Source organism: Canis lupus, chromosome 33 (assembly GCF_011100685.1).
Source record: "Canis lupus familiaris isolate Mischka breed German Shepherd chromosome 33, alternate assembly UU_Cfam_GSD_1.0, whole genome shotgun sequence".
Taxonomy (NCBI): domain Eukaryota; kingdom Metazoa; phylum Chordata; class Mammalia; order Carnivora; family Canidae; genus Canis; species Canis lupus.
This window is the reverse complement of record NC_049254.1, coordinates 26,371,376-26,602,873: the sequence shown is the minus strand read 5'-3', so window position 1 is coordinate 26,602,873 and position 231,498 is coordinate 26,371,376. Positions and strand designations below refer to the sequence as shown.

The window sequence follows — 231,498 nt, the reverse complement described above, 5'->3', positions numbered from 1 at the left end:
GGGGCAAAGGAAGGGTCTTCAGGCCAGGGTGGAGCCCAATCGGAGAGAGCTCAGGGATCATATAAGCACTTCCTGCTTTGGGATTTCTTGCTGGGTTCCTCTTAACATAATGGAGTCCAGAGCATGTGGGAGCCTGTGGAGTATTAGATCTGGGGGTCTCTGATTCTCTTGGACCTGGTTAGGGAAGTGAAGTTCAAGAGTGTTCAAGGGCCCAGGATGTCTACTTCATGAGGGTCACTCTTCTCTCCAAGTGAGGGACTGGACAGGTCTGTAGGAAGAAGTCATGGAGAATACCTAGCTAATGTTCACCCCGTATAGACTGGAATGGCATCAGTGGGGATGAAAATTTGTGGGTGCTGTGGCAAAACACTACACACACACACACAAACACACACACACAATGAATTTTCTTTTTATAAAAAAACTGTTGTGGCTTTGGATGCATGACCATCAGAATGTATTAAGGGATCCACGCTGCATGCAAATTAGCTTGCATGGTTGACAAAGGCTGTAGCCAGCCCTAGCCCACAGATGAGGAAGCCAAGAATGTCCTCCCCGGTGGTTGTGTTCTCTCTGGCAGCTGCTTTGAGGCTGCATGGATAGCTCCATGGTGTCAGGAAACCGAGGTATAAAAAACAAGGGGGCTTCTTAGACCCAGCTGGCTCGGCAAAAGAGAAAGGGAATGCCGGATTGGATGCTCTAGGCCTTCTTGGGCCTTCTTGTCTTTGGATAACTGCTTTTTATGATCCAAGTAGCACTTTTATTGTAGAAAATTTAGAGGATATAGAAAACCAAAAATATAATCACAGTTACAGTAAAAACCAAGGCAGGGACTTAGGGATTTTAAATGATGGTGTGAAGACAATTCTTTCAACATCACTCCAAAAGCAAAGAGGACAAAAAACAAAAGCTATCACTATTTTCAATATCTATAATCCGAAATCATGATACAAGAATATAGAAAGCAGATAGAGGAACAGGTTGCTTGGTGTAAACTTCAGCTAGACCTTCAAGATACCTTCACTCTCTTGTCTCATAGCTAGGTCACCACTCCTTTGTCACCCCACAGGGCAATAAGCATGTTCCCTTGAGACACTGAACCAGACTGGATGTGGAAATACCAGACGTGAAGTGAGTGTGTGGTAAGGGTCTCTTTGGACCACTAGAGGTTTAAGAAACAGGCCATGATTATCAGTGGGACTCAGCAGTTGCCTTATTCAGCTAACTCCAAGACTCTGGCGGCCAAGTTTCTTCCCCCAGCCCTCCTCCAGGCAGGAGATTATTAGATGATTCTTTGAAGAAACAAACTAAGTCTGCAGATTCTGAAAAAAATAAGCCAGTGCAACAGTCCTACAGTGAAGTACACTCATTAACAAACATGTCCAAGTACACAGAACCTGCTGTCACTTTTCAGCACGTCATAAATAGGAATGTGCAGATAAGAGTCACAGACATCAGAGAAAAAAAAAAGCACTAACATGAAAGAAAGAGGAACTCAATGAAGAGAGATTATATATACATAGAGAACATTTCAAAGACCCCATGATTCTTCAGAATAAGTAAAGATATTGCATTCATGAAATAACAAGATAAAATAAAATGGACAGAGTAAAGCTCTTAGAAGTTAAAAAAAAATATGAGAGAAAAATATGTTTAACGATAAAGGGAGTTTCCCAAAAAGTTGAATGAAAAGACCAAGAAATGGAAAATAGGAGAAAAAGAGATAAGAAAATTAAAGGATCTGGGTGTCTGGCTGGCTCAGTTGGTGGAGCATGGGACTCTTGATCAAGGGGTTGTAAGTTTGAACCCCATGTTGGGTGTAAAGATTACTTAAAAAATAAAATCTTTAAAAGAAAATTAGAGGATCAATCCAGGAGGTCTAACAGCCCATTGAAAAACTCATAAGAGGAAATTATCAAAGAAAGACTCTGGGAAAATTTGCCAGAACCAAAAGACAAGGTCTTCAGATCAGTACCTAGCAGCAAGAGGCACATAAACATGACATTTCAAAACAACAGCCTTGAAGAGAAGATTCCAACAGACAAAAAAAGATTAGGAATATGAATGGCATAAACCTCTTACTAACAAAATTTAAAGTTAGAATACAGTAGAAATTATCCTCAAGATTCTGAAGTAAAAATAATATTTGGTTGTGAATTTTATACCCAGCCAACCTATGAGTCATAGGAGAGTAGATTAAAGACCTTTTCAGATATGCAGAATCTCAAAAAAATATATCTCACATGTGTTCTCATTTCAGTAAAACAAGAGTAAACAAAATGTAGATCCAAGGGAAAGGGGATCTAACACAGGAAAGGGGTGAGAACAGATACCAGGCTGGCAGTCATGCAACAGGCTGAGAGAGCAACAATCCAGGTTAGAGTAGGAGGAGAGCCTGCACATGGAGAGAGCCAGGAAAAATGAACAGGCACATTATCTGGCAGGTTTGTATGGAGAATTATATGAAGATTTATTTTATAAAACTTACTTTAGGGGTGCCCGGTGTCTCAGTCCATTAAGCATCCAACTCTTTCTTGATTTTAGCTCAGGGTTGTAGGATTGAGCCCCCTGTTGGGTTCCGAGCTCAGTGGAGTCTGCTTGGGATTCTCTCTTTCCCTCTCCCTCTGCCCCTCACCTCTCCCCACTCTAAAAATAAATAAATATTTTTAAATCTTATTTTATAAAACTGTATGGAAAGACTTAAGTTTGGGTTCAAAGAAAACTAAGAAAACATGGTATTTTTTATTTGATTTATTTAAAAAGTATTTTTTATGAAAATAAAACAGAGGCACAGAAAAAAAACACAGAACAAAGGTATGGCTTAGTGCACATAGGGATAAAAGCTTTATAATGACCATCCAGGTCAAGAGAGGGCTAGAACTTTCACAAACACTCCAGATTCCCTTTCTTCTGTCCCATCTTTGTCACAGAAGATGCCCCTTTCCAAGAAGATGCCTTCTTCTTTGCCCTCCCTCCAAATATCAGATAATTGTTAACACCAGGAATAAAAAAGAGCATACAGAAAAGGAAATGTAATCATTATCACTTGGTACAACCATGATATTTAGATAATCATAATAATTAAAGCATTGCATATGTACTTAAGCATAACTTGTAATACAGATATATTACACTTTTTTTCTTATCATGGGGTGACCACCGAAGGAACAAGCCTTAACTTTTGTTGCCAACTGAATGTTGGGTAAATATTGAGATAGAAAGGAATAAATAAATAAATAAATAAAATAAATAAAAAAAAGAAAGGAATAAAACATTTAAAAAAATTTTCCAGATTATAATTATGGTACACGTTCGTTTAAGAAATTTGGGGAGGGGTGCCTGGGTGGCTCAGTCAATTGAGTGTCAGACTCTTGATTTTGGCTCAGGTCATGATCTCAGGGACAAGAGATGGAGCCCCAAGTCCAGGCTCCAAGCTCAGCAGTGAGTCTGCTTGATATTCTCTCCATTTTCCTCTATGCCTCCTCAACTTTTTTTTTTTTAAAAGAAAGAAATTTGGGGAAAAAACTTATAAAAAGAAAATACAAATGCCCCAAAGTCCAGCCAAGAAATAACCATCATTCTTTTATGTTCTTTTCCAAGCATTTTTTTATAGATGTGAGTTTCAGAGTGCTTTATAAAATTAAGACATACTACATACACAGTTTTTATTCTGATTTTGACTTGTAGCATTATATCACTATTTCCCCATATTGTTAAAAATTCTGTAAGCCTCAAGACCCCTTTCAGTGGCTGCCCTAGGAATGGGTCAGAGAGTGGGAGAGAGGGCCTTGTTTCCAGAGCTCCACAGGTAGCAATGTATCTGCACCCTTACGCCTTAAAAGAGAAAGTTCATTTTTATAGATTTTGTTTACACACTGAGGAAGGTTTACTTTCAAAAGTTTGCATAATATTTGAAAAAATACTGGCCTAAAAAATTCTATTATATAAATTTTATTTCTGTTACCTAGATGTATCCATTCTATTACATACATTCATTCTACTCTATTATATAAGGGTATCACTCTATTGCATACATTTATCACAACTTATTGAAACCACTCATTTGTTTCAAAATTTTCTTTAGCCAAAAATACTTTTATGGAACTTCTTTTTTTAATTAATTAATTCCTTATTTATTTATTAAGATTTTATTTATTCATGAGAGACATAGAGGGAGAGACAGAGGCAGAGACACAGGCAGAGGGAGAAGCAGGCTCCATGCAGGCTCCATGCAGGGAGCCCGATGTGGGACTCGATCCCGGGGCTCCAGGATCACGCCCTGGGCTGAAGGGAGGCGCTCAACCACTGAGCCACCTAGGCATCCCTTTTATTTTATTTTTTAATGGAACTTCTTATCCATATTTATGACTATATATCCTTAGGATAAATTCCCAAGAGAGAAGGCTCTTAACTTCTCTGGCCAGGATTCTTGCCGATGAGAATGCGCTCTCAGCAGCAGTGTATTCTCATTTTCTTATTACTAACCCTAAGAGCCAACAGTGGTAAGTGCTATCCCCTCCAAACACGAGACCAGAAGCTGTGCACCAATACCTTCTTCGGTTCTCACAGCAATCCTCAAAGAGACTATTAACAGGCCAACTTTCAGATGAGGAAACAAATTTAATAAGTTTAAGTAACTTGCTCAAAATCATATTGCTAGTCATCAACACACCCAGAATTTCAACCCAGAGATTCCATGTGCTTGTTATCAATTTTTTTTTAAAAATGCAATTGTTTAAATGTTCATTTAAACATATTTAGTGAGTGACCATTTCCCCCATACACATACTGGTCATTTGCATTTCTACTTTTTTTAAGGGAGGTGTCCTGTGCTTTTTCTCTTAGGTGGTGATCTTTTCCTTACTGCTTTGTGTATAAAAGATACAAAGGAGTTATTGTGTATATAAATATATTAATCCTTGGTCAAAGAGATTGAAATATTTCTCTAATTGATCATATGCCTGCTTTGACACACAGATGTTTGGAGTTTTTTTTACATAGAACCATTAAAAATGAAAATTGTCCTGATTTCACATGAATGACCCTGAAGTAATGAGTCTTCTCACTGTCACGACCGTGAATCTCAAGGATGTAGAGTTCGGGGACACATTTCTCTCTGCACACCTTGCATGCTGGTAGTGACCCTAAACAAATAAAGACCCTAAAAAGTTGTTACCCTAAAAAAGTAAAGATAGTTCCAGGCTGGGGAACTATCTCTTTGGGATTTGACTTAGGGGAGCTCACATCCTACCCTCCGCAGAGGAAGAGGAATGCCTAAGAGTAAGAAAAACAACAGAGTATGAGGTGAGAGGTTCATTTCTCAGGGAGAAGGAAACACAGCCAGGCCCCTTCTACTTGTCAGGGCAAGTGAGGTTTTGATGAAAAACAAAACCTAGGGTTCCTCTCTTGGGCAGCAGAGATGGACCACAGAGCGGGATGGTTATGCCCAGAGTGTAGGGCCCCCTCCACCATAGCTGTGTCTCTGAGCAGGTCAGTCATAACCCTCAAGCATCCAAGGCAAGGAGCGCATTGCTGATGCAAGGGGACGATCTCCCCAAGTGGTCAGGGAGGTGCTGTTGACAAGAGGCAGTTCACCTGGCCAACAGTCAGGTCTTCTCTGACCAGGTGAGAGTTTCCAATCCTGATTCCAAAGTCACATTGCACAATTCAAGCCTCTGTATTTAAAATGAAAATTTAGTCTTACTTGGTACGTTTCATCTGGGGACAGGATATTGACCCAAACTCGTTCAGGCAGCTGGCAACGGACAGGCCCCTGTTCTCATGGCACCCATTCTGAGTCTTGGTCATGTGGGAGAACCATGTTTGGCAGACAGTTAAGAGCTCAGGGTCTCTAGCTTTATCACTCACCAGCTGTGTGACCTCGGCAAATCTCTTCCTCATTTTGGGCTACGGTTTCCTGGCTTATGAAATGGCAGGGGTTGGGCCCAGAATTCCTGTTAAATTCTAGGATTCCCAGAGCTTTTGAAAAAATCTTATACATGGTATTTTTTTCATCTTTTCTTTTCTAGCCAAGTGCTCTGGGGTTCCCTATGCTGGGCCTCTTTCTGCCCCCTATACCTTGTCTCAGAGTCTCCGGTGCTACTCAGGGCTGGGTCTGCTGCTGGAGAAACAGACTCCCTGAACTCACTGTCCTCACACAGGAACCAGGGAAAATGCCTTTCTTGGAGAACGAACTAGATGAATGTTGTTTCTGGATTGGCAACATTCTAAATATTAATTAATTAATTAATTAATTTATTTATTTATATCGTGCATGCACATAGCAGGAGGGGCAAAGGGGGAGGGAGAGGGAGAAAATCTCAAGCCGACTCAGAGGCCCGCCGCAGAGCTCAGTCTCATGACCCCAAGATGATGACCTGAGCCAAAACCAGGAGTCAGACCCTTGGCCGACTGAGCCGCCCAGGCCCCCGGAATGGCAACATTCTAAAAGGGGAGCTTCTGTTAGATAAGAGACACTCAGCTCTTAATACCAAGTGATGGATGCTTGTCTTGGTCTGGAGCCCAGGCGTTCCTAAGGCTTGATTCCGTTCCAGAAGACAGTCTTCCACATGGAGGCCCAGCTGCTTCACTCCCAGCCCAGCTCTCTGCTCAGGTCATTCTGTGCCTCCAGCTACTAGGTCACCCCAGATGACTTACTGGAGAACCCTTGCAGGCCAGTCGGACACGAACTCAGGCAAAGCTCCTCTCCTCATCCGAGCTGCCAACAGGGGATTGGTGCTCACGGAGTTGGGCTCTAATTCCGTGGCTGTGTTGCCCATGTTGGTGACTGCAGGAGTAGTTCAGGCCTCAGGGTCTGGAATCCTCTCTCTAAAGTTATTGCAAAATTCATCCCTACTCACAAGGTCCTTCCAAACACTCTAAAAGAGACAGTTTAGGGTGTCTGGGTGGCTCATTGGTTAAGCATCTGCCTTCTGCTCAGGTCCTGATCCCAGGGTGCTGGGATTGAGCCCCACATCGGGCTTTCTGCTCAGCAGCAAGTCTGCTATTCCGTCTCCCTCTCCCCCTACTCATGTTTGCTCACTCTCTTTCTAAAATAAGTAAGTAAAATCTTTTTAAAAATTAATAAAAGAAACAGTTTTCCTGAGGACTATGCCCAGTGTCCGGGGGCTGATGGGACATAGCACCCACACACACATTTGGGACACTGAGCACTCACAAACACAAGGCTCTGCTTCTCACCCCCCACCCCCAGTAAATCCCTGATTGCCCAGCAGAGTGGGTCCCAAATAGCTGGTATCACAAAGCTCTTTCAGATGTAACCAGAGATAACCAAGATAGCACCAAATTCCTGCCTGACCATCTATAGCCTTGGCCCACAACGTTTCTTTGCTTGAAGATAAGCTTACAATTTCCCTTCAAAATATATTTTTAATTAATTCCTTCAAGGTGTTTAGCAGGTATTTAAAAGGAATACATGCATGGGGAAGAAAAAAAGAAAACAAAAAACACAAGGGATACTTGGGTGGCTCAGCAGTTGAGCGTCTGTCTGCCTTTGGCTCAGGTCATGATCCTGGGGTCCTGGGATCAAGTCCTGCGGGGAGCCTGCTTCTCCCTCTGCCTATGTCTGCCTCTCTCTGTGTGTCTCTCATGAATAAATAAATAAAATCTTTAAAAACAAAATGAAACAACAACAAAAAAAACAGTACAAAAAGATATTCAGGGAAAAGTGGCCCCCCCATTCTTGATTCCTGGGCCCCAAGTTCCGCTTCCTGAGGTGGATAGAGGCAACAAAACACAGGCAAATACGTACAGTTATGTGTCTACACATAAAATGTACCGAAGTCTGGCTTTAATCTTGATATTCAGCCAAAAATTGGCCTTCAGGCGCCGCTTTTGGAAGTCTAACCAGCTGCACGTGTCCTTAGCCATCATTTATGGTTCCCCTGAGTCTGTCGTGGTCTACAGTCAGGGTTGCACAGGTTACCACTGGCTCAAATCAGCACGTCGACTCCCATGGTGGACACATGGCATGCCTCTGAGATTTACTGTGCAGACGTGATACTCACTATAAATGTCCAGGTAAATCTTGAAGTGAAAATCGATGCTCCATATGTTCAAATTCCATCAGTGGGACTACATGCGTATGTGTAGTATTGTAAAAGTAAAATGCCACAATGATTAATGATTGTGAAAGTCACTAATTTTATGTTCAAACACACTTAAGCACCTCAAAATAGCAAAGAAAAAGGAAAAAGACTGAGAGTTAAAAAGAACACTGTAGGGGGGGCGCCTGGGTGGCTCAGTTGGTTAAGCATCTTGCCTTCAGCTCACATCATGATCTCAGGGTCCTGGGTTCAAGGCTCTCTGCTCAGTGGGAAGCCTGCTTCTCCCCCTTCCTCTGTCCCTCTCCCTGCTTGTGTGCTCTCTCTCTCTCTTAAATAAATAAAATCTTTTTTAGAAAAAGAACACCGTAAGAGAATGTGAGTGAGAGAACTTTAGGAAGAATTTTATGAGTTTTGTGAGCCAACAGATGTGAAGCAATTTAAAATATCACAGGGAAGAATAATAGAGATTTGATTAAATAATAGTTCTAATATTTGTCAACCGGGTTGGCATCTCTCTTTAGCATTCATTATGTTAAACAAAATAACCTTGAAGCAGTATGTTTAATTTGGGGTATTTAATTCCATTTAGGTTATGAGTCTTTCAAGAATAAATTCTGTTTGAGAGTTTACATCTTAAGAAAATGGATTAAAAAAAAAAAGAACGTCAGCTTTTCTACTTCAACATCCCATAACCAGAAAAAATTACCAAATCCTGTACAATATCTATGATGAATCACGTTTAATCTAGACAGAAAAAAAAGAACATAAAGAGAATAGAGAAGAGAAAAAAAATCCAGGAAAATGTAATAACCAAAATAATATCTGGCTTGTCTACTGTTCTCCTGTGATGTGAGCATCTACTTTGTATCACAAAACAGCAGCTGACCATGCTGAGCAACCAGTGCTCCTGCATGTTAACAGCACGCTTAAAATGGGACCATTCCAATTTTAATAGCAAAATCATAAGAATCGTTTCATTCTTGGAGATGGAATTTCAGATTAATTCTTGTATCCCCAAAGTTTTCTTCTGAGATGTTCATAACTGGCTTTGGCCTCAACTTGAACCCCACGTTGACCATGGCGTTTGCTCCAATCTACATTGCAGGCAACATGCAAGCCTGCTCAGCATCAGCATCGGCTTCAGCTTCTCCATCTACCACTCTCCCTGCAGAGTGCTCCAGGGCTACCTTGTTTCCCAACAATTGCACCCCATTTATTTAACCAAACCTCAATGATGGACTTTGAGGATGTGTTTCAGTCTTTTGTTATAAACAGTGCGGCAAAGACAACCCTTGGGTACGGCCATAAAGGCAGAGTGAATTCCCAAAAACTCAAAGAATACCCACATTTGATACAGTGTCTAACTTACTGTAACACTGCACCACACCTTCTAGTTTAATCTCTCTGTTGGAGGTAATTCTCCAGTTTTAATGGTAGGGCTCATGCTGGGGGAAAGACAGTCAGTCTGGGTGATTTCAGTGGCCTTCATCTCTGAGGAGCTCCCTGCTTGCCCACATGGTCCTGGTTCCCCAGGGCACCTGGTCAAATCTCCCTCGACGGCTCCATCACACCTGTTTTCCTTGAGCCATCAAAGCTTGTCTGCCAGATGTTCTAGGTTTCCTGTTCTCTAAAACTGGATAAGCCCTCTACATCAAAGCTCCCTGGGATACTGTTACCTCCCCTTCTTTCCCCCCTTTTTCTTATTTCAGGGGTTGGGAAAAGGCCTGAGGTTTCTGGAATTCCTCCATGGTTCCTTCTTGACCCTCTACTTCTAGTACTTTGATCTGAGCAAGAAGCAGTTTCCCTTCTGCTTAGGGCATCTTTGTGGACTTAAAGTTCTTGTGTTTTCTTGATCTACATTTTAATATCTACACAGGACCATGTTCCCTGAATAGTGATATGAAGGCCATGACTTCAACTTAATCTGTGGGAAGGGCTTGGGACGAGCAATCATGGGCCTGAGAAGACTAGACTTCCATCTCAACCCCAGAGAATGACATTTAAATGGATGCACAGTCATGGGACTGTCGAGTCTATTCTTCCCAAATCTCTGAAACAACCCCCACTCCAGTCTTCTTCCCATTAGGCAAACAACATTAGACTGGTCTTTGCCTAAGGATGACCAGTGATTGGCTCTATCTGCCACAGGGTGGCCTGGCATGAAGGCCTCTGCCCAAAAGCCCAGAGGGAAATCACCCAAGCCAATCAAAAGATTGGCTCCGTGTGGGATTTGGGCTGAAGAATGAAGATTAGGTTGACCAGTAGCAATACAAGAATGGTGTAGACACACAGGGATGAGAGAGTCTCCCATGGAGAGATGGGGCTGGCTGGGGAATCGGGGTTGGCTGCCCCCTGCCTAGGCTTCAGCCCACATATCCAGTCGGACCATCTTGCTAAGATGCCTGAAGTAACTGATGCTTGTGGCCACAGGAGCACACAGCTCATGGACATCCACGGCTCAGAACTCACTCTCCTGGCCCCTCTCCTCCCTCCTCCCAAATCCCCACCAAGGAGATTCTCCATCCACAGGGTGTAAGATTGGCTTGGCTTCTGATTTTTACCTTTATTTGTTTTTTTAAGATTTTATTTATTTATTTGAAAAGAGAGAGAGCACAAGCAGGGGGAGAGGGGAAAGGAGCAGCAGACTCCCTGCTGAGCAGAGAGCCCAACAAAGGGCTCAATCCCAGGACCCTGGGACCCTGAGCCAAGCTGAAGGTGGAGGTTTAACTGACTGAGCCACCCAGGCGCCCCTGATCTTTACCTTTAATTTCCCTTTCAGAGAAAAGAGGAATTTAACACATTCACAGTTACCTGCCTGGTCATATGTTGAGGTAAATCCCTGAGCATCTTATCTCCCTCCTCTGAGGAGCGTGCCCAGCAGTCAGCCAGCACCAGGCATATACCTGCCGGTTCTTTTATGTGAGGTGCTGTGAGGCAGAGCAATGGCTAATAATTATTATTATTTTTTTTAACCACATAATTTCTGAAAGAATTTTGAAGAGTTTAGTTACACACTCACATTTTTTACGTTGACATCTAGAACTTTTCCTCCAAGTTTAAAGATCTACAGAGCATGTAATTGCCAGCATATTGTAAATACTGACATTTAAAAATAAAACTGTTCTTTTAAATGTAACTAATAGAACCTAAAAGGCACGGCATTTTTAAAAATACAGGAAAGGTTCTACTTGAACAATTGGAAAATCTACATTGTTCTTTTTACCCTTTAAAGGTGTATATCATTCCACTTCCCCCTTAGAATGGTGTCCTAATGTAATGTATTTTTAAGCTCAAAAGTCTTTTATTGTTCACACTATCCTACTTTCTGCAACTAAAATATATATGTGAATTATAATATTAATTTTTAAAATTTCCTATGAGGATGAGATCTAAGTTAAACATGATTTGGGATTGAGATACTATGATTATTACTAACATCAAACAGTATAGAGTTCCTTGAATTTTGACAGTTATTAAATGTCAAGTAAAATTTTAGAGAGCAGTGCTGTCGAATAGATGTTACTTATCACTAGAATGAGAAAGATTAACAGCAGAGAGAGAGACGAATGAGAGTCTTAGGACTTGCAAAACATGTTTTTATGCTCGTTGCCAAGTGCCTTATTTCCAGAAGAATCCACAAAGCACTCCCACCGGAGTGGGCACACTGAAATCTACAGTAGGAATTAAAAATGATAGAGAGGGATCCCTGGGTGGCGCAGCGGTTTGGCGCCTGCCTTTGGCTCAGGGCGCGATCCTGGAGACCCGGGATCGAATCCCACGTCGGGCTCCCGGTGCATGGAGCCTGCTTCTCCCTCTGCCTGTGTCTCTGCCTCTCTCTCTCTCTGTGACTATCATAAATAAATAAAAATTAAAAAAAAATGATAGAGAGTTGGCAATGAAGAAAAGGAGACTTGTATCCAAGTAAAAGATGAATATTGACTTATCATATTTGGGAATCTTTGGATGAAATTTAATAAAAATGATAAAACTTTTAGAAGAAAAATTAGGAGAAAATCTTTATGAGCTAGGGGTAGGTAGGGATCTGATAGGACATCCAAACCACAATCTATAGAAGAAAATATTAATAAATTGGACTTCTTCAGATTAAGAATTTTGTTAAAACAATTAAAAGATAAACCACAGGTTAGGAGAAACTACTGACAAATCTAGGATATATAAAGAACTGGAGACACCTGGGTGGCTCAGTTGGCTAAGTGTCTGCCTTCTGCACAGGTCTTGATCTCAGGCTCCTGAGATGGAGGCCTACATTGGCTCCCTGCTCAGTGGGGAGTCTGCGTCTGCTCCTCCCCTGCTCATGCTCTCTCTCTCAAATAAATAAATAAAATCTTAAAAAACAACAATAATAACAAACTGAAGTTCAGGAACAAGAAAACAACCCAATAACAAATGGGTAAAAAGTTTGAAGAGACCCTTCACCAGAGATTTATGGATTTAGTTGATCATCATTAGTCATTAGGAAAATGCAAAAAAAAAAAAAAAAGCCATGATAAGATACGACAGCACAGGGGTGCCTGGGTTGGCTCAGTGGTTGAGTGTCTGCCGTTGGCTCAGGTCATGATCCCCGGGTCCCGGGATGGAGTCTCCCTCTGCCTATGTCTCTGCCTCTCTCTGTCTTTGTGTCTCATGAACAAGTAAATAAAACTAAAAAAAAAAAAAAAAAGATCCCACAGCACATGATTGAAATGACTAAAACTAAACAGGCTGATCACAGCAAGTGTAGTGGAACATCTAAAACTGTCCTACAGGGATCCCTGGGTGGCGCAGCGGCTTAGCACCTGCCTTTGGCCCAGGGCGTGATCCTGGAGACCCGGGATTGAATCCCACGTTGGGCTCCCTGTGAGCATGGAGCCTGCTTCTCCCTCTGCCTATGTCTCTGCCTCTCTCTCTCTTTCTCTCTGTGTGACTATCATAAATAAATAAAAATTAAAAAAAATAGAACTGTCCTACACTGCGAGTGAGAATGTAAAATAGAACAACCGCTTTGGAAAACAGTTTGGCAGCTTCTTAGATAGTTAAGCATGCATTTACTATACGACCTGGTCATTCCATGCCTAGCTATTGACCCAAGGCAAAGGAATGTATGTGTCCACACAAAGACTCATACACAAATGTTCATAGCAGTTTTATTTGTAAGGACACAACCCAATTATCCATCATCAGGCACATGGCTAAACACATTGTGGTATATCCATACAATGGATGTAAACAGCAATAAAAAGGCATGAGGGACACCTGGGTGGCTCAGCTGTTGAGCATCTGCCTTTGGCCCAGGGCATGATACCTGGGTCGTGGGATCGAGTCCCGCATCGGGCTCCCCACATGGAGCCTGCTCCTCCCTCTGCCTGTGTCTCTGCCTCTCTCTTGTCTCTCATGAATAAATAAAATCTAAAAAAAAAAAAAAAAAGAATGAACTAATATTTGCAGCAGCATCAAGGAACATCAAAATAATTACCCTGAGTAAAAGAAGCCAGGCAAAAAAAAAAAAAAAAAAAGAGTGCATACTACATTGCTCTAGAAAATAGTTCTAGAATATAGAAACTATAATAGCCGAAGGCAGAACAATGGCTGCCTAGGGACAGAGTATGTCAACAGTTGGGGTGGAGGGAGGGATACTAAAGAGGGTGGGAGATATGTCTTGACGGTGGTGATGGTGTCATGGGCATGTACACGTATCAAAACTTACAGTGTACACTCAAATATGTGAGGCTAACTGCATGGCAATGAGATCTTGATAAAGCCATTTAAAAGTATGAATGAATGTTCGAGAAAATATAAAATACTAACTGGCTCTTACCATGTGTCTCTTGCTTGAAGGTATAGTATTCACCTGTCTTAAGTGCACAAGGAACTTCCTCAGTCCTCTTCCCCTCTTCCTATGTCCCGGGGTGGGGAGGGGGAGGTGAGGCCCAGCGGAAGGAGAGCCCTCTCAGAGCTGTTCCTCCAGACCGAGGATGGGAAACGGGCAGAGAGGCTGGGCTTCAGGAGCAGCAGGCTTTATTCCGATCTTGGGTAGTCTTGTTCATTTAAAGATTTATTTATTTGAGAGAGAGAGAAAGAGAGAGAGAGAGAGAGAGGGAGCTTGCACAAGCAGAGGAGGAAGGAGAGAACCACAAGCAGACTCAGCACTGAGTGTGGAGCCCGACAGCAGGGGGCTGGATCTCACCACCCAGAGATCATGACCTGGGCTACAACCAACTGAGCCCCCCAGGTGCCCCGTGACCAAGGTTATAACAATTGTCATCCTTCCTGCTCCCCCACTCTATACGACGTCCACATTCTGAGCATCTCAACATGAGTCAAGGCTCCTCACTTGTGAAGCCCCAATGTCTGTGACGGAACTATGTGTAAGACAGGGACAGATGGGAAGCCCCACCCTGGGGTCCCGGGGTCCTGACAGCTGGTTAGGAGCGGTATTGTGGCCCCGGGTATTTTTCACTGTTCTCCTGCTCCCCTCCCACTTCTCTGGGTGTGGGGGGGGCAGTGAGAGGTTTTCCACCCAGGACCTCCACGGTAACGGTGCGAGTGTGAGGGACCTGCCTTTCGTTTGGAAAGTGAGAGCAGCACCAGGCCTGACCTCAAGTCAGCGGGAGGGTCTCAGATCTCAGGCGGTGTTAGGAAAGGCCGTATATTCGGTTCTCCTGACATCCATCCTGCTGGGAACCTCTTGCACTCGTGGGCCCTGATCTGAAGGCCCCTGAGACGGAGGGATGACCCTAGGCTTTTGAATTCTAGACCCGCCACCACTGCCCAGCTGTGTGCCGTGTCAGGTGGGAGTAGTGACATCTGCCTTACGGGACTTTGTGAAGAGTGAATTGGTGTAGAACAGGGCCTTGAACAAAGTCTGGCGATACAAAGACACTGCTCTTGAAAAACCCCCTTCGTGGTGTGTGTGTGTGTGTGTGTGTGTGTGTGTGTGTGTGAGGGGCGGGGGATGGGGGGTGTCTGCCCGGACCCGCTTCCTCTGCAGCCACGCAGCCGAGCTCAAACCCACCCCACTGCTCACCAGCTATCTGACCTTGGGCAATTTGTTCTTCTAAAGCAAAATGGAGCTAATAATAGAACCTCCTGGCCGGGGAGGGGGGGGGGGGCTGTTGCTGTTTTAAGGCTGGAGCAGGGAAAGTGCTTAGAACAGTACTAGGCTCCTAGCAGGCGCCCCGAATTATTACCACTGTTACTGAGCGGAGCCTGGGAGGGTGAAGGGTCCTTTCCGCAATCCGCGTCACTGGCATGTCAGGGTAAATATGGAAAATGGGGTCTTGAGTTTTACAAAAATTGCTTCATTGACAGAATTCCAAAATATGTCCTAGCTTTCTTTGGGGGCACTAATGACACTGGCCCAGGACACTGTGCACGAAACAGCGCTTGCAAGACGGGGCTAGTGACAGCCTCGCCTCCCACGGAGGGCCTGCCCCTCCTCGTTTATCTGCTTGGCAATTCTCCCTCCTTCTCTCCATCCCTTCCTGCATGGCCTCTTTTTGGCCTCTTACTTGCTGGAATCCAGAAGGGAACAGAATTTTAAAGATCATCAGGTTCAATATTTTAATATCTTACAGAAGGACTAAAGGACTGACTCAGGGCCCCTTCGTGCCAGGGCATGTGCTTTCTAAGTGAAGACAACATCAGGGAGAGGAAGGAGAGGCCCGTGTGGCTTGTCCTCCTGTCACCCCTCCTTGTCACCATTCCCAGCTGACGAGAACCCCTGAAACTCATTTGCTGGTGGACCCTGATAGGGATTGTGGCACAATAAGGACCGAATCTTTGGTCTCTGCCCCCCACTTCCAGGCACACAGCTCCTCAAGCCCTTCGGGTCTCCGAAGCAATGTGTCTTTGGGCTGCCCGGGATCTCCTCTAGATGGGGGATGGTTACCAGGGGAACCAACCACGTGACTTGAGGGTTGGTACTCTGGCCTTCCCCCAACCTCCTGGGAGGGCAGAGGGACTGGAGTTTGAGTTCATCCCTAATGGCTAATGATTTAATCAATCGTGCCTATTCTCGAAGCCTCCATTAAAAACCCTACTTTGCAGGGCATCTGGACCTGAGCTCCCCGGTTGATGACCACGAGGTGGTGCTGGGAGGTGGTGCCATGACTGGAGAGTGCCTGCAAGCTCCCTGCCCCCTGCCCCACACCCTGTCTGTGCATCTCTGGCATCTGGCTGTTCCTGAGTTCCATCCTGTTGTAATCAATCGGTAATCTAACACCTAAACTGTTGTCCTGAGTTTTGTGAGACCTTCTAGCAAATGATCAAACCTAAGGATGGGGTCGTGGGAACCCCTGATTTATAGCTTTTTATTGGTCAGAAGCACAGGTGACACTGTGGACTTGCAACTGGGGTCTGAAGTGGGGGGTAGAAGAGCAGTCCCCTGAGGCTGAGCCTTTAACCTGTTGGGTCTACCTTAACTCCAGGCAGCTAGTATCACAATTGAGTCAAACTGTTAGTGTCTGGGGGCACCAGCCAGTGTCTTGATCTCAGGGTTCTGGGTTCGAGCTCCCTGTTGAGGGTAGGATTTACTTAAAAAGATAAAAAAAAATTTAAAAAAACCTGTTGGTATCTGATGAGAACTTGTGTGAAAAAACATACATATTTGGTGTCAGAAGGGAGTGTAGACAAATAACACTTCTTTCCCCATTAAGCTGGATAAATAATTAATATGGGGATACTTGTCAGAAGCTAAAAGTCTTCATACCTAAACCAAATAATTCTCCTTCTAGGTATCTTTTCTAAGAAAAGAATCAGAAACTAGGTCGAGGATAAATATACAACATGTATTCCCCAGAATAAATCTCCCCAGAAACAGTCTTAATGTCCAATAATAAAATTAGATACTTTAAATTATAAAATTTTCCATGGGCATGGGAAAATGTTCATGATATAATGTTAAGGATAGAACATAAAAATATAGCTATGATCTGTTCTATATTAAAATCATTTATAGTCAGAAGTAAAGAAAGCATTATGCTTTTCTGTATTTTTAAAAATGAAGACTTTGGAACCTTCGAGAGGAGAACAGGACTGTTTGGAAACTAATCCAGAAAATTTTGAGAAAAATCTCCTTCCAAAAGGTTAAAGGACATTCATGATTCTGAGTTTTTTCAAGCCCGGGCTCCCCATCACTCACCCATGGGTGTGCTTGCTTTGGGACTAAAAAGGGAGCTTCCTCCATGTTTTCGTGATGGATCTGGACCTACCTCAATAGGTTTTGCCCCTTGTTCTTCTGTCTCAGATTCCATAAAGGCAAATCCTTTTGGATCTCTAGTAGGCTGTAATCGTTTGGGGTACGTATATAAACAACACTGGCACATTTCCCAAATGCTCTTTCAACCCAGCTGTGGTCAGCCTTTTTGGGGATTCACATCTATGATAAATGAGAGGGAGTATTAACTATGTAAGGACTTAATAACTATCACCTTGCTCAGGGAGTCAACAAATTTTAACTCGAATATCTTTTTTTTTTTAATATTTTATTTATTTATTCTTGAGAGACAGAGAGACAGAGAGAGGCAGAGACACAGGCAGAGGAGAAGCAGGCTCCATGCAGGGAGCCTGACGTGGGACTTGATCCCGGGATTCCAGGATCATGCCCTGGGCCAAAGGCAGGCGCTAAACCACTGAGCCACCCAGGTGCCCCTTAACTCGAATATCTTAAAAAAATTGAATGAAAATTAAAACGACGGCTTTGGGAGGGATACAAAGAGGGAAGCAAAGGAAGAAGGCAAATAACATCAGGCGACCGAGATGTGCCAGGTGCTTTATGTTCACCGCTCTCTCCCATCATCACAAAATCCATATGAGGTAGGTGTAATTAGCCCACTCCTTCATCTTAATTATACTTTTTTTAATGGGTGAGAGAACAGGATCACCAAAAACAGATGAAAGCATTCCCAAGTCTCGGGGCTTGCTGGTGGAGGAGCAGGACAGGCTCCCAAGCTCGTGTTTCTCCAGCATATCTCGCTGCCCAAATGCGCAGGGAGTTTTGGCTCCGCTTCTCCTGCCATTTGGAGTTTGATTAAAAACAAAATGCAGACCACTTTATCACAAGTGCTTTCAATACACATTTATTGCAAAACCACAGCACAGTAACTATAAAGTCAACATAACCATATTTCCTAACTGAACAGGAGATCGCCGTCCTCATGTGCCTTCTCCCAAGAAACGGAGGCTTATTACATGGAAGCTCCCGCGCTGTGAGTAATGACTAGAACCCCCGTTCTGAACTAGGAGTTCTAAACCATTAAACATTTAATTACCACTTTGGCAAAGCAACACACATTACCATTTCCACAATGTAACAGCACAGAGGTTTTTAATGCATCTTTATTTTTCAGAATCTTCAGTATTCACAACGTGTAAAATGAAGCAGAGTTTTAAATCAAATGCTTCACCAAAACATAGTTTCTTAAAAAGACCCGATGAAAAGGAGGGAAAATTGCATATGAATGCTATTTATCAGTGCTTACAGTTGACATGAACTATAGTTTTAAAATAAAAATACTCAAGACTTCAACATTTCCTTACAAAAGTATAACTTGGCCATAAAATAAAAGTCTATAAAATCCCAAATATTAAAAAAGTAAAATGCAAAAAAATTTCTTTTATTAAAATGTAATACAATCTTTACATGGTAAGAATTGTTTAAAAATGCACAGAACGCTTCCTAAATCGTGACGAGTGTCAGAGGGGCATTTATCACACGCACTCATGCTTTGACAGTCGCATAGACCCACCGGGTCACGGAGCCAGGCCAGTGGATATGCACACCACACCCCCAGCACTAAGTCTCAGGGTGGGCAGATTTTAAGCTACTCCCCCACCCCCACCCTGCACCTGTTCATATTTATGCCATGTCTTGTGCTGGGAAGAGGAAGTTTGCCCAGGCCCAGGGGGTGTCCTAGGAGGCGGGGCACCTGCTGTCAAGGAGACTGCACCTTTGTGTTCCCTAGATCTTGGTGTTGCCATTTAAAAAAATCAGGTTCTGGAGCTGGGAGGAATCTCAAGGGATCACCAGGTCTCTCCTCGGTCCTCCTCTGACCCATTCTCCTCCTTAGAGCCCCAGAAGCGGGGAGTGGGCTGCATCCTGCTGGAACACTATTTCGCTCTGGCAACCAGAACTTCTTGTGTTTAACTGTGGCAGTTTCAGCCAAAAACTATTCCCAGGGTGGACCTGGATCCTGGCAGGAAAGGACTTTGTTTTCCCATAGACTGAAAGGAAGCAGGGGCTTCACTGCAGCCTGGGACGAACAGGAGGGAATTGGAGGGCACGAACAGGAATGAGACTCAAGCCCAGAGGAGGCTCAAGGCCCAAGGCAGGGTGACCTAAGGAAACCCGAGGAATGGGAGTGGAGGGGCCTGTTTGGCACACTAGGTCCTCCGGTTTGGACGGTGGTGGCCACGGACCATTGCAGGCTCCTGCTCCGGGGGGCCGAGGGGGCTGCCTTGGTTCTGTTTCTGCAGCCATCAGACCCACCACCCTGCCCGGCCTCTGCTTGCCTTCCTCCTCTGTCAGGTACAGCACAGCCATGTAGGCCGGACAACTACGCACAGTATAAAATTAGACCAAATCATGGTGGCTTAGGAACAGTAGAACAAAGAGCTTGGGCTTTGGGAGAGTGATTTCTGTAGGACAGGCTTTCTGGCTGGCTTCTAGGAGTGTGACTGAGAGGGTGGAGGTGGCCGGAGAAGTCTGAATGGAGCAAGAGATGGGAACTTTACTTGGATCTAAGTCTACTTGGACTACTTAGGATCTCTTTGCATCCCAAAATTGGCATGAGAAGTAACTATTCTGGTAGAGCGAAGGAAACACAACAGGTATTGAAGGCATTGCCTTCACTTGCAGCACATTCCTTGGGGGATGGAAGGGAGGGGGGACTGACTGTTAAAGTTACAGCCTTTTGAATAAAACAGGGTTCCTCTTGGGAGGCTGTGGATGTCTACGTGCCCACTGCTTTCTCAGAGCTGAACGGGATACCCCGCTGTGCCAGACAGGGCATCTGTGAGGGTGGGGGTCCCAGGTGGCTGGCCCGCCTTCTAGGGCTCCCGTGGGCTTGTGAGCGCCAAGGGGAAATGTGGGGGCTCTCTCCTTACCACCACAATTCCTCTTCACTTGATGTGTTCTGCTGCCTCCCTCTACCACCCTATTTCTTGAGCACCCCCCTCTGGCCTCCATTCTTTGAAAACAAGAACTTATCAGTGCAAATGGGGAATGGCCCTGGAACAGAAGATGAGCAGGTTGTAGAGTCTCCATCCCTCTCGAGCTGAGAAAGCAGTGGGCCAGACATGCTACAGGCAGGATGTACTTGGAGGCAGGAGGCTGGCCCAGATGACTCAGTGAGACTAAGCCAGTTTCAGGGCTGTTTTCCAGAATCTGCTTCAACTACAGCTCTGCCTCCAAACCTCCTCCTCCACTTTTGCTCAGCAGAGACATTAACAAATGCCCAGAGGCCTGGCTTACGTCTCACCAACTCTTCCACGGTGCTCTCCTGGGCCTCCTTACGTGGCCTTGTCTCCTCCTTGCTAGAAGGCTCTCCCCCCTGCCTAATCCCATGTCTGAATGAGCACTAACAGATCGGAAATCTTTGGAAGCTTGCAAGCTTTCCCTAAAACCTTTCCCCCTCTTCTCAAGTCGTCAAAACAGCTTTCTCTGCCTTTCCCTTCCAAGCTGGCCAGGAGTATTTTATACTGTGTGGAGCTTACATATATCCATTCATTGATGAGGGGCATGCATGGATTTGTAATGGCCCAAGAAGACAGGATTTAGAACATATTCTTCCAAACGGGGTAAGGTACCATGGACAGTTGTAGAAATAAGCTACAAAACTTCTAGCAGCATTGGAGTGGGGGGAGGGTGTGTTCCTAGCTTTGAATTACAGTTTTTGTGAATGGACTCATCAGAAAATGAATGTGAGGGCCAGGACACTATCACATTTGTTTTTGCATCCTCAGTAGGTAGCACGGTGCTCAGCATACAGCAGGGGCCCCAAATGTACCAGCTGAATTACAAGATCCAGCCTCCTTCACCCAGCCTCCTAGATTGTTTCTTTTTTTAATATGATCTACCCCTCGGCATTTAATATGGGCTATGATGAAGTCCCTGCCTGACTTTATTTTAGAATGTTCCATTATGTTCAAATTGTATTATTAAGTACGCATAAGGAAAAAGATCATAGTCTGCTCTAAGATAAAAGAAGCAATTCCGTAAGGAAAAAAATCAAAGTTAAAAAAATATGACATAAGTTTCAGGACCTAGCTAACAAAGAATTTACTGGTAGAGCAATATTGAAAAAAAAGACTGGATGGAGCTGGTTCATCAGAATAAGCTTTCCCTCAGATAGGTGGAAGGACAATTACAGGCGACAGAAGGTAGCATGCAGTTGTCCCGCCTGGGGGTCTACACTGAGCCTGAGTGGAAAAGACAACAAATATGGAAGGGCTTCTCTGGGATAAAAGAGGGTGAGGTGTCAGGGGTAAGATATCAGTTGATGTTTTTTTTTTCCCCTGCAAAGAGCAAGGGTAACCACTTTCCTGGGGGCATGGAGCAAGGATTCTAGGGCATAGGCTGAAAGGACAGTGGGATTATAGAGGAGAGGGATGGCTCCGTGGGAGACATCTACATAGCTCACGAAAACACTTCCTAGGCCATAACTTACGGATCGGAAGAGCAATACAATGCGAATTAGTGAGCGGAGGAAAGAAATAAGAAGAAAGAGACCACCCTACACACCTCAAGCTTAGCTAAATTCCCGGGCAAGCCCTGTCCACCTGCTATGACAGGTGAGGGGGGAGCAATCACTTCTCATGACTTCTGCTGGCCCCTTTGAGTCACAGACCCAAGGGGGAATAGCACGGTATGTGTGCAGGTCAAGGAAGCGATTTTGTTTGGGACTTGTAGATGCAACTTAGGAAGAGGGAGGCAGAATTTTCCTAGGACTTAATTTTCATAAGCCTCCAAAATGATAACGTTTCTGGTGGAGATAGAGACAAATTTGAAGTTGGGGACATTTGCAGTAAATAAAACCATCTTGCGGAAATAAAACCTGCCCTTTTTGAGCATTCTTTGGGTTTCTGCCAAGTCTTCAGAGGCCAGGACTTGACTAGCGATGCATCAAGTGTGCTGACGTTCCTTCCCTCACAGGAGAGAGCTGGAGGGCTCCCACAGTCTCCAGTCCCCAGACTAGACCTTCTCTACCTAGCTCAAGTCCCAAGTTCTCGCATTAGAAACCCTCCCTTTTGGTGGTTAGTCTTTGTTCTGTGTTAACATTCAAATTCCCCTCAGAAAGGAGACTAACAAGGCCTTACGAATACGTGTGTCCTAGTGTGCGTGCAATTGTTAAATCTGTCTTTAGAGGAAGATGGAGGTGCCAACAGTCTTCCCGACTTCCTGAAGGACTAGTAACCCAGCCACGGTGGTGAGGTTTGGGATTCCTACTGCCAACGTTGATTCTCTGCTCTCAGATTGATACAGGTTCTATGATAAAAATTTCAATGGGGCAAAGTACCCTTTCCTTGACATCAGTCATGGTTAATGGTGGTATGAGAAAGAGATTTGGGTTCCCGCTGTGCATAATTAAGGATGTGGGAAACTGTCATTATTTCTTTTATTTTTTTTTTATTTTTTTTTTTTTCATTATTTCTTTTAATTGTTAGTTTGGGAGAATATTTTTGGTTTTCTCAAATTTGTCCGAAAGGTCCCGGAGGAAAGAAACATCTTGTTTTTCTGATTCTCGTTCACAGGCACACACTGCACACCTATCATGACTCCGCATACAGAAAGAGCAGAAGGATGAGTGAAGGAACAAAGGCCATGTTGACGGCCTGAGAGTTCCTCTCACTGCCCGACACCTGTAACACATCTCTAACAGGGCCTTGCAGAAGTCCCTCATTATCTGAAATGATAACGTAGAACTGGAAGTACTGGCGGATAGGTCTTGCACTCTATTATTGTTTTCTACTTTCTGTGATGTGTGACCAGTAGGCGTAGAAAACTCTTCAGCCAAACGAAACACCTACTCTCACCCTAATTTAGAAGTGTGGAAGTCGAAGTCCGAGAGGAAGAGTGATTTGCCAAAGGCCCCAAGGGTGCTCGGCCACTGCCGTGGGGACAGAGATGGAGGGAGACCCAGGCCTCCTGACTCCCAGCCTGGTCACTTCTTTTGCTTCGTTTCTCTGCTAGTGGCTGTGCTCACATCGGAGCTTCAGTGAAGCCTTGTTCACTAACACCTGCGAACAGATCAGGCCTTGACATGCTGAGCCTCTGCTCTCACTCTGCAAGAGATGTGCACAGCTCTGCTGACAGGATGTGGCCCAGCAGAGGATGACACAGTTGCAAAGCAACTTACAATTCTTTGGTGCCATGGACTCTAGAAATACACGTTTGGGGATGGGGTTTACCATCTGATCTGACAGTTTGATTTCGACAGGTGCTAACCTGTCACTGACTCACAATGAATCAAACCAAGACAAAGGATGGCTTCCTGGTTGGGCCTGACTCCAGCGAGCAAATGCAGGGCTCTGACCTGGCCCCGAGAACGCCATCTCAACATCAGATGGCAGGTCTTTCTCTTACTGTGTTTGATACATTTAATAAACCCTGCATTTCACATACCAAGTCCTTTGGGGGAAATAAACAGCACCTGTAGCTTATCTCCTAGCACAGACAATGAAAAAGCCAATTATTCTTGTCAAATGGGTGTGCAGTGGAACAGTCCATGTGTTCACAGGAGGAGGCCCACTGCAAAATGGAAACATGGAGCCACCGGGAAGCTTGGCAATTTTAGAGACCGCTTCCGTTCTTTTTTCCTACTGAAATAAGAACGCACCTGAGTTTTTGAACTGGAAGAGACCTGAGGGAATATCTTTGTTTGCTTCCTTATTTCAGAGATATGATAAACAGGAAATGAGATGACTTGCTCAAGGTCAAACAGCTGAAGACACTAGGCCTGAGACATGTGCCAGGCCCGGAGGCTCCTGGGTCTCTCTAGCCTAGTTCATGAAGAAACTGGCCAGCTTCCTCTCTAATGTGGTAACTCAGAAAATCTGGGTTTCACGCAGCTTGCTTTCAAGCATTGTCAGGAATAAGTCAGAAGATGTAACCCGAAAGGGGAAAGCTGGATGGGAAGGAGGGCAGTGAAGGAAGAGGTGACCAAACCAAGCTACGCTCTTGTCCTACTACAATTCATCAGTTTTATGGATAGCGTGAGAGTTAGTATAGCTAAGGAAGGTGACCAGGAAAATAGGAAGGATCACCGGAATCTTCATTAGCTATTGTTTAAAAAAATGGATTTACACAGTTTATTCTCTTGACTCTGCTTTCCACACTGTTGCATGTCTCTGCTGAGACGAAGAGCCAGGGAAGCGCTGTCAAGAAAATAGATTTGGACTTCGGGTGTGGGTCATTCACTTTCTTCTCTTGCAGTGCATGGGCCCTAGTTGATAACATAAAAACAGAAACTCTATTTGTAATAAGAAAAACAGAATATTGCATATTGGAATTCAGTTTTAAACTTTAGGATGTGATAGAGTTTGATGGTACGTACACAACCAGGTCTGTGAAATGTCTCTGTTAACCACTCATTTGATATAGACTCATCTGGGAGAGAAATAAGGATCTCAGAAGCTCCTCCTTCGGTCCAAAAAAGCTAATGCCACCATGGTCTAAGAAATAGTTCCCTAGATGACTTAATTTTTAATCCCTTCTAAGTTTCTCTATATGTATGCAAATTCATAGAAAAATTTCTGAAAGGATTAATAAAAAATACTTTGGAAAAGGGGAATGGATAGTCAGCACATGTTTGTATGGAGGTAGACTTCACTCTATTTCTGTACTGGGTATTTCATAATGGATATACCTTCATGCATTTAATTTTCAAAAGTTTAAAAGAAATGAAAAAATTACTTAAAAGTTTATTTCTGGTTACATTGATCACTTATGGAAAGAATGCTGATCTAGGACTGACATTACCTGCTAAAACTTGGCTGTGGCATTGAACCTAAAAGGTTCTCTGTTAATTTGTAAAATGAGGTAGTTGGATTAGATCATTCCTTTGATTCCATGATCTGTCTGGGAAGAAAATCAATCTGAATTAGAAAAAGCCTAAATTAGGTTGTATTAAGTAGAAGTATCACTTTTTAACATTTAGGTAAATTTAAAGTGTCTCCAAGTCATTCTTGCCATTCTGGTCAAGACTGTAGAAGCCTCCCCTGCAGACCGGAAGAGCCAAGAACCCTGAGAGCACTGTGATGTGCAGTTAGAGCTAAAGTGGTTTGATGTGTTTCTATCATTTTTTTAAGTTGCTGAAATGAATTCCATGCTTTCACTTTTTAGTTGTTTAAAAAAAGAACACCAAACTGTAATTCTCCCTTGGTGAATGAACAGAACCGCTAGGGTGGAGTAACCTTTGCTCTCACTTTTTGAGTGTGGGTTGAGATGGAAAAGCTATTATTTGAGGCCTTCTAGATTATAAGGCACAACAGAAAGACTACAGAAAGCAATCTGATCAGTCCATATTCTAAAATGCAACAAGCACTAACTAGAGGAGCTCGTTAGAGACCTTTGTCATTACCATTTCAGGGAACAGTCTAACAGGCTGGCTGTGGGAAGAACTGTTAAATCTCTCTGGACTTACTTGCTCAGGAGAGGGAAGCCCAGGCATATGGCCTTAGTAGTAGTCAAGAATGAGACTGGGTTTTCGTCTTTGAGCTCAGGGAGGGGTTCAGGGTGAAGCCTGTGCCAGAAGTCAGTTCAAGGAAGCAGAGACCTAGGAGAGTCTAAGACACCTGAAAGGACATGCATGCTCGGGGTAGCCTAGGTGTCTGCTTACTGAGCACACAACTACCTCCATTGAGTACAAAGTACCCAGTGGATGCTGTTAAGAGGGCACCCCAAAAATCTCCCTGTCAACTTTTGTTCTTCTAGGATGGTCCAACACTACATGCCCTCAGAATATTGCTTATATATTTCTAACAGACTGGCGAACTGTTTGATAATATGGAAATAAGCTTTAATTTGGCCCTTTCTGTTAATTCCAAATTAAAGGGGAAGTCTATTTTTCCTATATCCACAAAATAGGTGTCATCAAATTTCCTTGTGGTTTTCTATATGTTTCTTTTTTTTAATATGGCACTTTCTTCATATCACAGCTTTGCACTTGCTATATAAGATGGCATAATCACAGTAACTCCCGTACTTACTATTTTAGGCAGCAGTGTGGAATTAATATGATTTTTAACGTTAATTTAAAGCAAATTTACTGTGCATTTGTATTTGATCTTGAGTTTAAAATGCAGCTTCTACTTATGCAAACAGCAAGATGAATGCCTAGATTTTAGTAAAAATAATAGTAAAAAAAACCTAATTTAAAGTAGATGGGAATTTAATCTCTTCAATTTAAAATCTCTTAGCTTGAATCCCTCATTAGAAGGGCTTCATAAAAACAAGCTGTAAACATTCTCAATAATTAAGCATAAATATATGATCTATGATAAAGCTTGGCTCTTAAGCCCTATATGCTTAAATATACAAAATCCTACTTGTACTTGATTCCCTCTTGTTATTTTATTAGCTCCATCCTCCAGTGAAGTGCATTTGTGCATGTAATTATCTTGTTCCTGTATCTTGACCATGGACCATATTAAAAAATGTTTCTTCCCATAAACTGTGAAGTATTCATTGATAAGCCACAGGGAACTTACACTATAACATGTCCTTACCAATTAATGCTGTTGATTTGGTTTATGAGGGTTGAATTATTCATCAGAATCTTTTTATACCATGTCCCTGCAAGCTAAGACTTAGGGATGTTAGAGCACCAACAGGATGAAGAAAACGGAATGATCCTACTTAAAAACCCGTCACCTCAACTGGATCCCTGTACTTCCCATACTCAAATAATGTGACTTGCTCTTAAGCCCCGTATGTATGAACACGGAGGAGTGCTCACGGACACCCCCAAAATGTCGAAATTAAGCTGCAGATTTGTGAGGTGGGGAAGGACCCTGCTTTGGGAGTCAGAAAGTGTGGATTTCAGTTGGTTCTAACTAGGATTGCGACCTTCATTGAGCAAGACCCTTAACCTCTGTGGGATTGTTTCTATGAATCCTAAAATGAGGGGCTTGGCTTAATGGAGGGCTCAGACTTCTTTCATTATAGAATTTCATTAAGACTCTGTAGTGTTTGTTTAGAAAGTTCAAAGACAACAGCTGGTCTATTCTGATGCATGCTAGAAATAACAACAAAAAGTAAAAAATGTGTATGACTTGAAACATTCAGGTAAATGAATAACATGTAATCCTCTCCCCACCTCCGAAGCCCCTTTGGTTCTATCAGGATTGATACAGGAAACTGTGATAGCTTAAAACAGTTGTAGTTTGTGATTAGAACAAGTGTCTGCCAGAGGGGAAAGCAGATAGAACAGATGAGATGCAAGGACTCATTTCATGTGTCTAAAAACAACGGTTGGTGTCTGGGACAACGCAGGAATTTTTAATCACTACCCACTTGGGATGTCACGGAACTAGTCATTCAGGTAATATTTTTTAAAGTGTTTTTCTTTGCTTCGTTTTAAAAGGAGAATAACTATAATTAAAATGTTCTATATCACATCTTATTATATGGTAAGATTTCATATAGAGTGTCCACAACCAACAGTTCTGACTAAAACCAAATACTTCAGAATTCTTCTCTGTCTGTCTTTTATCCAAACAGGAAGGGGTGGTGGTTATTTTAGCACTGGGTCGTGGACTGCTCCTATCTCTAGTGGCTGGTTTTCAATCATCTTCAAGAATTCTGGTTTCCTTTCATTTAAGAATGAGAGAGTGAACTTGGAACTAAGCCTCCCCTTCAGGGTCTTTTGCTTCTCTTTAGCAAGTTCCTTAGTTCCTTCGGTTCTTGATGCTAAGATAGTAGGATGGTTATAAAGGGACTGATTTAAAGGTGACAGAAGACATGCTGAATGTGAGGGTTTTCTGACTTTCCAAGGAGCACAATTTAGGATCTTAGAAGGCGGCTTAGATCCTCCTCCAAGACCGAGGTGAATTGACACACAGCCTTGGACTTGTGAAGGAGGGCGGGGGCGTTTGGGACTGCATGTGATGGTGTGTGCACGTGCGCAGACATGAGCAGAGCTGAGTGCTAACTAGATCTAACCACATTTTACCACCATGGCTAAGGGAAGGAGCTGGCCTGCACTCTGTCCAGAGAAAGACAAATGAAATATATATTTACCTGACAATGAAGATGTAATTTCAAGTGAGGGGGGGAAAAAAGGCGGGGGTGGGGGTTGAAGGAAGCTGAGCATAATGAAGGTGAAGAAAAGTACTGTTCTTGTCTTTCTGGAAAAAATTTGGTTTTCCTGGGCAAGGGGAATTATGTAAATGTGAACAGTGTAAGCAATATCATAATCCCACCAGAGCATATTTTATGTCACAGTGAAATACATGTCTGAGAGCTGTCCAATGAGTAACTGTCATTTTTAAAAAAGCTATCATCCATACAAAGAAAACAGGTACTGGGCAAAATATCACCTTCTCAAATGTATGGACTCCAGACAGAATCGAATATTTTACAACCTGAATTGAAATGCAAGAATGTAATTCAGAAATCACTCAACAGATTTGGAAGTTTCAAGGTTATAAATTGTTATTTTCAAACAAGGGTCATTTAATAAAATGCAACCCTAGTAAATAACAGCTGGTGCTGGACTTTACATCCCATGCCACTATATATATATATATATCCTATATATATATAGGCTGAAGACACAGAATGTTCTATGTGATTTGTCATTTCACTTTTAACAAAGTGCTAAATCAGAACGTAGTTACATTTTTCATACAACATTTAATGCAACTATACTGAACATTTAGTCACCTTTAATATAATTATTTAAGAGCCTAGTAGATGAAATTGTATTTCACAGAAACAAGGATAAGTTGAGATCGAGACACAAAGTGCTCTGAAGTCACTGGGAAGCACTTGCTCACCATAGTAAAGATGGCCAAAGGTTTCCAACCTAATTAAAAATAAGGAGTCATATAAGAAATGGCTTTATTAGAAAAAACGTAGTGTACATGTGGCTAATTTTTATCATCGATATACCTCTTGGCTACTTTATAATTAAAATCTGATATAGGGTTTGAACTTCTTTAGAAGTTAGTGGCATTTCTTCCTATTCTGATATGTGACTTAGGTAAGGTGTTTGACAGATACCCTTTATTTCTTTCCATAATTACAATGAGTCAATCAGTAGTTTAGCACTGGCACAAAACAGAGAGGGCATTATTTCTTAGTGCTTTATGTGTAAGATATCCACACTTCCAACCCCAGAGCTAGGCACGGGTGTGCCATTTATAGTCTTTCAATTCCCTATTATCACTCCAGTCCCACATTATTATTACCTAGTAGTCATGAAATGCATGTGATCATCTGTAACCTAATAGAACCTCTGAATGAAGTTTCTCTCTTCTCCTTTTTTTTCCCGTTAGAGGTGTGCAACTCCAAGCAAATGTGCAGTATGCAGTATGATTTCCAGTCCCTTTTTAAACTCCTGCACGTCTGTGCTATTACACTGAGACAACCACATCAAGATAGAGTCTGTCATACGATTCCCTGAAGCACAGAATGAGGAGGAGACTGAGCAAACACGACCCGGGAAGGCACCAGTTGAACCAAGACAACTCTGTAAGACAAAAACATGTGGTTGTAAGCATTCCTAGGTCACCAGCAGAACACCGCCTGTGAGCCGGGAGCAACGTGCTCCACAGCCAAAGGCGCTTATAATAGATGCATCGTGGGAGGCCCCCAAACCGGTTTTCAAGGAACAGGGGCAATCTGGAGTCTGGGTGATATTAATCTTGCAATGTATTATACCGCTTTCATGTGCAATATTTTTAATCAATACTATTAATAACTTTTCATCAATTTAACCACTTTGATTTGGTGGCAAAACCAAAATCTATTCCTCCAAAGGAAAAAAAAATCAATCACCTTTAAATGTCTGTTCATTATCCTTTTTTTAAAGATCTTATTTATTTATTCATGACAGACAGAGAGAGAGAGAGGCAGAGACATAGGCAGAGGGAGAATTAGGCTCCCTGTGCAGACGCCTGATGAGGCACTCAACCCCAGGACCCCGGGGCCACAACCTGAGCCAAAGGCAGATACTCAACCACTGAGCCACTCAGGTGTCTCATTGTTTGTTATTTTTAAATACCCTCCATCACTATCATTCTTGTCTCTGTTTAGAAATATCTGACAGGTTAGAAAGACGAGTAAAAAAATCATCTGAATTTGGAGATAACACGTTTAGATTTTCTTGGATAGAAATATCAAGTTCTCAGTAAGTAGTAATCATTGTAAAACAGGTTAGAAAATACATTAAAAGAATAAAGTGAAATATAACAAATTAATCCTAATTCTACCCTCAGAGAAACTACTGTGAATATTTCGGTTTATTTCTTTCTCGTTTTTTCCCCCACTAGCATACACGGTATGTATGATGCCAATAATCTGAAAACCGATAGGAATCATCTAAGCAGGCAATTCTGTTGTTACTTGGTTTAATGGTATCAAGAACACTCTTATTCAAAAATGCTCGCTCATGAACTCAGGCTTTGCCCACCGGCCAATCCCAGCCTCGTGCTACCGAGACACACCAGCTCACGGTGGCTGCCTGCCGTTGCCCCCTCCAGCTCCAGTGGCCCTTAAGCTGTGCATCTGTTCCGCCTCCTTCTACCAGGCCCTCCTTGCCAGAAAATCCTGAGGCTTTGGTGCACAAGTGAGCAGCTTCTTGGCATGAAGAGGTTGTGTTGGTGGTAGTGGGATATCTTCCCTAGTTTAATATCCATTTAGCAATTTAAATTAAAAAATAACAACAACAACAACAACAACAACAACAGGGGTACTGGGTGGATCAGGGTGTTAAGCATCTGTCTTTGGCTCAGGTCATGATTTCAGGGTCCTGGGATCCAGCCCCGTTGTGCTGAGGCTCCCTGCTCAGTAGGGAGTCGGCTTCTCCCCCTCCCCACAGCTCATGCGCGCTCTCTCTCAAATGAACAAATAAAATCTTAAAACAAAAACAAAGGAGGGGGAAAAGTTCCCTGGTACATTTTCTTTCCTTTGGGTACTGCTATAAGTTTATATTTTCCTTTTGTACTTCTCTAGAATACTAATACTACCCTAATCTTCAAAAATCATCCTGAAGATTTCTACACTGCTGCTTTAGTTCAATCCATAATTCATATGGCTAAAAGAGCAATTTATGCTCAGGAATGGAAATCAGAAAACCGAGTGGTGAGAAAAGGTGCTGAAATACCTTTTTTCTGTAATATGCTTACAAAAGCAGCCTCCCCACATTTCAATTTTTACATTTTAAAAGTCAGACATGCTATTCTATAGCATATAACAAAGACATGTATTTCAGTGGTATTTCTATGCAAAGTTGTTTTCTGTGCTCTACTTGGATTGACTATAATCTAAACACCCAGGAAGGCTGTGACCCATGGAATTTTGTCTTCATTCTGATATTCCCTGAAATGACACACCGACATTTTCAGCTTTTATTTTGGCCATACAGCTTCTGGATTTCTGATGATAACTTTAACGGGCAAAAAGAAGTAAAAAACAAACAAACAAACAAAAACCAAGGAGAGAAAAAGCAGCAAAATAGAACAGCATATTGTTTATATTAAAAGTGCGCATTTTGACTTTAAGGTCCAATTTTAAGCAATAGCTAAGAAAAACTATGGTTTGACAAAGTGGTCTACAACAATGACATTTTCTAAACCTTAAGAGATTGTATTTCGTGGGGAGCTAGAGTAACACCCCCGTAGCAACAACCAACTTGTCCTTGCTCTCCTTAAACCTAGAAATGTATCAAATATTGCCAAAGCAGATCTTTTTTATTTCATCACAGTTGTGCAATTATTCCTTCTCCCTGGGTTTGGATGAAATCTATAAAAATGCCTCATAATTGCTCCTTAGTGAAGTTATGGCTTACAGGTGAGTTGTTACTGTGCCTCCTGTGAAAAGTCAGATTCATCTTTCAGCTGAGTTCACTAAGCTCAGCCAACTACCAGTGTTCTTTGAAATTACTGGCCTTTTCAGAAGGCAAAAAGATACGCATCTCTACCTTTTCCCACTGCAAACCATTCACATAATCCACAGCTTTCCTGCTCCAATAAGCAGGAAATGGCTTGCTTAAATGTTTAATATGACTTTGCAGCTGCAAAGTCCTTTCTGAGCCTGGTGTCATAGGACATAATTGAACCAAGAGAGTCCTGATTCACTGAAACTTTCTTATTCTTTTAACCTTTATACCTTTTAAAAGGGAGCACAGTTTTCTAATATTTTCTAATGTACCCTTTTTTTTTGACTTTCAATAGAGAAAATACAAATCCATACTTTAAGGTTCCACAATTTGCCTCTGTCTATATTTCTGCTGGTTGTCATTTATTATATATACTACATCTTGAGTACTCTGCTCATTTTGCAGTTTGGACAGGTACTATATTTTATTTGAAGTGGACTTTGCACCAAATAGTGATGCTCTGTTGGAACTGAACTAATTAGGATTTTGCTCATCCTCATACCTTTTTCTTCCAGAAGCACTATTACACATTTTTACCTCATCTTTCCCTTTAATGATGCCTTGCTTTCAGTTTCTACCACCTTCGAATACTTGTCTGGTCCCAGATAACACCCTCCAGAACCAACCTTCTACTTTCTTTGGGGATTTATTTATTTATTTATTTTTTTCTTTGGGGATTTAACCAGAATTATGATGATTTAATAAAACTGTCTCCATATTCACTCAAGAGGAGCCAGGTGACATCATGATTTCATGGTATAATTCCCCCTCTCCCTTCACTACATATTCACTACCCAACAGATCTGATAATGTCGTGTAATTACTCCCTACATATAAAATTGCTCCTCACTAGTCCACATCTGGTGAACCTGTCAATACCTCACCCTTCAGCAGGCCTCTGAATCTTTTGAGCCACAATGCAGCCTCAGATTCATGGTAGGCTACTTCAAAATGAAAGGCTTGTGGTAAAAACCTTTAGTGCATTTAGCCAAACCTGCGGCAAAGCTTCTAGAACAACAAAAAAATAGCAAACAATACAAACTTCAGAACAAGTTACAAACAAAAAACAGAAAAACATTAGAATATATTTCAGAGCTTATAAAGAATGTAACAGCATCCACAGAGTGATTTTGTATGTGAGGTTATTAGAATAAAGCATCACTGTACTGTCTGAAATAACTCATTGAGATTCTCAAAGCAAACATTATTGGAAGCAACTCAGTTTTACAAATATGCTTATATGAGGGAACAAGTTAACAGTTTTTGGTTTTTGCTTTATTGTTCTGAAACTGACCTTGAAAAACTCAAGACAGAAAAACTCTTAAGAAACTTCTGACATGGGGATCCCTGGGGTGGCTCAGTGGTTTAGCATTGCCTTCAGCCCAGGGCGTGATCCTGGAGACCCAGGATCGAGTCCTACATCGGGCTCCCTGCATGGAGCCTGCTTCTCCCTCTGCCTGTCTCTCTCTCTCTCTCTCTCTCTCTGTGTGTCTCTTATGAATAAATAAATGAAATATTAAAAAAAGAAAGAAAGAAAGAAAGAAAGAAAGAAAGAAAGAAAGAAAGAAAAGAAAAGAAAAGAAAGAAAAAAGAAAAGAAAAGAAAAGAAAAACTACTGACACTGTTCCAAGTACCCCAAACACAGTGAGAACAGGACACGGAAGACCCTGTGACCCAGGGCTCCAAAGAAGCAGTGGCAATGGCAGAGAAGCTGGTATGATGTTCACCATCAATGATGGCAATGGCCATAATCTACAAGGAAATCACCAGTGGAGGCTTGGTTGCTAGGCAAGCCATTGTAATGTGGTCATTTTGGGGTTAGTCTGTACGGCCCTGAAAAATTATCTCTGACACGGTCACCCACGAAGTAGCACATTGTGGGGAAATAAACTCTATTCAGGAAGTTGAGTACTTCTTCGAGGCGTGATCTACAGAACCACAGATCTTCATGATGATTAAAAGCCAGGCCTTCCAATCATGTAATTGACAGAGCTGAATCCTGACATATAACTAACTTCTGGGTGAGTTTTTCAAGTTTTAACATGTCTGAATTATGGCATTCGAAAGCTGGCTGTAAACAAAGAGAACTCCACTTATCCCAAGACATGTTTAGGGTCCTAGGCTGTCGAACAGAATTTTTAGACTTGTAGCATATGTATCCTCAGGCCTCAGTTAAAAGGCGTGTAGGCTTCTGTTGTAGAACTTGTGGGGCAGGACCAGCTAATCGTACGTGAGAAAGCCACAAGTCAGTCATGGTTCTAGTTACCTTAGCCTTAGAGAGGTGTGGGCATATTTGTGTGCATTTATCACACACACAAACACGTAAGAGCATTCTTTAAAATAGAAGCCTAGATATTTAAATTCCTATTAGCAAGGAATTTGCTCTTTACACATACCTTTTCTCAGTAACTCTCTAAAACGTCAAAATATACTGAGATTTTTTTCCCCCTGAAAATCACCTTGCTGGATTAAAATTAATTATTAAAGTTTCATTTTCTACAATAATTGTGGAGATTAGACATAAACCTTTACCATCGACACAGATACATATACAAACACGTGATCAGACACCAACCAAAAAGAGGGAAGTTTTTTTTTGTCCCCCAGCTAGAGAGATCCTTGATTTTGTCAGTGAGATAGGAATTAGCAGAAATATTGCTAAGTGTTTCTTCTGTTACCTATGTCAAAGAAACAAAAATACCTGCTGGTGTCTGGTTACTAGGAACCCGCAAAATGGGGGTGAGTACCAACTGACGTTAGTTCTAGTTCACCTGAGCTAGACTCGTCCCAAAATAGTCAGGGGTACACTGGGCTTTTCCATACTCAGACCACTGTGTAGGGATATTCTCTGCCTTAAACTGGTTAATCAGTATATGTTATATTTTAGAGACCACATGCAAGAGGTTTTTTGGGGGAGAATAGCATTATTTCCATCTACTCTTGTTTTTATATACTGGGAGGAGGAAACTCTATTTCCAGCAGACAGAAAAAAACCCCTACACTCTCCCGAGCTGCAGGGACCACTTAGCAAGGCTGTGCCCATGAGCTGGAAAATTGTTTCTATCACCTGAGGGGGCAACACAGCCATCCCTCATACTTGACCATGCAAAAGAGAGGTACTGAGCCTCTTAGTTTCTACCGTGGCATACTGAAATGGGCTGAAGCTGATGTGCGGTAATTGTTTATTCTCTTTAGAATTGTTTGTACTGTTTTAGAAAACACACCGGAGCAAAGATCTAATTCCAGTGCTTCTTGATGGCATTTTTCCTGATGGAAACAAATGTTTCCAGGAGGACTGTAAACAGGGAGCTGACCTCATTAATCTCTCTCTCCTTCATATGAGAAAAGTTTACGTAAGTTAAAACCTACTCTACCTGCATTACTGATTGATGGAAATACTCTAGTTTGTTGTTAGTTATATATATTAAGAAGTTAATATATCATTTGGGTGCTTTTCACTGTTAGGTGAAAATGCTATGCAAACAGTTGTCCAAAACCCAGGGCAGATTATTTCATCAGCTTTAAAACTTTCAAAAATTTATTTCCCAGTCACGGTGGTTATCATGGCTATTATTTAAATTATAAGCCCTATGAGCAGTTTTAAGTTTCCTATGAACACTTAGGCCTCTTGGACTGTCACATTTTAAAGCAATTCTTACATTTGAATCCTACAAATAAGATACTTCCATATATAAATTATACAAATTTACTGGTATTTGATGAGCTAAGAGAACAGCAATGAGAAAAAAAGGTAGTAATAATAGATTAAGATGAGGAAATAAAATAGGATCTAAGCCTAGTAGAAATTAATAATCACAAGCATAAATCCTTAACATGCAAAAAAGAATACTAGAGAATTATGCTCAAATTTTCTGAAACCGTGAGATACATTTTGGACAGAAGAAAGAATATCAGAGAAAACCAAACAACTATGCAAAACAGAGTCACTGCAAACCCACAGACCCCAACATCATGCAAGGCTGCCTTCAACGTGCGCAGCAACCTTTCCAGGTGTCCCCGCAGTGTCTCCTCCCACCCCTCAAAAAGATTATTTTAACATTTCATTCTCTCCATAAGCCCTTGCTCCGCTATCTTCCCGCCAGCTCTTAACAGACTGGCTTCTAAGTGGAAGTTGGTGCCATCAAGAAGGAGCTCCTTCGACAATCTTCTTGGGGAAATGTGTCTGTGTCTGTGCCCATGCACGCTGTCTCCTCTCCTAACTCCTTCAATCCAAGGCTAACACCTCCAACTGAGTTCAGGACCCCATCTCTTCCTCTCTTGAAGGGTCTCCCTTTTCTTCAAAGGTGTACTCCTAGGTTCTCATTTCAACCTTCTTTTCACTCTATACTTGTGCTAACCAATTCACTAGCCACATGTAGCTATTTAAACTTAAATGAATTAAAATGAAATTAAAAAAAAAAAATTCCTTAACTTGCACTAGTTTCATGTGGCTCGTGGAACTGTACTAGGACAGTCCAGATAAAGAGCTCTGTCATCATCATAAAAAGTTCCATTCCATAGTGCTGTTCTATACATTTTACACACTCTTGGGCGACTTCATTCATCTCTAAGGCTTTACACTACAAATATACCCCTGATATTAATTTATATCTTAAGACAGCAAATTTGAAGTACCTTTTAAAAAGTAATTTACCAGTGGTTCTCAACAAGAACCTGCATATTAGAATTACCTGGGGGCTTTAAAAAATACAAATGCAGGGCCCTAGTCCAGGTTAATTAAACCAGAAACTCTAGGGAGTAAGGGTGCATTAGATCAGGCAAAGATGCATTTCAAGAAAAACAACCGAGGATCTTCTTTTTGTTTTTGTTTTTAACTAGCACGTTAAAGTTCAAATAAACTAATTTGCCTTAGCGAGAATTCTCCATATAAATTCCCTATATATCAGTGCCACAAACCTCTCTCGTAACACATTTAGATAGGAAATAGAAAGTCAAATTTCTTACCTGTGTGATAAAATGTGAGAAAAAATAAAAGTACTCCCATGAACATGTTACTTAAAAAAGTGACAACTCCGCAAGTAATTCCTTCTGGAACTGGGTAGACAGTTTCCACAAAAAGCTCAAAAAATATAGGTATACTGCTATTCAAGAACACTCCCAGGAGAATGCAGGAGGCATACAATGTCACTAAAATAAAAACACAAACATTTTAGTTTCATGGTAGCAGCAGTAAGTCATATAAGATAGATCTTCTGGGTATTCTCTTTCATAAGTATCAACTCTGGAATTTCATATGTTTTCAATGGTAGTTGATAAAGTTTGACAAAGTATCACTATCTGTCAACTCTTTGCTCAGGTTTTGTGGATAGGGAGAAGGTTTTGTTGTAGGATGATTACCAATTTACTTGCTTTGTCTTTTTGGTTTGGATTATTCCAAAGCACAGAAACAATTTTACCACCAATTCTAATTAAAAGGATTCTTCTTTAGTCTCCTGTCTGACAGATGTTTAGATAAAATATAGCAACTTAATTTGAAATCTAAACTCATTCAATAGTTTTAAAGAGAAGTTAAAATCTAAGAATAAATGTAAGAAACGTTGTTCCTGAAAATTAGATATTTAAAGGCACTGGCTAGTAATTATCCTCAAGTACAACATAAAAATATCCAGTACATAATACCTGAAGAAACACTTAAAATGAATTAGCCTTCAATATTGGAATGAGTTTTATGTCAACTGTTTTTTTTTAATTACATAGCTTTTTTGGAACACAAAAAAATTTCACCCAGGGATGTATAATAAATGTTAGGGTCCCAGGTTAGCAATAAAAAGCCCATTAACCCTATTCCATAGTGAAATCTTTGTGTTTTTTAAAATATTTTATTTACTCATGAGAGACACACACAGAGAGAGAGAGAGAGAGAGAGGCAGAGTCACAAGCAGAGGGAAAAGCAGGCTCCATGCAGGGAGCCTGACGTGGGACTTGATCCCAGGTCTCCAGGATCACGTGCCCTGGGCTGAAGGCGGCGCTAAACCACTGGGCTACCCAGGCTGCCCAATAGTGAAATCTTTGAATAAGGACATTATTCTCATTCTTAGAAGAATGTCTAGGGAAATGTACCCCACTCCCAATAGCTATTTCACAGCTACTGTCTGCATACAAACCTTCATTACTTTTTTTTTTTTTTTAAGATTTTATTTATCTATTCACAAGAGACAGAGAGAGAGAGGCAGAGACACAGGCAGAGGGAGAAGCAGGCTCCCAGCAAGCAGCCTGATGCAGGACTCGATCCCGGGACTTCAGGATCACGCCCTGGGCTGAATGAAGCCAGACACCCAGCCACTGCGCCACCCAAGCGTTCTAAACCTTCATTACTTTAAATATGAAGGTGAAAAAAGAACCAATGAGGCAAAAAAAAAAAAAAAAAAAAAAATGATATCCTACAGAAACTTAAAACATATCCCTTATAGACTAATGAGTTTATCATACTCACAGATATAGGAGTAGAATTTATTCTAAGCCTAAGGTTATTAGGAAAATATTTATTTATTTGTTTGTTTGTTTATTTATTTATTTATTTAAATTCTAAAGCTCTAATTGGCTTATTAAATGATTCATGAACTGGGCAGCATGTAGCCAGTAGAGGGGAACTCCCAGAAAAATATTTTATGTATTTATTTTTTTTTCAGGAAAATATTTTAAAGTATTTGTTAAGGAAAAAAATTTCTGTACAGTACCCTCAACTTCTGTTTCCTCCTCCAATTACACTAGCCTTTCCGGATTATAAAATATTTAGTGATTCTTTAACACAAATACTGGTGAGTATATTGACTTTTTTGACTAAAAGATACACATGAAGAGAGAGAACAAAAGGATGACAGTGATTAAAGAACACACTGCTGGCTGGAGCAGTGACTGAACTACTCACAGAATTAAATGGGAAACATCTGATAGTTAAAATAAATACCACTTAAAATATGAAGGAATTTTCAAGATTCTTAAAGCCAAAACCCCTCATGCTCACTAGGTATTTGCCAGACACAGATCACATAAATCAATCAACACATTCCCCTCTACACGTGACTCATTAGTGGTGCACTAGGAGATGTAGGGAGATGAACTGTCACTGTATTGTTTATTATTCTTCCTACAAAACACTTTATAATCATTTGTTGGTCAGTCAGTGATCAGAGCAGAGATGGCTATTGACCCAAACACGGATGAATCTAGGAGTTTAAAGTAAGAAAATATTGAAATAAATGACAGGAAAAAAAATCAGACTTTTAGGAACCAGGAAATGCTACTTCTAAGGATTCACAAACCACTAACAGAATGAGTTATTTTTAGAAAACACGTTTGGAAATAATCCTTTTGGCATTTTTATTATTTATTTATTTATCAAGATTTTATTTATTTATTCATGGAAGATACACAAAGAGAGAGGGAGGGACACAGGCAGAGGGAGAAGCAGGCTCCATGCAGGAGCCCGATGTGGGACTCAATCTCAGGACTCCAGGATCACAACCTGGGCCGAAGGCAGACACTCAACCGCTGAGCCACCCAGGCATCCCTGGCATTTTCATTTTTGAAAGAAATAAACTCTCACGTGTAATTTGTAATTAGGCAACTTAACATAACTGAAAAATTACCAATAATCTGTATATATTAGAATAACTGCACGTTGTAAAAACAAGAATGATAAGGTAATGATGAGGTCACACAGAAAGGGGACTATTGGTATGAAGACCTGAAAAGAGAGCTTTGGTTTTATTGATTTTTATCAAACACGGTGCTGAGAGAAACAGACAGAAAGACACACAGACACACAGGCACACACACATAGGATTTCTCAGAAAAGTAGAGCCTGGTGAAGCAGGTGGCCCTGTCTGAAAACTCCTTAAGACCATCCCACTCCCTTGGTTTCATTTCCTGCTCATTAAAAATCTGATTTTGGTTTCCTAAGTATCTGAATTCTGGGAAGGGAAGAGGAAATGTTTATTACTGGAAAGATAAAATTTCTGTTGTAATTAAACATTGTTGATGGAACTGTAAATAGTTTATCTTCTGATAGGTAATTTGAAAATGCCCATCAAATTAAATTACGCGGTTACTCTTTGACCCAGCAATTCTACTTCTAGGTATTTATCCTATAGCTATTAAGGTACAAGAACATAGGGAACATTCACTGCAATATTGTTTGTAATATTAAAAGATTAAAGGCAAGCTAAATGTCCACCAATAGGGAGGTTGGTTGGTTAAAAATTTATCAAACATCCAAAGGTGTATTATGCAACCATTAAAAGTGGAAGTAAGTCTGTATATACTGATATTAATGACATCTAAGGTATGTAAATGAAAAAGGTGTAAAAAAGTGTGTTACCTTTTTAAAAAGGACGGATACACATACACCCATTTGTAAATTTACAGAATTCTATGAGAAAATACCCAAGAAACTGATATTCAGGATTGCCTCTATAGAGAAAAACTGGAAGCCACAGGAGGGTAGATATTTTTCCTCTTATACCTTTTTTACAACTATTTGAATTTGAATTATTTGCTTTGTTCATATCTTAACTATTTAACCACAAAGAGAATTTTATTGTAAACTCATGAAATAGCAGCTGATCCAACTCCCCCTCATCCAAGTTTCTTAGCTCACTGATTCAGAACTGGTTATCACTGGGTGGCCTGACTCAGAGACCTGATGTCTACATCTGGGAGCCATGTAACCCAGCCCTTGTGCAGGATCCTTGACACAAATATTCCCACATCATTTTTTTTTTAAAGATTTTATTCATTTGAGAGAGAGAGAGAGAGAGAGAACATGTGCACAAGAAGGGGGGCAGCAGGCAGAGGGAGAGGGAGAAGCAGGCTCCCGGCAGAGCAGGGAGCCCAATGCAGATCTTGATCCCAGGACCCTGGGACCATGACCCAAGCTGAAGGCAGACGCCCAACAGACTGAGCCACCCAGGAGCCCCCCACTTCAGTTTATAAGAATTCCTATTACGCAAGCATAGGATAAGAGGTCTGAAAAGGATATAACTTGAGAGGCTAGTAATTGAAAAGCAAGTATTTTCCGTTGGTTCTCTCACTCTCGGGGTCTGCTTCTTGTATTTTATAAAAATGATGACCAAGAGGTTGTTTTACACTTGTTATTGCATAAAGAATCAAAATAGTTTAGGCAGGAAAGGGTTAAACTAAGATCATCATAATCAGCTGGGGAAAAGTAGCTGTGTCAGGACCGATTTCATATACTCCCCAGTGCTCTGGGACATGCATAAAGTAGAAGCCAATTTGAATTTGACTTCCATTTGAGTTTTCAGTTTGGAGGCTGATATAGTATCTTTATACACTGGTTTGGCAGATCCAGTGGGTGAATGTCATCTATTAAAAGTCAGGCAGACAAGATAATTTCCTGCTCGTCAGAGAGGGTTCAACCTACATGATTGTTAAATATTTCTATGACTTTCTATAGTGCTGATACTAAAATTATAATAAACCGCCTTTCAATTAAGAAGTCAAGGTAATTTAGCAGAACAAACACAATGCTGATGTAGAGTCTTTTTCAAAGAAGTTAATAAAATTTCATGGGCCCACGATTCAAATTGCAAAAAAACAAAGTCCTATGTCGCACAAAATATAGTTACAACGAATGTATTTCAAGAACGTGAATTGGATCATAACCCTGAAAGTACTACTTCCCCTGTCCTCCTAATGACAAACCAAATTAGTAAACTTTAGGGAAATAAAACTGTATAAAATACATTTTTACTAATCCAAACACTCAGACCTCAGGTGATTAGTGTTGTAAAAGCAATGGCAAAATTCCAGATAAGTACTACTTCATTCAAGGGCGCCTGGAGGGCTCAGTCAGTTAAGAATCTGCCTTCAGCTCAGGTCATGATCCCAGGGTCCTGGGATCGAGCCCCATGTCAGCCTCCTGCTCAGTGGGGAGTCTGCTTCTCCTTCTGTCCCTCCCCTTGCTCGTGCTCTCTCTCTCTCCCTCTCAAATAAATAAATAAATAGGATCTTAAAAAAAAAGAACTTTCATTTAACATTTAATAAGATTCTCAAGATACCATTAATAACAAAAATAACTTCATATCTTGGATTCATATAATTTTTAGAGCATTTTGAAAACTGCTTTCAGGGCAGCCCAGGTGGCTCAGTGGTTTAGCGCTGCCTTCAGCCCAGGGCCTGATCCTGGGGACCCGGGATTGAGTCCCGTTTTGGGCTCCCTACATGAAGCCTGCTTCTCCCTCTGCTTGTGTCTCTGCCCCTCTCTCTCTGTGTGTGTCTCATGAATGAATAAATGAAATCTTTTAAAAGTAAAAATAAAAACTGCTTTCAAATATATTATCATATTTGATTATCTTATCGACTCTTTGAAGCAGGTAAAGGATTTTTGCAGATCAAGTGACCAAAGTTCTGAAAGTCGAAATGACTTAATTAGAACAACATAAATTAGCTTTGCTAAAAATAATATAATTAAGGCCTACAGAATGTAGCATGTTTTCTACCAAGCCACTGTGTCACACTGAAAAAACAAAAGACAAACAGAAAACACAAGACTTGGTATTTATTTAATGGTATTAACACAAAAGGCATGCTTCCCAAATCTGTGATCAGTACAAAAGCTGGAAGTCATCGCACATAAGACAGACGACAAAAAACCGAACACCAAAAGGTTACAGATAAGTAACTTTAATCTTTACATCTACTACATCTTTAATCTTAAATTAAAGATGAAAAAATTAATTAATTTTTAATAAAATTAATTAAAATTGAACTTTAATCTACTACATCTACAGATAAGTAGATGAACTTTAATCATGATAAATGTAAAATGGGTTCAAAAATTAGTGTTTAAGTATATAATAGGGAAAAAATAAGCCTTTCTTCAAAACCATTTATTAGGCACCTATGATATGTAAGTGGCTCTGTTGGAAACGTGAACAGGACACATCACTCCTCATCTAAAGGAACACAACCCACACCTATGGCTTAATAGCTAGCAGCCATTTATACGCACAGTGCTAAGAAGATAACTGTACTTCATTCTTTAAAACAAAACAAAAAAAGCTATGTCTAATCACGAGCTGCAACACTCCCCAGTGTGAGGTGCTGAGTACAGCAGGAAAAGTGAGCTAAATTCTACTGGCAACTGGTGTTCATGAAAATCCTGACAAGTTATAGTAGGTTTAGAAGAGGCTGACTACACTGTTCAGGGCTGGGAATCCACGTCTGATGAGGACAGCTTGTGATTGCTGAGGGCTGCTTAGGTTAAGGCAAAGGCCAGACAGGACAGGTATAATGTTTTCAGGGTGTCAGTAGAAGGGGGAGGGGGCTGAATTGCCCTGTGTGCTGTGTTGCTCCCAATCAGTTATCTCAATAAGAGGAAGAATTTCCCATGACCCAGGGCGGACAAACAATGGGACAGGGAATGGCTTCCTCCTTCAGGTGGTATTCCATTTGCAGTTAGATGGACATATATCTGGATTGTAATGGAAGAGAGTCACTTATTGGAATAATATGTTATATCAGATAATAACTAAGGTTCATTCAGGTAGATCAATAACAAACTTCAATACATTTAGGTAGAGTACTTAACTAGAATACTGAAAACAAAAATTTTATGGGTGCCTCTAGGTAGATAAGAATAATAAAGAATTTATTTACAGTTTTATTAAAAATTATTATAAATAAGAAATAAGGGTTAAAAATAGCACAATAAATTTTTATCATGAAAAGTTTTAAGGTTTAGAATCAAGAAATTTCCCTAAAGAGTCAGTTTATAACGTTAATACTACTTTATTGGGTAAATTTTATTATTACGCATGCTGATGGAATTTTATTTTATGATAAAGGACCTTCATTGAAAATATCTCTCTACAATCTAAATTAAACTTGATATTGCAAATGAAAATACTCCTTCAGGAAATAATGACACACGTATAAAGAGAAATGGTAAAGATTCACATCGTTTGTTAATGGCACAGCTTTTTTCATAGGTTTTGGATGTGTTCAAAATGTGGGATACATACATATGTATGTACACACAACTGATAGAAAATTTCTATATTGTTGGGATGCCTGCAGGGCTCAGTGGTTGAGTGTCTGCCTTTGGCTCAGAATGTGATCCTGGAGTACGGGGATTGAGTCCCGCATTGGGCTTCCTGCATGGAGCCTGCCCCTCCCTCTATGTCTTTCATGAGTGAATAAATACAACCTTTAAAAAAAAAAAAAAAAAGAAAATTTCTATATTGTTGAGCTGGGCGTTTCCTCTTGGCCTCACGTTTGCTTCTTAAAAATGACTGCTGTGGCCTTCATGATCTGCCACTGATGAAAATATGCTACTGCATATTTCATGTACTCATGAAACTGTGGCGCCAAAAGAGGATAGGGTATATTTTGCTCCAATATTCATTAATGTCGATGATTTTCTTTCTGTATGGTGTTATTTTGTGGGTGTCCCTTGTCTAGCCTCTTTGTTGGCTCATGTAGTCCTAGAAAGGCTGACAATTAGAGTCTCTTATGGCTGGAAGGCAAAGTGGGCTCCAGAAATGAAGCACAACTAATAATCCTTTGAAATAGTGGGCCCAGAGTAGAGATTGATTATGCTATCAGATATCATAGGTATAGGTTAATCAGTAACTTTTAAGTTCCCAAAGAATGATTTATGGTTCTGCAGAATGTGGTGCGTTGTTACACCATGGAACACTGACTGATCACCTGGTCAAGCCCTCTACCTTCCAGAAACAGAATCTGCTTAGAGACTCGTTTCTCTTCTTGAAAATCTCTACTGATAAACATTATATGCTCTTGCTCAGTAGGCCCTATCAGCATTTCAAGATTCTTACATTTACGATTTTTCACAAATCCATTCTCTTTTAATTCATATTCTATTTTTCCCTTCTTGATCAATCATGAATATGAGTAACAGTCACTTCTAGTTCATAAAGTTGGAAAGAATAATTAAATCACTTAGCTTTCTTTCCTTAAAATCCCTAATTTCCTTAAAATTAAAACCAGGGGTGCCTGGGTGGCTCAGTCAGTTAAGCATCTGATCTTAGCTCAGGTCTTGATCTCAGGGTTGTGAGTTCAAGCCCGTGTTGGGCTCCATGTTGGGAATGGAGCCTACTTGAAGAAAAAAAAATGTGTCCATATCTTTAATCATGCTCATCATCCCTTTCTGAATTTTCTCATTTCTATTAAGAGGATCACTCTCTAGCCCATACATGTCACGTGTCTTTCAATACAACTGAATACGTTTTCTTTCTTCAAATAACTCTTGAAGTCAGCTTGTAGTCCCCTATTAACTCTCATGGGGTGGGCGTCTAGCTTATCTTCCCCTTTACTTCCCACTCACCACTACCTATTTCTGACCTCGCCACTGTGGTCTTTAAGTAACTTGAATTAGATGAAGAACCTCCTGAGGCAACTTCTACTAAAACTCAAATTATATTGTTTCAGCAAACTCAACACCAAAGTGCCAACATTTTTCAAAATGCCATTTTCAAAGCATTTATCTGTTCAGTGAAAAATGACTATGTGAGTTGTGGCTAACAGGGCCTACTTTTCAGATAAGGTGAAAAATGTCTTTTTATAATTTTGTATATAGAATAAGCTTCAAGATTTTGAAACTAACATTATCTAGTCATGAGTTTATTTGTTCTACTGAAGATACTTCAATTAATAAAGATATAATACAGTTTTAAGTACTCAGTTTCCTTAAGGAAATAAAAGCATACTGCTGATAGCCTCCAAGGGGATGTACATAAGCAAGTACATGTATTAAAACAGTGCACCTCTAGGTAGAATGGAATGATCCAGTTTTTCTTCTATAGAGATGGGAATGATAATACCCAGATCAGTGGACCACAAAAATATTGCAACAGGTTTTAGCAGTAGCAGCAGTTTTAACCCACAGGTTGAACACCTTCTGATTATGTCAATAATTAACACATATATTTTCACACTTTTCATGTAGATTCTTCTGATATTTAAAAGTAACAACAGGAGGGGCACCTGGGTGTCTCAGTCATTAAGTGTCTGCCTTTGGTCATGACCCCAGGGTCCTGGGATTGAGTCCCATGTCAGGCTCCTTGTTCAGCAGTGAGTCTGTTTCTCCTTCTTCCTCTGCCATTCCCCCTGCTTGTTCTCTCTCTCTCTCAAATAAATAAAATCTTAAAAAACTAAAGTGACAACAGGAATACTAAATTTACTAGAAACGGGAAAAAGATTGGATACTCTTTCATAAAAAAAAAAGACTGGTAAAAAAGAAATATGAATTTGCCATTTCTTGCTTTAAATATCAGTCTAAAGGTCTAGATTTGTCTATAATTAGATTTTGTAGTAAGTTCTTGTTCATGAAACCTCTTTTACTTAAAAGGAATTAGGTCAGATTTTTACAAAGGCAGTAAGAGTATCTGTGACAGATTTATTCAAATTCTCCATTGTTCCATTAAAATGTGCCCTTTTGCCTGCATACAGCTAATGCTAAATAACAGAGTGGCCACGGTTGCTATTACCGGCAATAAGTCATACCTACGGAGATGCAAAATAGAGATAATATACACTTCATTCATTCACTCATTCATTCATTACTCAGGACTTGTGCTAGGTAGTGGAGTGGGAGTTGGGGTCAGAACTGATAAGGCACAGTCCATGCTCCAGATTTTCAGATTGGAAGGGGAGATAAGACACACACTCAAGTAACTATTAAGAGGTATCAGGGAAGAGAGAAAAATACCACTACGATCATTCAGAGAAGGAATGTGAAAATCTAGTTTTTAATGCAGTATATTTCTAAGTTACCAATGTTTATCTATCAGGAGTTTCTTTCCCCCCCTTCTTTCGGGAGTTTCTAAGTGACATTCAAAAATGACTTGCAGGGATGCCTGGGTGGCTCAGCAGCTGAGCTTCTTTCTGCCTTCGGCTCAGGGCATGATCCTAGAGTTCTGGCTCAGGGCATGATCCTAGAGTTCCGGGATTGGGTCCCACATCGGGCTCCCTGCAGGGAGTCTGCTTCTCCCTCTGCCTGTGTCTCTGCCTCTCTCTCTCTCTGTCTCTCATGAATAAATAAATAAAATCTTTTTTTAAAAATGACTTGCAATTGGAAACAACAGTAGAATTTATGAATTCAGTGGTTGTGAAGATGGCCATGTCAAGTTCAATCTTTTGATTCTGGCCTTGACTTAATTTAGAATTCTGCTTTCCTTTCTGTCCAACGTGATTATTTTCAAGGACAGACTGGAAAAACACAGTCCTGACCAGGGTCAATTATATCAATTTCCCTTTAAGATTTAAAAAGATGTACAGTTTTCAATACATCCTTTTTTCATGATTATAAAGTAAAACATAAAAAAAATCAATAAAAGTAAAACATGCTCATTACTACAGATCTAGACAGAAAGGGAGGTAAAAAAAAAATGAATTTTCTTGATGCTTCCACCCAGAGATAAAACCATTAATTTTATCATATCAAATAGAAAACACATAAAATTTAATGAATATCATATCTTATAATGAATATGCTACACTTAAATCAAGGGCAAAAAGTTTGTTCATTATGTACTCATAGCCTTGTTCTTATAAAATCTAACAGACACATACCTGACATACAGTACCACATACACAAAAGTATCTGAGCATAATGCCATGAATAAGAAGAGTTATAAACTAAAACTATTCTACCAGAATGTTGCGCAACTGCTAAATTATGAAATTATACCCTAATAAAATAAAACAAAAAATTCTGGCCCCAAATACTTGCCAAAACTGCTCAAAACCCTAATATAAAAATGTTAGTATATAAAAAGTGCACAGTATCCAAAAACTATTACTCTGGACAAATGGGCTTTATAGGCAAAGCAATACAAATTAAAAGAGGGATTCCTGGTAGGATGGTACAGGGCAGAAATTTCCAAACTTTCTTCCACAGCACCCTTAGTGCCCCAGTAATTTTTTCGTGGTGCCCAAGGCCAAAAGAAATAACTGATGATTCTGTTAATTACATAGTTGGGGCCAAATCATTTAATAAATATATATATGTCCTAACAAGTCAGTGGCCATTTAAAAAACTATATACCCATATACTGGAGGAAATATATTTTTATTTCATTCTCAACCCCAGTTGCTTACTAATGAGACACATACATGTGATGGGCACTGCATGACTTCTCAAATCTTGGAATCAAAATCTTAGAATCAGAAGACAACCACCCTCATCCTGTTCCTGATTTTTGTGCAGTATTTAGTTTTTATCATAGCAATTGCAGGAAACCAAACTTTGCAAAGATATGATATTATCAAAAAGAATGCAGCAGGGATCTAATGATGAAACTGGGAACTCTCTTGAACTAGAGGGTCACAAAGTGTCTGACAAATGTGGAATATCCCTGTATTTCCTTCAGAAAATAACCCATGTTGTCCTTGTGAGTTTGCTGTGGCACTCCAGGGAAGTTGGCTTGGTGTAGTTTGGTAATTATGGATATAGGGTAACCCATAAAAATGTCACTGTAAATGTGGTAGGAACTCTAAAATAAAGGCTGTCTTTGAAAAATTTGATGGCTCTGATAGATATATTGCTGGTCCTTTTATTACAGAGCACATACATGTAAATTGGGATACTATGATAGACCCAGAGGGCTCTGTTACAGCTTCTTCCTTTCCTTTAACAAAAGACTATTTAAGATGTAGATTTTTTAGTCCATTTGCAAGTCATAGCCACCTACTGGATTATGCATTCAATTATGGGATTGTTATAAAGGCAGATTATACTTTTTTTCCATATGTAAAATACGAATGAAAATATTTTAAATTGTTCCTTGAACTCTTTTTTAGGTGGGAAGATAGTTTGATGCTTGGACAAGGGGGACATTTTTGTACATTTGTCAGTTTTATAACAATAATTATTCTATTTCCATTAATTATGGAAAAGAAGAAAAACTCTTACTTTTCAGTTTACATATTTTTGTGAACTGAAAATACCTATTCAATATAAGTTCAAAATAGTCTGTGTTCACCTGTGGTTAAAGGCAGGTGTGTGATGCTGTTCAAACAGGTCAGGGTGAACCACGTGGATGATAGCGTAGCCCCAGAAAACAGGAGGAGAAGAATTAATTTCAGCATACCCCTGATAAAATCTGCGAACCTGAAAAGAAACAATGTTCTATTATAATTCTAACTGGATTTTTAAAATTCTATTTAAATTAATGACACACTTTCATTAAACAATAATTTCTTGAAGAAATTTCAATGAGTTCTTTTTTCAGTATGCAACAAAAATTTTTTTAACTGGTACATTTTGTATGATGTGATAAAAGGTTACTTTGTGCCAAATATTTTTTCTGTTTTATAACACACAAAATGTGATGTCTGTTTCAGATCTATAATTTATAGGATGGGTTCTGTGTTTTTAAATGCTACTTTCACTTTTTAAAAATATTTTTGTATACTTTCCAAACATTCTATAATGAGCACATATTATCCTAGTTTTAGAAAACAGGCTAACTTGTTGACATAAACTGGCAAAGATGACTCTCCAAAATTCAAACTCAAAGAATACAAAAAACCCCCAGAGCCCCTAGGTTCTGATAGGATCTGGTCTCTGGCTCCACTCTCCCTCTACCTTACTATTTTCTCCAGGTGGTTAAGCTTCTGTTTCTCATACAAGCTAGGGTTGTTTCCCAAAGCAATTATGTAGCTTTTGCATTTGTTCTGTTTGTCTGGAATGCTGGTTACTCTCATTTCTCCCCTGACTTACTCCTGTTTACTCCACAGAGGTCATTCAGGTCTCAGTTCACTAAGACCCTCCTTGCTCATGAAAGAAGTCCTCACCATCTCATCTCCATACTCTATTTCTTCATAGCATTTATTTCTATTGGTATTTCTCTTGTTTTTGCATTTATTTTTTGTCTTCCCTTTTAGAAAGTGCTGTGACAGCAAGAATGTAGCTCTGGAATAACGAATACTATCCTACAAACGTTGGGACTTAGGTTTCATAGCATTCTAAGTTTTCAAACTTCTGCTTTATTCTGAATTAACATGAAATTAAAAGGCAAATGGTAGAGACGCTTACTGTTTAGTTATGAGCCACAACTCTATTTGCCAACCACTTTCCCTCATCTCCTAACTGTTGGTTATACAGGCACAATTCTCTGGCTGTGCCTACTGTGCCTACATACAACTTACTCTGTCCTTCAGAATTGTTCCTACTATAGAAAAACGGATCTCATCCCAAATAACATTCACCATGTTTTTTTCTACTTTAAGGTTTTTAAAACTGATTTTAATTTCTATTGTAATTCCATTACTGTCCCTCTTAATATTTTCAATACTACCTTTTGTGCTTATTTGACGTGATAAGGTTAATCATGTTTGTAAGTGTTATGTAGACTAAAATAGCTTCCTATGACAGCTGATGCCATCTTTTGGTGGAAAAAATGGATGCATCTTTGCCCAGTGACTTAGGTTTGTTCTCAACCATGAAAGCTTACTAGCAGAAAATTCTTATGTGCTCTGATAAATAAATGTACCACAGCTTGATAGAAATCTCCCTCAAGAAAATACAAAAACTGTTATAATTTCACACCCACCAAACACTTTGATTTATGTTTTGGTATGCTGCAAGAATGTACTTGTCTGACAGGCAGATGGTGAAGTATGAGGGAATAAAATAGTTTTCTGGTACAATCAGAACTGAAAAAAGTTGAACAGTGAGAATGTTGCCAGGGCCAGATCACAGAAGAATAAGTGAAACACTGTGATCTGCTATTTTTGTAGACCTAGTACTTTCAAATGGGGTAATATCATCAAAGTGTACTGTTAGAACATTTGGTAGTTGCCTTTAGTAACATAATCACACACACACACAAAAATCACCCAAGTGCTAATGTCTATGAGGATATTCTGTTCTAGGGATTCATAATCCAAAATGGTGTTATGAACATAACTTTAAAATTGATTCTAGGCCTAGGAGATAGCCACAATTGATTTCAGATCCCAAAGTAAGGGAAGTGTTTTTAGAATTTCCACTTCAACAAATTAAAAACAGAAAAGTCCTCACTTTCGTTTTTCCTTCTAGCTCCGTGTCTATAGAGATAAAATTAAGGGTTTACATATAGAAAAAGAAAGCAAAAGGTATACGTGAGATGTCATTTCTGATATGTAACAGTTCCCTCTTTGACCTATTTGGTGCTCAGAATAGGATTTGGTTAATGATGACTCACTATAATTGGCCTGGAGATTTAATTAGAAAAATTAGATAAAGTTCTGTCAAATGTGACAGGTCAATGTATTTCAGTATCTGTCTAGTGATTTTCTACAAATGCTCTCTTCTTATTCCTCTTCTTTAGCTTTTAGATCTTAGTCTTGTATTTCTCCAACTTGTAAAAACCCCAGAGTGATTTAGAAATTAGAGTGTCAATTTATTCTTTCATTATCCCAGAAACACTATGCAAACTGTAAGGTCTAGATATATTATCCTGTGTCAATTATGTTTAAGTATTTAGAAATTGAGGTGATTTACATATCTTATCTGATCTCCCCAAATATGTAATTAGATTCTTCTCTTTCTGGTAAAGTTGATTGCCTAATTCTGTTTTTGATGAAATGGGGTAAATGATTTGTGAAGTGAATGAGTACTATCTCTTTGGAAATATCAAGAATGGTTTTACAGGCAGTCACCTGTATAAGTGATATTTCCATTTTTTTCTTTTTTTTGAAAAATGACTTTTTCCTTCTTCTGACTCATTCTAAAAAATGTGTTCTTGTAATGAGTTAAGATCAAAGGGAGTTTGGTGAAACTGGAAGTCTTTATGGTCATTTTTCATCAAAATGGGATAAACACAGGGAAGTACCTGCCAAAAAAGACCAAAAATAAATTACTAATCAGATACTCCCTTTTCGTGGAATGTTCTAGAGATGCTCTTATAAAAAAATCTTTTCTATTCTTGATAAGTAATCAATCTGCCTTTATTATTGTATTGCCTTTCTCTGGGTTCCATTTGTAGATGCTGTTCTCCAATAATATGGAGAGAGGCAGTTTAATTACACTGGAAATACATCTTCATTCTCCAAAAGCATTTTAGGACAGACTGCTCCTGAGAAAGGTTCCTTGTAGCAGCAAATTCTTACTGCATGTAAATTTTCTTGTAGTCTGAACAAGTGCCCTTCTCTGACCTTTACATTTTTATTTTCCCCTGAATTTTAATATTTATCAAAAGCAGCCTTTTTTGTTTTTGCTTTTGGTTCGGTCCACTCACATGTTTAACATAAAATATCCTCACCTTGCCATACCTATTCCAACAACACAGCCTCCAACTATGGACCAAAATCCAATCCAGCCAGCATCTACCTGTGGAGAAAGTGGAAGACACATTTAATATAAGACTATCAGGCTGCAATGAAGAAGGCATGAAAAAAAGATCCCCTCTAATCAATACATATTTCAATACATATGTATGAATTTCTACTATGTCCATGTATAACTCAATATATAATCAATAGCTAAGTGGCAACAAATCTAGGAAATATTATTTAAGAAAAGGGATAAAATGAAAGGATTCATGTGTGTCTAATATAATTTATCTCAGTAATAAATCCTTGATTAACTTTTTATGGAATATTTAAATCAACAAAATAATCAGTGTCACAAACCAATGTTTTCAAATCTGTGCTACATTGCACTAGAATTCTCAAGAAAATAGGAAAAAGACAGAAGATGGGCACTGACTTCAAGAAGTTTAAATATAAAACCAACATACAGGAAACTACTAGGAAATAATTAGGTGCTCAAACATCTGGCAACAATTAAAGATGTATCAAGAGGTCAGAGAAGAGAGAGCAAGCAAGAAAAATGTGGGGCTGAGTACCTAGAGAGACGGGTTTGAGCTGGGTTTCAGATAAATTTTTTTTTCTTTAAAGATTTTATTTATTTGAGAGAGCAAGTGAGACACAGCATAAGTGGGGGGTGGAGAGGGAGAAGCAGACTCTCTGCTGAGCAGGGATTCTCAAACTGGGGCTCAGTCCCAGGACACCCGTGACCTGAGCTGAAGGCACAAGCTTAACCAACTGAGCCACCTAGGAGCTTCCTGGGTTTCAAACATATAGCTCACTTCACTCAGAAGACATTGCCAACCCTGCCATTTACCAGCTTTGTGACCCTGGACAAATTATGTCTTCTTACCCCTAAAATGGACTAAAATGAGATAATGTGTGTACAGGACCTCAGCTCAGCAGTCAGCATACAGGAAATGCTCTATAAAGGCTGTTATTACACGTGATGATGCTTCCCCATCTACCTCATGTCTTATATCTTTCCTCTCCTCGTGGCCAAACTTTCTCAGCACAATCTACAAATGCTGCCTAGATTTACCCATCACTCATGTATCTTTAACTCCTACTATGACTTGACTTCTGTCCCAATTCATAATCTCAAGTCCTGGCTTCTTCATTTTTACAATGAGGATAACAAAGGGGTTTTTTGTTTGTTTGGTTTGGTTTTTTTTGAGACTTAAATAAGCTAATATATATAAAATGTTCAAAACACGTTAGTGGTTGCCAGTGGAATCCTATGTGTCACTAACAGTATCTGTCTCCTCTTTTCCTCCCCATGGCCACCACAGTTGCTTATTACCTTATTTCTTACATCTAGATTCCTGTAATAGTTTCTTAAATGGTCTCCACAATCTATTCTTCCCACTATTGCTAGGATAATTATCCCAATCATTCCACTTTCCTGTTCAGAAACAGTTACTGGCTTTCACTGTGGTTATATAAGGGCCACGTCCAAACTTGACCTGGCACTTGAGAGCTGCCCACACTAACTCTACTGTTTATTGTTTTCCTAGTGATATTTTTCATTATGCTTACTCTCCAAAATACATTATCTTCTATCCGGGCACTTAGCTGGATTATATGTTTCAGCTGCCATTCAAATACATGGGACTATGTTCCTAAATTCTCCATGGAGGGAGGCAAAATTAAGGCGTGTCACCTCTAGGCTAGGACCTGGAACACAGCTGTTTGCCTCCTCCGTGCTTCCTTTCCCTTTTTGACCACTGGAATCTGAATGTGGTCACCAGCCTAACCGGTGCCTGTAACGACAAGGTCCTTAGAGGACAGGATTGTTGCAAAGTGGAAGCAGCCTAGGTCTCTAAATCAGTGGAGGAAAAGAGCTTTCCAAACTGTGGACAAATGTCCTAGATTATTATGCAAACTGTCCTAGATTGCTATGTAAATGAGAAATAAATTCCTTAAGCCTCAGAATTTTGGGATTCTGCTTCTCATAGCAGCTTAGCCTACTCTGAGTAATACAATTACTTAACAGTGTCTGGTGCCAGAACAAAGATAAGTACCCTCTGGAGAAAGAGAACAGCCTGAAGCTTAATTTATCTCTACATTTTTGTTTCATATCATTGGCATTTGGGGCCAGAGAATTCTCTGTTCTGTTAAACTGCCCCTCTCATTGCAGAGCATTTAGCATCCATTGTCTAAGGTCCATTTAATGCTATTAGGCCCTCTCTAACATTTCCATCTATCCTCTGGGTGAGTGGGGCCCAGTGTTAGGCTAAGAACCACTGTACATCTTGACTGTACTGACCCTGATCCTTTCAGGCCATTTGTGCTTCCCTGCTTCCTTTGTTCATGTCATTTGCTTTAGGTAATAATATCCTACCCACTAATTAATTAGAAATTTTAATTTTTTTTTGCTTTTATTTTTAAAAAAGATTATTTACGTAGGTATGTATGTATATATGTATGTATTTATTTGAGAGAGAGAGAGCACACACGTATGAGTGCAGGGGAGTAGGGCAGAGGGAAATGAGAGAATCTTAAGCAGACTTCCCCCTGAGCGCAGAGCCCGACTCAGGGCTTGATCCCACAACCCCAAGAACATGACCTCAGCTGAAACTGAGAGTTGGACACTTAACCAACTGACCCATCTAGGTGCCCCCCTTTTGCCCATTTAATTTTAAATTTCACTTTATTTAATACTTATTGTGATTCCTGGTCTATCAGAGTTTATATAGAGAGATACTCGAAAGGGCATCTTAGGATTTATAATGTGAAGCATAAGATATGCAAAATCAGAATCATTTAAATGGGTGCTACATTTTTCTTTCCTGGAATGGAGCATGCTAGGAATACTTGCCATCTAGAAAAATCAGTTAGAAAACTAAAGGAATGGGCACCTGGGTGGCTCAGTGGCTGAGTGTCTGCCTCTGGCTCAGGTCGTGATCCTGGGGTCCTGGGATCGACTCCCGCATGGGGCTCCCCTTGAGGAGCCTGCTTCTCCCTCTGCCTGTGTCTCTGCCTCTCTGTGTCTCTCATGAATAAATAAATAAATCTTCTAAAAAGAAAACTAAAGGAAGGTTTTCTTCTCATGGTGAATGTACACTAGGGTCATTTGGATTGATATTCTGGTTCAGAACTAGAAAATCTAGGGGGAAATCTATCTGTTGGCATCAGAGGGCCAAGAAGTTAAATCCAGAACTATGGAACCATAATGTAAAATGGGAAGGAAATCTGGAAAAGATAAGCCTAGTATTGGGGAATACTTTTCCCTTTGGGGTGTCTGCTGATTTCAAAAAAGGGAGCTAAGGGCCTGAGGGCTATCAATGGCCTTGCTGACCTAGGAAAGAAAAAAATATGAGTTCAGGGCCTGTTGTGAGGTGGGTGGCCTTTTGAAAAAAACAAAAACCCAACCTTCAGATGGTGACTCGAAGGGCTATCCCTGAGTACTGTGCACTGGAAATAGAATAGTATTCTGTGGGACTGACGCCCAGTTTTAAGTATTCTCAATTACTGAAACTGGATTAAATGATTCCTAGACTCCTGCAAGAAAAAAAAAAAAGTAAGTTCTTTCTGGGGTTAAATAACATCATCCTCAAGCTTACATGATTTCTACAACTTTTCATATATTATGTCTGGCACTCAGTCAAAAATAAAGGAACACATAAGGAGGTAAGAAAACATAAACGAATACCCTAAATATAAATAGACCCACAGGGGATCCAGATCAAGGAATTATGAGACTCTAAGCAACTAGTTTTAATAATTCAAAAAAGTAGAAGATCAAGCACTTTTACAGAAATTTGGAAACTATTAAAAGAATCAAATAAAAATTTTATGACTTAAGGGGCGCCTGAGTGGCTCAGTCAGTTAAGCATCTGCTTGTGGCTCAGGTCATGATCCCAGAGTTCTGGGATGGAGCCCTGCATCAGGCTCTCTGTCCAGCAGGGAGCCTGCTTCTTTCTCTCCCTCTGTCTGCCACTCTGCCTATTTGTGCTCTCTCTCTGACAAATAAGTAAAAATTTTTTTTAAAGATTTATTTATTTATTCATGAGAGACAGAGAGAGAGAGGCAGAGACACAGGCAGAGGGAGAAGCAGGCTCCTCTCAGGGAGCCCGATGTGGGACTCAATCCTGGATCCTGGGATCATGCCCTAAGCCGAAGGCAGACGCTCAACCACTGAGCCACACAGGCAGGTGTCCCAATAAGTAAAATCTTTAAAAAAAATTTTTTATAACTTAAAAATATAACTGAAATTAACAGGGAATGAATCTAACAAACATATAGAAGACTCCTTTGCAGAAAATTATAAAGCATCATTCAGATACATTAGCACTTCAATAAATGAACAGAAGTGCAATGATCATGGTTTACAAAGAAGTAATGACAAAGAATTTTCTTTTAGAGAAATAAGCTGCCAAATATTGCTTTATTGTCTATTTATTTACTTACTTAAAGATTGTATTGATTTATCTGAAAGAGAGAAAGTGAGTGAGAGTGTGAGCAGGAGGAGGGGTGGAGGGAGAGATGGGGCTCTGACCCCAGGACCCTGGGATCATGACCTGGGCTGAAGGCAGCCGCTTAACTGAGCCACCCAGGCACAGTAAATTAATTTTTTTTAAAAAATATTTTATTTATTTATTCATAAGAGACACAGAGAGAGGCAGAGACATAGGCAGAGGTGGAAGCAGGTTCCATGCAGGAAGCCTGATGGGGGACTCGATCCCGGGACTCTGGGATCATGCCCTGAGCCAAAGGCAGCTCAACCGCTGAGCCACCAGGGCGTCCCAAAGAAGTTAATTCTTAAACTGATCTTTTAGATTCAAAATATTCCGGTCAGAATCCCAATAAAGGTATATTTATTCTACAAATATCAAAATTTATTATACCACCAAAAAACTCGAGACACTAGGCACAAAGTTAGGCAAAATAGACTATTATCTATTTTTTTTATTGGCAAAGTTTTTCAGAAAACTTTTAAAATCTAATTAAACCACCCGAATCTGTCACTCTAGTCCTGTAAATTCTAATCGAGGTATCCTGATGGTTATATGTGCTATTGTTTACACTGTTAAGATCCACATGTAAAGCCATTACACAAATAAATAATCAATGTCAAAATTCAAATGGTTTATCGTGTTTTACCATAGGAGTAAAGGTCACAAAAATTGGGAAGTCTACATTTCAATCCACATTAGATTTTAACAGTATCCAAAATTTCACATAGGAGAATGGTTTATTATAAAAGACTGTAGATAAAATTCAGATAACAGGTTATATACAAAATTAAGAGAAGATTCCACTTGAAAAAATGAAAAAGGCAGCTTAGAAACACATCTGTGTACATAAAGGCACTTCATTATGACAAAGATGAAACTAGAGAGCAATGAGAGAAGTGTGATCTTTTCAAAAATTGATACCAGGTTAATGGATACCTATATGGGAAAAAAAAGAAACTTAACTCCTACCTTATGACAAGCACAAAATTCAATTCCAGGTTTAAATGTGATAGGAATAATGATAAAGCTTCTGGAATAGCACTGTCCAACAGTGCTTTCTATGTTGACAGAAATGTTCTGTATGTGTACTGTCCAATATGGTAGCCACAAATCATAAGTGGTTATTGAGCACTTGAAAGGGGGTCAGTATGTGTCCAGTGGGTGGCCACTGAGGAAAATAATTTTTATTTTATTTCATTTCAACTAATCTAAATTTCAAATTAAATAGCCACGAGTGGCTGGTAACTACTGAACCAGACAATGTAGTTCTATAGTATAAGGGAATATAAAAATAAACTTGGAGCAAGCAAAGATTTCTCTCTCTCTCTCTCTTTTGCATTATGGTCTTTGCTACATCCAAGATGTAGACTCTCTCTGAACTGGTTTCTATTCAGTTCTTCCTTTTTGTAAATACAGGTCACATCTTCCTGTTTGTCTAATTTTTTTTAACAGTACAGTACATGCTGTGGGTGACACAATATAAAGATTCTGGATCCTTTTATCCTTCTCTAAAATGGTTGATTTTTGTGTTAGTAGGCAGTTCAGATAATAACTGATCACCCTGAACTTGCATAGGCTTAATTTTGTGTGTTTTTTTTTTTTAAAGATTTATTTATTTATTCATTCAGAGAGAGCGAGAGAGAGGCAGAGACACAGGTAGAGGGAGAAGCAGGCTCCATGCAGGGAGCCCGATGTGGGACTCGATCCCACATCTCCAGGATCACACCCGGGGCTGCAGGCGGCGCTAAACCGCTGCGCCACCAGTGCTGCCCAATTTTGTGTTTTATTAAGGTAGATAAGTAGAAATCAAAGTGTTTCCCAAGCCCTCCCTCACTTGGTAGGACTCAATCTCCAAATTGTCTCCTCTGCAGATTTTTGTCAGGGCTTGTGTATGGTAGGTCTAAGTAGAACAGGTCTTATTTTACCAAGAGCATAGTCCCTGATATTAAATTCTGGGCTAGATTCTTGTGTCTCAGCAGAAGCCCAAGGTATTAACAAAGTGTTAATGAGGTCTTACCATTCTGGCTGAGCCAGAAATTCTGAGTCCAGCTCTGCTTGCCCTCTACTGTATTCGTTCTGCTTTCAACCTCCTAGCAGTCTTTCTGTTAAGCCTCTGGTGGCTTTGCCCTTTACATGTGCAGTCCATTTCCCAGCCAAGGCTTGCTGAGGACCCCACACAGTCTTCTGCGGAGTCCCCTTCTGCACACTCTCTTCTTTACAATCAGTAAGAAAAAGGCATCCCAACAGTGGGCAAGAGGCTTGAACAGGTGTGTCACAAAAAAAGGATACTTTTTTGTTCAACAAAACACTTAAAAAGATATCACTATAATGACATTTAACATGTTAAATGCATGCACAGTTAGTAGCATTTCCAACTTCAAAAAGACTAACATTGCCAAGTATTAGTAAAGATGTGGAACAATGAGAAATTTCATGTCCTGCTGGTAGGACGATAAACCGATACAACTGCTTTGGGAAAGTCTGGCATCATCTATCAGACTAGGCCTATACTATAACCAGTACTTCTATTCCTAGCTATGTATCCAACAGAAATGTGTATAGAGGTGCAGGAAGAATGTAGGAGAACATTCCTACAGTATTGTTTGTGACCGTCAAACACCGGAAACAATCCAAATGTTCATCAAAAGTATAATGGGCAAATTGTTGCTCATTCATACAACGGACCGTCATACCAATGTGCTGAACTTCTTCCATTTGTCCCTCCAAATTCCTGTACTTCATCTTATCACGCTATCTGAAGTGAGGAGAAGGAATACATGGCCTGAAGCATATAGGTGAAATGGTCATTTTTAAAGAAATGAGATACCCTTAGTCTGAGCCTAGAGGGAAAGTGAGAGATGAGCTATCAAAATAGCCATAATTTGGATGATGGGATCTTAATCTTCTTTAAGAAGTATGAAGCAAGATTAGGATGGAGTCAACAAAATGAAGATTTTTCTGTTTACTAGAATCATTAATAGAAGCCAAATAAATGTAAAATCATGGCTGTAACAAAATCTAGGAAGAAAATCAACATTATTTTTAACTACTTCATGAGACTCTTGCTTTTGCAGTAATGGAATTGGATAATGTTTAATGTTTTACCCAGGTCTCGAAGTTTAAACCAAGAACATACAGACAGTATTTATTATTGAAATGAACTAAAAATACCTACAACATATAAAGAAATAAAATGCTTACTTGGCTGACGTGCACTGGTGTTAAAATTAAGTCCAGAACTCCAGACCAGCCAGCAAATACACCAAGTGGTATGGCATATGCTAAAGCAATCATCAAAAATCTCATGTTGCTGTAAAAGAGAAAATATTATTACAGATTCAAAATCTTGAATTTAAATTCTTACTCATGAAAAATGTAAATCATTTGGAAATCAGAAGAGCAGAATCAGAAAAAGAAAATACTTGTCTGTTAAAAATTCAAAGTTCTTTAAATTTTTTGTTTTTATAAAATCTTTTTTGTTCACATTGCTTAAAATTGTCAATGTTTATTATATAGATGAATTACCAACATTATTTCACAGAATGAATAGGTAGGTTCAGTTGAAAAAAAGCTCTTATTTGAAAGGATAAATTACTATTTCTCCTTATGAATGAGGCAGAAGAAAAAATCAAAGAATACAAAGAAATACAAAATTTGCTAATTTTATTATTTTCAGAGGGCAGTTTTAACTATTGTTTTATTGCTATTAAAGTTTGTATCAGGGCAGCCCACATGGCTCTGCCTTCAGCCCAGGGTGTGATCCTGGAGACCTGGGATCGAGTCCATCAGGCTCCCTGCATGGAGTCTGCTTCTCCCTCTGCCTGCATCTCTGCCTCTCTCTCTGTCTCTCATAAATAAATAAAATATTTAAAAAATATGTTAAAGTTTGTATTAGTCAAAGACTTGAAAAGGCAATACAATGGAAATGGCTCAAAACCAAAAAGTATAAAAATATGGGGAAAACATGTCTCTCTTATCTCATTCCCCTCTTCCCACAATTACCAGTATTACTACTTTCTTGGGCAACTTCCCAGAAACATTGCAAAATATGCAAGCCTATGTATATATACAAGCGTGTGTGTACACACACACATACATATTATTACATATTATTCCGTTAATTTATATATATTCTTATTACATATACTATGTTGTTATATATACGTGTGTATCAATACATATGTTCTCAACTCTGTGTGTGTCTATATATATATTCTTCTCCCAATCTTTTTATATAAGTGGTAGCATATTACAACCACTGGCTGAATTTTAGTTTTTTAACTTAGTCTTAGAACTCTTCCGTAGTCAATAAGGAGTTTCCTCATTCTTTCTTAGAGCTGCATAGAACTCCATTATGTTGCTATATCATAATTTATTTAACCAGTCCTCACTGAGAAATATGTATTTTTATTATATATAATAAAGGTATTATAAAATTATATATATGTGTGTGTATATGAATATAACACCTTTGCTTTTACAGTCATATCACATGTGGACTAGTACATTTGGAGAATTGAATTCTAAAAGTGCAACTGCCATGTCAAAAGAGTATGTGTATTTGTAATTTCAATAGATAATGCCAATTGCCCTCTACAGAGATTGTACTTCTACATACCTATCAAAATAGCTAAAACAAAAACATAGTGATAACACCAAAGTCTGGTTTAGATGCATAGAAACTAGATGATTCATATATTGCTTGTGGTAATGAAAAATGGTACAGCCACTCTGGAAAACAGCCTGGCAGTTTTTTTTTTTTTTAAACTAAATATGCAACAACCATATAATCCAGCAATTGCACTCCTGGGCATTTATCCCAGAGAAATGAAAATTTATGTTCCCACAAAAACCTGCATACGAATGTTATTTGTAATAGCCAACCCCCACCCTAGAATCAACACAGATGTCCCTTAGCAGGTGAATAGTTAAACAAACTGTACATCCACACCATGTAATACTTTTCAGCAGTAGAAAGGAGTAACTACAGATACACAAAACAACCTGGTTGACTCTTCAGAGAATTATTTTTTTCAAATTTTAATTTAAATTCTGGTTAGTTAACATAAATCATAATATTGTGTTCAGGTGTAGAATTTAGTGATTCATTACTTACACACGACACCCAGTGTTCATCGCTAAAGTGCCCTCCTTAAAACCCACCACCCATTTAACCCATCCCCTGCCTACCTCCTCTCCAGCAAGCCTGTTTGTTCTCTATAGCTTAAAGTCTGTTTTCTGGTTTGCCTCTCTCTCTTTCAAAGTCAATCCCCAAATTTATATACTATATGATTTCATTTATATAACATTCTTGAAGTGACATTATAGTAATGGAGAACAGATCAGTTTTTGCCAGGGGTTAATGAACTGGGGCAGGGGAGATGTGGCTACAAAAGGACAAAAAAAGGGACCCCTGAGATGATGGAAATATTTTGCATATTGACTATCAATGTTAATTTTCTGGTTGTGGTATTATACAACAGTTTTGTAAGATGTTATCACTGGAGGAAACTGGTTACGGAGCCCTCTGTATTATTTCCTACAACCGCATTTTTATTGATTCATGTGAATCTAAATTATCTCACAAGTAAGTTTAATTTAAAAAATGTAATAGAAATTACATACCATTAACAATAGCTAGGAAAGCCCAAGATCTCTAGGGGTGGAAAGAAAAAATAACCTTTAATCTAATTAAGGGCACAGAATATTATCTAAATAGATGGAGAAAAAGTCTGTATTGTCAATTCACCCCAAATTAATCTATAAATTCAATATAACCGGGATCCCTGGGTGGCGCAGCGGTTTAGCGCCTGCCTTTGGCCCAGGGCGCGATCCTGGAGACCCAGGATCGAATCCCACATCAGGCTCCCGGTGCATGGAGCCTGCTTCTCCCTCTGCCTGTGTCTCTGCCTCTCTCTCTCTCTCTGTGACTATCATAAATAAATGAAAAAAAAAATGTTTGAAAAAAAAAAAATAAATAAATTCAATATAACCATTAATGTCCCAGTTAAATTTTTAAGAAACTTAAGAAATATGATGTAAAGTTTATTTGGAAGAATAAAAGGGCTTCGAAAGCTTTGAAACTTATCTTTAAAAAATATGAAAAAGGAGGACCTTATGCTATCACATATCAAGACAAACTTCATGGCTGTAATAAAAAATTATATGTGAATGGCTCAAGAATAAAGCACAATGGAGGAGAATATAGAGGGCTAGCAAACTGCTAATAATTGTTCAGTAAACAGTGCTAGTTTTTTTATGGGGAAAAACCCACAAAACTCCTGCATCACTAGTTAACATCACATACTATGGTAGATTGTAGGTGGGTTGAATTCCTAAATATAAAAGATAAAGCCAGAAATTTAATAATCAAAGAATCCATGGACAAAATGGATGACATTTATTATTATTATTTTTAAAGATTTACTTATTTATTTTATAGAGATAAATGATGGTGGTGAAAACACTGGAGCATAATCAATGATTTTTTTTTTTCCCCAGACAATGGAATTAGAATCTAGAGAAGCAGTTACTCTGATAATCCACAAAGTAATGACTTCGGATGTCCTTTAAAAGGCCAGAGAAAATTACATTGATAGGCTAGGGGACTGGACCATGGCAGGTCCAAAGAACTTGCCCTAGAGAGTCCTCTCCTAGAGGTAATGCTGCAGACTTAGCAAATAATGGAAGAAATGAAGAAATGTCAGGCATCAATGAAAAAGGTTTTTTACAGAGAGGAAAGATCTTACACTTTATGGTTTTAACAGAGAATAAAGATCTTGACTGTAGGGTAATTAGAAGAAAACACAGGGTATCTATCGTAGTCAGAATGATAATTTTAGGTTGTTTTTCCTTGTCAGAACAATTGTTTATACAACTCCTTAGCTTAAAATCCTTCAGTGATCCCTCATTTTCTAGACTAGTCCAAATTATTAGCCTGGCATAATAGGACCTAACCTAACACTCTCCTGCTTTCTTGATTGCTCTCTAAACTGGCACTGCGCAAAGAAAAACTTAAATAGCATTAAAAAAACAAAACAAAACTATCATTTTAAACCGTCATCTTACACATACGCACCACTGGTCACCATCCGATTTAACTAATATTTTTATTTGCCTATTATGTGGAAGACAATATTCTACATGCTGCAGAGATGTGATTTTTTTTTTTTTTAGAGATGTGATTTTTAAACTTTTTGCTATACTCCAAAAGTAGGAAGTATATTTTTACTTTGTGATCTACCCACATATACATCCGTATATTCTGAAGGAAAAGTCTCACAAAAAAATATGTATCCTTACTACATGATACAATAATATTTCCGTTCTAGCTTATTTCATTCTATTTTTTTTCCAAGGTGCTCTACCTACTAAATTAGTTGGTTGAACCAAAGTTTGAAAAACAGTGTTTATATAGCTATGCTAAGTTGGTAGCCGCCAGCAAGACAAAGCTCTGAACATTTGAAATGTGGTTAATGCAACTGAAGAACTGAGTTTTTCATTTCATTTCATTGTAATTGAACCAAATTTAACAACAGAAACAATGAAAAAGTGCTTTCCCATTAACTACAAATAACTTTTTTGGTAGGACCACATTTCACTTTAACTGCTGCGTTGGGTAAGATACTATACAGCATGCTGGGTGTAGCATGTGTTGTTTCTAGTATTATAAATCTGTCACTGATCTTGGTGTCAATGAACTGACTCAGTTCTCATTTTTTTTCCACACAGATAACTCTGTAATTTGCTTATTTGAATATTTTATGAAGAAAGAGTAAGAGAGAAGAAAATATGTTGCAAATTTCACGATGAATGGCAACTGTGATTTGTTGCAGCACAGCAAAATGAATGCTGTGTAAAAAAAAATTTTAAGACAATTAAGTGGATAATATTAAGGGACATATTCAACAAACAGTAAATTTTATAGGAAGTTTCTTCTCATCAGTCAAAAAGGAATTAAAAAAAATTAGTTGCCCAAAATCAGAATTAAATGTCCAATGAACATTAAAAAAATTTTTTTTCACAGATATGAGTTACCACTTTGGCCAGCCATAAAATGGCTGGGATTCCCATACAAAAAGAAAACCATTTTTATTTTTAAAAAATTGTTTTTTAAAGATTTTATTTATTTGAGAGTGAGCAAGCATGAGCGAGGGCAAGGGTAGGGGCAGGGAAGAAGGACAGACTCCCCACTGAGCAGGGAGCCCAACACAAAGTAGGGTTCATTCCCAGGACCCTGAGATTATGACCTTAGCCAAAGGCATATGCTTAACTAAATGAGCCACCCAAGCGCCCCAAGGAAACCACTTTCAGATGAAGAGATGATAAAAGAAATTGTTATTTCAGCTATGGGAATTTTGTTAAAAATGATGAAAAAAAATTAAAAATCTATTCTATAGAAGTGAAAGATCTTCCATTAAGGCCCAGATAATTGCCTGAAGAATATGATTTTTCAAATAATATCAAAGATGTATTGATCCAAAATTTGAAATACTGCTAGTTTTTTTTTTTTGTTTTGTTTTTAACATAGGCTCCACACCCAGCATGGAGCCCAATGTGGGGCTTGAACTTATAATCCTGAGGTTAAGACCTGAGCTGAGATCAAGAGTTGGATGCTTAACCAACTGAGCCACTCAGTGCCCCACAAGTAGTCATTTTGAACCTTAGATAGTATAATGAGGGAGATTGCTCAATTAAAACTTTTTCAATTGTAAATTTAATATTTATTTATTTTTAAAAATATTTTATTTATTTATTCATGAGACACACACACAGAGAGAGAGAGAGAGAGAGAGAGAGGCAGAGACACAGGCACAGGGAGAAGTAGGCTCTATGCAGGGAGCACGACATGGGACTTGATCCCGGGTCTCCAGGATCAGGCCCTGGGCCAAAGGCGGCGCTCAACTGCTGAGCCACCTGGGCTGCCCCAATTGTAAATTTAATATTTAAATGCAGACTAAGGGATGTCTGAGTGGCTCAGTGGTTGAGCATCTGCCTTCGGCTCAGGGCATGATCCTGGGGTCCAGATCCAGTCTCACATCGGGCTCCCTGTCGGGAGCCTCCTTCTCCCTCTATCTATGTCTCTGCCTCTCTCCCTCTCTCCCTCTCATGAATAAATAAATAAATAAATCTTAAAAAAAACCAAATAGGGATCCCTGGGTGGCGCAGCGGTTTGGCGCCTGCCTTTGGCCCAGGGCGCGATCCTGGAGACCCGGGATCGAATCCCACGTCGGGCTCCCGGTGCATGGAGCCTGCTTCTCCCTCTGCCTGTGTCTCTGCCTCATTCTCTCTCTCTCTCTGTGACTATCACAAATAAATAAAAATTAAAAACAACAACAACAACAACAAAAAAAAAACACAAATAAATGCAGACTAAGTATTTCTAATGAAAATTTAGCATCTGAATTAAGATGTGCTTTAAGTGTAAAGTACACAACTGGATTTCAAAAATTTGATATGAATAAAATAAAATATCTCAATAATTTTGAATATTTATTACATACTAAAATAATACTTCAATATATTGGGTTAAATAAAATATATTATTAATATTAGTTTTAGGGGCACCTTGGTGGCTCAATGGTTGTGTCTGCCTTTGGCTCAGGTCATGATCTCCAGGTCCTGGGACTGACCCCCATGTTAGGCCTCTGGCTCAGCAGGGAGCCTGCCTCTCCCTCTCCCTCTGCCTCTCCCCCTGCTCATGCTCTTTCCCTCTCTCTCTCTGCATCTCGCTGTCTCAAATGAATAAATAAAGCCCTTAAAAAGGTGAAATAAAATAAAATAAATTTTACCTGTTTCTTTTACTTTTTTTAATGAGGCTACTAGAAAAATTTAAATTACATATGTGGTTCATATTATATTGCTATTGGACAATATTACTAAGGAGGCTATAAAGACATAGTTCTTGGCCACATGGAACTTACCATTGGTAGGAAGGGAAAAAAAAAGAAGAGAAAGAACCAATTACACAGTTGCTGATGAATCAATAAAAACTTATCACAACAAACTGAGAAAAAAATTCAAAAGATAAGTTCCAGTGGCCCAACTGCAAATCATAATCATCTGTGACAGTCTATATATTCAAAGAGTCAAATTTAATGCTGAGCATTTGAACCTTCAAGGGTAGAGTTTAATTTTAGTTAAGTTGTATCAATAAAACAAAATATTAAGTTTTTCAAAGTATGATGCCACTAGAGGTATAGAAGACTGATTTTAGGTGGTATGTAAATAAACCTCATATATTTTATTCACTCTATATTGACTAGTACTTGTTTATTTTAATGCAAATTAAGAAATGCATAATGAATAAAAAATTTAAATATTTGGAAAATATAATAAACACATAAAACCCATGATTCCACAGGTACTGTTATGTGATGTTTCCTTATAAAATTATTCAAATACAAGTTTTGTTTTTAAAATGTTAAGTAATAACAGCATTGGTGGTATGCAGAAAAAAAAATAAAAATTATAGAGGTTTTTTGTTTTGGAGATTTTTAAAATAAGATTTTTTTTTTTTTTTTAAATTTGAGAGAAGAGAGAGAGAGAGAATAAGAGAGGCAGAGGAAGAGGGAGAGGCTGGATTTTAAAACTCTGGGATCATGACCTGAGCTAAAAGCAGACCTTTAACTGACTAGCCACTCAGGTGCCGCAGTAGATTTGATAGGGGTACCTCAGTGGCACAGTCAGTTAAGCATTTGACTCTTGGTTTTGGCTCAGGTCATGATCTCATGGGTCTTGAGATTTAGCCCCGCAATGGGCTCTGCACTCTGTGAGGAGTCTCCTTGAGCTTCTCCCTCTCCCTCCACTCCTCTCCACTGTGTACACATGCTCTCTTTCTTTCTCTCTCTCAAATAAATAAATAAATCTTAAAAATAGATTTCTGATAGGAAACTCTTCTAAACTATTTAATCATACTTTATCAATTATTTGCAACCTAATTAATGGGTTGCTGAAAAATTACTATCCTAAATTACCTTTAAATAAATGTGAAATTATTGCAAGGTGCTAGTCAAAAAAACCTTTCACTGTTCAAAGGAAGACTGAATGTTACAGAGATTCCTTGTGCAAAAGAGGAGGAAGAAATTTAGAAACGAATCAACATTTCTGCTTACTGTATTTCTTCTAAGTCATACTGTTTCTAATTTTGGCATGCATCTGTTCCTTCTTTTTGTTTCATGTTACTTCTTAGTTTGTCATAGTAATATGTTCCCATTATCAGGATAGCAGCAGAATTGAGTACCTCACTTTGTTATCTGAGAATGATATTCTACCTTATATCTTGTAATTTGGATAAGAATTAAATTTTAACATTTTGAAATTAAGAAATTAAGAAAACCCAAACCACTCAGTGATTCAAAGTATATTTACCTTAATAACCTACAAAAGCTCCGCCGATAACTCAATCGCTGGCTAGCTGCAGCAACACTGGGAGGGAGTGGAGGCCGGGGTGGGAAATAAGCTAGTGTTGCAGAAAATAGTAAGCAGACAACTCCAAATTCTGCGGGCAGGAGAGGAAAAAAAAAATGTTAACCAGACAACATAGAAAGTTCGGTGTTTCAAGTATTTATCAAACAAATCGTTAATTAACTAAGCTCTATGCATAAAAAGATCAGCAAAATATAGTACCTTGCAAAATTAGTTCAGTCTTGTGAAAAAGGAAAGATATGTAAAGATAAATTTCAGCAGGTCATAGGTAGGAAGTCATATTATGATACACTATATAGATGAAAAAATTGAGGCAATAAACAAATGCTAGTCTATGGAGAAAACACTGAAAACCAACAACAGTGTACTCTAAGATTTTGAACCAGAAATAAGGTGACTAATAGGTATGGTACTCAGAAAAAAAGGATATAGTACAGAAACTGTAGGAACAGGATAGGAAAAGTCTTATTTGATCAAAGATTGGATATGCCAAGTACAGTGTAGGACACACTCAATTTATAGGCTGTATGGGGAATTTGAACAAAACAGGAAAGCATCCAAAAATAAGAAACCAAGAAACAGAAAGCAAAATTGAATGAATAGAAAGACTAGCTAATGTAGAATATTATTACTTGAAGTAAAATGAACATCCAAACAATCTTAATTGGTACCATTAATAAGAAAAAGATCCTAGGAGTCCTGATCATTCCCTCCAGAGTTCTGGCACTTGTAAGTTCCAACTTCTGTTGTGTCCAATTTAGTAGAAAAGCATGACTCCCAACAGGAAAGTTAGGAAACTTGGAGTAGAGACCTGCCTATGCCACTAATTAACTTGTAATTTGAATGAATCCTTTATTCTTTGTGGTCAATAAAGGGACTGGACTAAGTGATTCCCAGAGTCCATTCAATTGGATAATTTTAGTTATAATTCTAGGGCCATATTCTTAGCAAAAGGTACAATTTTCATATAAGACATTTAAATATAGATAATGTCTTTGTTCTTTGTCAGTCTGAGGAGCAATAAAAAGTTAATGAACTGTTTTAATTTACATATCATCTAATTAAAAACTAGGAATGAGTATCTACCATATACTTATTGGCTATTTGTATTTCTTCTTCTGGGATTGCCTTGTTCATATTCGCTCTATTGGCATTTTTGTAAATAGCTTCAGAGATATAATTTGCACAATATACAATTCACACATTTAGAATGCACAATGATTTTAGTGGATGAATTAATGAATCGCAGAATGATTTCTTATTCACAGAATTGTGCAACCATTACCACAATCAATATTAGGACTTTTTCATCATCCCCCAAAAAAACTCTGTACCCATTACCCATTTCCCACCCCCAAATCTCCCAGCCTCAGGCAACCACTCCCTAATCTTCATTCTTTGGATTTGAGTATAATGGACATCTCATATAAATGGAATCATATGTAGTCTTTGTGACCTGCATCTGTCATTTAGCATAAGGTTTTCAAGGTTCAACTATGTTGGAGCATGCATCAGTACTTTTGTTCTTTTATACTGCCAAATGATAGTCCACTGAATGGATAAAGCACATTTTTTTATCCACTTAGTTGATAGATATTTGGACTGCTTCCACTTTTTGGCTTTTATGGAGGACGCTACTACGGATATGTGCATACATTTTTGTATGAATGTTATTTTCACTTCACTTGGGCATATACTCAGTAATGCAATTGCTGGGTCATACAATAATAATATGTTTAACGCTTTGATATATGTGCTGTTGAAGTGAGCACTACATTTAATACTTTGAAGAACCATAGTGGTTGTGCCATTTTATTTTCCTACTAGCAATATGAGGATTCCAAATCCTCCACTTGTTCACCAACATTTATTTCCCATTTTTAAAAAATATTTTTATTTTTTAAAGATCTGAGAGAGAGGGAGAGAGAGGGAGAGAGAGTACATGAGTGTGAGTGGGGGGAGGGGAAGAGGTAGACAAAAAGGGAGAATCTCCAGTAGACTGCTCTGGGCACAGAGTCCAATGTGGGGCTCAATCTCACAATCCTGGGATCATGGTCTGAGCTGAAACCAAGACTCAGACACATAATGAACTGAGCTACCCAGATGCTCCATGAAAGATTTTATCTTCTTTAGTCATCTCTATACCCAGCGTGGGGCTTGAAAACAAAACTCTTGAGTTCAAGAATCACATGCTCAACCAACTGAACCAGCCAGAACTCCTTCTCATTTTACTGATTATAGCCATCCTACTGGATATAAAGTAGATCTCATTATGGTTTTGATTTGTATTTCCCTAATGACTAATCATGACAAGCATCTTTCATGGGCTTGTTGGTCATATGTATATCTTCTATGGAGAAATTTGAGTCCTTTGTCCATTTTTTAATTCAGTTGTCTTTCTGTTGTTGAATTGTAAGAGTTCTTTACATATTCTGGATAGAAGTCCTTTATCAGATATATGATTTGCAACTTTTTTCTCCCTTTCCCAAACGGAGTTGTCTTTTCACTTTGTTGATGGGTATCCTTTGAAACATAAAAGTTTTTAATTTTGATAAAATTCAATATATCTATTTTTTCTTTTGTCACTTGTGCTTTTAAGATTTCACACCTAACCTTAGCAAGGTCACAAAGAGTTACTCCTAGGTTTTCTTCTAAGAGTTTTTAGTTTCACCTCTTACATTAGGTATATAATCCATTTTGAGTTAATTTTTATGTATGATGTAAGGAAGGGGTTCAAATGGATTCTTTTGCATGTGGACATCTAGTTATTTTAGCAACATTTACTGAAAATACTATTCTTTCCCTATTGAGTTGTCAAGTTTTATTTAAGTCATCTCCCCATATCCCTATTGGGGCTTGAACTCATAACCCTGAGATCAAGAGTTGCATGCTCTTCTGATGAGCCAGCCAGGTGCCTCGAATTGTCTTGGTACTCTTATGAAAAGTCAATTGGCTCTAAATGTAATGGTTCCTTTTTTTTAGAATCTCACTTCTGTTCCATTGATTTATGTCTATTCTATCCTTATGGCAATACCCTACTGCCTTAATTAATGAAGCCGAGTTTGTAGTAGGTTTTGAAATTAGGAAGTGTGAGTTCTCCAGCTTTGCTCTTTTTCAAGACTGTTTTGGCTATTTTGAGTCCCTTGCATTTCCATATAAATTTTGGGATCAGCTTGTCAATTTCTTTTCATTCACTGATTTAATTTGGGGGGGATCTGCTTGCCAATTTCTGCAACAAAAGTAGCTGAATTGTACCGAATGTGTAGATCAATTTGGGGAATATTACCATATTCACAATATTAAACTTTCCAATCCATCAATATGGGAAGTCTCTCCATTTCTTTAGGTCTTCTTTAATTTCTTTCAACAGTGTTTTATAGTCTTCAGAATGCAAGTTTTATATTTATTTTGTTAAATTTATTCATAAATATTTTATTCTTTTTGAGGCTATTGTAAATTGAATTGTCTTCCTAATTTCATGTTTGCATTGTTCATTGTAAATGTACAGAAATACAATAGATTTTCTTGCAGCCTAAAACCTGTTTTAGGATGAACTTATTCATTTCTTTTTTTAAAAGATTTTATTTATTTGACAGAGAGAGAGAGCCAAGCAGGGGGAGCAACAGGTAGAGGGAGAGGGAGTAGCAGGCTGCCCCCTGAGCAGGGAGCCCGATCTGGTGCTCAGTCCCAGGACCCTGGGATCATGACCTGAGCCATAGGCAGAGATCAACTGACTGAGTCACCCAGGCACACCAAACTTGCCCATTCTTGCTGAACTTGTTAGCTCTTGTAATTTGTAGTGGATTTCTAACACGATCAAGGTGTTTTCAACAGAAATAATTTTACTTTTTCTCTTGCAATCTAGATGCCTTTTCTTTCTTTTTCTTACTCAGTGATCCTGATTAGAACCTCCAGCACAATGTTAAATAGGGCAAGAGTAGACATCCTTATCTTATTCCTGATCTTAGGGGAGAATGCCTTTAGTCTTTGATGATTAAATATGAAATGAATCTCATTTGGTCACAGTATATAATCCTTTTTTGTATGTTGTTAGAATTGGTTTGCTAGTATTTTACTCAGGATTTGTGAGTCTATATTCATGAGATGTTGGCTTATGTTTTTTTTTTTTTTTTTTTTTATGATGTCTTTTAAATAATTTAGTTTAGGGGCACCTGGGTGGCTCAGTTGGTTAAGTGTCTGCCATCAGCTTGGGTCATAATCCCAGTGTTCTGGGACCCAGCCCTGCATAGGGCTCCCTGCAGAGCTTCTCCTTCTCCCTTTGCCTGCCACTCCTTCTGCTTTTGCTCTGTCACGTGAATTAAAAAATTTTTTTAAATGAACAAAAAATAATTTAGTTTAAGAGTCATTAATTTTTAATGTGGCAATTCTAGCAAAATATTTTTTAATGGAATAAAAGGTCATGGAACAATATTTCAGGAAAGCAGACTGGCAAAAATAAAAGCACTGAAGCAATATCTGGGAAGCTCTGAGTAGAGGCTTCGGCTTCATTGCATAGGAACCATGAACCAGAAGGATGTAGAGCATTAATACATGCCCAATAGTGCCTAAAATCCAGTCACTTAAAAGACACAATCAGTGGGTAAGTTTTCAATTAAAAAAAAAATGATATGACCAAAATAAAGTTTAAAATTGACATGGCACCGCTTTCAGTTTTCCTTACTTTTAAATTTCACTTTTTCTTTATTTTTTAAACAATGAAAAACTAATTTTTTAGAGATTTTATTTTTAAGTAATCTACACCCAATATGGAGCTTCAGCTCACAACAGTGAGATCAAGAATTGCACACTCCATCAACTGAGCCAACCAGGCGTTGGTCAATTTTTTTCTTTAAAAGGAGTTGTCTAAGGGGCAGTTAAATGCTTTATATACACCACAGCCTCTGCTTTTGCTTTATTCCCTCTAAAACATATTCTGAAATGTAAATCTCATTGTATAATTCTCTAGCATAAATTCTTCAGAGTATGGCCTTTGCCTACAATATAGTGAATTTCAAACCTATTAGCCTTGCTCAGAAGGCTTATATGGCCTAACTTACCACTAAATTTATCTGTCACTACTCCCACCAAGTTTAAGTCACTCTGGGCTTTGAGTTGCTTGACTATACCAGGCTATCATCTCTTACAAGGCTTATCCTCCATGGCTCCCTCTCTTTCTAGCATGTTCTTCCTCTTGCCCACTGTATTTGGCCAACTTTCTCTCATTCCCTAAGCTCCACCTTAGATGCTGCATCTCTAAGAAGTTCTATTTCATCTCCAAAATAGGGGGTTAGATGCCCCTCCTCCGAGGTCTCAGAGCAACTGTCAACCTTCGGTTATAGCACTTACCACCTTGTTTCACAACTGTTTATCTGTCTGTTCCTCTGGGACACTGTAAGTTCTATGAAAGCAGGAATCATGTCTATCTCAGTGCTTAGCATAGGCACAGTCACATAGGAGGTCAAAATGTATTTGTTCAATTAATAAATTAATACAAAGTTCATCCTAATATGGTCCCATATCTCTCTAGTCTCATTTCCTGCCACTTGTTACTACCTATGCCCAAACACACAAATTTATACCACTTCAGCCATATGAAATTATGTGCAGTTTTTTGGACACACTGAGCTCTCTCATACCATATCTGGCCTTGTAGCTGCTATTTCTTCTATACAGAATAGAAGTGAGCCCTAACTCACTTGAACACTTAGTGAACTCCTATGAAATTCTTAACTTGAATTATCACATTATTGGTGAAGCCTTCCTCAACTTCTCAACTCCTCCCCAAACTCAGGCAAGCACTGTATACCTATTTGTAGTGCAATGGTCTTCTCAGTGATCTCACCAATTCCCAGTGCTTAGCACAGTGCATAGTATATAATAAAACTTATAAAGTGTTTTCTGAATGCAGAAGAAAATAACAAATAGGGGTGGATGTGTTTAAGGAGATCTGTAGGAGACTGTTATGTTATATAAGGGTGGAGTAGGGAGGGACTCAACCCTAGAAATAAACAGAAAGGACCAAGAAAATGTTTTGGAAAGGTCAAAATCCCTTATTAATAGACTAAACATACAGAGGATATGAAATGAAGAGAAGAATAAACTGTCGGTGACCTGGGTTTACCAGGTCAGAGAAGAATAGGGAAACTGCAAGGGAGAAAGTGGGCTTCACAGCAACCAATAGATGGTTAACAAATATTTATCGTGGATCATGATGCTTAGTTTTATGTTCTGATAAGATACCTAGAAAAGACATTAGACAATGTGTCCTACAGTGCTTAGTTGTAAATGGATGGGAAGAGTAAAATTAAGAAATAAACTTCCATGAAGCAATAATACATTTCAAACTTAACTTCCTAGAAAAGATAAGTTTTAAATAGGCATCTCCATATTCTATAACAAGAAAAGCACACATGTGTATTTTAGTCCTTTTAAAAAAGTATTTCATAGGAAGTGATCTGTTGTACAGCGTGGAGGGAAGGTGACTGGGAATAAAAGACAAAATAGATAAGCTCCAAAATACCTGCATACAATACAGTTTCTATGAGATCTTTAATGTGGGTCCTGCTCGTCTCTGAAGCAAGAAGAGGTGATGTCCCATTGGGGGCTGGAACAACAAGTGGCCCAACTAAAAATGCACATGCTCCACCGAGATAACTAAGCATTGATGCAATAGCTGTGGCAGTGGCCCGTTCATCGGCAGAAAACCACGTCGTAGAGAGGAATGGAGCTGCATTCATTACTGTTGGGCCTGCCAATCCATTTAACAACTGTCCTCCATGGATTAGTCTGGAATTAAAAAAATTAGAAGGCTGTAAGGCAGTTGAAGCAGACATTTCTATACAAGAAGTCAGCCAAACTACAGTTTAACTGGCAATAAGGATGCAGGTCTGTAAAAAACAGGACACATCTGTAAGGTAAAGTATGTCAAGTCCTCCTGAAGGAGATCAAATACAGTAATATTTGCCTCTTATTCATTTCACAAATATTTACTGAAGCCTCTGATTTATGCCACATACCAAACTAAATACTCCAAAAACCTTGTTTCATTCGTTACAACAACCCTCTGTAGTACCTATTATTATCTTTATTTGTTGAGATGTTAAAGCCTCTGTTTAGAAAGATTAAGATATTTACCCAAGTGCTAATGGGCAAAGCAGAGATTTGGACCCAGGTTGACTTCAAAATCCATATATCGTCTACTAGATTGCCACTTATAAACAGACCTAGTAAGTGCCACCAGCTATTCAAACAAATAATATGGTTGAGCTCAACATATCTTAAAATAAAATGGTATTGGGGCACCTGGGTGGCTCGGTGGGTTAAGTGTCTGCCTTCAGCTCAGGTCACGGGATTCTGGGATCGAGCCCTGCATCAGGCTCCCTGCTCAGCAAGGAGTCTGCTTTCTGCCCTCGCCCCCTGTCTGGGCTCCCCCTGCTTGTGCTCTCTCTGTCAAATAAATAAAGATCTTTTTTAAAAAAGATAAAAATGAAATAGGCATTAAAAGAATGAAATCTTGCCATCTGCAATGACATGGATAGAGTTAGAATATATTATGCTAAGTGAAATAAGCTAGTCAGAGAAAGACAAATACCATATGATTTCACTTATATGTGGAGTTTAAGAAACAAAATAAACAAGCAAAGGAAAAAGAGACAAACTAAGAAACAAACGCTTAACTATAGAGAACAAACTAATGGTTACCAGACGGAAGCCAGGTGGGGGAAAGAGGAAATACGTGATGGGGATTAAGGAGTGCACTTGTCATGATGAAAAAAAAATGATATAAAACATTTCACGCCTACTCTGTGCCAGGTGACAGGAGTTAAAAAAAAAGAAAACCATCATTACAGTATCTTCTAATAGAAACGGTACTGATTGAGGATTTGGAGGACATGGGTTCTGGCCCAGCTCTGCAACTAACTAGTTGAATGGCTCTGGGCAATATATCTTTGTGGGATTCCATTTCTTCTCCCATAAAATGGGATTAGTCTAAATTCAATATCCACTTATTGAGTATCTGTTAGGTCACACTACTGTAATCACAGGAGCACTACATCCCTTCTAGCTCTAATACTCTGTGGCTTTAATTGCAAGGGTTAGTGAAGAGTAGTTTCTTGCTTCTATTCCATTTGCTCTCTTGCTCATCTTTTCTCAGTATTCTATTTAGTGCTCTATCCTGTTCCTTGCCAACCAAAGCCTCCTCTTCCATTGCTCCCTCCACCCCCAACATACACATTCTCATTCAAGAGTGGCCGTGGAGGAGAAGAGAAGCCAGAAGTCCAAAAAACATACACAGGAATGGGAGGCAACTCAATCTCTTCTGTCTTGGAGGTAGAGGAAAGGGAAGGAACAGTCTATGTGACATATAGGTGATACTTTACCTTTTTTTTTTTTTTTTTGCTTTTTTTGCTATTCAATTACTGTATGAGATCCAATCCTTTTATTTTATTTTTTTAAATAATTGCTACCTTAAGAGGCTTAGAAAAAGTTTTTAAACAGGCATATGAGAGAGAGGCAGGGCCCTAACATAGAGGCGTAAGTGAGTGGGAAGTGAAATATGTGAATTAGGTCTGCTCAAATCTTTGTAAATGTTGGAAAAATTACTGTCGAAGGCAAAAATAACTCCAAGAATCATTACTACTACTAAATTAAGACTGAAGACATTTTAAAAATCTTCTTGTGAAAGGGGAACTATTTTTTAGATGACAAAAACAATTTAAACTGTTTATGAAACCAAATACCTACTCCAAATACCAGTGGATCCCAAGCTGTAACAGAGCAATTTCATCACAGAAATACTCTTGATACAATTATCACTGAGTAAGGTTTTATTCATGATTCATGATGGCCCAACAGATAATGCACGGTGGCTCATAAAGTAGCTGTATGATAGTTAATATCTTTAATGAGATGTTCCTAAAAGATTCATCTCATGTAGGAGGAAAGGGCTGGAATGAGCAAATTTTATTATGCCTAAAAATGTTAAGAGTAGAAAGCGAACACAGAAGAAACAGTCTATCCACAAAACAAAACAAACAAACAAAAAAAACCACGATAAAACATTATGAATCCTGAGGGGATTAAGGCACAAAACTCAAATTATTGCCGAGGCTAACTATATGTTACCGCTCAGTGGAATCGTGAATGGAATATTTTTTAAGCAGCAAATGTTAAGTCATAGAATATGTGAGTTTGTGATAAAAACACTATGCAAGGCAGGTATGTCAGCACTAAGGACATTTCTAAGGCTGTCAGCCCACAAAGTCATTGCACTTGCGGCGGGGGGGGGGGGGGGGGGGAACCTAAAACATGAATTACTGTAGTGAAAAATCAGCTTGGGAAATAAAACATGCTGACTTGATGCTTAAAAACTATTGTAATAATTATGGGCATTTTGCATTAAAAGTCATCATGCACAAACACACTCCTTATAAATGAACTCAGGAGGAGAACTGGACCCTAAGATCTTAGGGTTACCCCCTGAATTCATGGGACACCTGCCAGGGAAATCCAGGCTCTGTTCTTTACGTTTTCCAAAACACGGTCTTGCTCTTTCTCATATTCTAGAATTCCTTAGGGTGTGGCAGTTACTAATATAACTAGTTTTAGGAACTGTTGTCCCACAATATCAGGATTTTCATATTGCCTGTTTTCTGTTACCTATCATTAACTTACCCTATTTTATGAAATTAGTTTGTAAAAATATATTTTAAAATAAAATTCAGTTTTAGATCTAAAACCTAGTTTTCCCATTTAATGGCAATGCAAAATTAGAGGTATCTTTTTTCTGAGAAAAAAGGCAGCCAGAAAACTAAAATCATGCAAGTATTAGAATAAACTCTATAATGAAATAAAGATGAAATAATTATAAGTTGTTCAATAAAAGCCATGATATTTAACTTACTTGACAAACATGTACTAATAAGTATGTGTATTGGGTAGGCACTGTGATAGGCCTAAGTATATGGGAATATAAAATTAAAAAGCTAAAGCCCTTGTCCTTACAATCCTTAGGAGTAGTTGAAGCATTCACCTATCAGCATGTACCAGGAATTTTTGAAAAAGGCAATAATAATCAGTCCTGCCCTTAATGCCTGGGGGGCCAGTGATAAGAGTACTAAAGGAGGTCCTTGCATATCCTCCTTCACTTCTGACCTCTGGCTCTGGTCTACAACATTGCACGAATGCACAGGGACCTGAAGGTCTGACTCCAAGCTCTAGTGCCTTCTAAACAGCACCCCCTGCCCCCCGCCCCGTGGCTCAGCGGTTTAGCGCCGCCTGCAGCCCAGGGTGTGATCCTGGAGACCCGGGATCAAGTCCCACATCAGGCTCCCTGCATGGAGCCTGCTTCTCCCTCTGCCTGTGTCTCTGCCTCTCTCTCTCTCTCTCTGTGTCTCTCATGAATAAATAAAATCTTTAAAAGAAAAAAAATAAACAGCTGCCCCTTGGTAACCCCTTGAGCCTGGTGAGTACATAGCAGGGATGTGGTCCACTTTTAGAAGAACAGACCTGAAAAAAAGGCCTGTTGCAGGGATATCTGGGGTCCTGTGTAACTAGAACGTGAGGAGCAGAGTGGCCACAGCTCCTTGGCCCTCTACAGTCTTCAACACGTAGGAAGTAGTAAAGCTGAGGAAAAGCCAGAATGGGATACTGTCAGGCATGGAATCCAGGACAAGGACCCTTTGGCAGTATTGGCAACAGCAATAGTGGGAATACAGAACAGGGGATGGTTTGCAGGACTGTTCTTAGCCATACAACAGATGTGGCTAGGTGAATGACTGACTGCATATTGGGAGGGCGTCTGAAACTCTGTAAAAATGTACGATTAAGTGGTTGAATATAGGTCAGAAGGTAAACAAAGAGGTCTGAGCTAAGAGATATATGTCGGGGTTAGGGGGAAAAACATCGGAAATAACCAATATTTTTTAAATAGAAGAAGAGAAGCCTAGAAAGACAATTGAAAAAGAGTAATTACAGAGGCAATGAATAAATAAAGGCTAGTACCATAGCAACTAAGGAGAGAAGGGTTTTGAGAAGACAAGAGTGTGGTTGATAATATCAAGCCAAACAGAAAGATGATTTTGTAACTAAAATGTGACCACTGGGGACACCTGGGTGGCTCAGCGGTTGAGCACTTGCCTTCGACCCAGGGTGTGATCCTGGAGACCCGGGATCGAGTCCCACGTCGGGCTCCCTGCATGGAGCCTGCTTCTCCCTCTGCCTGTGTCTCTGCCTCTCTCTCTCTCTCTCTCTCTGCATGTCTCTCATGAATAAATAAACAAAATCTTTAAAATAAATAAATAAGTAAATAAATAAATACATAAATAAATGTGACCACTGGATTTGGCAACAAGGACATCATTCATGATCTGAACATAAGCAGTTTTGGTAGAATGTTGAAGATGAAGTTAAGACTTATGAGGAAAAGGAAACTTGGACTAGACTATTCTAGTAGTTGGAAACAGATGCCAGAACAAAAATTAGGTATATAAGCTTGGCAACAGGACAAGAAAAAACACCCAGCTGAAACAAATCGTCTGGACAGAAAAGTCTGTTGCCTTCACATCCTGAAAAGTAAATGCCACTCACTGTGATTGTCCTAATGCTTTCTTACCACTGAAAAGAAGCTGGTTTTCAGAAATTAACACCTATCGATCTGGGCTGGCTGTCAAGAACAGTGATTCACAATCCCCACTGAAGGGAAGTAGATCCCATAATTTAATGTCAATTTTTCTGTGTCATCATATATGCTTCAGTTTTGTTTTGCAAGTAAAAGTTCACTGCAGATAAGGAGCGTGGCTTCTAAATTCACCAGTGGCTCACGAGGCGTGGATGTTCTCTAGTAGAACACAGACTGAGTCAAGCACGGAGGAATGGCGTTGCCGAAATACACGACTTGTGCCAAAACCTCTCAGTTACCAAAAAAAACCAAAACAACTCTCAGTTACTTAAACACATTTATCCGTTCCATTTATAAATTTTTAAAAAGTCTAAATTCAGTGATACAAAAACTGAAGTGAGTAAAATAAGGCTTAAAAACAAAACAAAACAAAAAAAACAAGCAAGCAATTGAGGATGGTAAAAGCATGGCCAGTGCTTTAGTACTGCCTCGAGCGTGGTGGACAGGGGGAAGGGTGGGCAGCAGTCAGGAGTGGAGGCAGCTCCTGGGCAATAAGCCCTGCAACAGAAAGGGAGCTCTCCGGAAAGCTGACTCACTCATTCAAGAGCTCTCACTTCTGCTTCCTGACCTGAAACTTCACACCTGTAAACATTCTGTTAGGGGACCGCAAATCTCGAACTTTGCAGGACAAGCTGGGACAGATCCGCCAGGGGTGAGTATGTTGCCCTTTCTTCATCCCAGTCTGCTCTCACTGAGTCCTGGATTTACTCCCTCTCCCTTCTCCCTCGGGTCTTTTTCTCTTTTCCTACCTAGCTTCTGCCTACTTCTAGGTCTGTCCCATCCCCACAAGCTAGGTGGGGAAATGGGTTTGAGGCTACTTTCCCTAGCAGGCTGAGAGGATACTTAAAGACCTGGAGTTTCTGGGGCGGTGACTGCAGCAGCACAATTAGATGGCAGGGAGCAGCAAGACCAGGTGCTGCCCACGAGTGTGTCAGTACTGCTGAGGGCGGCTGGCCTCCTCGGGTAGGCCTGGCAGGAGGAGGGGGAGGGGAAGTGGGAGGGGCACTTAGTCCAAGTGGATGAGACTGGACATGATGGACCTACGGAAGCCTCCCAACTCTTGCCCTTGCCCTGTGCCCCTTCACCCTCAGCCTTCAGTTTGTAGCATCCCCTCTGTCTCCCCACTCCTGGCTGAAGCCTCAGTGGCACGTGGTATGGTATTTGGGCACAGCTGCATTCCATTTCACATCATTCAATACGCTACAGCTTTTCAAACAAATGGCAATAGCTAAAGTTCAAACTAGAGATCTACAATTCATGGTTTTCTAATGTACTTGACATTTTAGTTTGTATTTAATGATATTCTGGTATCCTAACCTTTTGCTTTCTGACATCCTGGAACAAATACGTATGATTCCTCAACTATTTTCTACTTAGAATAGGTTTTAGATTTGGAATTTTTATAGCTGGAAGAGACTTCAAACCTCACCTAGATAACCCACCTCTGCATTTGACAGATATAAAAACTGAGTTCCAGAGAGGCTAACACTACATTTAAAATCACACTTATAATTTTATGACTTTCTTTTCTCCAAAAAGTATTGGGGGGAGCTCCAAAGTCATATAACTAGCTAATGGCTAAGCCAGGACTAGAAATCAAAATCAGAGCTGATTTAACTAGTCTATAAATCTGTCTACTCTTCCAACATGGGCTTATTCTGAAGGTTCTCTGTTAATAATAGTATAAGTAGAAATCACAACTGTTAAGATAACTCAAGGCTTAAAAAAAAAAAAAAAGATAACTCAAGGCTGGGGATCCCTGGGTGGCTCAGCAGTTTGGCACCTGCCTTTGGCCCAGGGTGCGATCCTGGGGTCCCGGGATCGAGTCCTGCATCAGGCTCCCAGCATGGAGCCTGCTTCTCCCTCTGCCTGTGTCTCTGCCTCTCTATGTGTATCATGAATAAATAAATAAATAAATCTTAAAAAAAAAAAAAAAGTTAACTCAAGACTCTCAGATTCAAAGGTATGCAAGTAGTTGACATATTTTAATTCTGTACACAGACTTACTTTAGAAACCTTTAGTTTATTATGACTAGCACTGGTGATAACATTAGAAAACTGACATTTAGAAGCTTAGCAGATACTTCCTCAGTGTAAGTCTAGCATTCTTTTTTTTTTTTTTAAGATTTTATTTATTTATTCATGAGAAACACAAAGCGAGAGGCAGAGAGAGAGGCAGAGGGAGAAGCAGGCTCCCTGCATGTAGCCCAACCTGAGACTCGATCCCAGGATCCTGGGATCATGCTCTGAGCCAAAGACGGATGCCCAAATGACTGAGCCACCCAGGTCCCCCAAGTCCATCATTCTTCATTTACATTCTACATATTTTTTTTATTTTTATTTTATTTATTTATTTTTTAAAGATTTTATTTATTTATTCATGAGAGACACATGGGGGGGGGAGAGAGAGAGAAAGAGAGAGAGAGAGGCAGAGGCACAGGCAGAGGGAGAAGCAAGCTCCATGGAGGGAGCCCGAGGTGGGACTTGATCCTGGGTCTCCAGGATCAGGCCCTGGGCTAAAGGCGGCGCTAAACCGCTGGGCCACCTGGGCTGTCCTTATTTTTTATTTTTTTATTGGAGTTCAATTTGCCAACAACATTCTACATATTTTTAATATGAAGTAATTTAGAATCCACAAAAATACTTACCTCTAAGATTCAATATGCCAATGGCTCACAAACTTTCTCCCAATTCCTAATTATCCTGCATCAGAATAAACTGGTTGTTACAGGATTTCCTGGATATTGAAAATGGCAATATGCTAGAAATAGATTTCCTTTACTTAGTCCAAGAAAATATAGGGCAAAAGGGTCAGAAATATTATGAATTAATTATAGGAAAAAGGAAGCTAGGAAGGAAGAAATAGAGTTGATGGTAGAAAGGAAGAAGCCTTCTAGGGACTGTTGCTGTAGTCTGTTTTAAGAAACTTGATTTCACTTTTGTATCCTTTAATAATTTGGACTAATTATGATTTGACTAGAGATATCTATTATGGCTAAGGCATCTATAACTAGACACTAAAGGGAATATAAAGATGAATATTATAGTTTTGGCCTTAAATAAACTTAAAATAACTTATCAAGTACCAGTGACAGAGAGCACATAAAAAAAAAAAAAAAAACCCAAAGAGTATTATATTAGTTATCAGAAAACTCAGTTTCTAGTCTTAGTTAACTTTATTAACTATATCATCTTTGGTGAATCACTTATTCTCTTGCTACTTCAATTTTTCCAAAGGTACTTTATCACAGAGAGTTTTTATTAAGGCCGAATTCAATTATCTCTTGGCAAGGAAGACAGGAAAAATAGATGTCTACTTCCTTCCCATTTTGTCCCATAACTTTTTTGTCTCGTAACTTTTGTTTTATCCTCGTTTTATTTATTTTTTTAAAGACTTTATTTACTTATCTGACAGAGACAGCACAAGCAGGGGGAATGGCAGGCAGAGGGAGAGGGAATGGCGCTGAGCAAGGAGCCTGATGTGGGGCTCCATTCCAGGACCCTGGGATCATGACTGGAGCCGAAGGCAGATGCTTAACAACTGAGCCACCTAGGCGCCCCGTGAATATAGTTTTATCCACTAAATTATTTTAACTTTATAGCCTATCATAAGCATTCTTAAAGATTCTTTATAATTGTAATTGTTATGACTCCAAGATAGTCTATTATACAGAGCACAAAAACTCTATTTTCCTAATGTTTGCTACTTAGTTGCCAATATTAATAATGCTGTCATGATAATCTTTGTATGTAAATAGTTGCTACTTTCCAAATTACTTCTTTTTTTAAAGATTTTATTTACTTATTTGAGGGCGAGCAGAGTGAGAATGCAGCACATGAATGAGGTGGAGGAGAGAAGGAGAGGGAGAAGCAGACTCCCCACTGAGCAAGAGCAAGGAGGCTGATTCAAGACTCCATCCCAGGAACCTAGGATCATGACTTGAGCTGGAGGCAGCTGCTTAACAGACTGAGCCACTCAGGCACCCTCCAAATTACTGTTTTAGGGTCAAAGGATATGAACATTTTAGGCTTATGAAACCTACTCCCAAATTGTTTGCAGTAGGATTTGTAGTAAATTTATATTCCCATCAGTAGTGACTAATGGTGCCTATCTCACCAGCACTGTCACTATTTTAAAAATATACACACACGTGCACTCAAATAACGGGTGTTTCCTATTGCTCTTATGATTTTATTTATTTATTCATGAGAGACACAGAGAGAGAGGCAGAGACATAGGCAGAGGGAGAAGCAGGCTCCATGCAGGGAGCCTAACGTGGGACTTGATCCCAGGTCTCCAGGATCACGCCCTGGGCTGAAGGCGGCGTTAAACCACTGAGCCACTGGGGCTGCCCCATTTTTTTTTTCTTTTTAAAGATTTTATTTATTTATTCATGAGAGACACAGAGAGAGAGGCGGAGACATAGGCAGAGAGAGAAGCAGGCTCCCTGTGGGGAGCCCAATGCAGGGCTCAATCCCAGGACCCTGGGATCACGACCTAAGCCAAAGGCAGACGATCAACCACTTGAGCCACCCAGGAGTCCCTGGTTCCCAGATTTCATCTTTTAAAATAATAATTCAACAGTCACCATTTATTGCAGCTTATGTATTAGTAAGGCATAGGCCAAACTATATAATAAAGATACCAAAAGTACACAGAGTCAATGAGATAGAAACTTATTTTTCTCTGAAAAAAGTCTAGAAGATAGTGGGTTATATTGAGTATAATCATACTCTCATTCTAGCCTTCAGGAAGGGGAAGTAGAACATCCAGGGCAATGACTACATGATTAGGTGATGACCAACAGGTTGTGTCTGTCATTTGTACTCACATCCAATTGTACAGACTTAGTCACGTGGCCACACTGTCTGTAAGAGAGGCTGGAAATGTAGCTCAGCAGCCATGTACCCAATCAAAACTCAGGTAAATAACATAGATAAATTATATATAAAGCATTCATTCAAAATGAGAAAAATTACAGTATACCAATAGGAAAAATACCCCAGTAATCAAAAAAGGAAATGCAAATCAAAACAAGGAGATGCCTTTGGGCCTTATCAAGTGTGGTAGACAGAATAATGCTCCCATCCCCAAAAGGTATCTGTGTTCATTTTTTTCTTTTTTCTTTTTATTTATTTATTCATGAGAGCCACAGAGAGAGAGAGAGAGAGAGACAGACAGACAGACAGACACAGGTAGAGGGAGAAGCAGGCTCCAATGCAGGGAGCCCGACGTGGGACTAGATCCTGGGTCTTCAGGATCTGGCCCTGGGCTAAAGGCAGCATTAAACTGCTGAGCCACCCCGGCGGCCCCGGTATCTGTGTTCTAATCTCTGGAACCTGTGAATACGTTACATCATGAGGGACATAACATTTGTTATTTATGTCTACTATATCCGTTTTTCCACTTTCCTAAATTGCTTATATATTTTTATATTATTTTATCCATTATCTATCATACTTGCAACACATATTTTTCCCAGTCTGCGTTTTAACTCTGATTTGTTTTGAAGCATAAAGGTTCAAATGTTTATGTAGTCAAATAGTCAAACCTATAAACCTTTCTCTTTGTGATGTCTTTCGTTGTTTTTATGCTGGGAGAAAAGCAATCTCTCTAGGGATAGGAATAATTTTCTCTTATATGGTCTCATTTTTAAATACATAGCTCATCACTGTATCTGGAATATATTTTGATGTATGTAAGGTAACCAAATAGGTAACTGATTTTCCCAAACACATATTTGATAAACCTATTTAATAAGATATCATTTAACAATCCTAATAATTTATATGTTTTTAATTACATAAAATATTATCAATGTCTACTTCTGGCCTCTTTTGTTCCTATAATGAATCTGTTGCAATAAAATAATGTCTTAATTGTTTGCTCCTTTTGGTATTAAGAGAAAAAAAAGTCTAAAGCAAATCTTTCTTCAGAAGAAAAAATGAGAGATTTGCAATAGACTTTGAACATAGTCTTCATAACTTTCAACTCAGCCTACTCTGAAAAGCCTACTGACATGTGTGATTGTGATTATCTATAGTAGGGAAGGAGTGAGGTAGGGCCCCGGGGGGGAGTTCTAGAATTCTAACTTGGGTAATGAGTCTATGGCTGCCTGTTTTACGATTACTTCCCTAAAGTGTACATAAATGTTAATGTGCTTTTCTAAGTGTATATTTAATCTAAACAAAGTAATATATAAATGACTAACAGAGTAAATATAAGTGACTATGTGGGCCCCTGGAAGAAATATCTATAATCAGAAAGAACTATATCCTAAAGACAAGCAAAAGGGGAAAAAAGTATTTTCTACACTTTTCTACTCCCTTTTTCCCACCCTGTTAAATACTAATCAAGATGAGTTATTTTCCCCTACTAATCCTTCTCATCTGAATCCCAGATTACCACCATGCAGAAACAGTTGTGAAACTTGACCCCTGGACATTTAAGAGTCAAATTGGGGCAAATAAAATTATTGACTAGAGGCTAAATCTTAAACTGCTTTAAGACATTAAATATATTATGTGATTATACTGTAGGCAAGCACAATGCAATTCGCTTGATCAGTTACCATTTAAAGTGAGGATGCTAGTACTTAGGGCAGTAGTTATCACACTTAAACGATCATAAAATTAACTAAAGGAGTTCGTTAAAATTGCCAGTTCTGGGGCTTCGTTCCAGACACTATATGAATCGGACGGCAGTGGGCCCCAGATCTGTATTTTCAAGAAGTAGGTGGTGTGCAGAGCATACTTTTAAAAAACACTCATCTAGGAAAATCTAAATCTTAATGTATTTTACAAAGAAGAGCCTTAGTTTTGAAATCTCCTAACTGTTCACTTTCACATCAAAAGGTTTATTTTTCCAAAATGGGGAAATCTTCATATCACCCTTCCTTGTCTTTCTTTCTCTTATTCTCATGACTGGAAATTTTCATGTGATCGTTTTAGTTTCACTTACTGTTTTCAGTCAAAAAGGTCATTTATGCACATGATAAAAATATTTCTAAGAGTAGAAAACAGTACAAAATAAAAAGTTAATCTCCTTTGCACCCCAGACTTCTGGTTTCCCAGATCTCCTCTTCAGGAACAACTAATGGTAACAGTTTCTTTCAGAAACAGTCCTTGCCATATATTGGCACTTACATACATACATACATACATACATCCTCCTACTTTTTTTCTAAATAGAAACATTTTAAATATAATATGTTACATAATATGTAAACTGCCTTTTTATAAAACTGGACAATATATCTTGGAGTTATTTCAATTCAGCACTTATAGACCTTTTACTTCCTTTTCACAGCTGCATACTCTTCCATCACAGACATCACCATAACCAGTCCCCTATTGAAGACACTTGCCTTCTTCTTTTTTTCTTAGAGAGAGTGAGTGAGTGAGTGAGTGAGTGAGTGATTGATTTGGGGCCGGGGGAAGAACACGTGAGCAGGGAGAGGGGCAAAGGGAGAGAGAATCCTCAAACAGACTCCCCATTAAGCGCTGACGCTGCCATGGAGCTCCCTCCATCTTATGACCCATGAGATCAGGACCTGAGCCTAAATTGAGAGTTGGATACTTAACCAACTGAGCCACCCAGGTGCCCCGAAGACATTGGCCTTCTGACAATAGCCTTCTACTATTACAAGCAACACTGCACAAACATGGTTATACTTGCAAACTGGTAGGACTTCATGTGTGGGCTAATTTTCTAGAAGTACAAATACTGGGTTAAAGGACATTGCATTTTGAATCTAATAAAAAACACCCTGCAAATAGGAATGCCTCAAACTACTTGCATATCAGCAGTGCCTGTTTTTCCTACCTCAAGCGATCTATCATGTTATCACACTTTTTCATCTTTGCCAATAAAAAGACATCTACATGCTGTTTTAATTTTCATTTCTTTAATTATGACAGAGTTGAGCATCTTTCCCTAAGTTTAAGTCATATGTATTTTAATTTCTGTAGTTATTTGCTCGTATCTGTCACTCATTTTCCTACCGAATTGCTATTTTTTCATTGAAGAAATTCTTTTCAACTAAAGGAAATTACCTACGTGTTTTATTGTTGCAAATATTTCCCTACTTTAAACTTGACTTTTGACTTTGTATATTTAATCATGCAGATATTCCAAATGCTTATGCAGTCAAATGTGTCAAGCCTTTTCTTTCTTTTTTTTTTTTAAAGATTTAATTTATTTATTCATGACAGACACAGGAAGAGAGAGACAGGCAGAAACACAGGCAGAGGGAGCCTGACATGGGACTCGATCCCCAGTCTCCAGGATCACACCCCGGGCTGAAGGCGGCACTAAACCACTGGGCCACCAGGGCTGCCCCTGAAGCCTTTCTTTAATGGCTTCTGGGACTTGTGTTTTAGTAGGAAGGTTTTCCTTGTTTTAAGATTATTGAAAAATAACTTCATTACCTAACACTGTTAATGGTTCACTTTTCACATTTAAATTTTTGATCCAACTGGAATTTACTTAAGTGGTAAGACAGAGGTTTAAGGTTTTTCGCTTTTTTTTTTTTTTTTTGGTCCCCAGATAGCTAAGCAATTTCATAAAACTACTTATTAAACAATCTTTTCTGGTATGGTCATTTTATTTTTTTATTAATTAACTATTTAAAAATATTTTATTTTAGTAATCTCTATACCCAATGTGGGGCTCGAACCCACAACCATGAGATCAAGAGTTGCATGCTCCACTGACTGAGCCAGTCGGGCGCTTCTGGTATGGTCATTTTAGATGTAATTTTGCCACTCCAGGCATTTCACAATGGAATATATTTCTTAAAAAAAAAAAGATCTATATTTACTAGAACCATCCTATTTGGCTATTAACACATTAGTAAATGTTATCTATTATTTATGTTAATGGAAATTACAGTTATACCTTTTAATTGTAGGTGTATCCAGTGATTCCTGTAACACATGCCACGTTATCTTCTAATCTGGTTTAAGTTCACCTTCTAGAAGTCTTTAAATTGTTTACTAGGCATGCAATATCATAGCTCATGCTACAGAGTAAGGTCATCCAATGCTATACAGCACCAGCTATAATTTTTTTTTGTATGATTTGCTTCCCAAACACAGAAGAAATGTTTTTCTTCAAAAATAATTTTGAAGAAAATTTTCACAAAATAATTTTCCTGATTATAGATAAAAGAAATACTAATACCATGCAGAGCTAGCTAGAACACCATTAGGAAGATGGTGAGGATAGTCTTGACTGAGGAAAAGAGCTTGTCAGAAGCTGCTATTCTCATGTCTGGACATTTACTGAAGCTATGATTTAGGAAGCCAAGGGTGCAGGGACACTATTCCAGAAGGCTGGGGCTGAAGCTCAAAAAGCTCCAAGTAAAATAGGGGCACAAAAACACAGATTGACAAATACTTGTTTCAATGCTGGTCAAATGCACATTCAAGGTCTCTACTCCTTCCCACTGAGTATCAGAGACTGAAGTTTTTTTTTTTTTTTTTTAAAGATTTTATTTATTTATTCATGAGAGACACAGAGAGAGAGAGAGAGAGGCAGAGACACAGGCAGAGGGGGAAGCAGGCCCCATGCAGGGAACCCGATGTGGGACTGGATCCCAGGTCTCCAGAATCACGCCCGGGGCTAAAGGTGGTGTTAAACCACTGAGCCACCTGGGCTGCCCGAGACTGAAGTTTAAAAGTGGTGATTTATTGAATCTACTAGTCAGAAAAACATATTCTAATTGTAGCATTTTCATTTTAACAGCCGCATATGCATTGTTAATACTACTCCTTTAAAGAAATTCTGTATGGACATAAAACGAAGTCTCATTTTAAGGGGATAATATTCCTACATTCTCTACAGATGAATGTGCGAGGACTGAAAATTGAATTTATACCCTCTTTTTATCAAAGATTCAATCTCTCTGAACTCTTTATTTTAGTAATTCTCTTTCATCTCCTCCTACCTTTGTTTACATTTCTTTACAAGCTCTATTTCTTTTCCATATCACCTTCTTCACCAAGATGGAGAGTCAACTCTTTATTACCCCTAGAGTTTTATCTCTGGAGAGGATATAAAGGGAAATAAGACTAGAGAGAATAGTATGGATGGCTCAAAACAGAAGAAAAGCTAATAAAAATATTATGGGGCTTTTGAAAAGAATGAATTATCAAAGTTAAGCTTACTGAAATTTGTATTTAAAAAACTGTGGCTGCCTAAAAAAAAACTGTATGTTTGAAAAATTAATGTTTCTGGGGATGCCTGAGTGGCTCAGTGGAGATGGGATACCCGGATGGCTCAGTGGTTGAGCGTCTGCCTTCAGCTCAGGTCATGATCCCGGGGACCTGGGATCAAGTCCTGCATTAGGCTTCCCGCAGGGAGCCTGCTTCTCCCTCTGCCTATGTCTCTGCCCGTATCTTTCATGAATAAATAAAATCTTTAAAAAAAAAGAATCTAAAAAATGAATCTAAGTGGCTCACGACTACCCAGTGAGGAAAACATAATTCTATAGGGTGGCATCAAGATCCCTCATAATCTGGATAACTTTTTCTAAACTCATCTACTTATATCCCATTTTGAGACCTTATCGTGTAGGCAAGTGTCTCCCAAACATGAGTAATTTATGGGTCCTTTCTAAAGGGGAAAAATTTCTCAATGACCTTCAAGATCACTTCTAAGGACCACAGTATGAGAAATGCTAATTAAGGAAAATAATGTTCTGGTCAATAAAAATGTCCTTTAATTAAAGATTATTACTGGTAAAATAATTTTTAATATTCTAATCAATAGGAAAGCAAAATTTTAAAATCCTCATGTACCTTGTACCCTCTAAGAATAAATCCATGGACCCAGGTAGAGAAATGCTGCTGTATACAAACGAAACTACCTAATCATCCCAGAAGAGGCCGTATGCTTACCTGCCTCTATGCCTTTGTTCCTGTTATTCTTCTATTCTGGAATATTCTTTCCCTAACTATAGTTATCAAATCCTAGTTCTACTCATCCTTCAGTGCTTAGTTTAATTATCATCTCCTTCATGAATTCTTTTTGATACCCTTAGCCAAAAATTCTCTCAGCCTCTCAGGACCATTTTATACCTCTTCTGTTGCATTAGCTACATTATTCTTCCTTACATCATACTATTATTTTCCCGTGGCTATTATAGCTCCTGGATAACATGTAGATTAACTTATTATTTTTTTATTTACACAAAAACTAGTTTAGTCATCTTCCATATGACACCTGATAAATGTCCACTGACCATCATGTAGGGGAAAAAATAAATGCTAATATAACTATGAGTCTCTATTGATCCTATTAAAAATGGAACTGTTTACTAAAAGCTTATAACTAAACATATATAATATATTCATAACAAAAGAAGAAAAATATGAGGAAAAAATTGCAAGTTATTTATAGGATTTACCTTCTTTTAAGCATTAAGTCTGATATAGGTATGCATCTTAGACCAGTTCCCAAAACCATAAGGAAGGATGTCAGAAGCACAGTTATCCGAAGACCTAAGATGAAATGAAAAAAAAAATCTGGGTTATTTTTTATAGTCTTTTCACTTAAGTTCAGTGTTAAGAGTAAAGATTTCTTTTATTCTATCACAGTGATATTATATTCTATAATTTTAGCTTTTTTTTTTTTTTAAAGAGTTTGTTTATTTGAGAAAGAGAGTGAAAGAGAGTACGAGTTGGGGGGGAGAAAGAGGGAGATATAGGCTCCCCACTGAGCAAGGAGCCTGACACAGGGCTCAACCCCCCAGGACCCTGAGATTATGACCCAAGCCAAAGGCAGGTGCTCCTCTAATATTTTAGCTTTTTTTTTGTTTTAAAGATTTTATTTATTCATGAGAGACACAGAGAGACAGGCAGAGGGAGAAGCCGGTGCCCTGCAGGAAGCCTGATGCAGGCCTTGATCCCAGGACTCCGGGATCATGCCCTGAGCTACCAGGCATTCCTAATATTTTAGCTTTTTGCTAAAACTCCACACATGGGGGAAAAACTCTCTACGCTGAAAATGAAATGATTCTAACTTTAATAGCAAACTTAAACGATCACATTAAGGAAGAAGTTCCATTAGCTCCAGTTTTTCAAAATAAATGTCTACAATGTTTTGTTCACATATAACATTAAGAAATATAGAAAATAATTTTAAAGGACTAAGTATTTTAGTTTTATACTTCCAATAAAAAATTCCAGTTTTCAAACGCAAGCTGCAAAAACCCTAAACTTCCCCTAAAAAGGTTTTTTTGTTTTTTTGTTTTTTAAGATTTTATTATTCATGAGAGACACAGGCAGAGGGAGAAGCAGGCTCCTGGCAGGGAACCTGATACGGGGCTTGATCCCATGACCCCAGGATCACAACTTGAGCCAAAGGCAGGCACTCAACCACTGAGCTACCCAGGTGCCCCCCCTCCAAAAAAAAAGGATTTTAAGGAAGATAGATCATTGCTTTAAATTTTCTGAAAAATGACAAATGGCCAATTATGTAATTTATCTAACAATCAGGACAAGCTACTGTTCGTTGTATGAGGTGGTCCTTTAGAACTCTTTGATTATGAATACAACAATGATCTTATCTTTCTTGACTTAACAGATGGTTTTCAATTTATAGAATGATACAGTTTTTAAAAAAGGTATGGCTTAGGACTTTATAATATGGATCAAATAGCTTTTCCCTTTCTATCCCAAATATAATCAATTATTTTAAAAACGTGTGCCAATGGTCGGTCATATGGATAACAAGGTAAAAGAATATAAAAAATATTAAAAGTAATCAAAAATAGGCACAATATTCTGGCTGTGGCAGAGTAATATAATGGAATTATAAATTCCTATGGTTGGAATGCTGCACTTTGGGGATCCTTGGGTGGCTCAGCGGTTTAGCGCCACCTTCAGCCCAGGGCCTGATCCTAGAGATCCAGGATCGAGTCCCGCATTGGGCTCCCTGCATGGAGCCTGCTTCTGCCTCTGCCTATGTCTCTACCCCCATCTCTCTCTCTGTGTCTCTCATGAATAAATGAATAAAATCTTAAAAAAAAAAAAAAAAAAGGAAATGGTGCACTTCTGTTACTAAACTAACGCCACCTGTTTGTAGCAGCCACATCACACAGGTGGCTCAAACTGAGCATGTGGGGAAAAGTGGCAACATTTCTTCCAATCTCTCCCAAATTCAACACCTCCTTGAAACCATTTCATAGTGAATAGACTTAATGCAAATTTTCTAATGCAAAATCTTCTTTTTCCCCAGGGCTTGCTTTTTTTTTTTTTTTTTTTTTTTTTGACAGAAGGGAGATAGTTAAGTATTTTGGTTTTCAGAAGGCTTTTCTGCTTGAAGGTGTTAAAAATAAGACAACAGGCCCAAAATGGAGTTGCTCATGCTAAGCTTCGTGTCACCAAACTGCCATGACTTAATTATAGTTTTGGTTCTCCCAGAAATGGAACACTAATTTAGTCCATCAGGGCTAGTGAGGTAATCTGCCTGAGGGATCCCTCCTATTCCCTAAAGGAAAATGACCTTGCCATCAATCCAGTTTTTGCTATAGAACTTCCTCATTCCCGCTCCTTTTCTGCCTTTAAAAGTCTTTCATTTTGTACAGTCCTTGGAACTCCTTTCTATATGCTAGACGAGATCCTGCCCAATTCATGAATCATTGAATAGAGCCAGTAAGATCTTTAAATTTACTCAGCTGAATTTTGTTTCTTAACCAAGGAAATCGAAAGTCAACAAAACTATAATTATGCAGATTAAACATAGCTAGGAAAATAAATTTGAGATCTGGATCAGACACACACATGCCACATTGAGGATAATTTGTGATGTGAACTGAGTTAGCTTTATAATATTCTTATATGACTTGAATATGATTAATACAATTTGGCAGAAGGAATATCATAGAAAATTGTGCTTCTCGGTAAGAAGTAATGCATACATACTGCTCATTTACTGCTTCTAACAGAATGCAGATTTTAAACCCACATTATAGCTATGGGAAATAGAGTGTAATTAATAAAAAGTACATTCATGGTCATAAATATGCTAAACTTGCAAAATGTTCTTATAAGGTTTTATGGGGTGCCCTATGAGATACTGATTAAAATGTTATAGATTTGAGACTATAAGGCTTACCTTCCACATGATATTTTTTTCCTAAATGTGGTTTGTAATTAAGGTAAACAGCCACCAGGCAAGCAGTGAGGCATTGTTTATGATCATATAGTCCAAATAACCAAGTTTCCTATTATTACTGCTAGAGGCTGGCACACGCTTTTCTACTCAATTATAGTTTTTATCAAACAATAATATAACACCTAAATATATACATTTCATAATAAAGAAGTTATGAAAAGCTGATTATTAAAGCAACCTCAACAGGTACAGCTTGTGGCTTTCTTATTTTTAATTGTTGCCAAGTATTACTTAATCCACCCCAGATGATGCTCAATTCTGAATAAAATATTTTCTTTATCTCATTTGAATCTTGACAAGGTAGGACTCCACAGTTGCATGTAATCAAAATGCTATCAACTGACTTTGGGAAGGAGAAGTACGAGGACTTCAGGAAAATAGGCCTATGAGACTTTTACATAAATAAACAGATCTCAGGTGATTACAGTACCAGGATGTGAGTGCAAAAGCCATCTGATGAAAGGTGTTAGAACAATTTCAGAAAACCAAACATAATTGAAAATAAAAATAAAGTTATTCAAATATGGCACAGACACTGCAAGAAGCTTCCTTCCCATGGGTGAAATAACTCCTTTTGCTGGGAACATATTTGGTACAGGAATGGCATCTCTACAACAGGTGCCTAAAAAATCAGGATGCAAAGTTAACTGGAACACATACACATCCACATCCATAGTGGATACATGGGAAATTAATTATAGTCATAAGGTTTATCTGCTAAGACTGTTCTCAGGCTCCATACTTCCATCAACTGGAGTGAAGACCAGCTCTCTTTGTTCTTGGCAAGACCTCCTGTCTCCCTATCCCCAAAAGCCACAGCCTTGCCACCCCAATCTGCTTTGGAGACCATCAGGAATAATCACGTTGTGCCTGTTTTTCCTGTCTACACCAGTCAAGAGAGATCCAAGATTCATAGGTCATTCGTATACAAATATGGCTTTATATATCCCCTAATCTGACCTCATCTCTACAGCTTCCCCAACTCCTGAAACCCTTCCACTGTGCCTTCTGGAGTGCTCACAATCAGTGTATCAGTGGAATCCCGACATTGTCAAGCCCTTCTCCAAATGTTCTCTTCACCTTCTAATCCCATCAAAACCTCTCGCCCCATGACAATGCTTCCCAAGCACTTTCAGATCCCAGTCATTCTCTCCTCCCTAAAGTTCCTCAATCTCTTTTCTTGATGCTTTTAAGATTTTGTCTGGTTTTAAAGGATATGATTAGGCTGTGCCTCATGTTTCTTCTGCTAGGATTCTTGTATTTCTTAGTGTTGTGGGTTTATAGATATGGATTTTTTCTGCCATTATTTCTTCAATTTTCGGGCCCTCCCTAATCTCACTCTATGTTCTCCCCTTACTCCTCTTTCTGGAACCCTAATTACATGTATATTAGGTCACTAAAAACTGTCCCACAGCTCACTGACACTGGTGGGGTTTTGTTTCTTTTTAGTCATTTTTTTGTGCCTCTCTTTTCCATTTTGGATAGTTTTTATTGCTGTCTTCAAGTCCACTAATCTTTTCTTCTGCAATGTCTAATCTGCATTTAATTCCTGTCTGGCACGCCTTTTTTGTTGTTGATCAGATCACATTTTCATCTAAATGGTCTTTTTATGTTTCCTGTGTCTCTCCTCAACGTGTTCATGCTTTCTTCTATTTTCTTGAATGTATATAGAATAAAGTAGCTGTTTTGATGTTCCTATCTAATAATTCTATCATTTGTGTCATTTTTTTTCCTTTAAAGATTTATCTATGTATTCATGAGAGACATGGGGGGCGGGGGTAGTGGGCAGAGACATTGGCAGAGGGAGAAGTAGGCTCCTCACAGGAGCCCAATGCAGGGCTTGATCCCGGACCCCAGGATCATGACCTGAGCCAAAGGCAGCTGCCCAACCGCTGAGCCACCCAGGTGTCCCCATTTGTGCCATTTTGGGACCTGTTTTTATTCATTGTTTTTTCTCTTATTTACGTGTTGTATTTTCCTGCTTGTTTGCATACTTTGTAAATTTTTATTTCAATGTCAGGAGTCCTGAATTTTACCTTGTTGGATGGGTTTTTTTTTTGGGGGGGGGGCACTTCTTTAAATGTTTGTGAATGATACTGAGAGATATCTAAGTTACTTTTGATCTTTCCGAAGCACACTTTTAAACTTTATTAGGTGAAATCAGAGCATTCTTTAGTCTAGGGTTCTTTTGTCTTTACTACTGAGGCAATAATCAACCCAAACTCTTATGTATTTTGGGGTTTTCCCTTTCTGGCCTTGGGAATGTGAACTATGCCTAGCCTTGTGTGAACTTGGGGAATTGTTCTGCTTGTTCTTTTTTGCTGGTCCTTTTTCCAGTGTTTGGTAGTTTTCTCACATGTATCTGCTGATCGGTTATCAGCTGAAGACTCAAGAGAAACTCCCTATAGCTCTAGAACTTTCTGTGAGGTTTTTTTCCTCTCTGGTTCCAGCCTAAGAATTCTAGCTAAGTTGGTCTCTTGGAATCCTCAACTGTCTACTCAACTTAGGGAAACTGCAGCACTCAGCCCAGGCTCCCCATCCCTACACAGATACCTGGACATTCTTTCCAGGCAGTGGGCTGAGGTATTCATAGGATCACTGCTCTGCCCTGCCTGCTGCCCAGTGTCTGAAAACTCTGTTTTTTGTTTTGTTGTTGTTGTTGTTGAACATAGAAGAATAAATCTAGTTCCTATTACTCTATTATGGCCAGAACAGCCTTTGATCTAATTAATATTTAATTCTAATACTCAAAACTCCTTGCTGCAGCTGTCTATAGACTAACACACACTTGTCTCCAGGGCATTTACTCTCACCATCTGCAAATGTCTTGGCTCGATATTCCTCCTTATGACACCACTTTTTCATAAATCTGGTGTTTTAGAGATCCACTAGATGATCATTTCAATATCCTGACCTCTCAGTCCCCTGACTTCTTATTCTATGATCATGTCCTCTGCCCCACACTTCAGTAGTCTGTTTTGCTGTTTATACTCTGGACTTTATCTTTACTACGATTGCATTCAAGACATAATCTCAGTTTCAAGCATTCCATTCTTCAACCATGACCTCCTCTTTCTCTCCTGTCTTGCTTTATTTTTCTCCATAGCATTTATCATCATTTGACATACTAAATATTTAATATTACTGTTTTTTTTCTGCTTAGGTTTCCTCATTAGAATGTAGGCTCTGTGAAGGCTATCTTTCTAGTACTTAGCATACATTTAGGTACTAGCTCCTTGAAACTTTCTTCACTTGACTTCTAAGGCACACTTGCTCTTGGATCTCCTATTATCTCACTACCTAGTCCTTTTTTGTCTCTTTACTAAAAAAATGAAAAGGTGTAAGCAGGTATAAAACCCACCTTACAAAGATAACTGGTCTTCTATGCTAAGGTGGCTGGGGCCTATGGCAGTAGGAAGGCTAGACAACTATCTACCCTCTAAAGAGCAAGATATTTTAGTACCCAAGGATGCTGAGAACTTACTTTCTAGGTATGTAGATAGGACATCTGTAGCAGGACAGCCAACATATGAAAGTATATTAGCTTTCTCCTACTGAAAAGGAAAATCACTTCCCAAAGAGAAATTTTAAATTTAGTTTTTACTGCTTCAACCAATGGTGAATATAAAACTTAATTCTCGGGACACCTGAGTGGCTCAGCAGTGGAGCGTCTGCCTTCCGCCCAGGGCGTGATCCCAGGATCCAGGATCGAGTCCCACATCGGGCTCCCCGCAGGGAACCTACTTCTCCCTCCGCCAAATAAATAAATAAATCTTTAAAAAATAATAAAAAATAAAAAATAAAACTTAATTCTCGGGGATCCCTGGGTGGCTCAGCAGTTTAGCATCTGCCTTCGGCCCAGGGCGTGATCCTAGAGTCCCGGAATCGAGTCCCACACCGGGCTCCCTGCATGGCGCCTGCTTCTCTCTCTGCCTGTGTCTCTGCCTCTGTATTTCTCATGAATAAATAAATAAAATCTTAAAAAAAATAAAAAAATAAAACTTAATTCTCTATGTGGAGGAACTATCAAAAGAATTCCTAAAATAACTTATTTTATAAGTGAATAGGTAATCCCTAACTTATCTAGCCACAGACAGTTCATACAATTATAATAAAAAAGGTAAAAATTGACATTCTTCTACCACAAAAACAAGCTTGGTTAAATTTAGAAAAATAATATTGGAACATGCTCCTGATGAAAAGATAAATAAAAATAAACCACAAAATAAGATTTTCCCCTAAATTTAGCCAACCTTATAAGGAATGACAGAGTAACTGTCACAGATTGGAAGAGATTAAGGAGAAATTTTAACTAAATGCAATCTGGAGCCCTACACTGAATCCTGGAACAGGAAAAAAATAAAAAAAGATGCTAGTGGAAAAAACTGGCAAAATCCAAATACAATCTATAAATTGGTGTAAAAGTAAACAAACAAAAAACAAAGAAAGCCTCCATTTGGTACAAGAAACCTTTCCTCAGCATCTAGCACACATCCTCTGCGAAAGCACCTACTCTATCTGTAAGTTCTATGCCGGTCAAGACACACCTTCCAGGGCTGCACACCTTTTTTGTTCTTAGAAGGCTCTTCCTTTATTGCTTTGAGTTGCATCCTTTTGTAGCTTCACTCAATTTAGTTCTTCCTTCTAGAATTACACACAGTAAGCCTAATTCCTCTTTTACTTGATCTTCACATGGTTTACATTCTTCCTCAAGTTTCTTTTTAAAGCTTGACACACCCAGTTCCCTTAACCTTACACAGGATGATTTTACATCCTTTATTATTCTTGCCACACGCCTTTAACAACACTCCAGTTTGTCAACGGGCTCCTTAAAATGAATGCTCAGGCTACACACCAGAGCATATCCAGCTGTCTCTGTTTGACACTCTACCTCCATGCCTAAAACTGTCCTCCTTTTTCAGCAGCTACATCACAGTGATCCTAAATCCTGTACCCAGATCTGTGTGGTATAACTGAATGCCTTATCATTCAGTGGTACGACCTCTTTTTTCTCCTCTTTTTTTACACTGGGAAGTGGTAGGTAAAAGGGAGATGTGTGTCCACAGTGTTCCTCAGAGAGCCTTCATCCATCCGCCCTGCTTTATCTGAGAATCCTACATCTCGACTGGCACAACCACCTAGTCACCAACACACACTTTAAAGCTGCCAGTGCACCATTTTATAGAAACCAGAGCTCTGAGATCGGAGTTTCCCAAAAGCCCTGGGCTCTGGAGTCATCTATGATGCAAAGGCCAACTCAGTACTTGTGGGCATCATCAATTTTCTGACCTTTCACCCTCCACCTCTCCAAATCCCTTTGAAGTCAAAGCATCAGTCATCCTGCTCAGGTATTTAAAAAAAAAAAAAAAAAAAAGCATAAATAGCACATGCACAGGAATGCTCGGAGGTCCACACTGTGCAAAACAACGTGAACGTTTAGAAGATGGCTTAAGCTTTGTTTGCATAATGGGCCTCGATGTAAACACAAATACAGCCTCTGCAAAGAGGCTTTGTCGCTTTGGGGACGGAGGGCTGGGAATGGGATGCCAGCAGCACCGGGTGGCCTCACGTAACCCTTCAGACCACGGCGCCCGCGGCTCCCCGGCTCCCCCAGCAGCGGCCCCCTCACCTCTCTTGTCCAGCAGCCACATGAACGCGAAGCAGGGCAGGAAGCCGATGGGTCCCCACAGCACGAGCAGCGCGATGTCCCAGCTGGAGAAGCCGTAGGCCTGGCGCGCCGAGTTCTGGATGGGGCCCCAGGTGTTCCAGACCAGGCCCTGCGCGAAGCCCAGCAGCGAGAAGAGCAGCAGCACCAGCCAGCGGCGCCCGTACACCCGCCCGGGCCCCGGCGCCGCCGCCGCCGCCGCCTCCCCGCGGCCCCTCCAGGCGCCCCCCGGCGCGGCAGGCCCGAGCCCGGGCCCCAGCAGCGGCTGCCGCTCCTCCTCGCTGCTCCAGCCCGCGCCCATGGCGACGCGTGGCCCGCGGGGCCTGTGCCCAGCGCCGTCCGGGGGGCCGCCGAGCAGCCCCGCGCCGCTGCGGTCGCCCTCGGCCTCCGGGCCACGCCTGCTGCGCCTGCGCCCTGCGCGCCCGCCCCGGGGCCGCGAGGAGGGGCAGGTGCCGCGCGCGCCGGGCGGAGGCTGGGGGGCCGCGCGAGGGGAGCCCCCGCCCCGACCGCGCCCCTGCACCCCGCGAGCCCCCGAGAGCCACCGGAGGCGGGCGCCGGCCTGCACACAGCCTCCCGGAGGACGCACGAGGAAGTCCCAGCGCCGCCGAGCCCGGGAGAAGGAGACTCCCCGGAGACGCTGTTTTAAGAGGTTGGCCCGGGAGCCTGGGATTGCTGGAGGAAGGGCCTAAGTTTACATCACGTGCCGAGTAAACAACTCGGATACCTCCCATTACTTAAGCTACTGCTTGCTTCCGTATTGGGACTTATTATTATTTCTGCTGGATTTCTGATTTTGGAAATTAAAGGCGTGTGTGTGTGTGTGGTGGGGATGGGGGATACGGTAAGAGCGAGCCGTTGCATCTGCCGCTTGAAAATAATTTCGTTTTTACGGACAGTCAGTACTTGCCTACTTTTATCATCATGTCTTACATACCCACCGACATCATAAGCTAGCCAATTCCATTCATACGCACGTAAAAAAAGGTAGAGATCTCTTTCTATCCGTTCACTGTCATTGATGGGCTAGTAATAAAGACATGTGGATGAAGACTAAGAGACTTCTGCCCCTAATGGCTTAGATCCCTCTCCAGTTGTTAGGATTTTGACCAAATGAAAAGTAAGTGAGAAGGGTGCGGGGAGGGGGAGGGTGTGATCTCTTGATCAAGCAGCCGGTTGTTTATTTCATTATACAGATCCGGTAGCCTGACAGCTGTCGGCGAGTGTCCTTGAAACCCTAAGTCAAGCGATTTGGCTTGTGTGGGTCGGGAAATGAGTCACGGAGAACGCACTTAAAGAACGTCTGCCTGGGGATCCCTGGGTGGCTCAGGGGATTGGCGCCTGCCTTTAGCCCGGGGCGTGATCCAGGGGTTCGGGGATGGAGTCCCGCATCGGGCTCCGAGAGTGGGGCCTGCCTCTCTCTCTCTCTCTCTGTGTCTATCATAATAAATAAAATCAGAAAAAGAAAGAAAGGAAAGAAAGAAAAGAAAAGGAAAGAAAGGAAAGAAGGAAAGAAAGAAAAGAAAGAAGTAAGGAAGGAAGGAAGGAAAGAAAGAAAGAAAGAAAGAAAGAAAAGAAAGAAAAGAAAGAAAGAAAAGAAAAGAAAGAAAAACTCTGCCTGAAGTTCGTATTTCCCCGCAGCCACAAGAACCAGGCGGAATCGGGGGATTCCTGGGGGGGCTCAGCGGTTTGGAGCCTGCCTTCGGCCCAGGGCGTGACCCCGGAGACCTGGGATCCAGTCCAGCATCGGGCTCCCTGCATGGAGCCTGCTTCTCCCTCTGCCTGTGTCTCTGCTTCTTTCTCTCTGTGTCTCTCATGAATAAATAAATCTTAAAAAAAAAAAAAAAAAGAACCAGACGGAATCATGTTGTTGCCAGAAGGGCCAGGGAGGTTGGAAGAGAAGCGTGAGCTGTCCTGGTACCCACAGAGTCAGCGGAGGCGGAGCCCCATTCTAGGGCCCCACGCCCCACAAAACTGCAAACCATCCGCTCAAACTCCTAAACTGCTGGGAGGAGGAAAGCGCCAAAGCAGATGGGAAGGACCCGACTGGAAAAGACGGGGAGCAGAAACTAAGGCTGCGACAACGAAAGAAAGAAGATCTTACGGCCTGTGGGAAGGTTTAAAAAAAAAAGAAAAAAAAAAAAAAAGCGCCGGAGCCTAGACCACGTGCTGGCATTTCAGAACCAGGGCAATCAAAACAAACCTGCGTGGCCCCGCCCAGCGCGCGTCACGTGACGGCCGCGCCGCGGCGCTTCCGGGGAGCGTGGGAGCCGCCGCGACCACTTCCGGCCGCGCGGCCCGGGGGAGCCGGGGTCGGCGGCGCTCTGGAGGGGCTCCCGCTGCGCTGCCCACGCGTGTGGCCGGGGCGCGGCTGGCCATGGCGGCAGCCCCGGGGGCGACCCCCGACTCGGCCCCCGCCGCTGGAGCCGGAGAGGTGGAAGGTAGGCGCGGGGCTGAGGCCGGGCCGCGGGGGCTCGCCGCCCCTCCTGGGGCCGTGGCCTAGCGCCGTCCACGTGCCTCCCGCGCCGCAGGAACTGGGAGGAGGGTTTAGTGTGTTGAGGGGGTGCGTGGCCTCCTCCGTGGGGCATCCGGGTCTCCAGCCCCCACAGCCTGCCTGTGCCGTTCACGCGTCTGGGTGCTTTGGTTTTTTGTTTTCTCTTTGTTTTATTGGAGTTCAATTTGCCAACATATAGCATATCACCCAGTGCTGAGTGGTTTGAATGCGTTAAAATTACGTTTTTTTAAAAAAGATTTTGTTATTCATGAGAGACACACACAGACACAGGCAGAGGGAGAAGCAGGCTCCATGCAGGGAGCCCGACGTGGGACTCGATCCCGGGTCTCCAGGGTCACGCCCTGGGCTGAAGGCGGGCGCTAAACCGCCGAGCAACCCGGGCTACCGTCTTTCAACGCTTTAAAGATGAGTTTTCTTTTTTTTTTTTTTTTAAGATTGATATTTATTTATTTACTTTAAAAGATTTCACTTACCCATCATTGAGAGAGAGGCAGAGACACAGGCAGAGGGAGAAGCAGGCTCCCTGCAGGGAGCCCGACGTGGGACTCGATCCCAGGACCCCAGGGTCATATGCTGGGCTGAAGGCAGCGCTAAACTGCTGAGCCACCCGGGGACCCCTTTATTTTATTTATTTTATTTTGTTATTTTTTATTTTATTTTATTTATTTTATTTTATTTTATTATTTTTTATTTTATTTATTTTATTATTTTATTTTTTTTATTTTACTTTATTTATTTATTTTTTTTATAGATTCTATTTATTTATGAGAGACGCAGAGAGAGAGGCAGAGACACAGGCAGAGGGAGAAGCAGGCTCCATGCAGGGAGCCCGATTAAATTTGTGAAAGAGGAGCCCACTCGAGGTAAATGGAAATATCTGGCTGTATTATGAACAGAGGTTATGAGCTTTTTGTCAGGTTTTGGCGGAATCCGGCCTTAGATAACCAGCAGGGCCGGGTGGCCCACGTTCCTGAGATCTCTGTTGGCACCTTTTGAGAGGTTGCTTCCGTGCCTGGTGCTGTTCTGGGTACTGCCCCTGGGGATCGAGAGACTTTTGATTGTTTATTGTAATGCTTTTTTCCTTTCTTCTTTTTTTATAGATTTTACTTATTTATTCATGAGAGACACACAGAGAGAGGCGGAGCCCCAGGCAGAGGGAGAAGCAGGCTCCATGCAGGGAGCACGACGCAGGAGACGCAGGACCGGGTCTCCAGGATCAGACCCTGGGCCGGAGGCGGCGCTAAGCCACTGAGCCACCGGGGCTGCCCATAATGCCTTTTTCCAATTGAGTAACAGCCTAGAAAGTTAAAGAATGACTCCTAACTGGTAACACGAATAATAATACCAGGAGGTACACACCGGGTGGAGACTGTCACCAGGAGGGAGATCCTGGTGGGGGAAACATAACATGCTTCAAGGAAGGGGTGGCTGGAGGTGAACCTTTAAAGATTGAATGGGATGGTGCCAAACTTATGTGGTAGTGCTGGGGAGTTGTGGGAAGACAGCAGAAGACCCAGGATGGCTATGGTTGGAGATCAAATAGTCATGTTTGCCCAGAGTGGGAAATGACCAGTGCAAGCCCAAGGGACAATTATAACTTCCTCCTGGGGCAGCCCAGGTGGCTCAGGGCATGATCCTGGAGACCCTCGATCAAGTCCCACGTTGGGCTTCCTGCGTGGAGCCTGCTTCTCCCTCTGCCTGTGTCTCTGCCTCTCTCTGTCTCTCATGAATAAATAAATAAAATCTTTAAAAAAAAAAAAAAAGTAACTTTCTCCTGTCTGACCACAGGCTCTTGTCTTTATAAACTCCCTCATATACCCTAAAGGTACAATTCTTGAACTACATCTGTACCTCACATTCGTTGATTCTTAACATTTTCTGTCCATCTGTATGTACTCCCTTATCCAGTTTAAGACGCATGTTATTTTATATATAAATACATATATATATATATATATATAATTTTTCATGATCTCTCCCTTGAAGATGCACTGTACCCTTGTCCCTCCCTGCCTTTTATTCTTCTGGCAGAACTTGTGCCCTCCTTTAAAAAAAAAAAAAAAAACTTGTGCCCTCGATGAACCCAACCTCTTGTCCTCCTTGCACCTGCGCTGACATGGCCAAATTTTGCTGGGAAAAGTCCTGTGCAAATTGATGACAGCATAAAATGAAAATGATAAACCTCATGAATATGCAGTCAGCATGGGCCAGAGATCCTGTGATTCTGTGTCTGTGATAAGCTTACTTCCTCTGATGACAATTCTCTTCATCTCTTTGTTACTTTCAGTGGGTAACTTTGCAGATCAGGTCAATTCTGCATCTAATTTGTCTTTCTCCTCTCCTTCACTATCAGACCCTTGTCCAAATCATCCACATTCTCACCTAAACCACTACTTTATCTTCAGGCCTCATGACCTGCTTTTTCCCTTGTGCCCGTCCAATCCCGTCTCCATGCAGCAGAAAAAGTGACACTCCCTTACTTAAAATTCTTCAATGAATTCCATTGCACTTAGAATACAATCCAAACTCATAACCATGGCCTACAGAAATCCTTGATGTGGGCTCTGCTGAAGTCTCCAGGAGCATCTGTTGTCACTCATTGCCCCCTCCTCTTTTCACATAGTTGGCTTACCTAATCTTCAGCTTTCAGAGTATGTCACCACCTGAGTTCTTACCAGAACAACCTATCTAGGGCAGCCCTGGTGGCCCAGCGGTTTAGCGCCGCCTTCAGCCTGGGGTGTGATCCTGGAGATCCCGGGGTCGAGTCCCACCTCAAGTCCCAGGTCGGGCTCCCTGCCTAGAGCCTGCTTCTCCCTCTGCCTGTCTCTCTCTCTCTGTGTCTCAAGAATAAATAAATCTTTGTTTGTTTTTAAATAAATCTTTAAAAAAAAAAAAGAGCAACTTATCTAAAACTGTCATTGTAGTTTTCACCTAACTCCTAACCATAGATAATCCTGCTTCCTTCATTTCAGTTATACAATCTGAAATTACTTGTTTGTTACTGTTTTTTTCCACTTGAACTTAAGTACCTTGAGGGCAGGACCTACAACAGACCTACATCTGTTTTATTCACCACGTGTGTCCACGTGTGTCCCCAGGCACATAGTGGGCACTTAATACCTATTTGAGTGAGTGAATGAGTAAGGGAACTCTGTGCCAAGTCCAGGGGCAGGAGAAGAAAGAGCATGGCATGGTCCAGGAACCACAAGAAGCTGGTATTAGAAGTGGTGAGAGAGGGATCCCTGGGTGGCGCAGCGGTTTAGCGCCTGCCTTTGGCCCAGGGCGCGATCCTGGAGACCCGGGATCAAATCCCACGTCAGGCTCCCGGTGCATGGAGCCTGCTTCTGCCTCTGCCTGTGTCTCTGCCTCTCTCTCTCTGTGACTATCATAAATAAATTAAAAAAAAAAATTAAAAAAAAAAAAAGTGGTGAGAGAAGTGGGATGATGAAGGACCACTTATACCAAGTTAAGGAGTCTGGACTTTATGACAGTAGGAGGCCTTTATTTTTCTTATTTTTTATTTTTCCATTTGAGAGTAGTCATTTATTAACCGACCAGATTACAAAAACAACCGTGGTAGATACCTTAGTCCATCCTTCTAATAAGAGTAGGACGCCTTTAAAGAGCTTTAGACAAGGGAGTAATATGATCAGATTTGATTTCAGGAGAATCACTGCTTGAACGGTGGAGGATAGATGGGAGGGAGAAAGACTAAAGGACAGATACTTAGCCTTTTAAGCCTCAGTTTTGTCCCCTGTGTAAAATGCGTAGTTGTTGTAAAAGTTAAAGGTAATTGTGGATCATCCAACATAGTGTCTGGCAGGAATTGCATATTCAAGAGTGGTAACCGTTTTTATGATTAATAAAAAGGCCTGGCACTGGTGACTGATGGATGTTGCAACTGAAAGAAAAATTAGAGGGAGCTCTGGAGTTTTCCAGCCTGAGAAACTACCTGTGAATTAGGAAACTGAGGAAAAGGAGATGGTTAGGAGTAATGTCTGAATGCATAGACTTTGGATATGGAAAGATGATACAAAAGATACCAAGCATGCAGCTGAGTAAGAAGAAGGTTTTTTGTTTTTTTTTTAAAGATTTTATTTATTTATTCATGAGAGACACAGAGAGAGAGAGGTGCAAACACAGGCAGAGGGAGAAGCAGGCTCCATGCAGGGAGCCCATCGCGGGACTCAATCCCAGGTCTCCAGGACCACATCCCGGGCTGAAGGTGGTGCTAAACCGCTGAGCCCCCCGGGCTGCCCAGAAGGGTTTTTTTTTAGACTTAGTATTCACTTTCCATAAATTCACCCTTTTAAAGTATGCAATTCATTGTTTTTTTTAAGTATGTTTACAAAGTTGTGCAGCCATTACCACTATAATTCCAGAACATTTTCATCACACTGAGAAATCTGGTATCCGTTAGTAGTCATTCCCAATTAGACCCTCTCTCCCCAGCCTCTGGCAGTCACTAATCTACTCTCTGTCTCTGGATATTTGCCTACTCTGGATGTTCCTATAAATGAAATGATACAATATAGAGCTTTTTGTGTCTGGCTTCTTTCACATTGCATAATATTTTTAAGGTTCAACCGTATTGTAGCATGTATCCATATTCCATTCCTTCTTATGGCTGAGTGATATTCCATGGTATGGTAATACCACATTTGTCTGTCCATTTATCAGTTGATGGCATTTGGGTTGTTCGCACTTTTTGGCTATTCTGAATAATAGTGCTGTGAATATTCATATACACGTTTTTGTGTTAACATTTTTTTAGTTTTCTTGGGCATATATCTAAAATTGGAATTGCTAGGTCATAATTCCACTTTTTGAGGAAACGGGTAATTTTTCTTTTTTTTTTTTTTTTTTTTTTTAGAGAGCACAGTCATGAGAGAGGGCATAGAGAGGGAGAAAGAGAGAGAATCTTAAGCAGGCTCCATGCCCAGAACAGAGCTCCATGCAGGGCTTGAGCTTACAAGCCTAAGATCATGACCTGATCTGAAATCAAGAGTCAGACACTTAACCGACTGAGTCACCCAGGTACCCCAGAGGAAACTGGTGATTCTTAATCTTGAAGTCCTAAGGAGGGAAAAAAATCTGATGAAAATATGGATTTGCTCCCCTGAAAAATGGCATGCACACACATTTTTGCAGGTGATTTCATATTTGTTTTTGTTTTTTTACTTTTTTTTATTTCATATTTTTGTATTAGATTCTCAGCATCCTGTCTGGAACTTTCAACCCCATTTTTTAATTAATTTATTAATTTATTTTCAACCCCCCATTTTTTTCCAGACTGCATTTATTTTTATTTTTTTATTTTTATTTTTATTTTTTTAATAAAATAATTTTTATTGGTGTTCAGTTTACCAACATACAGAATAACACCCAGTGCTCATCCCGTCAAGTGCCCCCCTCAGTGCCCGTCACCCATTCACCCCCACCCCCCGCCCTCCTCCCCTTCCACCACCCCTAGTTCGTTTCCCAGAGTTAGGAGTCTTTATGTTCTGTCTCCCTTTCTGATATTTCCCACACATTTCTTCTCCCTTCCCCTATATTCCCTTTCACTATTATTTATATTCCTCAAATGAATGAGAACATATACTGTTTGTCCTTCTCCGATTGACTTACTTCACTCAGCATAATACCCTCCAGTTCCATCCACTTTGAAGCAAATGGTGGGTATTTGTCATTTCTAATGGCTGAGTAATATTCCATTGTATACATAAACCACATCTTCTTTATCCATTCATCTTTCGATGGACACCGAGGCTCCTTCCACAGTTTGGCTATTGTGGACATTGCTGCTATAAACATCGTCAACCCCCCATTTTTAACTGTCATCCTCCCTAGAAGCACCAGTTTGGGGCAACTGCTTATTAACATTACAAAGTAAGTTAAATAGGCAAAATCCTACCAGAAGAGAAGGCTTTGCTTTAAATTACATGAGGCTTATATGAACAAAGGATTAAAAAGGTACATTCATTACATACATGATCCGAAAGGGTCAGTATGTTCAGGAATGCTGTGGGAGTCATAGGAAAGTTAATTTTTGAGCAAACTTATTACCACTCCATTATGAAAAAATATTTGAGTGTATATTATAAACAGAAGACTACTTATAAAAAGTGAGGTAGAAGACCTTGCTTTAAAGTAGTTTGTAAATAAAGTTTGAGGGAAAAAGATGCAGATAAGAAGAGCTGTAGTATAAAACATCCACAAGCAGGAAGGAATTAATTGGGAAGTAAATACTATATACCTTAAGTTCTTTGGACTGAGAGAAGAAAGAACAAATGCAGATTGGATTGGTCTGTACTTCCTAGAGTAATCTGAAAGTTGGTATAGTTTGAACATGGAAAGGAATGGAAGAGGCCATTTCTGGCAGGCAAGGCTGGGAGAAGAAGTGAATGGAGATAAGCCTGAGTCACTTAGGGCCAGAGGGCAGGGAGGAAGGTGAGGAGACAGACTGGTTCCACTGGAGGATAATTGGTAGCAGAGAACACAGGGGAAAAGAAAGATTGTGTCCATCGAAACCAAATAAGAGCAGGGTCAACCAGAAAAGTTGAAGTGAAGAGGGAAATCAATGGGTTTCTATTTTCTAGGAAGTCAGAGCAAGGCACCACAGATAGTGAGGAAGTAGAGGGAGGTATTAGGGATTGAGAGTGAAGAGCTATAGGATGGTTGCTCAAGGGGCAAGAGTGATTAGGCATCAACTAGTGATAACTAACATGCAGGGACCAGGAAAGGGACCTGGTGGAGGTGAGCATGAAACTGTGGAACTGAGCCCTTTGTTTTGAGACTATTTCTGATTATGCTCAAGAGCTCCTTCTGCAGCAGTAGAGAAAACAAGTGGTTAGTTTTAATATTTTATATACATTGCTAAAAATGAATTGTGTATTCAGAAAACATTTATTTAGCATCAGTTTATGCCAGACATTGTGCTGAGCTTGGGATAGAAATGTAATTGTCTTGCCTTCAAGGCTGTGATATTTTTTGTTTTAAGTAGCAACTTGAAAGTTATTAAAAGCAAAACATGATCATGTTGATAATCAAATAAATTGGAATGCTTATTTGAAAATAAAGGGGACCTTAAAAATGTAAAATAAAGAACCATGTTACTGCTATTATAGCTTTAAGTTCATTTTTTATTTTTCAATAAGATGATCTGTTTCTTTGGGGCATCTGGACGGCTCAGTCGATTGAATGTTGCACTCTTGATTTTGGCTCAGGTCATGATCTCAGGTTGTGAGATCCTGTCTGATTTCAAGGGTTTCAGGGTCTGCAACTCAGCAGGGAGTCTGCTTGAGATTCTCTGTCCCTCTCCCTCTGCATTCTCCACCCTTCATGTGTATGTGCTCTCTCTCAAAATAAATAAATCTTGAAAAAAAAAAAAAAGATCTGTTTCCTCCTAAAAGGAAAACAACAAACATGAGATGAATGGCACAGAGGATTTTTAGGGCAGTGAAAATACTCTGTATGATAATATAATGGTGGATATATGCCATTATATTTTGGTTCAAGTCCATAGAATGTACAACACTTAACACTGAACCAGATAAACTATGGTTTTTGGGTGAATATGTTGTGTCAATTTAGGTTTATCCTGGTTAAAAAAAAAATGTACCATTTTGGTGAATGATGTTGAGAATGAGGGAGCCTATGCATTTGTGGGAAGGGGATATATGGCAAATCTGTACCTTCTCAATTTTATTGTAAACTTAAAACCACTCTAAAATGATTCTTAAAAAACAGCCAACAACTATGAAACTACTTAATGTTAAGAATCAACTTAAATTCTGAGTGTGAGATATAGGATCACACATTGTTGGAGCTTTTCAGTGAAATTAAAAGTTGTAATTCTTTGGGGCGCTTGGGTGGCTCAGTCAGTTTAGTGTCTGCCTTTGGCTCAGGTCATGATCCCAGGGCCCTGGGTTTGAGCCCTGTAACAGGCTCCCTGCTCAGTGGAGACCCTGCTTCTCCCTCTCCCTCTGCCTCTCCCCCTGCTTGTTCTCTCTCTTTCAAATAAATAAATAAGTAAATAAATAAAATCTTTTTGTTTTTTTTAAATTGCAATTCTTTGAATCTGATGCTACCTTTCAGACTGAGGTTCTTTCTTTCTCTTGAGCTCTGGTAATTTTAATTGTAGCCAGGTTTATGCCTTAATGAAGAGAAGAATATACTCAGCAACTCTTCTAGTCTTTCCTGAAATGAGTAAACATTTAACATGGAGTTGGGAAGCCCTTAAGGGGGACCTCTCATGCACATGCGGTGCTCCCAGCAACCTATATTATCAGCATGAGGAAGGTAGATAAGAATTAACTTGATAAGCCAGGATACTTTTTTCTCTAGGAATATATCTCCTGCTTTTAAGAAAAGGAAGATCTGGATGCCTGGGTGGCTCAGCGGTTTAGTGCCTGCGTTCAGCCCGGGGCGTGATCCTGGGGTCCCCAGGCTCCCTATATGTGGAGCCTGCTTCTCCTTCTGCCTGTGTCTCCCTCTGCCTGTGTCTCTGCCTCTCTCTGTGTGTCTCTCATGAATAAATAAAAATTAAAAAGATAAAAAAAGGAAAAATCCCTCCCTGCCCCAGCAACAACTCACTAACCACTGCTCACAGCCAATGAGAAACTCCCACAACCTCCAACTCTTGTTCTTCTCCAATGAACCTTTGTTTAAAACTGCCTAATTTCCTTCTAAAGTCAGTTTGCCTGTCCTGAGTTGTAATTCCTCTTTTATTCCCAAATAAGCTGATTTTCATGGTAAAATAACTGGATGTGGTTGACATTCCCAGAGAAATATCTCATTCCAGAGTTGTTTGAGTTTTATACTTACAGAGCTGATATTCCTATTTGGGTACTCCTCCTCAGTTGGAGATGTCATACTCTCTATGTCATTTTTTTTTTCTCACTAAAAAAAAAAAAACATGGCAGAAAGAGGCAAGAGAGTTTAAAGAAAAGCAGAGGTCTGTGTAAAGAATTTCCATGTGAGAGCATACATATAATTCATGTGTAGATAAGTACTTTATATTTGGTAGGGACAAATATCACCAAAAAAATTACACTTTGAATTTTTTAACTGTGGTAAAAAACAACAAAATTTATCCTCTTAACTATTTTTAAGAGTAAATGGTGTTAAGTATATTTACATTATTATGAGACAAGAGTTCTAGAACTTTTTTGTCTTGCAAATCTGTAACTTTGGACTCAGTAAACAACTCGTCTTTTCTCCCACCCCTCAGCCCCTGGTAACTGCCATTCTAGTTTTCTGTTAAGTCAAATACTTTAGGTATCTCATGCAGGTGGAGTAATACAGTAGGTCTCTTTGTAACTGGCTTTTTTCACTTAGCATGATGTCTTCAAGGATCATCCATGTTGTAGCACATAACAGGATTTCCTTCCTTTTTTTTTTTTTAATAATTTTTATTTATTTATGATAGTCACAGAGAGAGAGAGAGAGGCAGAGACACAGGCAGAGGGAGAAGCAGGCTCCATGCACCTGGAGCCCGATGTGGGATTCGATTCCGGGTCTCCAGGATCGCGCCCTGGGCCAAAGGCAGGCGCTAAACCGCTGCGCCACCCAGGGATCCCCGATTTCCTTCCTTTTTAAGGCTGAATGATACTCCATTGTATGGTGTCAATGGATGTTTGGGTTTCTTCCATCTTTTGGCTATTACGAATGTGTAGCTATGAATATGAGTATGCAAATCTTTTTAAGAATCTGCTGTTGAGGGGCATGTGGGTGGCTCAGTGGTTGAGTGTCTGCGTTTGGCTCAGGTCGTGATCCTGGGGTCCTGGGATAGAGTCCTGCATCACGCTCTCCCAGGGAGCCTGCTTCTCCCTCTGCCTGTGTCTCTGTCTCTCTGTCTCTCTTATGAATTAAAAAAAAAAATCTGATGAATATTTTTGATGAATAGTTGGAGAAAATAGCCATTTTGTTTTAAAATGTGGAAAATTTACTTAGTGGAATTCTGAAGAACTAGATGGAAACATTTTGGTAGAAGTTTTGAAGATACTGTGGAGCATTTTAAAGAACTTTAGCCTGAGACACTATTCTTTCTAGAATTAACTTCACTTAAAATATAGATTTATTCTTCCTTGAAGTTTAAGATCAGTACTACTTTTGAACTTATAAGTACTATTTATGAGTTCTGGCTCATAAATGGATTAAAATAAGGAGGAGAAGATCATTTTCTGGCTTGACTGGGCAAGAGTTACAAGCATAAGAGGATGGGAAGAAGAAGCTGTTAAGTGTCCAATGTGTAACTGTCTTCTGCTCCCAGTCTGAACCTGCTTGGGTGTTCATTATCACACCAAGCCTTAGTATTGGAAAGATAATGTCGCAACAGCCTCCATACTTCTGGTTATGGTTTCTTCAGTGGCACCACCTTCTAGACCTTGAAGTTCAAAGTGTTTATGACTAAACCCTCATCATTTTACTTAAGCATTATATTAACTTTTAGGGGAATTTTCTTGATTTGTACTGACTTTTTTAAATAGTGACGGATAAAATAAGAAAGTATCATTGGTGGTGTTAGTTTTACCATTCGATCTTAGTACGAATATAGTATTTTGTTAAATAGTACTTGCATAATTCCATCTGTGTTTTTCTAATGTGGCCGAGATGTTCATTATTTTTTACCTTAATATCTACCATTCTAGAAGTTTTTAAATTTCTTTTATGTATTTACAGAGTTGTCAGATTGATGAAACTGTGATAGGTTTACATGTATATATTTAGAAATAATTCAGCTCACCATGCCAGGACCTGGTTTTGTGACCTACTCTTCTGTCACCTTCTGAAAGCTTTTATTTATTTTTTAATGATTTTATTTATTTGAGAGAGAGAATGGAAAAAAGCAGGGAGGGGGAGGCAGAGAGAAGCAGACTCCCCACTGAGCAGAGAGCCCAACTTGAGGTTTGATTCCAGGACTCTGGGATCATGACCCCAGCCAAAGGGTCTTAACTGACTGAGCCACCCAGGTGCCCCTTCTGAAAGCTTTTAAATAAGATTGTCAAAAAAAAAAAAAATTGTCGTAAAATCTAATAAAATTTAATTAAAGTCTTATAGTTATTAACATTTCTATTAAAATTATACCAGACATGAGAGATGATTTCATTTCCGTTTCATGATCTTTGTCTTAGTTGTGTTCTATCATTAGGAATGAATTCTGGAAACTTAGTAAGTTTTCCTTATTCTCATCTTGAATTCTAAATCTCAGATACAAATACAACCCAGGTATTAATTGATGGAAGGCAGATTGCTAACAAATTCAGAGAAATTAGGTTTCAAATTATTTTGCAGTTTGCATTAATTAAAGGGAAAAATTGCTGAGAATAAGGCAGTTTGCTTTTTGATCATGTTTCCGGGTCTCCAAAGAATTAGTTGAAACCAAAGCTGTAATAAATTGAATAACATGTTACATTTAGAGGGAGAAAAGACTGTTGTGCAACACCAAGATCACTAATCTTTTTTTCAGCAGTTTCTAAGTCATTTCATTAGAAATTGCTGCTTGCTTCACGTTTAGACCCAAATACACTTATCCTTTAAAGGCTGTCAAGATTGCTTCAGATTTTTTATAGCTCTTTGCAAATATTTCTGGCTTGGAGTGACAGAGTGCATCCCTGGGCTCTTTAATTAATACATGTAGATTGCATTCTTCTTTAAGGGAAGTTGTAACACTTAAATTTGTTAATTTAATGGCGCAGTTCATTGTTGATTAAACTATCAGAAACCAAATTACTTTTATCTCACAACCAGCTGATTGTTTTATTTCATTGATAGGCTTGAGATTCTGTAAATATGCTAATTTCTTGTTATGGTGAGCATCCTCTTGCTCTGCTCTACACACACTTTTATAACACTTTTTATTCATTTAGCCAATGTTAGAGCATTTAATACATCCCAGTCACTGGGCCAGGTGCTTTCTCAGCAAATTTTAGTTTTTAGGGTCTCCTATTTAACTTCTGGGATGTCTCTGATTTTTAAGTCAGATGATTAAATACTGTTTTAAAAGGCATACGCTAGAGGAAAAAAATATTTCTTTGAACACTACTCATGCGTTACTAATGACCATGTATTATTTGTGGAAGGGTGGCAAGATATATATCTTACCCAAGTAAGAGAACTCTTTGGGGAATGTTGAAAGCCAGATTTATTGCCTCTCATTAAAATAAGCTGAATAAATAAATCCCTGCCCCAAAAGGACTGGTGCTTCTCTTTTTCTCTGCCCTTCAAAGTTCTAGAAACAAAGTCCTCAAAGTTTGAATATTTTTCAACTATAGAACTGAAAGAATTACTACAAGGTCATACCAGCCATTATTCATTCAGTGTAAGTCACAGAATATTTTATAGAGGTAATATGGTTGTCCTTGAAAACAATAGCCTCAGAAGGCAAGGTGTTAAACCTTGTTACGAACTAGTAACAGTCTTGACTATAAGAATTAATTTTTATATGTGAAAGGATTTAGGAGGCAGAATTTTGCTGGTATTGGTTCAGTGGCACAAAGATGGACATTTTTGCATTCTTTCAGCTGAGGTTTGCAATTTCCTGGGCCTTTTTTATTTTTTTATTTTTGAAGTAATCTCTATGCCCGATGTGGGGCTCTAACTCTCAACCCCAAGATCAAGAGTTAAATGCTCTACCACCTGAGCCAGCCAGGGGCCCCCTGGTCCTCTCTTTGATCTCTCAAGGTGGCTAACCATTATGTCTGTTTTCCAGGCAAAATATAAGAGAGAAGGTTGAGGGCAAAAAGACTGACTTGGCAGCTTCCAGATATATCTCTGGCCACTTGTATCTGCACAGAAGTGTAGGAATTGTAATTTTTCAGCCACACTCGTTGTCCAGAGTTGTGTTAGTAAGGAAGAAGAGAGAGAGTGGTATTGGATAAGGTAGGCAGCTAGCAGTGTCTACTACAGGTATTACCCCACCACTCCCTGCCCATGGGGACAAACCACAACATTCCCTCTCTCCAACGCACACATGGATTTATTATCCATGAATGGGTCTACAGCTTTCCCAAACTAATTCTCTTTCCAGATTACACTCTCTCTCCTGAGTCTGTAATGCTAGTATAGGTCCCACAGTTTGAATTCTCTGGAAGCAGGATTATGCAGTAGAAAGAGCACTGGACTTGGAATCAGGGAACCTAACCTGTAGTTCCAGGTCATCACTGATGTGTTAAACTTTGACATCTGAGCTTCCTATTCTTCCTTTGGATAATGGAAATGATATGCCTTCTTTGCCTATGTTTTATAGGTTTCTTAGAGATCAGATGAGCAGTTTTCATGTATGTAAATGGCAAATGGTAAAGGAAATATATTATGATGATGATGATGTTCAAAACCAAACTCTTCATCTTCCCTCCAGAATGAGCTGCTGCTCCTAACTTTTTTTTATGTCAAGTCACAAAGTCTAGAAACCCTCAGTCTCCCTTATGGCTGCCATCTTCCTCCCACCCCACATGTCTTTGTTTGTAATAGTCTTTGATATTAATCTCTTAGTATTTCTATATCTCCACCATCTCTGCCTTCCTTACTGCCACCCCTTGCTGTTCAGGGCCTTTCTGTAATACTTCTTACTTGGCTAGTACAGTAGCTCTGAGTCAGTTCCAGTCTCTACATCTTCACACATTTCTACATAGCCCTCATTTTTATTGCTGATGGGTATAATGTACCATGGGAAAAATTTACATAATATTTAGTAATATTCAGTAAATATTTTTCTGTTTTCAGATATTAAGCTGTTTATATTTTTAGTTTTTATATTATGGTAGTAGATATTTTATGTGTATACATATATATTATAAATATGCATGTAGCTGATGATGATTTTGTTAAAAGCAAATTCCTATAACGGGAGTTACTAGATTAATGGGTGGTTATCTGAGATTTCTGCTTCACTTTTCCAGTTGTTTGCCAGAGGATAGTACTAATTTACATGCCACAAACAACAGAGTGTTATCTTGAATGTATTACAGTTTCTTGTAGTCTAGCAAAACTTACAAAATATATAATAAAAATGCAGCTTGTCTATTTTCCATGTACATGGAATCCAGACACTCCAAGTCCAGGAAGATTTGGTGTATCATGATCCAGGTAACCTTGTACTTATATTTATCAGCGAGTATTGGTCTAGACCCCTAATGTGAATTTATCAAGCATGTCAAAAGTTGAAAACAAGAATCTCAAGGAAAGATAGAAAATTTTGCTCCTGGTCACATCCTGTTTCCCTTACAGGCTCTTCAGCACTTACCTATGAACTTGGGGCTTCATTTACTTGGGGGCCCAAGAGTGCCTTCTCTCTTCCTCCCTCCACATAGCCCCACCCAGCCACCCAGGGCATCTATTGCCTTTCCCCTCTTGAATGTCCACATGTCTCCTCACCTGGGAGCCCTGAATGTGTAGACAGTGACAGACTGTCCTCAAATGTCTTGCTTACTTTCATCAAAGTTTTAGGGGAAGGATTCTGAGTGTTTGCCCTTGTCTAAGAAAAGAGGCCAAGTTGACTTAAAGTTTTTCATTTTCTTTAAAAACAAGCCTTAAGAATAGTTAATGAATTAGAGGCTTTAGCTGATTATTCTAGAGAATCATAAATTTAGAGAATCATATGCTAATGATATATGCATATGTATCAGGAATCAGTATGAAGCATGTTTTGACTTTCCCAAAAAAAACTTCCATTTTAAGATGTCTTTAAGGAGAAACTTACTTGTTCTTTTATTTAGCAAATACTTATCATTACCATCCAACCCAGGATTTACAGTCTATGATTCTATGAAATTTATTGAAGTACTCAGTCACAAAATTTATTTTTACATATCCCTTATACTGTTTATAGATACAATTGATGTCAATGATTAACATTGATACCTGTCATAGTATATCTTTTATCTTTTTAAATCTTGAAATGAAAACAATCATTCCCCACCCCTTTGACTGATATAGGAATTCAGTAGTCTTTTGGGGTAAACACATGATATTTGACAAGTAGAATTATTCCTGACTCCAGCAGCTCTAGTTCTAGAGTAGTCCCATCAGCATTTCATATATAAGCCTCTATTTAGGAAATGCAATTTTCAAAAAATGGTGTCTTTAAAAATTTAAATATAGTGGAAAGCCTTTTTTAAAAGATACCTAGGAATAAACCTAACCAAAGATGTAAAGGATCTATACCCTCAAAACTATAGAACACTTCTGAAAGAAATTGAGGAAGACACAAAGAGATAGAAAAATATTCCATGCTCATGGATTGGCAGAAGTAATATTGTGAAAATGTCAGTGTTACCCAGGGCAATATACACGTTTAATGCAATCCCTATCAAAATACCATGGACTTTCTTCAGAGAGTTAGAACAAATTATTTTAAGATTTGTGTGGAATCAGAAAAGACCCCGAATAGCCAGGGGAATTTTAAAAAAGAAAACCATATCTGGGGGCATCACAATGCCAGATTTCAGGTTGTATTACAAAGCTGTGGTCATCAAGACAGTGTGGTACTGGCACAAAAACAAACACATAGATCAATGGAACAGAATAGAGAACCCAGGAGTGGACCCTCAACTTTATGGTCAACTAATATTCGATAAAGGAGGAAAGACTATCCATTGGAAGAAAGACAGTCTCTTCAATAATGGTGCTGGGAAAATTGGACATCCACATGCAGAAGAATGAAACTAGACCACTCTCTTGCACCAGACACAAAGATAAACTCAAAATGGATGAAAGATCTAAATGTGAGACAAGATTCCATCAAAATCCTAGAGAAGAACTCAGGCAACACCCTTTTTGAACTCGGCCACAGTAACTTGCAAGATACATCCATGAAGGCAAAAGAAACAAAAGCAAAAATGAACTATTGGGACTTCATCAAGATAAGAAGCTTTTGCACAGCAAAGGATACAGTCAACAAAACTCAAAGACAACCTACAGAATGGGAGAAGATATTTGCAAATGACATATCAGATAAAGGACTAGTTTCCAAGATCTATAAAGAACTTATCAAACTCAACACCAAAGAAACAAACAATCCATTCATGAAATGGGCAAAAGATATGAACAGAAATCTCACAGAGGAAGACATAGACATGGCCAACATGGACATGAGAAAATGCTCTGCATCACTTGCCATCAGGGAAATACAAATCAAAACCACAATGAGATCCCACCTCACACCAGTGAGAATGGGGCAAATTAACAAGGCAGGAAACAACAAATGTTGGAGAGGATGTGGAGAAAAGGGAACCCTCTTGCACTGTTGGTGGGAATGTGAACTGGTGCAGCCGCTCTGGAAAACTGTGTGGAGGTTCCTCAAAGAGTTAAAAATAGACCTGCCCTACGACCCAGCAATTGCACTGTTGGGATTTACCCCAAAGATACAGATGCAATGAAACGCCAGGACACCTGCACCCCGATGTTTATAGCAGCAATGTGCCACGATAGCCAAACTGTGGAAGGAGCCTCGGTGTCCATCGAAAGATGAGTGGATAAAGAAGATGTGGTTTATGTATACAATGGAATATTACTCAGCTATTAGAAATGACAAATACCCACCATTTGCTTCAACGTGGATGGAACTGGAGGGTATTATGCTGAGTGAAGTAAGCCAGTCGGAGAAGGACAAACATTATATGTTCTCATTCATGTGGGGAATATAAATAATAGTGAAAGGGAATATAAGGGAAGGGAGAAGAAATGTGTGGGAAATATCAGAAAGGGAGACAGAACGTAAAGACTGCTAACTGGGAAACGAACTAGGGGTGGTAGGAGGGGAGGAGGGCAGGGGGTGGGAGTGATTGGGGGACGGGCACTGGGGGTCATTCTGTATGTTGGTAAATTGAACACCAATAAAAAATAAATTAAAAAAAAACATTTTTTGACATTGAAAATTATAAATATTTTCCAACACTTAAAATTTAATAAGAAAAATCACTTAAGGGGATCCCTGGGTGGCTCAGCGGTTTAGCGCCTGCCTTTGGCCCAGGGTATGATCCTGGAGTCCCAGGATCGGGTTCCGCATCAGGCTCCCAGCATGGAGCCTGATTCTCCCTCTGCCTGTGTCTCTGCCCCCCGCCCCCCATGTCTATCATGAATAAATAAATAAAATCTTAAAAAAAATATATCACTTAAGAATTATGGTTTTTGAGGTTAAATATTTATGTAAATAGTAATAAACGAAGTATAAAATGTAGTATAATTGCATGGAAAGATTTACCATAATAGAAATGATACTAGCTATTTTTCCTTCATATTACATGAAATAACTTTATAGTTATCACTCTATTTCTCTCCCCAGGTGAACGTGTCAAACCTTTTACACCAGAGAAAGCAAAAGAAATTATAATGTCTTTACAACAACCTGCAGTCTTCTGTAACATGGCTTTTGATTGGCCAGCACACCACTGGACTGCTAAGCACCTTTCTGAGGTCCTTCATGACAAGCAGATCCGGTTCAGGATGGGAATGAAAAGAACAGATACAGGTAGGACTACAAGCAATCATAATAATAACATCTCTTCAGTAGCATTCCCACATTCTTAGCAGTGGTTTATGTCTAGAGAATCCTTTATTTCTAATCCTGTTTTTGACCATTTGCAGATGGGAAAGTTTTATTGGAGGTTTTAGGAGAACAGTTTGTGTTAAGACTTTTTTTTTTTTTTTTAATGTACTATGCCTGTAGTTGATAACCTTATGCAATTGATAGCCTTATAACTTTGTTCATGTATCATGGTTCACTGAATGTGGTAGAAAACTTAATATTTGTTAACGTGCTATTATTTATGTTCCCCTATGACTGAAAAAGATTATTACCAAGCTTATAGTCCCTTTTGCTTTTTACTCATGTAGAATGTGTCCTTTTATTTGTGGCTTCAGGCACTATATATATACTGCTTGCTCCTGGTTGTAATTTTATCTCTGCTCCATCAGCCACCTGACCTCTGTGGTTCTGCATCAATATGAAAAGTATGTAAAGCTGTCTTTCTTTTCATCCTTTTAAGCAATTAGAATTTGCCAGCCTCTTCTTTTTCTCTGGAGACTTGTAACATTTTGATATTTTGCCTTATAGTCAGATAAAGCAGTTGCTGTTAATTCTAAAAATAGTAAAAGGAAAGAGTGCTGTTTAAAGGAATCCATAACCATTGAATGGCTTTAGAAGTGTTTAACTTCTATTTAAATATGGGCAAGGTTGGTAGTCTACAATTTCACAGTGTTTGAAGCATTGCTGTGAAGTAGCTCTATGAATATAGGAAGTAAGAGCACAGGCTGAGTTTTTATGGGCCTTTTGCCAGTCTAGCATTTAATTTTAACCCAGAAGGAACTAGAAAATTACCCAGCTTCCCTCTAGCTTCTCCAAGCTTCTTTTTCTCCTGTTGACCTTCTCATGTATCTCTCAAGAGTTATTTGGTTTTTGGTATCTAGAACCCCCTTGTACTCATGGCAGAAACAGTAGGATTAATAAGCAAAACTCTTTAAAATCTCATTCTAATCACAGATCAAAATCTTACTGTGTTTTAAAATTAAATGCTAGACTGGCAAAAGGCCCATAAAAACTCAGCCTATGCTCTTACTTCCTTGATTTTAGTCAAATAAATCTCCCATCCACTGAGATGTCTATTAGACAATAATTTTGAGATAAATAGGAGCTATAATTTTTTTCATACCCTGGTTAGACTCCAAATACAACATGACTACTAATTGCTAATAGTTATTGAGAGCTATTGTGTCAGGCACTCTTCTGAGTGCTTTATACGTATTAATTCTTTTAATCTTCTTCAAAATCTCTTAGAATGGTTCTATTATAAGCCTATTTTCTAGATGAGGTACAGTGATTTGACATTTTCAAGCTAATACTTAAACATAAGAGAAAAAGAAAGTAGAAGTTCTCTGCAGTTGTGAGCAACTGCTCTGTTTTTACTAAAGATAATTTTTTTTAAAATAGGTACAATTCACATAACATAAAATTTATCATTTTAAAGTGTACAGTTCGGTGCTTTTAACATATGCATGATGTTGTGCAACCATCATCACTATCTAATTCCAGAACATTTCATCACCCCATAAGGAAGCCCAGTACCCTTTAAGCGGTCACTCTCCATTCCACTTTACTCCCTGACAACCTTTCTTTTCTTATAGATTTGCCTATTTCATATAAACAGAATCATTCAATACATGGCTTTTGTGTATAGCTTCTTTCATATAGCATATTTTCTAGCTTCTTTCACATAGCATATTTTCAAGATTCATCTAAGTTGTAGCATAAATCTGTACTTCATTTCTTTTTATTGTTGAATAATACTCCATTATATGTACATATCACGTTTTGTTTATCCATTCATCAGTCGATGGACATGTGGGTTGTTTCCACTTTTTGGCTATTATGAATAATGCTGCTATGAACATTTATGAGCAAGTTTTTTTATATGGATATATGTTTTCATTTCTCTTGGGTTTATACCTAGAAGGGGGATTGCTGAGTCCTACAGTAACTCTGTATTTAACCTTTTTTTTTTTTTTTTAAGGTTTTATTTATTTATTCACGAGACACAGAGAGAGAGGCAGAGACATGGGCAGAGGGAGAAGCAGGCTCCATGCAGGGAGCCTGATGTAGGACCTGATCCCGGGACTCCAGGATGACGCCCTGGACAGAAGGCCGGTGCTAAACTGCTGAGCCACCCTGGGATCCCTGTTTTTAACCTTTTAAGGAACTGCCAAAATGTTTTCCAAAGTAGCTGAACCATTTTACATTCCTACCCCAATGTATGAGGGTTTTAATTTCTCTACATCTTTGCCAATACTTACCAATTTTTTATTCCAGCCTATCCTAGTGGGTGTGAAGTGTTACCTCATAATGGTTTTGATATGCATTTCCCTAATGACTAATGATATTGAGCATCTTTTCATGTGTTTACTGACTATGTGTATGTCTTCGGAAAAATGTCTATTTGAGTCCTTTGCCCATTTTCTAATTGAGGTGGTTTTTGGTTTGAACGGGTTTTTTGGTCTTTTTGTTGTTGAGTTTAAAAAAGATCTTTACAAGGAATCCTTGGGTGGCTTAGTGGTTTAGTGCCTGCCTTTGGCCCAGGGTGTGATCCTGGAGTCCTGGGATCAAGTCCCACATCAGGCTTCCTGCATGGAGCCTGCTTTTCCCTCTGCCTATGTCTCTGCCTGTCTCTCTCCTCAGTGTCTTTCATGAATAAATAAATAAAATCTTTAAAAAAAAAAAATCTTTACAGATCTTCCTCAACTTATGATGGGATTAAGTCTTGATAAACTCATCATAAATTGAAAATATTTCAAATCAAATTTGAAATTTAATACACCTAACTGGGCACTTGGGTGACTCAGTTGGTTAAGCATCTGCCTTCAGCTCAGGTCATAATCCTGGGGTACTAGAAATCAACCCCTGAATCAGGCTCTCTGCTCAGTGAGAAGTCTCTGTCTCCCTTCGCCCCTCTGCCTGCTCGTGCTCTCTCTCTAATAAATAAACCAAATCTAAAAAAAATAATAATAATAATACACCTAACTTACCAAATGTAATAACTTAGCCTAGCCTACCTTAAATGTGCTCAGAATACTTACTAGCTTACAGTTGAGCAAAATCATCTAACGCAAAGCCGTTTTGATCAAGTATTGAATAGCTCATGTAATTGAATATGGTAGTGAAAGTGAAAAGCAGAATGATTATATGGGTACAGAATGGCTGCAAGTGTATCTGTTGTTTACCCTTGTAATGGTCTGGCTGAGATCTATTGCTTGTTGCCACTGTCCAGCATCACAAGAGAGTATCATAGTGCATATCACTAGCCAGAGAAAAGATCCAAATTCAAAATTTCAAGTACAGTTTCTACTGAATATGTATCACTTTCACACCATCATAAGGTCAAAAAATCATTAAGTCAAACCACTGTGTGTAGGGGACTTTATATATTCTGGATATCAGAACTTTATCAGACTTAGGACTTTTATTTTTTTATTTTTATTTTTATTTATTCATGAGAGACACAGAGAGAGAGGCAGAGACATAGGGAGAGGGAGAGGCAGGCTCCCTGCGGGGAGTCTGCTACAGGCAAGGACTTGATCCCAGGAACCTTGGGATCACAACCTGATCCTAAGGCAGATGCTTAACCATTGAGCCACCCAGGTGCCCTTCTCTTGATGTCAAATGTGGTTTTTAAAGAGCTAATACTTGGGCAGGCCGGGTGTCTCAGCAGTTTAGTGCCACCTTCAGCCCAGGGCCTGATCCTAGAGACCCAAGATCGAGTCTCAAGTCAGGACTCCCTGCATGAAGCCTGCTTCTCTCTCCGCCTCTCTCTCTCTCTGTGTCTCTCATGAATAAATAAATAAAATCTTTAAAAATAAATAAATAAAAAATAAAGGGCTAATACTCTGTTGTATGTTAGTATCGTAATTAAATTTTTTCTATTTAGATTACTTGGAAGCTTCAAATTTATAAATAAGATTGTAAGTGAGCATCTTTGAAAATAAATCTTGTTCAAGTTTCTGATGATTTTCCTAGGATAGATTCCTAGAAAGAGAATGACTGGGTCAAAGGGTATAAATGTTATGAGTAAGCAGCATGATGCATGAACCTTCTTATACCAGAAACCTCTGAGTCATCTGATTGTCCCTTAAAGTGGTGTCTGGTGACCCTGTGACTTATACCCTAAATATGTACCATCTACCTCCTTCTCTCATTCCAGGTGGGGTCACCCTGCTCTCTCTCAGCAACACGGTTGCAGTAGTCTGTCATAGTCCCTCTGCACCCCCTGTCTTTTTTTTTTTTTTTCAATTTACTCACTGAGAGAGAGGCAGAGACACAGGTAGAGGGAGGAGCAGGCTCCATGCAGGGAGCCTGATGTAGGACTCGATCCCGGGTCTCCAGGATCACGCCCTAGACTGAAGGCGGCACTAAACCGCTGAGCCACCGGGGCTGCCCTCCCCTGTCTTTCCTATCCAGGCCATGCTCCATACTGAAACCAGAAACAGTTTTTTTAAAAAAACAGATCTCATCCTATTTTTCTGCTTACAACCCTTAAATGGCCTCCGTAATCCTTAGGCTAAAGGTCAAAATTTGTGTGTGGTATAGAGATCTCTGTTTGCCTCATCAGCTTAATCCCTCTCCCTGAGCTCGGGCCAAACAAGCTTTTTTTATTTTTTTATTTTTTTATTTTTTATTTTTTATTATTTTTTTTTTCAGCTTTTGTATTTCCAGAGGTTGGGTTCTCCTTTCTTCAGGGCTTTTACATCTAGAGTCCAGCCATTCTTTTCTCCTTTCCCATTTTCCCTTACTGCAGCTTTCCCTGGTTAACTCCTCTTCTTCCTTCAGATTTTTGCTCAAATATTTTGTCATGGAGGTCTTTACTGATCACATACCTCTGCCTCCCGAATCAGGTGCAGCTACTCAGTTAACTCTGAGTACCTTGTATTTCCCAGTAGCCCCTAGCTCAGAATCACGTGGTTAGTCTGTAAGTAAATAACTGTTTACTGTCTCTCCTCCGTTCAAGAAGGCCACCTTGTGAGGGCCAGGGTCAGGCCTCGCCATGGGCTGAGCACCTAATGGCACTCAGATATTTGTGGAGTAAAAGAATGAAGGCTTTTGGTACCTGTGGCAGAGTGCTTTGCAGAAAAGTAGTTTCCATTTACTCTCTTTTCAGAACATGCAAGGGTGTCTGTTTTGCCACTCCGTTGCCCAAACCAAGATTTGTCTTTAATTTCTTTTTTTTTTTTTAAGATTTTATTTATTGGGCAGCCCGGGTGGCTCCGTGGTTTAGCACCGCCTTTAGCCCAGGGCATGATCCTGGAGACCCGGGATCGAATCCCATGTCGGGCTCCCTGCATGGAGCCTGCTTCTCCCTCTGCCTGTGTCTTTGCCTTTCTCCCTCCATGTCTCTCATGAATAAATAAATAAAATATTTTTAAAAAGAAAAAGATAAGATTTTATTTATTTACTTGAGAGAGTGCATGAAAACATGAGCTGGGAGTGTGGATGGGAAGGGCAGAGGCAGAGGGAGAAGCAGGCTCCCCGCTAAGCAGGCAGCTTGATGTGGGGCTTGATCCCAAGACCCTGGGATCATGACCTGAGCCTAAGGCAGACGCTTAAGCCTCCCAGGAGCCCTGAGATTTATCTTTTTTTAGAAAAAATCTGCTGATACTTTATATAGTCCAATGAACTATTATTTCACTAACATTTTATTCTTTACTTAGAAGTTCCCTTCTGTATCTTGAAAATAAATATCTTAATATTTTCTTCTAATAGCTTGATTTCCTTTTTACATTTTACTCTTTATCCTTTCCATATTTATTTTGATATATGATGTTCACTGACTTTTTTTAGTTAAGCTGGAAATAACCGTACCTTTTATTTTAGTATTGTTTACTGAATAATCCTTTTTTCCCCTACCGACTTTGAAATCCTCTTAATTATATTACTGTATTCTTACAACTTCCAGCACCTATTGTTTGGACCATCTATTGAGCTATCAGTTTTGAAGCCAGTAAAACATTGTTTTAAAAGATTTATTTATTTATTCATGATAGAGAGAGAGAGAGAGAGAGGTAGAGACACAGGAGGAGGGAGAAGCAGGCTCCATGCCGGGAGCCTGACGCGGGACTCGATCCCAGGACTCCAGGATTGCACCCTGGGCCAAAGGCAAGCGCTAAACCACTGAGCCACCCAGGGATCCCGCCAGTAAAACATTTTTAAAATGCTATTTCAGCAACTGATATATAGTTTAATATTTGAAAGAACAACTTGTCTTCCCTGATCCTCTTCCTCATAGATGTTATTGAATTTTATTCCTTTAAATGAATTTTAGAGCTAAATAATGTACTCATATTAAGCAAATCCTGTTGAGATTTTTTTTTTAAGATTTTAACTGTTTATTCATGAGAGATGCAGAGAGGGGAGGGGGGGCAGAGACACAGGCAGAGGGAGAAGCAAGCTACAAGCAGGGAGCCCGATGTGGGACTCAGTCCTGGGTCTCCAGGATCAGGCCCTGGGCTGAAGGCAGCACTAAACCGCTGAGCCACTGGAGCTGCCCCCTGTTGAGATTTTAAGTGAAAATTCGTTAAGTGCTGTAAATTAATTCAGAAAGAATCTACCTTGTGATAATACTGTTATCTTCCTATGCAAGAACATGTCATTATCACCTAGCAGGTTCATTTTATCTCTCAGTAAAAAGACTTGGGGTTTTCATATAGATCTACAAATTTCTTAAAATATAATAAATATAAACTTTTTAAGCTGTTAGGAAGGAAAATATTTTTATGTATTATAATTTTTCTAACTAGTTGTGATGGTAGATTTTAAAAAGCCGTTTATTTTTGTATGTGTATTTTTTATCCAGCCATTTATTGGTGTATGTAGGTTTTTAGTTTGTTCTTGTGTGTTTTCTAGGGTGACAGGCATTTGATCTTACAATCAGTGATAACCTTGTTAATTTCCTATTGAATGTATTTCTTATTTTTGTTTAAGGTCTTGGTTTGAGTTTTTCTAGAATGCTTGCGATAATAATATTATTGTATGTTTCTCTTAGTTTGTTTTAGGAAGCAGATAATGACATCTCATAGCTCTTTGAAACCATTCTGGATCTGGGCAGCCCTGGTGGCTCAGTGGTTTAGTGCTGCCTTCAGCCCAGGGTGTGATCCTGGAGACCCGGGATCGAGTCCCACATTGGGCTCCCTGCATGGAGCCTGCTTCTCCCTCTGCCTGTATCTCTGCCTCTTTCTCTCTCTCTCTTTGTGTCTCTCATAAATAAATAAAATCTTTAAAAAAAAGAAACCATTCTGAATCAAATTCATTTGGATCATAGGTGCCCAGTGGCAATACTATACCTCAGCTGGCCCAGTAATTTGGGAAAAGCAGTTGTAGAAATAAGCCTAAGTATGCAGTGATGGTCAAAAGTACCTACATTTCATGCAGTGTTTTCTTGCTTGAAAAATGAGGAAGTCTAACAAAATGGAGAAATATTTGTTTCCCTGCTCTGCAAAAAAATATTTTAGGACTCCCTTTTATGAGAGTTAGAAGCAAGTTCAGGGATCCCTGGGTGGCGCAGCGGTTTAGCGCCTGCCTTTGGCCCAGGGCACGATCCTGGAGACCCGGGATCGAATCCCACGTCGGGCTCCCGGTCCATGGAGCCTGCTTCTCCCTCTGCCTGTGTCTCTGCCTCTCTCTCTCTCTCTCTCTCTCTCTCTGTGTGTGACTATCATAAATAAATAAAAATTAAAAAAAAAAAAGAAGCAAGTTCAACTTACACACTACTTCCAAATCCTGAGCTTAGTTGAGCTGCTTCTTAACCTAACATGTTGACAGTAAGTGGGATGAAAATTGCAGCTGCCTGAGCTACTTCAATGTTAAATGAAAGAACAATAATAATGAAGTTAGAAAGGAATAATTGCATTGCAGAAAATAAACTAAGAAAAACAACTCTACTACCCAGAAAGAAATTGTCGTGATAACAGAATGAAAACAACACCTTTTGTGTGCTACTTCCAGGAAGGAAAAATTCAAAAGATTCTATTTTGAAATCACTGTAAATGTAAAAGTCTGTCATTTACATTCATTCCATTCATTGTAATTTTCTCCTGACAGTAACAGTTCTCATATGTAATTTTTGCCCTTTTAGGTTTTCATTTTTTAAAGTACAGAACTTGCTGTGACAGAGAACAAAGTCCCCTGATGAGGCTGCAATGCAGACATGCCTGTGAAAACTGGCCTCCTACTGTACCCCCCAGGGATAAGTGTCTCAAGTAATGGCTTTAGTATTCAGTTCGATCAGTTGGATTGAATTTTATGAACTAAAAACTCATAAGACAGTGTAATATCTTCAGGCTTCCATTGGAGCTTACTGAAATGACTATAAAATGACTCCTGTTTCCCAGAACCATGCAGCTTTCTTGCCACATGGGTTTTTGTTTGTGTGTATTCCTATATTGTTGGGTAAATGCTTAATGATAATGTTGATAATATTAAGAACGTATATGTATTGATGGGTTCCCGAGTGGCAGCTGTTCTGTGTGTTTCTCAAAAATCGTCAAATTTAAATAGTTCTTAAATATTGCAGATTTTTATCTTTTAGATAAACATGCTCCTGTAAAGTTTTCCTTCTCAAAGTCAGATGACAAATTGTGGAAGTAGATGAATTAGGATGGCTCTTTGACACACACTCTCCCCTCTATTACTTCTCCACCTTTCTGAGGTCATAGGAAAAAGAGAGGAGGGGGGAAAAGATGGTTAAGATAATCCTAGGCAGTTCAGGCAGAAGTGGAGGGAAGAGATAAAAGCTGTTGAAAAAAGAGTCTGAATAACCTTCTCCTCTTACTACTAATTCAGCTAACTTTTGAAGGGCCTCAAGTAAATGTAAGAATCAGAATTAGAGCCTGTTACTGAGCATCTGCTATGTTTTAGGCATTGTGCTGACTTACAAGCAGAAGATCTATATCACTTAAAACAATTTCACGCTGGTCATAATCAGATTTCTTGAATATTCATTCCCCATACGGCATTTAAAATATTTTGCTTATTACCAAAAAACTTTCATTTTATCACTATTTAGAAGAATAGTTCTTGGATAAACAAAGGCATACCCATAATAACAAACCATTCTCGATAGACAGTAGACTTCTCTCTGAGCTTTCCTGATCAACCTACATCTCTGGGTCTTTGCCTCTTCCTATGTGTCCATGGCACATTTTTCATTTAATTATGTAATGCCTCAAATTTCCTATTATTCAGGCTAAAGCTTTATCTTTGTCTAAATATATTCTCAACTCAAGAATATTACCACCTCTCTCTTTTATGTTCCCACAAGCCTGAGCACAGTGCTAGTTACAAATTAGGTACTTAATAAATGATTCTGAAATAAATGAGTTAATGAATAAATGAACAGACTTTAAGTTACCATTGGCCACTTAATGATTCTGAGGAACTATGTTTGATATATGCACAGTATAAAGTTGGAAAATTTTCAAAAGACTTTTGTCACTACTTTCTTTTTATCTGAAGAAGTAGCTCTCACATTTTTTGGTCTCAGGATCCCTTTGCACTTAAAAAGTATTGAATTCCCCAGTACAGAGAAGATCAGCATGGCCCCTGTACAAGGATGGCATGCAACTTCATGAAGCAGTCCATATTTTCTGTAATATTTGGAAATGCAATAAATGCTGTACCTTTAAAAAAAAATTACTGAGTTCACCCATAAGCCTTTGTCAGTATGGATTATGTCCAGTGATGCTTATTACCAAATTATAAATTAAAACTGAGACATTTCGGGATCCCTGGGTGGCGCAGCGGTTTGGTGCCTGCCTTTGGCCCAGGGTGTGATCCTGGAGACCCGGGATTGAATCCCACATTGGGCTCCTGGTTCATGGAGCCTGCTTCTCCCTCTGCCTATGTCTCTGCCTCTCTCTCTCTCTGTGTGTGACTATCATAAATAAATAAAAATTTAAAAAAAAAACTGAGACATTTTAAAAATACAAGAACATAAGCACGTATTCCACTAGTTGCAGAGCAGTGACATCAACTAATGTCATGTAGCTTCTGATAAACTCCATTATACGCTCATGAAAGAATGAGAATGAGAAATATCCAAGTATTACTGTGAAAATAGTTTAGACCTCACAGACCTTTGAAAAGGTCTTGGAAGATTAATCTAAGGGATACCACTGGATTACTGAATCAGGCTTTACTAAGGGTAGTCAGTCTTTAATCATAAGGTTAAAACATTGTTTTTTATCTTTGTTAAATCATGAATGTTGTGGGTGTTGTAGATGGTTCTAATTATATAGCAAGTGCAGAATTAATTTTTGATTAATGTGAAATGATAGTTAACATTTTTTGGTTGAAATTATCTTCATTTTAAGAAAACAATATTTGGAAATTGTGTTTAGTATACATTTAAAAGTTGGATGGATTCTTTTATATTGCAGTTCCTCAGTTTGAAACAACATGTGCTTATGTAGAAGCTACACTTGAAGAGTTTCTGACCTGGAACTGTAACCAGTCTACTATTTCTGGACCATTTAGAGATTATGACCATTCCAAATTCTGGGCTTACGCTGACTATAAATATTTTATCAGCCTATTTGACGACAAGACAGATATTTTCCAGGTAAGTCAATACATTCCTTTTAATCATGGTAATAATTTATTCCTTTTAATCATGGTAATAATTTATTCTTGAGAATAGATCACAAATTAGAACCTCTCTGGTACCTTATTCCTTCACTGTCATCTCCTCTCAAAAGTAGACCCTGCAAGTCTTAAATATTTTATCCACTCAAGTTAAAAGATTTGCTCAGGAGAAGTATAAAGTTTGGCTCACATGGATGAGCAGCCTTGTCACTATTTTCCTACTCCCCAAACTTCTGACACACTTTCTCATTTGCCTGCAAACAGTGCCTGAACTAGTTTGGAGCATATGGGAAGCATAGATTGTGTATAGAACTTTCTTTCCTCCTGACCTACATAGAAGTTTTTATTCTGTTAGTGAGGCAGAGGGAAGTACAGCACTGATGATTACACGAAGGACGCATTCGTGAAATCCTGGAGTCTTCCCAGGCTGCAGCTGTTGCCATCGGTCCCTGCTCTGGGGGGTTAGTACAGCTTTATGGCCTGAGGCAGAGAGTGCTGGGCTCCTGGTATTTGATTGCAGAAGTCCTGCAGAAGTATGGGAGTGCTTGCAGAAGTAAGAATGTGGAAATTCTTTGTCATGTGTTGACATAACTGACAGCAGAATTTGCTGACTACTATATCCTCTTTTAAGTGTTTTCTACTCAAACTGCCAGCTTATTTTGTGGGGTGATTTCACAAATTCCCTCTTCTGGTTTCTGTGTGGGTGTTAGGCATGAGGCAGGATGGGCATAGTTCCAGGAAGCTGTTTGGATGACTCTGCCTTACCCACAATCAGGTCAGGGCTCTAGAGTCCTTTATTCTGCGTCTGATCCTTTGTCCATAGAAGTATTTCACCCTCGCTGCAGGCTGTCATGCTCCCACTACTCAGCCTCCTGTACTGCTCTCCTCTTGCCTGTCATCATCACCCCCTCTCTGGACTTGCCTTTTACATAGACTGATAGTCCTTAGACTTTTTTTTTTTTTAAGTTTTATTTAAATTCAAGTTAGTTCATATACAGTATAATGTTCACTATGGGTATACAGTATAGTGATTCAGCATCCCATAGATCGCCCAGTGCTCCTAATCCCCACACCTATTTCCTTTTCCATTCAGCCTGTATTTTTCTTTTTCACTTTGAGTTAAGATATAGATGCTGAGGTTTACATAGTTATTATAATACAGTGATCAATACTTTGTAACTTTAACAATTGTTTTAAATAGTTACTTAAATTTTGCTTTTTATTAAAAAGGAAAAACATATCACTTGTCTCAGAATTGTTAGTTGAGAATAAATTTGTATTCTCATAACTATGAAAGAATGCATCACCTTTGAAAACATTCAGTATGGGCAGCCCAGGTGGCTCAGCAGTTTAGCACTGGGGACCCAGGATCGAGTCCCACGTCAGGCTCCCTGCATGGAGCTTGCTTCTCCCTCTGCCTGTGTCTCTGCCTCTATCTCTCTCTCTCTGTGTCTCTCATGAATAAATAAATAGAATCTTTAAAAAAAAAAAAACTCAGTAGATGCTTTCTGAATCCAAAGTCTATACCAAATCCACTATTTACTTATTTTTAAATGATAGTTTTTGAGATAATTTTTTTCTTATAACACTATCTGTGATCACTTTAAGAATCTTTAACCCTGGAATTTTTAGATATCATAGTTCACTTTTAGAGTCTTTTGTCTTTCTTATACTCTCACCCATCCTGTAGATAGACTAGTACTTTTTTACTGTGTGTTTCAGATAAAACATTGTATAATAGCAATATTTATCAAGTACTTCTTATACTTAGTGCTTTTCTAAGTTTACATTTGTAATCATCACATTATAATAATTACTCCTGTTTTAAGAAAAAAGAGGCACAGAGACGTAAACATTTTCTGAAATTCCACAGCTAAGAAAAGGTAACCCTTGCAGTCTGTCCTGCAGGCTTTAACTGCTGCAGTGTATGCATACATTGGGTCCAAAATATATTTAGTTCTTTATGACCCCACAGCTAGGGGTAAGGACTTCCATGTCTGCTGAGTCTGGGCTCACTCTACCTTGCATGAATGTCTCAGCCCAGGCATAACAGCACTGGGCAGGCATGTGTCCTGTCCATTAAGTGTGGATATGAAAGGCCTTTTGGTAGTGTGCTGGAATTCTAATTGAGCCCTTATAAGACCTGATGTTTTTCAGTTGAATGAATTTTCAGTCAGCTCACATTATGGTGATTAATCCTCTGGTTTAGAACAGGGAAATCTGCTATGAACAACCAAATTCATTATATCATTTTTAATCTCAGATGTCTGAGCCTGAAGTCTTAAATCACAGGTACCTAAGTTGTTTCTCTTTTACCACTATAACTCATTCATTCACCAGGTCTTACTACTTATTATTGTTTTAAGCTTTCTTCCCTTTGTTATAAAATGTTGGGTAGTTAAACATTAAAACAGATAATTGTAAAAAATTTCTGTTAATTCATTTAAAAAATCATTATATGTGAACATAACATTTTTACAACAACAACTATATTGAGGGACGCCTGAGTGGCTCAGTGGTCGAGCCATCTGCCTTTGGCTCAGAGCCTGATCCCAGAGTTCTGGGATCGAGTCCCACAGGGGGCTCCTTGTGGGGAGCCTGCTTCTCCCTCTGCCTATGTCTCTGCCTCTCTCTCTGTCTCTCATGAATAAATAAATAAAATCTTAAAAAAAAAAAGAAAACTATATTCAAAAAAATTTTTAATGTTATAAGAGTAGTGTCATTGTTTTACATTTTTGTGAGTCTTGTTAATATCTGGTTTAATAGAAGATAGCTATACTGTATCTACATCTTTATTCAGTCTAATTTATTTGAAGTATATGAAGAACATATTGCCTTACACATATAGCAGCTGAAAAAAATAAGACTATTTTATTTATTTATTTAAAGATTTTTTTTGAGAGAGAGAGAGAGAGAGGGAATGAGTGAGAGAATGAGCACGAGCAGGGGGAGAGGCAGGGGGAGGCAGAGAAGCAGACTCCCAGCTGAGCAGGGAGCCCAACTTGGAGCTCGATCATAGGACCACGGGATCATAACCTGAGCCAAAGACAGAGGCTTAAGTGACTGAGTCACCTAGACACCCCAAAATAGGACTATTTTAGAAACTTTTTTTAGATAATTGTGAATTTCTTTTTTATAGTCCACCAAACTTGACAAGGAGTAATTTCTTAAAGGTTCATTTGTTGCAGTACAGAATCTGAGTGCATAATCAATGAATTCTTTGTACTTATACAATAAATTCCATTGGTCCAGGCACCTGGGTGGCTCAGTTGATTGTCTACCTTCAGCTCAGGTTATGATTCCAAGGTCTTGGAACTAGTCCCGCATTAGGCTCCCTGCTCAGCAGGGAGTCTACTTCTCCCTCTGCCCCTCACCCTGCTCATTCATTCTCTGTGTCTCTCTGTCTCTGTCTCTCTCTCTTTATTGTGAAAATAAACAAAATCTTTTTAAAAATACCATCTTGCATGGAATGGATCTTTTGTAATGCTTTTCATTGGCCGTTTGGAAAATACTGGTTTACTGAATTATATAGATCTTCCAAAGGTTGACAAATTTCCATATACTTCATTTAAAAAGTGACATTTATTAATATCATCACCATTCTCATCAGAAAAGTCTTTTGGGATCCCTGGGTGGCGCAGCGGTTTGGCGCCTGCCTTTGGCCCGGGGCGCGATTCTGGAGACCCGGGATCGAGTCCCACATTGGGCTCCTGGTGCATGGAGCCTGCTTCTCCCTCTGCCTGTGTCTCTGCCTCTCTCTCTCTCTCTGTAACTATCATAAATAAAAAAAAAAAAAAAAAAATTAAAGAAAAGTCTTTTGAGTATTAAGAAGCTTTCAAGCTCATGTGTTTCATGATACCAGTTCTCAAAAGCATTTTCGTTCTGTTCAAATATTTTCTAATTCCCCTTGTGATGTATTGTTTGACTTATGGATTATTTAGAAGTATAATGTTTAGTTTCCAAATATTTGCAGATTTTCCAGCTATCTTTCTGTCATTGATTTCTTTTTTTTTTTTATTTCTAATTTAAATTCATTGTGGTCAGAAAACATATATGATTTCAGTCCTTTGAAAGTCATTGTTTACTGCCCAGAATATAGTCATTCTTGATTAATGTTCTAGATGCACTTGAAAATAATGTGTATTCTGCTATTGTTATGTTTTATAAGTGTCATCAAGTCGATTCTTTAAATCTCCTGTATCCTTACTGATTTTCTGTAGGCTTGTTCTGCCCATTATATAGAGAAAGGTATGGAAATTTCCTGACTACAATTGTATATACGTTTCTTTTTCAGTTTAGGTTAGTCAGTTTTTGTGTCATGTACTTTGAAACTGTTATTAGGTTCATATACATTTAGGATTATTATGTCCTCTCAATAGATTGATCTTTTATAATGAAATGATCTTCTTTCTCCTAGAGTTTTCCTTTTTCTGAAGTCTATTTGTTTAGTTTGCCTTTGGTTACTATTAGCATGAGAAGGGAATACTTACTATATGATTCCATTTATATAAAATTGTAGAACTCGCAAATAAATATATAGTGACCAAAAAGATTGAGAACAAGGGGCTAGAGAGAGATGGGTTACTGAGGATCATAGGAAAACTCAGACATGATCAAAATGTTTGCCATCTTGATTATAGTGATGGTTTATCACATGTATATATGTAAAAATTCATCAAATTGTACACTTTAAATATATGCTGTTTATTGTGCATCAATTATACCTCAGTAAAGCTATTTTAAAAACAAAAGAATACAATGCTGCCTGGTACATTTTGATTCCACTGTCCTGACACCAGCAGTTTTATTCACCATTGTTTTTTGTGCAATCAATGCAAATGTCAACATTTAGAAATAGACAAATAACGTCTTAATAGTATTATGAACATAATTTAAACCTCACAGGTCCTTTGAAAAGGTCTCAGTGACTCCTAAGGGATCCATGGACCACCTTGAGAACTTCTGGTTTACAACATCACTTCTGATACTACTCTTTATTCCTCCAGTTCTGACTCCTCTACTAATCAATTCTAAAACAGATTCTCATGAAGTTACATTCCAAGTCATGCTACAGATTAAATATTGAAATACATTAATCATGTTCATAAAAATTTCATGACTTTAAAATTGTATAAGAATAGCATTTGAAACTCTCCCCAGTATGACTGATATGACCTGTCTCCTAGGCTTATGTCCCTATTGTCTCCTTGCTCAGTGCTAGATGGTCTTGTTTTCCTTCATCTCCTGAGCTTTGTTCATGCTTTTCTCAATTTCTGTCTAATAAAATTCTACTTAGAGCCTGGCTCAGGTTCAGTCTTAGCTATGAAGCCTTCTCAACCACTGTACCCACAGCCATCCATTCCTTGCCTGTATGTTTTATTTGGATTATTTAAATGGTTCACGACATAGAATGTTTGTGTCTTGTTTTTCTAACAATATCAACTCTTGGGGAATGTGGACAATGTTTTATAGCTTTTTATTCCCACAAACTGCTAACATAGTGCTGAATCCAAATAGGTATTTGAATGATTACAGAGGAGTATTATTTATCTGATTCTTACCATTTCTTATTTTGATAGTTCTTTGGTTTTTTAGCATCTTTCTGGGAATGTTTTAATTTGTACCACTAGTTTCGCCTTTGTCAAATTTCTCTAGCTTCTGGGTAATCGTAGCATTTGTCAATCTTGATAAGAAATTATTAGCTCTCTTCAGCCTTTACTGGTTTTATAAGTTTTTAAGTGTAGACTCTAAAGTTTCCATCTATTAATCCTTTCTTCTACAAATTAAAATTATTCACTAATAAATATATATAATATTTATATATACTGATAAATACACTGGTAAATATACCAACACGATCCGAAAATATCCTGTAGCCTTAGAGGTGGCCAGCAATTGTGATTTTTGACACTTAACTGACTTTTATGTATGGCAAATGAAATTGTCCCATTATTTTTCAGTTGTCCATCACATCATTGATGAATTTAAATAAAACTTAATTTGGAATCTTTTGTTCTCTACTTCTCAAGAAAGGTAGGGAATTTGTGAGAGTACTGCATAAAATTTCTCTCATTAGGGAAGAATGTTAACTTTTGTAATTATCAATAAGAATCATCATAATTGAAGCTATTAGAATCAACATAAAGCAGAAAGGATTTTGCCCCAAGAATGTTTCCCAGGCAGATTCCATTTCATGTTGTGATTCATATTGGCTGCTGAGAGTCAGGAGGCCTGTTAATTCACCAGGACACAGAATTGCACAAGATGCAATACATGAAAGATTAGCTCTAACCTGTCTTGGACTTTATAACATAGCTATAAGAGTATGTTGAAATTGAGCCAGGTGGTTTAGTAATGATTAAAAGGGTTTGATGGTCAGTGATGCTTTCTGATGAGGCAAATTGGAATGTAAGAATCTGAGTGTTTATCCAAGCCTATCTGTTGGTAGAAAGTTAACTACTTCTTTTCTGTTTATGCTATCTAAAGTAGTTTTCCTAAGGAAAAAAAAAGAGCCTTAAATACTTGGTAATTTATAATGTCCATTTAAGAGGCTGTTTAAAAATTTAAATTGAAGTATTTATCCTTTAAATATATATATTTAGTTTCATATATAATTATAATTAATTGTATTGTTTTAAAGTTTCATTTTTGTTGTTTTGACCAATATATGCTTTTTTTTCAGACATAAAACTCATTATGGAATTAATGTATAATCAGTTTTTATAAATTTTTGATCTAGGCATGGAGAAATAATAGAGTGAGACAACTTTTTATGTGACAAATGGAATCAAATTAACCATGTCCATGAGTCACCCAAACAGTGTGGTATAGGTAAAAGAACAAATAGTTTTGAGTTGGGGTGTTCTCAGAGCCTAGAGCTTACACCAACTAGCTCATATCAAATCTGGGCTCTGAGAATACCCCAACTCAAAATGTACCATCGTTTAGAATCAAACAACTTAAGAATGAGTTATTTTTTGGTGATTGGTTTATATGGTGTGCTTAAAAAAAAAAAAAAAAAAAAAAAAAAAGGCCACTATCCTGTATTATAAGCATCTTACCAGTTTTCTTCAATTCTTTGGTTAAAACTAGAATTACAGAAGATTTAGTTACTTGTACAACATTTTTAAGATGGTGTTTGATTCTGGAATAATTATTTAACTTGTTAAATGAAACAGGTTTAGGAGTTACTCAGCTTCAGCATAAAAAGAAGTCTACCTACATTAGTAACTCAAGCAATTTTTGAGCATGTGTTTTACTCATTGTGTTAGGCACTGGAGATGCCAACCTGAATAAAATAAAAACTGGCCTCCCATGAGACTTTAAAGTGGAATGCAGAAACCAAACCTTAAGATAGAACAATATGAAATGTACTGTTAGAGCTCAGTACTATTCCTGACATTTATCACTTAAACAGTAGTAATAGTTTTAGAGTATTATGCATAATCTAGAATATTGAAGTGTAAACATTTTGAATGTTTTCTTTTATTCAACCAGAGTTTTAAAGTCTCTTATTTAAAGTGTCAGGGAGGGGGCGCGGCCCTGGGTGGCTCAGCGGTTTAGCTCTGCCTTCAGCCCAGGAGACCTAGGATCAAGTCCCAGGTCAGGCTCCCTGCATGGAGCCTGCTTCTCCCTCTGCCTATGTCTCTGCGTCTCTCTCTCTCTCTCTCTCTCTCTGTCTCTCATAAATAAATAAAATCTTAAATAAATAAATGAAGTGTCAGGGACATTTTTAATTAAAGAATTTAAAAAACTGATCCTCATTGCTGTTATGTGTACCTGAAGGAATCCAGTTTTTAAGTATTGTGATAACAAAGTAGATTGGTGGTTGTGTTAGAGTTAAGGGTAAATAAAGGCAGGCAGGTGAACTGCACAGGAATAAGAGGGAACTTTTTGGGGTAATGGAAGTAGTCACTTTCTTGATCATGAATGCTGATTACACCAGTGTATACATTTGTCAAAACTTGAACTGTACTCTAAAATGGCTGCATTTTTTGTATATGAATTTTATCTCAAAATTAATTTAGAGGCACCTAGGTGGCTCCATCAGTTCAGCATCTGACTTTTGATTTTGGCTGAGGTCATGATCTAAGGATCCTGAAATCAAGCCCTATGTCCCACTTTCCTTGACATTCTCTCCCTCTCCCATTCCCCCCCATTTTCATATGTGAGCGCGCACACACACACTCTAATAAACAAGTAAACCTTTTAAAAAGTAAAATTAATTTTTAAAGAAGATTTTATTTATTTGAGGAAAAGAAAGAGCACAAGTTAGAGAGGGAGAGGGAGAAGCAGACTCTGCTGAGCAGGAAGCCTGATGTGGGGCTCAGTCCCAGGACCCGGAGATCAAGACTTGAGCAAAGGCAGACCTGAGTCACCCAGGCACCAAAATTAATTTAAAAAGAAAACTAGGCAATGGAGAAATACTGTTTCTAAATGTTTCATTATGTTGATATTCAAGCAGTATCTCCTAAACTAACTCCTATCTTGACAAGTGGCACAAAAATGCATTGTCATCTCTTGTGCCTTGATTTTTTTGGGGGGGGAAATATGGTGACTCTATGTACACAAGAAATAAAACCATCATTATTTTAGAATTTATATGTTCAGAACACCTTGACAAGGCAAGTCCATCTGAAAGAAAGAGGAGAATATAGTGCCTGTCCTACTTTTGTGTTATAAATAAAGTTTATTTTCATTGGTCAGCCAGTTTTCAACTATGAGTGAACAATGAATTTTGCTTATAATGCTCATCCTATTCAGAAGCTGCACTACAGGGGCACCTGGGTGGCTCAGTGGTTGAGCATCTGCCTTTGGGCTCAGGTCCTGATCCTGAGATCCTGGGGTCCTGGGATCGAGTTCTGAATTGGGCTTCCTGCATGGAGCCTGCTTCCCCCTCTGCCTATGTCTCTGCTTCACTTCTTTCTGTGTCTCTTATGAATAAATGGACAAAATCCTAAAAAAAAAACCACAAAAAAACAAAAAAAGCTGTGCTACATTTATTCTTATCCTGAAACACTGTAATGTATTATTTCCACCTATTTCTCTTAAGGCATCCTTACACTTTTGATAAACTTTGCAGATAGATTCTAAGAAGTGGCTGGGAATCAGAACTGATTAAATGGGGTTGGAGGAGGATGAAAAAGCAAGACTGGATTCCTGGTTAACTCCTTTAAATAAGTCCTGGGGTAAAATGTGATACGATTTTCTTTATAATCTGCTCAAAGAAGTGCATAGAACTCTCCCTACTTGCACCCCCAAAATGTATGTAAGAGTATGTCATGCATTTCTCTGAAATGGGGTTTAGGACTAGTCAACTGCAAACCTGGGAAAAAGTCTCTGACAGAATGGGATTATTAGGAAAAAACAGGTTTCATGGACTAACCTCCTGAATCAGTTTGGATTAGGCCTGTTAAAAAACAAAATTCAGGGGTGCCTGGGTGACTCAGTAAGTGTCTGCCTTCTGCTCAGGTTATGATCCTGGGATCTAGCCCCCGTGTCCTCACTGGGCTCCTTGCTCAGTGGGGAGCCTGCTTCTCCCTCTGCCTGCTGCGATCTTTGTGCTTAAAAAAAAAAAAAAAAAAAAAAAATCAGCCCAGTAAATTGAAGATCTGATGGTCTTTATTAAACGACTCATGAATTGGGCAGCATCCCATCTAGCAAGGAGAAGAAAACTCCACTGAGCTAAACAAAAGAAGTTTTTAACGACAGAGAGGGGGCATTTTAAAAAAAAGGCAAGGAATTTATTAGCTAGGAATGCATTGTTTAGGCAAGTTGCCCTCCTACAGGGAGTGCAAGAGGCCTATTAGCAAATTGCCTACTATTAACCAGGAAATCCCATGTTGACCAGCTAAAGGTTACATTTCTCAGTGAAATGCAATTAGGTTAGGTATTAAGTCTTGTTTTACTGACTTAACCTAAGTGATGGGCATTTTGAGCCTATGGTTGTTTTGTGGTTTTGTTGGTTTGTTTGTTTTAACAGATTGAGTTGCTTAGATAACCCTGAATAGAAGTTGCCTAACCAAATGAATACAGGTGATTTTTTTTTTCCTAAGTAGAGTTGGGAATTGCATTAGCCAGGGCTGTAGTGGAGGCTTTGTGGTACCAAAGAACCCAAGTTTTACTGTCTTTCTGCTTTGTCCTTCTCTTTTTTTCTTTTAAGATTTTATTTATACATTCGTGAGAGACACACACACACACAGAGGCAGAGACACAGGCAGAGGGAGAAGCAAGCTCCACACAGGGAGCCCAATACGGGACTACATCCTGGGTCTCGATCCCGGGTCTCCAGGATCATGCCCTGGGCTGAAGGTGGCGCTAAACTGCTGGGCCACCGGGGCTACCCCTGCTTTGTCCTTCTTAGCATATGGCATCTGTCCTCAAGGCCATCGTGTATTCTAGGATAGCCATCACAACTATCTTGCTGAAAGGAGGAAGGACAAAAGTCTACTCCCAGTTCTCTGTCTCACTTCTATTTTTTTTAAAGATTGTATTTATTTATTCATGAGAGAGACACAGAGAGAGGCAGAGACATTAGGCAGAGGGAGGAGAAGCGGGCTCACACAGGGAGCCCGATGTGGGACTCAATTCCAGGACCCCGGGACCATACCCTGAGCCAAAGGCAGACGCTCAACCACTGAGCCACCCAGACATCCCACTCTGTCTCACTTTTAAGGAACTTTGTCAGAGGTCCTACCTAACAACTTCCCTTTAATGGTTAGAATTTAATCTTGTAGCCCCTAATTAACTGCAAGGAAGGCTGGAAAATGGGTGTCTTTTTAGCGAGCATATCCCTGAATAAAATTGGGAGATACTAAGAAAGACAGCAGTTTCTGCCACACGCTGCTCGTGGAAAAACATGCAAATTAAAGCAATGTTTATTTAACAAAGAAAGTAGGGATGCCTGGGTGGCTGAGCGGCTGACCGGTTGAGCCGTTGAGCGTCTGCCTTTGGCTCAGGTCATAATCCCCAGGTCCAGGATCAAGTCCCACACCGGGCTCCTGGCGGGGAGCCTGCTTTTCCCTCTGCCTGTGTCTCTGCCTCGCTGTGTCTCTCATGAATAAATAAATAAAGTCTTTAAAAAAAAATTTAAAAAGTATACTTATTACAGGGTATCTGAGTGGAGCAAGTGTAGGGTCTGAGAGAATTACAGCATTAAAAGAAGGGTTCCAAGGATGAGTCTCGCCCTCTGCACCATCATCCTCTGTGCATGGCTAAAGATGCTTAGGAAAAAAAAATAAATAAATAAAGATGCTTAGGGCTCATGCCCTTGCAGCAGGGGAAGGAGGCTTTTGAAGGTGATGGAAGAACAGTTCTCAGGTAGCCATAGGTCCGGCCCTTTCAAAGGGAGGTCCTATGGCCAGATCCCTGGGGCAAGATGATTGGTGCTCATTTTATTTTGTGGTTAAATTCATGGGTTAGCAATCTCTAAACTTCTTCCTGGAGCAGAAGAAGGAAAAGGAGCAAAGTTCGGATCTCTCTGTTAAGTCCCAATGCATTAGTTCCTTGTTGAGGGATCAAGACTGAGAAGGATAAAAGCCAAATCTCAGCCATTCTTGAGCTCTTAATTTATTGTACCATCATGTAATAGTGGTAGAAACTACCTGTGGCATTTTTTTTTGATAATTTATTTATGTTGCTGTTTCAGGTTGGTGTCTCCAACAAGATTGTAAAGTTTCCAATATGATAATAGAAATTTTTATGTCTTACATTCTTTTGAGTCTCCATCCTTGATTAGCATATCCCATGTTATCAGTCCTATTTGTTGATTCAGGTAGATCTGATGTGCCCTGATTCTCAACTCTCTGGGCTCTTGAATTCCCCTTATGGTCCTGAAATACGACTTGTAGATGATATAGTTATGTACAGATGAAATTTTTTAAAATTGTTAGAATGCCTTACCAATGACAAAAAGGAAAATTTTAAAGGAAGTAATTTATGATGCAACAACATATGTTTTGGTGTGTTAATGCTCAGTGAAGGCGTAATGAAGTAGTCAAATCCTTTTTAATGGATACCACATTCCAGTTACTCCAGAAACCAGGCCAACCCTGATGCACACTGTGGTCTGTGATGCTCCTTTTCTGATGTTGCAGACTGTGAGGGAGATTGCTAAGTTCTAGGTGAGGCTGTCCTAAATGACATTTGTCAGTTGCTGGTGTTAGAATTGTTTATATTTAAGCACTGGCCTAAGATGACCAAGGAATCTCTGGACCATACCCAACAGATCTATATTTGCCCAAGAAAAAAAAAATCTAGAGCAAAACAGAGTAATAATAAGTGTGCCACCCAAAAATATAAAAGTACCAAAGGTAAGTATAGATAAATGCAGAAACTAAATTTAAAACTCTGCCAGTAGCTAGAGCTAATGAGGTATGTTAGTGGGGAAAAGATAGAAAATAACTAAAATGTCAGTGGTTATTCATTCTACAAATTCCTGTTTTTCAGATACTGTGCTAGGGCTAGAGAGTCACAGACAGCCTTGGTCCCATTTCCTCAGGGAATTCATATTCTAGTGGAGAAGACCGACAAGTGAATCTAACCAGTAATGGCCACTTGTCCTAAGTGCTATGTAGTAAACAAAAATGGGCCCAAATCAAGAGCAATGAGAGAGGGACTTACTTTACATAGGGTAAATTGGGAAGCTTTCCCCTAGGAGATGATATTTAAGCTGATTCCTAAAAAAATGAGAAGGCTAGCCATGTGAAGGGGAGGGTCAGGAGCTTTCTAAGCAGAGTGAATAGCCCTTGAAGAAGGGAAAATTTGCCTTTTGGGGGAAAAAGAAAGAAGGCTATTGAGACTGAAGCCTGGCCAATGAGATGCAGAGGGATAGAAGGTGTCAGAAAAGTGAGAAGGGCCTGGTCATACAGGCTGACCGTTAGGGGCATTTGGACCTAATTCTAAGTGCAAAGCATGGGAGTGACAGGTCTTAACATTTTAAAAAGATCGCTCTTGCTGTGGTAAGGAGAATGGATCAGAGGCAAAGAGTCAAAATTCTTTGGGAGGGAGAGACTAAGAGAGAATGACCAGGTTGCATAAGGTGGAGTGGAAGCATTTAAGGAAGCGACATTTACATTGGGTCTTAAAAGAGAAATGTGAACTGGGTCGTGGGAGAGGAGCTGTGAGGAGACCAGCAAGCAGATGGAACCGCAGGAGCAAAGGCCGGGAGGTGTGGGGTCCATACCTAGAAAGCTGTAGAGCTGGTGTAGCGAGAGTTTCATACCAGATCCTGTGTCCCCTTCACTGTACTAAAATGCAATTTGTGGTAATTACCTTCACACATAATTTTTTAAAACAATTAAAATGTCCCAGCTATAAAATACAGGAAGAATTTAAGCAGAAATACATGATTTAATGTGTAATTTTTCAAGCCTGTCTATACTAGAAGTCATAATGAACTAATCAGAGGCTTGTACCTACAAGGAAAAGGTTCAATTTTGAAGAATTAAGATGAAATTCTATAGAGTAGGGACGCCTGGTGGCTCAGTGGTTACGTGCCTGCCTTCAGCTCAGGGTGTGATCCTGGGGTCCTGGAATCAAGTCCCACGTCGGACTCTCTGCATGGAGCCTGCTTCTCCTGCCTGTGTCTCTGCCTCTCTCCCTCTGTGTCTCTCATGAAGAAATAAATAAAATCTTTGAGAAAAAATTCTATAGAGTATTTCCAAAATTGTATATCTAACATTTTGAAATGAGGCTTAATAAGTATATTTGTATTTTTACCTGTAGAGTCACCACCATGAGACAATATTAGCACAGGCTGATATCGGTGTATATGTTGCTGACCCAAAAACTCTGAGTTTCAATGCTGTTGCTGATCTGGGTTTTTCAAAAGGGTGAACAACTCCTAGTAAAGCTGCAAGAACACAAACTACAATCCTCCCTTGACTTATTTAGTATTTTTATGTTTTAAGAAAACTCAATCCCTATTAAAACCATGCCAAAGATCCTTTGATAATATGTGAAATGGAGTTGGAGTCCTATTCTCAGAAAATTAAAATCAGATTTTTCAGCAGTAGGAAAATTGTGCAAGATACAGAACATTTCTTTGTTGTGTTGAGCTGCATGCCCGACCTCTATCTACTGAATACTAGTAGTACTCTCCTCCCACTTGTTATGATGGACAAGAATGTGTGCATTTTCTTTTTTAACAGTACTGCCAGAAGGACAGTTACATCCCTTAGTTTCCATAAAAATGGGTAAAATGGGCATATCTACCTTCAATCTCATGAGGATTAAATGGATAATACGCATAAAATGTTGGTATTAGAGTCTGGCCTATTGTAAGAATTCAATAACCAGGGAGTGATAACTTGTTAGCAATTGAAAATATGGGTCTAGTCATAAATAAGAGAAGAGAAAAGTCAAGAGAAGGTTTGGGAGTCATGTAGACAGGTTGATGTAAACATTGTAAAATGCCAGGCAGAAACTAACATTGAGTTTAAGAGGGATAAATGTAAGATCCCATGGCTTTTCTGTACAAATAAATCAAGGCTGAAGAGATATGGCTAGTATGGCTAGGCAACAGTTCATAAGAAAACAGCCATCAAGCCAAGATTAGCCATGGTATAATTGCTTAACTACCACCACACACACACACTGACAGTACATTAATGATATAATGTCCAGGTCATGCGGTGCTGCAGTCCCATAGACAAGGTTTCGTGTGGGCTGTGTCTGGGGCTGGGGAACCAGGCTTTAAGAGTGCTGTTGAGAAGATAGCAACTGGATAGAAAGTTAATGCTACAGAGTTTAGGTATAAAAAGAGAAGTTATGACAGTTTTTCAGATAATTTAAAGACAGCAGTTTTTCGCAGAAGAGAAAATAACCTTGTCTGTAGAAAACAAATCTATCTACAACCTTCTGTAAGTTACAAGAAAGCAGCTATTTTGTAGTGAGCAGATATTTTGTCATTAAAAAAACTCAACCAAGTAAATTTTAAGATCTGATTGGCTTTATTAAACAAATCAGGCAGCATCCCATCTAGCAAGTAGAGAGCTCCAAAGTGGAACGTTCCTGGGCAGCCTGGGTGGCTCAGCTATTTAGCACCACCTTCAGCTCAGGGCGTGATCCTGGAGTCTGGGGATCGAGTCCCATGTTGGGCTCCCAGCAGGGAGCCTCCTTCTCCCTCTGCCTGTGTCTCTGCCCCTCTCTGTGTCTCTCGTGAATAAATAAATAAAATCTTAAGGAAAAAAAAAAAAACACACAAAGTGGAACTTTTTTTTTATAGGAAGGAGGGTGGGGCAAGAAGTTATTAGCAAAGGTAAGCTCACCTTCCCTTAATGGGAAGGGCACGGGGTTTTATCATGCACATCACCTCAGCTTCCTTTGGGGGTGGCCGGTGGGGGTAGGGATGGCCCCTGTGACAGACTACCTCATTGGTGCTGACCAGAAAATTCCTGACCCACTAGTTAAGACTGCATTTCTGGGAAGGTTGAACTACAATTCAGTTAAATATTAAACCCTGGTTTGGTGACATGGCCTAGCATGAGTGACTCCATCCTGGGCCTTCAGTTTTCTTTTCTTTTTCTTTTAAAAGATTTTATTCATTCATTCATGAGAGACACAGAGAGAGAGAGGCAGAGGGAGAAGCAAGCTCCATGCAGGGAGCCCCGACGTGTGGGACTCGATCCCAGGTCTCCAGGATCACACCCTGGGCCAAAGGCAGACGCTCAACCGCTGAGCGGCCCAGGCCTGCAGTTTTCTCAACACGGTCAACCAGGCACTTGATTGCTCTTTTCAGGGATGGTGTAGAATAGAATTTCATGTATATAGATGATTTCTGAAGACTTTTCCAACTATTGAGGTGGGTGTGGAAATAGACTCCAAGGTAGGTCACCCTGCCAATCACCTTTTTCTAGCAAAATTCAAGGTATATTCCTTCTGGGCCCACTTTGATTTAAGATGTTTGACTATAAGTAGCTGAACAGGATTGACAGGAAAGCCTCAATTCTCAAGAGCCTGGGAGGGCAGTGGGGTGGGGAGCACAAAACAGGCACACTGAATCCTCTTTTTTGACAGATTTACTTTTTTCCAGCCTTTGGTTTTCCCAACCAAGTTGCCCCTGAATTTTAGGTGGTTTAGGTCACTCTGGTCTGATCACTCCAAAATAATTTTCCTTTTTTTGTCATTGCTCTCAGGGAAGCGTCTTGCCAGTTTCTCATGTAACCCCTATCCCCCATAAGTAAATCTTCCTTCTGTGACTCTTTCTGAAGCAGTGCTCTAGAACAGAGTTTCTCACATGCAGTCTGTTGACTCCCTCAGTAGATGTGAAATTGTGTATGTGTGTGCATTTCTCAGAGAAGAGGGGTGTTGGCATTCATTGAATCCCCAAAGGGGAGTATCTATAAGATTAAGAATCACTTAAATAAACCCCTTTGTAGGTAAGGCAAATCTCTGTTTTTTGTCTCTATGTTTTTCATTTGCCTTTGGTTAAATTCTAAACTGAGGTGTGGTGGATTGTTCAGCAAGAGCCAGGTAAATTAGAAGCCTCTTCAAGTTCCCTGCTTGGACCAAGAGCCCTTCATTTGTGATTGTAGAGCACCCTCCACGCACTTCTGTCAGAGGGCTTGCCACCTTATATGAGTTCATTTATGGGACCCTCTTCTATTATTAGATTTGAAGGGTAGCCCTGTATTGTGTTAGTTTTTGTATTCCGAACACTGAGCATCATACCAAGGATGGTGGTAGGTGTTCAAAAATGTTCTTGACCAGAACCATTTACCCATAATAAGCCAACAGATTCTTCTTTCTGCCCTAAGCAACAAATATTTTAAGCATTTACCTTGAGCCAGGTATTATGTTAGACACTGGGAATACAGAGATAAGCTTCTTGCAGGGAGCTAATGGGCTATATCCAGAGGGACATGATTTTTGCCACTCCTTGGAGCAGTTGTGTGTGAGCCATGTGCGAATGCATTTACAATAGCAATGATCTTGCAAAAACTCTCCCTTCCATAACAGACATTAGTTATATGCACATAGTCCGCTACTTTTATTACTCAAAACAAAAATGAAAATGCTTTTGCTAGTCTTCCTCAACCACCCATTAAATGTCTCTCCAAAATCATCTTTGACTACTGCTGCTAATCATTTGCCTCTAAAAATAGAAAATGTAGATGGAAGATACTAATAAAAGAAGTGTCAGCATTTAGGCCCATATTCTGCACATAGAAGTGTTTTTTTGTTTTAAATTCATGATTTGTAAAAACAAATGGGGTGCTTGGGTGGCTTAGTAGGTATTCAAAAATGTTAAGTGTCTGCCTTCTGTTCAGATCATGATTCTGGGGTCCTGGGATTGAATCCCACATCATACTCCCTGCTCAGTGGGGAGTCTCCTTCTCTCTCTGCCCCTCCCCCTGCTTGTGCTCACGCACTCTCTGTCATGAATAAGTAAACTCTTAAAAAAAAAAAAAAAAAAAAAAAACAAATAGAAGGGCACCTGGCTGGTCAGAGGAGCACGTGACTCTTGATCTCAGGTTGTGAGTTCAAGCCCCATGTTGGGTATAGCGATTACTTAAGTAAGTAAAACTTAAAAAACCAAACAATGGAAAATCTTTGTGTTTGGTTCACTAGTATGTCCTTTTTCTTTTCCAGCTTATACATACTATAATTTCAGGGATTTGAGTTTATGTCAGACTACATTTATAGTTTTCCAGCTTTTATTTAAAAGCAGGAAGCCCCTTCTTCAAATCTAAACAAGAGCAGAGCAGTTTGTTGAAAGCAAGGGGCTTTGCTGCTACCCTCAAGCCCCTAAGGGGACGCCAAGGGAGCCTGGTTTGAGAACTGAGGACTAGATAGTATTTATGGGTCAGTAGTTGACTAGGGCATGATTTGTCCACAGAACAGGCATAAGGAAAGCCAAGTTCAGAGCACTGTGCTATCTCTGTTTTAGAGTTCTTTATGCTTAAGAAGATCATGACTTTGGGGAGCATAGCAAAAGTCATCTATGGATATGTATTTCAAAAGATATGCTGTCCTTACCGGAAGGCTCTGATTTAATAGGTGTGAAATAAGGCTCCGGCATCTATATTTTTGAATAACTAGGAGAAGGCTTTTTAAATGTCACTAGAGTGTAAAAAGTTAATATACTAGTTATACCTAGAAATATCTGCACTGCTTACAGAGAATATGGATTTCTGGCTTCCTGAGTTGAGCTTCAGAGACTTTTCTAAAAAACTTCTGTTTCTATTGCACTACCATTCCTGCTGCCTGAGTAAAACGCTCTTCCCCCTAGATATATGCATAATTATGGCTGTTGTTTATTTTCTCTCTCCAGCCTCTACTATGTAAGCTTCACTTGAGCGGACATGTCGTTTGTCTTATTCATTGATTCATTACATGCTTCTAAAATAGTCAGTAAATATTTGTTGAATAACTACTAGCAGTGAGGTATTTCAGGTATGTTTTGGTTGAAAAGATTTCTTGGACTGCTCTGGAAGCCTAACCTCCTCCCTCTATAGCATTTTCTATTAAAAAAAAAGTACTCCAAGTACCAAAAAAACAGATATGCAAGTAAAAATATGTAACACTACCACATAGCACATTTGGTTGGTGCTTGACCAACTGTAACTTTATTTTCAAAACAGGATGTGATATGGTCTGACTTCGGGTTTCCTGGAAGAAATGGACGGGAAAGTACATTGTGGATTGGCTCCATGGGAGCACATACACCCTGTCATCTGGACTCCTATGGTTGCAACTTAGTATTCCAGGTACAAGGAAGGTAATGCATGGGTGCATGCATATGAGTGTGTGTGTGTGTGTGTGTGTCTGTGTCTGTGTCTGTGTCTGTATGTGTGTTGTGTATGTGTGTTTTGCACAGGAAGAGGAATGAGGACCAGGCAGGTGGCAGACCCCAAAGTTTATTCCTAGCTCCACCCCATCAGCTTGCCTCATGACCATGACTGATCAGTTAACCTCAGGTTTAGTTTCCTCCTTTTTGAAGTAAGGGAACAGTTCAAATGATGGTTTCCATATGTGTCTGTCAACCATGATCAGGATTAACCTTCAGAGACTAGTGCTCCAGGATTCCACTCCTAGTTCAGCTAGACAGTTGTCTGCTTAGCTCTATTATGTAAGACACTGCATTTGTAGTTTTCAAACTTCTATTTAAAAGCAGGAAGACCCTCTCTTCAAACCTAAATAAACAAAAACAGACCAGTTTGTTGAAAGAGAGAGGCTTTGCTGCTATCCTCAGGCCCCTGAGGAGATGCCAGGGAGCCTGGTTTGGGAACTACTGAATGAGATGATATTTATGGCCCCTTCTGAGTCTAAATTTTAGTCTGTTTACATGTAGACACAATGCAGTATCTTACTACTTCAGTTAAGTTCTCCATCTGCCTGTGGACCCTAAGATGTGTAAGGGTAAGTCAGGCAATACTTTTGATAGTCCAGGATTCTGCTAGTTGGAGGCTGTACTTAGAATATTGTATGCGTAGCCTTATTTTCCCCTGATTAGTGATGCTCGAGTCTCCTTTCCTGGTCCTTTGGAGCATTTATAGGACAGCAGGAAAAATAGAAATGGCCATTTCCAGGTTCTTAGACCCTTTAGACACGGAGAATATTATGAGTAGATCCAAAAAAAAAAAAAAAAAAACAGTGAATAAGTATATGAGTAGATTTCACAGGTGAAATATTTTAAAACCTATAAAATGGAACAAGACAGTCCATTTCTGGATTCATTACTTTATTAAAGGGTCTAGAACATTTCAGGTGCATTATTATGTGTTACGGATGCCACAGTGAATCAAGTGTGCATGGCTCTTGCCCTTAGGGAGTTAGTAGTCTAAACCTTAAATTTGGTAAGAGAGATATCATTGTTAAGTAGCTGTTTCCAACATGTTCTGAATTGGGAAAGAAATCCAGTTGGGAAAACATTACCAAAAAATACCTGGGTTCTTCCTATGATGTAGAATTAATAAAGCTTTATTTTAACATTGTAATAGAGTATATTTTAACATTTTCCAGTCTCAAAGCTCAGGAATAGTAAAATAACTATTCAGTAAATACTCATGGAGCAAGTACCGTCTGTTACAGTAGGAATGGAGGTGAATGAGTAAGATACCTCTCTGCCGTGAGAGAGTTTATAGTTAGAGTACAGGGAAGCCCACAGCTAGTGTGACAGAAGGCAGAATGGACATGCTCCTGAGGAAGGTTTCATAGAACTGTAAAAAGTAAGAGAGATACCGTTCCTGCTGAAAAGATGAAGGAAGATTTCAGAGAAGAGCTGCCATTTGTGATAGGCTTTGAAGGGTGGGTGAATGTTCAAGACATGGGTGGGAGGGGCAGAGGAACCAGTATGAACGGAGCCCTAGGAAAGCATGTGGTGTATAAAGAATCCTGTGAATTGGCCAGTGTATGTTGTGCATTAGCAATGAAAGGATTAGGCAGGAAAGGGAAGGTGGACCCAAAAGTTTACTTTCAGGCAAATAACCTCTTATGCTCTTTCAGCATGCAGGACTATGAAATGTTTTTTGATGAGGGGATGACATGGTGATTCACCACCTTTTCTGATTAATAAGAGAAGGACGTATATGCAGTTGACCCTTGAATAATGAGGGGGTTTTGGGTACCGACCCCCATACACAGCCAAAACTCCGCATGTAACTTTTGGTTCCCTAAAAATTTAACCATTAATAGCCTACTGTTGACAGGAAGCCTTACCAATAACGTAGACAGTTGATTAACACATATTTTGCATGTCATATATATTATATTCTGTATTCTTACAGTAAAGTAAGCTAGGGGCGCCTGGGTGGTGTAGTCAGTTGAGCCTCTGACTCTTGTTTTCAGTTTAGGTCATGGTCTCAGGGTCATGGAGGCCAGCCCTGCATCAGACTTAGTACTGGATTTGGAGTCTGCTTGAGATTCTTACCCTCTCCCTCTGCCCCTTTTCCCTCCTTACATGTTCACTCATTCAAAATAAATAAATAAATAAAATATTTTTTAAAAAAAGCAAGCTAGAGAAAAGAAAATGTTATTAAGCAAGTCATAAGGAAAATATATTGACAGTGTTGTACTGTATTTATCGAAAAAGCATCTGCACATAGGTGGACCTGTGTGGTTCAAACCACATGTTGTTAAAGGGTCAGCTGTATATTACGTTTTTAGTGGAGCAAAACAAATTGTATGGGATTGTTATCATTATGGCTATTCCTGTAGGAACACAGCCATGAGGCAAAAGTAGGAGTGGGACCTAAAGAGGTCAGGAGATCTGGGGCCTCGTTCTGGGTCCACCACTAACCACTAGTCCAATGAATGACATTGAAAAAGTACTGGGTCCCTTTCCCACTACTTTGAAAGTAAAATTAGACTGATGACCTATTAAGAGTTCTGGCTCGGGACACCTGGGTTGCTCAGCGGTTAAGCATCTGCCTTTGGCCAAGGGTGTGATCCCAAAATCCCAGGATCAAGTCCTATATCAGGCTCCTTGCATGGAGCCTGCTTCTCCCCTCTCCTGTGTCTCTGCCTCTCTTTCTCTCTTTCTCTCATGAATAAATAAAATCTAAAAAAAAAAAAAAAAAAAAAGTTCTTCTAGCTCTGACATTCTAAACTTAGTAAATGCCTGGAATTCTCCGAAGCTACGTAGCTGCAGTGGAATGGAGCAGCTTTATCTTGAAGGCAAAATGAGACTTTACTATCTACTTCTTAGTTTGAAAATAGCAGCCAGCTGAAAGGAACATAGTGGTCCCACTGTACTGCAAGGGGTCACTAGAGAGCTTTAAGGCTTTTTCTCAAAACTAGTTCTCTCTCTCCTTGTCCCTGCCCCTCTCCCTGTCCTCTCTCTCTCTCTCTCTCTCTCTCGTTCTCCCTGCTTCCCCATCTGTGTATGTCTGTCTGTATGTCTTCCTTTTTCACACTTTTTCCTTCTTTGCCTTAGATATCCTCCCTCTATTGGCTCGAAGTATGGGTGTGTCTAGTGTCTTGTGATTTAAGATTTCTCACTTCCATTTTTCAAAAACTTTTAAGTGACCGAAATATTTTACAATTTTCTCTTCTTGAAAATTCTAATATTATACCACTTTTTAGTTGGGTGGCATAATTTGTGCATTTATTTTCCTTATGGATTAACTTAACACAAGTTTAAGGAATTTACAAACCCAAACTGGGAGAAGTCTGGAAACTATTTGGTGGATAGCTCTATGGGTGGCTAGTCTGCAGAAGATAAAAATACAGGTATTTGAAAAGGAGGGATTATTCACGGTAGCTCCAGAATCAGGGATAGAATCAACTTAAGAGTTGAAAAAAAAAGTAAACTTTTTTTTTTTGAGGAAGTAAATTTTGATTTGAGATATAAAAGAATTATCTGAAGGGGCACCTTCACCCTGATGTTTATAGCAGCATTATCAACAATAGGCAAACTGTGGAAAGAGCCCAGATGTCATCCATCAACAGATGAATGGATAAAGATGTGGGAGACACACACACACACACACACACACACACAGGAATATTAGTCAGCCATCAAAAAGGATGGAATCTTAGCATTGACATGAACGTGGATGGAACTGGAGGGTATTATGCTGAGTGAAATAAGTCAAAGAAAAATAGTTACATGGTTTCACACATATGTGGAGTTTAAGAAATAAAACAGAATCGTAACGGAAGGGAGGAAAAAATAAAGTAAGATGAAGTCAGAGAGGGAAACAAACCATAAGATACTCTTATCTATAGGAAACAAACTGAGGGTTGCTGGAGGGGAGGAGATGGGGTAACTGGGTGATGGACGTTATGGAGGGCCTGTGATATAATGAGCATTGGGTGTAAATGCAATAGATGAATAACTGAACTCTACATTAAAAACTAATGATACACTATATGTTAACTAATTGAATTTAAATAAAATAAGTTTATTTAAAAAAAAAGAATGATCTTACAAACTAGATCCTGTCCCAGCAGTAGGGTTGCCTTAGGGCAATAGGGCATCAGGAGATAGCTGGTGGTTGCTGCTTTACCTTCACCAGTATCAGCACAGGAGATTCCAGTACTGAGAGATGGGCCAGGTGACTACTGAGAGTGCCCCTGTATCCTTTATGGATTGGATGAAAATGAACACTTAGCTGCTGCCTTCTTAGATGTTTTGTCTCAAGTTCAGATTACTAACTTGTATCTTATTTTTTTAATTAGGAAAAGATGGCATCTCTTTCCTCCGGAAGATACTCCTTTCCTTTATCCGACTAGAATCCCTTATGAAGAATCTAGTGTGTTCAGTAAAATCAATGTTGTGAATCCTGATTTACAACGCTTTCCTCAGTTCTGCAAAGCTCGAAGATACATGGTTACACTAAAGCCAGGACAGGTAATGGGGGCCTTAAAACGTTGATGACCTGGCAGTGTGCCCCCAGCTGTATACCCTCTTTCATGTCCTTATACCACATGCCTCCTCACCAATACAAATGAGAATGATTTTCTTCCCTGCTGCTCTCTGCTGTTAGGTGACTTCAGATACAAACTTCTCAGCCTCACTGGTCATGGAACTATGGGAAGAGGGAATACAGCTCTTTCTGCTGGTTAAGAGGAGGTTGACTTTGGAGAAAAACAAGAACTCACAGTCATTTATTTTCTAAAGATTTTATTTATTTGAGAGAGAGAGTGTTAGAGTGTGACGGGGTGAGGGGTGGGGTGTGCAGGGGGAGGGAGACAAGCAGACTCCCCAAGGAGCAGGGACCTCAGTGGCAGCCAGATCCCCAGGACCCTGGGATCATGACCTGAGCCAAAGGCAGACACTTAACTGAGCCACCCAGGCGCCCTACACAGTCATTTTTAATAAGGTTAAGAGAAAGTGTCAGGCCATGGGTACTTGAGCACCTCTAGAACATTTATTCACAATTAATATCCCTTCAATTATGTTAGAACTCAGACCCATAACTGCAGGTGGGAAGGCATCCAGGTGATGGGTCAAAAAGACAGAATGAACTTGAGAAGGATCTGCTTTTAAGCAAACACGGATGTTCCTTTTATAAAAGACTGTCTCTGAAACATTTCCAAAGAGTTTGCTCTTAATGCTGCTCTCCAGTGAGGAGAACCACCTTTACAACATTGGCATTTGCTGTCTGATGTTTTATTAACAATATGAAAGGTTTTCTTAGTCTCTTTAAGGAGATTTTATTCCCTCAACCATTCCTCTCGCCTGGATGTTTTCCTTTTTTTTGGTCCCTTCTCCCTGGCTCTTTTTCTGCTTCCTTCACATGTGAAGACTCCAACTTAAATAACTCGACTTAAACAACTTGCTTCAACCTGCTAGCGGTTTTTCCCCAAGCACCTATCCCCGATCCTCTGACAACCATCTGTTTTATAGCCCTCAAATTTACCTAATCTGGTCATTTCACCTACGTGCAGTCGTACGAGTGGCCTTCTGCATCTGTCTGCCTTCTTCCACATGGCATGATACTGCAAGATGTTACCAGTACCTTATTCCTTCTTATGGCTGAATGTATTTCGTTGTTATGGATATACACTTTGCTTATCCATTCATCAGTTGGTAGACATTTGGGTGGTTTCCACTTTTTGGCTATTATGAAGAATGTTGCTGTGGACATTGGAGTACCAGTTTTTGGGTGAAGATATGTTCTCAGTTCCCTTGGTTATATACCTACCAGTGGAATTGCTGGGTCAAATGGTAACTCTGTGTCTAACCTTTTGAGGAACTGCCCAGCTGTTTTCCACAGCAGCTACACCATTTTACATTCCCACGGTCCTTCTGGTTCTGATTTCTTCACCTCCTCACCAACACTTATTTTCCATTATTCCTATTATTATAGCTATTCTAGTGAGTGTGACATGGCTGGTCAGTCATTTTTTCTTCTATTTTAATAGCCAAATTTAAATGTGTGGCTCTGTCCATCAGTGTTCCTTACATTCTGCTCGTTCTCTAATCTACCGACAACTGGCTCCCTCTCTTATCACTTTACTGGAAGGATAATCTGATAGGACATACATGATCTCCTTCAGACTAAATGCAGTAGTCCTTTGTAGGGCTTAGCCCTAAAAGGTGCTGTCTTCCCATCTCCTAGCGCCACCTTTCTCATAGCAGATGCCATCCATTTTCTCAATCTGAGGCCCCAAAGCTTTGGATCATCCCATCTGCTGTTCTCAAACTTTCATGGGTACTAATTTCATACTGAGCCTGGACAAATGCAATCCTTTTTGACTCTGCCTGTTGCTTTTGTTTACTATACCTTCCTGTTTAGATCTCAACATTTAATAGTTGGATCACTGTATGAATCTCCTGTCCTTCCCAGACTCTCCCAGGATGTTGCTATTTTAACCATCCCCCTACTAAAACTTTCTTTGCAGGGCACCTGGGTCACTCAATTGATTAAACACCTGACTCTTGATTTCAGCTCAGGTCATAATCTCAGGGTGATGAGATTGAGCCCTGCTTCAGGTTCCACGTTTAACATGGAACCTGTTCAATCAAGACTCTCTCTCTCTCAAAAAAGAAACTTTTTTCTCTTAGCAACTCTTTAATGCTTAAAAATAAAATCCAGATTCTTTATTCTGAATTCAGGGCCCTCCATTGGCCCTAATCTAACTTTCCCACCTCATCTCCCATTACCCCATCTGTAACCATAAGACTGACCTAATTGCTGTCCCTTGACGGTCCCCTTTCCCTTGCCTGTAGTACTTCTCCCTCCCGGCATGTCCTCATTCTTTGCTCTGTTTGCGTTGTCTCCTAACCCTGGTTCAAACCACACTTCCTCCATACCAGGCTGCCCCTGCCCTCCCTGGTTTGTGCCTGTGTCTCCCACCTCTGAGGTTCTCTAGCACCAGTGTCTACTCCTCTGAGTTATCATGTATCAGATTCCCCATTTCTACATATTGTTTCTTCATTGGCTAGATTTTGGATTGTGAGAAGACAGAAACTACTGCCTATATTTTTACCTGTACCCTTTTTCAGAATGCATACAACTATTTCTCAATGGAAAGGAGGGAAAATTAGAATCTCAGAGTCCTTTACTACGATTTAGATGAAGGCAGAGCAGGTCCAGGATTAAAGACAGTAGAAGTTGGAGAAGCTGGCACCATCCTTTGTGGAACATGTGAACTTGTTGCTTAAAAGGAAGAAATTAAGAGATTGTAGGTTTGGGGTTGTTTTTTTTTCTCTTGTTTCCCTTTCTGACAGTAATATTACCATACATATGTATTCCTAGCATTTTCTTTTTTCCTTTTTAAGATTTTATTTATTTATTCATGAGAGACAAACACAGAGATACAGGCAGAGGGAGAAGCAGGCTCCATGCAGGGAGCCCGACGTGGGACTCGATCCCGGGTCTCCAGGATTACACTGTGGGCCAAAGGCAGCACTAAACCGCTGAGCCACCTGGGCTGCCCTCCTAGCTTTTCAATTAGGGTCTGATTCTGACATAGAAACAAAATGTGCTGTTCTTGTGCTAATTTACTTTTTTGTTTGCCTTTTAGGTTCTGTTTGTTCCGAGACATTGGTGGCATTACGTAGAATCCATTGATCCTGTCACTGTCAGTATAAACTCCTGGATTGAGCTGGTACTTTTTTTTTTTTTTTTTTAATAAATGTAATCCCTGCTTTTAAGTATACAGAGCCTGTCTATAAAACTTGGTGATTGATTTTAACCAACACTCCAGTATTACTTTGGTTTGATATGCTCTAATTTATGTATTCAGTGCTCTGTTAACAGGTGTTTTGGTTGGAATGAGGATTTTCAGTGATGCACCATTCTCTTTTAAAGGCACACCGTGGGCCCTGGTAGCAGTGTTGTTAGGAGAATTGTGTTGGGCCCGCCTGTATCTGCCATGTGTCCCCCACATTGCCAGTCCTGTCCACACGCAGACGGGCTGGAGATAACTGCTTCTTGGTTCAGGACCCTTACTACTAATTGCACAATTCTCAGTCCTGGCTTATACATTTTCTCAAAGTAAAGTCTTTGAGTGCTAGGATTTTATCATTTCATTTCTGCCAGAGACCTTTTCCCTGCAGAGATGCTCTGTTTAATCCTGGTCACCGGCTTCACTTGACAATTAAAATGGCTGCCCAGTGAGGCTCAGCTGAGGCTCTCGTTGCACCTGGGCCTTTTTAACCAGAGGCTTTGATTGCATCTCTACTGCCCTGTACCCAAAGCCTGATTGCATCTCTTCCTGTCTCTGGACACTCCGCCCTCCCCTCAGGCTTTCCTTATCCTTTGGTAATGGGGAGGGCTTTGGCATAGATGAAGCATCAGGGATACTGTAACAGGAAGCTGTACTATCTAGGCTTAGAGAAGATGTGTAGCCCTTGGGGATTAGGTGAGAGGGATGGCGGGAGATCAGTGGACTCAGTTACTCAGTTAGTTACTGGTACCATGCTGAATTGTAGTTGGAGCAAATGTCAAGATCCAGTCCACTCCCAGTGCCAAAGTCACGTCTACAATAGTCCTGGCAGTGCTTCGCTTCTCGAGGTAGCTCTTTTCACTGTTACACAGAGGCGCTATCACCTGCCTGCTTGTAACAGTACCCATTATTTCTGAAATTATACTGAGTTTTTTTTCTTTTTTTTTAAAGATTTTATTTATTTACTCACAAGAGACACACAGAGAGGGGCAGAGACTAAGGCAGAGGGAGAAGCAGGCTCCACGCAGGAAGCCCGATGTGGGACTCGATCCCGAGTCTCTAGGATCACGCCCTGGGCCGAAGGCGGCACTAAACCGCTGAGCCACCTGGGCTGCCCGTTTTTTTTCTTTTTAAAGGATATTTTGATGATACCTGCTGTGTGTCCCCTTAAACTTTTCATTCCTAGGCACTCAGAACCTTTGGTTTCTTTAATGATGTATTTTACTTGACCTCTTTTCTTTTTTTTTTTTTTTAAAGACTCTTGAGATCCCTGGGTGGCGCAGCGGTTTGGCGCCTGCCTTTGGCCCAGGGCACGATCCTGGAGACCCAGGATCGAATCCCACGTCGGGCTCCCGGTGCATGGAGCCTGCTTCTCCCTCTGCCTGTGTCTCTGCCTCTCTCTCTCTCTCTCTCTCTCTCTCTGTGACTATCATAAATAAAAAATAAATAAAGACTCTTCAACTGAGCACGTTTAAGTTACAGATCTGTGCCTTTGCTAGCTGTCTAACCTGGATGGTCAGTTGATCCCATCAAGCCTAAGTCTCCTCACTTGCAAAACAGGAATGATAACTGCACTCACCCCAGTGGCATCTAACCCAGTGCCTGGCACATGGGAAGTGTTTAAAAACAGAAATTGCTACGAGAAGGAAGAACTATTATGTCAGGAGTAGCCCTCTTAATGTATAAATACCGGGAAGCCTCAGTTTGTTTCTACCTCACGTGACTTAGATCCTTAATTTCTTCCATGCTGCTCATAATATTTATCAGCTTTTTTTCAGAATCTTATCTCTTTGGATTCATACTCAGTTTGAGAATATCCCTGTTTTTTTCCACACGGTCAGTTGCCATGTCAGGTTGCCCTCCATCGTGAAGCTGTAAAGCTGATTCTTTAAACCCACATCCCACATACTTCACTGTCACCTCTTTTAGCTGTCCTCATGTTCATTGGGGTGAGCATTCCAGCTTGCCAAGGTCATTTTGAATTTGATTCTCTTCTGTATTTTTAATAAACTCCTTCAGGTAGGCTTGTGCCCTTTTTTTTTTTTTTTTTTCTTTTTTTTTTTATGATAGTCACACAGAGAGAGAGAGGCAGAGACACAGGCAGAGGGAGAAGCAGGCTCCATGCACCGGGAGCCTGACGTGGGATTCGATCCCGGGTCTCCAGGATCGCGCCCTGGGCCAAAGGCAGGCGCCAAACCGCTGCGCCACCCAGGGATCCCAGGCCTGTGCCCTTTTGATATGTCCTCATTGTCTTGGAATATATCCTTGCTTTCTAGAATTGCCTTGGACTTTCTCTGCCTCCAACTTGAAAGTCAGTAATTTCTCTTAAGTGGTCATGGTTCCTTTTAGTGGGTAATGGTATTTAGAAACTGAGATTGGAGCCCTAAGGTGTTGTTTGTTGCTATTGGCATGTTGCTGTTTCCAGACCTTTAAATGATAAAATTAGAATGTGATATAGATGGATAGATAGATAGGGATATATTTATATTTCTAATTTAAGGTTAATATTATAGGTTTTTTCCTTATTTGTTTCTGTATTTTTATCTCTTCCCTACACTGAAAATTGGGATCCATTCTAACAGTAACACCTACTTATTTGTTTTATTCACCCATGTCCATATATATTTTTTTTAGAGGGGAGGGGAGGGGCAGAAGAAGAACGAGACTCTTAGGCAGGCTGCATGCCCAGTACAGAGCCTGATGCAGTGCTCTATCTCACAACCCTGAGTTCATGACCTCAAAGAAAATCGAGAGTCACTTACCTGACTGAGCCACCCAGATGCCCCATCCATATATGTTTTAGGATGTCAAATTTACAATTTTAAAAATCTAATACTGTGGGATGCCTGGGTGGCTCAGCGGTTGAGTGTCTGCCTTTGGCTCAGGACATGATCCCAGAGTTCCAGGATCAAGTCCCACATCGGGCTCCTGCTTAAAGCATGTTTCTCCTCCCTCTGCCTGTGTCTCTGCCTCTCTCTGTGTCTCTCATGAATAAATAAATAAAATATTAAAAAAAAAAAAAAAGAATTGTCAGGGGCATCACTTGTTTTAAAGTCTGTCTTTTCTGTGATAATTTGAAATATTGCCTTAATCATATATTAGATATCTCTGTTTACTTGGATCTATTTCTACCATTGGCCTTTCTTCACATTCTTTCAACACTTCCACCCTGTTCTATTTAGATAAGTTTTATAGTATTGTTTTTAGTATCTATAGGTCCAGAAACCTTTTCTTTTTTTAAAAATCTTTTTTTTTATTTATTTATTTGAGCCGGGGGGGTGGGTGGCGGGGCTGCAGAAAACACGATCAGAGGGAGAAGCAGGCTCCTTGCTGAACAGGGAGCCTAATTTGGGGCTCAATCCCAGGACCCTGGGATCATGATCTAGCTGAAGGCAGATACTTAACCAACTGAGCCACCTAGGCACTCCCAGAAATTTTTTCTTTTGCAGTGTTTTTCTGGTTCTACTTGAATTTGTTTTTTCATATGATCTTTAGGATCAGTTCATCTAGCTTTAGGGAAAGAAGGTTGATATTTTTATTCCATTTTTATTAAATTTTATATGAGCTGTATGGTGTTGGATTGTCCTATCCAGGAATGAAATACCTTTCTTTTCGCCCAAGTCTAGTTGTCTTTGTTTCGGGAGTGTTTTAAAGTTTTCCTCACATAGGATTTACACATTTTCTTAACGGTTTATTCCTGGGCATTTCATCTTTTTTCGGCTACTATGGTGAGGTGGGTCTTCTCTTCCATTGTATCATCTGAGTGGATATTGTTTGTGTACATGAAGGCTATTGATTTTTGTGTTAATGTGAATTATTTTCTTGTGTGTAGTGATTTTTAATTGATTTTCTCGGGTTTTTAGGTGTCTCTCAGATTATTGGAAAATTAAGATACTTTTAACCTTTTCCTTTTCAATTTGTTTTTCTATAAATATTTTTCTTTGTCTAATTACTTTTGCTAGTATCTCCAAATCACTAACAAATAATAATGAATATAGCAGACATCCTTGTCTCTTTCTGACTTTAGAGCAGTCTCTAGTGATTTTTCTTTAAGTAAAATGCTGGATTTGTGGGTGGATTGTATATATATTTTATCATGTTAAGTATCTGTCAATTCATTACTTTTTTTAATCCAGAAAAGGTATTAAATTTTGTTGAAATGCCTTTTAAGCATCGATGGAAATGGTCATATAACATTCCTCTTTAGTAAATATCTGGTATTTGAGTAAATTAAATCAATGGATTTCCTAGTATTGAGTCATCATTTATTTCTGGAACAAATCCCACTTGGTTGTGATGTATTATTTGTTAATGTACTATAGAATACCATTTGTTCATATTGTATTTAGATTTAAGTTTATCTGGCCTCAAGAGTCTGAAAGCCACTATGGTCTTTTTAGAAGCTTGTTCTGTACCATTTGTTCAGCTGTCTCTCACAGGATTTTCGGTGTCATTGAGTATAACAAGTTATGAAGTAGTACCTACAAGTTTGGTACCTAAGGACTTGATGCTGATTTAATGTGGATGATTTCTGTCCTTCATCAAACCAGGACTCTAGTTCCTTCCTTAACTTCTGTATATGTCACAGTTTGAAGACCACTCATTCTTCCTGAAACACTGGAATGCACACTAGGAGTTGAGTAATTATATCTTCCTCTGTCAGGTGGTGCTTTTATCCTTGTCTCTTCAAGCACTAGGCCATAATTATTTGTTGTTGCCAACTCCAAAAACCCTTAGATTTTAAAACCTACCATGTTCAATACAAGAACTCAAGCTAAATCCTGACTCATATTCCTGTCACAAGTCACATAAATTTGGAAAAAAAAGAAATTCTACTTCTGTTCAGGTGATACAATATTCCTCTCTTCTCTATTTCTCTGTTAAGGTGGTGCAGGTTCTATCTTAATATATTCCAGAGGATAAAGTGTATTCTCAATTCTTCTCAATTGTGCCTTTTTTAATCCTTTTCTTTTAGTAGTTTTCCTTATTCTTTTAGTGTGGAAATGTATTGAATATTTATTGGTATGTTTTCCAAACTTTAAAAAATATTTTTTGTTAATTTTAAAAGGCTTTCCTCTTGCTCTAATAATTTCTCCATTATTATATCTTTCATTGTAATTATACTTGTAAAATAATATATACGTATCATATTTGTAATGGTGCATTTTCCTCATCCCCTACTCCTCTCCTTTCTGGATTAAGGGGAGGGGGAGATGCAGTCTTCCAGTTATGGAATGAATAAGTCACAGGGATGAAAGGTACAGCATAGGGAAGAGAGTCAGTGTAGGAATGTTGTATGGTGACAGATGGTAACTATGCTGTGACCTCAGCATAGTGTATAGAGCTGTTGAATCTCAATGTTGCACACCTGAAACAAATGTAACATTGCATGTTGATTATGTTTCAATTTAAAAAAATTTCTTAGAGGTTTTGAGAACTTCTAGGAGTTTTACTTGTTTAAAATTTTGCTAGCTTTAAATGCAGCTTTTAAAAACCTGGTTAAGAGTCAAATGGACTGGGACACCTGGGTGGCTCAGCAGTTGAGCATCTGCTTTCGCCTCAGGGCATGATCCCAGTTCCCAGGATGGAGTCTGGCATCAGGTTCTCTGTGGGGAGCCTGCTTCTCCCTCTCTCTGGGTCTCTGCTTCTTTCTGTCTCTCGTGAATGAGTAAATAAATAAAATCTAAAAAAAAAAAAGAATCAAATGGACTAGAATAGAACTATTTTAGGATCGAAATAAATGCATTTGAATAGTCTGTGGAAAAACAATAACGTGTACAGTTCAGAAATTTTAAGTATATTCAGGAATTATGCAATCATACCATAATCAATTTTAGAATATTTTCATCAACCTGAAAAGAAACCCCTATATATAAATGGTTGCTCCCCCGTTTTCCTCTCTGGCCTTAGGCAGTCACCATCCTATTTTCTGTCCCTATAGATTTGCCAACATCATATAATATATGGTATTTTGTGGCCAGTATCCTTCACTCAGCATTATATGTTTTCAGGATTCATCTATATTGTAGCATGTTTCAATACCTCATTCCTTTTTATGGTTGAATAATACTCCGTTGAATGGATATGCCACATTTTGTTTACCTACTAATCAGCTGGTAGACATATGGGTTTTGTCTCCTTTTTGCAATTGTGAATAATGCCACTATTAAGAATCATGTACAAGTTTTTATGTGAACGTATGTTTTCATTTTCTTGTGTATTCATCTAGGAGTGGAATTTCTGGGTCATGGTATATTAATGGATCATAAAGACAAGAGTTGAAGTTGCAGTCTGGAGTCTGAAATCTGTAGGATGGCTGGCAGACTAGAAACACACTCACCCAGATTTCTATTAAAATCTCGAGGTAGAATCCATTCTCCAGGAAACCTTAGTTTTGCTTTTAAGGCCTTCACCTGAGGTCCTTCTACGTTATTGAGGATAATCCCCTTTACTTAAAGTCAACTGATTGTAAAGGTTAATCACATCTACGGAGTATTTTCACAGCAACATTTAGTCAACAGACAACTGGGTACCATAGCCTAACCGAGTTAACTAATAAAATTAACCATCACATATATCAGCCTTTTTAGGAACTGCTAGGCTGTTTGCAAAAACATTTAGATTCTCACCAGCAATGTGTGAAGATTCTTATTTCTCTATACCCTCACCAGCTTGTCGTTATCTGTATTTTTTTATGATAGCCATACTGGTGGGAGGTGGCGTCTTATTGTGGAGATGGATTTCATTCATTTTCACTGTAGTATGATACTCTTATGTATTTTTTTAAAGATTTTATTTATTTATTCATGAGAGACACAGAAAGAAAGGCAAAGACACAGGCAGAGGGAGAAGCAGGTTTCTGCAGGGAGCCTGATGCAGGACTCAATCCTGGAACCTGGGATGACGACCTGAGCCAAAGGCTAATGCTTAACCACTGAGCCACACAGATGTCCCATATATTCTCATGTATTAATGTACCGCAATTTATTGGTTCTTTGTTCTGTTGATGGATAATTGAGTAGTTTCCAATTTTTTGCTTTTTTTAAGTAGAATATTCTTGTGCACGTGTACAAGAGTTACTCTAAAGAATATGTATTCCTCTAGGAGTAGAATTGCTGGTCTATAGGTATACAGTACTCAAGCTTACAAGATAATGCTAATGTGTTTTCCAAATGGCATACCAGTTTGCACTTCCACCATCAGTGAGTCTGTCAATGCACATTTTTCTACTACTTGGAATTATCATACTCTCTTTTGCCAATTTCATCAGTTTCTTGATTGCATTTCCCTGATTATTAGTGAGGTTAAGCATATTTTCATGTTTATTAGTCATGTGATTGCTCTCTTTTTGAAATGCATGTCTTCATGTCTTTTGGCCATTTAAAAAAACTGGACAATGTGTCATATTAATATATGTGGATCCTTTATATATACATGATACCTTGTATCAATTTTATGTGTTACAGATATCTGGTTTGGTTTTTTCCTTTTGTTGCCTTTTGAACAGAAATTGTTCATTTTATTTTCTTATTATTTTTTTAAAGATTTTATTTATTTATTCATGAGAGACACAGAGAGAGAGAGAGGGAGAGAGAGGCAGAGACAGGCAGAGGGAGGAGCAGGCTCCATGCAGTGAGGCTGACATGGGACTCGATCCTGAGATTCCAGGATCACACCCTGGGCTGAAGGCAGGCACTAAACTGCTGAGCCACCCAGGGATCCCCCAAAATTGTTCATTTTAATGTAATTAATCATTAATGCTCTAGTTTATGCTTATTTTATCTTTAAAGAACCATATTTGGATTTTTAGCCATTTCATTCTTGTGACCAAGCATGTTTATTATAATTTTTCTTCCATTCCTCAGTTATCAAATCCAGTAGGTATAATTCCTCTCTATATAGTGCTTTTAAATAAAATTTTAAACATGTCAACAAATGGAAAAGATTGGAAGAAACATCACAAGGTAGCTCCTACTTAAGGCCTATGTCTCATAGACGGGGTAATACTTAAACTTGGTTGGTATAGTATTCTATAACTCTTCTAGATGGCGGGTGTTAATGAATACATAAAAGTTGTGGTCTTCCAACAACATATTCATTCCTTCTATAACAAAGTTTGTTCTTTTTTTCTTTTTCTTTTTTTTTTTTTTTTTTTATGATAGAGAGAGAAAGAGAGAGGCAGAGACATAGGCAGAGGGAGAAGCAGGCTCCAGCACCGGGAGCCCGATGTGGGATTCAATCCCGGGTCTCCAGGATCACGCCCTGGGCCAAAGGCAGGCGCTAAACCGCTGCGCCACCCAGGGATCCCCAAAGTTTATATTAATAAAAGAACAGGATACACAATTAATAGAGACACTAGTCCATTTTAAGCCATGAGATGAATACAAATGAAAAAAACATATTTTTTTAATCTTGACTCAGGAAGAGGACCACCAAACCCGGGTGGAAGAGGCAATCACACGCATGCTTGTGTGTGCCCTGAAGACTGCAGAGGACCCACACAATACCAGAGCTTGGTTAAACCCAACTGAGGTAGGCCACTTCTGGTGTTCATGGCAGTTAGTTTCCTGTGATAAATCAACCCTGGCTAGGACATTTATTTTTGAACTTATGTAAATGCATACATATATCCATTCTAAAGAGTTTTTCTTTTTTCCACAGGTTGAGAAAACATCCCATGAAGTCAATTGCCACTACTTAAATAGAGCCGTTTCTGCCCTTTTTGATTACAGAACATCTAAGGTAGTAGAAATCCAAGCACTGAGAACAAATAGAGATGACATGAAAAAGGAAGGATTAAATGTGCACCATCACATGGAGGTGGAACAAATGGATGACCAGGACTTACTCTTGGGAACCATAAAACAGGAGGCAGCAAGTCCCTTTGGCCCTGATCTGGTTCCTGTAATACTGAGTTCTGAAGAACTACCATCAGAGAGAAGAGGTATATTTGAAGGTGATGGTAAAGACTTTGTTGGCAAAGATGGAGAACACCCTGGAAAATTGCACTGTACCAAGAGGCAACGGATGATGAGTAAAAATGAAGATGTAGTTGCGGAACAAACTGCTTCAGATAGTAGTATGGCTCCTTCTCAGACATTCATTTCTACAGATGACTTGTTGGACTGCTTAGTGAATCCACAAGTAACCAGGATAGTGGCCCAACTTCTGATAAAAGGAAGAAGTTTGTGGTCCTAAGGAAATGACTTTTAAAATAATACCTTAAAAATATTTTTAAAAATAATATGATTTTTAAATAAAAGATGGAAAAGCAAAAAGTTAATTTGCACATGCTTGTAAATGCACTTGTTCTTACCTTAATTGTGTTTCAGTCTCTTGCCACCTTCATTCATAAACATTGCTCTTTGGCCGGGCTGGCTCTTTGTTAGTTTTTGTTCAGTGCCTTTGCCTTTCCTCTCCCATCCCATCCTTTTAGCCTATCTCAAATGCAAGCCCCAGGTGTTCTCAACAGAAAGTTATCTCTTCAGCAGTCTCAAGCAGAGGTCGGCCTACTGCTTGTTTTTGTAAATAAAGTTTTATTGGAGCACAGCCATGCCATTCATTTACATATCGTCTATGGCAGCTTTAGAGTAACAGTGTCAGAGTTGAGCAGTGACTAAGACGGTGTGGTCTGCCACGCTAAAAATACTGTCTCCTTACAGAGAAAGTTTGCCAACCCCTGGCCTAGTGCATCCATTGGGTGGATTCTAGCCTTGATCCGAAGTGATCATACTTGTGACACCTACAGAATTCTCGCTGGCTAAATCCTGTCATCCAGAGCAGGATACCAATCAAGAAAAAAGTAGCTTGGGGTCCAGTATAAGGCCTTCTTACGGAAGGAACTGGGACATCTAGGAACACTACTCTTGGGGATGAAAAGCACCAATGTTACTCCTGCAACTAAAAATTTGATCTAGTGAAACTGAGCCTACTCTAAATATATTTGCAACAAGGTCTGGGAATGTTTATTACCATTACTGTCTAAGTAAGAATTTAGAAATTAAAAAACCATATGGATCTCTGAGTAACCATTTGTGAAACAAATATAAACAGGTAAGGAAAGCAAAGTAATCTTTTAGGATGAATTGACAACTGGCTCCATCCTTCTCAGTCTTCAGACTTAAGGTATCAGTACATCCAAAGAAAGACTATGCCTTAAAAAAAAAAAAAAGAAAAGAAAGTCTATGCCTTCTAGCAGTGAGGGAGGTGTTACATGAATATGCCCAGGAAAAGAAAGGTCTGGAAGAAACTTGTCTGTAGTACTTACTGCTAAGTGACTACTATATATCTGTTTATTTAATTTACCTATTTATTTGATTATTGTTTATCTCCCCCAACTAGAATGTCACTCCATGGGGGTTGGGCTTTGTTTTGATTATTGTATTCGCAGAGCTTTGATCAGAGTGCCCAGCATATGGTAGTGGCTTGTTAAATATTTCACTGAATGGATTATAAAAAGAAGAACTTGTTGGCAACACTCCATCAAATACATTTGGGTAGAGGATGTTGTGGCCAAGGATAAGATCTCTGTTCCCCTTAGTAGATAGATCCTTATTGCAGAAATAGACATCTCTTTTTCTTCAGATATTTTAAAGATTGCTCTTCCTTTATTATTTTTCAAATTGCAGGTTGTGATCCATTAATAAGTCATAAAATCAATATAATGGGTAAGACCAGCATTTTTTTAAGTGAAATAGAATAGAGGATTTCAGTAAATTCATTAGTAAATGTATTATTTCATGAAAATTTCCAGGAAAAGTGTTCTTTTTTTTTTTTTTTTCAGGAGAAGTATATTTCATAAAACTTTTCAGTTATATCTGTGTGTGTGCTGGGCCTGATATAAATGTTTTTTTTTTTTTAAGATTTTTATTTATTTATTCATGAGAGATACAGAGAGAGAGGCAGAGACACAGGCAGAGGGAGAAGCAGGCTCCACACAGGGAGCCCAATGCGGGACTCGATCCCAGGTCCCCAAGATCACACCCTGGGCCGAAGGCAGTGCTAAACTGCTGACCCACCAGGGCTGCCCTATAAATGTGTTTCTTCATGTCCTCATATAGGTTGGGGTCAGAAAAGTTTGAAGGATATTCTGAAACAAAGCATTTAATTCAGTTAGAGGTAACAGTCTGACATGCAGAGACCCAAAGGGAGTTAAGACATTGATATGGATGGATTTCTAAGGGTGAGTGGTGATGGGAGATAAATTTCCTAATTTTATCAAGATGGAGACCTTGGCTTCTGCGAAGGGGAGTATGGCAGGGAGGAGAGAGACTAAAAGGGGGAGACTGTCAGGCACTCGGAGCTGGGTCCCATTTCATCCTGTATTTCTCAGATAAGCAGGCCTGAGTGAGTGAAACTATTAGATAAATACATTAACCCTGCAGAGGCCTGAGGCATTAAAAACTACAGGCTCATTCTCCCCTGTTCTCAGGACTGGGCCACCTCTGTGTAGGGCAGTGCGTTCCAGCTCGGCTCACACGGAGAATGTAAGAATTAAAAACAAAATTTCTATTAAGAATATGGCTCAGCATCACACCTAAGTATCAGCAAGGCTGACCTGTCCAGCTGGCAGTGCTTAGGTCCATGAGTCTTTAGGGGTCCCCAAAATGTTTTAGTTTCTTTGGAAAAAAAAAAAAAACATATACTCCAGCTTTCATTGCATTCATGTTTATATCAATGCAGTTGCAAAACGTAATTGTTCATACTTCTTACTTTTTATGGATTCAGGGGCCCATGATGGCAAAAGTCCCTGGAGCAAAAGTCCCTGGAGCCATGAAAGTCCTACACGATTCTGAGTATCAGGACAGCAGAATCATTTGAAGTGCTTGCTGAAAATGCAGATTTCTGGGTACCTCTGTAGAGCTATAGAACCTGACTCCTTTGGGATGGGCCAGAACTTGCTAGCTCAGCAAACACCTCAAGTGATTCAAATATCCAAAGTGTTTAAGAATCTCTGGCCCTAGTGGATACCCCCTAAACCCATCACAGTCTCCAAGTGGGCTTGGTTGAGCAGAGGCTTCTTGTTGGAGTCAATTTGCCCTTCAGAAGTACTGAACTAAACCTGTACTGTGCCCTTGCTGTAATTTTCAGCTCAATATTATTAGCACTTTAAGGACCCCTTGATGCTCTCATATTTAGTTGTCTTTCTTTTCGGCAGTGATCTGTATTTATCATCAAGCTCTCTTGTATCCATCCTTTTTTCTTTTAAATGATTTTATTTCTCTGACAGAGTGAGCACAAGCAGGGGGAGCAGGAGAGGGAGAAGCAGGCTCCTCACAGAGCAGGGAGCCCAACACGGGGCTCGATCCCAGGAACCCAAGACCACGACCCAAGCCGAAGGCAGACACCCAACCAACTGAGCCACTCAGGTGCCCCTGTATCCATCCTTAAGGATAAAGAGGTTTACCACCAAATGTATTTTCCAAGTACTTTATTCAAAAAGGAGGTAAAAGATATAAATTTCCTTAGATTGCGGATAACTATAACATTTACTGATGAGATCATTATACTTTGGTACAATACACCCTGATACTCAAATTTGCCCTGAGTTAACACTGGAGAACAAGAGCAAATCTGAGAGCAAGTCTATCCTTTTCCTTTCTTTCCTTTTTTAAAATAATTTATTTATTAATGAGAGACACAGAGAGAGAGGCAGAGACACAGGCAGAGGGAGAAGCAGGCTCCATGCAGGGAGCCCAATCCGGACTTGATCCCAGGACCCCGGGATCACGACCTGAGCCAAAGGCAGATGCTCAACCCCTGAGCCACTCAGGTGCCCCTTTCCCTTTTATTTCTTAACATCCATTGTCGAGGCTGAGCTCAGAGGCCAATGGCCGGGAAGCCACTCCTAAGCAGTCTTTGCCAGTCCACTTAAAAAACAAACAGCAGCAGTGGTGCCTGGGTGGCTCAGTCAGTTAAGCATCTGACTCTTGATTTCGGTTCAGGTCATGATCTTGGGGTGGTGGTATCAAGCCCTATGTCAGGCTCCGCACTCAGCAGAGGATCTGCTTGAGATTCTCTCCCTCCCTTCTCTCCCTCTATCTCTCCAAATAAGTAAATAAATCTTAAAAAAAAAAAAAAAAAAGCAAGACAAATTCCAAGATATCTGTCCGTTAATGAAGCAGAACTGGCCCCCTCAACCTGCTGTACTTGAAGTGAGTTCATAATAGCCACGGAAGAGTGCCTTTAACCTCCTAGCAATACCGCCTTGTCTGAGGGCACCTAGGCATCACTAGGCATCAGCTCTAGCCTCTTGGCCTACAGAGCTTCAAATGAAGAGATTATAATGGAAGCCAAAGCCAGAAGGAAAAAGCCAAAGAAATATGAGGGTGACTTATAGATTACCAGAGATGTTCCTGAAATGGTAACATTAACCAAGAGGCCATGCTCTGTAGTGGGAAGAGCTTGGTGCCACAGGAACCAGGATTGTGGCTCAGTCTCTGAGGACTACTACCTAGGTGACCTCAGGCAAGGAAGTTTCTTGCACTCTGAGCATCAGTTTCCTCAACTTTAAAATGGAGATATAATTCTTACCTGATGGGATCATTTGAGGGAATAAAATGAATATATGAAAGCACCTATTCTATTACCTGGTACTCAATAAATACCTGAATCTGAAATTTACCTGGGGAAAATTTTTTAAAAATCCGGCACTTGACTATCTAATAGATACTGAGCTAGCAAATTAGCAATATGACTGCTCAATTCCTTTGGTTTACTTATGCACACGTCTTTAAAATCAAAAGCTAGACTGCCAGAGAAAATAGGCTCTTTAGTAACATTAGAATTTAGTTAATCTTAACATAATAGAAGGGCTTCACACTGAAAGTATGGCAGGCTTATCCCACGGTTGTCACTGGGCAGAACTAAGACCAGCAAAAGTTAGATGAAGGCAGATTTGGGGTTAGTATAAAAAAGGATCTGCCGGGACTGCTGTGCTGCACAGAGCCGGTGGGATCCAGTTCCCTTGGGCCACACACTAGACCACAGCCCCTGACCTGTGCAAGGCACAGAACACCGACTAGACCTGTCCCACAGGTCATGGTTCAGTTCGTGAAGAACGGAGTTCCCCGTCACGGAATCTGTTTGATTTAAGGCAAAGTCAAGGATGTCAAAGAGATGGCCTCTACTCTGGGTCGATGTCTAACTAGGTATTTTCCTTCTTAGTTGGTTTATGAAATGTTTCTGGAGCATCTGTTTACATCAGGCACAGACCTCAGGCCAGGGAACCCCCCCCCCCAAAAAAAAGAGTTAGACACCATCCCTGCACCCATGGAAGTCAGCCATCCTACCCACTCAGTAATCCTGTGTCCCTCACAGGAATATGGCATCCCGATGTGATACCAGCTGTCCCCAGCAACAGCTGACATTGCATAGCTGTGCCCTCTGTCTTTAAGATGAGCTTTCTTTTCTCTTCCCGAAAATACAAACCTGTTCTTTCCTTCTTCAGATTTAATGTCCACAGTTGAAGACACACAGTTGTAACTAAGTTATGTGAGTTAAATTCTCAAATTTATTGCTCTTAAGATAGGTTCATTCCAATGATGAAGGAGAAGCTGAAGAAAGTCTGTTTCAGTGACAAGGATCCCTTGATCTTAGAAAAAGCTGTTAGAGGGGAAAAAAAAAAATCTAAGACTTGTTTTACAATTCCATATGTATAGATGAACAAGGTCTTCTGGGAAGGACACGAAAAAACGTTAATAGGTAAAAGTAATGAGGTACTCTGGGTAAGCCTGGTAGTCATAAAATACCACAAATAAACCGGGATTTTGAACACAGTCCGTGACAGTGTCATACAGGTCAGTAGGGTTATCAGCGCTCTTTGGAGGAGGCACAATTAGTGACTGATTTCCACGTGTGTAGGTTCCAGTAAGTACTCTCACATAATACATATGCTTTTTCCCATTTATGTCTGGTCTGGAGTAGGTATCATTTGCAGAATAACGGGCATTGACAGCAAAATAGGTTCCCTTTCCATACGCCACAGCTGTGAAGAGAAAAAACATTTTTAAGAAGTTCAATTTAGGGGGCGCCTGGGTGGCTCAGTCGGTGAAGTGTCTGCCTTCGGCTCAGGTCATGATTCCAGGGTCCTGGGATCGAGCCCCGCACTGGGCTCCCTGCTTAGTGGAGCGCCTGCTTCTCCCTCTCCTACTCCCCTTGGTCGTGTTCATTCTCTCTCTCTCTCACTCTCTCTTTCTGTCAAATGAATAATTAAATCTTAAAAAAAAAAAAAAGTTCAGTTTCGTCTATAATCTGATGAGTTGACCCAATATGTCAAATAATGTTAAAACAATGTTCAGTTCTTCTCTCCAAAACCTCTTAAAAATATTTTTCATGTGTTTTTAATTTTTAAAAATCATTCCTCCACCCCAGAGGGCCAATCAGTCCTTCTGCGATGAAATATAATGAGACCTACACTGAAACTCTGGCTGCAGCATGGCCACCAACAAACCATGAGAGAACACAGTGCAATCAATCCACACTGTGCCTCACCAGTTTGGGTTCTCATGACTGACACTCCATTTGGAGCAGCTGGATCCCTTGCTTCCTTACCGTTCTTTCCGGCATAACTGCGGTTAAAGCCATTGTGGTTGACATGTGGCACCGAGTCAGCATCTGTCCCATGGAAGAGCTGCTTCTCATTGTTTTTATGCCCATTCTTGGCATCCATGGCTTTCTTCTTTGTTTGGTAGCTATTCCAGAGATGTGGATTCTGGATCCTCTCAATCTGCAAATCAACAAGGGGAAATATTCCGTTGGTCCAAGAGCCTTTGGCAAGACACAGATAGGACCATTACTTTTTCACAAATAAAAAGTAAACAACAAATTCAATGCCAGGTGTCACCTTTCTGCATTCAGAAATCTTTTTATATCCAGTATTTCACAAAAACAGACCTTGGAAAGAACGTTAATTTCATTTTTAACAATCTTAGTGTATCTGTAATTATGGTGACAGGAATAGAATCTACAATCTAGAATCCGATTACCATAAAATATTCTAATTCTGTGCAAAAAAAAAAAAAAGTGTTGGAAAATGAATGATTTATCCAGGACCATGATATAACTTATTTCCACCATTAAGAGACGCCACGTCAGGGATCCCTGGGTGGCGCAGCGGTTTGGCGCCTGCCTTTGGCCCAGGGCGCGATCCTGGAGACCCGGGATCGAATCCCACGTCGGGCTCCCGGTGCATGGAGCCTGCTTCTCCCTCTGCCTGTGTCTCTGCCTCTCTCTCTCTCTCTCTCTCTCTGTGACTATCATAAATAAATAAAAATAAAAAATAAAAATAAAAAAAAAAATTTAAGAGACGCCACGTCAGCAGAAGGCTTACCTTCTCTATGTAGAGGTGTGAGCAGGTCTGATTAAACTTGGTTGCCACTGTGTCATATTCTGCATGACCAGGCTGTAGCTCAACCACACAGACATCCTGCTGCTTCATATCACTCCAGTGCTCAGGGATCACCACTGCAAGGAGGACATTTGAGGACCACACACCTGGGAAGGCCCACCTGCACATTCCTGGTATGCACTGAAGAACTGAGTATCATCTGTGTTCCTATTTTACAATCTCCTAACTCGACGTGTTTAAGAAGTTCCCTATCTTTCTAGGGGAATGTTTTTCCAAGTGCGGCCCACAGACAACCTACATTAGAACCAACTATAATGCTTGTTAAGAAAAAAAAAACTCCAAAGATCTACTGACTCAGACTCTCTGAGGGGTGGAGCTTGTGTACCTGCATCTTAATTAAGTTTGATCATGCTCAGATTTAAGAATCGTTGGTGTAGTATGACACAGCTGCATATTCTGTTCAGCCTCTAATCTGTCATAATTTAATAATTTAACAATAAATCATTTCCCTACGATGGTCTTGTTACCAACAGTGTGGGTTTTTGCAAGAACTCCTCACTATCACAAGGCCCTCCATCCATTCCTTCATTATTGTTCCCTGCATCCTTAAGAGTTGGGTGGACACAGGTTTTGCTCAGAGGCAGGTGGTGGTGGTAGCTCTCTTTTTCCTCTGCTAAACAGAATATTATACTTGATTTGTCGTTTCCCTAGGGTTGCTCAGAGTCTGAGGAATTCATTCATACTCATCTCACAAGAGATGACGATAATGTACAGAAAGCCAATTTACTAGTTTCGATGGAGGACTTGTGTGGTTCAAAAGCAGGAATGGCCCTCCACACAACACAAGCACCCCCTTCGTGGGGAGCAGATCCAGTCAGAGAATTTGAAGGCTGCTTCCTGATGCGTACATTAAGGAAACCTTATGGTTAGGGCAGGAGAGGGAGTGAATTCTGAGAGAAGATCCTACAGGCTCCCAACCCTCCCTGGGTTATCAGTCACAGACACAGAGAGGGCCCACACTGACCAGACTGTCTTCTTTTGTTCTAGAAAACCTTGGGCCACCTTTCTTTAAAGCCCTTGGCTTTTCCTCTCCTGCCTGCAGCAGCCATTACCTCCACAGCCGAACTGGCTCTGGGAAGCCTATAAACTGTAGAGATGGAAACAAACGCAAGGGTTTGGGTCTTGTTACCATGAAGATGGTCATCCTCAGACTGTTGAATGCACCCATGCTACATTTCCCCAGCCATAAGCCATAAGGTAAGCTCCTTAAGCTTAGAGACCAAGTTTACTTCATTCCATAAGAGTTGCTTGATTTTTGTCTACTTGATTACAATTTTGATGTATGTATAGTGTTAAGTCCAAAGAAGGTGTGCAGTAACGGATAACGAGCACATGATCTGACTCACCTTCAGATTTCATAAAGCGCTTAACAGGTAAATGGTGTCCTTTTGTATCTGTAGCAATGTTTGTGACGAGGTCCACTGTGTAGCTCTTATGATTAACTTTGACAAGAGTTGTCCTTTTCTTTGCCTTCCTTGCATTCTCCAATTGCAGATTAGTTATTTTGTCAAAACTATGAAAAGTGCCATTGTTGTAATATTGCCATTCTATAAATTCACTGATAAAATCTGCCTGGGATTTCTGTTCTTTGGCCAATCTAATTCCCTTGATCATTTCCTCAATTGCATTTCTAGCCTGTGTCAAATCGTTGCCAGTTCCAAAAACCTCAATCAAAGGTCTTTCACTGTCCAAACAAATGGCAATATTTAAGTTCTCCTGCAGCTCATTCAATTTGTGATATTCTTTTTCATTAAAGTCTTTGATACACTCATCTTCATTGGTGTAAGGACACAGTTCCTTTGTAATCAGATCCTGTATCCAGGAGAGAGCATTTTTCATACATTTTACATTTTCACCACACACCTGAAAAGTTGCTGATTCTGTTTTCTTTTTCAAAACCAAAGGATTCTGCTTTTGTGGAGACTGACTTGGGGAACTCACAGATGCTAAAACAGAAAAGAAAGGAAGATTAGCTACTTCTCTCTCTTTTTGTCACCATGCTGTACATTACACCTCCAGGAATTAAGTATCTTATAACTGGAAGTTTGTACCTTTTGACCACCTTTTCACCTCTCTTCACCTCCCAACACCAACCTGTGCTTCCTCCGGCAACCACCAATCTGTTCTATGGATCTATGAGTTTGTTTTTTAGATTCCACATATAAATGAGATCAAACAGTATTTGTCTTTCTCTGTCTTATTTAATTTAGCATAATACCTACTAGGTCCATTAATTTTATCACAAATGGCTGAATTTCCTTCTTTTTTATGGCTGAATAATATTCCATTGTGTGTGCATGTGTGTAATACACATGTACATATTATATGTGTGTTGTGTATGTGTGTATAAATATACAATATATTGTTCTATATATATATTTATATATACTATATATATATATAAAATATATCATTTATCCATTCATTTGTTGGTGGACACATAGGTTTTTCCATGTCTTGGTTTTATAAATACCATTACAACGAATATGGGGGTGCAGATATCTTTTATTACTATCTTAAGATAAATACCCAGAAATGGAACTTCTGGATGATATGGTAGTTCTGATTTTTTGAGGAACCTCCATACTGTTTTCAACAGTGGCTGCACCAGTTTGCATTCCCACAAACAGTGCATGAGGGTACCTTTTCCCCATATCCTCACCAACACTTGTTATTTCTTGTCTTTTAGATATTAGCCATTCTATCAGGTGGGGTGAAATCTCTTTATGTTTCCCCGATGATTAGTGATGTTGAGCACCTTTTTATGTGTCTGTTGGCCATCTGTATGTCTTCCTTAGAAAAATATCTATTCAGATCCTCTGCCCATTTTAAAATCAGATTGCTTTCTCTGATTGAGTTGTGTGAGTTCTTCATATATTAACCCTTTTGTATACTAACCCCTATCAGATATATTATTTACAAATATTTTCTCCTATCCTATAGGCTGCCTTTTCATTTTATTGATAGTCGTCTTTGCCATGCAGAAGCTTTTTGGTTTGAGGTAGTTTGCTATTTGTGCTTTGGTGTCAAATCCAAAAACAAAATCACTGCCAAGATTGACATCTAGGACTTACTCCCCATGTTTTCTTCTAGGAGTGTTATGGTTTCAGATCTTTAATCCATTTTGAGTGGATTTTTATGTATGGTGTAAGATAGTAATCCTGTTTCATTCTTTTGCATGTGGCTGTCCAGTTTTCCCAGCACTATTTATTTTAGTTTATGTGCTGCTGAAGCAAGCATCCAAACACTATTTATAGAAGAAACTATCCTTTCCCCATTGTATATTCTTCACTCCCTTGTTGTAAATTAATTGACCACACCAATGGTCCCCAACTTACAATGGTTCAACTTATGATTTTTTCAACTTTATGATAGTATGAAAATGATACACTTTGAATTTTGATCTTTTCCTAAGCTAGTAATGTATGGTGCCATACTCTCTTGTCATGCTTGACAGGGACAGCAAGCTGCAAACCCCAATCAGGCAGGAAATCATGAGGGTAAACAACCAATATCCTTATAACCATTCTGTACCCGTAAAGACATTCTGTTTTCACTTTCATTACAGTGTTCAATAAATTATATGAGATAATCAGTACTTTATTATAAAATAGGCTTTGTGTTAGATGAGTTCATCCAACCATAAGCTAATGTGTTTTGAGCATGTCTAAGGTAGGTTAAGCTAAACTATGATGTCCAGTGGGTTAGATATGTTAAATCTATGTTTTTTACTTACAAAATTTTCAATTTATAGTGGGTTTATCAGGATGTAACCCCATTGTAGGTGAAGGAAGATCTGTATATTCATGGAGTTATTTCTGGGCTCTCTATTTTGTCCCATTAATCTATTTGTTTTTATGCCAATACCATACTGTTTTGATTACTATAGCTTCGTAATGTAGTTTGAAACCAAGAAGAATGATGCCTCCAGCTTTGTTCTTCTTTCTCAAGATTGCTTTGAATATTAGGGGTCTTTAATGGGTCCATACAAATGTAAGATTCTTTGTTCTATTTCTGTGAAAAATGACATTGGGATTTCGATAGGGATTGCACCGAATCTGTAGATTGCTTTGGGTAGCATGGACATTTTAATTCTTCCAACCTATAAGCATGGTAAATTTTTTCATTTGTGCTATCTTCAATTTCATAGAAATTTCATAGTTTTCAGAGTACAGGTCTTTTACCTTCTTGGTTAAATTAATTCCTAGGTATTTCATTCTTTTGGGATAATTGTAAAAGGGATTGTTTTCTTAATTTCTCTTTCTGATGGTTTGCTAAAGATTAGCTATTTCTCATGTGACATCAGTATCAGGAACATGCATTTCATAAAAATGGTCAACTCACATTTTAATTTAGACTCCAGAGACTGTTGGGGAGAAGCCTGAGATGCTTCTCTTTTTTTCATGCTGTCATAAAACACGTCCAGTAGATGAGGCAGAAAGATGACAACTTTAACTTTTTTCACAGACTTGAGCATTCCTTTCTGTATAAAGTCTTCAATGGCATCAATTATGGCATCAGCAACCTTATCTGGGTCTTTTTGGGCATTTCCTGGAAAGGCAGATAATAAAACTGGGGGCTGGGGAGAAGATCCAACTGGGAAGGCTGAGAAATAATTTGGTGATTCCGGCCCTCGCAGAATGAATGCCCACTGCCCAAGTATTTCATCATGGGCTTTTCTAGCAATGTATGAGCAAACACTTTTGAGGTCCTAGAAGCACTGGGGAGTTTCTCTTCCATTATGTCAGGAAGCCAATAGCCCAACAACGAACAAAGGACCCAGAAATCTAACTTTTGGTATCAGCTGCTCATATCTGCTCTGTCAAGTTGCCTTAGCTCACTGTGTTCCTCTGTGTTACAAAGCGCAATTAACCTTTTTGGGCTCATTAATGTCTTCAAAAGGTCCATAAAAAGCAAAAGATGCTAATATATGTTGAAATATCATGCTCTTTAAAAAGATATTTTTTCTTTTTTGTTCAGTCACCTGACTATATTCATGTATCCTTATTCTTCCAGATGTCTTTGGGGACCCAATTCCAGCTAAGCTAATTTTGTAAGATACTTGGAGCTGTTAGCTATCTGCTATAATCTATAATAATTTGCACATAAGTTATCCATAAGCATCTAGGAAGTCTTTTCCAGCTAGTCAGTGAGATTTTAGCTGATTTGCTGGGTTCAAGGTGGCCACCTGAACAAGACTTTTTCTTTTTCCAGCGTATTCCATATCTTGTTTCTCAAGCCTACTGTCTAGGTAAGACCAGGAAAAGTCCCATGAAAAGCCATGGAAGCAATCACATACAAATTTTTCCTCTCATTTAAACCACCCACAGTTTTGCTTACTCCCTTAGGGGCTGCCTTGGGGTGAGGAGCCACCCTTACCGAGACTCTGCGTTAACTATATTAACAGCACCAGAGCAAAGGAAAGGTGGACACCTCGACATCCAGAGATTACAAACCTGTCCCAATGGCTGGGAGGCAAATGGATGAGTAATTCCGTTTTTCACACTCTTGCAAAACAAAGGAGATGGATTTCTTGACATCATTTCCACCAATGACGTGAATGATATTCTTGCATTTCAATAATCCACCTTCTGTAACTATATAATCACTGTTGCCCGTTTGAGCTGGGAAACATAAGACAGAGATGCAAAATTAGATACAGAACCCACTCTCTGGGTGTTTAGAAAAAGCAAAATGTTTTGTTTGACACGCAAAGCATTTTATGTGAAAAAAGACTCCTAACTATGGTCTTTGAGGAATATTTCTTCTATTTTTAAGTGTGAAATTACTTTTTCACTTCTAATTGTCTATGATTAGAATTCTTTGGTCAAATATATGGTTTTAAGATTGACATGTTGTCTCCCCAGTCCCAAGGCTTTCCTCAGCCTCTCCAAAGCCTCCCATATTCAGCATTCCACTTACAATTTTGAACCAAAAAACAATACTGTGCCTTACCTAGGAGAGAGCATGCCATTTCCACATTTTGTCCAGCACATTTTAGAATTGCTTTGGACACTCCTACAGGAGAGAAGCAAGAGGGTTACAAAAATGAATTTTTAAAAAAATCAGAATAGTGGGGCACCTGGGTGGCTCAGTGGTTAAGCATCTGCCTTGGGCTAAGGTTGTGATCCCGGGGTCCTGGGATCCTATCCCACAGTGGGCTCCCCACTGGGAGCCTGCTTCTCCTTCTGCCTGTGTCTCTGCCTCTCTCTGTGACTCTCATGAATAAAGAAATATTATTAAAAATCAGAATAGTACATCTGGATCAGAAAGATTGCTTCATCATCTAAAAAGCTTTCTCAATCATCAAAGAATCCTATAACGTGGGTATTTCTGATAAGAAAGAAGAAAAACTTATAAATAAACTGTTAACCAATTATTAGAAACCATGTCAAAATAATTTTAATATTGTTAATATTAATAAGCCAAATTTGTAGAAACCAGTTTGGTGATAGCAACTGTAGGATAGCTGACTATTAGACTACTCAAAATCCTACAAGTGAAGCACCTGCTTTGAGATTAAATGTCTTCGATGTTGAATTTACGATCACATCTGCCTCTTCTTTGGTGATATCTCCAGAGGCCACCTGGAAGATGATGGGACCAATCTTCATTTCGTGCATGTCTACATTTGGGCTAGACACAGTCCCATAGGAACCTGAGAAGAAAAGAAATGGAGTCCCCAACGAAGTCAGCAACAGAAGAACGACCTAGATCTCAGACTCCTCAGATGCATTCCTCTCATACTTCTTCTTCCCCCTCCCTGTGATCTCCAGCCTTTAACCAGCCCTGACTCTGAGCTCCAGTGATTGCCAGTTTCTGGGAAAGGATTATAAAATCTAACACGTATCAAATGTGGACTTCTGCTGCTGGCCAAGGTAACGTCAGGACCCCAAGCACCTGTCCCACTCATGAATTATAACTAAAAGTGCAGGATAAATACGAAAAGCCACTAACTGAGACCTGAAAAGTAAACAGTGGGCAGGCTGGGGGAGGGAGTCGAAACTTGAAGAAGCCACCTGTAAAGGGGAGGGAGAGTTTCCCATTTTATTTTGTTTCAAAAATGTTCCTCTTTTCTCCTGAAGGTGGCCCCAGTTGCAGAACTATGCAATAAGAATCCCCACTTTTGTGGCCAGAGGATTAGAAAAAGAAAATGGGTCCCTGTGAGCTGAAAAGTATGAGAAGGAATCCTCATGATTGTCCCTATTTTTCCTTTTCTAATTCAGGCCTTGCCTCAAGATGAGCCCAGCTGCAGAACTCCACAGTGGCACCACAGGAAGCTAAAACTCTGAAAAACACTCGGTCCTTTCTGTCCAGAAGAATCAAGAGGAAAGGCCCTTATGGTCTGAAAAGCGTGTATGTGGGGGCGCCTGGGTGAGTCAGTCAGTTGGGTGTCTGACTCTTGATTTCAGCTCAGGTGATGATTTGAGGGTTGTGAGATTGAGCCTCATGTGGGGCTCCAAGCTCAGCAAGGAGTCTGCTTGAGATTCTCTCTCTCCCTCTGCCCTTCCCCTTCTCCTGTTCTCTCTCTCTCTCTCTCTCAAATTAAAAAAAAAAAATTCTTAAAAAGAAAAGCATGTATTTGTGTGTAGGGACAATACCTCTGGCTGGCTCAGTCTTTCTCTCCCTCTCCCTCTTCCTCTTTCTCTCTCTCTCCACTGTGCCCACAAGGGCAACCCTTACCACACAAAATTATGAGGCAACTGAACAGGCAGCTTAAGCTCCCAGAGAACCCTGTCTGTCTGGACAGAGGACCTAGAAAATGGGCTCCCTTGAGCCAGAGAATGTAAGAGTCCCAGACGGAAGAGCTGGAGAAGGTAGCCAGTATTCCGTGTATGAAGTGGGATAAATCCGAGCTCACCTGGAGTTGCACATGTGGGGCAGATCCAAGCTACATAGCAAAGGCCTTGAGAACTAAATTACCATTGAAACTGCTGCCTGTGAGACATCTGAGTTGTTCAGTAGTTGAGCATCTGCCTTTGGCTCAGGGCATGATCCCGGGGTCCTAGGATCGAGTCCCGCATCGGGCTCCCTGCATGGAACCTGCTTCTCCCTCTGCCTGGGTCTCTGCCTCTCTCTCTGTGTCTCTCTTGAGTAAATAAATAAAATCTTTAAGAAAGAAAGAAACTGCTGCCCACACAGAAGGTGAGACAGAGCACTTAGAATGAACTTAACTGACTGCTGGCTAAAACAAACCAATCACCATTTTCCAATAGATTTCCATAGGAACCAAGTTTCACAACATAATATTTAAAATGCCCAGTCTGTAATCCCGAATTGTTTGTCGTATAAAGAACCAGGAAAATGTGACCAGTTCTCAAGGATTGAGATCATCAATTACAGATGCTAATCTCAAGATGATCCAGTTGTTGGAATTACCTGACAAAGACTTTAAAACATCTGCTGTAACTATGCTCCCTGAGGTCAAAATAAACGCAGTTGAATGCATGAAAATGATTTGGAAGGAATGGAAAAATAGAAGGCTCTGCAGTTTATAAACTACATTTTTAAAAAAAAGGAACCAAATGGACATTTTAGAGCTAAAAAATACAGTATCTGAAATAAAAAATTCACTGGATTAGCAGTGGACAGAGAAAAGAGCCCATGAACTTGGAGGTGGATCAACAGAAATTATCCAATGTGATGAAAAGAGGGAAAAGAGATTTTAGAAAGGGAAAAAAAAAAGAGACAGATGCCGGGGACCTGTGGGACACTATCAAAACACCTCATATTCATGTTATTGGGGCACTGGAGAAAGTGTGGTATGGTAAAATGATTAAAGAAATGAGTGAAAAAGCCCCAACTTTGATGGGAAAACACACATTCAGATTTAGGAAGCCTCAGCAAACTCCAAACAGGAGTTTGGATAAACTCAAATATAGCAACGGCAGATCTGACACAGGAGAAGCATTTGGTTGGTGGTGTCTCTTTAAATGTATCTATTTCTGAAAACACATGTGACATTATCCTTAGAAATTACAGCCACATCACCACTTACAAGCCGTGCAGAGACTATATAATTTTGCCTGCCTACTCTTTCACTTCAGACCACATAAGCACACCAATGTCTTACATACTCAGGGGTGTGGGATATAATTTAATATCTTCTTTGTCATTAACTGATTCCTTCCTAAAAGGCATCACTACCGTCTTTCACTGAATAGTTATTTAGCAACTAGAAACAATTTATCATCTCACAGCTTTACGGAACCTTGTGCATCTTCAGCCTTGGGAATTGTGTCACTGACGACATTTCCATTAGTCCTTCTGGCAAATACATGTGAAAATGCCTGTAAATACAAAGACAATTTTGACCACTGCAATCCTCAGTAGATGAATAAATTTGATTCATCAGGGCTTTCAATCTTGCATGCACACATACTTAGGAGAGAACAACTCTGAAAGTGTTATTTTCATTATGGATTTTTGAAATTATAAAAATAATACATATAATTCTGTTTTTACAGATTCATTCTAGGAAAACTATTAAAATATGTGAACTAAGTTATAAATACAAGCATATTCATTACACACTATGTATAGCAAAGAAAAGATAAAAGTTCAAAAATCCAGCAGGGAAATGGTTAAATAAACTTTGGTATATCCATGTGTTGGAACATTTAACAGACACCAAAAATCTCATTTTCAAAGAATTATTAATGGAATAGAGAAATTCTTTTTATACTATTAAATGAAAAAAATGCTATTAAGTTGCATTATATAATCCCACTTTTTAAAAAGATTTTATTTATTCATTTGAGGGAGAATGAGTGAGAGAGGGAGAGCAAGAGATAGAGCACAAGTAGGGGGCAGGCAGAGGGAGAAGCAGACTCACTGCTGAGCAGCGAGCCCCGTGTGGGGCTTGATCCCAGGACCCCATGATCATGACCCAAGCCAAAGGCAGATGTTCAACTGACTGAGTCACCCAGGCATCCCTGTAATTGCTTCTAAAAGTACACATGTATAAAAGAAGACGAAATGCAACTAAAAGAATGTATGCATTTTGTGTGGTTCAAAGTTTCTACAATGAATATTCTTTTCATAATCGGTAAGAGCAAGTACCTTGCCAATTGTAAAAAACAACCACCACAACAACATAGTAGTAAAAGAAAGATAGTCAGGGATCCCTGGATGGCGCAGCGGTTTGGCCCCTGCCTTTGGCCCAGGGCGCGATCCTGGAGACCCGGGATTGAATCCCACATCGGGCTACCGGTGCGTGGAGCCTGCTTCTCCCTCTGCCTATGTCTCTGCCTCTCTCTCTCTCTCTCTCTCTCTCTCTCTGTGACTATCATAAATAAAAATTAAAAAAAAAAAGAAGAAAGATAGTCACATAAGACAGCAACACTTCCATTTTTTTAATTTTAATTTGTCCCAGGAGAGGAATCACTAGAAAGTAGTTCTCTCTGGAGGACCCTAATCCTAGGGTTAATAAACCTGTGAATTTCATTTCTTTGCCTGGTAGTGACATCCTCAAATCATCACTTTCTTTCTCCTTTGAAACAAGCAAGAGAGATTTAGGGGGAGGAAAAAAATAAGTATAACTTCTTTGCTAAAAGTTGATCCAGTAATGGGAGGTGGACACAGGGAGACTACAGAACCAGGATCCCAGCTGATGGGCTCTCAGGGGTGGGGAGACAGCAGGCAAGCTCCGTGTGTAAAAGAGGACAGCTGGTTGATGAACTCGCTACAACTGAAGATGGTTCTGGAATTCCTAGTTCCAACTCTCCTATGCCCATGGGGATGTCCTGACATTAATTTATAGACAACCGTTTGTCCTCCTATTTAGAGGACTACAACTTTTATATTATGTACTAAACTTTCTAGGTTCCTATGAAAGGGAATCCCCTAGATTAAAAAACGATTAAGGGATGTCAGCTCTACTGCAATATATGGACCTTATTTGGATTCTGATTCAAACAAACAAGCTATAAAAACAAAATAAGATGCCTGGAAAAAAAAAAAAAAAAAAGATGCCTGGGTGGCTTGGTCAGTTATTCAACTGTGTTGGGCTCTTGGTTTTGGCTCCAGCTGTGATCTCAGGACAGGGACTTAGGGTCGTGGGATCCAGCCAGGGCCCATTACAGGGATCCACGCTCAGGGAGTCTGCTTGAGATTCTTTGTCTCCCTCTCCTTCTGCCCTCCCCTACATGCACGCGCACACACACACTCTCTCTCTCTCTCAAATTAATAAATAAATAAATAAATAAATAAATAAATAAATAAATAAATAAATAACAACCCCTCCAAAAAAAAACAAAACAAAATGAAGCATTTATGAGACAATTGGAAATTTGGACATTGAATTGACAATAGAGGAAATAAGGGACTGATTCTCAATTTATTTGAAGTGTGAAACAGTATTGTGGTTATGTTACTTTTTAAAAAGGATCCTACTGTTTAAAATAAATACTGAATTGTTTATAGGTAAAGCATATGTCTAGGATTTGCTTGGAAATAATATAGGAAGAAGGGAAATAAATGGAGGTAGAGATGAAACATACTGGCCATAGGTTGATCATTGTGAAGAAGAGTGATGGGTACAAGGCAGTTTATTATGGCATTTTGTCTACTTTTACTTATGTTTGAAGTTTTATTCTTCAAATAAGTTAATTTTTTTAATAAGTTAAATTTTTTTTCTGTATCCATAAATTTGCTGCTTGACATTTGCTGTGCTGCAACTAGTCTACACCACTCCTTTACTTTCCTGTACAGAAAATACATGAAAGAAACAACCTAATAGACCCACCAAGAAGACATTTGAGAACAGTAGGGCTCAGCTGCCCAAATAACCAGAAATGAGTGAGACTGTACCTGAATATTTTCATGATCATTCGGGTGCAGCAGAAATTGAACCTCTTGTAAAGCTGCCAGTTGAGTCTTGCTACTAAATGTTAGCACTTCTGAAGTTATTAATTCAGCAAAAATAGTTTTAGGAAACCCCAAATTTCCTGTTCCTATTGCTGGAAATGCAATTGATCTTAAGGACAGGCTCTCCGTGATTTCCAGACATTTTCTGATTATGTCTCTCATGATCTGAAAAGCACAAAGCACATCTTTATGCATCTTTCCTAGAAAGGGGAGTTAGAACAAAAATGATGAGAATTTAGCAACTTTGACTATGATCTCTGTCTACTCCTCTGCTCTCAAGAGAGGCTAAGGGCAGGCAGAAAAGGAAAGGCCAGACAGGAGTAGACAAGGAAAAAGAAAAGGAAACCTCAGAGGCCCTCTGAAAAGATCCAAACTCACTTAGCAACAAAGGAAAGCAGCAAAACAACTACTGCTCTGACCCTTCATTCTCTTCCATTCTTCACGCCCTCACCTTACTATCCTCACGGAAGACGTGTCATCTTCAGTAACTCTTCCCTGAGCCCCAATAATGATTGAGCACTATAGTCCATTTATATTATTAACTAGTCTCCCCGGGAGAAGTCAGCCACGGCTGAAAGAAATGGCCATAGTGATAGAACGTCCTGATAATGTGACAGACGGAGAGGATCCAACCTACATGATACTGAGAGGAGGATCCCAAGCGCTACCCAGTTTCCCAGAGAACCGCAAACTTGGCCCTACCTTTTGTGAAGACGTGCTGCCCTCTTCCCAGTCCGGAGCCACCACGTGAAGCACGTAGCGACAGTGCAGATCGCATCCACTGGTTTGGAGAACTGTGCCCATGCCAACAGCCACTGCTCGTCCCACCATGTCCAGTTCCTCCTGGAGCTTTGGCCCAGCTTTTTCCAAGAGGGCTTGGGAAAGGAGCCCTCTATTAAGCTTGAGATTCACCGGAACGGAGTTGACAATAACGTCAGCCTTAAAGACGAAACCAACTTGTTTCAGATGCTAACAAAGAGCATTCCTCAGGGTTTACCATATTTAAGCCACTGGGTTTGGCACTACAGTGGGGAAACCATGAAGATTATTTTCAGAGACTGAAATGCCACCCAAGGCAAAGTCGTGCTAGATATTTATTTAATAACACTCCGGGGGCAGCCCAGGTGGCTCAGCGGTTTAGTGCCGCCTTCAGCCCAGGGCCTGATCCTGGAGACCCAGGATCGAGTCCCATGTCAGGCTCCTACATGGAGCCTGCTTCTCCCTCTGCCTGTGTCTCTGCCTCTCTCTCTCGAATAAATAAATGAAATATTTAAAAAAAAAAAAACACTCCAGGACAGCAGAGAGCCGTCAAAAATCGATATATAACTAGTACAGGGTTTCTGAAGGAGAGCAGAGCCAGTGGCTGGTGGGGTCTGGGGCAGGAATCAGTGCACCAGGCAGAGGGAGACGGGCTGTCACCTGGGAGGGAACCTGCACAAACACAACCCCGGGAGGTCTGAGCTGTGGTCAGACTGGTTGGACCTGACAGAGATGTTCTAAATTGGGCCAGATGAAGACGCCAGAAGACCGGAGAGGGGACGTGAGCAAGTGATTTCCAAAGCTGCCCCTCATGGGTCACCGAGGAGTGATGACCCTGGTTCAGTGCCATTGACAAGACTCCCATCCTCTGCTCGGATTTTTCTGTATCCGCTCTCAGTAAGTTTGGCAGGAAATTAACTTCAGATCTGCCCAAATATGACAGGTGTAAAGGCACTGCGAAAAGCACAAATGTGGAAGTGGTGACCCTGAGCGTAGATGTAAGATATTGCAGGTTTTCACATCGGCTGGAAACCACTCGCAGGTCCCGCCATAGGCTGGCCAGTCTCTGTTGGTAAATGTCTCAGTGAAGTTGCCCAGTTTTCTGAGGAAGCCCCACCTGAGAGGCTGGGTCAGGGGGGCACGGGGTCTCCCCCTGGGTCCTAGCCGCCTCCACCCCACCCCCGGGACAGGCTGGCTGGGGTCCCAGCACCGCCGTGGTGTCCTGCAGGCGGGGACACTCACCGCAGCTCTCTGTGCATCTCCTTTCACCAGCAGGACCCTCAGATTGCCCTGGGACAGCGACACCTGTCCGCTTGCATGGACACCTGTCGGGCCGGGCTGCACGGCGGCAGGTCCAGGGACCTCGGCCAGCGCTGTCACAGTGTCCGCGAAGGCCTGGACGGTCTTCTCCGCTGTATCCACCAGGTAAATCTCTTTCAGGGCGTGCCCATCGTGGCTCAGCTGGCAGCTTTCCTGGACGGCCAGAACGATAGTCCTGACGCACACGGCTAAGGGGAAGCCGAAGAGTCCGGAGCTGATGGCAGGGATGGCCACGGACCTGCAGCCGTGCGCCTCGGCCAGACGCAGGCTCTGCTTCACAGCCGCCTTGAGCTGGGACACGCACCTCGAGGCCTCGCTGTCCTTCCACTGGGGCCCCACGGCGTGGATGACCAGGCGGTAGGGCAGCTTCCCCGCCGTGGAGGCCACGGCGCCGCCCACAGGGACGGGGCCCGCCGTCCTCAGCAGCCGGCTGCAGTCCTCCTGGAGCGCGGGGCCTGCTGCCTGGGCCAGCGCGGCCGCCAGGCCCCCGCGGAGCTGCAGGTCCCCGCTGGCGGGGCTCACCACGGCCTGGGCGGCGGGGAAGCGGGTCAGGTCGCCCCGCTGCACGGCCAGGGCCACCCCAGGGCGCAGCTCCACCCGAGGCAGGCCCCTGTGCGCGTCGCCCCGGCCCGCCGCCCCTGCGGCCTCCTGCAGCTCCAGGCAACAGCCGAACCGCCGCTGGACCTCGCTTCTGTAATAGGGCGCCTTCTCCTGGAAGAGCCGGCTGGCCCCCGGCGTGTGCACCTGCAGGCTTTCCACGCGCACGGCCTCCCGCACCTGGCCCAGGAGACTCACGCCCTCCAGGACCCTGGCCTGAGGCCCGATCAGCAGGACGCCTTGGGCCCTGTTCTCCGGATTGAAAATGACCTGGACGTTTGTCCTCTTCATCTTCTGCCAGCAGAGCTTCTTCTCTCTCCTCAAGTAATCAATGACGATGGGAGGCTCGATTTCGATCAGTCGCTCTACCCTCATGTGCTTTTCCACAAAGCTGAACAGCAAGCTGTAGGTTTCATTCACTTGGCTCGTGCAGCCGGCGATGACGACCTCGGCTTTGGTTTCTGAAGTGAGCTCGTCGATGATCACAGTCCTAGAGGGCGAATTATGTCTCCTGTGCAAACTGTGAGTGAGTCCTTTCCATTTCCTGCCTTTAAGAACTTCCCCGTCCTTAAGGTCCAGGCGCTTGTAACTTAAAGCAGTGACCATCTGCTTTGCGGCATCCGATAGGACTGCAGAGGAATAGCCGGTTAGGACGACAGCTGTACCTGCTAGCTCATAAACTGCAAGAATTTTCTGTGCCACCAAAAGAGACTTCGAAAATTCTACACAGTCTACTTGTTGCAAAAACTGGAAAATCTCAGGGGGAAGCTCGATGCTTTTTTGAACCATGATGTCCATCTTCTTCTGTATTTCACACTTTGCTTTATTCACATCTGCGTGGAAACCCTTGAAGCACATGTGTTGAGAAGCTTTGTCGAAACACATCTCCACCTCTGGGCACTCAGTGCGGAGATGCTCTAGGGCGTTGCTGTGACACAAAAGAGAATACCTTCCGGGAGAAAGAGCCACTTTTTCCTCTAGACTTTGCTCTTCTCTCTTAATTTTTTGAACGGTACTTTCTATTAATTCCTTGATTTGTGGCTCCACGTTCTGTACATCCTCTGATTTCCCCACTAAGGTTACAGTCCCTGTCAGTGTATCAAACTCTATCAAAATCCTGTCGTCTTCTAAATGATTTCTTACGGTGTCCCACACCGTGGGGTCCACAGTAAGCGTAGTAACTTTATACTTAGACCTGATGCTAGAGAATGCCATGGAAACATCTTCCCTCCAGGTCCTGATTTTCAGTCTACCTAGACAGAATAATGTGGTCGCAGGTCTGATAGTAACTTCAGCACTGAGTTTAGACCATATTAGTTCACAGTGACATCGTCTCGCTTCATCATTTATCTCCTTGATCAGATGATTCTTTTGCTGCAAGAACCTCCATAAGGGAAGATCTAATGGTTCTCTGAATGGTGCCGGAAGCTTGATCAGAGGTTTTTCCTTTCCGTACAAGGCTGTGCCCAGAGAGGTATAGTACGGAAACACAGAGAGTGGCATATGTTTGAATTCAAGTTTCTTGGTCATGATGGTGTGTAACACTTAAAAGGAAAGAAATAAAATTATTCCAGTGTGATGTTTCAAGTGAAAAAAAAAAAAACACTTCACTATTAGAGGAAAAAAGAATCCTAATGATTGTAAAGCTTTGATGTTATAACGTGCTATTAGAAAGCAGCACTACTCTCAAAGTGCTCAAGTGTAAATTGATTTTTATTAATCCTACATAGGTATCCTTTGTTTAATGGAATACTTTTCAACCAAGATCACTCTATGTTGAAATTCTGTTAAGTAAATTCTATTTTCTGTTTTCTGATAACACTGATATATCACCAGCAGGCTAACAAATAGATAAGAATTTGTTCACAAATATGGGGGTCATGTTTGCCCTTGTGCAAAGAATATTCTGGTGCTCAAAGCAAAGCTCGTGTAAGAATCATGATATACGCTGCTTCTTGCACAGTCTCACAGTTTTAGGCTTCTTAGCTGATTTATTCTAGTAATCCCTCTAAGAGAAAGAGCATAATAATAATATCAGAGCTTACCATGTGTCAGATGCCATTCTAAGTTCTTTCCACATACTTATTTATTTAAGCTTCTCAACAACTCTTTGAAGTAGAGGCACTATTATTATCACCCCTATTTACAAATGATAGAACTGAGGCTAGGGAAGGTTAGGTAACTCAGATGGGACCATGTTAATGACAAATATCTGAGCTAAGATTTGAGCCAGTATCTGTCTAACCCTAAAACCCACACTCTTGCCCCTTTACCAGGGTTTCCAAACAAGATAGGCTCATGGTCGTTGGAGAACCCAGCTCTGGGGACTTGGATTCAGTAAGTCCTGCCCTTCCCCTTGTCCTTGCTATGATCCCCCTCCTGCCACTTCTGCTGGGGTGGTCCCTAGGGTGGGATGTGTGTGTATGTGTGTGTGTGTGTGTGTGTGTATGTGTTGGGGGGTACTCTTCTTTCCCTTGTGTTAGTTATTAGGTGAAAAGGGTCTAAGAAGGAAGATAATTAGAATGAATTCCAGTAACACCTTGGATTAAAATAGCATCCTTATAGAAATATGTGAAAAATAACTTCACCTTGTGCATGATTGTCTCCTAGGCCTGGAGCCGGATGTCACAAAAAGAACATGGCCTTCAGAGGCCAAGACACATAGCTGGAACTTCCCAACATGGCTCTGTATGGGCCCTGAGCCTGGGCAGGGACCAGTGACCACTAACGTGTACTGAGACCCACCATGTGCAGGTATCATTTCATTCGATCCTCACAAATTCTTCTGAGGCATGTAATAACGGTGAGCCTTGTTTTATAGGTGAGAAAACAGGCTTTCGGTGGGTTAAAGTAAATTGCTCAACACTGGACCTGAGTGAGTAGGCATTTTTCCAAAGAAGACATCCAGATCGCCAACGGACACACATGAAAAGATGCTCAACATCACTCATCATCAGGGAAATACAAATCAAAACTACAAGGAGATACCACCTCATACCTGTCAGAATAGCTAGTATCAAAAATACAAGAAATAACAAGTATTGATGAAGACGTAGAGAAAAAGGAATCCTTGTGGACTCTTGGTTGAATTGGTGAAGCCCCTGTGATAAATGGATAAAGGGCAGTGGGAGATACAGGCTTCCAGTTATGGAATAAGTAAGTCACAGGGATGACAGGTACAGCAGGGGAATAGAATCAATGATATTGTGACAGTGCCGTATGAATGGCGATAATGGTAGCTACACTTGTGAGCAGAGCGTATAGAGTTGTTGAATCACTTTGTTGTGCACCTGAAACTAATATAACATTGTGCGGCAACTATACTTCAAGAAATATATATACAGGGGCGCCTGGATGGTTCAGTCGGTTAAGTGTCCAACTCTTAGTTTTGACTCAGGTCGTGACCTCAGGATTATGAGATAGAGCCCCCATGTCAGGTTTTGTGCGCAGCATGAAGTCCGCTTGAGATTCTCTCTCTCCCTCTGCCCCTCCTGCTTGTGCCTGTGCTCTCAAATAAATAAATGAATAAATAAATCTTAAAATATAGAGATAAATAATAATAAATAAGTAAAGTAATAATTTGCCCAAGAGCACAAAGCTAGTAAGCACCAAACCCAGGATTTGAACTCTGATCTGTCTGACTCAAGAAGCATCACAGATGTCACCTTGCTGTGCCTTAAATTCTCCATCCTGTGTCCTCCTCTTCAAGAAAAAGTAACTATATGCACAGCATTACTAGGATTCAGTGAGCTACTGTGGCAGAAAACACAGCAAAAGATTTTACTTAGAGTAGGTTATTCAATAAGAGTTCCTTTCCTTAAGATTTTATGAATCAGATCTTGTAAAATTGAACAAAGTAATTCCAGAATAAGTGCCTAATTTATTCCTCTCAAAGTAATCTACGTAAAATGTAGGTTGCTGGCAAATTATGTTTTTAATCCAGCTTTTGCTACAGTTGGCCTCATTACTAATAACCCATTGTAAGTGGTGAAATAGCCCATAGGAAAAATTAATGTTATAGGTGAACAGGAGATTGGGAAAGAATGAAGAGCTTAAGAGCAGAGATTAGGGGCTAGACTAACCAGGTTCAGATACTGGCTCTGTCACTACTAGCTGTGTAACCTTAGTCAAGTTATTTGACCTTTTTGTGCCTGTTTCTTATTTGTAAAATAGGGATTACAGTACTGGCAATGTCCACAGAGCAGTGTCTGCGAATACACTTTGTAGCGCCCTGCAGAGCTATGCAAATGTGAGTTATGATTATAAGAGGGAGCAGCCAAAGAAAGGGAAAAATCAGCGTATCTCAGGCCACAGAGAACAGAGAGTTCATGAGTTTAGATGGGGAGGCATGGCCAACATAGTCACGAAGGGGAACCTTTGAAGAGTGCCCAACTGGTCACAGGTGCAGCTCTGCATCAAATAACCCTAATTACATAGTTCGTATTATTAGTCATCCACGTGTAATGCAGACATCCTGAGACAGAGCCAACTGCACCAGGCCTTCAAGAGGTTCGAAGCCCCACCATAAATTGGAAGGTTAACTTCTAGGCAGCTTCACGTAGCTCTCTCCCTGGGTCCAAGCCCAGGTTCAGGGAGATTTAAACCAATTGTGACCTCTTTTGTCCCCTTGCCCAAGGAACACACTAGGACTTTTATTCCATTCTAATCCAAACCACACCTTCACTCCAGTTTCCCCAACTCATCAAAGCCAAAGGGAGTTTCCTCCATGTATCTCCCATGAAGCAGTTTATCTTCAGTGGGTGGAATGCCACAGGATCATGTCTCATGCTCCCCCCATTAATCCCAAGCCCACTGTTCCTCCTCTCCCTAAGACGTCAGCCCCCCTGATTCCTATTCCTCAGCCTCCACCTTCAAACATCAAGGGGAATCTCCGAGCTGAGTCTACATGTCTCAGTGAACTGGCCATCTAATATCCAAAAAACCCTCAGAAATGATTCCATGAAGTTCAGCTGGACATGGTTTTTCACAAGGATTGCTGCAAAGAACAATCTAGCAGACATCCATTGGATGCCATTTACTGTCCCTATTAATTTCTGACTGATGAGACTGACAGGCGAAAGGGGAAGTAGTGATACTTTATAGGAAGTGTACGTGTTTCTGAATATTTCTTTACCTAACCTTGTTGAAATTGAGACTTTCTACCAAGTGTACAGCTGAAACACACATGATTTTAATTTCTATGTGAGAATTTACATCCTTACAACTCCCAGTCTTTTTTATATACAGTATTTCAAAGAGTCTACGAATTATATATTTTTCACTCTAGGTAGAAACTCATGAGAGAATCTCCTTATGTCTTTCAAAAGTTAGCATTGCTTCTCTAAAGTTTAAATCACTGGACTCATTAACTATCATAACCCAGATGAACAGGATTACTAATTGGATTTCCGTGAAACTTATGAATAAGAAGTAAAACGCATTAGAACCCAACTGATAACTTAAGCTCTGCTAAAATGGTTTAGATTATGTCAGGTAGGTTCACAGAATCAGGCTCATAGATGTTACCTTTTTTGTCAAAAAACTCAATCAGAGCCGAACTCTCTTCAGGAAAACATTCAATACTGGCAACTCTTCCTCCTCCATTTTGTGGATTTTCAAATAAACACTTCAAATTATAGTCATTAACACCAGGTGGCAAGTTTTCAACCCTGATTGTTTTTGTCACTTCCAGAAGTCTTGGAGAAAGCTGAAGTTGTTTCACTGAATGGTGCCTGGCACAATCATCAACGAATTTGACGGCATCTACAAATCAAAATCAATCGATAGATCAGTCAGGAAATTATGATCATACCTTTATATTATACAGAAGAAACTGTCTGAATATTAATTGAGATAAAGAAGATAGCTAAGCACTCAATTTTTATATTTTTTTAAGCGCTCAATTTTTAGAGGCAAGATTTTAATTTCTATGTGAGAATTTGCATCCTTACAACTCCCAGTCTCTGAACGGTTGGTTATACACACGTGAATGTTTCACCTGGCTTACTGCCCCAGAGCTGTGTCCTCGCCTGCAGTCACAGCTCTCTCCAACCCCCGTTGACATCCTACCTGGGTGCTCTCTCTACGATACAAATCCTCTCACTACATTCTTTTCTCAAATCCTACCACGGCTCCCCATTACCTGTAGGAATCAGTTCACGTTCCTTAGGCTCAAAATGCCCTTGGTTGGGTATTTGATTCCAAAGTAATTACCAAACATCACTTCTGGTTATTTCCTGCCATTCATTTTATTTTCCATATTGTCCCCAAAACTAGCCATTATTTTGAAAACCCTATTCTCTTTTGCCTCAGTATATATAATCACCTATATCTAAAGTCTCTAATTTTTTTTTTGTCTTGGTCCTATTCCTCCTTCAGGACTCTGATTATCTCTTTCAAATTAATAAATATCGAAGGTGGGCCCATGATGTGCCCGCACTGTGCTGACCTGGGGTTAGATTGATGAATATAACAAGTCCTTGAAAGTTCACCATCTGGGAAGGAGGGAGGGAGGGAGTCTTGAAAGTACACAAATGACCTATTGCGGGATCAGATGACGCAGGAGGATAAATAAGTGGAAATCCCACAAGGACTCCCAGAGAAGGTAGTTGCTGATCTGAGTTCTGAAGGATGAAGAAGAGTTTAGCAGATAGATAAGGGGAGGAGAGCTTTCAGGCAGAGAGAAGAGCAGTGGCGGGAAACAACAGTGTACTGGGGACCTGGGAGACTGGGACCACTGGAGCATCGACCTCATAGACGGGAGAAAGCAAGGCAAAACCAAGCCACCTTGTTTGGGTCCCCTCCCCCCCTTCCCTGAAGCCTGCTGTTTTATGGCTGAGAGAGGCAGCTTCTCCTCTCACATCTTCATTTTTCATTTACTTATGAGTCTCTAACTCCACAGGAGTTCCTCAAGAGCAAGCCAAGAATTATTCATCTAGGTACCCTCAGCACGTAGGCAAGTGCCTAGCACATAGCAGTAATCACACATAGTAGGTGTGATTAATGAACAAAAGCAAGTCCACTTAGTTTTTCCTTTATAAAAAATAATTATACATTTGAAATAAGAATAGCACCCTTCACTGAGCTCTTACTATGTCTCAGGTACTATATGAAGGGCTTTGCACACATTATCTCATTTAACCCTCTTAGAAGCTGTATCAGGTAGGTGTTTTTTCCTCTATTTTATAGATGAGAAAAGCAAAGCCCAGAAGGTAGTAACTTGGACAACCTCAGAGAATTAGTCAAATGGTGGAGCTAGAATTTTGACTTCATGACCTGTGCTCTTACTTAGCCATTCTCCTACCATGGCCATGGGACAGTGAAGGCTCGGATTAGAACAGAAGAATCCCTGGTCTTTCTGGAGATAACTCCACACACAGACCTTGAACAGCACTCATTTCCTGCATCACGTGCACTTACTCTCCTGCATATGGGATGACCATGCTAGTACTAAGGAAATATAGGGTAAAGGAAACAAGACAACCGGCTGTGTAGAGGTGGGCTGCCGAGGTTCAAATCCAAGAATTGATTAGCATCTCTGCATCTCCGGCTCCTCGACTATAAAATGAGGAGTGATAACAATGATCTCAAAAGGTTGTTAAAAGGAATAAATACATTGACACATGGCACAGGCTTGGCACACAGTCCCTGACTTACAGTATCTCTATATGAGTGTCTGCTGTTATTATCATTATTACATTCCATTAAGTCTAGTTTGGTAACACAGATCAATATTTACTTCTCCCAGTGAGATAACACGTGAAAATGCTGACTCGACTCCTTAGAATCACTTTAATAACCTAAGACTTTAGATTTCTATTTGGGTGTATAATCTGTGTCTATTGTTCGTCTCTCTCTAACACTAACACACACATACACACACACACACACACACACATACTCATACAATAAAGTCTGATTTACTGAACATACCAGAATTCAGTTTTAAAACAAATCTTCTCTTTCAAAATAAAAAAGCATCTATTCTAACTTGGAATCTTCTCTTACTAGCTACTGGAAAAAGTCAAACTTTCAGAGAGATTCTATTAGCTGAGTGTCTCAGATCCCAAAGTGCGGTGCAAAGAAGATTGGCAAATGCAGCATTACTTGATCTTACCTGTATGCGTTTGAAAGGTAACTACAGCAACATCAAAATCTCGTAATACTTCCACTTTGAAATCATTACTGGACAGGCCGCTTACATTCTCCACTAGCAAGATTAACATTATATCAGTTACATTTGCCTTGAGATTTTCAAATGCAACCAAAGAGGAAGTATTTTCACATTCTTCTGAGGTATCTTCCATTCTCTCTCCTCTTCTACTGAGAGAAAGTTTTATATCCAGTTCCTCTGACACATCTGATTTTAGGAGGACAAAAGAGGCACAAGATGTTACATTTGTCTACCATGGTCCTAGCAAAGTAAATTGTCATATGACACTGTCCTTTTCCTTCTCTTGACTAACTCAAATAAAAACAGATCTTAGAAGGCTTTTTGTTTAATTAAAAATAAAATGTAGCATTTAACTATTATTGATGAGCCTGATTTTTGGTATGCCCCTCCTGCCTTGTCTTTCTGAGGAACCTTTCATAGCATTTGACATATGCTTCTATCCAGCACCTCATTCTAGTTCTTGAACTCAGCTTCTCAAAAGCAAGGGACATGTTTAGTCATCCTTGTATCACCAGCACATGGAATATACTTGAGGCTCAATAGCGTTTGCTGAATCGAAGATTTACTGCTTGGGCCACTGGAGGAAGGCAAGAATATCTGATGACATGTAGCACATTATGCTCTGAAAAGTAATACGTTTTCATCACCGAGAAGAAAAAAGAGAGTCATTGAATGACAAAGGAATATACATAGAAAGTAAAATGGGCCAGAGAGCTGTATGTATGCATCCAGCTCACCGGACAGCAATCCTCCCAGGCAGCTTGGTCCTCTGCATTGTCAGCCCTACGTGAGCCCTAGCTATGCACCAGGTCAGGCCCACTCTCTGACTGTCCAGGGCAGTATGATGCGTATGATAGGATCTTCAGACATTCTGTGAGTGACGATTCCACTGGGGCCCTTACTACGCTCAAGGCACTGGAAGTGTGGGGAGGGGTGCACACAGAAAACAGCAGATAAGGAGCTTACAGATTTTCTAACGGAGATACACAAAAAAATGACAAAAGGAACTGACATTTGTAAACATCTATTATGGTAGAGCAAGATGCTACGTGCTCACCAAATTCCATTTAGTTTTCTTTCTGGGCCACATTTCCCAGACTTCCCACAGTCGAGTTCGTGTGGCTAATGGAATATGGGTGGAAGTGTGAATCGCACTTGCACGCCTGGCTGGTACAAATCTCCTTTATGTGAATCTCCATTCTCCCTTGCAGTGACATTGGAGGCCACAAATCAAAAGTAATGTTGCCAAGAGATGGAAGGAACCTGGAATTCCTGAATGGCTGTGAAGCGGTGTAGACGCCTCCCTTCCCCAGCTGCTGACCACACTGATCTATGATGTGGGTGGTTGTTTGTTCCAGCAGTTAGATCTAACACCCTGACACGGACTCCTGCTCTGCGCTGGAGGTAACATCAGGTACTCATGCCAAATACACAAAGAGCTGGAGGATTCAATAATAACAGCATTCAATGAGCCAGGTGTGACAAAGCAGAAGGACTGCCGAGCTGGGGGTGAGGTTGTGGGAGTTCCACCCCAGACGCTGCCACATTTCAGCCATGCGACCTCAGGCATGTCTCTTTACAAAACAGTATTGGATTAACCGAATGGTAAGAGCCTTCCCAGCAGCATAGTTTTATGACCTTATGACTATTAGAAGGTTCATCACAAGAGAGGCTTGGTTAACTGCCAAATCAAGAGCATCAACAATCCAACCAGGAACCCAAGGGAAACAAGGAGACTGGGTTGCCTTGGAAAGGTGTCAGGAAAAGGAAAAGGTGTCAGGAAGCTCAGTGGGTCTTGAAAGCTCTCTTGAGTTTAGATAGAAGTGGGGTAGCAGGGATTGTGAGCCACAGAAGTAGAGCAGAGCACCATGCCTGTGCCAAACTATTCAGGAAATGGTGATCTGACCAATGAAGCTCAGGGAGCACTTGTGTGCAAATATAAGAAAAGGCCAGAAAAGTCAGCTCCATCCAAAGTGCGGTGAGGACTTTCTCTTGCAGTCGGTAGTAAGGGGGAGTTGTGGAAGGTTCTGTGATAAGGAAGACAGGATATTTAGCAATAGTAAAAGGGCCGGTCAGAGTTAAGGGGAAGGACATCAGATACAGGGCGGCCAAGCAGGGTGTGCCTGCCACGCTGGATCTATGAGGTAATAACGGGAGCCTGGCATGAAGGAGGGACAGATGAGGAAAGTTTTTTTTTAATTGATTAAAGTCTCCGTGACTAATATGTGTGAAGGCTTAAAGGAGAGAAATGACTGAAGTTTCTAGCAGGTGATGGGCAGACTGGTTGTGTACTTCAAGAGGAATAAAAAAGCCAATCAAGGTACCAGTTTGATGAAGAAGATGACACAGATGGCTTTGACATGGTGGCTCTAACGTATTTTCCAACAGGAGGGCCAGACACAAGGTTTGGAATTTGGAAGAGAGTCCAGGCTAGAAATATAGACTTGAAAAAGCCAGAATTTGCTAACCACGCGTGACCAGTATTTCTCTGCTCTTGCATGTCTCTCTTTTACAGGTTCTTCTAATTGCTGGTTTCCACCTTTCAGACCCAGCCCAACTCAGCTTAGCCTGGAACAGGACATTAGCTCAGTGTTCACACCCTCTGGTGTTGGCATGTGGCTTGACTGCCCTCCCCTTCCTCTGTCAACTGCTTGTCCCTCTCCAACTTTAAGCCCGGGGCTGCGGGCATGCCCAGTGCGCCCAATGTGCAGTATTCTCTGTTCTCCTCATCCCTGAAATGTGGGACCTATTAGGAAACCACCCTCCACCCTGATTTTGCTCAGTTCTGAAACCTGTCTACACCATTCCAACTAATTTCAAGACACTTAGCCTTAGGGTCACTATCAGGATTCAGTGTGCAGCGACCATTGGACAAGGGACACCCACTTATGTCTCTTAAAGGGGCCAGCTAGCTACCTTGTTAAAGACTGCCCAACTTCTTACTGCTGCTTACTATCATTAGAGTCTGGGTCATGCAAAAACAGGTCAGCGAATGAGTCTAAAGTCTCCAGGACAATGAAAAGTCCATTGGTGGGGTGGGGCTGGACGGCTCTTTCTGAGAATATACTTGGTGTTGTAAGCAAATCTGAAACAGCGCTGACAAATCAGTGAAGACAGAGTTAGGGTAAAATCTATGGAACCATAAGAAACACAGACTTGATTAAAGTCTAGACTCAGGAAATGGCACAGATATAGATGTACCAATATAAAACCACTTCCCGCTCTAAAATTGAGCTTGAGGATACAGCAGCTAAGGCATTTGCCAAGAACAGATAAGGATTTAGGGAGCTCCCACTGTTACGTGAGCCAGTTCCATATCTGCAGACTAGAAATCAGGAATTACTCTAGGAGACAAAAAATTCCTATCTCTTAAGAACCGTGAGCTTCTTAAGAAAACCCCACATCCTAGATTCTACAGTTGAATAGTGTCTCCACGTTAGGTAAAAACAATCCATACGTCCCTATCCGGTCGGTTTGCCGAGTAAAGGCAGCTCTCAGGCCTACTGCCATTGTCGAAAGAGAAAGTTGCAAAAATCTAAACATATTCTCAAGATGGTGTCAATTTTAGAGGATAATAGTTTATATATTTTTGGGAATTCGTTTTCCCTAAGATTTGGATATATGTACCACTTTGTCTCTCTTGCTCAGCCATTCAGGACACATCATCACCTCCTCCCCTTTATAACAGCAGGCTTCGCCAGGCAAACGAGCTGCTTCTACACTACCTGGCAGGTGTACTGCAGGCCATACCCAGACACTAGATAAGTAGCAGAGTCCATAGCAGAGGTTGCAGGCTGTTTCCTACAGCAGATGGGATGAGAAGAGCTGCTGCTGGTCTAGGGGTGCCACACCCACATACCGCACCCAGCACTTAGAAGCTTTCGTCCATCCTCCTGTTGTGGCTCCAGAGGACAGCACCCTCCCTATCCAGTGCTCGGACACTGACTTAGCCACACATGGCACACACTGGCACATCACGTCCTTGCTTCATGATGGCTGGTTGGGCACAGGTGGGCTCTGAGTTTATCACCATCTCCCAGGCACCTCTTCACCTCCCTTCAATTGCAAGGTGTTTCCCAGGCCCACAGAGACAGCTGTTCCCATCCTCCTGACCTGGGACCTCAGGGGGCTCCCCCAGGGTTCACCCTCAGCACAGATGGCTGAGAGTATGTAAATGTATACCCCACTTTGTGAAATCAGGAAGAGAAGGATGACCCCAGCAAGTGCCATCTTTGATGAATGCAAAATTGCTGGCAAAGGTCAACCGTCACAGTTCTTTGACCTTACCTGGCTCTTTGACATGTTCTTTGGTCTCCAATTCCTAAAATCCAATAAACAATAGAGCAGAATCAATAAACTACTAAAATTTCTTTGCATTACGAAACTGTCCCTGGGACTGGCCTGGAGACACAGGGTCAATAGAAACAATAATAAAAAGCCCTGGCACTTTTGCTATTGAATGCACCTCACGTGTAGCAGCATATCCACTCAGCACAAGAATCACTGGTAAAAAGGAATCACAAATAACTGAAACCCCAATTAACACCAAGTGCTTGGGGTATGGGATAAGACCCAAAACTTCAGGCCCCTAGGTGGCTCAGGCAGTTGAATGTCTGCCTTCAGCTCAGGTGTGCCTTGTGCTTTACAGAGCTTGTTTCATTTAATCCTCACAGTGATCTAACAATCCAACGAGGACTGGATTACTATCCCATTTTATTTTTTTATTTTTTTTATTTTTTTATTTTTATTTATTTATGATAGTCACACACACACACAGAGAGAGAGAGAGAGAGAGGCAGAGACATAGGCAGAGGGAGAAGCAGGCTCCATGCACCGGGAGCCCGACGTGGGATTCGATCCCGGGTCTCCAGGATCGCGCCCTGGGCCAAAGGCAGGCGCTAAACCGCTATGCCACCCAGGGATTCCACTATCCCATTTTATAATCGAGGTGATAGCACATATAGTATGAACCACTGTCCCCTCAAAATGATGTAAAATTAAAACAGAGCAAGTTCCAGATTAAAAGCACCCAAGAAAAACAAACGCAAAAATTTACATCTGAAACCACTCTCGTTATAATCTGCAAATTCTGACTTTTTCCGAAAGTGTCTAAATCAAACCAAAAGGGCTCCCACCTTCAATATTCCATAACTTCCCCATGACCATTATCACTCTCTCCACATCTATAAGGTGAATTCTGTTGCAATTCGATTTATATTTGTCTTCCCTCTATACTCTCCATATTGAGAGTCCCTTCCCGCACACCTCCGCAGATGACCCTACATCCCTCTTACTCACTCCTTGACTTACCTTTGTTGGAATTTCCCCCTCAAAGACATCCTGGACTTCATCTGGGGCTGTGGGCAACTGGACAGTCAACTGGAATGTTCCTTTTCCTAGCCATACTAACTCATGGTTCTTTCTCTCCAGAACTCTTTGCTGAACTGAAATTAAAAAAAAAAAAAAAAAAAAAAACTATCAATCTTTATTTTTTTGTCAATCTTTATTAACAAAATTATTCCATAATTTCCATAGGGTTTCATCATTATCAATTGGTGGTTTGGTCAGTTTCCCAAGCAGGCCCTTGGGTGGTGAAAAGAGGAAGAGTTTAGCAAATAGACGTGGGTCTCAATCCCATCTTTACCCTTAGGTTTTAACTCTTGTGCATGTTCCTTAATAAGTCTCACTTACCAAGCCTCAGTGTTCCTGTCTATTAAGAACTAACAAAGATGGTCTTGTACAGGTGTTACATGGATTAAACTGGAAAACATCATGAAAGACTTAGTACAGCACACTGTGCTCTGTAGGCACTTAGAAAGGTAACAATACAAAAAAAAAATACAAAAAAAAAAAAAAGAAAGGTAACAATACTTATTCACAAGTGAAAGGAAATAAAGCATGCCTCGTGCTGAGCCACTGAAGGTTGGGTGCTGAGACAAGGCATGATGAGAGCTAGATTTTAGGGAGGTGATTTGAGTGACCATGAACAAGAATGGCCAGGAATCTTGTGAAAAAGCTATTCCACTCAGCTCTTTAACCTGTGATGATAAGAGCCTCACCTCCGATAGTAAAAGGAGTAGAAAAGAAGGGATGGGAGATATTTAAAAAAAGAAGAAGAAGAAGAGGAAGAATTAGCACACTAGGCAGCTGGGTTGAAGTGAAAAAATTAAACAGTGAACATAAGAGTCCAAAAACTTGGATTTGAATTCCAACTCGGCCAAAAACTAGATGAGTGACATTGAGAAAATATCTTAATGTCATGAGTCTGTTTCCTCCCTTAAAACGGTGTCTGTGAATGAATTCTGTAACACCCGCAAGATTATGCAAATGTGTTTATAATTATAAGCAGGAGCAGCCAGAGAGAGAAAAGGAAAACCAGTGTATCTCAGGCCACGGAGAAGAGGGAAAGAATATGTTTGGAGGAGGAGGTGTGGTCAACATAGCCGGGGCAAAGAGGTCAGGGTGAAGGGGATCTTTGAGAGCGCCCTACTACCCACAGATGTGGCTCTAACGGGAACGATGTGGCATTCTGATGTGGACAGTCTGAGAGCCAATGATGCGGGGCTCTTTCACAAAGAGGAGCTGGAATAGCTTTCCCACCTCAATCACGCATGAAAGCGCGGAAAAGTGAGGCTTTCACTGGAGGCTAACTCAGGAACAGGCCCCAGAAGCAAGAGGAGAAGGAACGCCAGACCCTAATTTGACTCATTCTGAGATGGCAGGTGTCATCACATGGACTCCTGAGGGGTTGTCCCAAGCTAGAGTGGGGACCGGGGACTGGATAAGACCCCGGAAGCCTGAGAACAAGCCAAGTTTTGTAAACCGAGTTGTCTAGAGTCATGGATTCTGTGATGCATTTTTTATAATTCCCTAGACTTTAGTAGAGTCTTATCCAGGCATCTAAGCGCCAAAGCCTGTGCCGAGATTGCGCACGATACGTACGGCACCACGATTCTGAGACAGCGGGCAGTAGCCAGATGAGTAAGTGACCCGCAACGAGGACAAGGTGAATCTGGGAGGAAAAGGGAGGGCTGAAATTCTGCTGTCCAGCCACCCTTACCCATGTGGACAGCCTCCCTTCTGCACCAACCTCAGACCACCTACATTTAATTTTACTTAAAGAGGAGATGGGTTCCCTCACTCCAAAGAGGCTGAAAACCATCAGGAGCCAAAGTATGGCCGGGAAGGATGATCAATGCATGCATCTGAAGCACGCTTAACATCTTGTAAGTCGGGGCACCTGGGGGGCTCAGTGGTTGAGCGTCTGCCTTCGGCTGTGTGACCCCAGGGTCCTGGGATCGATTCCGCATTGGGCTCCCTGCATGGAGCCTGCTTCTCCCTCTGCCTGTGTCTCTGCCTCTGTGTCTCTCATGAAAAAATAAAATCTTTAAAAAAACAACAACGAAAATGTTATAAGCCAATTTACACTGGACTTTTCAGAAACTGCGTGAACTATTTAAAAGTAAGATACAGCTTCCACATACTTCTGTGTGCTATACACTAATTTTTACAAAGAAGTGCTGTTGGGCTCATTCTTACTACATGAGTTATATGAATAAAATTGGGCTACACTGCAAGCCTGCACCTGGTGGGGAGGGCGGAGGGTGGAGGGTGGGAGGTTGGAGGGAATCCCTGGAGAAGAACTAGTCTGAGGACCGCCAGGGTGGGGTCACTCATTGTTAGCAAATTTCTGACAGCCTGTGGCTGGGGCATTACTTCCTCCGAAGGAAACTGAAACTGAAAAGGCACTTCTCACACCCCAGGACCTTTGTTATAAAAGATTCTGAGTAGTCCGAGTTGTCTGGGCTGGAGCAGGTGGGGGAGGTGGGCAGGGCGATGAGAAGAGAGAAGCCTAGCAGGGAGACTGAAACCGTTTCTGCTTTCAGGGCTAGAAGAGAATGATGATTGATGCAAAAATGGATTTTGTGCTCTTGTTTTTATGCTGTTTGTATTTTCTCTTAATCATTTTCCTTTTTTGTTCATTCAGGGTTGTCAACAAGCAACTGAGCTTCCCAAACGTTAGCACACCAGGGTCACCTGGGGTGCTGGTTAAGTGTGCAGATTCCCACTCACCCACACCCGGGGCTCCTAAGAGACAGCTGGGACTGCTTCTGTTTAGTCTGCTGTGAGTCAGATGCAGAGGCCGGTGGTCCCAATTTGCGAACTACTCGAGGATAATGAGATTCTACAGAAGAAGTAAGTGTCCCTAAGGGCCAGGCCCATACGATGCTGACAGTTGCAATCAAAGTGGTCAAACTCCTCGAGGTAAATGAAACCGAGGGGAAATGGCATGCATTGCACAGCTGCCCTTCAGAGCATTCATTCCTCGCTGAAATTAATCCTCTGAAAACTTGGTTCTTTGCTCTCATCAGGGCTCTGAGCCTAGTAGGTCTCCTGTCCCCTACCTGCCTCCCCTTAGACACACTTAGCTGTGGACCCCTCTCCTCTCTGGGTTTCATTTTTTCCTTTCTGGATCTCTGCCCTAGACCATTGCAGTTTCTCTCATGTAAGCCTCACTGGCTCTCCTCTGGCTCAAATGCTTCTCCAAATCCAGCGACAGGAACATACAATCAGAGCTTGTCCACATCCTTCCCTATGGGATTCCAAAGGAAAAAGTGCGTGCTTTGGGAACAGCAGGTCGCAGGCCTCTTGGTACCGACCTGGTGGTGTCTTGAATGAGCGGATAATAATTGGGTGAGTGCTTTAGTTCCCTTTCCTAAGCCAGGGGGTAGGGAGCGGTGAGAACTCAGCCACTCAACTGCTGGGGATGGGGAGGGATCTTCCCACACACACAAAGCTCAAAACTCCCAACCCACATCAACTCCGAATATCAGTCTGAGAACCACCCTGACACCTAGGGAAGAGGTACCAGTGCACCCTCAATAAAGATTCTATGTGTTGGTCAACAGCGCACAGCCCTCCACTAACTTACTAACTTTCTATATTTATGCCCCATGTGATTTCAGGCAGCACTTTTGCGCCTCCTCCAGGTGATCCCAGAAACACTGGGAATCTCCATGACCCGTGGGAATAGCCCCGTGACTCCCCCACGTTATTGAATACCTTTCTTTCCCCACCTAAAAAATACCTGAAGGAAAGGAGGCTCTCATTCTCTCACAGAGCATTGACCTGGGTCCCCAAATCCAGAACATGCATCTTCCATCCCTACGCTGATCTTCCTTGCTCCAGGACTCACCTGTCCTCATCTAGAACATTGCGTGAAATCTCCTAAAAAGTTCTGATTTGTAGCATTTCTCCCGGCAGAAGTCCAGGTACTTACTTTCAACCAAATTCATCTCCCTAAAGTGGGTTTGGACATCCCCTCTGCCTACTATGGGGCAAGTTCCCACCCTGCAGGCGTCCTGCTGGGCCCCCTACCATCTCAACCCAACTGTCTCTTGCCCTTCATTTCCTCCCCAGCGCTTCACAAGAAGCAGGTTCAATAAGAGGAGGCCCAGGATTTTTAAAATAGAGGCACCAGAACACGAGAGACTCCTAACTCTGGGAAAGGAACAAGGGGTGATGGAAAGGGAGGTGGGCGGGGGGTGGGGGTGACTGGGTGAGGGGCACTGAGGGATGAGCACTGGGTTGTTATGCTATATGTTGGCAAATTGAACTCCAATTTAAAAATATGTTAAAAATAAATTAATTGAAAATAAAATAAAATAGAGGCACCCCCTTTGTAGCCTCCTGGGACTCCCGGCCGGCGCTGCGGGCCCTGCTTGCGCGCGGGGACTCAGCCAACCTTCCCGCGCCCGCTCCCACCCGACGGTCCTCCCCAACAACCTGCCTGTCCGGGAACCGAGGTGGCCCCCCAGGAATCCGTTTAGACAGGACTCGCCTCCTCGGACACTTCCTCGCCCCTTTAAATTGCGCTCCCTCAAACCTCTGGAGCTGCCTTCCCGGGAGGAAAGCCCAGCAACGGAACAGCGACTCCGCCGCCAGCACACCTCGCGGCGGGCTCCCCGGGCGCCCAGTCTGCCGCCACCTCCAGGCAGCCCGCCGGGAGCGCTCAGCCGCACGGGCTCCAGCCCGGCGGGGTCGCCCCGCTGTGTGTCCGGGGGGGGGGGGGGGGGCAGGCCTCCCTTGGGGGGAGACCCCGGCTGTCCCGGGTCCCCGCAGCCCGTGAACCCCTCACCGTCCTCTAGATGGAAGACCACCAGGAAGCGGGGCGGGCTGCCGGGCTCCCGGAGGACCTCGCACGCCCCGCCGCCCGACCTCCTCGCGCTCTGGAAGTACAGCTGCAGTTTGGTGGGCAGGCTCTCCGGGGGGTCGGGGCCCCAGGACCCCTCGACCAGCAGCGGGAAGGAGCCGGGCGCCGCCATCCTCAGCTCCGCGGCTCGCCCCTGCGGCCGCGCGACTCACGCGACTTTGCCCCCGCGTCCGTTTCGGTTTCGGTTTCCCAGAAGACTCCTCCCTGACCGAAGTTTCTGTCTCGCAGCAGTCGCGACCCCTCCCCTCCCCGCACCCCAGTGCTTCGGCAGAGGCTGGCTGGCGCGCCCCCGTTAGTGCGCGTGGGTCCCTAAGCTGGGTCCCTAAACTAGCCCCCGCCCCGCGTGCCGGTCCCTAAGTCTAAGCCGGGTCCCTAAGGCCCCCACAGCCCCCGCCCCGTGCTGGGTCCCTAAACTGGGTCCCTAAACTAGCCCCCCCCCGCGTGCCGGTCCCTAAGCTGGGTCGCTAAGCCGGGTCCCTAAGCCCCCCACACCCCCCCCCGTGCTGGGTCCCTAAACTGGGTCCCTAAACTAGCCCCCCCCCCGCGTGCCGGTCCCTAAGTCTAAGCCGGGTCCCTAAGGCCCCCCACACACCCCCCCCGTGCTGGGTCCCTAAACTGGGTCCCTAAACTAGCCCCCCCCCGCGTGCCGGTCCCTAAGTCTAAGCCGGATCCCTAAGGCCCCCCACACACACCCCCCGTGCTGGGTCCCTAAACTGGGTCCCTAAACTAGCCCCCCCCCCGCGTGCCGGTCCCTAAGTCTAAGCCGGGTCCCTAAGCCCCCCACACCCCCCCCCCCGTGCTGGGTCCCTAAACTGGGTCCCTAAACTAGCCCCCCCCCGCGTGCCGGTCCCTAAGTCTAAGCCGGGTCCCAAGGCCCCCCACACACCCCCCCCCCCGTGCTGGGTCCCTAAACTGGGTCCCTAAACTAGCCCCCCCCGCGTGCCGGTCCCTAAGTCTAAGCCGGGTCCCTAAGGCCCCCCACACACCCCCCCGTGCTGGGTCCCTAAACTGGGTCCCTAAACTAGCCCCCCCCCGCGTGCCGGTCCCTAAGTCTAAGCCGGGTCCCTAAGGCCCCCCACACACACACCCCCGTGCTGGGTCCCTAAACTAGCCCCCCCCCCGCGTGCCGATCCCTAACCTGGGTCGCTAAGCCGGGTCCCTAAGGCCCCCCACACACACCCCCCGTGCTGGGTCGCTAAGCTGGGTCCCTAAACTGGGTCCCTAAACTAGCCCCCCCCCACGTGCCGGTCCCTAAGCTGGGTCGCTAAGCCGGGTCCCTAAGCCCCCCCCCCCGTGCTGGGTCCCTAAGCTGGGTCCCTAAACTAGCCTGCCTCCCCGCGTGCCGGTTTCTAAGCTGGGTCGCCACGCTGGGTCCCTAAGCCCTCACCCCACCCCATGCTGGGTCCCTAAGCTGGGTCGCTAAACTGGGTCCCTAAGCCCTCACCCCACCCCGACCCCACCCCACCCCGTGCTGGGTCCCTAAGCTGGGTCGCTAAGATGGGACGCTAAACTGGGTCCCTAAGCTGGGTCCCTAAACTAGCCCGCCCCCTGCGTGCCGGTCCCTAAGCTGGGGCCCTAAGCCATCACCCCACCCCCACCCCACCCCATGCTGGGTCCCTAAGCCCCCCCCCCCGCCGTGCTGGGTCCCTAAACTGGGTCCCTAAACTAGCCCACCCCCCCACCCCCTGCGCTCCGGTCCCTAAGCTGGGTCGCCAAGCTGGGTCCCTAAGCCCCCCCACCCTCCACTCCCCCCCCCCCCCCCCCGTGCTGGGTCCCTACACTGGGTCGCCAAGCTGGGTCCCTAAGCCCTCACCCCACCCCCACCCCACCCCGTGCTGGGTCCCTAAGCTGGGTCGCTAAGCTAGGCCCCCAAGTGCTGCTCCCCCAAGCCCCGGTGGAAGTCAGCGTCTCCCATCACACGGGATACCTCGCGCAGAGACCACTTCATCTTTGTCGCAGGGCAAAGTAAAATGGCTCTGGCAAAGTGTGTTTCTTTGACATGTCAGAAGGAGGGCCCCAGATAGGCCCAGGCAATGCTTAGAACTTTACCTTGCACTTCTGCTCTGCCTTCTGTTCCCTGATCTGTTGTTAATAGTCTATGTCCAGAAACTGGGCAAGGTGGGGGCGGTCCGTTCAGGGTTCTTTTTTTTTTTTTTAAGATTTTATTTATTTATTCATGATAGAGAGAGGCAGAGACATAAGCAGAGGGAGAAGCAGGCTCCTCACAGGGAGCCGAATGCAGAACTCGATTCCAGGACCCTGGGATCAGGCCCTGAGCTGAGCCACCCAGGCGTCCTATTCACAGTTCTTTATGGAATATTCACTGGGTGCCATGCGCTCCAGGGGGGGTTCAGCAACTCATTCCTGCCCTCCTGGGGTCCCTCATCTGCAGGGATGCAGAGGAGAGAGGACAGCGGAGTAAGTGCTCTTGGAGGGAATATACAGGTGTTTTTTTTTTTTTTTAAGATTTATTTATTTATTCATGAGAGACACAGAGAGACAGGCAGAGACACAGGCAGAGGGAGAAGCAGGCTCCTCGCAGGGAGCGGGATGCCGGACACAATCCTGACCCCATGAGCCCAAGGCAGATGCTCAACCCCTGAGCCACCCAGTCGTCCCTACAGGTGTTCTCAGAACGAATTAGAGGGGCTCCTGTGGGAGCTTAGGGAGAACTTATGGGGACGTGACATTGTCACCTGAGGCCGAAGGATGATGGGGATGTTGACGCTAAAAGTTATTTTACCAGTAATATGGGTTTATTTGGGAATTGCAGAGAATTGCAATTCCAGACAAGCAAACTACAGCAAAACCCAGCAAACAAAGCTGAGGACAAGAAGGAGGAAGTTGGGAGGGAGGGGTTGTTTTGAATGCGAGTTTGTTGGAGAAAAGCATGGAGTTGAGGGTGATGGCGGTTTCTCATTGGCAGAGTCGCTGGCATAAGCGGGTTCCTCTTGGGGTCTGTCCCACTGTGGGTGTAGAGCGGTGGATTCTCACTGTGACCCACACGGAGGGGATCCCAGGAGACCTCTCCCTTCTGGCCTCCCGGCTCCAGTTTAGTGGGGTTTCCCTTTGCTCATTTGCACAGGAGATGATGTTGGAGGGCTGAGGAGAGGTCCTCAGCCTAAGTCCTAAGTGACGGATCAGGGTGCCAGGCCCAGGGTGCTAGCAGAGGAGGAACTTCTGAGAACGAGGGAGATTCCAAATCAATGCTGAAGGCAGAGCTGCAGGGCTTGCCGGAAGATGTGGGCAGCTGGAGGAGATGCTCTAGAAGGACTCCACGGTTACCCAGGCCCCGGCCGAGCGACCGGCTGGGTGATGGTGGCACGTACCAGCCGGGAGCACAGGGGCGGCCAGAAATGTGGGAGGGAGGCTAGGAATGCGTGTCTTTGACCTTTGATGAAAGAGTGTTTCAAGCGGGAAGGAGCAGTTGTCATTCGAGGTGCCAGCATGTCATGTAAGAGAAGTGTCCCTTGGACTGTGGGACCTGCAAGCACCGGCTCCTGGGGAGGCGGGAGGAGAGGGACGCGGCCGTGGGCGGAGGAAGGGAAGGAAGGGGAGGAAGTGGAGGCTCCTTCCAGAAGGGCCACCGTGAAGGGCCAGGAGTTGGGCGGCAGTGTACGGGGTGACACGACCCGGGAGCTGTTATTCCTGTTTTCTGGCTTTTACAAGAGTCTTACGATGGAAGAGTCTGAGGCATGTTTAAGTACTGGCGGAGCGGAGTGAAGGGAGAGGTTGAAGACCCAGGGGGTGGGAGGAGGTGGGAGGGGGTCCTGGAGGCCTTAGCCCTAGGCGGGGACCCCTTTCCCAGCACCAGCAACAGGGCGGAGATGGTGACAGAAGCAGGTGATCCTTTTTTTTTTTTTTTAAGATTTTATTTATTTATTCATGAGAGACACACAGCGGGGGGGGGGGCGGGGGAGAGGCAGAGACCCAGGCAGAAGGAGAAGCAGGCTCCATGCAGGGAGCCCGTGCAGGACTCGATCCCAGGACCCCAGGATCAAGCCCTGGGCCGAAGGCAGACGCTCAACCGCTGCCCCCCCCCCCCCGCCCCCGGGGGACCCGAAGCAGGTGATTCTGAATGCCCGTTGATGGCAAGCGGTGGGACCTCTTCCCCACACATTCTGTTTGCTCCCTGGAGGAGGCGGCGAGGTCTGCACAGACACAGCCTAAAGTAGAGCTGCTTCCCCCTGGACCTTACTATATGTCGTCTTCTGATCACGATGACACTAAGTTTCAGGGCGAAGGGAACCAAGATCGGGCCAAAGAGAGGTTGCAGCCTAGGCTTTTGTTCCTGCTCAGCGACAGTGCGGCCGGCCCGCGGTGTGACTCCAGCCTCCCACCTGCAGATGGCTCGCGTCCTCCAGTCCCAACCCCCTGGAGCCCGGGGCGGGGGGCCGGGAAGGACGGAAGGTCTGCCGCAGCTGTCAGCCGCACAGTGGTGACCCTGTACCCCAGGGCGTCACAGCCCAGCCAACTAGTATCAGCACCCCCTTCCCCCAGAGTTTGCTACTCGGGAACTGGGGGTTTCTGTCTTTGCTCGCGTTATTGCTGAGCCACTCACCGCCCCGTTAGAGGGTTTAAAACGGAGCTGCGAGGCCTTAAGGAGCTGAGCCTTAGGCACCTCCTGCCCGTGGAGCCCTGAACTTCCAGACTGAGCCCTAGGGCGAGTGCGCCAGGGACTCTGCATAAACACCCACTACTTCCTACGTGGCCGACTTCCAGTTAGGTTTAACCAGCATGGGTTTTCTGCTGCCAACACCTATCAAAATTCTTTGAAAACAACATACATAACCTTTCACGGTTGTCTTTAACCCCCCCGCCCCCCCCCCGCAGGGAGGCAATATTTGGGTTGCGGCCGAATCTGTGTACCTGGCAGAGAAATTCTAAGACCGCAAATAAATGCTTTTGTCCTAATTCCGTTCTGCCCCTTTCCTTGGTCAACACCCCCTCATCGCTGATCTTGATATAACAACCCACAGCTGCATCTTTGGGCTGAACTTCCCTTTCCCTACTTCATTTACATTTCTCCTTTCAGCTTCTCTACTAACTTCTATAACCCAGCATCAGGCGCCTTTCAACTTCTCTATGAATGAGCATTTCTCCCGTCTGAAGCTGTTTTCAGGGGGAAAGGGTGGCTTGCCCATCTGCCCTGAAGCAGCGAGCTGTGAGGACCCCATGCCCGCCTCTCCACCTCGCTTCGCTCCTGAAGCTCCCGACCCAGCCCCCTACAATCAAATGTGATTTCAGCAGTGAGGCAGGCCACCCTCCGTGGTAACCCTCTGCTCCCACTAAGCTCAGGCCTCAGGGGGAGTCACCTGGTGGACACACCCGGTTTCTGGCCTCACTCCCTGTGGGCAGGTCCCTCTCAGGAGCGTCATGTTCTTCAAGGTAAGTCTCTACTACCCCCAGTCGGCCAGCACAGTAATCCCTAATGGTACATTTTCCCAAATAGGAGTCATTTAGGTTCACTAATGCTATCATTGGGTGGGAAGTGGAGGGAGGATTCTGAAGAAGAGCCCAGAGTAGTCTAGATCTTTCCAAATTTGTGTGAGGTGAAGAGTAAAACAAAGCAATGACTCTTTCTGGCCACTGAATCAGGCACACATGCATACGTCTGAAGACAGGCATTAACCCTCAGAGGACAATCTGGATCATTTTTAAAAAGAAAAGCATACAGGGGCGCCTGGGTGGCTCAGTTGGTTAAGTGTCTGCCTTTGGCTCAGGTCATGACTCCAAGGTCCTGGGATCCAGGTCCACAGAGGGCTCCCTGCTTCTCCCTCTCCCACTGCTGCTTCTCTCTCTCTCTGTCCTCCCACCTCTTTCTCAAATAAAATCTTTAAAAAGAAAATAAAAGCATGTGATATTTTACTCCCATGTCATATGATGCATGATCTCCACCAGTGAAATGCTGTTAAATATTGAGCAATCAGCTCTCTGGAGAAAGGAAAAGTTTGCATATATGTTTCTGTTTATTGTGCATTTTCTGGATATAAAGGTTGTATAGCACATAATTTGCAAATAATACTAAAATACACAATCTTCTTTCCTATAAATTTCAATAACCAATTGACCCTCACAGAAATGTTTCAAAAGATTTCCCTACCCACCTCCCAACTCTTATATTTGTAGCCAAACTATGGTTGCAATTCTGAATGAGTGTAATTCTTACATAAATGTTGGTTGATACTTCTGTTAAGTGAGATGAAGATGAAACAGTGAAGACATATGTCAGGACTCCCCCTTATTGTCACACACGAGCTCCTTCTTTACTGAATTGGATAATAGTTTTCAAATGTTGGAAGAATAGTTCTTCATTTATGTCCTTTAAAATGTGATGGCTACAGAAATGACATACACTTAAATTTAATTTGCCTTATTAACATATTCTCCATTGTTTTCTGAAGTCCAGACAATTAACGAAACAACAAATCAAGTTCTGATTTGTAGTGTTTGTCAATTCTATGGTGCAAATATTCCCACTATGGCTGACTTGGGTTCCCAAGTGATATCTCCAAATGCTGAGTTGAGCAGAGATGAACAGTAGCACACCATTATATCCTACTTTACCATATAGGCTACCTGGGGGGCTCAGTTGGTTTAGCGTCTGCCTTCAGCTGGGCACATGATCCCAGCATCCTGGGGTCTGGGATCGAGCCCCATGTTGGGCTCTCTCTTCAGCGAGGAGCCTGCTACCCCCTTTCCCTCTGCTTGCTGCTCCCTGTGCTTGGGCTCTTGCATGCAATCTCTCTCTCTCTCTCTCTCTCTCTGTCAAATAAGTAAAATCTTTAAAAAAAAATTTACCATATAGACGCAATAGAAAGAACTGAAGTATGGACAGTAATAAAATGTAGTAAAATAGCTGGGAAGTGATGAATCTTCAGTATTTATTATTTTTTAAAAATATAATTTATTTTTAAAGTTGACCTTTGAACAATATGGCTTTGAACTGTGCAGATCTACTTATACATGGATTTTTTTAAATTTTATTTATTTACGATAGTCACAGAGAGAGAGAGAGAGAGAGGCAGAGACACAGGCAGAGGGAGAAGCAGGCTCCATGCACCGGGAGCCTGATGTGGGATTCGATCCTGGGTCTCCAGGATCGCGCCCTGGGCCAAAGGCAGGCGCCAAACCGCTGCGCCACCCAGGGATCCCCGGATTTTTTTTTTTTTTTGATATAGTACTGTCAATGTATTTTTCCTGATGGTTTTCTTAATAACATTTTCTATTCTCTAGCTTACTTTATTGGAAGAATATAGTATATAATACCTCTAACATACAAAGTAGATGTTGTCAGTAAGGAGGCTCTTAGTTAAGTTGTTGAGAGTCATAAGCTGTATGTGGATTTTTCCACTGAAGATCGACATGTGTGGCGTCCCTAACCCCTGCATTGTCCAAGGGTCACCTGTAACTCTAAATAATGGTGGTTTATAACTGGCACACAGATTTCTGAAAATTTAGCAATCAGTTCTGGTGAGCCAGTATGAGCTACATCCAGCTCAAAACTACTCTCCTCCCAACAGAAGTAGTAGCACAGAATAGAGCAGTGGGGATACTCTTCCACGTTCAGTCCTCCCAACCCAGCTCCCAAACACACACCTTAGTACAACTCTTGGGTTAATGGTCCCCAGGTCAAGTAGATTTTATTTTATTTTAAAGACTTTATTTATTTATTCATGAGAGACACAGGCAGAGGGAGAAGCAGGCTCCATGTAGGGAGCCTGATGTGGGACTCGATCCTAGGACCCCAGGGTCACGCCCTGAGCCAAAGGCAGATGCTCAACCACTGAGCCCCCCAGGTGTCCCATGGTTAAATAGATTTTAAAGCTGATCACTTCCCTTCATTCCTGCAGCCAATTAGTCACCAACACAAACATTCATTAATCTAGTCATTTCTTTTGGGAAATCGCCTCTGGAAGAAATTAAAGCAACACCTGAAATCCCAAAACAAGACAATTTTGTAGTAAAAAAAAATAAAAGTGTAATAATTAATACAACAGACTCTAAGACAATTCCTATCAGCTCCGTTTTATTCTGATGAAACCGAGGCACAGGGGGAGGCAGGCCCAGGCTAAGCCGACTCTGGGAGCGGCTCTATGCAGGCCGGGCTTCAGGGCAGTGACCGCTCCCCGGAGGCTGGGAGTTCCGGGGCCCTCTCCGGCCTTGGCCCTCCTCACCCCTCCCACCCATGCTTTCCTCTCGCAGACCACAGTTCTGTCGCCTCCATCGGAACCCAGTTCTGGCCCAGGCCCAGCTGAACACAGCGTACTTGTGTGCTGTCAGGAGCCGAGCAGTAGGAGTGAGGGTGCGGGGAAAGGGGGCTCGCCTAGGTGGTGGAGGGTGTGTTCATTTCTCCTTATCATTTTGCCACTTTTTGCTTCTCTTCTTTTGCTTTTGCTTAACTTAAGGCTGTATAGGTTCAGGGTTTTTGTATCATCCAAGTGAATTGTTCCTTCATTGTGTGCCTCTCCTTCTCCTGTATTGATTCTCACTGCTTAAAGTCCATTTTGTCTTTTAAAAAAATTTATTAATTTATTCATGAGAGACACAGAGAGAGAGGCAGAGGCACAGACAGAGGGAGAAGCAGACCCCCTGTGGGGAGCCCACTGTGAGACTCAATCCCGAGATCCTGGGATCACGCCCTGAGCCAAAGGCAAACACTCAACTGCTGAGCCACCCAGGTGCCCCTCATTTTGTCTCCTATTTAGATTGCTCTGACTGGGACACCCGGGCATTATAAATGACTAATGCAGTGGGTCTTATTCCTACCATTTTATGAGTTTTTTTCATTGCTTTGTCTTTTTTCCTTATTTTTCTTCCTTCCTCGTTTCATACTAGATTGATAGTTTTTCCTTATTCCTTCTTCCACTCTCCATTTGGCTTGAATTCACCAATTCTGTACCTATTCTTTTGCAGATCTTAGACTTGACAGTCTAAAGTTAATCAATACATCTTCTCAAACCTTAGAAAAACTTATCCCTCTTGTTATCCTTTCATTATTGTTAACTGGGTTTTTTAGTTTAAATTAATCTTTTAAAGTAGTCAATATTTATTGAGTTAACAACATGTTTAATGATTTCTTTGTTTTTTGAAGCCCTCTCCTTTTTCATTCAATTTTCTAAAAGTAGACACCCTTTGTAGTTCTTTTTGAGGGGTTTTTGAGGGTGGTGAACTTTCCTTATTCTGTTTATCTGAAAAGGTCTTTCATCTGAAAGATTTTTTTTTATTTTGAAATGATTTTTACCTTACAGAAATGTTGTAAGAGTAACACAAAGAACATTTTTTTCTGAACAATTTGAAAGCAAGTACACGATTATTTTATTTCCCATAATGTATAATGGTACTAATGTGCACAGTTGTTCGTTATTTAATTTTATTTAGAGATGCTAACCACAGGGCACCTGGGTGGCTCAGTTGATTAAGCATCTAACTCTTGATTTTGGCTCAGGTCATGATGTCAGGGCATGAGATCCAGTCCCTGAGTAGGGCTCTTCCCTCACCTCAGAGTCTGCTTGGGATGGTCTCTCCCCCTCCCCCTGCTCTGTCAATCAATCAATCAATCAATAAATAAACTTAAAAGGAAAGCTAACCATAATATGAGATTGAATTGAGTGCCCTGGAAGCAAACTCAGACACAGGGTTGAGTGTAAAGGTTTATTAAGAAGCACTGTAGGGAGAGAGATTTCCAAAGACTTGGGGAAGGCAGATCTGGGGACAGGGAGAAACTGACCTGCAATATAGTTGGTCTGAAGCTTCAACCAATCCTGTGAAGATCTCTGGAACTCAGAGAGGCTTTGTAGTTGTCCCAAATTGAGGAAAGAAGTCATTCTTTTGAATCTCTGCACCATCCAGTCCTGGGAGAGGCAATTCTCAGATCAATTTCCAAGGAGGGATGAAGCTGCAACCTGTCAGCAGCAGTTATTCCTGGGAGAAAAGCCAGATTTTCCTAAAATGGGGATCAGATGGACACCTCTGTATCCTCCGTAGGGTATTAGGAGGTAGGGTAATAAGGAGGTTAAGGTCTAGGTCAGACAACTTGGGTTTGAGACTAATTCTGGATTTTACCAGCTAGGTGACCTGGGGCAAATTAACCAAAATCTATAAATCTTAGCTTTCTCATCTTTAAAAATAGGTATAACATTACTTAGCAGGATAGGTTGTTTTCAGGACCATATAAGATAAAAATATAAGTATATTAACAGCATTATATAGTGCCTAACTTATAGGTTTGAATTATGCTGTTATATTTAATTAGTCTGCTATTAAATAAGATGTCTGTTCAAGGTCTATCAATTTATTAATATTTTTTAAAAACTGGCTTTCAGACATACTGGTTTTTTTCTCTACTCTTTTTCTATATTTGATTGTATTGATTTCTGCTTTTCTCTTTATTCTTTCCTTTCTTTGACTTATTTTGAGTTTAATTTGCTCTTCTTTTTCTAGTTTCTTAAGACAAAAGTTTATACTACTGACTCGAAGTCTCTCTTTTTTTTTTTAAATATATATATATAAGCACCTAATGTTACAATGCTACATTGCCTGAGCTGCATCCCGTCCTTTGGGGTGGAGGGCAGGAAAGGGTGAGGAGGAATGATGAGATAAAGCCTTCTTTCTGGGGCTTCATAGGAAATGCACTGGAATTCTTGGTTAGAGGTTCTTGGGCCCAGTTTGTATCAGTTCTATGGAAATGGCTAATAGTAGGTACAGTTATTTTCATAGTTAGCCCTTAAAATCTATCCTTTGTCTTCTGTATTAAGAACAAAACCTTCATTCACTTAGTTTTATGACTAAATATGTATATTTCCGGCTTTCATTAAGGAAAAAGTATAATTGAGAACTACAGTTTACATGTGTAAACTGTCAGAAATATGATTTTATATACATATGAAAACATTGTGTTGGAGGTCCCCAAGATTGCCATTGGTTCGCTAATTCTCTAGGAGGACTCACCGGATTCGGCATGTAGTCATACTCACAAGCTGTGATTTATTACAGAGAAAGGCTACCAAGCAAAATTGGCAGAGGGGAAAGGCATATTTTTTTTCTTAGAATACCAGCTTTAATCCTTTTCAAATATATTAATATAAGAAGGCAAATTGTAATGATACAGCAAATGAGGCCACTGGCATTAATACAGGCAAGGTCCACATCCAGGTGGTACTGATATTAGGGTAATTTCCAAAACCAGTTGCTGCCTAAGAGTGGTTGCCACTGACGAAAGCTTGAAATAACCCGTATTCACAGGGGGGTATTGGCATTGCTGCACGTCATAATGAGGACCTCCTGCAACAACTCAACAAGGAACAAGGCAGCCCACAAATGCAGAAAACGTGATTCATGAAACATAACTAGCAGGCTGTTCTCCATATGGTCGCATCATTTGATCATGCGTAAACTTCACAAATGCATCATATTCTGCAAGTTTTGTGTTCAATATTTCTTCGTACTCTTCTCGAACTTTCTCTTCACGTTCTTTCAACAAACGTTCATAGATTATCCCAACCTGCCGTAGAGTAAATAAGGGCTGTTCTTTTTTTAATGGTTGAGGAAACCAGACTCAGCTTCCCAGGGTCTTCTCCCAGAGGGGTCACACAGGATACACTTAATTCCTCAAGTATTGAATTGTGAACATGTGTATGAAATGTTGTCTGGGACACCTGGGTGGCTCAGTGGTTGAGCGTCTGCCTTTGGCTCAGGTCGTGATCCCCAGTCCTGGGATCGAGTTCCACATCAGGCTCCCCATGGGGAAGCCTATTTTTCCTTCTGCCTGTGTCTCTGCCTCTCTCTATGTGTCTCTCATGAATAAATAGATAAATAATCTTTTTTTAAAATGTTGTTTACTAAGGAAGCTCATTGGAGCCTCGGTGCTCAAGGTTTTTGGGAGGCTGGCCATGTAGGCAGCCTCTGCCAAGTCCGCACCAAAATTCCAAATACCCTGAAGGAAAGCAGATGTTCGGTACAAAGCAAGCTATTTGGACAAACAGTGTAGGCACTTTGTGAGCCAATTCTCTTATCAGGGAATTAGGGGAACCTTCCCCAACTCTAAGTTCAGACACCAGCCAAAGGCCACCCTTGCAAAGCAAGGCTTTCTAAGGAAGCAGGATAACTCTTTTCTATGCAAGCATGTTCCTGTCAAATCAATTGGACTAAACTACATCCTTCAAAGTGGTAACTTGAAATATAATGTGGTCACCTGGGATTATAAGCTTCCTATAAATCATAGGGTACAGAAAAACTGACTTTTGATAATACAACATCCATTTTTTTTTAAATCCTGTGTCTTTAGAAATTTTACTTAAAAATTTTTCAAGTCCAGTGAGCAGTGAGAGATGTGACCAAATCCAAACCCAGCCAAATAAAAAGTCATAGAAATGCGGTTCACAGCCGGAACCCAAAATACACTGACAGCCTTGAGTTGACACAAACTTTGTCCAGAATTTGGCCACATAGCCTGAAACTTTAGAATAATTCAGAGGCTCATAAAATCCTCCATAAAACTCCATGGAGACTCTGTCATCTTCTGAAGTCCCCTTTTCTCAAAGATCAGTCAATTCCACTTGAACTCATCGCCATGGTTGGGACCCTGATGTTTGAAGTCCAAAGTCATGCTTAGAAACAAAATGGATGATCAACACTAAGTTGAAACACAGAGTTTTCATCTCTTTTGAGTCATTAGGCAGCTTGTGGTGGTCACAATGATGCAGCACAAAGAGGGCCCTAGAAGGCAGGACTTGTAGACTCAGCTGCTGGAAGTCTACGGGCCAGCAGCCTTCAGCTCTTAGCCATTAGGAATTAGTTGTATCAGCTGCAGAGTGACCTTGCTCAACTCACGCCCTTCCTCGTACAGTCCCCACCCCATGACTGAGTCCAGTAGGTGTACAGGGGCTCGCCCTTCTGGTCCAACATGGGACAACTCATGCTCAAGCACCCTTTTGAATTGACGGAGGCCGATGTCAAGCCCACAGGGCCCTTGACCACTTTCCCAAACTTGTATTCTCTGTCTCCCTTCCATGGATACTGACCCCAAGAGTACTCCCTAACTAACATCCTGCACATTACATTTCACGTCAGAGTCTGATCCCTAGAGAAGCCAGTCTGTGACATAATTGGGTATGAAATTTTAAAGCATCTTTCATTCTCTTGAATGAAGGCAGATTAGCAACTGGGAATAAGTGCCATCTGCTCAATCCATGTGTCTTTCATCGCCCAACCACAGCACTTCCTGAAGATTTCACTAGGGTGCTTCCTCCTTGCAGTCTCAGCTCAAGGAATCTGGATGTTATATATTTTTTTAAGATTTTATTTATTTGACACAACACAAATAGGGGGAGCAGCAGAGGCAGGTGGAAAGGGAGAAGCAGACACCTCAGAGAACCTGACACGGGACTTGATCGCGGGACCCTGGGATCATGACCCGAGCCGAAGGCAGACACTTAACCAACTGAACCACCCAGGTGCCCCTGGATGTTATATCTATCATCAGACTGAAAGTACAGTCTCGTGAGTTAGTCTCCATACAATAAGGTGGATACCTCAAAGCCCTTACATTCTAGAAGTCATTGCTCTGTGAAGGAGACTTGGTAAATTTTTTCTGTTTCCATAACTTAGTCATATGCCTGAATTAAAATAAACAAAACCTCCATCTTACAACTTCTTCCCTAAATTCCATAATCTGTCAATGAAATAAAGACTTGAACATAAAGAAATACCAATACAGGGGCACTTGGGTGTTTTGGTTGGTTGAGCGTCTGACTCTTGATGTTGGCTCAGGTCCTGATCTCAGGGTTGTGAGATGAAGCCCTGCGTGGGGCTCCGCCTCGAGTGTGGAACCTGCTTAAGATCCTTTCCCTCTCCTTCTGTCCCTCCCCCCTCATTCGTCCATGTGCTCTCTTTCTATAAAAAAGGAAAGAAAGAAAAGAAAGAAAAAAGGAAGGAAAGAAAGAAAAGGAAGGAAGAAAGAAAGAGAAAATCTCAGTATAACAAATTACTCTCCTTTTACATCAGGCAATCAACTTCACTTTTAAAAATTCTTGGCACACCAGGAGATGAGTACATTATTTCAGTTGTGTATTTTTTGCTGCTTGATGCCCCCCCCCCGAAGTAATGGTATAAAACAACAACAACCACTTATTACTATTATCTCTCAACATCCTGGGCTCAGCCCGGCAGGCTCCCTCAAAGTCTCTCATGTGCTGGGAGACTGGGACGGAGGCTGGCGTCATCTCAAAGGCAATCTTACTCACACCTGTCTGGTTGCTAGACTGGGACAACTCAAAACACCTGGGGGCCGGAGCAGTGGGCGCTCCGGGCCTCTCTCTCCAAGTGTGGGCTCACCACCTGGGGCCTCCAGGAAGCTCAGCAACTAGGGAGTGTTGGGGTGGGGTGGGAGGGCAGAAGGGGAGAAGCAGAGAGAAAGCAAAGTCGTGGGGTCCCTGGGTGGCGCAGCGGTTTAGCGCCTGCCTTTGGCCCAGGGCACGATCCTGGAGACCCAGGATCGAATCCCACATTGGGCTCCCGGTGCATGGAGCCTGCTTCTCCCTCTGCCTTTGTCTCTGCCTCTCTCTCTCTCTCTCTCTCTGTGACTATCATAAATAAATAAAAATTAAAAAAAAAAAAGCAAAGTCGTATCATCTTTTATGACTCAGCCCTCAGTGTCACCTCTCCAGCATCTCAGTCTTTAGGAGCAAGTCACTGAGCCCAGCCCACCCTCCAGGAGAGAGAAATAGACTCCACCTCTTCATGGGAGAGTGTTTCAGAACTTGCAGGCCTGTTTTGAACCTGTCACCTTACCCACCCATTTTCCTTTTGAGCCGGAAAGCAGCAGCTGCACTTCCTTTGTTTCCCCCTTGGCAGGTGTTCCATCCTGGCCGAGCCATACGTTTCCATAGGTATTCCAGAAAACACAGCTCCTTACAAGAGCAGCTTCCCGGAGGGCTAAGTCTGTGCGAGTCCTTGCTTTCAGTTCCCGAGTTCTCTATCCTGTTTGAATTATTCTTTACTTAATAACCAAACAAAATATCCCAAGTCCTCATCTGACGTCCAGAACCCCGTCTAACGGATCCCTTTCCAAAGGGCTACCTTTTTCTAGAGAAAGTCCCCATGGAAATCTGCTCCTTGGTTCCTCTTTCTACCCTGTAGAAAACCATTCTTACTCAGCTTGCAGGCAGCGGGCTGGATCTGCTTTGCAGGACAGAGCTTACCAACTCCCATGACAGGGCTGGGGACTCCATAGAAGGTGCTTTCCTAAAAATGATGAACCATAGGTTTTCCCACTGCCTTGGAGGCCAGGACTCGGCTGCAGTCGGTTTTTTTGTTGCTATTTCGACCAGACCATACGTATTTAGCCCCTGCCTTGACTTCCTAGGGCTGCTGTAACAAAGCACCACCAACTAAGCTTAAAACAACAGAAATGTGTTCTTTCACGGTCCTACAAACCAGAAATCAGAAATCAAAGCATCGGCAGGATCGGTCCCCACTGGGGGCCCTGAGGGCGACCCTTCCGTGTGCCTCTCTCCTGGCCTCTGGGGTTTGCCCTCAGCTCTAGGCTTGCCTTGGCTCGCAGCTGCATCATGCGGATCTCGGCCTCCAGGGTCAGGTGGTGTTTGCCCAGTGTCTGCCTGTGTCCACCGTCCTGTGGTCGTCTTCCTCTTCTTCCTCTTCTTAAGATTTATCTGAGAGAGCACAAGGGGGGGTGAGGCAGAGGGAGAGAACCTCAAGCAGAGTTCCTGCTGAGCGCAGAGCCTGATGCGAGGATGGATGTGGGGCTCCATCCGTGACCCCTGAGATCCTGACCTGAGCCTGAAGCCAAGAGGCAGATGCTCACACCCCCTGAGCCACCCAGGTGCCTCATCCCGTATCATGATTAAGACTCCAGCCATCAGGTTAGGGCTTACGTGGTCCAATCCGAATTCATTTTGTCTTGATTACATCTGCAGAGATGCCTTTGTCAAATGTCACATTCACAGATATGCTGGTTAGGACTTCAACGTCTCTTTTCCAGGGGACACAATTCTACCCAGGGCAGTTCCACTTCTCCAGTTACTTTCTGGCAGTGCCTGGGGCCTAACAGCTCCTTTGTGCTCACTAAGGTTCTTTTTTCCTACCACCCCCAGTGCAGCTGAAGGGTGGCAGAATGGGCCACCCCAAAACATGATGAGGAATTCAGGACATGCTACTGCCCAAACAGGCTGCTTTGGTATCTTGATTATTTTGAATATTTATAAAACAGCAAGTGCAGGGAGATACTTTCTCTAGACTCCCTTTAAAATCTACCTCAAGACAGATCCTTCCAAAGGGGTTCACTTGTCATAAAGCCCCTCTCGGGAGTTTCAACCAGGGGAGATTCGCTTCACAGGCGAGGGGACTAGAAGTCAACATCACACCCAGACGTACTTTGCCATAAACCACTGTACCTCCATCTATTCTTCTAAGGGCCCATTCATCTTTCCTAAGTAAGTCGTGTACTTTCTCCTAAGAGACCTACATTCCCCCAACCCCTTTTTCTACTACCGATATTTAAGTTTGAAGTCTGAGCCCCCTGGGGTACGTACTCATTCTCTGTCGGTATCTCCCACGTATACGTGAGGTATACATGTTACTAAAGTTCTGCTTGCTTTTTTCTGGCCAAACTTATATTACAGGGGTCTCAGCTGAAAATTCAGAAGGCTAGAGGGGGAAAAATTATTTTTTCTCCACTAGAGAACATTCCCCTGGAGCGGAATGACCCATTCTGACCATTGTTTACCTCTGCTCTTTTTTCTATGGAAACATAGCTTCAGTAAGTTTCACGTACCTACATGGAAACCCCATCATCCTTCCATCTGGGTAGTTAACCAGGCAGTAAGTAACTGTATTTCTATAAGCCAGTGAAATGTCCCGCAAAGAGAATTTTTCTCTCGTTGTAACAATTTAAATTCTTTGAAAAATCTAGTTTTGACGACCTTACAGAATAATTCCTAGAAGTCTGTTGATCTTAACCCAACTAGACACATTCCCTATTCTGTGCTTTTGCCTCCTTGACCTATACATATTCATAGCCATATGATAGTTATGATGGGTACGTACACCCAATTTGATATTCATCCTTTTATGTAATGTGATTTAACAAAATATTTTCTACTTCCTGTGTCATCTTCATATTTATCATTCTTAGTATGTCACTAGAGCATATCATCTTGGCGTGCCACAATTAACCTCTATTTCTGTATTGTTGGGATCTTCACTTTCTTCCGGTGTTTTATTATCATAAAATAAACATTGTATATGTATACTTTTGGTTTTTATTAAACATTATTTCCTCTGGATAAATTCTATTACTTGGTCAGGGGTTAGGCATATTTATGATTCTTTCAATAAAGTAGCATTTTGCCCCTCAGGAAGACTGGATCCATTTGCATCGCTATCATTAATGCATGAGCATATCTGCTTTCCTGAAGCCTTGCAGGCTTTGGAATCTGTCACTTCTCAGAAGTGTTTCTTATTCTTTTTTTCAGGTACAAAATGAAACTTCACAGTAGGTTTAACTTGCAGTTATTTTACCAGCAAGGTTGACTGAATATTTCAAAGATCATGATTAAAATCACATTTCTGCTTGTGTGAACTGTCTTTTAATCATTTGTGCAATGGACAGCTGGTATTTTTACCCACTTATATGAGCTCTTCATACTTTTTAGTTATTAAACTTCTGTGTTTATATGCAAACATTTTCTCTGTTCTGAATTTTTTAATCTCAGCTTTATTGGTATGCCCACCATCAAAGCTAAAACTATCTAAGTAATGAACCTGCCCATCTTTTTTCATTTCTGTTCCATCAATAGTCAAAATGTGATTTCCCCAGGTGCTGGTCTGTTCACATACGTGGGAGTGTATTTATTTTGATTTTGAAGCATTTAACTTTCAATCCACTTGGAGTTTTTTTGGAGAGTATGGTGGAAAGTGTGAGTCTTTTTTTTATTTTTTAAAGATTCATTTACTTGGGATCCCTGGGTGGCGCAGCGGTTTGGCGCCTGCCTTTGGCCCAGGGTGCGATCCTGGAGACCAGGGATCGAATCCCACGTCGGGCTCCCGGTGCCTGGGGCCTGCTTCTCCCTCTGCCTATGTCTCTGCCTCTCTCTCTCTCTCTCTCTGTGACTATCATAAATAAATTAAAAAAATTTTTTTAAAGATTTATTTATTTATTTATTTATTTATTTATTTATTTATTTATTTTTTGAGAGAGAGAGTGCATGGGGCAGAGGGAGAGGGAGAGAATCCCAAGCAGACCTCCTGCTGAGCACAGAGGCCAACACAGGGCTGATCTCAAGGCTCTGGGATCACGGCCTGGGCTGAAATCAAGATATTTGGACCCTCAACCAACTGAACCACCCGGGCATTCCAGTGTGGGTCTTTTGAATAGTCTCATTATTAATATTCCTGTGTACTGCTCATTACTTCAAATGCCCTCCTTAATGCCCATTATCCAGTTACCCCACCTCCCCGTCAGTTTGTTCCCTATAGTTGAGTCTTTTACGGTTTGCTTCCTTCTCTGTTTTTCTCTTATTTAATTTTTCCTTCCCTTCCCCTATGTTCATCTGTTTTTATTTTTAAGTAATCTTTTTACCCAACGTGGGACTCAAACTTACAAGCCCAAAATGAAGAGTCACATTTTCTAACAACTGAACCAGCCAGGCACCTCCCCTTCTCATATTTTAAAACCAAATCCTCTATTTTGTTATTATTGAGATATAGTTGGCATAAAACATTGTGTACATTTTAAAAGATGTATAAGGGGTTGATTTGTTACATTTTTATATGGTAGTGTGATTACTAAGATAGCATTTGTAACACCTTTATTTTATTTTATTTTATTATTTTTGCATCTTTGTTCTTTTTTTTTTTTATTGGTGTTCAATTTACTAACATACAGAATAACCCCCAGTGCCCGTCACCCATTCACTCCCACCCCCCATTTTATTTTTTTATAAATTATTCTTTATTGGTGTTCAATTTGCCAGCATATAGAATAACACCCAGTGCTCATCCCATCAAGTGCCCCCCTCAGTGCCCGTCACCCAGTCACCCCCACCCCCGCCCTCCTCCCCTTCCACCATCCCTAGTTCGTTTCCCAGAGTTAGGAGTCTCTCATGTGTAACACCTTTAAAGTCTTATTTCTGTTTGATATACTCCTGTAGGGGAGGGAAAGTCTCGTTCTCTATTCAGCTTAGATTTTCCACCTATGGCTCTGTTTATTGGACAGACAAAAGACAGATCAACAAGAGTAGAACAAATAGGTTTATTAATCTGTGCATCATGAATGTCACACGTGGGTAAACTCAGAGTTGAGGAACTCAAAGGTTTGGTTAGAACTTGAGTTTATACAGCATCTTAGCAAAAGAAAGATAGCTTTTTAGAGAAGTAACAAGACAAAGGAAAAGGACCTTGAGTCTCAATGAGAAGCAAATCATGGGGAGGCAAATATATGGGAAACTAATGGTAGTTAAATGGTAGTAAAATTTATGTAGATTCCTCTAGTGCCATCTCCAGGCTGAGAAGGGTCTAACGTTGTTTCCAGTGATTAAGTTTTGTTATTCTTGGTAGGGGAAGGAGGGATACCTTTGTTAATTTCTATCCTGTTTTTAGGTAAACAGGAAAAAGAGTAGAGAGCTTTTCTTGTACATGCTGCTGCTTTTTTTTTTTTAAGATTTTATTTATTTATTCACGAGAGACACACAGAGAGGCAGAGACAGGCAGAGGGAGAAGCAGGCTCCCTGCCAGGAGCCTAATGCAGGACTCAGTCCCAGACCCCAGATCACACCCTGAGCTAAAGGCAGATGCTCAACTGCTGAGCCACCCAGGCGTCCCTAAAACTGTATCTTTAAATGATCTAAATATCATTCATTCATTCAACAAATAATAATGCATTTGATCGCATTTATTACTTTGAACAACTTTTAAATTTTGGCCTCTCTTGCCTCACACACACTCTCTCTTTTTATTTATGTAAACCCTAAGCAGCAAATAAGTTGGTTTTGTGTGTAACACGGCAGTCTTTCCCCCAACCATTTTAAGTCAGAGACGGTTACTGGGACTGGTTTTGATTGCTCACAATCCTGAGATCATGACTTGAGCTGAAATCAAGAGTCAGACACTTAACTGGGACTAAGGGGTGTGATTAACATTGAAATACATTGGTTTTAAGTAAAGTGGATTGCTCTCCATCATATGGGTGGGCCTCATCTAATCAGTTGAACGCCTTAATAGACTAAAGACTGACCTTCCCAAAGGGAAAGTCTGCCATCAGACTGCTTTTGGACTCAAACTGCAAATTTTTTCCTGACTCTCCAGCCTACTAGCCAACTCCATCAGATTTTGGATTCACAAAGCTTCCACAAGTGCATGTCAATTCTTTAAAATAAATCTCTCTACATATGTATCCACATCCTATTGGTTCTGCCTCTCCAGGGAAACCTGACTAATACAGTTCTGTATCCTCCAGGATTTTTTTAATAGTAAAGGGCCCTTCTAACTTTTATAGCAAAGGTGGAAATGACCCAGAAGTTCTTTTAGCAAAATGTGGTCTACAAGTTATGACAGATAGGAAACTCATATATATATGTTGAAAAATTAACTCATGCCAAGATTTAAATTTTTTCTTTTCCTTTTCTTTTTGAAAAATACTTCAGGGTAATAGATGGATGGGAAAGAGGGAGAGAAGAAAGAAGCGAAGGAAGGAAAACAATTACCTCCTTTCAAGCAAAAAATATTTTCATATCCTCTTCCTTTCCTGTACCTTCAGGCATTCAGCTTCACAGTCCTGCTCAGCAGCCTTGAAGGGCTGGTGAAGGAATGAATATGACTTCCAAGCAATGTCATGGGTTGGGAAGATTTTGCAGATACTACAGGAGACATAGGCCTTGCTAATTGCTGGGGGAAGGGCCATAGTCTGGAAAAGGAGGGAAGGCTCAAAGTTGGGGGGAGTTGGACGTTAAAAGGGCCTTGGGGAGAGGGTAGAAGGATGTAGCATGAGGAAGGGAGGAGGGCTCTGTATTTTACGTGCTTCACCTGCGGGAGGTCTGGGTGTGTGGCCCCGAGGGATGAGCTCTGTCAGAGGCATGTGGTCTCCTAGTTCCCCTGCAGTGTGGCTTCTTCCCTGGGGACCCAGGAGCAAAGAGTATTTGGAGCATTCTTTTGGGGGTGGCATGCATGTGTTCACACCACAGGGAGGCGGGAATAAATAGAAGCAACTCTCTCACTCCCACCTCCCCAGTTAGTGACAAAGTGACCACCTCCATGGGAACAGAAGCCACTCTGGAGGATGACCATGCCCGTGTTTGGATAGGATCAAATTACCTTAACAGCCTCTACCCTTCTGTAGAAGGGAAATGGAAATTTTCCCAAGGGCAAAGATGCACACTGAATCCAAGTTGAGACTCTTTTCTCTTTTATTTGGGAATTAGTTTACTTATGGCTTTTGAATTTATAGTCTCTTCCATATTTTCTCCTACTTTTTATTTGAATGTCTTTAATTATCTATAATAATAATCTTATCTATAGTACATGTGCAGACTCTAACTTGCTTTTCATAGCGGTTGCTCTAATTTGTTCTTCTACATCCCCAATACTTGATATTATCAGACATTAAAATTTTCCCAAGCTGATAGATCTGAAATAACATGTCATTACTATTTTAATGATGTTGAGCATCTAAAAAATCATATTGATCATTCTAGTTTCCTCTTCTGTGAACTGCCTTTTCGATGGTCTTATTCATATTTCTGTAGAGTTCCTTTCTCTGTTGATTCATAGAAATTCCTTATGTTTTTGTGGATACTAATCCCTTACTGGTTGTCTGTGTTACAAATCTCTTATTCCAGTGTCTTTTTATAACCTTATTTATTACCTTTTAAAATTATTATACAGAAGTTTTAAAAGTTTAAGTGATCGTATTTGTTTTTTTAAATGCAGAGCTTTATTTTATTTTATTTTATTATTTTTTTAAAGATTTTATTTATTTATTTATCCATGAGAGACACAGAAAGAGAGAGAGAGACAGAAGGAGACCTAGGCAGAGGGAGAAGCAGGCTCCATGCAAGGAGCCCAATGCGGGACTCAATCTGGGATCCCAGGATCACACCCTGAGCCAAAGGCAGACACTGAACCACTGAGCCACCCAGGCATTCCTCATATTTGGTTTTTTAAATAGACAATACATTTATGAGATTCAAAATTCAAAAAGTATGGAGGTACAAAGTGAAAAGTCTCCTCCTAGCCCATATAGCTGTCTAGTTTTCTTGCTTGCAGGGAAGTCGATGCAAAAATGCCAAGATGCTATATTAAGTCACCTTGTACATATATGATTCCTCACTTTTGTCTGAATGACAAATTCTTAGCAGTAGGGTTGCTGGGTAAGGATAATGCACTTGTCACTTTGATAGTCATTGCTTCTTGTGTAGGCTATTCTTCCAGAGAGACTCTATGTATATCCAAACGCATGTGGAAATTTAGAAGAATTTCCCTTATTTTCACGGGCTTATATTTTCCCCTGATTGTAGTCTATGGTGACTGGAAGGCTCTTGCCCATATTGACTGTTAGAAAGCTCTTTCTATTGGGATTTTGAAAGCATTTGCTTCACTCTCTTTAAGCTTTCAGCATCGGTGTTGAGAAATCTGAAACCATTCTGATTCTTGATCCTTTGTATGTTTTATTTTCTTCCCTTGAAAAGTTTGTCCTTAGTGTTCCTGAAAATGTCCCATAGTGTATCTTGGGATTGGTCTATTTTTTTCTGTTGTACGAAGCACTAAGTACAGACTTTCAATCTGGAAAGTCCTGTCTCTTAGTTTGGGATTTTTTTTAATAATTTCTTTCACTGATGGCTTCTTCTTTGCTTTCTGATCTCTCTTCCTGGAATTATTATTAATCCAGTCTTGGGCCCTTTGCAGTGGTCTCCTAATTGTATCCTCGCTTTCGTTCTTCCATTTTGTGTGCCTTTACTTCCTGAAAATTTTCAGAAATTATCAACTTCATTTTCTATACTTTTCATTTTTGCTATTACACTTTTTAATTTCAGGACCTCTTGTTTCTTAAATGTTCCTTGTGGGGTGCCTGGGTGGCTCAATTACTTCAGTGTCCAACTCCTGATTTTGGCTCAAGTCATGCTCTCGGGTCAGTGTAATCAAAGCCCCGTGTCAGGCTCTGTGGTCAGTGAGAAGTCTGCTTGAGGTTCGTTCCCTCTGCCCCACTTCCCCTCACTCATGCACTCTCTCTCTCTCTCAACTAATAACTAAATCTTTTTTTTAAATGTTCCTTGTAACAGAATTTTCTTTTCAATAATAGTTTCAGATTCTGAGTTAGAGGCTTTATTTAAATGTCTGATAAACCTTGGTTGTCTGTTCTCAGAAGTCTGAAAGCTAGGGAATGGGGTTTGTCAGCTTTGGGCTTCATTATATGTACTTTCATGGTCTGTAGTGGGGAATCTCTGCTCAATTTAGGGTAAAATTTCCTCTTGACATGGACAAGTGCAAAGTAGAAATGTCCAATCTCTTGTCTGAAAAGTAAAGTATGACTGCTGCTGTTTGGGGGGTCTAATGGGGGAAGGTGGCTTTGGAGGGATGTCCTCTCAGGATTTAGTATTTGGTATGCATTTGGCCACTGACTCCTTTGTTTTTGCTCCGGTACCTGAGACCTCATTGGTACCTGGTGTCCTGCTTAGAGATTCTCTATTTTACTATCTGCAGAAGATAGCCCAGGAGGCTATTTGGTAAGAGGTAGGTAAGAGGGTAGGTAAGAGGCAGTCACCCTGGGCAAGGAGGGTGGGAAAAGTATCGAGGGATTTAACGGTTTCCGAAATGGCTTTCATCCTGTCCACATTTTAGCACCTGCTCTTCTCGGCTTCACTCAGCCCCAGAGGCTCACATGCTGTCAGTTCCTGAGCCTTTCAAGAGGAAAGCAGATGGTTCTCAGCTTTCCTCCCACTTTCTAGCTTAAGGTTGAGCTGTCTATAGTCATTAGCACAGATCTATCTGCTTCCTAGCTTGTCAAATGCTTTTTGCTATCATCTCCTATTCTCTCTGTTCCTAAGGGCTTATGTATCCTTTAAATCCCTTTACTGAGTCTTTCCTAGAGTTTGAGAAGGAAGCAAAATTAGGTGCATATATTCAATCTTAACCTTGAACCTCAATTTTTATTTATTTATTCAAGGTTTTATTTTTGTTTAAAGTAATCTCTATACCCAACATGGACCTTGAACCCACAATGCTGAGATCAAGAGCTGTATACTCCAGGAGCCCCAAACTCGAACCTCAATTTTCAAAATGTCAATGTAATCAAATATATTTATCTTTGCCTCTATAGGTTATACTCCTTGCTTCTTGCCTTCCAATTTTTAGTTTAAAACCATAATATATATATTTTCAATATAACTGTGGTATTATCTTATTTAACCCTGGAAAAGTAGCAAGGCAGGAGTTGTCTTAATGTGTTCCAGATTCTAAAATTCCTTTTGGAGGAGGCTCTTTTTTCACTTATACAGAAAATTTTAGGTTTTTTGTTGACCCCAGATGTGCTCAATTGATGTTATTGATTTTGTGTTGGTGAATACATTCCTTTTTTTAAAGATCTTTTTATTTATTTATTCATGAGAGACACAGAGAGAGGCAGAGACAGAGGCAGAGGGAGAAGCAGGCACCCTGCGGGGAGCCTGATGCAGGATTTGATCCCAGGACCCTGGGATCACGACCTGAGCCAAAGGCAGATGCTCAACCACTGAGCCACCCCGGTGCCCGGGTGAGTACATTCCTTATCTCAGGTGCTTTGATTGGTGATTTAGAGGATTTAACATGAAAGACCACGCTGCACTATAAACTACAGAGACATGCAGAGAATCATTTGCATTCTTTAATTTTTTTGCAGAAAGTTTGTTCTGGTATCGAAAAAGTCCTTTCTAGTGTATTCCTGTCTGACTATGTGAAATGTGAATGAGATATCAAGAGGTAAAGGGGATGCTAGGTTTGGGTGTGGAGAAGCAGGGGCACATCAGGCACACAAGAGGAAGATTTGGATTGAAGAGCTGGGGGTGGATTTGTGGAAGTCAAAATTACTTATTTGACAGGTCTT

At 40.8% G+C, this 231,498-nt stretch overlaps 3 protein-coding genes and 1 pseudogene across 10 annotated transcripts; 2 read left to right on the top strand and 2 right to left on the bottom strand.

Moving 5' to 3' along the window:
• Window positions 1–18,373: 18,373 nt before the first annotated feature.
• On the bottom strand, window positions 18,374–100,177 carry SLC49A4 (solute carrier family 49 member 4). The gene is made up of 9 exons (XM_038583038.1): window positions 99,841–100,177; window positions 91,441–91,534; window positions 74,870–75,135; window positions 68,293–68,422; window positions 60,124–60,232; window positions 52,417–52,484; window positions 49,153–49,280; window positions 37,130–37,312; window positions 18,374–29,755 (listed from the first exon to the last, which is right to left on the bottom strand). Exons 1-9 carry the CDS (start codon window positions 100,175–100,177, stop codon window positions 29,640–29,642), a joined length of 1,431 nt encoding a protein of 476 aa, XP_038438966.1. The 3' UTR covers window positions 18,374–29,639.
• Window positions 100,178–101,711: 1,534 nt separating this feature from the next.
• Window positions 101,712–166,445, top strand: HSPBAP1 (HSPB1 associated protein 1). Of its 4 annotated transcripts, XM_038583035.1 has the most exons (9): window positions 119,706–119,858; window positions 120,251–120,340; window positions 128,002–128,125; window positions 130,304–130,485; window positions 149,093–149,229; window positions 153,633–153,804; window positions 156,927–157,010; window positions 165,492–165,602; window positions 165,732–166,445. In XM_038583035.1, exons 3-9 carry the CDS (start codon window positions 128,074–128,076, stop codon window positions 166,266–166,268), a joined length of 1,275 nt encoding a protein of 424 aa, XP_038438963.1. In that variant the 5' UTR covers window positions 119,706–119,858; window positions 120,251–120,340; window positions 128,002–128,073; the 3' UTR covers window positions 166,269–166,445. The 4 variants fall into 4 exon arrangements, with proteins under 4 accessions (XP_038438962.1, XP_038438963.1, XP_038438965.1 ...); XM_038583034.1 differs by lacking the exons at window positions 120,251–120,340; window positions 128,002–128,125 and adding an exon at window positions 101,712–102,314 and having other exon boundaries at window positions 119,673–119,858; XM_038583037.1 differs by lacking the exon at window positions 128,002–128,125.
• LOC119867394 lies at window positions 129,414–129,512 on the top strand (annotated as a pseudogene).
• A 3,040-nt stretch (window positions 166,446–169,485) lies between the features above and the next one.
• Window positions 169,486–206,587, bottom strand: PARP14 (poly(ADP-ribose) polymerase family member 14). Of its 5 annotated transcripts, XM_038583029.1 has the most exons (17): window positions 206,334–206,587; window positions 201,506–201,639; window positions 200,483–200,516; window positions 196,139–196,381; window positions 193,549–193,785; window positions 187,348–189,566; window positions 186,049–186,285; window positions 185,290–185,511; window positions 182,690–182,768; window positions 179,987–180,136; window positions 179,434–179,496; window positions 178,935–179,102; window positions 177,823–178,029; window positions 174,825–175,424; window positions 173,401–173,534; window positions 172,623–172,797; window positions 169,486–172,056 (listed from the first exon to the last, which is right to left on the bottom strand). In XM_038583029.1, exons 1-17 carry the CDS (start codon window positions 206,518–206,520, stop codon window positions 171,767–171,769), a joined length of 5,379 nt encoding a protein of 1,792 aa, XP_038438957.1. In that variant the 5' UTR covers window positions 206,521–206,587; the 3' UTR covers window positions 169,486–171,766. The 5 variants fall into 5 exon arrangements, with proteins under 5 accessions (XP_038438957.1, XP_038438961.1, XP_038438958.1 ...); XM_038583033.1 differs by lacking the exon at window positions 173,401–173,534 and having other exon boundaries at window positions 175,342–175,424; XM_038583031.1 differs by lacking the exons at window positions 169,486–172,056; window positions 172,623–172,797 and adding an exon at window positions 174,443–174,565.
• Between the last annotated feature and the right edge of the window lie 24,911 nt (window positions 206,588–231,498).

What these genes read in the sequence shown, in the direction of transcription:
- SLC49A4 (XM_038583038.1), bottom strand. Translation starts at nt 100,177, where the DNA reads ATGGGCGCGGGCTGGAGCAGCGAGGAGGAGCGGCAGCCGCTGCTGGGG. An exon ending in CACCAGTGCACGTCAGCCAA is followed by an intron (nt 52,485 to 60,123) that starts GTAAGCATTTTA and finishes CTTTCTCCACAG; the next exon opens with GTAGATGCTGGCTGGATTGG. An exon ending in ACACCTGCCTTTAACCACAG is followed by an intron (nt 37,313 to 49,152) that starts GTGAACACAGAC and finishes TTTTTATTTTAG; the next exon opens with TGACATTGTATGCCTCCTGC.
- HSPBAP1 (XM_038583034.1), top strand. Translation starts at nt 102,251, where the DNA reads ATGGCGGCAGCCCCGGGGGCGACCCCCGACTCGGCCCCCGCCGCTGGA. An exon ending in GTATTCCAGGTACAAGGAAG is followed by an intron (nt 149,230 to 153,632) that starts GTAATGCATGGG and finishes TTTTTTAATTAG; the next exon opens with GAAAAGATGGCATCTCTTTC. An exon ending in CTTGGTTAAACCCAACTGAG is followed by an intron (nt 165,603 to 165,731) that starts GTAGGCCACTTC and finishes TTTTTTCCACAG; the next exon opens with GTTGAGAAAACATCCCATGA.
- PARP14 (XM_038583029.1), bottom strand. Translation starts at nt 206,520, where the DNA reads ATGGCGGCGCCCGGCTCCTTCCCGCTGCTGGTCGAGGGGTCCTGGGGC. An exon ending in GGTCTTCCATCTAGAGGACG is followed by an intron (nt 201,640 to 206,333) that starts GTGAGGGGTTCA and finishes TTTTAATTTCAG; the next exon opens with TTCAGCAAAGAGTTCTGGAG. An exon ending in ATGATCATGAAAATATTCAG is followed by an intron (nt 182,769 to 185,289) that starts GTACAGTCTCAC and finishes TTGTATTTACAG; the next exon opens with GCATTTTCACATGTATTTGC.